The sequence below is a fragment of the Panthera leo genome, chromosome C1, assembly GCF_018350215.1.
Source record: "Panthera leo isolate Ple1 chromosome C1, P.leo_Ple1_pat1.1, whole genome shotgun sequence".
NCBI classification, from domain to species: Eukaryota; Metazoa; Chordata; class Mammalia; order Carnivora; family Felidae; genus Panthera; species Panthera leo.
This window is the reverse complement of record NC_056686.1, coordinates 23102899-23388951: the sequence shown is the minus strand read 5'-3', so window position 1 is coordinate 23388951 and position 286053 is coordinate 23102899. Positions and strand designations below refer to the sequence as shown.

At 47.5% G+C, this 286053-nt stretch overlaps 2 protein-coding genes, 1 long non-coding RNA gene and 3 other non-coding genes across 6 annotated transcripts; 5 read left to right on the top strand and 1 right to left on the bottom strand.

The window, feature by feature from the left end:
- The first annotated feature begins 57263 nt into the window (after positions 1-57263).
- Positions 57264-190266, top strand: PUM1 (pumilio RNA binding family member 1). Its single transcript, XM_042952319.1, is given in 23 exon segments — positions 57264-57346; positions 61980-62267; positions 62270-62352; positions 97618-97686; positions 115669-115777; positions 116751-116929; positions 126596-126762; positions 128791-129061; positions 139692-139785; positions 141800-141904; positions 146287-146438; positions 151360-151498; positions 152798-152941; positions 153864-154160; positions 155247-155483; positions 168162-168429; positions 169991-170120; positions 172167-172301; positions 175862-175999; positions 178124-178249; positions 179550-179671; positions 185086-185278; positions 188394-190266. Coding segments are annotated over 22 exon segments (3567 nt in total). The 5' UTR covers positions 57264-57346; positions 61980-61990; the 3' UTR covers positions 188526-190266.
- Positions 151619-151696, top strand: LOC122229045. The gene has a single exon (XR_006206907.1). It is a non-coding gene; the product is annotated as a small nucleolar RNA SNORD103/SNORD85 (small nucleolar RNA).
- Positions 173169-173253, top strand: LOC122229044. The gene has a single exon (XR_006206906.1). It is a non-coding gene; the product is annotated as a small nucleolar RNA SNORD103/SNORD85 (small nucleolar RNA).
- Positions 186116-186200, top strand: LOC122229043. Its single transcript, XR_006206905.1, has one exon. It is a non-coding gene; the product is annotated as a small nucleolar RNA SNORD103/SNORD85 (small nucleolar RNA).
- Positions 190267-208903: 18637 nt separating the features above from the next.
- On the top strand, positions 208904-236804 carry SDC3 (syndecan 3). The gene is made up of 6 exons (XM_042948546.1): positions 208904-208956; positions 209565-209754; positions 227534-227651; positions 229664-230277; positions 232085-232376; positions 232768-236804. Exons 1-6 carry the CDS (start codon positions 208904-208906, stop codon positions 232932-232934), a joined length of 1434 nt encoding a protein of 477 aa, XP_042804480.1. The 3' UTR covers positions 232935-236804.
- Positions 236805-244239: 7435 nt separating this feature from the next.
- LOC122228332 lies at positions 244240-246101 on the bottom strand. Its single transcript, XR_006206526.1, has 2 exons — positions 245848-246101; positions 244240-244692 (listed from the first exon to the last, which is right to left on the bottom strand). It is a non-coding gene; the product is annotated as an uncharacterized LOC122228332 (long non-coding RNA).
- Positions 246102-286053: the final 39952 nt, after the last annotated feature.

Below are 286053 nucleotides of genomic sequence, written 5' to 3'. Positions count from 1 at the left end.
CCCAGCAGAAAAGCCTTCCCTGAGGCCCCAGGCTGGGTGACATCTCATGCCCTTCGTCTTTATAATACCCTGTATTTTACCTTTGGAGTCCTTGTAAATAATTAAGTCGTCTTGTCATTAATTCGCATCGGTAATCGTGCTGCTAATTAATGAGTTAATTATTCATTTTTTTCTCCCTGACTGGAGTGCAAGCTCCAGGAGGGAGGCCTCCCTTCTGTCTTGTTCGCTCACCTCGCGAGGGACTGGCACAGCTCCAAGCAAGGAAGCTCAGTGGTTGTTGAGTGAGTGGAAGGAAGAAGGGAAAAGCCGCCAGACATCTTCTCTCTGTTTCTGTCTCTGTGATGAAGCCCTGTCTCTTGTCTCTTGTCTTTTTTTGTTATACAAAAAAAAAAAAAAAAAACAAAAACAAAAACAAAAAAACAAAGGGCTTTTTTGTTTTGTTTTGTTTTGGGTTTAAGAAAATTGAGATGGCAGCTACCACTTTCTAGATAAATTTTAGCTTGCTTCTTCACATTCACAGAGCCATTTGGGGCCATCTGTCCAGCTCTGATCCTCTGGGAACTGACCCCTACCACAGAGAAGCGTGTTATACATATGGTTCCACCCCAGGGGCCATAGCTGATGAGTCTTGAGCTCGAAACCTGTCTCAAACTGGGTCACTCAGAGTCCTTGGGCCGAGAATTTGGAATTTATCACAGAGCTCCAGAACTGACCCGGCAATTTACCGTCAGATGCTGAGGAAAGCAAGAAGGAGGAGGAGGAGAAGGCAGACTACAGAGGGAAGCTAGACCAGACTCTCATTCATTCAGTAAATATTCACTGATCAGGGCGCCCGGCCGGCTTGGTCAGAAGAGCACGCGACTCTGGATCTCGGGGTCGTGAGTTCAAGTCCCACACTGGGCGTAGAGATGACTTAAAACGAAATTGATTTTTGAAAATAAGTGAATAAATATTCACTGAGTAAGTCAGGCACTATTCTGTGTGCTCAGGATATGCTGTGAAACACGAAAGGAAAAATCCCTGCTCTCTTGAGGGTACATTTTAGTAGGGAACAGACAGTACGTCATATCAACAAGGAAAATAATAAATGGTGATAGGAGCTGAGAAGGGAAAAGAAAGCAGGCTAAGAAGTGGGGCAGGAAGTGTAGGGGCAAGAGAGGGCAAGTCCTGAAATGTTAATTAAGGTGTCCAGCGAGGTTTTTACAAAGACGGGGATTTTTTTTTTTAACATATATTTTACTTTAAAAAAATTTTTTTAAATGAATTTTCTTATCTTTATTTATTTTTGAGAGAGAGAGCAAGTGGGGGAGGAACAGAGAGAGAGGGAGACACAGAATCCCAAGCAGGCTCCAGGCTCTGAGCTGTCAGCACAGAGCCTGACGCGGGACTCGAACTCACCAACTGCGAGATCATTGGGGTCAACTGAGCCCAAGTCAGACGCTTATCCAACTGAGCCACCCAGGCGCCCCTGGGGATTTTTTTTTTAATGTTTATTTTTGAGAGAGAGAGAGAGCACAAGTAGGGGAGGGCGCAAAGAGAGAGGGGGACAGAGGATCCGAAGCGGGCTCCGCGCTGACAGCAGTGAGCCAGATACGGGGCTTGAACCCACAAACCGTGAGATCACGACCTGAGCTGAGCCACCCAGGCACCCCTGCACTCATATCATTCTTTAAAAACCCCACTCCCTCCGTGGGTTCGAGCCCCGCGTCGGGCTCTGTGCTGACCGCTCAGAGCCTGGAGCCTGTTTCAGATTCTGTGTCTCCCTCTCTCTCTGCCCCTCCCCCGTTCATGCTCTGTCTCTCTCTGTCTCAAAAATAAATAAACGTTCAAAAAATAAATAAATAAAATAAAAACCCCACTCCCGCTCCATCTGTGTAAGCTGGTTGAAAGGGGTTTCCATTCAGGACCAGCTGAAAGACAAGCCCCTCCTGATACACCTGTTCACGTGTCATTTCAGGGGCCTGAAACCTCGTAATTCTTTATATGCATGTCCGTCTGTACCGCTGGACCACGGGCTCCCCGAGGGCAGGGGCTTTGCTGCCCACGTCTGCATCCCCGGGAGCTAGCACAAGGCCTGGCTCAGAAATATCCCTGGTTCATAAAAGGTGGACGAAATCCTGCCCGCTTCCAGGTGAGTGGGGCAGACTGAACGCACACTTACTCTGTGTTCCTTTGAACTAAAACGAGAGGAAAGCCCATTGAGCCGAATCTACACCGGTGAGGGCAGAGCGGAGAAGCCGCCTGACTTCGCCGCAGCGGACCCCAAAGCTCGGGGCGTGGAAGGACCGGGTAGCTCTGGTCTACACGAGAGGGGCGAGAGTTGCTGAAACTCTGTTGGAGGCGAGGAGGCCTGAGGTCCCCCCTGCCTCCCCATTTTACACACCACCAACTTCCAATCTCTCCTTCCTTTCACACTCCCTTTCAGTCCCTCCTTCCCAAAGTTGAATTCTGCCTTGAGGTTATGAACACTTTCAGTACCGCTGAACGGTGATCCTGTCCTCTTGGAAATTTTGGGTTAAAAAAAAGGTCGAATGAATAAAACCTTTTGTAAAGACGGTCGCCACCTTCAACAGAGCCGAACAGTAAGCATTATTCACAAGAAGTATTTGTTTGAGCCATAAAATGTATCTCGTGGAAGTCCATGTACTTTGATGTGAACTATCAGAAGTGATAGTCTGATCCTAAGGAGAAGGCATTGTAACGGTTTGGATTATTCCTTAAATTCATCCTTTCAATAACCTCACGTGCCAGGGCATTCAGATCCATCGGCAAACGTCTACAAGCTCACACAGAAGAGCTTTTCCCAGAATAAGACAAGTATCACCTGAGTCAGGTTTCCCAGAAGGAATTCTTTTTTTTTGGGGGGGGGGGTGAGGGGGGTGAGGGTGAGGAAGGGACAGAGAGAGAGAGAGAGAGAATCCCAAGCAGGCTCCGTGCTGTCAGCACAGAGTCCGATGCTGGGCTCGAACTCACAAACCCACCTTTCTCATTTCCATTACTTCCAAAGGTGATGTTTCCTTTGGTCCAAAATGCAGTGTTGACTGCACGCAAGCCAGTAAAATCAACACTTTGGCAATTACACGACCGCATCTTGGTTTAAGCTACTCACTGTGTGAGGTTGAAACTACCCTCTTGAGCTGGACCTGATACTGTGAATGAAAACGCACCATCTGAAAGGAATCTTCTCCCTCGTTCTGCACGTGGAGATGCTTTGACAAGTTCCAACCTTCTTTTCTGTGTCAAGTGATGCACAGACATATGAAACAGCCCTTGGAACTCGAATTATGAAAACACCAATGAAATTAGAAACAGTTGGGGCGCCCGGGGGGCTCAGTCGGTTGAGCGTCCGGCTTCGGCTCAGGTCACCATCTCGCAGTTCGTGGGTTCGAGCCCCGCGTCGGGCTCTGTGCTGACTGCTCAGAGCCCGGAGCCTGCTTCGGAGTCTGTGTCTCCCTCTCTCTCTCTGCCCCTCCCCCGCTCCTGCTTTGTCTCTCAAAAATAAATAAATGTTAAAAAAAAAATTTAGAAACAGAACGAAAATTACAGCCAAAGAGTTAGGAATACAGGTGTGGTAGAGCCCAATGACAGAGATGGAAAAGAACAGAGAAATCACCAGAACACCAGAGGGCCAGCCTTGGAGGTGCAGTATCTCAGTCCCAGGAGTTCCAAAGAGAACAGAGGAAACAGAGTGGAGGAAATCCTCCAAGAGCACATTCGAGAACTCGAAAGAACATTGGTTACCATAGCGAGGCCCACTAAGTTCCCAGAAAAGTAGGTGAAAATTGGCCTGTGCCAAGTTACATCGGCAGGAAATTTCAGAACAATAGGGACAGAGAGAAGATGTGAAAAGATTCCAGAGAGAAAAACAAGTTTTCCACAGGCACGCGCGCACGGGGAGTCCGGTGACGGTATTCAGACGTGCTGAACAAAGGACGCGGATTCTGTTCACTCTGCAAAACGCCGTGTGGGTGCGGGGACGTACTTTTTGTGGGAGGGAGGGAAGTGGGGGTGAACTGTCGCTTTGTGTGCCCGGAAGTACACATCGCTCTTCTGGGAAGGGGTTCTGTCCCTCTCTCCTCCACGTACACCCTGCGTGTCGAGTGGCTACTCCCCGGTCTTCTAGGCTCCTTCCTCCCTGGCCACGTTATATCAGAGCCACCTCCAAAATTGTGAAAACCCGGAGCTGGGAAGTCATTACTGATTTCCGGCTGGGTGGGAAAGATGGGAGCTTCTTTGGCGGCTGGCCGCCGCGAGCCCAGTAGATGTTTGAAAGCCTAGAGTCCCGGCAGAGAGAAGCAGAGATGAGATTTGGCAGTTTCCGAGCCCTGAGATCCGGCCGTCCCCGAAAGTAGTCGAAGCTTAGACCCTTACGACTTTCCGGGTGATGTGAGGTCTTCCAAAACAAAACAGCAGAACAAACCGTTTCTCTGACCTGGGTTTCCATCACTGGAGCAAAGTCTTGTGCCTAATACAGAAATGTAAAGGGCAACCAGACTTACCTGTGCAACAAATAATTATAACTGACCTGTATCGGGGCTGACGAGGTGCCAGGCACCGTGAGCGTGTTTCCAGTGAAACAGAGAAAGCAACTGAGGACAGAGCGGGCGGCTTCCTTCTTGTTTTCATTCACACCCTGAGATCAAAGGCACGGAAGAGGCCCTCAGAGACCCTCCCCTCAAAGGGACACCTCCCTCCTGCCCACACTTCCATTCCCCCCACCAACCCCGGCTCCTGTTTTGTCTTTTGCCAGGATGCCCTTTCTTCCGGAAAGATCCTATGCGTCCTCCAGGACCCACGCAAAAGTGTCCCGCCTTGGGGTCCCTGGCAGGGGGAGGAGGAGCGCGTGACTCTCGATCTCAGGGTCGTGAGTTGGAGCCCCACGTCGGGCACGGAGCCTACTTAGAAGTGTCCTGCCCTGGTCCATCCTGAACTCGTCTTCAAACGCAGCTCACTCCCTAACCTCTTCCCTCTCCTCGCCCCGTAGGCACAAGAGTATGAAATGTAAGGGCATAAACTCTGTTCCGGTGGAGTTTAAATCCCAGCTCTAGCACTGGCCTGTTGAACATACCTGGGCTTTTTAGTTTTCCTCCTCTGCAGAAGGGGATAAACTAGGGCGGCCTGACAGGGTTTTCGTGAGGATTAAGTGACTTGAACACATGCCTACGACAAGTTCTTACTGCCCGCGTCGTAAAGAGCATTGGCTGAACGTCAGCTAAGGTGATTAGCAGCCCATGACTTCATCCTCAAGCAACTGCCTTACTCTTTCTACGCCTTCGATTCCTTCTCCATAAGCGGGACGTCACGACGGCCCGGCTCTCGGGACTGGAGTGGGATTCAGACCAGCCACTGCTGGTGAAGCACCTGGCGCCGTGGTCAGAACACCGGCGGCCGCTGCCAGAGACTGACGTCTCCATCTATTTCGAGACTTTCCACGACGCACCTTTCCGTGCGGCTCTGTCTCCGCCCCCAGCACTGGCATCTCCGGGACGGAGGCGGTGATCTAAGCGGCTGTTCCCCGAAAGACCTCTCCCTGCCTTTCCAACTGATTGGAAACCCAACATGTAAGTCTGGTCGGGTTCTCTTACTTATTTAATTTTGAAAGAGAGAAAGCGTGCGTGGGGAAAGGGGCAGAGAGAGGGGGAAAGAGAGAGAATCCCAAGCAGGCTCTACACCATGGGGCTCGAACCCACCACCCGAACCGTGAGATCGTGACCTGAGCCAGAGTCGGACGCTTGACCCACTGAGCCGCCCAGGCGTCCCTGGGGACAAATCCCATCTCCTTATTAAAAATGTGTGGAATGGGGCGCCTGGGTGGCTCAGTCGGTCGGGCAGCCGACTTCGGCTCGGGTCATGATCTTGCGGTCTGTGAGTTCGAGCCCCGCGTCGGGCTCTATGCTGACAGCTCAGAGCCTGGAGCCTATTTCAGATTCTGTGTCTCCCTCTCTCTGACCATCCCCCGTTCATGCTCTGTCTCTCTCTGTCTTAAAAATAAATAAACAGTAAAAAAAATTTTAAAAAAATGTGTGGATTATCGCCAAGACTGAAATCCGCTTGGAGCGTCATGCCAATTCCAACCCTTTCAGAGATTCCCACTATTACCGGTCTGATGGCTTATTTTCATTGAAGTTGCTCAGTAGCTGGGTACTTTCAGTCTGAGATCTGATGTCTTTCTTGTGTTCTGGAAAAGTCCTCGCCCCTGACTTCTTCAGGTACTGCCTCTCTGCCATTTGCCCCATTCTCCACTTCTGGAGTGCCTGTAACACGGCCTCAGTCTGGCCTCCAAATGGCTTCATTTCTCTCTCTTTTCCCTCCTCTGTTTTCCTTTTGGGAAAACTTAGTACTGTCTTCATTTTTTATTTCCCTGAAATTTGACTGTGTTCTCATAGGCGATGAAGAGTAAGTCTAACACGTCACAACAATTATGAAAAGCATGTGACATGAACATTAAAATGTAACAATATAAAAACTTTAAAAGGGGCGCCTGGGTGGCTCAGTCGGTTGAGCGTCCGGCTTCGGCTCAGGTCATGATCTCGCGGTTTGTGAGTTTGAGCCCCGCGACGGGCTCTGTGCTGACAGCTCAGAGCCCAGAGCCTGCTTCAGATTCTGTGTCTCCCTCTCTCTCTGCCCCTCCCCTGTTCGTGCTCTGTCTCTCTCTGTCTCCAAAATAAATAAACGTTAAAAAAAAATAAAAAAAAAAAAAACTTTAAAAAACGTTCAATGTAAAAGGTAACTGTACTTCTTTTAAAAGTCTTGTCCATGATGGGGCGCCTGGGTGGCTCAGTCGGTTAAGCATCCGACTTGGGCTCAGGTCATGATCTCGGCCCATGAGTTTGAATCCCTGTTTCGGATTCTGTGTCTCCCTCTCTCTCTCTGCCCCTCCCTGGCTCACGCTCTGTCTCTCTTTATCTCTCAAAAATGAATAAACGTTAAAAACATTGTTTAAAAAAAGTCTCGTCCATTTTGGAAAGGTGGATATCGAATTTAAAAATTTCAGGTGGGGGGAAAACATCTGTCTCGCCAAAACATTTTGAGAGCCGTGGGCGAACATCGTATTCTAAGTGCCTTGAATGAACTCTTAAGAGTTGGAACAATCTTTCAAAGGCGAGTAATGACATTCAGCTTGTGAATGCTATCTGGATTTAGCCCAAAGCGAAGTAAAGGTGAAACGGGCCATTTAGAAATAGCCACGTCACCCCTCTGTCTCTGATATGCTGCCCCGCACCGGGGCCCCACGCCTGAGGCATGCAATCCCTCGGCCTCACTTGGGAATCCAGCACCATGATGATTACAAAATGATTACAAAATTACACTCCAGGGCCCCTGAGACTGGAGGGCCCGGAAAGCTGGCCAGTACCATCTGCTTTCACCAGGAACAAAGATCTCTCTGCAGCAAACTACGTTACTTTCCAAGACCTCCTTAACCTATGACCCCAACCATGTAAAGTCTTTTTATTGCTTTTCCTGTTTACTAATTATGACTGCAACGTGTCTCAAGAGATTGTTTTTTTCCAGATAGGCTTGCTGTATTTCTGCTTCCTAATGACAGAGAACACTGGCTGTACACAGGGCCACGGGCTGCCTTTTGTCCCTTTTATTGTACTTTGGTTTGTTACCCATCAAAGGTATTTTGGGGGCAGAAAGAAAAGCTGGGAAGTCCATCAGGACGCACACATTTCTTAAGCTGAGTCACCTCCGATAACACAAGACTTCATTTAGCTTGCCCCTGGAGAAAATTCAAGCAACTTTGGTGTTTATTCAAGCATGCAGATCGTGGTGTCAATTTCGAGCATAAATCACAGCCCTCCAGACGTATGTACTTTCAACAGAAAAATAAAAGTGAGCCGTTTAAAAATAATGTTTTCTAAAATGTCATTTGATGGATTTTTATAGCAGGTTGAGTATCCAAAACTCAAGCTTGAGTATTTTTTTGAAACAGACAAACTGAAATGTGTTCACCAACAAAATAAATTCAGCACATGTAGCCGACTTGTTTACAAGGTTTTTATTTATAAAGGCACTAGTGCATTTATATTCTGCAACATTCGATCTGCAAGTCAGGTTGTTTTTATTAAGAATTGCATTTTGTAGATAACAGAGCATCACAAACTGCATTCTAGAGTAAGAAATGTGGTGTTTTGACATCAGTCCACACAAAAACTCCTGTTGAGATACTTTCCCAAATTAGTATTATGTAATCTTTTATTACTTTCCCAGAAAAACATGGAAACGCTATAAACACATTACTCTGAAAGATAAAAAAGAGGTAACAATGGATTGCTCTATTACTTTTGACTGGAAACATTAAAAAATTTTTTTTTAATGTTTATTTATGTTTGAGAGAGACAGAGCGTGGGGGGGGGGGGGCAGAGAGAGAGAGAGGGAGGGAGACACAGAATCTGAAGCAGGCTCCAGGCTCTGAGCTGTCAGCACAGAGCCTGCTTGGCTCTCTGTCTCCCATTCTCTCTCTTCCCCTCCCTCGCCCTCTCTCTCTCTCTCAAAAGAAATAAACTTAAAAAAAAATCCAAATTCTTAAAAGAAACAAAAAATAAACTAAAAAAAAACCCAAAACCTAAATCTTAGGGGCACCTGGGTGGCTCAGTTGGTTGAGTGTCAGACTCTTTTTTTTTGATTTTGGCTCAGGTCACGATCCCAGGGTCGTGAGATCGAACCCTGAGTTGGGCTCCATGCTTGGCATGGAGCCTGCTTCAGATTCTCTCTCTCCCTCTGCCCCTCTCACGCTTTCTCTCCCAATAAATTAAAAACACACACACACAAAAACTAAATATTGAGCTCTTTTGCCCATCTTTTGGTATCCAGATTAAAATCAGTGGAAATGAGGGGCGCCTGGGTGGCTTGGTCGGTTGGGCGTCCGACTTCGGCTCAGGTCATGATCTCACGGTCCGTGAGTTTGAGCCCCGCGTCGGGCTCTGTGCTGACAGCTCAGAGCCTGGAGCCTGTTTCAGATTCTGTGTCTCCCTCTCTCTCTGCTCCTCCCCTGTTCATGCTCTGTCTCTCTCTGTCTCAAAAATAAATAAACGTTAAAAAAAAAAAAATAAATTAAAAAAAAAAATAAAGTGTCTTCTGAATGACAGGAAAAGGAAGTTCTGCTCATTTTACTAATTCCTCATTTTTCTTTTTTTTTTTAATGTTTATTTATTTATTTATTATTTTAAAAAATTTAAAAAAAATTTTAACATTTATTCATTTTTGAGAGTGAGAGAGACAGAGCATGAGCGGGGAAGGGGCAGAGAGAGAGGGAGACACAGAATCCGAAGCAGGCCCCAGACTGCGAGCTGTCAGCACAGAGCCTGACTCGGGGCTCGAACTCACGGACCGCGAGATCATGACCTGAGCTGAAGTCGGACACTTAACCGACTGAGCCACCCACGCGCCCCTATTTATTTTTGAGAGAGAGAGAAAGCAAGTTGGGGAGGGGCAGTGAAAGGAGGACATAGGATCCAAAGCAGGCTCTGTGCTGAGAGCAGAGAGCCCAACGCGGGGCTCAAACTCACAAACTGTGAGATCATGACCTGAGCCGCCGAAGTTGGACGCTTAACAGACCAAGCCACCCAGGCGCCCCCAGCCCCCAATTTTCATCTTGAAGTAACGGCTGCTTTCTACCTTATTCGTGGTACTTTTCTTTGTTTGCTTTTTTGTAGGAAAGGATATGAATGAGGCCAGATCATAGTGGTTTCTTATCAGGACGATGTCTCTATGTCTCTTACATCCTTTTTTTTTTTTTTTCCTGTTAATATTGCAGGATAAGTTTCCTTTGGGCTTCCTAAGCCTTTGGTCTCTTGGCAACAGCGTTCGGTCAGCTCACAGACGCCCGTGGGATGGGGAGGGTTGGATGAGCACAGTATCCAAGGCACTGGCTGTAGGAACCTAGGAAGCAGGAAGGCATCGCTTAACAGTCTTCAAAGGCATGGTCAGGTCAATCACCATGTCTGTCAGACGAACTCGATCCAACAGCCAGCTCTACAGGGTGAGACTTTTCAGCGGAGTCACACTGCCTGGATTGAGTATCCCATGCACCATGGAAGTCTTGAATGAACGCTGACTTCTGGGTCCCTCGGCGTGTGGTCTTGGAACAGTAACCTGATAGATGTGAGGTGGTGTATCTTGCTTGGGCACAGCACCCTTGCCTAAACCCAGGACCCTCCTGGTCTCTGTGATCAGCAGGTGCCTGGATACCTTCATGCTGGAGAGAGAGATGAGGGCAAACTCCGGGCAGGGATGAGAGGTGGCCTGGCCCAGTGAGGCTGTTCACCCAGCTCTGCCTCCCATCCACGTGTTAATTTGCATGCTTTCTGAAGTCCGTTGTAATAAATCACCACGCCCCTCTCCCCACTTTTTTTTCATTTATTCTCAGTGTATTTATTTATCTTGAGAGAGAGAGAGCGAGAGAGAGAGCATGAGCAGGAGAGGAGGAGGAGCAGAGAGAGAAGGAGAGAGAGAATCCCAAGCAGGCTCCACCCTGTCAATGCAGAGCCTGACATGAGGCTTGATCTCATGAACCAAGAGACGGTGACCTGAGCTGAAATCAAGAGTCGGACGCTAAACCCACTGAGCCACCCAGGTGCCCCTCATTTCTTAACAGACTTAAATGTCTGCAGAATGATGTCCTCAGATTGTAAGTGTGCCGTCGGATGTGTCCGACAAAGGCATACAGCCCTGTAACCCACACCCTTCTCCAGATAAAGAATATTTTCGGGGCGCCTGGCTGGCTCAGTTGGAAGATGGCACTCTTGATCTCAGGGTTGCGAGTTCGAGCCCCACATTGGGTATAGAGATCACTGAAAATAAATAAAACTTAAAAAAGAATATTTTCATCACCCTAGAAAGGTGCCTCAGCGCTTTCCTATTAATCTCCCCCACCTCTGTCCCAGGCGACCTGTACATCCCTGATAATAACACATGGGAGGAGTTTGGCGTTCCGATATTTGCAAATAGTATTAAAGCAACAGCAGCCGTTCGTGGTAACGTATGAACATACATATCGCCCCAATGTCAAGTGCTTCACAAGTATTACCTCATTTATTTCTCACAACAACCTCATCGGGTATCAATATCCCAATTTTCCAGGTGAGGCAACTGAGGCCCAGGTTGGTGAAGCATAATTGGTAGCACAGGTTGTAAGGGGTGGGGCCGCTGTTGGAGGGACCCAGGCTACGAGACCCCCAAGTTCCTGTCCCATTCTTCTCGCATTGCCTCAACATAAAGCCTTACGAGCAACGTGTGTTTCGAAGTAACAGGGCCCTGCTGGGGTGGGGCAGAGGCAAGAGTTGACCTAGAAGGTGCCAGAACCCTGGGTCTGCAGGCTTTCGGGAAGGTATGCTGGAGTCTGCTCACCTGGGAGCCGACCGTTCCATCTTCAGGCTGACGCAGGACAGAAAATCAGCTTGAAATCCGCCACAGTGAGAGCGTTCACAGCGAGGAAATCAGCCAACGCTACAGACCGGAGCGGTCTCTTCACTCCTGACAGCCGCTTGGCGAACACTTAATGGCACGCTGCTGGTGACACCCGTCATGCCGACTGCCCTTTGCTGTGCAGAATCGTCCGCTGCCAGATCAGCCCTCCTGAATAGCCCAACGGAATAGGCACAGGAGACCAGCGTCCGATCTGACTTTGGCAGCTCGCTAGGTGAGTGACCTTGAGCTCATCGTTCACACTTGAGTCTCAGGTTGGTCCTCTGAAAAATGAAGGGAGGAGCAAGCCAGGGCACATGGAGTTAGGGTCCAGATAGCACATCTACCTGGGGCTTTCTGATTCTTCCAGACCGAAGGACCCAGGCAGAGAAGGGCCGGACCAGACAGATTTTAATGGTCTCTTAGCCATTAATAATGTAGAAGGCTGCCTAGTGGCCTTAATTTTTAGTTTGGCAAGAGAAGCTGCTATTTTAAAATTACTGCCTGCTTCCCACCCTAGAAGGACATAGAAAGTCACCTAGGTGCAGAGCAGTGTAGGTAAGGATTCCTGGAGTGACCCCTGTTACGTATGTAAATGTAAGACTGGTTTGCTCCTTATCTGTGTGTGTGTGTGTGTGTGTGTGTGTGTGTGTGTGTGTGTGTAGGTACCCTTTGTAGCCTGACAGAGGCTTCCTCTCCAACTGGAGTCCTGAAGGAGACAGAAGTAAGGAAATTTGCATTCTAGAAATGACCAGATTGAGACCTGCCCCCTTCCCCATGAGCGTCAGTGATCTTCAACCATTTCTGGAGGACTAACGTGTCTTCTCTCTTTCTATTCTCTTTCTGGAACTCCTCGTAGTTAGATGTTCTTCCTTCTGAACTCACTTCTCTCTCTCTTTTCCCAAGTGTGAAGTCAATTTAGAAAAATTGGAGGGGCGCCTGAGTGGCTCAGTCGGTTGAGCGTCCGGCCTCAGCTCAGGTCATGATCTCGCAGTTCGTGAGTTCGAGCCCCGCGTCAGGCTCTGTGCTGACAGCTCGGAGCCTGGAGCCTGCTTCGGATTCTGTGTCTTTTTCTCTCTCTGCCCCTCCCTGCTCATTCTCTCTCTCTCTCTCTCTCTCTCTCTCTCTCTCAGAAATAAACACAAAAATTTTAAAGTAATCTTTACACCCAACAGGGGGCTTGAACTTATAACACCTCTATAGTGCATAAATCTGAAACATATACTCGTTAAATTTTAGAAATAAACATACCTGACATGCCTGGCTGGCTCAGGCGGAGCATGTGACTCTTGATGTCACAATTCTGAGTCTGAGCCCCATGTTGGGTGGAGAGATTACTTAAATAAACTTTATTTTTTAAAAAATGAGCATACCCATGGAATCATCTCTCAGATCAAAAGAGAGAACGTTTCCAGCACCCCGGATTTCTCCCTCTTGCCCCTTGCAGTAAGACCGCTCCAAAAGCAACCACTTTGTGTTGTGATAGAGTAGTCTTGTCTGTTGTAAAATTTCGTACAAATGTAACCATGCAGGATGTACCCTTTGACATGCATTTTTTTTTTTTCACTCTATTGTATCCATGAGATTCCCCTGTGCTACTGTGTAGGCCAGAGTAGATTCTTTTTACATTGCTCTGTGACATTCTACCACACAAATATAAAACATGCTGGGGCGCCTGGCTGGCTCAGTCAGTAGAGCATGCCAGTCTTGATCTCAGGGTTGTGAGTTTGAGCCCCGGGTTGAGTGTAGAGGTTACTTAAAAGTAAAATCTGGCGCACCTGGGTAGCTCGGTCAGTTAAGCGCTGACTCTTGATTTCGGACCAGGTCATGATCTCAAGGTTTGTGAGTTCGAGTCCCATGTTGGGCTCCGCACTGCCAGAGTGGGGGAGCCTGCTTGGGATTCTCTGTCTTCCTCCCTCTCTGCCCCTCCCCTGCTTGTGCTCTCTCTCTCTCTGAAAAATAAATAAAATAAAAATACACTTAAATAAAAAAGAAATCTTGGGTCGCCTGGGTGGCTCAGTCAGTTAGGGGCCGGCTCTTGGTTTCAGCTCAGGTCATGATCTCCCGGTTCATAAGATCAAGGCCCAAATGGAGCTCTGTGCTGACAACAGGGAGCCTGCTTGGGATTCTCTCTCTGTCTCTCACTGCTGCTCCGCCACGAGTGCACTCTCTCTTTTTTTTTTCGGTCTCAGAATAAACATTTTTTTAAAATGAAATCTTTAAATAAATATAAAACATTTATTTTCGAGTTTTCTTGTTGATGGATATTTGGATAGTTTCTATTTGGGAGCTGTTATCATAAAACAGCTACAAATATGTCATATTTTACTTAAGAGTTTTTATTAGGAACAACTGATCATGCTTTTCAGGCTCAATTCATGTAATCTTACGGGTTTTCTTCCTTAATTAATATCAGTATATTCTTTCACAGCAAATGCACTCACATACTCACAATGAAGCCTGTTTGTATTATAGTCACATACCCTATGAAGGAGGCCGTAGTGTAATATGTTCTCATTATATTGCTAGATTTGAATTGTCAAGGATTTATTAAGAACTTTTACAACTATGTAATGCGAATTCAGCATGTATCAAGTTTATTAATTTACATATTAAGGTTATGCCGGTTTCATACAAATAAATTGTGAGGCTTTCAATTTTGTGATCTAAAATAGCATTAGGGGCGCCTGGGTGGCTCAGTCAGTTAAGCCTCCCGCTTTGGCTCAGGTCATGATTTTAAGGTTCATAGGTTTGAGCCCTGCATCGGGCTCTGTGCTGACAGCTCGGAGCCTGGAGCCTGCTTCAGATTCTGTGTCTCCCTCTCTCCCTGCCCCTCCCCTGCTTGTGCTCTGTCTCTCTCTCTCGCTCCAAAATAAATAAACATCAAAAAAAAATACAAAAAATAGCATTAGATATACTTGAGTTTTAATGGTTAGAGAAAATTCAGCTATGAAAGCATCTGATCTGATATCCTTTTTTAAATTATTTTTTAATCATTTTGATATAACCTTAGGCTTACAGAAAAGTCATAAAAACTGTACAAGGATTTCAGATTCAATAAACATTTACATTCTGCCCTACATAATTCTCTCATTCTTCTCTCCCTCTCTCCCTCTCCTTCTCTCTCTCTCTCTCTCTCTCCCTCTTTCTATGTATGTGAAACAAGACCATTCTCTTATATAACCACAGTACAATTATCAAAAATCAGAAAATTTAATATTAGTGTATTACTATTACTTAATATACAGTCCACACTCACATTTTATGGCTTGTTGCAGTAATGCTCCTTGGGGCTATTTTTTTCCAGGTCCGGGCTCTAGTTCAAGGTCACACACTGCCTTTGGCTGTCCTGTCTTCAGTCTCCTGTAATCTGGGGAACAGTTCCTCAGACTTTCTCTGTTTTTCTGACTTGGCATTTGGGAAGTGCCCGGGCCAATTATCTTCGCGTGGGTTTGTCTGATGTTTCCTTGTGATTAGATCCAAGTTATGCATTTAGCTAGAGCATCACGCAAGCGAGCTGTGTCCCTGCCAGGGCCCAGGACCCCAGGAAACTGCTTGTCCCAGTCGTGGGGTGTTAACTCTGACCATTTGCTTAAGTTGGTGTTCTCTGTTTCTTCACTGCAGGGTCACTGTTTTTTCTCCTTATAATTAATAAATATTTATGGGACGTTACTTTGAGTCCACTTAACTACCCTGTTCCTCCTCGAACATCTGGCCTCACCCCTTTTAGAAAAATAATAGAACTTTCATTACCTTCCAGCCCCTTCTCGATGATCGGTGTTCCAACTTTTCTGTCCTTGAGTCAGCTCTTAAAATGTTCTGCCTGTCTTCTTAGCTCTCCATTTTGTGGAATTTTGTCACCTTTCATTTAAAATCTTTTATCTGCGTTAAAAAAAAAACAAAAAAAAAACAACTCAAGCAATCGTGTAATTAATTCCAAGAAGACTTTCTTGTCCTCTGCTCATTTTTTAAAATGTGCTGTTACTGTTGAAGAGATGACAATAATCGAGGGTCCCCTAAAGTAACTTTGCTGCCTCCAAGATCTTTTTCCCTCCTTGTTTATATATATATTTTTATTTATTAAAAAAAAATTTTTTTAATGTTTATTTATTTTTGAGAGACAGAGAGAGACAGAGCATGAGCGGGGGAGGGGCAGAGAGAGAGGGAGACACAGAATCCGAAGCAGGCTCCAGGCTCTGAGCTGTCAGCACAGAGCCTCATGCGGGGCTCGAACTCCCAAATCGTGAGATTATGACCTGAACCGAAATCAAGAGTCAGTTGCTTAACAAGTGAGCCTCCCAGGCACCCCTCCTCCTCATTTATCTTGGTCTTCCTCTTTCCCTCTTTCCCATGGAAGCTTTCTTCAAATGCCTGGCAAGTCTTGTTTGCTGTGTGCAGTTCTAAGAAGGACGCGGTGTAAGAGCTCTCAGGGGCCTTGCACGAACTTGCTAGAGGCTTTCTGGCTGAAAGCTTCATTTTTGGAGCCGTGGGAGGGGCCCTCACGGTGCTGGAGGATCTCAAGGGGAGATTTATTCAGACAGTAGCCGCCGTCTTCCCCATCCGTCTTCACCATCACCAGAGAGTTCAATTGCTTAATTGTGTAGACAAGAGCCCCCACGTTACAGCCTGCCATTTCGTGTGGCGGAAGGGCGTCTGGGTGAGACGTGCAGTGAGTGCCTCCGTTTACAGCCCATCTCTGACTTTACCACGTTATCCCAGTTCTCACTTGCCAGTCAGGAACCTCTCTGGAATTCTGCCGAAAAATAGATTCCCTCTCTTCCTGCAGCCCCTTCTCGGCATTTTCTCACTCGCTGCTTTCACCAATCTGCTTTGCCGCCCATTTTCCACCACCCTGAAATTTATTGAAACTTCTAGTTCCCCCCCCCCAGGGATCAATCTCCTTTTTTAGGTGCAGATATATACAATGTAAAAAAATGTTGCTATCCTTTCGGTTGCATCCCCAGACAGAACATAATACAAGGGTCAGGCTGTCATCTTGGGCCACCGCCTCTCCAGTTACATTTTAATAAAAATGTCCTGTACTAAACTAACCAAAATTTGCATCTGTTACTTGTAACCAAAATATGGTGAAGATAGAAAGGCATGGTCAATTTGTAGCTCTCTGCTGTGGGCATAGGATCCCTTCTCATTCCCTCCGCCTTTCTGCAAATGCACTACAATGCAATTGACTAGCGTCCTGGCTTGTTGCGTGAGATCGCTGCCCGGTCACCTTGGATCAGAGTTTTGGTTGCTCCTGAAATCCTCCATCACAGTTAATTTCCTTTCTGATTCTCGGGGCGCCCGGGTGGCTCAGTCGGTTGAGCGTCCGACTTGGGCTCAGGTCATGATCTCGCGGTTGATGAGTTCGAGGCCCGCTTCCGGCTCTGTGCTGATGGCTCAGAGCCTGGAGCCTGCTTCGGATTCTGTGTCTCCAGACTCTCTCCCTGACCCTCCCCCACTCATGCTCTCTCTCTGTCTCAAAAATAAATAAAAATTTAAAAAATATTCCTTTCTGATTCTCAAATCCAAATACCTGGGGGAGCCAGGCATATGTCACCAACGAATGAAGTGGGCTAAGTGAGGACGGGGGCAAACAGAGGGTTTATGCATCGTAGAGGAACAGCTGACACCAGACAACACAAGATCTCTGCCATGTGGACATGTGACCAAAGTTGCCAGGTCTTCTGAATTTGGGGGGTGGGAGGGGGTGGGAGGGCAGATCTTTTGAGTTTTAAGAGAAACTGGGAATCTAAAATTGATGTACAAATTCCAGATTTTTAAATGTTGGCAACGGATTTTTTTTTTAAAATTTAAAACGCTGTTCTGACTGAAGAAAACATGCTTTAAGGCCACATTCGTTACTTCTAATTTAATCCCATAGGTGTTTAATCACAACTGATTTATGGGACACTTTTATCACTGCTACTGCTGGTGACAATTTTACTGCATATTTACTATTAGGCATTGTGCTAAGTAATTTATGAACATAATTGTATTTCATTGATATTACTTTTCCGTTTTATAGATGAGGGTGTCTGGGTAGTAAGAGTGATCCTTTTGAAATACAGCTCTTAAATCCTTAAATCTGTTCGAGGCTTCCTGTTACCCTTAGAATAAAAGTCAAACTCAAGATCCTATTTTTCTCTTTTTAAAGTCTGTTCACCTGGGGTGCCTGGGTGGCTCAGTTGGTTAAGCGTCCGACTTTGGCTCAGGTCATGATCTCACAGTTTGTGGGTTCAAGCCCCGCGTCGGGCTCTGTGCTGACAGCTCAGAGCCTGGAGCCTGCTTCCGATTCTGTGTCTCCCTCTCTCTCTGCCCCTCCCCTGCTCATGCTCTGTCTCTCTCTGTCTCAAAAATAAATAAAAAACATTAAAAAAAATAAAGTCTGTTCATCTATTTTGAGAGAGAGAGAGAGAGAGAGCAGGGGAGGGGAGGGGCAGAGAGAGAGGGAGAGAGAGACTCCCAAGCAGGCTCCATTCTACCAGCACAGTGTCTGACGAGGGGCTCAATCCCACCAACCGTGAGATCATGACCTGAGCCGAAATTAAGAGACACTTAACCAGCTGAGCCACCCAGGTGGCCCGAAACTCAAGATCCCTTAGCGTGGGGCACCTGGCTCGTTCAGTTGGTGGGGCATGCGACTCTTCATCTCAGGGTTGTGAGTTCAAGCACCATGCTGGGTATGGCGATGACTTAAGAATAAAATATTTTTAAAAAAGAGAAAAGATCCCTTAGCTTGGGTTCACAAGGCACTTAATGCCCAGCCCCTACGTATCCCTCACCCTGCCTTGCACACTCAGCTTCAGCAGCACTGAAGTTTTCTCAGTTCCTTCAAACATAGTAATTCCGCTCTTGCTACTGGGTTTTCTCTACCTGGACACTCTTCACTTCCATTCACTCTTCAGCCTCCACCCCGCTCCCCTTCTCCCCCACCCCCCGTGCTCCCTCCTCATCCTGAATTAAGTTAGGTACTTACACCATGAGTTTCCACAGGACTCAAACCATTTCATTGCCTCATGAGTTTGAGCCCCGCATCAGGCTCTGTGCTGACAGCACGAAGCCTGCTTGGGATTCTCTCTCTCTCCCGCCCTCTCTTTCTGCCCCTCCTGCGCCCTCTCTCTCTCTCTCTTAAAATAAATAAGTAAATAAACATAAAAAACTGATCGTAAAAAAAAAAAATTGATCGTGGTGATGGTCACATGATTCTGAGTATAATGATAACCAAGGAATTGTATATGTCAGGTGGATGAATTGTACAGCATGTGAATTATACCTCAATAAAGCTGTTAAGAAAGAAAGAAAAAAAAAAAGAGGAAGGCTTGAGAGAGAGAATATGGGGCACAACGGTGTGAACTTGCTGCAATTTATCGCACCGCGAAAGGTTATCAGTAGGTTGACAGAAATCTGTTCAGAGTACAGCGAGAGCGAAGAGGGAGGAAAGGTCACTCCCTCCAGGGAGGTACTTGGTGATACATGAGCTGGGTATTGAGAGACAGGTTGGTGTTCACCAGGCTGACAAGGCAAGGTGGGAAGGGGTGAGCGAGGCATTCTAGGCAGAAGGAACAACTTGGCAAACATCCAAAGATGTGAAACAGCAAGATACGTCTGGGAAACTGTAAGCCTTTCAATACTGTCAGTCCTTTAAGAACGTAGAGAAATTGGGGCATCTGGCTGGCTCAGTCGGTAGAGCAGGTGACTCTTGACCTCGGGGTTGTGACTTTGAGACCCACGTTGGGTGTAGAGATTACTTAAAAATAAAATCTTAGGGGCGCCTGGGTGGCTCAGTGTGTTAAGCATCTGACTTCAGCTAAGTCATGATCTCACAGTTCACAAGTTCGAGCCCCACGTCGGGGCTCTGTGCTGACAGTTCAGAGCCTGGATGGAACCTGCTTCGGATTCTGTGTCTCCCCCTCTCTCTGCCCCTCCCCCACTCTGTCTCTGTCTCTCTCTCAAAAATAAACATTTAAAAAATTTTTTTTAATAAGAAAATAAAATCTTAAAAAAAAATGTAGAGAAATGGAAGTAAGGCTATCCTTGAGAATGAGCCTGGTCAGTGGAGCAGAGTTTTAGGGGGCACAGACTTTTTTTTTTTTTAAGTTTATTTATTTATTTTTGAGAGAGACAGAGCGTGAGTGGGGGGTGGGGAGCAAAGAGAGAGGGGGAGAGACAGAATCCCAGGCAGGCTCTGCATTGTCAGTGCAGAGCCTGACGAGGGGCTCAGGTTCACGAAACTGTGAGATTGTGACCTGAGCCGAAACCAAGAGTCCGACGCTTAACCAGCTGAGCCACCAGGGGACTCGGGGCACAGACTCTGGAGGCAGATAGACCTGGATTCAAATTGCCTCCTATCAGGTATACAGTGTGACCTTAGGCAAGGTAATCAACTGCTCTGGTGCTCGATTACCTCATTTATTTGTTCAACTGACTATTAAACACTGATGCTGTGCTGGGCACAGTGCTAAATATTCATAATACAAGGGTGAACGGGGCAGTCAGGGCTGATGGGTGCTTCCCTTGACGGAACTTAAAGTCTATTGGGAGAGACAGACTCTAAAACAAGCTATATTTGGGGTGCCTGGGTGGCTCAGTCAGTTAAGCATCCGACTCTTGGTTTTGGCTGATATCATGATCTCACAGTTGATGAGTTCGAGCCCCGGGTCGGCCTCCATGCGGACACAGTGCGGAACCTGCAGGAGATTCTCTCTCTTTCCCTCTCTCTCTGCCCCTCCCCACTGTTTGCCTGCTTTCTCTCTCTCTCTCAAAATAAATAAATAAACTTAAAAAAAGCTATATTTATTAGATTTAGCTGCAAATGCAATGAAGCCCCAATCAACTGTGATCTGGGTGGTGGTCCAGGGTTTCTGTGTCGTTCTGTTGTCAGGAAATAGGTTTCCTCCAGTTTTGTGGCTCTGCCATGCTTGGTCTTAACTTTATGATGCAGAAAAACAGAACTACATTTCAGAAATGGATAAAGAAGTAAAAAGGGCATTACTCATCACACATAGTCTCTCTCTCTCTCTCTGTGTGTTTAAAAAAATATTTTAAACATTTTATTTTAATGTTTATTTATTTTTGAGAGAGAGACAGAGCGTGAGCAAGGGAGGGGCAGAGAATGAGGGAGACACAAAATCTAAAACAGGCTCTGAGCTGTCAGCACAGAGCCGGACGCGGGGCTCGAACCCACAGACTGCGAGATCGTGACCCGAGCTGAAGTCAGTGCTTAAATGACTGAGCCATCCAAGTGCCCCATCTCTTTAAAAAAATTTTTTTTAATTTATTTTTATTTTTTTATTTAAAAAATTTTTTTAAATTTATTTTTATTTGTATTTTTTTAAAGATTTTGTTTTAAGTAATCTCCACACCCAACATGGGGCTTGAACTCACAATTCTTGAGATCAAGAGTTAGCACACTCTTTCAACTGGGCCAGCCAGGCACCCCCACACGTGATTTCTTAAGAAGAGTTCATATTTGAGACACTTAAGACTCTTTTTAAAAAAAATTTTTTTTGGGGCGCCTGGGTGGCGCAGTCGGTTAAGCGTCTGACTTCAGCCAGGTCACGATCTCGCGGTCCGTGAGTTCGAGCCCCGCGTCGGGCTCTGGGCTGATGGCTCGGAGCCTGGAGCCTGTTTCCGATTCTGTGTCTCCCTCTCTCTCTGCCCCTCCCCCGTTCATGCTCTGTCTCTCTCTGTCCCAAAAATAAATAAAAAACGTTGAAAAAAAAAATAAAAAAAAAAAAATTTTTTTTTAACATGTATTTATTTTTGAGAGACAGAGAGACACAGAGCGCAAGCAGGGGAGGGGCAGAGAGAGAGGGAGACACAGAATCCGAAGCAGCTCCAAGCTCTGAGCTGTCAGCACAGAGCCCGACGCGGGGCTCGAACTCACAGACTGAGAGATCATGACCTGAGCCGAAGTCAGTTGCTTAACCGACTGAGCCACCCAGGCACCGCGAGATTACTTAAAAAAAATTTTTTTTTAAGATTAATATTATTATTTTTTTTACTTCAGTTTATTTATTTTGAGAGAGAGAGAGAACCAGCAGGGGAGGGACAGAGAGAGATGGGGACAGAGGATCCCAAGAGGGCTTTGTGCTGACAGCAGATAGTCCAAAACAGGACAGGAGAGAAAAACAAATTTCCACTAATTTTTTTATGAAATTAAAAATGTAAAAACCACTTCCGGCTCGCGAGTTGTATAAAAATAGGCAGCAGGCCGGATTCGGTCTGTGGGCTGTAGTTTGCTGATCCCTGTTCATCACATTCAGTATAAGTGTCCAATTAATCTTCACATCGATGAGATGAGGTGTGTGTTATCCTTATCCTCGTTTTACAGACAAGGAAACTGAGAGAACCCCCAAGAAGTGAAATAACTTGCCCAAATTCACATAATTCTTTTTTTTTTTTTTTTTTTAAGATTTTGGTTTTTTTTGGGGGGGGGGGTGGCACCTGGGTGGCTCAGTCGGTTGAGCATCTGACTCCTCAGGTCATGATCTCACAGTTCGTGAGTTCAAGCCCCGCATCAGACTCTGTGCCGACAGCTCGCAGCTCGGAGCCTGAAGCCCGTTTCAGGCTGTGTCCCTGTCTCTCTGCCCCTCCCCTGTTCATGCTCTGTCTCTCTCTCTCTCTCAAATATAAATACACATTTTAAAAAATCTTTTAAAAGATTTTTTTTTTTTTTAGGTAATCTCTAGACCCAACATGGGTCTCGAACTCACAACTGTCAGATCAAGAGCCACATGGTCTGTTGACTGAGCCAGCCAAGCATCCCCCAAATTCACATAGTTCTCAATCTCTCTCTCCCTCTCTCTCTCTCTCTCTTTTTGCAAGCCCCTCTCCCAAATTCACAAAATTCTTTACTGGAGCTGGAATTTGAACCGAGGCAGTCCCACTTCCAGGGTTTGCCAGCTTAACTACCTTGTTGTGCCACACACCTAAGGCACACGCAGGACTTGTCACGTACGTATTTATTTATATATGATTGCTTCCCTTTTTCATCTCACGGGTGCCAGATTGGAGAAAGGTATCTCCAATGGAGAATGACAAGCACAAAGAAAGAAAGAAGGGCAGAAGCCTTTAGGAGCTAAAGATCTCCCAACACTTCCAGACATGCCCCCAATAACCCTGGGACTCCGTGAGGGCAGATGTGATTATCCTCATTTTACGAACACAAAGCAGCTACTCAGAGAGGTAAAGTGACTTGCCCAAGGTCACACGGCGAGGGTGTGGCAGAGTCAGGATCGGGGCTCCGGACTCCGGGAGCTTGTCTGGGTGCATCCTACGAGCACACTGTCTCTCAGACTCTGTCCAGGCCTGCAGCCTCCTCTGTTGGATGGGTTACCCAAGACCTGGTTTTTCCCGAGAACACCGCGTATGATCTTCGGTTGTGCACCAAATCCCACAACGTTAGAACCCTTGGAAGCTCAGAAGTGGCAAGTCCATGAAAGACCATCAGGGGACCCTCCTACTTCTGTCGTGTCTGTGTACCAGGCCTTGCTGGCTGCTTGGCACTCGTTATTCCATTCAATCCCGCAGAAATCTCCAGAATCTTTCATTTGCGAATCTGTGGCCCCAACAGCAGGTCTCAGCGAAGGGAGTCAAGGCCCTGGGGTCAGACCGCTGCCCGTGGCAATCCTGGCTCAACCACTCACCAGGTCTGCAACCCCAGTTAGGTTGCTTTACCTCTCCGGGCCTCAGTTTCCTCGGCGGGAAAATGGGGACAATAGAACTTATCTCGTACAGCTGTTGTAAGAATTCAGATTAATATTTGTATGTCAGATTCTTCTCAGTGGTGATCCCTAAGGGGCAGGATTAGGGGAGACATATTTCACAAACTTTTATAACTGTAAATATTTTACAATAATTGTGTATTATTTGGGAGCACCTGGGTGGCTCTGTCGGTTAAGCGTCCGACTCTTGTTTTCGGCTCAGGTCATGATCTCCCGGTTTGTGAGCCCGAGCCCCGTGTGGGGCCCCGTGCTGCTGACTGCTGAGCCTGCTTGGGGTTCTCTCTCTCCCTCTATTTCTGCCCCTCCCTCTCTGCTCCTCCCCCACTTTCAGCGCTCTCTCTCTCTCTCTCTCTCAAAATACATAAATATAAACTAAAAAAAAGTTACTTCTGAAGGAAGTATCTTCAAAAATAGTGTATTATTTTGTCAGTAGAAAAATACGTATAGATGAACATATATATACACACACACATACACGCAAGCTAAGTGCATACAGTAAGCACTCAGTTCACTTGCCTGTATATGTATTTGTTCAACAAACAGGGAGCATCTGCTGTCTACTGTTGGCTACAACAACGTGTCTGTGGGATTTGAGCCCTGAAGAAGTTCCCAGTATGATTCACACTGGGTGAGGGTGGGAGGCATCTGCTGTGGTGTGAACAGAGCGCTGTGTGTAGGTGACAAGGCCAGGCGGGAGCGGGGGCCTCTAATTGCCAGTTAGGGGTGATGGAGACACCGGGAGAGGCGGGCACCCAGAACAAAGGGTAGGTTTTCTGGATTAGCAGAGCTTGCCGGAGGGCAGACTGGGAAGGTACTTTCCCACAGCCAGCGACGATTTTTCGCAGGATTATAAGGAAAAGAGTTCTTTGTTTGAGGATGGCTCAGTATGTGTCAACCTCTGTAGCGGGGAAGACACGGCCGTAAAATTTTAGGACTCACCAGGTCACTCGTGGTGGGGGAGGGACAATTCTCTGAGAGAGGCTGGATTGGCATCCGGATGGAGCCCAGCTCCCTTACAGATTTAAATGTTCTACCTACAACCATCAAAGCTCAGGAAGAGGGGTGCCTGAGTGGCTCAGTCGGTTGAGCAGAGGACTTCAGCTCAGGTCACGATCTCGCTGTCCGTGGGTTCGAGCCCCGCGTTGGGCTCTGTGCTGACAGCCTGCTTGGGATTCTGTGTGTGTCTCTCTCTCTGCCCCTCCCCTGGTCACATTCTCTCTCTCTCTCTCAAAAATAAATAAACACTAAAAAAATTTTTTAAAAAGCTCAGGAAGAAATATGTGAATAAGTTTACAGTGTAGAGTTGAAGAAGGGGTTCCTTCTAAACACCAAGCCAGAAGCCATGTTGTAAAAGATTGATTCATTTGATGGGGGGGGGTGGAGTCTAAACATAGGTACTGCACAAGAGTCCAAAACCAAAAGCAAATGACAGATTGGGGGTAAATATTTATAATAAATGTAACATGTGTGTAGTGTAAGCACAGAGCACCTGCAAATAGCAACAGAAAGACAAAGAGTGCAAATAGGCAACTCACAGAAGAAATAGCTGGGGAACGCAAGAAGATGTTTATCATTCTTACTATGCGAAGCTACAAAAAATCCAACAAAAAAATACGATCTTTTTTATCTATCAGATTGACAAACTTCATGAAGGTTAATGATAGCCTGTGTTGGTAATGGTGCATCTGTATGTCTGTGTGTATCTGTGTACTTTTTTTTTTTTTTTTTTTGGTAAACTCTACCCCCAATGTGGGGCTCGAACTCACCACCGTGAGGTCAAGAGTCGTGTGCTCCACTGACTGAGCTAGCCAGGGCTCCCGTGTACCCTTTTTATTTTATTTTTTTAATTTTTGAAATGTTTTTTATTTTTGAGAGAGAGAGAGAGAGAAGTGCAAGCAGGGGAGGGGTAGAGTGCAAGAGACAGAGGTAGACACAGAACCCGAAGCAGGCTCCAGGCTCCGAGCTGTCAGCACAAAGCCTGACGCGGGGCTCGAACCCATGAGCCGCGAGATCATGACCTGAGCTGAAGTTGAACGCTTAACCGACTGAGCCGCCCAGGCGTGCCCTGTGTACCCTTTTTTAAGTGGGTTTGAAATTGGACAACTACTTTGGAGAATAATTCGACCGTATGTATTAATATTTGAATGATTTGCTCTCTCTCCCTCCCCTCACTCCCCAGGAACGTAAGATCCAAGAGGGATCCAAGGACCTCAGTGGCCATCCCTGCTGTTGTATTCCCAGAACCTGGAAGAGTATAGGTATGGCATAATAGGCCTTGAGTAAATACTTAACTTAATGGAGGCATGAATTTTACATTCACGTTTCTCTAAGTGTGGAAATTCTTTTTTTTTTTTTTTAATTTTTTTTTCAACGTTTTTTATTTATTTTTGGGACAGAGAGAGACAGAGCATGAACGGGGGAGGGGCAGAGAGAGAGGGAGACACAGAATCGGAAACAGGCTCCAGGCTCCGAGCCATCAGCCCAGAGCCTGACGCGGGGCTCGAACTCACGGACCGCGAGATCGTGACCTGGCTGAAGTCGGACGCTTAACCGACTGCGCCACCCAGGCGCCTCTTTTTTTTTTTTTTTTTAAGTTTACTTAGTTATTTTGAGAAAGAGAGAGAGAGTGTGAGCAGAGGAGGAGCAGAGAGAGAGGGAGAGAGAAGATCCCAAGCAGGCTCCGCGCTGACAGCGTGGGACTTGAACCCACGAACTGTGAGATCGTGACCTGAAACGAAATCAAGAGTCAAACGATTCACCGACTGAGCCACATAGGCGTCCCTCTCTAAGTGTGGAAACTCTAGTCCAGAGAATCTGTTGAAAACTTCTTTCATGAGGGGACAAAGATGTTCCTCTAAACATATTTATTGAAGGGGCTCAGTCAGTAGAGCGTGTGATGACTCGATCTTGGGGTTGTGAGTTCGATCCCCACATTGGGTGTAGAGATTACTTAAAAAATAAAATCTTTAGAAAAAAAAAATATCTATTGAAGCATTATATGACATGATGAAAAGAAAATGACAAACAAAATAAATGTTCCCCAATAAGCAGGGTGCATGAAAAAAAGTTTTCACCATGAGTGTGGAATGTCTCTTCGAAATCCTGATTTCATTTCCTTTGGATATATACCCGGAAGGGGGGTTGCTAGATCATACAGTAGTTCTGTTTTAATTTTTTGAGGAATCTCCATACCGTTTTCCATAATGGCTGTAACCCTTTCGGTTTAGTTTGAAATGTTACTCACGAGCACATATTAGAATTATAACTTTCAAAAGAAAAAAAGAAAAGTTAATGAAACATAAATGTTATTTTAGCACAAAAGCACTAAAGAGAAAAATTCAGCAGTCTGCCTAAATCACTGGGGTCTGGATTCGGGGTTTTGGTTTTTTTTTCTCTTCTCCCTTCCCTCCTTTACCAGTTCTCCTCCTTCTCTCTTACTCCTCTTTGATTATTGTTATTTTTTAAGATATTATTTTTAAGGAATCCCTACACCCAAGGTGGGGCTCAAACTCATGACCCTGAGATCAAGAGTCACATGCCCTTCCTACTGAGCCAGCCAGGGGCTCCTTCCTTCTTCTTTTAGATTCAGTATCTTTTTTGTCTCAAAAATAAAAAAAAAAAATGAAAAACAAAATTAAAAGGAATGAAGATGATAATGACACTTCCCACCTAGGGTCATGGTCAAGATGGAGTGAACTGATGTGCGTCAGACTCCTAGAACGGTGCCTGACACTGTTTTACAGATAAAGAAATTGAGGCAAGTCAGCAGGGATTCGTGCCCACATCCCTTGGCCCGGATACAGACACTGAGCACTCAGCACCTGCTGGGTCCTTCCAGTCAGCCCTATTTTGGGAGCCAACCTTTCACTTGGGCTCTGAGGCAGAATGGGGAGGTGGAGTTGGGAGAAGTTCCCTTCTTGGTCCTTCCTGTGTTTCTTCAGCTGTTGAGCACAGCAGTGGTTTCCTTAATTAAGCAGGAGGCAGCCTGAGGGAAACCAGAAGCAAGTCCTCCGCTCTCCACAATCCTCAGAATTTTTATGCTGGTTGTAAAGTCAATTTGTGCAAGTCCCTGGGAGGGTCGCGCGTTTTTGTGGGGGGATCGGTTCCTTGTTGGCCTGAGGGGACTGCTTCTCTTCCCCACCAAGATGGCAGCCTGTGGAGGCAGGTCTGGCGGGACCCTCACAGTTCAGGCCCCGGCCTGCCCCCTACCTCACCCCAGTGACCCCGCGTGATGGCCACACAGAGATATAAGTGAGAGAGAGCTGCATTCAGAGGATTCTTTGAGAGGCACCTGGGTGGCTCGGTCGGTTGAGCATCTGACTCTTGATTTCGGTTCCGGCCATGACCTCACCGTTGGTGAGACTGAGCCCAGAGACAGGCTCAGCACTGTCAGTACCTGTCTCGTTGGCATTCTCTCTCTCTCCCTCTGTCCATGCCCCTCCCCTGCTCACATTTTCTCTCTCTCACAAATAAAAACAAAAACAAACCAAAACAAAACTTTAAAAGTAATGAAAATAATTGGGACTTCCTGGGTGGCTCAGTTGGTTAAGTGTCCAACTTTGCTCAGGTCATGATCGCATGGCTCGTGGGTTTGGGCCCCACGTTAGGCTCTGTGATGACAACTCAGAGCCTGGAGCCTGCTTTGGATTCTGTGTCTCCCCCTCTCTCTGCCCCTCCCCCAGTTGTTTTCTCTCTCTGTCTCTCTCTCTCTCTCTCTCTCAAAAATAAATAAAAATAAGGGCGCCTGGGTGGCTCAGTTGGTTAAGCATCTGACTTCAGCTCAGGTCATGATCTCGCAGTTCATGAGTTTGAGCCCCGCGTCAGGCTCCGTGCTGACAGCTCAGAGCCTGGGGCCTGCTTCCCATTCTGTGTCTCCCTCTCTCTCTGCCCCTACCCCCCCCCCGCCCCATCTCTCAAAAATAAATAAACACTGCAAAACAATTTAAATAAATAAACAAAAATATTAAAAAATAATAATAATACATATTTTAACCATTTTGCTTCAGAAATGTTTAGGAGTGGGGTGCCTGGGTGACTCAGTTGGTTGAGCGTCTGACTCTTGAATTCACTCAGGTCATGATCCCAGGGTCGGGGATTGAGCCCCGTTTCAGGCTCAGGGTTGGGCGTGGAGCCCGCTGAACATTCTCAGTCTCTCTCACTCTGCCCTTCTCCCCCCAGTCAGGTGCGGCCTCTCTCCGTCTGAAATGAAATAACATACTTTAAAAAAAAAATTTTTTTTTAAAGATGTTTGCGGAAAAAAAGCAGATGACAGGGCGCCTGATGGGCTCAAACAGTGGAGCATGTGAGCGGACTCAATCTTGGGGTCGTAAGTTGGAGCCCCACACTGGGTGTAGATGTTAAGTAAAAATAAAAGCGAAAGAGAAAGAAAGAAAGAAAGAAAGAAAGAAAGAAAGAAAGAAAGAAAGGAAAGGAAAAAAAAGAAAGAAATTGAGCATATGTGAAATCATTTCTTTTTAAGAAAAGTGAGGTCACAGAGGGAATGTGGCAAAATCCAAGGCTTCCTCTGGGCTGCCCCTGCACCTGCTGGCCCCACACCCCATCCCCTCTGCCCCTCCCTCCCTCCCTCCCTCCCTTACTAGGTGTGTGCGAGGAGGGGGGTACAGTCTGCAGGGGCGTATTCCTCTGGCACTTGGTGACCGGGTCTCGTTGCACCCAAAGGTCTTTCCGCACCCTGCCCCCTCCGCAGACCTGGGCTCCTCCCCCACCCCTTCTTCCTACTTATAATTCCGTGTAATGATTTAATTCCTGGGGGGTGGCCTGTGTGCGGAGCCTGCGCGTGCCTTGTGGCTAGGAGGCTGGTTTCTAGTCAACTGAAAATAAAGAATAATAAGCCACAAAATCAAAGGACATACACAAGAAGTCAACGTGGAGAGCAATGTTTATTCCGGGTTTTGCTCCTTGCCCAGGATGGAAAACACAAAATGAAAACACGGCTACTCCCGTCACCGAGAGCCAGCCAACCTTTTTGTTAACAGTTTGTTTCTGCTTTTTGGGTTACAGGACACCTGTGGTGTTTATTTAGCCCGCGGGTGGCGGAAGAGACAGCCACCTGTCCCTGCCTGCCCTCCCCCCCTTACCCCCCTCCAGCATGAAGAGGGCAGAGTCTATGGCTCAGCTCAGCCCTGCATCGGGGTTGCAGCTGTCGGCGCAGAGCCCGCTGTGGATCCTCTGTCCCATACACGTTTGTAAACAATTAAAAATAAAAATAAAAATAAATAAATAAATGAAAATAACGAATAAAGCCATCTGGGTGTCTCAGTGGGTTAAGCATCTCTCTCTTTTTTTTTTTAATGTTCATTTTTTCAGAGAGAGATTGAGCATGAGTGGGGGAAGGGTAGAGAGAGGGGGAGACACAGAATCCGAAGCAGGCTCCAGCCCCCGAGCTGCCAGCACAGAGCCGGACATGGGGCTCGAACCCACGAACCGTGAGATCATGACCCGAGCGCCGAGTCGGACGCCCTACCGACTAAGCCACCCAGGCGTCCCAGCATCTGACTCTTGATTTGGGCTCAGGTCATGATCTCACGGTTCCGGGGATCATGGGATCGACTCTGCAGACAGCGTGGAGCCTGCTTGGGATTCTCTCTCCCTCCCTCTCTGCCCCTTCCTGGCTAGCGTGCACATGCTCTCTCTCTCTCAAAATAAACTTTAAAAAATAACATTACTAATTATTACAACAGCCTTTTCAATTGGAAAACGCAAAACAAAACTTTTTTCTTAATGCCGACTACGGAAAGTCAGCTGAGAGGAAATCTGGTCAAGAAATCTGATCTTGGGGGGCGTCTGGGTGGCTCAGTTGGTCGTGTCTTGACTCGATTTCGGCTCCTGTCATGATCTCACGGGTTCGTCTCGTGAGTTCAGGCTCTGCATCTGGAGCTGATGGTGCAAAGCCTGCTTGGGATTTTTTCTCTCTCCGCCCCCCCCCCCCCACCCCTTGCCTGCACTTCCTGAAACGAATAAATAAACTCTAAAAAAAAACCCCACAAACGCCTGATCTTGGGGTTATCGCAAGCCTCTTGTTATCAGCGATCCCAAACCTGGGGGAGTGGAGGAGGGGCAGGGCCCTGCCCTTTTCCAGAGGCATATCAGGAATGGGTGGGTGTGAGCTGGTTTTATTTACCAGACTTAAAAAGGTGGATTCCAGGCTGAAGGGGGAGGGCCTGGAGCGGAGAGGACTGTACTCATTAGAAAGCAGAGATCTGGGCCCTGGGGTCAAAGGGAGAGCTCGGCAAATTCCAGGACCCGGAGGGAGCTGGAGGGGAGGAGGTGCTCTGAGGGGCCTTGGCAGGAGCTGACCCTTAGAACAAAGTTTCTGCCCAGTGTCCCCAGGGCAATGGGAAGCCACAGCGGGTGTTTAAGTTAGAGTTCTTCGGTTAAAAGGGACAGAATTCCACTGGAACTATGTTAAGAAACTCTGTTAGGAAAGACAAAGCGATCTCTCTCTCTCTCTTTTTTTTTTTTTTTTTTTTTTGCACTGCTTATTCAATTTTGAGAGAGAGTGAGAGCAGGGGAGGGGCAGAGAGAGAGGGGGACAGACATCCCAAGAGGGCTCTGGGCTGACAGCAGTGAGCCCGATGCAGGGCTCGAACTCACAAACTCACAAACCTGAGCTGAGGTTGTAGGCTCAATGCTCCATCAACTGAGCCACACAGGTGCCCCGACAAAGGGATCTCTTAGAGCTGAAGAGCTAACAACCACACCCAGGAAAGAGGAAAGGGGTGTCCCAGCTGCAACAGTTTGTGTGCTGGCTCTGGGTGGTGAACAACTCCTTTTACCAGGTTCCCACCGTATACCAAACCTTGCTCAGCCCTTCACGTGCATGAACCTATTTAATCCTCAAGGGATGAGGCCTCGGCAAGTATGACCTGTTGCCCCGATCCTCACTGCACAGGTAAGGACAGTTATGTGACTTGCTTTTAAAAAAAAAAATATTTATTTATTAAAAAAATTTTTTTTGAGGTTTATTTATTTTTGAGAGAGCGAGACAGAGCGTCAGCAGGGGAGGGGCAGGTTCCAGGCTCTGAACTGTCAGCACAGAGTCCGATGTGGGGCTCAAACCCATGAACCGCGAGGTCGTGGTCTGGCCAAGTCGATCATGATATCGCTGAAGTTGGACACTCAACCAACTGAGCCACCCAAGTGCCCCGAAGGTATCTTGACTTTTACGTTTTTAGTGACACAATGACATGCACTTGACTTTCTCATTGTAGATTCAACATTGACATTCAACTTTGGAACATTTCTGTTTGAAAATACTTATTCAAAACCCTCCAACGTTTCATCAAAACTGAAAAACTCTTGCTGTGTCGTTCCTAGACGCTATTTAAAAATTCAGTGATGTGAAAGGAATCTTTTACCACATCATTCGCTATCAAGTTTAAAGGATACACAAGACAAAAAAAAAAAAAAAAAAAAGATACACAAGACAAAATAAAATGGATTTCCCTGGAACTCTTTCTCAAGGCTCTTCTAATCCATCATAGTTTTCCATGCATTTCTGCTACATTGTCATATTCCCGGCCCCTGGGGTTATTTCTGTCTTCCTCTTGATTCAGTTTTTGTAAGTAGTCTCCTGAGAATGTAAAATCTTTCCCCAGTTGAGTCATCTGCTAAACAAAATCCCCCAAGATGTTCACACATAGATGTATTTGCATTTTGGAAATCAGCAAATCTAAAATAATTGTTATGTATTCTGCAGAGCTTGTTTCTGGAGTTGTACTTAAAATAATGGAGTAATGTCTAACATCTCTTTATTCAACATGGTCTTATTCGTTGCATCTCTCCTTTTAATTATTTCATTTTGCCTTTTATTCCCTAAACAATGTGTAATATTATTTTGTGTCAATGTTTACATTTCGCATAAAATGTTCTGACATGATTGTTTCAAACTTGGCTATGATTCCTGCCAAGTAAAGAACGTTTCTCATTATCACACTCATTAACTTTTTTTGGATGAGCTTAGATATTCCCTCACCAAAAAGTGAATCATAAGTATCATATGCTCAAAAACAGCACCCAATTTTGTTTTCTCATTTTCACATGGATATCATATATTTTTGGAATCAGATTTCAATTTGGTTGGTGTGCATTTCACCCCCTTCATGTTTATTAGGAATATGCAGGAGACGCTGCCAATCTCTGTGTTCCCATTCTCATGTTGATTTGATTTTTTCCATCTCCAAAGACTTTACAATGTAGACAAAATATAGAATTCCTGGAGTAGAAATAAAGTAAGGAGGATTTAGTGATTTTTTTTTCCTAGAAGAACTGTATTTTCTTTCTTTTTTTTTTTAAACCTTTATTTATTTTTGAGACAGAGAGAGACAGAGCATGAACAGGGGAGGGGCAGAGAGAGAGGGAGACACAGAATCTGAAACAGGCTCCAGGCTCTGAGCGGTCAGCACAGAGCCGGACGCGGGGCTCGAACTCACGGACCGCGAGATCGTGACCTGAGCCGAAGTCGGACGCTTAACCGACTGAGCCACCCAGGCGCCCCTCTTTTTTTTTTTTTTTTAAAGTATTTTTAAGTAATCTCTACATCCAAGTTGGGGCTCAAACTCACAACCCCAAGAACAAGAGTCACGTGCTCTCCTGACTGAGCCAGCCAGGTGCCCTAGAACTGTGTGTATTAAGTTTCTAAAACTTTCTACCTATGATGTTATCTGGAAACTTACCATTTCTCACCTGAGATATATCATTACAACTAGAGTTCCCTGTTTAAATTTTTTAATGTTTATTTATTTTTGAGAGAGAGAGAGAGAGAGAGAGACAGAGCGTGAGTGGGGGAGGGGCAAAGAGAGAGGGAGACAGAATGTGAAGCAGGCTCCAGGCTCTGAGCTGTCAGCACAGAACCGGACATGGGGCTCGAACTCATGGACCTCAAGATCATGACCTGAGCTGAAGTGGGAGGCTTAACCGACTGAGCCACCCAGTCACCCCCAGAGTTGCCTGTTTAATATGCAGAGTTATGTGGTCCATACCTGACAGGCAGAAAGTGCATTTGGTTTAATGGATTCTTTTTTTTTTTTTTTTTTTTTAATGTTTATTTTTGAGAGAGACAGAGAGAGAGAGAGAGACAGAGTATGAGCGGGGGAGGGTCAGAGCGAGAGGGAGACACAGAATCCGAAGCAGGCTCCAGGCTGTCAGCACAGAGCCCGACGCAGGGCTCGAACTCACAAACCGTGAGATCGTGACTGGAGCCGAAGTTGGACGCTTAACCAACTGAGCCACCCCAGGCACCCCTGGGTTAATGGATTCTTGCAGGGTTTTGTTTGCTTTTGTTTTGCTCTCTCTTCCAGTTTTTCTCGAATTCCATCCGTGATGGGGTGTTGAAGTCCAAGGTAAACTCACAACCTGTGAGTTGTGTGAGAGCTACATTTTGCTAAAACTGGTACCTCCTTGTGTTCTGGCAATCCTTCTCATTTTTCCAGAAATCCAGTCATCTAGAGGAGCCATTAAGTTTGGCCACTGGAACCTAAATGTGTAAGAGGGTGCTTAGATCATTGTAAACATTGTAATTTTTTTTAATTAAAAAAATTTTTTATGGTGCACCTGCCTGCTCAGTTGGTAGAGCGTGCAACTCTTGATCTCAGGGTCATGAGTTCGAGCCACATGTCCCCCCGTCCCAGGAAAAACAGTGTTATTTGGACTGAGAGTTGGAGAATGAGAAAGAACTGAGCAGCCTACTGAGCTAAGGAGTAAGATTAGGTAACCAAACGGCAGACAGAGCTCATCAACCAAATGAACTCCACTTCCTAGCAACCTTCAGTTAGTGCAATCAATAAAGTCCTGCTGGGAAATGTATTTGCCATTAAATCACCAAAGTGTGCCAGCCCCTGTTACAAAAAAAAAACAAAAAAACAAAAAAACATACAGTTTCTTTTTAAGTTTCCACAACACCTCCCAGCCACAAGTATTGCGAAAGAAAGTTTAAAAACATCACCTTTGACAGATCTTGAGCTTATCTTCGGCATTTAGCTCAAAGGTCTCACCATCCCCCCAAAATGATTCTCCCGCCAACCTCATCAGCTAAAAGTTGTATCCAAGTAGTGAGAAGTCGGTCTTGGCTGGCCCACGGTAATTCTTTTCCCGTTTTCCCCAGCCATTTAGGGCTGAACGGCAGAGTCAGGCTCGGATTGGGGGGGTGAGGGAGGAAGGGCTCAAGGGCTAATTTTCCCCCCGTACAAGATGGCTTCTGGAGCTTGATGGGAGAGTGGAGCTGGAGAGGCTTGAGGGAAGCATCCAGGCCCTGTATTCAGAGTCACTGCTGGAAAAGGAGGAGAAGAAATGTTTTCCTACCTTGTGGTGTTGGCGCATCTTTTTCTGAGCTTTCCTCATTTTCTTCCGCATCTTCTTGTCCATCGTCATTCCTGGTCCTACCATGCAGGGTGCCAAGGGATTCACAGGAGGCATGCCAGGAGCAGGTGGTGGGTAGGGAGGGGGGTAGGGGCCTAGGGGTTGGGGTCCTAGATACTCCGGTCGTGCACAGGATGAGGTGGGGGAGAGCTGAATCTCCCTGGGGAGCTGCTGGGGGAGTTGGAAAGGGTCCCGGAGGACAGGGAGGATTGACAGGTGGTGGATGGGCAGGAATGGAATACAATTAGCAGGTTATTACACACAATATGTAATGCACATCATTAACGGTTTGTGCTATCGGTAAGGCTTCTGGTCAACAGTAAGGTATTCGTAGTTAAGTTTTTGGAGAATCAACAGTTACACGTGGATTTTCCAATGCGCGGAGGGGTCGAGCGCCTCTTGTTTTTATTAGATGACATTAGAGCCACAAGGTTTTCATTCTGTTTTTCTTTTCTGAGCAACAAAGTTTTTTGATTATTGTCAAAACGGAATGATATCTGATGACGTGGTTACAAAAAGACACCTCAATGTATGCTTGAATATTGTTGCATTACGTATGCAGATCACTCATCTTTGGAGTCAGCAAAATTATAATGAAAAAAAATTATTTTAAGGGGCGCCTGGGTGGCTCAGTCAGTTGAGCATCTGCCTTTTGATTTCCGCTCAGATCATGATCTCATGGTTCATGGGTTCGAGCCCCACGATGGGCTCTGTGCTGGCATTGCAGAGCCTGCTTGGGATTCTCTCTCTCCGTCTCTCTCTGCCCCTTCCCCGCTCAAGCTCTGTCTGTCTCTCTCAAAATAAATAATCATTAAAAAAAAAAAAAAAAAAGATTAAGTAATCTCTATACTCAACACAGGGCTCAAACTTATGGCCCTGAGATCAGGAGTCACATGCTCTACCAACTAAGCCAGCCAGGCGCCCCTATAATGAAATGTTTTTTAAAATTCTAAATAGCAAAACTCTCTACCACTGTAATGGCACTCCCTTAGATATGGTGGTGTTGTGCAGTGTACGACCTTAACAACAATACCCAGAGGCTCTGCTATGTGAGTGATCAATGAGAATGGTGATTAATGCCCTGGGAAGGACCATTCATCTCAGATGAGGGGCATTATTTGATCCTAACCCCATGACAGTCACTGCCAGGACAGGATGGAAGAGGAGATAAGAGGAGGGCTACAGAGATAGCCTGAAATGACTCCTCGTGAAGGTTACCCCAGTTATCCTACTGAGTGGCCTCTCTCCTCTTTTTTTTTTTTCTGACCTGAAGAACTGGGCCTTATCAGCAACCTGGTCCTTACTCAGGCTTTCTCCTGCCTTGACTAGCTGAGATGCAACGCTCACTTCATTCATTCATTCATTCATTCATTCACTAAGCATATCAGGCTTCATGCTAGTCTCTGGAGGTTTGAAGATGGACCAGTCATAGTCCCTGGCCTCCGGGCCTAATGGAGGACCTAGACAGGTAGACTTGCCATGTGTCAGGCCCTGTTCTAAATCCTTTACGTGAATTATCTCACATAAAGGCATTGCAAAGCCTGCTTGGGATTTAATCCTTGTCAGGTTTCGCGGCTGCTCGGATGAAACAAAGAACTCGCCACCTGGGTGAGGAGTGATGTCACTTACAGACATGGGGATGAACAGCAGGTTTGAGAGGGGGAGTTAGATGATGGGCGAAAGGCCCGACAAGTTGGGTTTTCGGTGTCTGTGGGCTATCTGTGCAGAAGAGTCTAATAGACACGTGGTCACTATCAGAAAAGCCCGTGCTAAACTCTCACTTTGAGCATACTGGACATAATCATCGTAGCTGCACTGCGTGGATGGAATCAGTGAAGGAAAGACTGATACAGAAAAGAGAATCCAGGGCTAAGAACGTGGATCGCAGCAGCATAAAACGTACAGGCTCTGTCTTCCAAGATTTTGTCAGTTGTAAATAATAGAAACCCAAACGTAACTGACTTTAGCAAAAACAAAGCAAAAAAGAGAGCTTTTTCCACTCAGGAGAGAGGACTGGCTTCTGGACGTGGCTGGATCCGTGGCCTCAGTGTCATCAGGTCACCGTGTCTTGGCTTTGTTTTCCTCGGGGCTGGCTTTCTTCTCGGGCAGGCCCCTTATGAGCGGGGGAGGGGCAGAGAACGAGGGAGACACAGACCGGAAGCAGGTTCCAGGCCCCGAGCTGTCAGCACAGAGCCCGACGCGGGGCTCGAACCCACGAACCGTGAGATCATGACCAGAGCCGAAGCCAGACGCTTAACCCACTGGGCCACCGAGGTGCCCCTGGCCCGTGTGTTTTGACTTCCGAGGGGAGAATTGGTTAAAGAAATGGTCTAGCAAACAATGGGAATTTCAGAGTCTGCACCCACGAACATGCCTTCCCTCTAGCCATTGTAGATGAACGGTCTTCGCTCCTCTCTAAAGCCAGTCTGTCCTCTGAGCCAGCAGACTCAATGACAGCAATCTTCCCCTCTCCCCAATGTCATCAACTTTTGCTCTCTGCTGGCTCATTGCCACCAGTTTACAGACATTCTATTATTTCTCCCATCTTAAAAAGAAACTCCTCCTCATTCTACCCTTCCCTTCCCCTCCCCACCCCCCACCGGTCACAGCTTCTTTGAGGGGCACCTGGGTGGCTTGGTCGGTTCATCACCTGACTCTTGATTTCGGCTCAGGTCATGATCTCACGGTTCAGTTCATGGGTTCAAGCCCCGCATCAGGCTCTCCACTGTCAGGGCAGAGCCTGCTTGAGATTCTTTCTCTTTCTCCCTCTTTCTCTGTGCCTCCCCTGCTCTCTCTCAAAAAAAAAAAAAAAAAAAAACAAAACAAAAACAAAAAAAAAACCCTTAAAAAAAAGAACAAACTTCTTCAAAGCCAGTCTCCTCCAAAGAGTCAACCTACTCACTGTCTCCAATCTCTCTCCTCATTCCCCTTTAACCTTTTTCTCCAGTCTGGTTTTTCCTCCAGCATTCCACCGAAACTGCCCTGGCCAAGGTCACCAGCCACTTCCACTTTGTTAAGTTCAGTGGTTAATTCTCTTTCTTTCTCTGTTTTGACCGATCTGCTCACTCCTCAACATACTTTCTTTTCTGGTTCCAGGACACCAAATCATTCACCTCTAGTCCTCCTCTGTTTCTCAGTGGACTCCTGTCCTTCTCCCAGACCTCGGTGTAGGAGTGCCCCAGGGCCCCAAGGTTGAGCTGATTCCCTTCTCCACCTCTTGTCACCCCCCCCCCCCATCTCATCCAGCCTCATGATTTGATTACCGGTTGTGTGCCAGCAAGTTCCAAGCGTGTATTTCTAGCCCAGACCCCTTTCCCAAACCCCAGACTTACTTATCTGCCTACATACCAACACTGCTCAGATCTGCTTGAATGTTGAATAGCTGTCTCAGATTTAAAAATATGAAAAAAAAAAATTTTTTTTAAGGTTTATTTATTTTTGAGATAGAGAGACAGAGCATGAACAGGGGAGGGTCAGAGAGAGAGGGAGACACAGAATCCGAAGCAGGCTCCAGGCTCTGAGCTGTCGGCACAGAGCCAGACGCGGGGCTCGAACTCATGGACCACGAGATCGTGACCTGAGCCGAAGTCAGACGCTTAACCAACTGAGCCACCTAGGCACCTAGATTTAAAATGTTTAAAACTTGGGGAGCCTGGGTGGCTCAGTCGGTTAAGCATCCCAGGTCACGATCTCATGGTTCGTGACTTCTGGCCCCGCATCGGACTCTGCTGTCAGCACAGAGCCCGCTTGGGAACCCGCTTGGGATCCTCTGTCTCCCTCTCTCTCTACCCCTCCCCCCTCTCCAAAATCAAGAAACGTTAAAAAATAATAAAATCAAGTGTTCAAAAGTGAACCCCAAATCTCTCCCCTCCCCACTTCCTCATTCCGTAGCCTTCCCCAACCAAATAGAGGACAACTGTCTAGTACTCGGGCTTCCAAATCCTCAAGTTATCTAAGTGACATGCCAAGGTTGGCCGTAGGGGGGTGAGATGGCCACGGGCAGTGGTCTGCCACAGTGGGGAGGGAGTACTTTATGACTTTTTAGACAATGTTTAGAATTGGCGATGCATGATGATACTATACAGCAGATTAACATCTCCATTTTATTATGATTTTAAAATTCTCTACAGACAAGGTACCCCCTTCATCCTTATTGCCTAAATCCAGGGAGAACCATCTGGTTACTATGCTTCCCATCCCTCCCTTGGGGAGGCTACTGTCTGGGTCCCCTCTTTTCTTTCACCTTCTTCGTTCTTTCACGTAAGAAGTTCTAGTAACTCGACCTTCGAAAATATCCCTGGGCGCCTGGGTGGCTCAGTTGGTTGAGCGTCTAACTCTTGGTTTCGGCTCAGGTCATGATCTCAGGGTTTGTGGGATCAAGCCCCGAGTAGGGCTCTGGGCTGGCAAGTGTGGAGCCTGCTCGGGATTCTCCCTCCGCTCCCCTCCCCCACTCTCTGTTTCTCAAAATAAAAAGAATAAACTTAAAAAAAATCCAGAATCCAGCTTCTTCTGCCGCCTCCACTGATGTCACTTTGAGCCACCACCGTCCCTTCTTCGCATCGATTGTAAGTAGCCGCTAGCTGGGTCTCTGTGCCTCTACCCTTGCCCCTCGGTCATTCCTGACGCCACAGCCAGAGTGACTTCTTTTTTAAGTTTGTTTATTTTGAGGGAGACAGGGTGCCGGCAGGGCAGGGGCAGAGAGAGCGAGGGGGAGAGAGAGCATCCCAAGCAGGTTCTGTGCTGTCAGCACTGAGCCCATCGTGGGGCTCGAACTCACGAACTGTGAGATCATGACCTGAGCCGAAACCGAGAGTGGGACGCTCAACTGACTGAGCTACCCGGGTGCCCCTGGAGTGATTTTTCTAGAGCCTTGAGTCACATCGTGTGGAGGCCCTGCTCAGTACCCTGCAATGGTTCCTCACCTCCTTCACAATGGCCTCTGAGTCCCCAGTCAGCCCGGCCCCGTAGTCTGTGGTAGGTCTCACAGACTTGGACTCTTGCCTCTCCCTCCCTGGCTCTTGCTGCATCCACCCCAGTGCCTTTGCAAGAGCCGTCCCCATTGCCTGGACTGCTCTCCCCTTAGAGGTCAGCTTGGCCCGCTCCCTCACTTCATCAAGCATTTGTTCAGATGTCACCTTCTCTGAGGCCCACCTGCGTGGACCACCCTCTGGTCATGCTGCGATCTGTGCTGTCCCCCCCCCGCCCCCCCCCCGACACATGCGTCCTCTCATCTTCTGTTTTTTTTTTTCTTTTTAAAAAAATTTTTTTTAAATGTTTATTTATTTTTGAGACAGACAGAGACAGAGCATGAACGGGGGAGGGGCAGAGAGAGAGGGAGACACAGAATCCGAAACAGGCTCCAGGCTCTGAGCCATCAGCCCAGAGCCTGACACAGGGCTCGAACTCACGGACCGCTAGATCGTGACCTGAGCTGAAGTCGGACGCTTAACCGACTGAGCCACCCAGGCGCCCATCATCTTCTGTTTTGAAGGTATAATTGGCTTTATTAAATGATTCACGAATCAGGCCGCATCCTATCTGGCAAGCAGAGGGGAGCTCTGAGGAGGTATACACAATGGCAGGTGTTTATTTGGTTTTAAGCAGGCTCCACACCCAACATGGGGCTTGAACTCAAGACCCTGAGGTCAAGAGTCGCACGCTCTGCGGGACGGAGCCAGTCAGGGGCCTTCAAAATGAAAGGTTTTTATAGGAAGGAGGGTGGCGCGAGAAAGCTATAAGGAAAAGCAAGGATTAGAGCGCCTGGCTGGCTCAGTCCGTAGGATACTGGACTCTTGATCTCGGGGTTATAAGTTCAAGCCCCATGTTGGGCCTAGAGTTTACTTTAAGAAAAGAACAGAAAAAAAAGGATTATTCCAGACCAGGTCACTTTCCCTTGGGGGGAGGGGCCTTATCGTGCAGATTACCTCTTCCTTTGGGGAATGGAGAGGGCTGCGTGACAGACTGACTGGCGCTCCGTGGAAAAATCCTGGCTGACTGGTTGAGACTACCTTTCTGGAGGGGAGAGGGGCCGTGTGAGTCCTCTTGCCTTAATCTCTGATTTGTTTTTCCTTTTTCTTAGCACTTTCCCTCCCCAAGGTATTACCTAATCTACTCATGATGTGTATTGCTTCTTATCTTTCTCTCCGGGACTGGACCGTCAGCTCCCTGAGGGCGGAAGCTCTTTGTTTATTTATTTACTGATGGATCCCAAAGCTTTGGTGAAAATGACACCTATCATCCCAGCCAGTGGTGAAAGAAGGTGCTGTTTTCTGTGGCTTCTTGGGTGTCCCCCACAACTCTTCCCCAGCCAACAAACGCAGACAGGGTCCAATGTCTTCACTTGCTCATCTGGAAAACTTTGAAGTTGGTGCAAGCAGGCTGGGTCCAGGGACCCAGAGGAGGGTCCTGTAGGACCAGCTCAGAGGGTCCTGGCCTCCCTGCAGGATAGAAATCAAATGGGAGCAGGAGAAAGTGAAGGCAGGGTGTGGCGGATAGGGTAAGTGACAGGTAGGGAATGGCAGAGTGTCTGGGAGACTCAAAAGAAAGAAGAATGAGTGTCCTTGTCGCTTTGGGTTAGGGGTTTATACTGGAAAGGGGTCGAGGATACGTGTTCCTTGAGGAATCCAGGGCGGGGTCCAATCAAAGGGGGGGGGGTGCCAGGTGCATAATGGGTGTTATTTTATAAATCACCGAAGGTGGGGGATATGGATGCCAGCGTTGGCTGAGGTTTGTTTGAAGCTAATGTCTTGGAACCTGTTTGGTTCCAACTCTTCTTAGATGTTATCAGGTGTTTGGAGCCCAGGACAAAACTCAGAGAATGATTAACTTTCTTGTCTCCTGCTTGGAGTGGGGACATAGTTTCTTTGGCTTATTCAGAGGCAAATTATGGAACATGAGTAAGGGGGGGCCTCGCAGATGGAGTCTTTCTAAAATGGAGTCCCAGGGCTCCTGGGTGGCTCGGCCAGTGGAGCGGGTGACTCTTGGTCTCAGGTTGTGAGTTCCAGTCCCATGCTGGGTGTAGAGGTTACTTAAAAATAAATAAATAGATAAAAAAATAAAGGGGCGCCTGGGTGGCTCAGTCTGTTAAGCATCCAGCTTTGACTCCGGTCATGATCTCACATCATGGTTCGTGAGTTCGAGCTCCGCGTTGGGCTCTGTGCCGACAGCATGGAGCCTGGAGCCTGCTTCGAATTCTGTATCTCCCTCTCTCTCTGCTCCTCCCCTGCTCATGCTCTGTCTCTCTCTCTGCTTCAAAAATAAATTTAAAAAAAATTTAAAAAAATTTTAAAATGTATATAATGGAGTCCCTTTAGCTTCTCTGCATCAAAGGGATCCAAATATATAGTTGACAGCACAGCTGTCCCCATCCAGAATTTTCCATCATACTTCTTACCTCTTTGTTTTCATTCTGAACCCTTTATGATACAGTCTCCCTACTGCTGCCAGAAGATATCTCCTTCCCCATTTCCATCCTCCCCAACCCTCCTCTCCCCTTAAAGACAATCATTTAATGTATATCCTTAGAATTATAATTAGGTAAAATTGTAAATTACATTTTAGTACTAGTATTTGTGTGGGTTTGAGTTTAATTTATGAGAATGGGACTGTGTTTCTTCCTTAAAATTTTTTTCTTTCCTGTAATAGTATGTTTGTTTGTTTCCTTTTTTTTTTAATTTTTTTTAACTTTTTTTTTTTTTTTTTTTTTTTTTTTTTTGAGACAGAGAGAGACAGAGCATGAATAGGGGAGGGGCAGAGAGAGAGGGAGACACAGAATCCGAAACAGGCTCCAGGCTCTGAGCAGTCAGCACAGAGCCCGACGAGGGGCTCAAACTCACGGACCGTGAGATCATGACCCGAGCCGAAGTCGGACGCGTAACCGACCAAGCCACCCAGGCGCCCCTGTTTGTTTCCTTTTTAAGTAAACTGTGTGGTGCTTCTCTGGATCCTATGGGGGTGCCCCCAAAGGTGGGGCAACTAATCAGGTAGAAACTGGTGGTGCAGGCAGTGACAAGAATTCACCTGAAGCAGAGCAAAGGAGGTAGAAGTTTATTGAATATGAGACAGGGGAGTGGTGGGCAGGACAGCGGAGGAGAGGCTGTCGACAACAAGGCATTGGGCGGGGGGCCATATTTAAAGTGGAAAAGGGAGGAGGTATGGGGACATATGGAATTTTCCCTTTTTTGGTAACTGTGCCTCGTTGTGAGTAGTTCATTGGTCAGTTAGGGCCTGTTGCCTGATAGGCCAGTCTATATTCAGCCAAGGAGTTGGGGGTCACTGTGGGCCCTTCTTCCTTCCACTGCTCAAGGCTGTTGGCCTCAGAGGGTCAGCTCAGAGGGTCTACAACTGTACCCCAACTGCTCAGAGGGTCTACAAACTCTACCCCCAACGTGGAGCTCCCACTCGTGACCCCAAGGTCAAGGGTCAGGAGTTGCATGCTCTACCGACTGAGCCAGCCAGGTGCCCCTGTAACAATATGTTTGAGAGAGCTATTCATGGTGTTACGTGGATGGAAGCATGACACTTCATTGAGCGTATCCACCCCATTTCCTTCTTCCCAGGCCTGGATGACGAACGGCAGGTGCCTCCTGGTCTCTGTTGCCACAAACAAGACCTTGATAGATATCCTTGCATAAGCTGTTGTTAGGACGCTTGCAAACATTTCTTTGGAATGGAAATGAGGAGACGGATGATTGGGTCCTGGGAGGTGTTCATCCTTAATCTGATTAAGTTCAGATCTATTGATCCATAAATGGCTGCAGGGCCTGAGGGAATTTACACTTCTCTCTCCTTGACAACATTCAGATTATCTGGCTTTTTACTTTTTGCTACTCTAATAGTGTAAAGTGATATCTCACCATGGTTTAATTTGCATTTTTCTGATGACTAATAAGTCTGAGCATCTCTTCATAAGATCCTTAGTCTTTTGCTTTTCCTTTTCTGCAAGTTATCTGCTCATATACCCTTTGCCAGTATTGATTTGCAAGAGTTCCTTGGTTTTTAGTCATTGTGGGGTTTAATCGTTGCAAATATCTTCTTCCACTCTGTCTTGTGTCTTGTAACTTTGCCCATTGTATCATGCTTTGAATAGAAATACTTAATATTGGGGCTCCCGGGGGACTCAGTTGGTTGAGCATCTGACTTCAATTCAGGTCCTGAGCTCACGGTTCGAGCCCCGTGTTGGGCTCTGTGAGCACAGCTCGGAGCCTGGAGCCTGCTTTGGATTCTGCGTCTCCCTCTCTCTCTGCTCCTTCCCTACTTGTGCTCTGTCTCTGTCTCTCTCTCTCAAAAATAAATAAACATTAAAAAGATTTTAAAAAAAGAAATACTTAATTTTGGGGGCACTGGGGTAGCTCAGTCGGTTGAGCATCCAACTCTTGATTTTGGCTCAGGTCATGCTCTCGTGGCTTGTAAGTTTGAGCCCCACATCCGGCTTTCTGCTGTCAGCTCAGAACCCACTTCAGATCCTCTGTCCTCCCCTGTCTCTGCCACTACCCACCCCGCCCCCCCCCCCGCTTGCACTCTCTTTCAAAAAATAAATAAACATTAAAAAAAAATTCTTAATGTTAATATTGTCAAAATGGTTTGTGCTTCAGATTTAAATGGTTTTTCCCCTTAGTTTTTATTTTAAAGTAAGATCTACACCAAATGTGGGACTTGAACTCAAACCCCCAAAATCAAGAGTCTCATGCTCACATGCTCCACCAACTGAGGCAGCCAGAGGCCCCAGATTGAAGTTTTATTGAAAGAATACTCACCTGCTTCTAGGTCACAAATGTGCTCTCTTATTAACTCAAGACTTTTGCTTTTTTTTTTTTTTTCATGGTTAGGTCTCTATTTCATTTGGAGTCTATCTTTGTATACAGTGGTAAGCAGTCATCATTTTTATTATGCGTCGATTTTCCCAAATGTACCTACTAAATCAACGAGTCCTTCCGCATTGGCTGTAGTGCAACCTTTCTTGTATGTTAAGTTCTCATTTCTGCCTGGGTTTGTCTCCAAGCTTCCTATTTTATTTCATTTGTCTATTTGTTCTTGAACAATGCTACAATATATCGTGTAGCCTGACGGGTTGGTAGCGTCTTACTATCAGCACAATCGGTCTCCCTTCTTTACTCAGCACTTTACTCAAGTCTGGAGTTAGAATTTTGGGGAGATTGACATCTACTCTAATTCTGAGTTATTTCTCCTATGACATGTCTCTTCATTTATTTGGGTTGTCATCTATACCCATCTATATTCATTACTATGGTCTTCAATTCTCTCTATAGCTATCTCCATATTTTTGCTTAGTTCTTCTTTTTTTTTAAAGTTTATTTATTTATTTTGAGAAGGAGAGGGCAAGCAGGGGAAAGGCAGAGAGAGAGGGAGAGAGAGAACATCCCAAGCAGGCTCTGCACAATCAGAGTGGAGCCCGATGCGGGGCTTGAACTCTCAAACCACGGGATCATGACCTGAGCTGAAACCAAGAGTTGGATGCTTAACTGACTGAAGCATCCAAGTGCCCCTTAGTTCTTAAATTAAGTACATGGGGTGACATGTTTCTTAATTTTTTAAATTATATTTTCCAGTAGGTTGTAGCAGGTAGAGAGATACAAACTTCCTCCTTGTCTTTTAAAGCATCTTTTGGGTAAACTTCTTTCTCAGACGCTTGATTTTCAGCATCCCTTCCCTCTTTCTTAAGAGATTCTGGCACAGTAAGAACCTTCTTTTTCTTCTCTGCTGTACCCTCCATGGTTCCAGCTAGAAAAGAGGAAGAAAGTTTCTGTGTCTCCCTCTCTCTCTGCCCCTCCCCCACTTACTTTCTCTCTCTCAAAAAGTAATACAAGATAATAAGAGAAGGCCACCTGGCTGGCTCAGTCTGTAGAGTAAGTGACTCATGATCTCAGAGTTGTGAATTCAAGCCCAATGTTGGGTATAGAGCTTACTTAAAAAAAAAAAAAAAAAAAAGAAGAAGAAGAAGATAGTAAGAGAAAGCTCTCATAATTTTTATGCCAATAATTTTCCAAATTTGTATGAAATGGACAACTTCCTAGAAAATATAACAACTAAGATTGACTCAAGAGAAAAACAAAAAGGCAAGTAATCTTATAATTATTAAAATTGTAGTCTTAGCATTTATCATAGAGAAATGAAAATAATGTTCACAAAACAAAACACCTGTACACAGTTGGTCATAGCAGCTTGTTTTTTTGTTTGTTTTTTTGTTTTGTTTTGTTTGGTAGCTTGTGCATTACACTTTTTTTTTTTAAGTTTATTTCTTTATTTTGAGAGAGAGAGAGAGGGTGTGTGTGTGTGTGTGTGTGTGTGTGTGTGTGTGTGTGGTGGGGGAGAGGGCAGAGTGAGGGAGAAAGAGAATCCCAAGCAGGCTCCTGGAGCTTAAACTCACAAACCCTGAAATCAATGCCTGAGCTGAAATCAAGAATTTGAGGCTTAACTGACTGAGCCACCCAGGTGCCCCTCAGCTTTACTTGTAATAACCTAAAACTGGAAAGAACCAAGTGTCCTACAATGCTTACATCTGTGGTTCATCCCTACATCCCTAGCCCTGAATACTACTTACTCAGAGCAAAAAGGAACAAACTATTGTTAGAGGCAGCAACTTGAATAAAACTTAAGGGATGCTGAGTAAAAAAAGCCAATCTTGAAAGGTTACATCCTATATAATTCCATTTATATAACATTCTTTTTTTTTAAGTTTATTTATTTATTTACTTAGAGAGAGGGGGAGCTCCCACGAGCAGGGGGAGGGGCGGAGAGAGAAGGAGAGAAAGAGAATCCCAAGTAGGTTTCATGCTGTCAGTGCAGAGCCCAATGCCAGACCCAGGGCTTGATTTCACGAATCGTGGGATCATGACCTGAGCCCAGCCAAAATCAAGAGTCAGATGATTGACTGACTGAGACACCCCAGTGCCCCAGAGGTCATTCTAATTTTATACAAACTCTTCCAGAGTGTGGGGAAAGAGGGAATACTCCCCTCCTGCCAATTCTATGAGGCCCATATAACTTCAATGCCAGCTCCAACTAAAGGAAGAACAGGAAAATGATATTATAGACTCATTTCACCTGTGAATATAGGTGCAAAGATCCTAAACAAAACATTAGTGAATAATAGTCAATTATGAATAAAAGAAACAGTATGCTATGACCAGCTTGGGCTTGTCCCAGGAATAATATATCTCCAAGTTGGAATATCTCTAGATGTCACTTAAGAGATTATAAGAGATTAAGGAGAAAAAAGCAATATAAACATTTTAATAAATACAAGAAAGTTATTTGGCAAAATTCAACATAACTTAAAAATAAAATGGTGACCCGAAGAGAGATCTATGAAAAACTTACAACAAATGGTAACATAAGCGTGGAAACTTTAAAAGCATTCCTTTTGAAATCATAAATCTGCTATGCATGCCAACTCTCATTATTTCTATTCAATAATATGAGGGAGGTCCTAGCCAGGACAATAAAACAGTAAGAAGAAACTCATGGCACAACTGTTGAAAAGTAAGAAATGAAATGATCATTACACTTAGATGATACTATTTTCATTAAAAAACACAAAATAATCTATAGACAAGTTATTAAAGTATTAAGAGTCTATAGTAAGGTAGCTGATTATAAGGTCCAAGTACAAAAGTCGATTGCAATTCTACACAATCTTATCATGTAATTATACAAAGAAACCATTCAAGTAGCACAAAACTATGACATGCTCAGAAATAAACCTAACAAAGGAGGTATAAGATCTGCACACAGAAAATTATAAAACTGTACTAGAAGACATTAATGAAAACCTAAAGAAGTAAGAGCTATGCCATATTAACAGTAGGAAGACTTGAATTCAGAAAAAGACAATTTTCTACAGGTTGATCTACAGATTCAACCGTTTTTGTTTTTTTTTTTTTTCAAAACCAGTATTGGATTGACAAGCTAATTCTGAAATGTATATGTAAGAATAGACCAAGAATGGTGAAGACTAAATTTTATTTTTCAATTTTAATTTTAATTTTTTAAAAGATTTTGTTTTTAAGTAATCTCTATACCCAATGTGGGGCTCACAACCCTGAGATCAAGAGTTGCACACTGTACTGGCTGAGCCACCCAGGTGCCTTCTAAATTTTATTTGTTTTTTTTTTGGGGGGGGGGGGTTAGAGTTTATTTATTTATTTTGAGAGAGAGAGAGCACTTGGGAGTGGAAGAGAGAGAGAGTCCCAAACAGGCTTCACATTGTCAGCACGGAGCTTGATGTGGGGCTCGAATTCATGAACCATGAGATCATGACCTGAGCTGAAATCAAGAGTAGGATGCTTAACGATTGAGCCATCCAGGTACCCCCTAAATTTTATTTTTAAACTTACTATATATATTAAAATTTTCTACAATAACGATTTTAAAGAATCTTGTCTGTTCTTGGTCTTTTATTCTTCCTATAGTATACTAAAACTCTCATATACTTGTCATTCAATTTCAACAATGATCGATTCTTGTACTATCTTGTTTCATTTATACTCTCTTCTAACTTCCCCCACTCCAGATTATTTTGAATCAGATCCCAGACATTACATCATTTCATCCTAAATAGGGAACTCTTCTTTAAATGTTTTGACAACATAGCTGCAAGAGGAATATTTTTGTTCTCCACTTAAGTTACTCAGACATTCCAACAAAATAAAATAGCAGCGGAAGTTCGATTGTGTTTCACTTAAATATATTTTCAAACTTCTCTTTAATCTTGCCAGTTTAACAAGCCAACTAAAGTTTACAGATAAATGCAAAAAAAAAAAAAAAAAATTGTGGAGTTAATTACCCTTTCTTTTCAAACAGTCCAGGAGAAAAGGGTTAACTGAAATACATCAGGCTGTGGAATTGATTTATCTCAGACATGATATATTGAATTTTGGCCTCAAATTTGGCGAAACGCTTATCGTAATTATGGAAAGTTTTGGTCCGTGATGAATTTTAACTCCCAGACATGTTCGATCTTGTCACAATACATGTCGATGATTATTCCTATAAAAAGTGACACGTACATGCACAGTCTGGATATAATTGGTTATACGAAGTGAGGTTTTCCCAGGAGCTACCATAGGAAGTTGTTGGGGATGTGCCAGGTAAAATGACGCTGGGTGCTGGGTCGAATTAAAGATTTGAAAGTTTCATTTACTTTCATGGTAGCAACTTTATTCCTGCCATGACTCAGATATTCTGAGAATGGCAGCCACATTTTGATGGCGAACACCAGTTGTATCCTTCCAAATTGATGACCGCAGGAAAGAAGTGTGAGACTGTTGTCAAGGTTAAATGTTTCAGAAATATCTCATCAAGTGCATGGTCAGGGTGCCTGGCTGGCTCAGTCAGTAGAACATGCAATTCTTGATCTCAGGCCTGTGAGTTCTAGCCCCACGTTGGGTGTAGAGATTACTTAAAAAAAAAAAAAAAAAAAAAAGTGTGATTACATATGGAGAAATAGTCCACTTTATTTTTTATCATCTGAACCGACACAAAAGCCTACACATTAGCAAATAGATTCCCAAAGCACTTATTTCTTTTTTATTTATTTATTTTATTTTATTATTATTTTTTTAAATTTTTTTTTCAACGTTTTTTATTGATTTTTGGGACAGAGAGAGACAGAGCATGAACGGGGGAGGGGCAGAGAGAGAGTGAGACACAGAATCGGAAACAGGCTCCAGGCTCCGAGCCATCAGCCCAGAGCCTGATGCGGGGCTCGAACTCACGACTGCGAGATCGTGACCTGGCTGAAGTCGGACGCTTAACCGACTGCACCACCCAGGCGCCCCTATTTCTTTTTTAATTTAATTTAATTTAATTTAATTTAATTTAATTTTTTCTTTTTCTTTTTTTATATTTAAATTTTTTTTAAGGATATACGAATAAGGATATTTATTTAGTGTTGTTTGTACTGGCAAAAAAAAAAAAAAAACAAAAACAAAAAAAACAAAAAAACAAAACCCAAGCTGGAAACAACTTGAATGAACATTAATAGGAGAATAGTTGGACTGATTATAATAATCTTTACTAGAAACTGTTATACCAAAATTAAAAAGAGTAAACCAGATTTACATATTTTGAACTGTATGGATTCCAATGATATAATATTATGTGGGAAAAAAAAGTGGGAGATTAATGTACAAGATAGTATCACATTTCAGATTAAAAAGAAAATTTTTTTTCAATGTTTATTTATTTGTGAGAGACAGAGCACAAGCAGGGAGGGGCAGAGAGAGGGGGAGACACAGAATCGGAGGCAGGCTCCAGGCTCCGAGCTGTCAGCACAGAGCCCGATGCGGGGCTCGAACTCACGGACCACGAGATCATGACCTGAGCTGAAGTCGGATGTTTCACCGACTGAGCCACCCAGGCATCCCAGTTTAACTTATTTTATTTTTAAATGCTTATTTATTTTTGAGAGGGGGGTGGCAGGGGAAGGAACAGAGAGAGAAGGAGACAGAGGATCTGAAGCGGGGTCTGTGCTGACAGCAGAGAGCCCGATGCAGGGCTTGAACTCCAGAACTCTGAGACCAAGACTGGAGTCGAAGTCGGAAGCTTGACCCACTAAGCCACCCAGGTGCTCCAATTTAATTAATTTTTTTTTTTAAGTACTTTCTACACCCAACGTGGGGCTCGAACTCACAACTCCGAATTAAAAAGTTACATGCTCTACCAACTCAGCCAGCTAGGGGCCCCATGCTTAAAGCATTTCTAAACAGTGGTATTCCCATATGTTATTACACTCATTTAAGAAGTCAAGTACTGGGCAATTTTTCAGGTTTCGTGATCTCCTCACAATATTGTAATACATTCTGGACAATAGTCACTGCTTGTGTCTATTGACTAATTATATTTATCTACACATTTGCCCACAAATAGATAGTCTTCTCTGGTGATTTTCCATCATTTTTTAAAAAAGCCCTGCAAGATCATGTAATTGACCGTGGGCACCTCCACGGAATGTAAAAACCAACATTTCTCTTGCAGTTTGATTTTTGTGTTAGTATAGCCTCAGCTTTCTCTCATAGGATCCATACATGGTTCTCTTTTCTTTTTCCTTCGGGCTTGTCCTGTAACTTTTACTAACTTCTAGAACTGGATCGGTTGGACTGTTCATTTGGAACAGTTCTATCTCCAAAAAATATATGATAAATAAAGCATTTAAAATGATATATTTTCCTCCAAATACTGTGGGTTTTTTTTCTCTATTCCATAAATTTTGAACTGTAGTGTTTTTCTTATGATTCATTTCATTTTTTCTTATGATTCATTTCTAAGTGATTTCCTTTACACATTGGGAGCGCAATTGTTGCTTAATAATGTAATTTAGTTTCCAAGTATACAGGATGTGTCATTTGTAACAATAAAAAACAAAGTTTTTAGTTTTGCATCTTCTAGCTGGAGAACATGGTCTATGTGATATTGATTTTTTGGAATTTATTGAGGCTCCCTTTACAGTATTATGCACATTCTATTTGTGAACATGTACTATAAATGCTTAAAAATCTATGACTTCTGTTGGCTGGGAATAGAATTTTACATATAACCAGTAGGCTGAGCTTATTGTGTTCAGATTTTTGATATTTTTACTTATTTTTTTGTTTACTTGACCTGTATGTATTTTCTTTTTGTTTTTGTTTATAAAATTTTTTTTAAACATTTATGTATCTTTGAGAGACAGAGAGAGACAGAGCATGAGCAGGGAAGGGGCAGAGAGAGGGAGACACAGAATCCGAAGCAGGCTCCAGGCTCTGAGCTGTTGGCACAGAGCCTGACGTGGGGCTCGAACTCATGAATTGCGAGATCATGACCTGAGCCTGAGCCACCCAGGCGCCCCTTGTTTTTGTTTTTTGAAGTTTATTTATTTATTTTGAGAGAGACAGAGAGAATGCAAGCAGGGGAGGGGCAGAGAGAGAGGAGGACAGAGGATCTGAAGTGGCCTCTGTGCTGACAGCAGAGAGCCCAATGTGGGCTCAAACCCATGAACCCCAAGATCATGACCTGAGCCAACTGAGCTTAACCAACTGAGACACCCAGGCACCCCTTTACTTTTCTTTTTTTAAGTTTACCTTATTTTGAGAGAGAGAGAGAAAGAGAGAGAGCTGGGGAGGGACGGGGGTGGGGGGTGGGAACAGAAGAGCCAAAGTGGGCTCTGTGCTGATAGCCCGGAGCCTGATGCAGGGCTCAAACTCACGTGAGATCAAGACTTGTGCCGAAGTCCCTTGCTTAACCGAATGGACCATCCAGGCACCCCTCGACCCCATGTCTCTTAAAAGATGGGTGAAAGGACAGTCACCAACCTTCAACTCTCACCTCCACACCAGCCTTGATTTTCCTGAGGTTTCTTGTTTGCAATTCATAATGTTTCTTGAATCCATGCCTTTACTTTTTCATAAGTTTTGGTAAATTAATCTTTTCATGTCAGATATTTCTTTTCCCTACTCTTCGCTTCTCGTCCTGCTTTTCCAATTACTTGTACATGAAAGTGTCTTATTCTTGCCTCTGTGACTTTTATCCTTTCTCTCTTTTCTATCCTTTTACCCCTTTATGTTTCATTCTGGATATTTGCTTCTGAGACCTCTAAATTTGCTAATTCTTTTCAGCAGTGTGTAAATTGGTGTTGAATCCAGTTCAGTGGGTTATTAAATTCTATATTATATTTTTTAGTTACAGAATTTCCACTTGGATGTTTGTATATTTCCTACTTTTCTACTAAGGTGATCAATTTATTTATCTTCTTGAACATATTACATAATTTGATGAGCTGGCTACAATATCTGGGGTTCTTTTGGGTCCTTCTCGATTGTCCTTTGTTGCTGCTGGTTTTTGTTCATGCTATATTGTCTTCCAGTATGTGTGATTATTTTTGTATCACATACGTAATACATATATATACATATGTAATTGTTCATAGAAACCATCTGACATCTGAGGCCTAGGATGGTGATCTCTTTTTTTAATTTTTAAAAAATGTTTTAATGTTCATTTATATTGGAGAGAGAGACAGAGACAGAGCATAAGCTCTCTATAGAAGGGCAGAGAGAGAGGGAGACAGAATCCGAGGCAGGCTCCAGGCTCCAAGCTGTCATCACAGAGCCTGACACAGCACTCGAACTCATGAACCTCAAGATCACGACCTGAGCCGAAGTCGGACACAACCGACTGAGCCACCCAGGTGCCCCAGTGGTGATCTCTTTTAACCAGAGACGATTCACTTCATTTTCTTCTAGACACCTGGAGGCCTCGGCACTCTGGGATCACCTTAACATAATTACAGGATTTGAGACGGTTTGAAACGGAGTTTTGATCTCTGTGAGAGCTTGTCTATTATATTCACGTTTGCTTTTATTTTATTTTATTATTTTTAAGTGTTTATTTCATTAAAAACTTTTTTAATGTTTTATTTAAAAAATTTTTAATGCTTATTTTTGTTTTTGAGAGAGACAGAGACAGAATGCAAGTGGGTTAGGGGCAGAGAGAGAGGGAGACACAGAATCCAAAGCAGGCTCCAGGCTCCGAGCTGTCAGCACAGAGCCTGATGCGGGGCTCAAACTCATGAACTGTGAGATCACGACCTGAGCTGAAGTTGGACGCTTAACTCACTGAGCCACCCAGGCGCCCCTATTCACTTTTGCTTTTAAATTGGAGTCCTTTGGGATCCCAATCCAAAGTGAGAGTTGTTTATTGGGTTCTCTCTCTCTCTCTCTCTCTCTGGGGGGTTTCTGGGCTCCAGTCTCTGCTCCCCTAACTCCCCAAGGCCGCTAAAAGCACCACTCAGTCTCTTGGCTGCCTCTCAGGAAGTGCCCCACCTGGAAAAGTAGTCCCAAATGTGGGCCTTACATTCCTTAATTTCTCTCTTCCCAGATCCCGGCTCAGTAGTTCTTCACTAATGTTAACTTTCCAATGATTTAAAGATTTTTAGATTTTTCTAGTTTTGCTAGTTTTCCTCGGTGGCAGAGTTGGTCAGAATTACGTAGTCACCAATACTGGAAGCCCAAACCAACCCTCCCTCTTACCTTCTTATGGAAAAAGTGCCGAGATAACAGAGATTTGCTAAGAAACAAAATGACAATGGAAATGTTAACAGTGTAACGATTACCCAAGCACCCACACAATGAGGGGAAGTGCCTCCGAAGGGAGATTCCACAAATATACAAAAACACAAGTGTAACACAGTTTAAAAAGCAACTCAAACCAACACTGGTGACAAATTATGTTTCCAGAAAATTGGGAAAGTTCCAACTTTGCTCAAGAATACTTTATATTCAATGTGCAAATTCCGTATTATAGCAACCTTTGCTAGCCAAAAGCAGTTGGCTGTAAGTGAGAATAAAGGCCTGTAGAATTGAATAGCATTTGTCCATTCTGGAATTTGTTAGCTGTCAGCACGGCCAGGTTGGCTGACTCACCAGTTAGCCTCAGACCATACTTTGAGAACCACTACCTTACGAAGGAAGAGGCAACTGTTTGAAATCCTTGAACCAACGGGGGCGCCTGGCTGGCTCAGAAAGTTGAGCGTCCATCTTTGGTTCAGGTCATGGTCTCACGGGTTCATGGGCTTGAGCCCCACGTCTGGCCTTGAGCTGACAGCATGGAGCCTGGTTCAGACTCTATGTCTCCCTCTCTCTCCGCCCCTCCTCCACTTTCTCTCTCTCTCTCTCTCTCAAAAATAAACATTGAAATTCTTGAACCAAGTCTTACTTGAATGGCCTTCACTAAAGTTTCTATCTTGAGATCTCTGTCTTTCTCTGATTAGGTTACAGTGCCGACCAGACAACTCTCAGGAAATAGCCCTAGATAATAACACGTTTGGAGAAACGCTAATCTGGTTCCTTAACCACCCGGAGCCTCAGTTTCCTCATTTTTAAAATGGGAATAATTATGTTGTCCATGTCATAGGTATTTGGGTTTTGTTTTTGTTTTTTTTTTTTTTGGTATTTGGGAGTTTGAAATGAAATAGTGAATATAAAAGTCTTAACACAGTACATGGCACACAGGTAAGCATTGTCTCATGAGTTTTTTTTGGAAGACGATGCTCTGACAGGGTTGTTTTGGGGCTGGACAGGGGCCGCAGGTCCTTTAAGAGCAATGAAGGGAAACCAGGGATGGTAACTGGTATTCTGTTGAGATTGCAGCGTTTGACTGGGTAGGGGCCTGGGTGTGGCATAGTTCCACATGGTGCCTACACTGATATTAGAATCTTTATGACTGAGTAACACAAGCTAAAGCTTAAAACTAAGGAGTTAGTTGTGGGTCTTAGGATGAAATCACGGCACGCAGAGCCTGATAAGTTTCTGGAAACTGTAATTTTCTCATGTCTGCTATGTTTCCTCCTCTTCCATGCTTTTCAATTATTGGCTCCTCAGCACTCCGCGTCTCCGCCCCATGGGCCTAAATGTTTTATCTGCTTTATTTCATTTAGTGCTCTTATATTAACCTCATGTTTCACGGGAGAAAATGGAGGCTCAGAGAGGTTAAGTAAGTAATTTCTTGTCTGGCTTAAGAGCTGGCTCTCTGAACACAGCATATTACTTTTAGGGTTGTTGAATTTGAGAGTTGATACTCCAAATGGCTGTTTGGAGTATCATTTAACAAATGGATTCATTCATTTAACAAATATTTAGTGAGCAATGACCACAGGGGATTCAAAAATGAGTACAAGACTACAGCTACAATGAAACGGCCACATGTATTGAGTGTTAATTCTGTCTCTGGCGCTTTGCATATGTTAGTTCATTAAACTGTTGTAAGCCCCCCTGTGAGAAGAGTATTGACATCCTTATTTTGTAGATGAGGGGGCTGAGACTCAGGGACTTGCCCGAGGCCACACAGCCAGTAAGTGGCAGAGCTCAGGACCTCTAACTTTCAAGTTTGTCTTCTTTTTCGAAATGAAAATGTCACTTTTTTACTTTTAAAATAAAAATAACTTTTTGTAAAGATTTCATCTTGTAAGTAATCACTACATCCAACATGGGGCTCGAACCCACAACGCCAAGATCAAGAGCCGCATGCCCCACAGACCGAGCCAGCCAGGTGCCCCTGTGAAGTAAAAGTAATCTATACTCAAACGAGTTAAACAACACGAGTGCTGATTTTCTCACAAAACTCGACAAAACAGAGTGTCTATAATCACTGATCATTTTTTTTTGCCAGTGTATTTAATATGTGAAAATATTATATTTCGAAGTTGTTTCTTTTATTAATTTTCCCATTTTGTTTACAGCTGTATTGAGATATATTTCACGTACCATCAACTTCACCCATTTAAAGTATATAGTTCAGTGGGTTTTGGTACACAGTATTTCAGAGTTGTGCAGCCATCATTACAATCTAACTAAAACTTTTTCAACACCCGGAAAGAAACCCATACCCACTGGCTGTGCGTCTCCATTCCCCTACTCCGCTACCCCTCTGCCCCTGGCTAGGTATTTTTCTTCCCTTAAGTTTATTTATTTATTTTGAGGGAGAGAAAGAGAGAGCACAAGCAGGTGAGGGGCAGAGAGAAGGAGAGAGAATCCCAGACAGGCTCGGGGCCATCAGCAAGAGCCCACTGTGCGGCTGGGACTCAGGAACTGTGAGATCAAGGATCAGCTGAGCTGAGATCAAGGATCAGTAGCCTAACCAACTGAGCCACCCAGGGCCCCCAGGCTAGTTAGTTATCTTTATGTGTTTATTGGCCACTAATGACTTGATGTCTGTTTACTTTGGATTACGTTTTTTTTTTTTAATTGATTAGAGACGGTCTGTATTTATCATGAAGATTAACCATCTGTCTACCATGCATATTGCAATATTTTAAAGCTATTTTCTCAACTTGTTCTACTTTGTTGGTGGCATCCCTTCCTGACAGATGTTTAAATATCTTTCACTTTTTAAAGTAATTTATTGATTTTGACCCATTAGAAACGTTTTCCCTCCTCCAATTATAAAGCTTTCCCCGGTATCCCCTTCTGGTCTTTTGTAGTATCGTGTGGTTTGCCTACGTTTTCAATCTATCTTGGGCTTAGTTGGAGATAGAATAACAGTATCTTACCAAACGCTACTGATCGGAAAAGTCACTTTGATCAAAAGATAGTATGAGTGCTTACGAACAGGGTTGACTTTGTGTCTTCGGTTTTGGTTTCCTGTTTGCTACCGTGGTCTTGCAATTCCTTAACAGTTTTGAACAAGGGGCCCGGCGCGTTCACGTTGCCCTGGACCCCGCAAACTATGCATGGGTCCCGTTTACAAGTCCCGGGCCTGTACTAAAGATAGCACTGGCTATCTTTAAAAGGAATAATAAGCCACATCGTTTTACTTAATTTTCACGGCCATTCTGTTGAGTAGCTGTTCTCGTTTTCCTCTCTATTCTCTAAATGGGGCGATGGAGGCAGGAAGATTAAATAAGGCCACAGAGCCAGGAAGCTACAGCAAAGGGGTTCGAGGCCGGCACCGGTCTAGCCAGAGCCCGGTCAGCGTCCCTTCACCCCCGCAGGCCGGTGCAACCTGGCGGTGAAGCTGGGAGCGCGCGTGGCCGGGCGTCGCGAGCACCGCGGCCGCTCCTCTGCCGGCGCGGGACCCCGCCTTCTTCCCGCCACGGCGCGCGCGAGTGCCCGGCGCGCGCTCGTCTGGCGGGCGGGCACTCGCGCGCGCAGCGGTTGTGTTGCCTGCGAGTTTCCCAAGTTCACACAGGCCCTGGGTTGGCATGGCAACCGGGCAACCTGTTCCAGAGCCGCCTGCCTTCTCCGCACATGCCGCTGCCACCGCCGGAGCCGGGCCAGAGCCTATCCCAGGATGCACCGCGCCAGCCCCGTCCCCAGTGGGCCGCCATGTTGTCGGAGTGAAAGGTAAGGGGGAGCGAGAGCGCCGGAGAGAGAAGATCGGGGGGCTGAAATCCATCTTCATCCTACCGCTCCGCCCGTGAGTATCCGCACCCCGCCGGCCCCAAACGCTGCTCCGGACCCCCAGCGAGCAGGCTGTCCCTTTGTATTGGTGTTTGAGAGCGGCTGTAGGGGTGAGAAGGGCTTTGGAAAAGCCGCCCGGGCCCTGGCTGAGGCTTCTCACTCGCTGTTCCTCGTACATGTTTTGGAGTCAGCAGCAAGGCCCCTATTGTTATCAAAGGAGGGAGGGGGTGGGGAGCGGGGTCGAAGCGAGGAAAATGCCGGGGGTTTAGGCCCGGGCCGTGGGCACAGACATGCCTGTAGCTTTCTGCTGGGCCCTGTTGGAGCCTCCGAAGATTGATGTTGCCATTCGGGTTGCTTTTTTTGATGGGTTTGCGAAGCCGCGAGTCTTCTGTGTGGCCATGAAGTGTAATTCTGGGCCACCCTGGATTTCTTCGACTTCTTGAGCTTCCGTGGCACCGTCGAAGCAGGAGGAACAATAAATCGCTTTAGAAGCAGCCTTGGCCCCTTGTCTACAGGCGAGACCCACCATGGGGAACTTTGCGAGCCTTAAATGTGGAGAAGTGGCGATCAGGAAGTTTCAGATCGCTTTCTAGTCTCCTGGGTGCTTGTGGCCTTTTGTCTCCGTGAGAGCTTGGGTTTTGGTGGGTTCTTCCTCTTTGAGCCTCCCAGTGTTGGTGAGTGTCTGTCTTAACTCAAAGAGGGGCTCACCCCTCGGTAGTAGGAAAACAGATACGCACTACCAGATGGTTTTAGCGCTCACAAACGTTCTTGGTAAACAGACCTCGTTTGTTACCCTTGTCGTACCACTCCCACGTCAAGTGAGGAATAAGCTCCTGGAACTTTTTCCCCCCACTGTAGCACCCCCTCCAATCCCCCCCCCCCCCCCCCGGTGCGCGCGTACACACACACACACACACACACACACACACACACACAGAGACCCGGTATTAGGGAAGGTTTTAGCCTCCCCATAGCTTGAAGAATTGTTATTCATTGTCTAATTGAGAGAACACTGTTTTTAGTTGTCGATAATCCAGTCCGTTCACTTCCTGCTCTTCGTGGGATTAAGGATGAGAGCGGAGAGAGGGTTTTTCGGGTTGTGTTTTAAAGTCAGCCGCTTCTGAAACAATAGACATGTAGCTTTCGCGTTTTGTGTGTTTTATGAAAACACAAAAACCCACCACAACAAGCCTCCTCCCGAGATATGTGGCTCCCGGTGCACTTTTAGTAAACAAAATAAACATTTTGACTCGTTGCTAATTTTAACTTCATAAAACACTCGCTGGGCTGTTGATTGTTTATTTGGACCTTGGGGAAGTACTCACTGGATTTTGAACTTTGAATTAGTGTTTTGCCTTAGCCACAATTGAATGCATTTTGTCCAAGGCCACATCTTTTTGAAGTTGGGTTTGAAGTTTAGTTTGGGTTTGAAATGAACTGCTTTAAAGTAAATTTATGATCACAGAATTTTTTGTTTTCAGTGTGGCAAAAAAAAAAAAAAAACCAAAAAACAAACCAAAAACCACCTTTTATACTAACTACTAAGCATTTTAGTTTTTTTTTTTTTTTTTTTTTTTTTTTTTTTTTTTAAAGAAAAGGTGAGCTTTTGAGAGATCAAAGCGTATTCCTTTGCTTGAAATAAAATCTATTAGGGATATTAAGACACCTCGGTGTGAACAGTTTGAAAACTTTGGAAGAGTATAGAATCATCACTTCTAGTTGTGTATTTTTATAATGTGCTATAACTCTAAAAGGCATCAGCAGTTTAAATGTTTTATAATATTTAAGTGACTGATTTCTTAATTTTTGTGCTGTAGTTGCCAAGATATTACACAACTGCCCGAGACACATGTTAATTGCTTAGGTATTTGCTCACTTTCAAACTGTCCCTTCTGCCAGGTTTTCTCTTGTTTGAGAAACTGCCTTGCCTCATTAGGTAAAGCAGGAAGTCTTAGGGCATACAGATAGCTTTACAAAAGCCAATTGTTTTGTTTGAACTGTTTTGGAGGAACTCCTCCCCCTCCCCAACCCCTTGTTAGAACTTAGTTGTGTTTCAGAGGTAACCCTTTTTCATATGGAAATTCCTTGTTAGAGATGTATTGTGGCAAATCTTTTATTTCAGTTAAAGATTGCGTTTGCTATTTTAGGAATCCTCTTAGAGACTGGAGCTTCATTGCCTTCACTGGTGGCAACGAATTCCTGGGGTCTCAGCATGGTGACTTTAAATTTACCAAAAACTTTTCTATAATTTTATTCTGATTAAAAAAACAACAAACAAACAAAACACATTTGTGAGTCTTAGAGAAAGGATTTCTTCCAATTTCTAGGTGAGGAAACAGGCTCCGAGAGGTTGCTAATTTAGTGGTAAAACTTGAGTTTTGGGACTCCTGGCTTACCCTAGAATAGACTATTAGATTGATAGTCCCTTGTAGAAGAAAACTAACATGGCAGTGACTTGGTTGATGAATGGTAACCAGACCTATTGTGGTGATCGTTTTGAAATATATGTAAATATCCAATTATTATGCTGTACACCTGGAAACTAATACAGTGCTCTGTGTCAGTAATACGTCTATAAAAAAAGTGCAGTTAATTCATTTGAAAATCAAATGGGAGTTATTAGCCTGGTTGTCACTTTGCAATAGCCTATGGTAAACACAGCTATGATTTTCTGGTTTTGGTACTTAAGCATGAACACGATTCTATTCAAGAAAGCACAAACTGTAGTCTAGAAAGCTAGACTCCCCACTACCCTGGTAAAGTTCTGATGGATTAGAATTGTTAACTGAAACTAGGCATTTCCAAGTTAAGCTTTGAACAAATTACAAATTCCGTTGTGTCTCTGGCTTCAAAACATGAATTGTGAGAAGCACATGCTTTATCAGGAGGTTTAATTCTATAAAGAAATAATAGATTTTTCATAAATCTTGTAAACCTGTTTTTGAGACGTTACAGTTGAGCTTGGTAGAGAGAAGGCATGTGCAGCAGTGGGACTATTAAATTGATAGTCTTGAAATTAGACTCCAGTGACTATAGGCAGGGTAGTCTAATAGGTTACTGATTACTTTGTGGCAATTTTTTAAGCACCCACAGTTTGACAGATGTTCTCTCTTGTGTACAAATGTAGCTTTTGGTTTTAAGAACCTAAATAGTAATGTTTCATAGTAACATTTCAGAGATTCTTTGTTCCTTCCAGGGAGGAGTTGTTGCAAGTGAGAGATACGGTATCTGTAAGGGGCGGACAAAAAGTAAGCTTGAGCACAAAACAATTATTTATTTATTTATAGATTTAATTTTGTTTTATTAAAAATTTTTTTTTTAATGTTTATTTTTGGGAGACAGAGAGACAGGGCGGGGGAAGGGCAGAGAGAGAGGGAGACACAATCTGAAGCAGGGTCCAGGCTCCTAAGCTGTCCGCTCAGAGCCGGATGTGGGGCTCAAACCCACTGAGAGCGAGATCATGACCTGGGCTGAAGTTGGATGCTCAACCGACTGAGCCACCCAGGAGCCCCTATAGATTTTATTTTTTAAATTATTTCCACATCCACTGCTCGAACCCACAACCCCGAGATCAAGAGTTGCATGCTCCACAGACTGAGCCAGCCAGGTGCCCCCAAAACAGATTTAGGTTTGAGTCCCTCCTCTGCAACTCACTAGCTGAGTGGCTTTGGGCACATCCCATAACTTTTCTGTCCCTTAGTGTTTTCATTTGTAAAATAGGGCTGATATACTCTCTGCATTGTGTTTGTCAGTTATTATTGAAGTATCTGTTTTTTTACAGTGAGATGTTCTATACTAGTAAAGTGTTTGAATTTGGTTTGGTCTCATCCTATTTTTAAGGGAATAGTGATGTGATTACAACTGTAAATTATTGGTAAAAAATTTTGATCCCCCCCCCCCCCCCCCCCCCCCCCTTGCACCATTCAACAGCAGCTAAAATGGTTCAGGCTAAGAACATCCTGTTGCTGTGCTTGGTCAGGGGGTTCTTACTGTTTCTTCAAGGAGCATCCTATGAATATATTAAACATTTTAAAGGGTCTTTTCAAATTTTAGGCAGTCTGAGTCATTGCTAATTATATACTAGGTTTGGATTTTTGTTTGGTTTATTGGCTTTTGTCTGCTCCGTTTGTAAAATGATATTTTGTAGAGCTCTTGTTCATTGAAGAAGTATCTGTCACAGTTGGCTTATGGTGTAAAGAAGGTGGGTAGAGGAGCCATCGATTGGAGTCCAATTCTATATTGTTATGTTTGGTAGCAACGTAGGGCTTCCCTGAAGTTGCCGTATTGAACTCTGATCTCAATACCTTGTCAGATTGCCTGCCACCAACCAACTTACACTTATTTCCACATGTGCACATATTCAGCAACTTATAAACAGAGGTTTCAGTTTGGCAAAATTGTGTGTATATGTTCTAAAACATTTAGCTGCTTGGTAGAAATTGGTTGTGGATGTGGTATCGCAAAAGACATGGGGCTCCTATTTTTGTTTTATCAAAGCAAATATATTAAATTATGTACATCAACTTATGTTTTAAAAAATGCAAATTTTAAACGCTTGTAACCTCTTTGTCCTTAGGTGTTGGTGGAATGAGCGTTGCATGTGTCTTGAAGAGAAAAGCAGTGCTTTGGCAGGACTCTTTCAGCCCCCACCTGAAACATCACCCTCAAGAACCAGCTAATCCCAACATGCCTGTTGTTTTGACATCTGGAACAGGGTCGCAGGCGCAGCCACAACCAGCTGCAAATCAGGCTCTTGCAGCTGGGACACACTCCAGCCCTGTCCCAGGATCCATAGGAGTTGCAGGCCGTTCCCAAGACGACGCTATGGTGGACTACTTCTTTCAGAGGCAGCATGGTGAGCAGCTTGGGGAGGAGGAAGTGGTGGAGGCGGCTATAATAATAGCAAACATCGATGGCCTACTGGGGATAACATTCATGCAGAACATCAGGTAAAAAAAAGTTCACTATTTCAGCTTTGAAACTCTTTTATAATCTCTGTCCACTCAGGATATCTGCTTTCAGTGAATGTCTTTAAAAGCCTAACTGCTAATTTCATTTGGTCCCAACTTAACAGTCACTTGTTTTAAGGGATGAATGTTGTGATGTTGTCACTGGATCATTTATCATTCTGGTGCTGAAGAGGTAACAACCAGTTCATTTAAGAAAAGACTTCAGATTGTTTTGATGTACACGTTACATTTTCGAGTACACTTTTTTTTAAGTTCTTTTTTTAATGTTTATTTTTGAGAGAGAGAGGCGCGCGCGTGTGCACGAGTGGGGGAGGGGCAGAGAGAGAGGGAGACACAGAATCCGAAGCGGGGTCCAGGCTCTGAGCTGGCAGCACAGAGTCTTGTACGGGGCTTGAACGCACGGACCGTGAGCCTGAGCCTAAGTCAGATGCTTAACTGACTGAGCCACCTAGGTGCCCCTCAGGTACACTTTTTAAACAAATAATATTTTTTCTCCTTTGACATATATTCTTTTTTCTTTTTAAGTTCATTTATTTCTTTTGAGAGAGAGAGCACACAAGCCAGGGAGAGAGAGAGAAGGGGGGAGAGAGAATCCCAAGTAGCCTTCGCACTGTCAGCTCAGAGCTGGGTCTCGAACCCATGAACTGTGAGATTATGACCTGAGCAGAAATCAGGAGTCAGGCGTTTAACCGACTGAATGACCCAGGCGTATTTGGCCTGTTAAAGGATGTGTCCATATTTTCAAAGCCTTTTCTGTTGGCGTGGGTGACTTTTGTTTTTAAGATGTTACAGTTGAAAGTAGGAAGTTGATAACAAATTAGCTGCTCAAGTGAAATTTATTTGAAATGGAACTGGTATATTTAATGTTTTGTGTCAGAGGAGTGGTGTGGCTTTTAGGTTTCAGCCATCTTTGTCCTCTTGTTGTAAGTGCTTGGCTTCATTTGGTGAATTTTAACATGCTTACTTTTAGTAATCCAAAACCACAGCTGGAATCACAGCGTTATTTTGCTGAGAAGAGAGTTCAGCTTGATCTAGGTTTCCTAACTTCCTGATAGTGACGAAAGGCTTAGAATGTTTTAATCAGGCTATTCTTTGAAATAGGATATAGGTTGAATTTGCAGAGGTTCATTTTATATTGCCAGTGTCTTGAGTACTGACTAGCAGAAGGAACTTTCAGCCTTTCGCTAGGTCCCTGCTGCTTCTGTTCTGCCTTAGAAGTAAATCAGGCACAAGCACACTTGCAAATCTGAATTCTCATTGTGCTTTGCCTGACCCTTCAAAAAAGGCAGCCCATGTGCCATGGTTCTTTATCATACTAGAAATGAAGAGGTGGGGTTTATCTTCTTCTTTACGAGATTTATCGAGCATGTTGATGATACGTCTCTGGTTTATTGGAACTGTCGTATATATCAGTGCTGCTTCAAAAGCACATACTATGTGTAAGTGAGGGACACTAAGAAGTCAGACACGTGGGAGCTTCTTGTGCACTTGGGACACTTTTTGTCTTTAAGGCAGTGTATTTGCTATTTGTTTGGAGTCTTGTGGGTGGGAATCAGATTTTACTCATCTCACTATCCTATTCCCTAGAATTTGGCATATAATAAAGCTTCAGAGGAAATTTACTGATTGCGTGAGTCCTTTATTCTTTGGCTTTAAAATAAAATAGGAGTGGGGAGCCTGGGTGGCTCAGTTGGTTAAGCGTCTGTCTTTGGCTCAGGTCATGATCTCGTGGTTCATGGGTTCGAGCCCCGTATCGGGCTCTCTGCTGTCGGCGTAGAGCCTGCCTCGGATCCTCTGCCCTCCTCTCTTTCTACTCCTCCCCTGCTCGTTCTTTCTCTCAAAATAAATAAATAAATAAATAAATAAATTTTAAAATAAAATTGGAGAAAAAAGACATCGTCACAAAGAGAAGGGCTTTGAATGCCAATGCTAAGATTTAGTTCGGTAGGCTGCAGGGTTTTTGAGTGTGTATGTATGGATTGGTGTTTGGGAAGATTGAGTTGGCAGTGAGAGATGGGAGTGGGTAAGGGTTGAGACTAATTGGACAGCTACTCTCACAGCCCTGGTGTGAGCAATGGTCAAGAACGTATGAGACTGAGAAATACAGAGTTTGGTGACTGAATTAGAAATCTTAGGTCTGTGGGAAAATGAAGTAATAGAGGAAAAGGAATAGAGACAGTATCTGGTTTGGGGACAAGATAATTAAATTTGGTAATACACCTGTTGAGTTTGAGATGTAGGCAGCTGTACATGTGGGGAGACCAAAGTAGGGGGTGTTTGGTTTGGATGGTATCTGTGTAGGGGGCAAAAGTGAAAGGATTGTAATCTTTGCTTTATTTGGCTAAACACTGTTTAGAAATCATAAACGTTGGTTTTAAAAATCTCTATTATAGCTCTTATGTTGGCTTTCCTAATGATAGTCCATTGGGTAAAAGCTTAAAGGAGAATCAAGGTGCTTGCCTGTCTTGTGTAGTTGGGAAAATCAAACTCTGGGTTAGTTTTTGGCAAAACTCTAAGATCTAAAAATCTGGCTGTGCTGTGCAAGTCAGCAAGTGTTTATTGAAGGCTTAGTCTGGGCTGTGTCTTATGCTAGGCCTTATCATAAGGAATCATATCTGATTGAGCAGTTTTATCCAGGTCGTTTAGCAAACTAGAGTTAACATTGAACGGCAAAACCTGTTCCATACCCTGGGGACCTAAACCAGTGAACCAGCTTGGAATTGGCACTCGTCAGAACACAATTCTGTTGGGCCAGACGCATGATAGAGTGAACAGCATTGGAGAAACTCCGGGTAGTTGCTGTGTTGTGGCTGTGGGCCGCACACAGATTACCTCTTCTGCAGTCATCATAGTGTATTGTAATTTACTAGTTTTGGTGTTGATCTCATCTGTTGGTCTGAACTATGCCAGGGCAAAGACTGTTGTGTTTTTCATGCTGCTTTGCCTGGCGGTGTCTGTAATTTTTGTGTTGATGGTTATGAGGACGAGAAGTTCTTCAGATTTGTACTCGGTAAAACCGTAGATCTGAGAGTGCAGCTATCCTGCTGGGAAACACCGGGTAACAGGTGAGGCAGAGTGCAGGGTAATTGAAGAGCGGAGGGGCTTATCTTTAGGTGGAGAATCACTGCCGTCATCAGCCAGTGTTACTGATTGGAGGAATAAAAAGGTGTTTGATCTGTCAGGTGGGAACCACTGATGGTGATAGAAACATTTACTGAGCATTTACATTATAGGCCCTGGATCATATATTATTTCCTGTAGTTACTCCTCAGGACAGTCCCATGGGGGAGGTAGTATTCTTTCTGAGAGATGAGAAACTGAAACTTAGTTACCAGGTAAACTCCGATTTTGAAATCAGGTCTTTGTTATTCCAGTTCCCATGCTCAGTCTATATTTCTGCCTCTCCCCCCCCCCCCCCCCCCCCCCCCCCCCCCCCCCCCCCCCCCCGGGGAAGAGTTCCAGCCTTAAAAACTAGACCAAACCAAACAAAGTGATTGCAACAAAGTAGCACATTCTGAGGTCAGAGAATTAAAAGCCATGATTTTGCTTGAATTTTAGAGATGATAAACTTGATCATAAGGAGAAGAGTACAAATAATGTTGACATTTCTCCTAGAATTGCAAGAGTCCTTTTTTTCCACAGGAACGGTAATGCTAAAGTCTATTTTTTTTTTTCAGATTTGTTTTTATTACATGTGTATTCTAAGTAGTAATTGTGGGAAACTTACCTATATTGAGACAGAATGACTTGCCAGCACATTCTGCCACAACCCTGGGCTATTATTACTGTTTGGTGGGCCTGTTTCATTAGCCTTTTTTTTTAAAGGCCTTTTGGCAAAATGGAGCAACATTTAAGATCAGATTGGCAGAATGCTTTTATCAAAGTGAGTTGGCGAAGTAAAAGAATATCACAGGCTATGATGCCAGTCAATAGTGTTGGAGGGAAGGAAACTATTTATTGTGCCAGGTACTTTACGGCCATTTCTCTCATTATTACTTGCATTTATGAACAATCAGGTTTTTTCACTTAAAAAAAACCTTTCTCTTTCCTTTTGAGTTAGGATTTTCTTGCCTGATGTAGAAATTCTCATAGTGTATGAGTTTTCCCTTCTTTTAATGATGAGCTCTGTTAAGCTGTGCCTAAATATGTATGTGCCTTTTTTTTAATATGCAAGTTTTATTTTCTAAGTATAAACCTTAACATAATCAGCATGAGGCTCTTTAAAGGCTTAAACAACAGCTTGAGAACATGTGTTGAGGTAATATGCACTACTTAAAAAAATTTTTTTAATGTTTATTTATTTTTGAGAGAGAGAGACAGTGTGAGTGGGGGAGAGGCAGAGAGAGAGAGAGAGACACACACACACAGACAGACACAGAATGTGAAGAGGCTCCAGGCACTGAGCTGTCAGCACAGAGCCTGATGTGGGGCTCGAATTCACCAACTGCGAGATCATGACCTGAGCTGAAGTCGGACGCTTAACTGACTGAGCCATCCAGGTGCCCCTATGCACTACTTTAAAAATCTTGAAAACTTTATTTAAAATGTAAAGTAATTGAATTTTAAATATTTTAAAATTTGCTTAAAATAAAATAATTTAAATTTAAAAATTAAAATGTTTAAATTAAATCTTTGAATAAATATTTAAAATTAGGTGAAACTTAGACACCATAAAAATAATTTTGAGGTGAGGAATGTGTTTAGATTTGTGTGTTTATTTTAAAAAGTTGTAGTGTGCAAACTCTTTATGGTTGGTCTTTTTGTATTTGTCTTTCTTTCTACCTTAAGAATACAAACATATTGTCACTTATTTTAAGTATTAAAATTACTATATTTGGCATAGTTAGAAACTTCAGACCCCCTTCTCCCCCATTTATGGGTCAAATTGAGGTCGTTGGAGGAGAATGAGGTTAAGAAATCTCATGAATTTTGTTTTTTGGCCTGTTAAACTTAACCACAGCAAGCAAGACAATGGATGTGGATCAAGGTATTATAAAATACTAGAAAGCACATTTTTCTATGTGAGTAAATAATATTTTTAAAAAACGTTGCCTACAAAAAATTTGTGTTCTTTAACAGTGATTTTTATAACCGAAGAACTTTTATTTTGAATAGTATTAAAAGTTTCATCATGTAAAGCCCAAGGTCAAGTCTTTGACTTGTGATTGTTTTATTCTCTTATTGTGAAATCTGTTTTCTCTGTAAACTGCTGTGAGATAAAGTGGGTGATGAAATAGCAAAAAAAATTTAGGGTTGACCAATTGAACTGTGTGGCCTCTGAACTGGATTTTAAGGAACAGAGGTGGGGAGCTCTACTTTGGGTGAAAAGAAATTGAGAGGATGGGGCACCTGGGTGGCTCAGTCAGTTAAGCCTCCTACTTCGGCTCAGGTCATGACCTCATAGTTCATGAGTTCAAGCCCTGTGTCGGGCTCTGTGCTGACAGCTCAGAGCCTGGAGCCTGCTTCAGATTCTGTGTCTCTGTCTCTCTGTGCCCCTCCCCTGTCCATTCTCCCTCCCTCCCTCCCTCTCTCTCTCTCTCACAAAAATAAATAAACTTAAAAGATTTTAAGAAATTTAGAGGACAACTCAACAGATCTTTTTCAGTTTTGCTAGTAGTCTTTTGGCACTAGGATATTTTTTTTTTTTTTAATATTTAAAAAAAAATTTTTTTTAACGTTTATTTATTTTTGAGACAGAGGGAGACAGAGCATGAATGGGGGAGGGTCAGAGAGAGGGAGACACAAAATCTGAAACAGGCTCCAGGCTCTGAGCTGTCAGCACAGAGCCCAACGCGGGGCTCGAACTCACGGACCGCGAGATCATGACCTGAGCCGAAGTCAGCCGCTCAACCGACTGAGCCATCCAGGCGCCCCTGCACTAGGATATATCAGTATCCACCATAGATTGACAGTTGGTTGGTGGGAGATAATTCTAGATAGCCTGGCAGAATTCAATGGGTGAGCCTTCTCTTTGACTCTGTATCTCTGTTTTCTTTCACTTGGTGTTGTCATCTTCTATTGGTATCTTGACACTTACCCTTGATATGTGTGTCCATAGTCTCCAGTGTCTGTTAGTTAATCCTTACATTTGTAATTAACAATATTGTGTTAAACTAGGAGGGATGTCAAGTATTCCTCATACTGAGAATCTCCTCGTTCCCTGGAGATCTTTTTCTAGTGTCCCTGCCAAATGATTGTGCTAGATTATGAGCCTCTTGTCTTTTTGGGTAGATTGCTTAGATGTTTCAGCATTTGGGCCATTGCCATTGAACGGCATCCCCTAAAGCTGAGTAATCTGTGCTTTCATATCTTGAAGCCTTTTTCATTATATCTGGAGTTCACAAAGACTCAACGTGTTATGTACTCAGTCAAAGGATCCCTTTCTTTGACTAGAACTATTTTCCATTTTTAAGAATTGGGTTCCAGTGTAAAACAAAACAAAACAGCATTCAGTCAGTTGCTCTTTACTAATTCTGTGTGTGGTACTTGATTGTATGTGCCCCCTAGATGGCAACTTGCAGAAGTTTGTGACACATCTTTACTTTGTTTTGTTTCGGAAGATGTTTGGAGTGGAATTAGGGGAAAAAAAATACATAAGATAGGTGGTAATGAGATGTAACCGTGGGGAAACTAAGGGTATGTCAGCAAAATGAAGGGGGTAATGTTAGAATTTCTAAATATGTGCCAGACTGGTGAGTTACAGAATTTGCTCTGGGTGTCCTTGTGGCCAAAGAAAAGAGGGAAATGTGGCAAATTATGAGACTCTTCGTAAGAGAAAACCACAGCAGTTATTCAGGAAGAGATTTCAGTTTCAGATGTGTTTGAAGTGTTTTGTAAAGTAATGTGGTGATGCTGGTTTTCAGTGCATTTTTCTGTTGCTGCACAAGAGTGACACATCTTTTGTGTGTGTGTCCATTTTCTCTGAGGCAACGGCATTTACTGAATACTTCCTATAGGCTGAGCCTGATTACAGAGTTATGCTTTTGGGTACTGTGGAAAAAATACTTAAAAAAAAGTTCTAGCACTTGCTTAGAATCTCTCCGTTCTAGGGAATGGCTTAACGTTCATAGAGGAACATAGGCCTGCCAATCAATACACTTCCAAGAGCGTAGTTAGTGCTGGGGATAGGGTAAGTAACGTTTTTGTTTTTTGGTTGAGGAATTTCTGGCCCTCTTTGCTTTGTCTTTTACATTCAGTTTCTTCATCTTTGGAATATGGTAAGGAGCCGTAGTGAGAGTGTGGCTTTGGCTCAGTGGACTGCTCTGGCAGTTTGCGCCCTGCCTGTTACTGTTTTGAGAAGTGATGGCCAGCGATTGGCATTAGATTGGGTGAGTTTACTGTTTGGAAATTGGACTAAAGACCTTGGGCCTGAAGGGTGTACCTGGCATTGGTGATAAAGTCCGCAGTTGAAGAGTTACTGGACCTATTGCAGAGGAGCACTCTTCCATGTTTTTTCCATGTCATATTTTTGGAGAACTGTGGCTTTTAAAGTGCCTTAGTAATGGTTTCAGAGGACTTGGTCTATTTCATGCCCTCAGTAAGTGCTCTTTTATGGTTAAAGTACCCTTCTTAGTGTTTTTATGAATCTCATCAGGAAAATTCTTAGGTTTGTGGAAATTGAGGGCCCTAAAGATTTTTTTTTATAACTGCTTTATTGATACATAATTCATCCATTTACAGTGCACAATTCATTGGTTTTTAATGTATTCACAGAGTTGTCCAGCCATTATCACAGTTTTAGAACATTTTCAGCACCCCAAAAAACTATATCCAGTAACTTTCACTTCCAGTCCTTGGCAGCCGCCAGTCTACTTTCTGTGTCTGTGGATTTGTTGGTTCTGAACAGTTCATATAAATGGAGTCCTACAATGTGTAGTCCTTTGTGACTGGCTTCTTTCACTTACCATCATGATTGATTTATTATTTATTATTAACATTTTTTTCTAATGTTTATTTTTGAGAGTGAGAGAGAGCGACAGAGTGCAAGCGGGGAGGGGCAGAGAGAGAGGGAGACACAGAATCCAAAGCAGGCTCCATGCTGCTCCGAGGTGTCGGCACAGAGCCCAGTATGGGCTCTCACAAACTGTGACATCGTACCCTGAGCTGAAGTCAGCCGCTTAATCAACTGAGCCACCCAGGTGCCCCTAGCATCATGTTTTTAAAAATTTTTTTTTTTTAACGTTTATTTATTTTTGAGACAGAGAAAGACAGAGCATGAACGGGGGAGGGGCAGAGAGAGGGAGACACAGAATCAGAAGCAGGCTCCAGGTTCCAAGCCATCAGCCCAGGGCCCGATGCGGGGCTCGAACTCACGGACTGTGAGATCGTGACCTGAGCTGAAGTCGGACGCTTAATCAACTGAGCCACCCAGGTGCCCCTAGCATCATGTTTTTAAAAATTTTTTTTTTTTTAACGTTTATTTATTTTTGAGACAGAGAAAGACAGAGCATGAACGGGGGAGGGGCAGAGAGAGGGAGACACAGAATCAGAAGCAGGCTCCAGGTTCCAAGCCATCAGCCCAGGGCCCGATGCGGGGCTCGAACTCACGGACTGTGAGATCGTGACCTGAGCTGAAGTCGGACGCTTAACTGACTGAGTCACCCAGGTGCCCCCCTAGCATCATGTTTTAAAGGTCCTTCCATGTTTTAGCATGTATCAGGACCTCATTTCTTTTTATTGCTTAATAATAATGCATTATATAGGGATACACACCACATTTTATTTATCCATTTGTCGATTGATGGACAAGTTTTTGTATACAAGTTTTTGTTTGGATGTATGCTTTCATTCCTTTTGGGTACCTAAAGATTTATTAAACATTTCTTTTAATGTTTAATTTTGAGAGAGAGAGAGCGTGCGCCCACGCGTGTGAGCCGGGGAGGGGCAGAGAGAGAGGGAGACACAGAATCTGAAGCTGGCTCCAGGGTCTGAGCTGTCATCATGGAGCCTGACATGGGGCTCGAACTCACAAACTGTGAGATCATGACTTGAGCCCAAGCTGGAGGCTCAACCGACTGAGCCACCCAGGCGCCCCTGGGTACCTAAAGATTTTTAAAAGGGCATAAGTTTCATATGTACAGATACAGAAATAATGGGAATTTTTTTCACTGATGCGAGTACTTTTATTTATTTAATTTAATTTAAAATTTTTCATTTATTGATTTATTTTTAAGGTGGTTTTACCTTTTAAAAAATTTTTTTTTAAGTTTATTTATTTTGTGTGTGTGTGAGAGAGAGTGTAGGTGCAGGGGAGAGGCAGAGAGAGAGAGAGAGAGAGAGAGAGAGAGAATCCCAAGCAGGCTCCAAGCTGTCAGCATAGAGCCCCATGGGAGGCTCAATCCCACAATCCATGAAATTATGACCTGAGCTAAGATCAAGAGTTGGATGTTTAACTGACTGAGCCAGCCAGGTGCCCCAAGGTAGTTTTACCTCTTAAAAAAAAAAAAAAAAAAATTTATTTAGAGCATGTGCATGCACAGCTGGGCAGGGGCAGAGAGAGAGGGAGACAGAGGATTCCAAGCAGGCTCTGTGCTGTTACCGCCATAGTCTGATGCGGGGCTTGAAGCCATGAACCATAAGACCACAACCTGAGCCGAAGTCATATGCTTAACCAACTGAGCCACCCAGGCGCACCCGTGGTTTTACCTTTATAATGACTGATTCAAACCCAGGATCTGAATCACAAATTCCAGATGTCTGGTGGCACTTTTCTGTAGGCCTGTTTTTTTGTTTTTTGTTTTTTGTTTTTTTTAATGTAAGCTCTAGGCCCAGTAAGAGTCAAGAATCGCATGCTTTACCAATTGAGCCAGCCAGACACCCCTGTATTTTTTTTTTTTTATAACTTTTAAATTTCAATTTTTTATGGAAGTATAGTTGACATATTAGTTTCAGGTATATAACATAGTGAGTTGACATAAACATGAAATGATCACCACGATAAGTCTAGTTACCATTTGTCATACAAACTTATTACACTATTATTGACTGTTCTGTATATGACCCTTTACTGTGCCATGACTTACTTGTCTCATAACTGGAAATTTATACCTCTTAATCCCCTTCACTTTTTTGCCTATCCTCTACCCCATCCCCCCACCACCTTGTTCTCTGTATTTATGAGTCTGTTTCTGCTTTGTTTTGTTGGTTCACTTGTTTTGTTCTTTAGGTTCCACTTATAAGTGAAAATGTACTGTATTTGTCTTTTCCTGTACCATTTATTTCATTTAGCAGAATACTCTCTGGGACCACCCATGTTGTCACAGATGGAAAGTTTTCACTTTTCCATTTGTGGCTAAGTAATATTCCATTGTAAATATATGCACAACATCTTTATTAATACCTGCATCTATCAGTGAACACTTAGGTTGCTTCCATATCTTGGCTATTGTAAATAATGCTGTAGTGAACATATGGGTGCATATATCTTTTCGAAATAGTGTTTTATTTTCTTTGGATAGATACCCACAAGTGGAATTGTTGGATTGTATGGAATTCCTAGTTTTAATTTTTTTGAGGAACCTCCATACTGTTTTCCATAGTGGCTGTACCACTTTACATTCCCACCAACTATGCACAAGGATTCCCTCTTCTCCACAACCTCAACAACACTTGTTACTTGTCTTTTTTTTTTTTTTTAATTTTTAAAGTATTTATTTATTTAAAGTTGATGCACTTGAGAGAGAGAGAGGGAGAGGAAGGGAGGGGCAGAGAGAATTCTAAGCAGGCTTCTGCTGTTGGTGCAGAGCCTGATGCGGGGCTCGATTTTATGAACTGTGAGATCATGGCCTGAGCTGAAATCAAGAGTCAGATGCTTAACTGACTGTGCCACTTATGCACCCCACTTCTTGTCTTTTTGATACTGGCCATTCTGACAGGTGTGAGGGAGTATCTCACTGTGGTTTTGATTTACATTTCTGTGATGATTAATAATGTTGAGCATCTTTTCATGTGTTAGTTGGCCATCTGTTTGTCTTTTGGAAAAATGTCTATCCAGGTCCTCTGCATTTTTTTTTTAATTTTTTTTTTTTTAAACGTTTATTTATTTTTGAGACAGAGAGAGATAGACCATGAACGGGGGAGGGTCAGAGAGAGAGGGAGACACAGAATCTGAAACAGGCTCCAGGCTCTGAGCAGTCAGCACAGAGCCCGACGCGGGGCCCGAACTCACGGACCGCGAGATCGTGACCTGAGCCGAAGTCGGATGCTTAACAGACTGAGCCACCCAGGCGCCCCCAGGTCCTCTGCATTTTTAAATCAGATAATTTGTCTTTTTGGTGGTGAGTTTATGAGGTCTTCATATATTTTTGGATGTTAACTTCTTATTAGTTATATCATTTGCAAATATTACCTCCCATTCAGTAGGTTGCCTTTTCATTTTGTTGATGGTTTCCTTTACTATGAAAACGTTGTTTTAGTTGAATGTAGTCCTGATTGTTTATTTTTGTGTTTTTTTTTTTTTTTTTTCTTTTTGCCTTTGCCTGAGGAGATAGATCCAAAAATACATGCTGAGACTCATGTCTGAGAGTTTACTGTGCCTTTGTTTTCTTTTAGGAGTTTTATGGTTTCAGCTTTTACATTTAGGTCTTTAATCCATTTGAGTTTTTTGTTCTGTATGGTATAAGAAAGTGGTCCAGTTTCATATTTTCGCCTATAGTTGTCCAGTTTTTTCAACATGATTTATCAAAGAGACTATCTTTTCCCCATTGTATATTCTTGCTTCCTTTGTTATAGAGTAATCGACCATGTATGTGTGGATTCATTTCTGGGCTCTCTAGTCTCCATTGATCTGTGTCTTTTTGTACCAGTGTCATACTGTTTTGATTGCTATAGCTTTGCAGTATAGTTTGAAATCTGGGAGCATACCTCCAGCTGCTTTGTGCTTTCTCAAGATTGCTTTGGCTATTTGGTGATGGTGGTTTTTTTGTTTGTTTGTTTGTTTTTTGGTTCTGTACACATTTTAGGATTAATTTAGTTTTGTGAAAAATGTTCTTGATATTTTGATAGGGATTGCATTGAATCTGTAGGTTGCTTTGGGTATGTAGACATTTTAAACAATATTCTTCCATTCTGTGAGCGTGGTATACTTTTCTATTTATTTGTGTCATCTTCAATTTCTTTTATCAGGTCTTACAGTGTTCAGAGTACAGCTCTTTTACCTCCTTGGTTGAGTTTATTTCTAGGTGTTTTATGAGTTTTGATGCAATAGTAAATGAAATTAAAAAAAAAAAATATTAGAGAGTGTGAGCATGAGTGGGAAAGGGGCAGAGAGAAAGGGAGAGAGAGAATGCCAAGCAGGCTCAGATCATGAACTGAGCCAAAATCAAGAGTCAGATGCCTGACTGAGCCGCCCAGGCTTCCTGAGCTTGTTTTCTTAATTTCTCTTTGTCATAGTTCCTTGTTAGTGAATAGAAATGCAACAGATTTCTGTATGCTAATTTTGTATCCTGCAACTTTACTGAATTCATTTATTTTAATAGTTTTTTGGTGGAGTCTTTAGGGTCTTTTCTGTAATAGTATCATGTCATCTGCAAGTAGTGACAGTTTATTTCTTTCTTAGCAATTTGGATGTCTTTTATTTCTTTTTCTTACCTCCTGTGGCTAGGGCTTCCAGTTCTGTGTTGAATAAAAGTGGAGAGAATGGGTATCTTTGTCTTGTTCTGATCACAGCGGAAAAGCTTTCAGCTTTTCACCCTCAAGTATGATATGATGTTAGCTGTGGGTTTGTCATAAATGACCTTTATCATATTGAAGTATGTTTCCTCTATACCCGTTTTGTTGAGACTTTTTGTCATACGTGTGCCAGTGCTTTTTAGAAATAAGCTTGGGAGGGTTAGTTTATTTACAACTTACACCATGGATTTGGAATTTTTCTTTTTTTTTTTAATTTTATTTTTTTAAACTTACATCCAAATTAGTTAGCATATGGTGCAACAATGATTTCAGGAGTAGATTCCTTAATGCCCCTTCCCCGTTTAGCCCATCCCCCCTCCCACACCCTCCTCCAGGAACCCTCTGTTTGTTCTCCATATTTAAGAGTCTCTTATGTTTTGTCCCCCTTCCTGTTTTTATATTATTTTTGTTTCCCTTCCCGTATGTTCATCTGTTTTGTCTCTTAAAGTCCTCATATGAGTGAAGTCATATGATATTTTGTCTTTCTCTGACTAATTTCGCTTAGCTAGATTTGGAATTTTTCTAAGCAATAAGTTTTACTGAAACTGATAGTACCTTTCTTCTCTATGAACTGTTTTCAGGTTAACAGCATAAATAAATTTGTTTACAACTCTGGGAAGAGGTATACTTAAATTATAGAGAACAGGTGTTTTCAGGTAACTGTATTATTTAGATATCACGAATATACAATCAGTTGATCCGCTAATGAAATATCATTTTTCTCTGTTAAAGGAAGTTCCCTAAGGACTTTAACAAGGGAACAGTTCATTAACCTAATTCTAGGTATTGTATGTATTTAAAAGCACCATACCTGCTGTTAATTAAAAAATGTTCTTTAATTTGCTAAGAATTTATTGATTCAAATTGTTCTTTTTTCCCCAGTTGGCCAAATTAAGGAGATCCTACTTGTATGTGTCAGAAGCCCAGTAAAATGCAAACCAATGAAATTAATACATTGTTCTTTCTATGAAGAAACTTAGTTTCATGAACTGAGGAAGAAATTATAAACAAATTTTTTTCCAGATGAGAATTTCAGTGAGTGTCTACTGAAATGAGTGCTAAAGATGGGGCTGTGGCGTGTTTGGGTAACACAAATCAGATGAGACTAATTGTGTGTGTGTGTGTGTGTGTGTGTGTGTGTGTGTGTGTGTGTGTGTGTGTGTATTTCATTTTATTAAAAAAATTAAAAAAAAAAAGTTTGTTTTTGAGAGACACAGAGAGAGAGAGCTCAAGCAGGGAAGGGCAGAGAGAGAGGGAGACACAGAATCTGAAGCAGGCTCTAGGCTCCGATCTGTCAGCACAGAGCCTGACGCACAAACTGTGATATCATGATCTGAGCCAAAGTTGGACGGTCAACCAACTGAGCCACCGAGGCGCCCCATTTTATTTTTTTGAGTAATCTCTAAATGCAACTTGAACTCACGACCCCAAGATCAAGAGTTGCATGTTCTACTGATGGAGCCAGCCAGGCACCCCAGACTAATTTTATATTGAATACAGTTCCTTCAGTTGTTAATTTATTATCCAGAAAATGGACTTTAAGCTCTTTGTATCCCTGAAGAGTGGTGCACATGGAAAAGGACTGGGAGGAAATACAGCAAATTATTACTTTTATTTGGGTGGGTGGGGAGATTATGGGTGATTCGATTTCATCTTGTGTTTTGTAGTTTCCAAATTTCAAACCCTGAAATTTTTATAGGTTTAAACCACCTGGCTGGCTTAGTCTATGGAGCATGTGACTCTTGATCTTGGGGTCATGGGTTCAAGCCCCACATTGAACGTAGAGCTTACTTACTTACAAATAAATAAATAAAATTGTTAAAAAAAATTCAAAGAAAAATACATATGTAAAAAAAGAGCTTAATTTATTGTACTGAATTAAGGGAAAGTGAATTGGCCAATACATTTGCAGTGGAATTTTGGTATTGAAAAAGATCTTGGAAATCATTTGACTTTTTTTCTGATGCAGTGATCTCCTTTACGTTAATTATCTCTGTTTTAATAAAAAAAAGTTAGTGTTTTGAGCAGATGTTGCCAGGATAGGTTGAGTGTATCCAGTGAGATCTAGAAGCAATTTTAGTATTGAGTACTGCCTTTCTGTATCTAGAAGTAATAATGACATGTAATTCATAAGCTGTGTGCTGGAACTGTTTTAGTCTTTTTTACGTATGATTTGAATCTCCAGTAACTCTTTTGGTTTTCATCGTTTCCATTTTATGAATGAGGAGATGCAGGGTCAGAAAAACGAGCTATCGTGCTTTATGGTCTCAGATGATATATGTTGAAGGTGATTACCGTGTGCTCTTTCTACCAGACCAGTCTGTTTGGAGACCTACCTTTCTTCTTCATGGCGTATTCAACTTCTCCCTAAAACGCACACACGGTCCTCTTTTTACACATCACACATTTTAAGCCCTATCTGCTGTGCATATATTAAAGTTTAGGGACACCAGTAAGAGTTTAGTTTGTATGTCTAATTATATGTGTGTCCTGGATGCATAATAGGTCTTCAGTGAGTGATATGATGCTGTTCAAAACTGAACTTGTTTAGTGTCTGTCATAACCTACAGCCTGTTTCTGTGGTGCCATCCCCATTACGGGCAACTTAAGAATCTTAGACTCCTCCCTCCAGCCTCCCAACAATTCCAAGGTTATATTTATACTGCCTTATTTGATAGGCTCATATTTCTTGCCAGGACATTTACAGTAGTCTTCTGGTTGGGTTTCTGTGCTCCCCCAGCCCCTCCCTCCCTCCCCCATTTTCTGTGTTGCTGCCGAATTGATATTTCTGAAGACGCAAATCTCTTGTCTCTACCTTGCCTAAATTTTGGTATTTTGTTTTTCAGTTGCTTTTAGAATAACTTCCAAACTCTTCAGCATAGCATAATTTAGGTCCTTCATGTTTTGAGCCAGTTTACCAGTCTTTACTGTTACCCTGATTCAGCTATATTGAAGTATTTGTAATTTTCTGAACATACATGCTAATTTTATAGTGTGTGTGATTCCTCAGCATAGTTGTGCTATTTTATTTATGCGGTTTTCTCTCTTTGGAACTCTTTTCTGTTTTCATCCACTTAGCCACTTTCTCATCTTTCAAGTTCCAACTGAAGTATCTTCATCTCTGGTAAACTCTCCTCATTATTCCACTCTTTTATGGAAGGTTGGGTGTCTTGTTGGTGTTGCTGTCATACTTCATACTCATTGAAGCATTCAGCTCCCTGTATTAGAGTTAAATATTTACTTTTTCTGTCACCATTGGGTGCTAGGAAGCTGGTTCAGTAAACACATTCTTGGGCTTAAGTCCAGACCTACTGAATCCAAATCTCCAGTGATGAGACACAGTCCATGTGTTTTTTTAAAAAAGCACTCCCTGGTGATCCTCATGTGCCCTTTGGTTAAAGAACTACTGTGATGGTTCCTCTTAAAGAATCTTTTAGCCTTGTATCTCCAGCACCTGGCAAGTAGTGTTTACCTCATAAATGATGAGTGAATACAATATGTTTTCAGAGCATATTGAAGAGACTCATTGAGTGGAGTGTTTTATTTTCAAGGGTATTAAGATGTTATTTTGAATTGATAAGGTCTAAGGTGTAACAGAATGTATGGTCTTGGAATACTGAGAGGCTTTTGGGCTTGAAGGTAAGGAGCCAGTTAGCATTTCTTGAAAGGTTGTGTTAAAGAACTTTTAAATTATTATCAGCTCTGGTTTTATGCTTTTTCTTTTTGTTTTGCTCCTCCTCTCCCCCCACCCCCCGCCCCTATTTGACATTTCTTGAAACCCTAAAAGATAGGCAAACAGAAGGGGCTGGAGGAGCAAGGTTTACTTTCTTTAATTTGTAAAACATTAAAACTTTGTTCACAGTTACATCGCTTACTGGAAAACAGTGCTGTACTTTTTCAACCTAATACATTTACAAGGTTCATTCCTGTTCTCTGAAGTGAATACTCTGTACTAGCATAGTTGAAGATCACATACTTATGAACATAGGATCAAAGTTGTAGTTTAACCCTGTATTGTCAGTGGTTAATTGCTTTTAAGATTAGTGACTCATTTTTCCTATTTGAAGCTTTTTAAGAGGTACTCTTTGGGTTCAAGCTTTTTACTGGGGTATAGTATAAGGTACAAACTGTGAATTTTATTTTTTATTTTATGTGTTTATTATTTAAATTATTTATTTATTTATTTATTTATTTATTTATTTGTTAAGTGATCTCTACACCTACCATGGGGCTTGAACTCATGACCCCCAGATCAAGAGTTGTATGCTCTGTTGACTGAGCCAGCCAGGTGGCCCCAAACTGTGATTTTTAAAAGGTTTTGTGATGTAGTTCACATACCATACAATTCACCCATTTGTTTATTTAAAATTTTTTTTTAATGTTTATTTATTTTTGAGAGAGAAACACAGAGCATGAGTGGAGGAGGGGCAGAGAGAGAGGGAGACACAGAATCTGAAACAGGTTCAAGCCTCTGAGCTGTCAGCATAGAGCCCAGTGTGGGGCTCAAACTCAAGAATTGCAATATCATGACCTGAGCTGAAGTCAGATGCTTAACCGATTGAGCCACTCAGTCACCCCACAATTCACCCATTTAAAATGTACTATTCAGGGGTGCCTGGGTGGTTCAGTCAGCTGAGTGTCTGATTTTTAATTTTAGCTCAGGTCATGATCCCAGGGTGGTGGGATTGAGCCCTACGTTGGGCTCACACTGAGTGAGGAGCCTACTTAAGATTCTTTCTCTTTTTTTCCTTCTGCCCCTCTACTCTGCTCTTGCTCGCTTTCTTTCTCTCTCTCAAAAAATAAAATGCACTGTTCAGTGGTTGTTAGTATTCACAGAGTTGTGCAACCATCACTACAATAAAATTTTAGAACATTTTTATTATGCCCAAAAGAAACCGTGTACCCATTACCAGTCACTGTCCACTTCCCTCATTCCTTTAGCAACCACTAATCTACTTTCTGTCTAAAATGGAATTTTTTTATGATCTAAAGATTTTCATTAACTTTTTCAAAGTAAAATACTTCTAACAGCACAGGTCATTTTCTCTCTAGATGTTTTCTGTGTGTATATATATAAACACAGATTCATGTGTTTCAGTTTTAAGCCAAGTGGGAACATTCTAAGTATATTACACATGTACACATGTGCCTTTTTGCCCTTAATGCATTGTGGCTATCCTTTCAGGTCAATAACGTTTGATTCTTCTTTAAGGGCCTTAGTGCATGGAGCTACAGTGATTTATTTTGACTGACTTATCTCACATTAGTGAACTTTTAGAGTATTTTCAGCTTTTGACCTTCTAAACAATGCTGTAGTAACAATAGGTAGTTTTATTTTTGTATTCTGCGGTCAGTTCTTTCTTTTTTTTTTTTTAAGTTTTTATGTATTTATTTTGAGAGGGGGGAGAGAGAGAGAGAGAGAGAGAGAGAGAGATGAATGAGTGGGGGAGGGGCAGAGAGAGGAGGGTAGAAGATCTGAAGTGGGCTCCGTGAGCCTGGTGCAGAGCTCCAACTCACGAACTGAGCGATCATGACCTGAGCCAAAGTTGGGCACTTAACCAGCTGAGCCACCCAGACGCCGCTCTGCTATCATTTCTTTAGACTGTATTTACAGAGGTGAAATTGACCGATCAAGGAAAAGAATGTATTTAAGATTTTGGTACATATTTCCACATTTTTCTCCAGATTTCCACGTTGTTCTACGAATTTAAAGTTTTACCAACATTATATGAGTATTTATTTTCTCTGTTGGTATATATATTATTTTCATAGATTTTTTTTTTTTTTTTTTGAGAGAAGAAGAGGGCACAAGTGAGTGACAGGCAGAGAAAGAAAATCCCAGGAGAGACAGAGAGACAGAGAGAAGCAGGGCTCACCTGAAGTGGGGCTGGTGCTTACCCAATGTGGGTCTCGAACTCACCAACCGTGAGGGCTAGGGCTCTAAGGCTAGAATTTTTCTTTTTTAAATTACCTTTATTGAAGTATAAGTACATAATAAAGTGCACACATTTTAGATGTATAATATGATAGTTTTGACACAGAGTATTCACCCATGACAGGATCACTCTAATCACAATGACAGTTCCCATCTCTCCAAAAGTTTCATGGGCCACTTTTAATTCCCCAGCAGCAACTGCTGATTTGCTTTCTGCCTAGGCCTAGACTTTAATTACTGTATTTTAATGGCATTTGGAATGACATTAAAACAACTCTTGTTATTTCTAGACTCACAGGTATACCCCATGCCCTAAGGGATGAATGCTCCTCCATAGATGGCTGTAAAAGTTGCTCCCTCACCTCCTTCCAAGTCCTTTGCTTAAATGTTACTTTCTCATTGAGGCCTTCCATGAATACTATTTAAATTATAGTTCTGTCCCCCTTCCCTACTTTTTCTCAGTGGTCTTTATACCATTTTGTAGTTTTCTGTACTTTCCAAAATGTTTGCAGTGAGGGTTTATTGTTTTTAGAATTCAAAATTACCTTAAACACATTATTTTTAATGGGAGGAAAAAACTCCTATGTGTTTTGGTTTTTAAATCCAGTTTCAAACATTATTCCATGGCACTCACGACACCCATAAATAAACAAGTTTAAAACCTGATAGATTTGCTATAGCTGAAGTTCTTCTCAACCACAAGAGGGAAACTTGCATGCTTCATGACCTCACAGTAATACAAACTGTATTAAGGGTAAGGAACTAAAGGTAGTAACTGTGCTCAAAAAAGGAGCAAATGAAGGTTTACTTGTTTGCATAACATCAGGTGGAATTCTATAAAGAATTAAGCCACGTAAATTAATACCTGCCAGTGCTTAAGAGATTATTTTGATTAGGACTTCTTACTTTTTTTTTTTTTTTTTAAAGTTTATTTATTATGAGAGAGAGAGCACAAGCAGGGGAGGGGCAGAGAGAGAGAATCCTAACCAGGCCCCGCGCTGCCAGCACTGAGTCTGATGCAGGGTTTGAACCCACAAACTGTGAGATCATGACCGAGAGTCTGAGCACCTAATTGACTGAGCCACCCAGGTGCACCCCCCACCACCACTTTTTTTAATTCAGAGGAGATAAAACTCTGAAATATATTCTCCTACAGATACAGTTTTGGATTTATGTATTATGTACTCTTTTAGGATCATAAAGTCCAGAATGAGCTATTTGATGTGCTTGGTAGCTGCCTTCTTAATTATGTTGCTGTGATTTATCTGGATAGATTTACTCGGTGAGAATTCCTTATTCCCTTACATACTACAATAGAATGCTGAAACAAGGGAGTAGTAAGGGTTTGTGACAAGGCCACTAAATGGAGGAAGACATTTTGTAGGCCTCCTGGTTGAAGACTTGATAGATAATCTGTTTCTTGTGCCAGTTGTTTGTAACTGTAACAATAATAATGAAGTGTTTAACTCAAGTAACTTTGTTATCTCACCAGTGTTTATTCCCTTTATGCCGCCTGGCCTGGATGGCTCAGTCGGTCGGTTGAACGTGCAACTCTTGATATTGGGGATGTGAGTTTGAGCCCCACATTGGGTGTAGAGATTACTTAAAAAAAATACGTATATATGCAGATATGTTAAAACAAGGGTCATTTTTATTGACAGTGAATGTAATTTTGTTTTCATTATGGGCCAACTAAGGATTCTTTCCATGGTTCAATGCCATTCTGTGTACCCTCATAAACAGGGATTTAAAAATCAAATAAAATGTTTTTCCCTCCCATTAAAAATAACTTGTAGGTACTTTTGATTTCTAAAATCAATAAATGCTCATTGTAAATATTTTGGAAAGTACATCCAATTACAAAATTATAAAAACATGCAGGAAACCAACCAACTGTAATTCGGTCTTCTATAACCTTTTATGATAGGTCTGTCTGGTTTTTTATTAAAAAATTTTAAAAATGTAAATAATTATATATTTATGGACAGGAAAATCTCTTTGGTGCTAATAACAAGAACGATTGCTTCTTGAGTTTTGCCTTTTTTTTTTTTTTAATCTTATGGGCAGTATGAATTTTTACTAATTATTTTTCTGTTTTGGTTAACCACTGGAGAAGTTAGAGATAAATTTATGGTTCATTTCTAGCAAGTATATTGGACCCAATTACATACATTTTATAAACAAGGCTCTTCTCATTTTCCCTTTGCCTTAATTTTCTCATTAGTTGAATTTACTCGATTTTGTAAGTCACTCTGAATCCTTTTTGGAACAAGTTCAGGTAAAATAAAAACATTTCTGTGATTATAGTTTTCTGTCTTTTTTTTTTTTTTTTTTGGTCTAACATATCAAAATATCCTATGACAGAATATTTCCGTAGATAATTTTAAGCTTTTATAATATTCCATTATATTTAATGGTCTCATTCTTTTCTGTATTATTTCCTGATATTGGTCATTTAGGCTTCTAAATTTTTACCATTGTAGGTGGTTCTGTAATGAATATTTTGTTCATCAATATTTGCAGTTTGAATTATTTTCTTAAGTCTTAGAATGGGAAAAATACTGCTAGATATTCATAAAGCTATTCTACCTCTTGTGTAATTATTTTTCCCCCTTTTTAAGATACAATTTGTGTATAGTAAAATATGTTATTTTAGTATGCACTTTTATAGGTTTTGACAAATGCAGATATTCTTGTAACTACCGTGATCAAGATCAGTTTGACCCATCCCCACATTCCATGGAGCCCCTTCATAGTCACTTCTTAACTCTGTTCCCAGCCGCTGGTAACCATGAATCTGTTCTTTGCCCCTTTAGTTTTGCCTTTTCCAAAATGTCATATACTGTAAATGTATGTAGTTTTGAATCTGTTTTTTTTTCACTTAGCATAATGCATTTGAGAATCTATGTTGTTGTTTATAATAATACATTGGTCCTTTTTATTGCTCAGTAGTGTTCCATTAAATGGTTTTGTGACTGTTATCCATTTTGTATGCTTAATTTTAACTCTCTCAGCTGGAATGCTTGGTACACTCATTACTTGAAAGATGGAATGTGGGTGGCATATTTTTGTTACTTTTCTATATTGTGTTTCTGTAGCCTTTATATGTGAAAGACAGTTGTATCAAGACCAAATCTTTGGCCATAGTTTGTATGTTTTATTGTCTTTGGCATGTAGTATTTTATTTTCTTTCTTTATTTATTTAAAAAAATTTTTTTTAACGTTTTATTTATTTTTGAGACAGGGAGAGACAGAGCATGAACAGGGGAGGGTCAGAGAGAGGGAGACACAGAATCTGAAACAGGCTCCAGGCTCTGAGCTGTCAGCACAGAGCCTGACATGGGGCTCAAACTCACGGACCGTGAGATCATGACCTGAGCTGAAGTCGGCCGCTTAACCGACTGAGCCACCCAGGCGCCCTGGCATGTAGTATTTTAGAGAACCAAGAGTAACTCCCCCCCCTCCCCCCACTGGAATACTTAAGGAATACTACAACTTTAGGATAGTTTGTTCAGGATGTGATTTTTATGTGCTATTTGAGTGAGACCTTTTGATGTGCATTGGTTTTTTTTTTGTAGCTTGAGAAAAAGGTTCTTTTGGGTATATATTTGCTTATTTTAGGGTTTTTTTTTTTTTTTTGCTCAGGACTATCTTTTTTATGGAACTATCATTTTTAAAGAAATTTATTTTTTTTCTTTATTTTTTTAATTTACATTCAAGTTAGCATATAGTGAAACAATGATTTTTGGAGTAGATTCCTTAATGCCCCTTACCCATTTAGCTCATCCCCCCCCCCCAACCTCTCCAGCAACCCTCTGTTTATTCTCCATATTTTTAAGCCATATCTTCATTATTTCTTTATAGTGGCCTTTTTTAATGTTTATTTATTTTGAGAGAGAGAGAGAGAGAGAATAAGCAGGTAAGGGACAGAGAGATTGGGAGAAAAAGAGAATCCCGGCAGGTTCCACACATGGAGCCTGATGTGCACGGTTCAAGTCCATAACCCTGGGATCATGACCTGAGCCAAAATCAAGAGTCAGACATTTATCCGACTCAGCCGCCCATCTGCCTGTCCCCCTCCCTCCCTTCCTTCCTTCCTTGCTTCCTTCTTTCCTATTTTATTTTTTAAAGAGAGTGAGCGAGTGGGGGAGGGGCAAAGAGAGAGGGGGACAGAGAATCCTAAGCAGGCTCCATGGTGACAGTGGAGAGCCCAATGTGGGGTTCGAACTTAACAACTGTGAGATCAGGGTCTGAGCCGAAGTTGGACACTTAACCAATTGAGCCACAAGCACCCCACACCTGTCTTTTTTTAATTTAAAATTTTGATTTAGTTATTGTCAACTCACATACTATTGTAAGAAATAATACAGAGTATAATAATACAGTGTACAATCCTTTATACACTTTGCCAAATTTCTCCCCAGGGGTAACATTTTACAGTATAACATTTGTAGATAACATTTTGTAGGTAATGTTGTGTAATATGACATTACAACTGAGATGCTGACATTGATAAAATTCCATCCAATCTTACTGAGTTTTTCCAGTTTTGTTTTTAATTAAATTTTTTTTTAACATTTATTTATTTATTTTTGAGAGACAGAGAGAGTGTAAGCAGGGGAGGAGCAGAGAGAGGGAGACACAGAATCCAAAGCAGGCTCCAGGCTCAGAGCTGTCAGCACAGAGCCCTATGGGGGCTCGAACCCACGAATGGTGAGATCATGACCCGAGCCGAAGTCAGATGCTTAACTGACTGAGCCACCCAGGCACCTCTGATTTTTCCAGTTTTGATCTCATTTGTGTGTGTGTGTGTGTGTGTGTGTGTGTGTATTTTAAATGTGGTATGGGAGTTTTAAGATAAAGGGCCTCTTCTCTTTCTTTCTTTCTTTCTTTGTTATTTTAGAGAGAGCGAATGGGGGAGGGGGCAGAGGGGCGGGGTGGAGTGGGGGGCAGAGAAAAAAAGAAAATCTTAAGCAGGCTCCATGCTCAGTGTGGAGCCCGATGCAGGGCTTGAACCCACGAACTGTGGGATCATGACCTGAGCTGAAGTCGGACGCTTAACCGACTGAGCCACCCAGGTGCCTCTGAGTAGCTCTTTTTATAACCACATCCACCTTCCCCTTGAGGGGTAGGGGATAGGGGAGCTCCCCCCGAACTCTAATTTCTTATTCTCCAGTTTTGCAATTTTGTCTTTTCCAAACTATTCTGAATGGAATCATCGTATTACCTTTGGGGATTGGCCTTTTCTTGCTCTGCACAAGGTCCTGGAGACTTAGCAAGTTGTTGCATATAGTAGTTCATTCCTTCTTGTAGCTGCACACTGTGCTATTTTGTAGATGTACCACAGTTTGTTTCACCTGTGGAAGGGCATCTGGGCAGATTCTGGTTTTTAGTTGCTGGAAATAAAGCTGCCGTGAGCATTCGTATTCAGGTGTTTCTGTGACCATAAGTTGTCATTTCTCTGGGATAACTGCTTTAGGAGTGCAGGTGCTGGGTCGATCATAGGATAGTTGCATGTTCAGGTTTTGAAGAAACTGCCAAATCGTTTTCCAGAGTTGGCTGTGCCATTTTGCATTCTTACCAGCCATGTTTGGTCTAATTTTTCTGAACCCTTACCAGCATGTGGTGGTGTTACGTTTTTTTATCTTGGCCATTCTGGTAGGCACGTGATGGTATCTCATTGTGGTTTGAATCTATATTTCCGTGATGGCTAATGATGTTCAGCATCTTTTCATGTGAGCAGTTATCTTTATTTTTTAATGTGGGTTTTCTTCTTATTATTTATATGATCTTAATTATTGATAAAAATGTTAAATTCTGTTTGATACATTTTCCCTGGTCCCTTTATCCAATAACATTTGTGGAACTCTATTTATAAGTTTGATAAAAGATCTTTACTTAATTTATAGATCAGCATTAACTTAGCATGTATTCACTTGGAAAAATTTAAGAATGATTTATTTTTAAACTAGATTTGGCAAACTGGCCTCTGTGCCAAATCTGGCTTGCTGCCTGTTTATTTATGGCCCTTGAGCTAAGAATGGTTTTTTACCTTTTTAAATAGTTGAACCAAATCAAAACAAACCAACCCAAAGAAAGATATGATAAAGACCCTGTGTAGCCCACAAAGCCTGTATTCTCTGGCCTGTTACAGAAAAAGTGTGCCAACTTCTGTTTTTTAAATAACAGCTTTATTGAGCTATTTTTCACATACCTTAAAATTTGTCCTTAAATTTGTAATTCAGTGGTTTTTAGTACATCCACAGTATTATGCAACTTATCAGCTATGTAACTGTAGACATTTTTAGCACTTCCAGAAGAAACTTTGTACTCATTAGTAGTCATTGCCTATTTTCTCCTTTCCCAAGTCCCTGGCAAACCCAAATCTATTCTTGTTTCTGTAGATTTGTTTATTGTGGATATATTATATAAATGGGATCATATAAATATATGGCTTTTTGTGTCTGGCTTCTTCACTTACCTAATGTTTTTAGGGTTCATGCATGTTTATGTATCAGTGCTTCATTCCTTTTTGTGGCCAAATAATACTCCTTTGTATGATGTACTATATAAATTTTACACATTCAGCAGTTGACTTACTGCCTTGTGGATTTGAATTTTGCTATGAATTTTTGTCTGTAGATCTATATTCTTTCTTCCAATAGGTAAATCATTTTCAGAAATCTTCTCTTTTATATCTTCAGGATGTGATTTCTTTTTCCTCATTAAGTAGTTTACTCCCTGTGGTCTCATGATGACTTACTTCCTTTTGATCATCCTTGAATTAACGGAGAGAGTTCTGGCCACAGATGGGCTGTGTGGGTGGCGGTTACATCTTCAGATACACAGTTGGGCGGCAGAGTAGTGTGCACAGCTCCTTCTCCACTTTTGAGTTTCTAGCAGGCTTTTGTCTGGTGCAGCTTTGTTGGATCTGGATGGGCCCTTTTGTCTTTATTGCCCATTTAAACAGTTGGAGTACCCCAGACACATTTTGATCCCCCGATATAGAACACCGGAAAGAGACACGGGAGTCAGCCTGCCTGGGTCACTTTGGGCGAGTTTTTAACCTTTCTCTACCTCAGTTTCCTCCTCCATTAAAAAAATGGGAAATGGAGGATAATTAGGAATTATTTTATAATTTGAGAATTAAATAATACATACTGCTACCTAGAACATAGGCAGTAAGTACGAACTATTCTGACAGTCATAAAAGGCCCATCCTATTTCTGTTCTGTTTCACAGTGTTTCCCTGTAGAAACTGCTTCTGAATGTACCATAACTAACCTAATTTTTATTTACTGTTGGCTATCCTACCCCTAACTTTTTGTTGAAAATTTCTTTCTTTCTTTCTTTACATTTTTGAAGCTTGTTTGTTTATTTTGAGAGAGGGAGAGCACGAGCAAGCAGGGAGGGGCAGAGAGAGAGGGAGAGAGAATCTCAAATAGGCTCTGCCCTGCCAGCTCGGAGCCCGATGGGGGCTCGAACTCTCAAACTGTGAGATCATGACCTGAGCTGAAATCAGCAGTTGAACGCTTAATCGACTGAGCCACGCAGGTGCCCCTGTTGAAAGTATTTCTTAACTGGTTTTTTCTTATTGTTAAAAGTAACTACACAGTGAGCACCTTGGCTTATAGAACTTATTCCTCATTGTGGTTATTTAAGATGTTTTTAGAAAGAGGATTATTGGTTTGAAAGTTACTAATATTTTAAAGACATAAATATTGTCAAATTTGTTTTTAGAAGATTCTGATTTTTTTCATAGGCATTTACACAAAATATAGAAACTACTGAAGAAATTTTAACATTTGAGTATATTACCTTAGTCTTTTTTTTAACCTTCTAGTCTTTGTTTATGTCTCTGTATGGAAATGTGTTTGTATCTTTTTATATATGCAGATTTGTTGTCTTTAGAATCCTTACACATACACATTTTTCTCGAACAATTTTAAAGATGTTTTAAATAGCTGCATAAAATTCTGTAAGTGAATATATACTACACTTAACGATTCCTACTATAGTTTAACTTTTTACCACTTTTGCCATCCCATTGCCTGGTTGAAGATCTTTGTTAACACTCTTTGATCGTATTTCTGATGATTTGCTTTGGCTAAAATCCTAGAAGTGGAGTTACTAGAACAGAGGCAGTGAACATTTATAAAACTTGATGCATATTGTCAAATTTCTTAAAAAAATTTTTTTTTAATTGTTTATTTAGTTTAGAGAGAGAGGGAGAGAGAGAGAGAAGGCGAAAGGGAGGGGCAGAGAGAGAGGACGACAGAGGGTCCAAAGCAGGCTCTGTGCTGAGAGCAGGCAGCCCAATGCGGGGCTCAAACTCATGACCTGAGATCATAACCTGAGCCCAAATCGGATGCTTAACCAACTGAGCCACACAGGTGCCCCATCAGATTTCTTTCTTGAAAAGCTGTAGAAAAACATGACAAAGTATTCTTTTCAGCAGGATAAGAACCATTTTAAAGAAGCTGGCACTGGAAGTCCTATTTCTGCTATTTTGATCACTCCTGAGACCAAGGGTAATTTCTCACATTACAGGTATTCGTGTGTACTGCCCGTCATGTGTTTAATACTGTGGGGGTGACTTTTAGAGAGAGAAGACGAACTGCCAGTTTTGCTACTTAGTGGTTATGACAGCAGTTAAGAGAGCAGTAGGACCTGTGCGCCATGGTCTTTGAACTTTTGTTTGCATCCAACTTCTGGTTTGCCAACAAGGGAGAGCAAATAACTAGAGAAGTAGTCTTTGCGTAAGGACCTCTCCCACCTGGAGGCTGACACTGTAGGCGAACCTTGCGGCTGATAGTTTCTCCTCCTAGCTTATTTTCCAAAATTCGTAGTTTCCACTGGTGGCCTTAATTGTACATTTGTTACAAATAGTCACTGTCTTGTAATTTGTAGAAAATTCTTATCAGTGACTGTGTAGGCCCTTCATTTGTTTCCTCTGACAAACCCTTCTTATGGTAGGAATTCTTACATGTCTGTTAGTGAGCACCAGGGATGACAAAGTGAATCTCAGAAAATTTGATGTTAGCAAGACTTTGGAAAATCCACTTCTGTACCTTTTTGGGGGGTAAATATTTGCTACTTTCACATAGACTCTAATACTCTGCCAGTAAGATTGTTCCTGATTCCAGTGAGGTCAATGGTGCCTTTGAATTTTGTTTCATTTTTTGAAAAGAGCCTGATACAGATTTGCCACAACCTGATTTAGGAACTTTTGGATGAGTATTCCTCATTTATCTTTTTTTATTTTTTCCATATGTTCTCTCTCGAGATTGGTATTTCAGAATGAAGTTTTTTTACTGCTAATGAACACTTTCTGGTGTGTTCCCCATTTGTAAATAAACATTTTTTTTTATGTAAATGTAATCTCTATAGTGGTATAGGAGTCTCTTTTATGTTTCTGAATTTTGGGTTTTTTTGGTGGTTAGCAATATGCCAGTTCGCTCTCTGGCTACAGATAGTAGTTTCCAGACAAGAAGAGAGACGATTGATCATTATCTTAAGTTTTTAAGGTGTTTTATTTTTAAGTAACCTCTGCATCCATTGAGGGGCTTGAACTCAGATCAAGAGTTACTGCTCTACTAACTGAGTCACCCAGGCGCCCCGATCATTGTCTTAAGCTTTACACTTTTTATTAGGTTCTTCCATAATAATTAAACCGTTTCTTTTTGCAGTTAAAATGGCCTTGCCTTCATTATTGATTTCAGCTTGAACATGATCGGTGAAATTAAGAAAAAGACTGGCAGAACCAGCAGCTGTGAGGTTTTTCTGTGTTTAAAGGTCACTAGTATCATTAAAGATTTTGAAAATGTGTATTAATTCCTTTTACTTTCAAAATTGTTTTCTTTTATGTTTAGGAAGTGCTGACATTTACATGAGATGTATATATTCTGGTAGTCTGGTAGCAAAACAGTTTTGGTAACTTAGTTATAGTAGTTTATTATGTGGGTCTGTTAATCATCCTAGCAGAATGCCACCAGCATATTAGGAAATCTGTAATTCTAATATATTTACCTTAATTAGTAAAAGTAGTAGCAGTGTTTAATGATAGATAATAAAGAAGTGGATGGGGGTGCCTGGGTGGCTCAGTCGGTTAAGCATCTGACTTCAGCTCAGGTTCTGTGAATTTGAGCCCCACGTCAGGCTCTGTGCTGACAGCTCAGAGCCTGGAGCCTGCTTCGGATTCTGTGTCTCCCTCTCTTTCTGCCCCCTTCCCCACTCATGCGCGCGCGCTCTCTCTCTCTCTCAAAAATAAATAAACATTAAAAAAATTAAAAAACAAGAAGTGGACGTTCAGTCTAATCCTGGCTGTGGTGACTTCATTTTCCTCATTGTGTATCATAGAAGACAGTATCAAAATAACGTAGTAATTAGTTGCTGGAACAACTGTTGAACCCAGGTGTGCTTTTGTGTGACTTTGACAAGAACAGAGAAGGTAGTAAAGGGTAGAGACTTAAATTTGAATTCCACTCTATCTGCTATATGACTTTGCACAAATTACTTCACTAAACCTTGGTTTCCTTGTGTATAAAGTGGAATAATATCTATTTTTGTAGTACAGTGTCTTGAAACTCAGCAAATGCTGGTGTTTAGTGTTGTTACTGACAGTGAAAAAGAATGGAAACCTTCATGAGTAAGATCACGTAGTAGGGTTTGCAGCCATTTAGGCTGAAAGAGTGGGTTTTTTTGTCAATGCCACCCATCCCCACCCCGCCAAGAAGGATGCGGATTTATTTACATTTTATTTGAGGACCGTAATCAGTTTTTGCTTTTCTTACAAAGTGGGTGCTTTTGTAAGAGTACCTGCATTTTCAAATTATGATTGTTAAAACATACAAAGTATTTATAGGACAGGGTCTGGCACAAAGTAAGGCTTAGTAAGTATCAGTTATTGTTTATGATACTGATACGTAGTGGTACAAGAGCTGCTGTAGAACAGACTTAGTAGTTAATTCTCATGTTCCCTTTCCATATTTTATCACTCAAGTTTCTCCTGCTTTTTTTTTTAGGGTTTTAGTTTTTTAAGTAATCTCTACGCCCAACATGGGGCTCAAACAGACCAGCCCCGAGATCTGGAGTCTCATGCTCTGCCATCTGAGCCAGCCAGGCACTGCTCAAGTTTCTCTTGCTTTTGCTTGGCTTTTTCTCACTGGTGTCTCCTTCCTGTAATGGTTCTTGGCACCAGCTCCCCTGCTTATATTGTTCTGGATCTGTGCTAGTGAAACAGAGCTAACGTGATCTAGGCTTGCCTGTGCAGAAAATCCTCCAGGAGAACAAAGGTAGTTGTGGAGGAGAAAAGCTCCTCTGACAACTTAGATTCAGTGGTTGAGGAAGCACATATTCTAGTAAAGGCAATTTTAGTCTCAAGGTGTAGAAATATGTTTTAACTAGCAAAAATTCAGGGCTTTAGTGAAAGAATGCCAGGGATTCTCTCTGACCACCCCTGAGTAGAAATGTAAACGTGGGCCCCCTTGGCACTAGGTGGCTTTCTGTTTCCAGCACATTCTTTCTCTACGTTGCTTGTCTTCTGCTTATTCACCAGCTGATACTTGAATCAGAAATGATAGCCCCAACTGCCAGATCTTTAGGAACCTTCATTTTATCTCTCCATACCCGTCAGGCTCACATGGTAAGAGAAGAACCTGATTAGGTCAGTTTATCATTTCTTACCAGGTACCAGGGATTTGGCCATTTAGGGGAATACTTGTGCAGTAGGTGCTGCAAAAGGCATCTCTGCAGTAGGCCAGAGATGATAGGAATCATGAACTTGTCCTTTCTAAGCAGGTGTCTTGAAACATGTCCATTACAGAGAATATTCAGAAAGTATTGATTTGTTGAATTTTATTTTTTTAAGTGCACCATATAGCTCTGAGTTACTCTTTTTTAAAATACTATATTAGGGTGCCTGGGTGGCTCAGTTGGTTAAGCATCCGACTCTTGATTTTGGCTGAAGTCATGATCTTACGGTCCAAGAGACTGAGCCCCCCATTGGGCTCTGTGTTGACAGTGCGGAGCCTGCTTGGGATTCTCTCTCTCCCTCTCTCCCTCTGCCCCCCATCCCTCGCCCCCCCCGCTTGTGCTGTGTCTCTCTCTCTCAAATAAACGTTAAAAAAAAAATAAAGATTTCCAGTGTGATTTAATAAATACCAAGTCAGTGATATCTTTGTGTCCGAGTTTGGTTCTTCTGTACAAGCAACGGAGAACTGGTCAAGCTGGCTCAAGTAGAGGGACATTCTTTGTAAAGACACACTGGGCAGTTAAGAGGAATGCTGGCAGAGTAGGGCCAAGAACCTGACCACAGCGCTGTCAAAACTTGTTTCTTTCTTAGGGCTTTTGTTCCGGACTGTGTGGTCTCCCATGATTATTTGCTTCATTCCATTCTTTGAGGTATAATGTTCAACAACACCTGCTTGAAAAATGGATTAATTGTAATTGATTAAATATTTGGATCACGAACTGTTTACATCTGGATGTCTTTGTGCCTGAGTTTGTTCTTTTTTTACCCCCTTTGACTACAATGTTGGTTGGCAAAAAGAGTCAAACATGTGAATAGTGAGGTAGGAGGAGAATCAGGAGACCATAGTGGCATGGGAAGTTCAGGAATGGAGGAATTTTATAAAGTGGTTTTACTGAGTGTTTTAAAAAATGAGAACTGAAAGAACGTGAGGTTGAGCCAGCGATGGTGGTTTTTTTTGTTTTTTTTTTTTTCCCTTTTGGAAGTTTCTGAATGGATGAGGATGGAGAGTGAGTGTTGAAGTTTATTTGAATTGATGATTTAGCTGGGAATTGAGACAGAGAGATGGATGTACTTTGAGATGCTAAGTTTTAGAAAGTAATTTAGATGTTTGCATGATCTAGGTACTTTTAATACGTTGATTATGGAAATGCTGAACTGGAGAGACACCCACCCCACCCTCCCAACAAGGCATGGCCAAAACCTTAACCCTGGGGGTGTGGGGGGTGGGTGGGGAAAGAAGGGATGAATGGGTGAAGGAGACATTTCAGTTACTTAAAACAGAATAACCTGTGAGGTGGGTACAGTTGAATAAGTGCCTCCTAAGTATTGGGCATTTTGTCTCATTTAACTATTACAACAAACTTGTAAAAGAGTTGGTGTTATCTCAGTTTTACAGATGAGGCAGTAGTGACATGTATATCATTCATTGATGATTCTGATAAGTGTGTGGACCGTTGGGTATGGTAAGTAGGGTTTCTCAAGGGGTGATGGAAAGGGCAGGCACCCTTTCCATGTGATTATCTTAAAGAGAATTTGATAAGAGATTTGTAAAGTGATACTTCCGCTTAATTTTTAATTTTCCAAGTGTGATCTGTAATCCTGGGTCTATTTGTTTTTATTTTATAACTTCTGTGTGGTAAAACATGCAACTTAGTTTGCCAAATTAGGCAACAGGATCTAGTTAGGACAGGATCCCTGCTAGAAGGAGAGATAGGTGTTGAGTTTACGGAAGAAAGTTCTGGGAACTGGGAAATGGAAGGCAAACTCAGAAGCATAGGACCTGTGTATGGATGGTATTTGTAGTGGGATGAAGAGAGGAACATGGACGTGGGTCAGGCACTAAAGTGCTTCTCTTGCTTGGGTCTTCAGTAAAGGGACGGGCAGATGCCTTCATGGGGAGGGGCAGTGGTGGAGCAAGTCCTGGATGGTTATGAGAAAGTTACATGTTACTGGCAAGTAGCCCAAAGACGGAAAACAGGAAATAGGTTTGTGAAACCAAAGGAGATAGGTAAGAGCAGTTAGTGAGAGGAAGGACGTCTTCTAGACATTTAGCAAAAATGGAGAAGAAATTAGTAAGTCGTGCTAGAAATTAACACTAATGCGGCACTCAAATCTAGAGAAGGGAGAAGTAGAGCACCAGGACTGGAAAAGACTGTTCTGTCCTGATGGGAGAATTTACTCCGATTATAATTTGCAGCCAGCTCTTCTCTTTTATGACAGAAGGAGCTTCTTTGTTACCTGCCTAAAATATTTCTTCATTCTTTGATTTCTCTTGATTCCCGAGCATCTTCTTCTGATCATTAGTTTTGTTTCCTAGGAAGAATTTGTGTGGAGAGTCTGCCTGGTGTCGATGACCATACCAGGTATAGCTTCTACTATAAACAGTACATTCCTGACTAGTTAAAACGTTTTTTTGTGAGAATGATTTGATTTGTCTGGTCTAGTCACCTGTGGGCAAATGGTTTATAATGGAGTTTCTGGACTAGCGTGGCAAACTTTGGAAACTGAGGCTCCTTCTCACCTGTGTGAGGAGAACGACCCACAGGAATTAGGAGGGTAGTGCGCAGAGGTAGGAGGAAGAGTGGTTCATCCTCTGGGTGGGAGGCGGGGGACAGAGGGAGACACCCGGAAAGAGGGAGGGCTGGAGGAGGTGAAGAGGGAACTGAAGAGAGGGAGAGAGAAGAGCTGAGAGAGCTAGCAAATAAGAACAGAGAGAGAGGGAAAGAGGGAAAGGGGGGGAGGGGGAGGGGGGAGGGAGAGAGAGAGAGAGAATGAATGAGTGAGTGAGTGAGTGATGGATGGGAAGATAGATCATATAGAAGGGAATGGAAATGGCTCCAAGGGCAGGGTGGGCTGGCTTTGAAGGTGTGGGGGAGGAGACGGTGGAAAGCAAAGGCAAACACTCCAAGAAAGCACACTCCTCAAAGCCCAGGCAGAAACAGAAGGCACTGTTATCTGAGGGGGCGAAACTTCCTGTGGCTGCCTTGGAGGCAGCGTGGTCACCTAGGAAGGACGTTGCATTTTGAGTTGGAAGCCCCGGATTTGAATCCTGGCAGTGCCATTTAAGGGCTCTGCCCTCTTAACAACAGTTGGGAAGGGCATTTCTCAGAGGTTCGGTGTTCTCATCTTTTAAATGGAAATAATCGCTGTGACGTTGTTGTGACGATGACATAAATATGTGTACTGCATGTTCTGTACCTTGCCTTACTACTCTCTTTATATTTCCCTCCTTGGGAAATATAAATAGGATTTCCAACATTCTTGGTTAAAACTATTTGTAGATTGGATTTTCAAGAAATGCCTAGCTCTAGTTAAATGTATGATTGGATTCCACAGAAAGAGCTAGATACAGAGCTTTATGCATTTGATTTACATGCTTCGTAAATGTTCACTCTGGCCTGAAGGTTCAAAATGATTTCATCTGACATTTGTAGTTTTCCAGTTAGCATCTTGTCCTCATTCTCTCCTCCCCCCCACGGCCCCGCCTTTATCTTTACTACCTATAGCTTAGAAGCTTACTCAGTGTGTTTACCTAAATAATGGAAACACTTTGTAATGTGGTCACAGCTTGTTTCCAGGCCCTTTGAAACTATTTTAACCACAGTAAAAAGCTTGGTCTCTATCTATGTCTCTTTGTTCTCATTGGGCTGAATTTTAGCTTCATTTTGAATTTTATAAATTTCCATTTTTAGCAGGCATCCCAAAGCTGCTTTGTCTTAGTGACACATTGTCATTTTGTAGCGTATATCAGCTCTGGGTTTTGAAGATATGTGACTCAGAACAGCGGTGTAACTATATTTTTATGTGGTGTCAGTTCAGTCAAGTTAAGATTGTTGGGTGATAAACAGGCAGCCCTGTTAATAAAATCCTTGAGTTGGTTCTCCTAGCTGTATTCTGGCCCGTGTTCTCCATACTCTTCCCTCTGCCTGCCTGACCTCAGCCTGACCTTTGTGTGTACCCACTGCTGGCGATTGTACACCGACATTGGGAGGTAGTGATGGTCAGATGAGGGGTTTGTGAGAGTCCTGCTTCAGGCCCTCTGCTGTCTTTCTCCAGCGGTTGAAGAGCCTTCCTTGTGAATAAACAAGGGACGGTCCTCTGGCCTCAGGCAGCAGAGATGGCTTGCTGCTCATAACTGAGAGGACCTACAGGATATTAGACAACACAAGGTTTTTTGGGTTACTGTTTCGAATAAACGATCGCACACTTCTTCCTTGATCTTAACCTTATCTTGTAGAAATGACCTTAGATAGGAGTTCATTGAAGCCTGAAAAGATTGTTCCGATGTGGGCAGTAGTTTAATGATAGGTGAGGTTTGAAGGGATTCTTGTGATGAGTGCTGTTTTTTCCTCCTGGAGTTGAGATCCCAAGAGCCCCTCTGCGGAGATCTTCCAACATGGAGAAATGTTCGGACACCCCACTATACAGTTTGCAGTGCCTTTCCCTGAGGTTTATCCAAGAAATAACTGGGTTGGGTCAAATGAGTCCCCTTGTTTCTACTTGCTTGTCACAGTTGGGGGCAAGCACTGTGGCTTTTGAGTCCAGAGCCATGTTCAGGTCACATAATCGTAGGTCATTGCCCTTCAGCATGTTGGTCTTATACATTTAAAATGTATGAAAAATAGCTAACATAATGCTCATTTGATGGAATATGCTTTTTCTGGATTATGTATTTTTCATGTTGTGGAAAAAAAAGGAATGGGAGGGGAGAAAACAGGGGTCATTGGCTCTGAACCCTGCTGATTGAAGGTAAGTGAATGTTTAATTTCAGTCACTTGCTTATTGTTATGTCTCTGTCAGTATCTGAAGGTAAACCGTTGTGTTTAATGTGAGCGTACAATTCAAGATGCTAACTCGAAACTTTTTCCTTCTCTATTTTGAACGATAGGTGCGTTCTATGGATGAACTGAATCATGATTTTCAAGCACTTGCTCTGGAGGGAAGAGCGATGGGAGAGGTAAGTGAACTGGTGTGTCAGAAAAGTGGGCCTGTTTTTAAGGGAAGTTTGGAGCTGTCTTTCATCAAATTGTGTCCGAATCTAGTCTCCAGAAGTATGTGCTTGCTTTTCCTTGTTGCCATCCTCATGATAGGAATGGGATATTGCAGAATTTTGCCAAAATGATTTCATTATAAGAAGAACGTTAACCTTAGCCTAATGTCTTAAAAATAAAACAAAGCAACCAAAACATGAGCACAAATTATTGATGGTTCTATTAGCCAGTCAGCTGTAAGTCGAGGCTTTAAAGTTTCACAAGATAATTTTATATGCATCACATATCCTTACTTTTGCCTCATTTTCCACTCACTAGGTTCTTTTTGCAGCGGAAGGGGGTCTTAGATTGGCTGCTGATCAGAACATGTTGCTAACCTGTTTTTAGAGTAGGTTGAGGAGGTTGTTTGGAGCTCCATTGTGGAGAGGAAGTTGTTAGATTTCTGGTGAAATGATTCCAGAGGGTAGAGGTGTCAGTCAGAATATATAGAATTCAGGAACAAGAAGTTTGGTTTGTTTATAATGTTTAAAATTTGCAAAAACAAATTCTTGTCATCTGCACATCGATAGGGAAGGTTGCCGTAATTCTAGAAGAAATGGGAGTATAAAGCACAGCTGACTTCTGGCCATTCTTGTGGTTGACAATTAGAATGTATTGGTGATAAGGTAGAACATATAGTTTGGATTAAGAGCCAAAGGTGTAACAGGTTCTCAAGCTGGGGGCATTTGCTTGTGGTTCTCTTGTTCTGGAGCTTAACCTTAGGTTTTTTCCTTCTGTTTTATTTTTTGCATATCTAATATTTAAAAGCTCCCACATCTGTTTTAATGTTTTAAAGGAGGGAAAATAGCTGTATTCTGGATTCTCTTTTATATCATTCATTAAACACACTTGTTCTTTGATTTAGCAAATATCCTTTGATCCAGGCACTGTGCTGGGTTCTGAGGGTTCAGGATTAAGGTAATTCTTCTCCTGATGTATAGCAAACATTCATTGACTGCCGTTGTGGTTAGGCATTAGTTAAACTCTTCTGGTGTTTTGGTTCTGAGGGTCTTGCTTCCTGTGTTTTGAGATTTTGTTTCCAACTTTTCCTTGTCATCCTGTGATCAGAGTTCCAGTGTCCTATCATCTTGGGTTCATGGGTTTTGGGCCTGTTCATGGGTTTTTCTCCTAGAGCTTTAAGAGAAGTTAGATAGGTGGCATTATGTCTCCCGTGCCTGCCTAATATTAAAACAGTGCACATTAATAAATCCTCTGTGGTTAATGGGGAAGAGATTTTTCTCAGCTTTTGGAGCAAAATTTGAACAGAAAGTTAAACAGATGAATCAGATATTAAGTATAGATGGGAAAACCGTGTTTCTCTTGTTCCCCACTCCTGTGATTTTAGCCTGGTCCACTCCACCAGAAATCAGTGCCAGTTTTTAAAATTAGTTATACAAAATAAAATGATGCCTTTTGCTGTTGTGTACACTATATAATCTCTAAAGGCTTAAAGTCTGTTTAATTGAAGAAATAGTGAACAGAATCGAATAGAAAGTGAATTTTATTTAAATAATGACAAAACTACACACACACACAGACACACACACAAATGCACACACTTTTTTATTTTGAGAGAGAGAGAGAGGAGAGAGAGAAAGAATTTCAAGCAGGCTCCACACTGTCAGTGCAGAACCTGATGTGGGGCTTGTACTCATGAACCCCATGAGTTCATGACCTGAGCCACAATCAAGAGTCAGATGCTCACCCGGCAGCCACCCAGACACCCTGACAAAAATATTTTTTGAATAGTTTTTTCCTTCCAAAAATACCTTTCCCCCTACCCAAGGCTTCCAAACCTCACCTTTCTTATTTGTGTTAGGAAATAGTAGTTTTTTGGTATCTGTATACTCGCACCTGGTTGCGGGCATATGTAGATAACCAAAATGTACTCCAGCAGTTATGGGGTGTCACTCTTCTTCTTTCCTCATTACGTATTCAGAGAGTAATAATAACTACCGTTTGCTGGCAATGTATTACACAGGTGCTAAGGAGTTTGTCTCACCAGTAACTCTATCAGGACGGATCTCTTATCCAGATAAAGAAAGAGGCTGAGAGAGATGAATTAATTTGCCCAGGGCCACATATCTAGTAAGTGATGAAACTGGGATTCTGACCTGGCTTCCTCTTCAAAGCATGTTCCCTTAGAGTAAATGAAAATCTCATTTTAGTAAGCTGTATAAAAATTGATATTTTGGGGGAGGATTAAAAAAAATGCTTAATATATGTTCCTCCCAAAATACAGATACTGAGGTAGTTTTTTAAAAGTAGACTCTGCCCTCAATGTGGAGCTCAAACTCATGACCCCAAGATCAAGAGTTGCAAGCTCTACCAGCCAGGTGCCCCTGGTTTTTGAAAGCATAACCCACTGGCTAGGCACGGTGTGGACGGACTAAGTATAGAGAATGAGGTTTCTGTACCCAAGGAGCTCTTTAGCTACTTGAGGAAGCAGAGAGTACACTTGACAACAGAAAGAAGGCCCAGTGTTGCCTATATATGTTTCGGGTTTAGAGAGAAGGGAGTGGTCAGTATCGCTTGGAGAGTTTGTGATTACTGTAATGGAAGAGTGTAAGACTTGGGAATTGTTTTCTGGTTTATTTAGTTAGGGTCTGGATAGGTGCAAGGTGGGAGAATGTTTTCTGCAGTGTTACAAGGGAAGTTGGCAAAAGAGAAACAAAGAATTAATAAGCTTTTATTATAAAATAAAGCTACAGCTTCTAATTAGTTTAACCTCATTAAATTTCCTTCCCTTTAAGCAATGAAAGAGAGGGGCTGTGTATAAATGTAGTCTTTACCCCTATATACGCTAAAATTTCAAGTAAATTGCTTTGATTTTTCAGCCAGGCACAGTGTATTTTTGTTTCACTTATTTTGTGTGTATTTGTGTGTGTGTGTGTGTGCACGCGCTTGCACTTGTGTGAGTCCTCATTACAGTAAACGATAGATACCTCGTTTTGGTAAACGAAAAGGAGTCCTAGTTCCTTCTGTTAAGAACGTTATGAATCGTTAGAATTGAGAGAGAATTGGTTCCATCAAGAGTAATTGAGCTCTAGTAAAGTTAATGCTTCTTGGCTCTTGTTAACATTTTTTCCGTCAAAGCCAACACTAGGCACTGCAAAATGTAGAGCATTTCTTAGAATTCTTGCTAAGAAGTGGCTGCTTGAACCATCACCTCAGACCTTGTTGGCTGTCCGAGGTACAGTTGTTCTTAGCTGAAGGATCACAATACAAGTGCTTTACCTACCTCTTATTCTAGAAAATCAACATAAAAAGGACGATAGTAAAATAAATGCCTTAGGGTTAGGCCACAAATTATTTTCAAATATGTCATCTACTCTCCTTGCCGGCCATTTCCATTCAACTTAAAGGTATAGTCCTGAAAAGCTGAAAGGCACATATTGGAGCAGCTTCTTAAATTTACACATGAGAAGCTTAGGCTGTTAGTTGAGTATTCAGGAGTAGATCTTTGCAGTACTGAGGAAAGGCTCACTAACCTTGGGTAACTGGGCTTGGTTTCTACATTGGTTTGGTTTCTGATTTTGTATAATTTACTTGCTTCACCTGTAAGAGGACAGCAGTGTTCCTACTTTTTGTGTCTTAAAAAAGGATGGATTTGCCAAGGGGAGAGCTGTTGATAGAAAAGGCACCTTGTTTTTTTTTTGCATAATTGGTTTTCTAAAAACTGAGGACTTTTTTTCTGTTTAAGATTCCTTACTGTTTTATGTGCAGAAAACTTGATCATTTTCAGGGACGTTGAGATAGTAGTGATTATTTCTGGAATAAATGGGATGTATTTAGATACGTGGCCCTTCATCTTTGTTTTAGAAAGCTGAAGCATAGACAAGTTTGTAAACCTGAGGAAGCAGATCTGGGAGGTGCTTGTGTGTGTGGAGTCCTAATGAGAATCCTGTCATGTTCCTTGGAAGTAGAATAAGGTGAGATAGGGTTAAAATACAGCTGTAGATTCTTTTTTTTTTTTTTTTCCAATGTTTATTTTTGAGAGACAGAGAGTGACAGAGTGTGAGTAGGGAAGGGGCAGAGCGAGAGGGAGACACAGAATTCAAAGCAGGCTCCAGGCTCTGAGCTGTCAGCACAGAGCCTGACGCGGGCCTCGAACCCATGAACCGTGAGATCATGACCTGGGCCGAAGTCGGACGCCCAACCGACTGAGCCACCCGGGCGCCCCAATCTTTTTTTTTTTCTTAAAAATGTTTTTAAATGTTTATTTTTGAAGGAGAGCGAGAGAGAGAGAGAGAGAGAGAGAGAGCAAGCGAGCACACAAGCTGTGAAGGGGCAGAGAGAGAGGGAGACAGGATCCAAAGCAGGTCTGCACTGTTAGCACAGAGCCCGATATGGGACTTGAACTCATGAGCCGTGAGATCATGACCTGATCCGAAGTCGCTTAAGTGACTGAGCCACCCAGGCACCCCTAAAATATAGCTGCAGATTCTTATTGGACATTATATAGGAATTCTATCTGTAAGTGTAAAATTAGCAAAATGGCTAGTAAAGGAAGGAATTTGGTAGTGATTTGGAGAGCTAAAGAACGGTTCACCCAAAGAAAGGTATAACTTGGTGGGATAGAGCACGCTCTAGACCAGAACCCTGAAGCCACAGTCCAGCCTTGGTTCAGACGTTCATCTTCTTTGGACTTGGGCTTTTTTTCATCTGTAAGACAAAGATGTTGACTGGTTTCCCAGGACCCTTTCAAGTCTAAGATTTTGGAGTTTGCCCTTATTTCTATATCTTTAAAAAGATAGAAAAGAGGAATAGTTCTCCTTTTTCTAGGATATGCCAGAGAGCATCTAAAAGATGTCTTTTTAGAGTGACTTCCCCCTTGTGATGTAGAGGTTCTGTAACTTTTCATTGGGTTTTCTAAGTGACTCATTCACCAGTCTGCAGTTGTCTAAGGCGTTGACGTATCTGTTCCTAAGGGCTCATGAGTGGCAATTCTGAAATCAAGGCAAGTGGAAGCCTAATGTGGATACCAAGTCTGTTAAATTCTTTTCTACATCTTTCCATCATGGCAAACAGAATGGCTCATAGAACTGGAGGCTTTTTTTTGAGTAGCTAAAAGTACTTTTAGGATTCACAGCCCAAGAATGGCTACCTTACACTGGCAGTTTCTTGCAATTCGAGTCCCATAAGAATAACTCGATTGACTCCAAAATTGACAGAATTTAGAAAGGAGATATATTGTGTGCCAGCAAAATCATGCACCCTTTCTTGCAGAAGGAAGACGAATTAATAAAGTCTTTGGTGTATTAATATAAAAACATCTGACCAAATAATTCAGTGAATCCCTTTTCCCCCAAAATATAGCTTTTGAGTACAGACAGGAATGGTAAAACTGCCTAGTTCCTTTAGCCTTGTCTTAATACCATTTGGTTGTTGGGCATTTTTGGCATCTTGCTATTAGAATGTTTCCTTAAGAGAAAACATACATAGTTAGCCAGACCAAGTGACCTGGAGGTATGAGATCTTAGTTCATGGCTTTCCTGTTTTAGGTTAGTGACTATGGATTAGAGATGAAGTAAGCGACCTCTTTAAGGTATTGTTTGGGGAAGTTCCTGAGATCTTGTAATAGTTTTGGGACTGGGCGTTTTGAAGAACAAGATAGAAAAAGGGGTCTTCTGTATTGAGGAGGGCACCTGTTGGGATGAGCACTGGGTGTTGTATGGAAACCAATTTGACAATACATTTTATATTAAAAAAAAGAAAAAGAAAAAGAAAAAGGGGTCTTCTAACCTTGAGAATGTGGGTGCATCTGACATTTGGAACCTGGTTCTCAATTCTGTCCCACCACTTTGAGACCTGTTGGGAACCTCACTCGTTCCAATATCTGCCTTCTCTCCTGTATTGGGAAGAATAGATAGACCTACCACTGTATATCCTTTGCAGCAGGATGTAGCTTATCCACATACTGCTTAGTCTGTGTTTGTTAAATTTCTCCCCCTTTATCCTCCATTGGTTGAAATGTTTTCATTCTTTTCATCCACATCACTGTGCTTTATTTGAGGGCAGGCCAACTAAATCGCTACAGTAATGCATTAACACTTTTTAAGATACTTTGGCATTGATTTCATTGCTTATGTGAATCTCTGAATAGATTTTTGGGAGATATTAATACCATTTTTTTTTTTTTTTTACATGAGGAAAATGAGTCCTAAGGCCAAGTGATTCCAGCTAAGGTGATGAGTATTAAGATGTGGATTTGAATGCCAAATAAGTTCTATTTCAGTAGGCTCAGGAATAATAATAATAGCTGCAGCACATTACCGTATATAATTTTCCAGGTACTATGCCAACTACTTTGTATACGTTACAGTCTTCACAGCGATCCTACAATATTGTGATGCCCTTTTATAGACCGGGCAAAAAGGGATTTGAGAGGTTAACATGATCATGAACCAGCTGTTTGAATTCACATCTCTGTGAATCCAGATCTTACTGGGTTTTTCTGCTGTTCGTTTCTTCATGTCCAGAGTCTGTTATTTAACTTCACTTATCAGCTCCTCTTTATAAAACTTTTCTTGCTCTTACCAACCAGAATCTATGGAGAGGAATTCAAGTAGCAAGTTATTTGTGTCATTCTTATGGCTCTGATTTATTTCATATGTAGTGATTTGTGTAAATGTTTTCTGTTTCCCCGCACATAAGTTTGTTCAGGGCAGGGGCTTCAGCTTAATAACATACTTTGTAAATAGCATCTGCCCATATACTGTGTTGAATGAATCTTACAAAATAAATATTTTTTTCCTAAGCATGGCTTCCTCTTTATTTTCTCTTTTATCCAGAAGTTGATACTGTCCTCCCCGCACGGGACCTTAGTTCAATTCCGTAAATATTTATTGCCTGTATTCTTTATTCAGATTACTTTTCTATCCTAAGGGATGTGGGGTTGTGAAGGGGGGAGGATGAGGAACTGCCAGAACTAAAAAAACCTCTATTCATTCATCCTTCTCTGCATATTTTTACATTTTCAAACTATTTGATTATTTTGCAAAGAGTAGTACATAAGATGAAGAGTAAATCAGCAATGCTGTTATCAGCCAAGTTGAATCCGATATAAGGGGTTTATTATAAAGGGTCTTTTGTTTAATATAGTTGTAACTCGATCAATGGGACACTTTCTCTGGGTGATCTGCGGGGGCGTGGAAATACCCTCATTACATATACACAACCAGACATAATTGTATTTAGAAAACAGGAATTACTTTTGTTATATTTCTTGTTCGAGTGTGTATTAAACAATATTGTGTGTAATTCTCTCTTCTTTACTATTACTTTACTGATGAGGAACCAGAATTAACCAGAGTTAATCCATTGTTTTTTGATTAATTAATGCATTCTGTGATTCTCATTATAGCAAAGCATGTAGAGGAAAGAATTTATTTTCCGTATTGGTCTTCCTGGTATACATAATAGCCATATCTATGAAATTTTCATCTCCTGGAGTGCATGAAAAAGGGAACTTGTCCATATCTGGCACACTGAGATCTTTGTCTTGTCAATTTAATAATTAAAAATGCCCTGAGGCTGACTGGGCATGTGGGTGGGTTTAAGTATTTGCTCCCATCTTGAGGCAAAGGACTCTTTCTCTTCTCTTAGTTGAGCTGTTTCCTGCTTTGGGGATATGAGGTGGGTAGGTCATGAAGCAAACTAGATGTTTTCATGGTTTTATTCATGAACTTAACAGGTTTTCTATGTGATCTGGAGGCTTATCTTTTGCACATTGGGCTCTTGGGTATTACTGCAGGAAATCACCTAGATAATCATTAAGTCTAGACCTAGTGTAACATGTATATGATTATGTTATAGGACAAACCATGTAGCTTATACATGTGCAAAAACAAATGACCTTGTTTGACCTAGATAATATAATCCTGTTTCCTTACATGCCGTTCCTTTATCCTGCAGAAAAGCCTAGTTCACCTTGGACATTTCTTCATTTTCTGAACACAGTTTACTGTCAGTCTGTCAAGTTTTATGAAGATAGCAGGGAAAAGAAGTTTTGTTTGGTTCTGTTCCAATAATTTGAAGGGGGAAGGTGTAAAGAATTTTACTTTCAATGGATTTGGGAGGTGGGGAGGGTGCAGTGGAGAAAGGATTAGTGTGGAGTTTGCCCCAGGGTAATTTATCACAAAAGAACATGGAGATTGATGTGCTAACAGTATCTCTGAATTTTTTTATGAAAGTATTCTTTCATTTCACGAATGAAGTTAACAGTGATTGTGCTCTTTGTGTGGTAAGGAACTGCTGTGCTCCTTTGAAGAGTTCACACTGTGGAGTTTGGCAGCCATCAGCTGAAGAACTGAATGCACTTCTTTTTTTTTTTTTTTTTAATTTTTTTTTAACATTTATTTATTTTGAGACAGAGAGAGACAGAGCATGAACGGGGGAGGGGCAGAGAGAGAGGGAGACACAGAACCGGAAGCAGGCTCCAGGATCTGAGCCATCAGCCCAGAGCCCGACGCGGGGCTCGAACTCACGGAACGTGAGATTGTGACCTGAGCCGAAGTTGGACACTTAACCGACTGAGCCACCCAGGCGCCCCTAGAACTGAATGCACTTCTGACTAACTCGTGGTTGTCCTAAGATTTAAGAGCTACCAAATTCTTCTGTCTGCTTGATTCGTCTTTTTGTTCGTACTGTTCCCTAGGAAGCAACCAACCATGGATCTTCAGGACAACCTGAAAACTTTACCCATTGGACTTGTGAACTTAAACTTGGAACGCCGTATTCGTACATACTTGGGTTCTGTTGCACGACTCTACAGAATAGACTTCTCCTTAAAAGAATTTCAGTGATAGACTGGCTTATGTATACTTAGTGACTTCATTCTTGCTTGTCATAATGGGCTATGAATCCTCACTTTTGAAATTACATAGGTTTTTTTGTTTGTTGGTTGTTGTTATTATTTTTTTAATGCTTTGAAAGCCGAGAGAAGCATCTGCGTGGCAGTTTGTATCTTCCTTGCCCGATTTCCACAGGTCCCCTCTTTTACCCTTTCGTGCCTAATTATTGCCTCTTGACATCCATTTAACTTCCCCTTCCCCCATTTTATGGAGGAATGTCAGATTAATTTTCTGAACTTAATTTTTATGACGTTCCTTCCTGTTACTGCTTGTTGGCTTAGAGTGTCGCTGGTCGCTGGACTAGTTGGGCTAGTTGGGCTAGTCCTTACTGCTTCCCTCTGTCGCTGGCCAGATGCCTTTCTTCTTGGTGGGCACCTGCCCGTGTGCTTTCCTTTCTGTCTTTGCTCTTGTTCGAGAGTCCTTCCCACTGTCTTCTCGCTCTGTACAGACTCCGTACGGGAGTCCTGACCAGTCCTGTCACAGGTTAGTGCTCCTTTCTTCATCTGTAGGAGGTTGTGAAGTTCAGCAGTCTGAAGCACACCGTAAGTGTGCTTATCTTAAAATGAAGGCCTGGTAGCTGTGTCACTTTGATTCCTGATAGGTTTTTCTTTTTAGGGTGAAGAGTGTCTTTCACTACTTCTGTTTCCAGTAGTGGCTTCTACAGGCTGTGCATTTCAGGGCCTAGTCAAGTAATACTTTACTTTTTGACATCAGTACTTCAGATGCTGAAAGCTTTGAAATTTTTCAGTAGCCAGAAGAGCAGTAGTGGTTTTCCAGATGTGGGAGAGAGCAAATTTTCTCTCATTGGCCAGGCCTCAGTGGCTTGTGTCATTTCTTTAGGGGCGGAAGAGTTTCTGAAGGACATTCAGTGTAACTATTGACATTACTTATGAAAAGTGCTTAATAGCTGGAAAATATTTTTCAAAAAACCTGTTAATTTTATATACTGCATGATTATAATCATGCAAAAAATTCCTCTTTTTTTAAAAGGAGTACATTAGATTTCAACCAAAAGAGACACTTACTTAAGAGACCGTTCATGTGGAAATCAGTTTTCAGTGGTAAGCATCTCGATGCATAGATGGACAGTTTTAGGCAGTAATTACTAGGTGCCAGGTTTTGAATCTGCCTGGTAGAGAGATGTGAAAAAATTATAGCAGATGTTGATGCTTAGTTTTTTTGTGATCTGAATGAAATGAAGCAGTCAGAAACGTTTCAGCACTGAAAAGTGATCTTTACGTGTAAGTATTGAACAACAGTTTAAAGAGAATGGAGGACACTTCCTTAATTAGTAGCTAGATCAACAGGAGGCGTGAATTGAGAAGGTCCTACTCCTTAAACTGGAAGGGAAAATGAAGAGGAAAACACCACCTTCGTTATACTTATTGTCTATTGAAAAGAGTAACTGGCTGTGATAACACCATTGAACTCGTTCGACATTCCTTATTTAGGGTACAGGTTTCAAAGTGGATTAGATGTTATGTGCTTGCTTAAAAATACTTGAGACATACAGTGTGGGCCCTCCGTAAAGTTGCCACTAACTTTTGTTACTGTGAGATTATGTTGCAGTGAAGTGTGTATGCTTAAAAGAAAATGCCTTGTTTGTAGTGAATTCCATACCCCTGTAATCTCAATTTTTATTTGTTAGAAAATCCGTTCTAAATCATCATAAACGTTGATTTTGTAGTAAGTCATTCATAATGTCACCACCCCAGCAAGCACCGATTTCAGGTTTTATTTTTCTTTCCAGTCTTGATCCAGAAGGGAAGGGTGCACCAGGAGAAGGGGTCTTTACCTGTGCAGTTTTGTCTTTTACTTTTAATTCTGTAAACATTACCTAGAGTCTTTATGGCTGTTTTGGGTGAGCTTCCATTGTGGTAGCACAGCTACCTTGCTCCTGATTGTTTTGGTCTTGTACTTTGAATGTAGAGGTGTTTTTTTTTTTTTGTTTTTTTTCCTTTTCTTTTGAATTCCAGTCTTTTGTTGTTGTTGAGATATATTCTCAGGAATGAACATGACTCTTGATGTATATATATTTTCTTTACCCTTTCCAAAAGAATTATCCTAACAGTGAATGAATGGATATACCCTTAAAAAAAAAAAAAAAAAAAAAAAAAAGTCTTGTAAAGTATATTGACATGTAATTTTGTATTTAAACTGTTTCTTGTTAAAGCTTTTTCTGAGTGTAGTTCATAGTATTTATTATGAAAGCACTACTTGATGTACTGTCTTCCTTGATATGGCTGCAACCCTGTATGGTCTGAAGGGCATGGGTAAGGTAGGGCATTAAGATTTTGAGAAGGGCTTTCTGAAAATTACATGATGTTCACACATCAGAACTCTGCCTAGAACCTGTGACTGTCAGTGGTTACAAATTATACTTCTTTATTTTAGTCAGTTCTGAGCGGTCCTTTCTCTGAGTTGATGTCGAATTCTTTTAACGCCATGAGAATGTAATGGGAATATGTACTAAGAGATTAAAAAATTGGGGGCGGCGTCCTGTACCTCACCACCTGTTTAAAACATCAGGTATTTGACTCCTGCACTGGTTACATTCCAGTGAGGAAACTCAGCTTATGTTGGAAGTTTGCGTTGCCAGGATAACATGATCAAACCTGAGCATGCCTGTAGGGCTGTAGCGTGCGCCCTGTGAATGCTCCTCCTTAAGAAGCCTCATTTCTGCTCTGAGAGGCAGACAGTGTTGAGTCCTGTAAGCAGTTACCTGATAATTTTATTCCTTTTGAGAACAGAGTACCTGTCGGAGTGTGCACTGAGTACCGAGACCATCAGAAAACCTCACCGATACTTCCCTGTGCAAATGTTCGTGGTGGTGTGGTCAGACATACCCAGTCCTTAATAATGATCATGCCTCTTAGTTTCTGCAAAGATGTAATGATGGCTCTTCTTGTGGTGGTTTGTTAGGGCTCTTGATTTTATGGAATTTACACACACACGGGCTGGGTGATGCTGGGCTCACACCTGCTAGTTGAGTACCCCAGGAGCATGTCGTTTGGCTAGCCATTCGTAGTGTGAGGTCTGTTGGTTACCACTTTGTTCTTCAGTCACAGTGGCAGCCGATTTTTTGAGTGCTTGCTCAGAGTTCAGCCTTGTACTACTTTTTTGCACAGATCTCATTTAATGTTCGTGATAGTTCATTTTATAGGTGAGAAACCTGAGGCTGAGAGGGTCTAACTTCACAGAGTTGGGATTCAGAAGCAGGTCGGTTTTTAAAAGTGACTTCAGAGCACCCTTGCAGGCTTCACTACTGTACTATTGCTTAAAATAAGAAGGCTGCAGGTGCTTGATATTATCAGCACTTTATTGTCTCCACCTCTGTTACAGGGCTCTTAGTGGGGGCTAATGTTGTGATTGATTGTGCAAGTGTGGCTTTGTGTATGGTCTCTTTTGTTAGATGGTAAAAGAAAAAAGGTGTTTCCAAACAAAATTCAGAGATTTTCCGAATGGCTAACATTGCTTGTAAACCAGTGCTTGGTTTCTCTTTTGTTCTCCAGAAGCCTCATGAGTATGCTTACTGATTTCTTTACTTTCTGTGTCTTTTCTTTTATAAACCTGTGGTTCAAACTGGGATAAACAGTGTTTTTTTTTTTCCCCCTCAAAGATTTGAGAACTCACATATTGGGGGGTTTGGGGCAACTAGGAATCCCATTTAATGGGATGATACAGGGAAGAGTACAGAGTCTGTTGTTGGCTGGGGAGGATGCTGGGACCTCCCAAGTCCTGGTTCTCAGTTAGTAGATCTTGAAAGGGATCTTGATCACTAATTCAGAGGTGATTGGATTATGGGATTGACCTATACTAACCAGAACCACAAGAGACTTCTATATGAAAACCAAAATACAGTTTACTAATTTATAAGGAGAAATAATAACTCTCAAGTGGGCAGGATAATTGTGTTCAGTGATCAGCATGCCTGGCTACAGGAGGGAGCCAAGTTCTCGTATGAAGTTTGCTTGCTCAGCAAGAGTCTGAGCCAGGGAAGTTACTTAGATGTTTTTAGTGGCTACTGTAATCAGGCTGCTATCTAGCTTGATGCATTCATTGCTTTTATGAGGATAGACTGTGCATCATATGCCCTCTCCCTAAATTTGCCACCTGGGTAATACTGCCTACATCTGACTCCCTGGGTCTCTTTTGCTTTTGTTGGACCAATTCCTAATTCCAGTTATCTTCCTTTAGAATTGTCAAATCTTTTAATCCTCTTATTGCCTAATCTTTCTTTAAAGTAAATTTTGTAAACCTCTGCTGTGATCCGTTCCTTTTTTTTTTTTTTTTCCTGTCAAAGAACAATTTTATTTCCAAGTTTTTGATGGGGTAAGCAGTAATTCACTTTTCATACAATGGTTGGTTTTAAATTTTTGGTGTTGGATTTAGGTGTGGCTTAAATGAAGGTTTGGCAACTCCTGGTGTTTATGCCAGTGGGTTGGTGAGCCAGTCAGTCTGTTTTAGCCAATACTGTAGATGATACCTCCAGAGGGGTTGCTGTTGCATTTGAAATAACAGATACTCATTGTCACTTTGTTTTATTTTATAATTCAGTAGATTATAGCTTCTTTAACTCTGATCAGATTTGAATGGTGAATGTCGTTATTTTAGTTGACTCGAATATCTGACTGCTACTAGTTTTCGGTAAGCTTAATATATCTAAGCCCATCTAATTTTGCAGAAGTTAGTACTTTTTTTTTTTTTTAATGCAGAAGGGCTATGAGACAAAGTAGGGGAAAATGGGAAATGAAAAGCATGTTATTTTTTCCAAAGTCAAAAGTCCTTGGACTGTAGATACTAGAAAAGGAATGAGAAGTGCTTCTTGAAAACAAACTTTTATTTATTTTTAAAGAGATTTTGTATTATTTATTTATTTTTAAAATTTATTTATTTTTGAGAGAGAGAGAGAGAGAGGGAGGGAGAGAGAGAATCCCAAGTAGGCTCCGCACTGTCAGTACAGAGCCTGATGCAGCGTGGGCTCTAACCCATGAACCGTGAGATCATGAACGGAGCCAAAATTAAGAGTCGGACACTTAGCTGACCAAGCCACCCAGGCGCCTTACTTACTTACTTTATTTAGAAAGCGCAAGTGGGGGAGGGCAGAGAGAGAGAGAGAGAGCAAGCGAGCAAGCGAGAGAGTATGTTAAGCAGGCTCCCCACTCAGCGCCGAGCCCCGTCTGGGGCTCCATCCCACGACCCTGGCATCGTGACCTGAGCCCAAATCGAGAGTCGGCTCAACCGACTGAGCCACGCAGGCGGGCGCCCCTATTGAAATCAGACTTAAGAAACATGTTGAATATCAGAACAGCTGTATTCAAATACATTCACAACTGTATGAGTTCCTGTTGCCACCTGACACGTTACCTCAAAATCTCAAGGCCTAAAACAACAGAGTTGTTTACACCTCACAGTTTCTGTGAGCTGGGAACCCACTCATGGCTTTGGAAGACCTCTCTTTCGGGGCCCCTCCCAAGCTGCACTCAGGATTGCAGCGGGGGCTGCGGCCGTCTCCGAGTTCAACGGGGGACCGGTCTGCTTTTAAGCTCACTCGCGAGATTGATGTCGGGATTAAGTTCCTAACAGGCTGTTGTTCGGAGGGCCCGAGTTCCTAATGGATGGATGGCCCCTGGCCTCTCTTGGGTTTTGCCACGTGGGGCCTCTCCGCAGGGCAGGTCGCGGTGTAGCAGCTAGCTTCCTCAAAGTGAGCAAGCAGGAGAGCAAGCAGGAGGGGTCGTCAGTGCTTGCAAGGTAATTTTGAGGCCGACACGCCATTCCTCTTACCATGTGTTGTTCCTCAGGAGCAAGTCACTAGGTCCGGCCCACGGTCAAGGGGAGGGGATCACACAGGGGCATGAGTACCGGCAGGCAGAGGTCCCAGTCTGAGGCTGATGAGCACCCAAGGGAGGGGTGGGGATGGGTATGTTGTGGAGGAAAGTGAGAAAGGCTGGGTTCTGTGTCAGACCCGAGACTGAAGAGCTTTGCTGAGTTTGCTTCCCTCTTCGCCCACGTTGCTTGGTGTGGAATTTTAACTTTCTTCCCATTTGGAGAGCACTCTTGCAACTTGGTTCCGTCTCTTTCCCTCCCAGAATCGTTGTGTTAGCGCCTCCTTCTCCCACCCCTTTTTTCATGATCTCTTACACACTTGCCCTTTCAGGCCAAGCTGTTTGCATTGATAATGGGTCATCGACCTCCTCGCTACTACTTTGCCAGAGCACGTGGACTTCTAGGACTTCTCGCGCTGTTCCTAGTCTCTGTGGAGGGTTTGCATTTACCCGATTGCTAATGGAGACATGGTTGCCTCTCGGTACCTGACAGGGGTCTTGGGGTTTTTGGGTGTGTATTCGTTCCTTTGAGACTTGTTGCATCTGTTACTGCTTCGAAGTAAAAGCTCCACTTTCTAGCACCTTTCTACATGTCTGTTGTGTTGTTTCCTTTTGAGAGAATTTGGCCTGGAACCAGCCTTGCTTACATGTTCACCTGCTTTTGCTGGCTTTGTATGTTATGTTATGACAGCCTGGCAAGCTATAGTGAAAGGTGACAGGATTCCAGAAGTCATTTTTGAAGCCTTGAGTTCAAGGGCTGCTGCTTTGTCGGCAGTTTGACGAATTACCGATGGACTGTATTTGCTTACGGAGGCTGATATTCAAAGAAGCTTTTCCTTGAGTTCTCAGTAAAGATTTCCATATTTGTGTGGAGAGTGATGAGCGCCATTTTGACTCTTTAAAAGACAAATTATGTTTCTTTTTGAGAGAGGGAGAGAGAGAGAGAGAGAGCGCGCGCGTGCGCACGAGGGGGGAGGGGCAGAGAGCGAGGGAGACACAGAATCCAAAACAGGCTCCAGGCTCTGAGCTGTCAGCACAGAGCCAGATGTGGGGCTTGAACTCATGAACCACAAGATCGTGACATGAGCAGAAGTCAGTCGCTTAACCAACTGAGCCACTCAGGTGCCCCTTGGCCATTTTTTTTTTTTTTTTGATGACCTTTGCTCTCTTTCCATCATTATGTGGAAAACATCCACTATTATATGGAAATTAACCAGTAAGTGAGGTGTCCCTTCTGCTTTCATTCTTTCTTGTACGCAAAAGAGAAGTTGACATAGACTCCTGTGTGTTCACACCACCTACAAAATGCAGGAGAAAAATCACAATTTTAGTTGGAAAAGATACAACCAATAGGGAAATACTTGTAATCTTGTGAGAGGCCATTTTTGAGACTAAAAGAAGAAAAATAAGTTTAAAAACAAGAATTCTTGAATTGTGCTTGAGTAGTTCACGTTAATTTTCAGTGTCCTTTCTGTGATTTACAGCTATTTTGCCCTGGCGTGATAACACTGAATACATTTATTGAAAACCTGCTGTGTGGTGGGCATTGTGCTAGGCACTCCTCAACAACATCTTTAATCACAACCTGAAAATTATTTCCATCATCAGTACAGAAAGAATGAGGCCTAGGGCAGTTCAGTTTGTCCCAGGACACATCGAAGTCGCCTAGTCCAGGACTTCCTGACGCCACTGCTTCTGACCCCACTGCTTAGCTCTCCCTTCTGCCCACCCGCCGTTCCCCCCACCCCTGCCCCCATCTCAGATTAACAGACCAGCTCTGTCTGTCCTTGTTTCCCTCAGAGAATGAACCCATGAGGCATTCTAGGCACCGACTGCTTATAACTGTTCATCTTCAAGTAAACGTAAGCTTACTGAATGCCAGACCAAGATGTGTCTTTTGACACGATCTTGCTAGATTAGAAAATAACAGATTAGGGCCTGAAGAGAAAAGTGTGTGGGAAACGGCTTTGACCAGGTTGTAACCCAGGTCTGCCAGGCAGATGTATAGAGACAGAATTGAAATTACGCTGAGAAACCCAGAATCCAGATTTGGAAATCCGAGATTGATTTCAGTGACGACAAAGTTGAGTTATTCCCCCATTATCGCTGCGGTATGGGTTATAAATTGGAAAGGCAAACCTTTATTATCAAGGAGGAGAGCAAATATTTTGCTTTCTGATTTTTGATTCTGTTCCTCTGAGAACTTCAACTCTCCAGGTGCTTCTTTTATGCTCAAAAGCAGCGATTACTGTCTCAAACTTCTGTCTTTCTTGTCTGACTAGTAGTAGCTGAAGTGAAAACATACTTAGAGGAAATAAGGGGGACATTTTAGTGAGTAAAGCTGATGACCAAAATGAAGAATGATGGAATTCCAGTGGAATTTCACTTTGTAACTGACCCTGGTCGCTAATGCTTTGCTGTTGGGCAAAACTGTACTGGTTTTGCTTAAATGGTACTTTGCATTTCTTTGGTCACAGCTGGTTTAAAGTTCTCATATTGGTTTAGGGCCAGTGATGTATACATTTCTGTGAAGCATGGAGTGTTTTGTGAAGTCACTTTAATGGTATTATTAAGTTTTGTTAAAATTAACTGAGGATAGGAGGTTTTATTTCCCTTCCAGTAATGGGGAAATTGGCTGTTCTGTCTTCCCAAGATCTTGGAATAGGTTAATGTTGTGGTTGGGAAGATTTTGCTTGTTTTTTCTTTCTGGTGATGAAAATGTTTTGGTTAACACGGTCTTCTGTACGAAGGAGGTGAGTTTTGCCTCTAGCATTCCATGGCTGGGGTCTGAGTTCATGCCCCAGCTTGAGTAACTTTGTACGGCCAGTTAGTACACATGTAGGCAAAGGAGTGTGTTAGTAGTTGTAGGTACATTCTTTTTAAAAAGGAGTCTTCTTAGCAAGTATTTAACTAATAGGTCTAATATTACTCCCCTTTCCCCTGCCCCCCATAAAATCTTGGCATAGGTTAAATGGATAATTCTAGATATTTAAGCTGAGCCTCTATTGTGGTGGGTTGATCTGTGGCCCCTCCTGGCCTTAGGCCTCTCTGTGACTTTTACCGAATATACAGTAGTGCTCTGACCACAGTCTGTGTAGTCAGAACACTGCGAGTAAAGCCCTCCAGAGCACATGAGCATCTGCAGTACCTTGTCTGAAAGAAAGTGTTGACTGCTGTACTTTCATCCTTTATGAATTCTTTAAAAGCATCTATTATTTTTAATTTGCAGCAGCTCTTGCCAGGTAAAAAGTTTTGGGAAACAGATGAATCCAGCAAAGATGGACCAAAAGGAATATTCCTGGGTGATCAATGGCGAGACAGTGCCTGGGGAACATCAGGTAATCTAGATCTAGCATCTGTACTGTGATTTATGCCTGTCTTAGAGCTCCTTTCCTCAGCAATTGGCAAGTCATGAATTTCACATCAGTGACATAAGCATGTCAAGCAATGTCCTGTCCTTTAGTATAATTGCCATGAAGGAGCTTATATGATGTAATTTATTAAAACATAATTAACACAAAATCAAATCTTCAATATTTTATTGAAGTGCTAGCCACAGGGGAGTGGTCTGTTTGAAATGACCGTAATTTCAGCTATAACTTCTTGTTCTGTACTGCTGTCAACATACTCGGAATTAGAAAATCCATGCCTGCCATTTGAAGTTCATGTTTCTTTTTCCTCCCCTTGCCCCCCTGTGTACTGTGTATGGGATGATCTATTTGTAAATGTGGTTGGGGCCAAATCAAGTTACTGGGCACGGATGCTCTTCTGACAGACTACCCCTGAAGAGGGATGGGGAGGACCTGTAGAGGCACACACTGACAGCAGAAAGAAATAACAGAGGATAGGGAGGAAGGAGACGGAAATCCCAAAAAGCCAACGTGCTGTGTTACAGCGCAATGTAAAAATGGAACCTCGGATGACAGTGAGTCATCAGAAAATATCAAATTATGTTGTTGGTTTTAAAAAGGGCAGTAAAATCACATTTTGTTTCAGTAATATTACTAATAAAATATATTAAAAAGAAATTCTGCTACTTGAAAGGGGTAAACAATTTATCCACTATACCTAGGTAAACCAGTTATGTGAACTGCTGTATTGTTCTGCTGTCCTGGATATATGAGGAGTGTGTTCCGTTTTCCTTAGTTTATGTAGAATTTATACTTAGGGAAAAACACAATAGGAGGTTTTGGCTCACCTGACCATGGCAGGCTTCCTGATTCCCAGTCATTGGTTTATCCATGAGACATCACTCATAATTTGTTTGAGCCTCTGGCTGCACTGTATCATGCTTGTGTATCTTTTTTGTAGATCATTCAGTTTCCCAGCCAATCATGGTGCAGAGAAGACCTGGTCAGAGTTTCCATGTGAACAGTGAGGTCAATTCTGTACTGTCCCCACGGTCGGAGAGTGGGGGACTAGGCGTTAGCATGGTGGAGTATGTGTTGAGCTCATCCCCGGGCGATTCCTGTCTAAGAAAAGGAGGATTTGTAAGTTGGCTTGAGGAACTTGTTCCTATATCTCTCTTTTTTTCCCCCCCTAAAGCAAAACATGCCTGTTTAGTTTCCTTAGATATTCACAGCACTAATTACAGTGTATTTTAAAACACTTTTATTGCAATTCGATGTCTGCAAACACAGTAGGAGATGTACACTGAACTTTTTAAAAACAGAGACATGATGTTTTTTTTGGGGGATACATTGATAATGATGTGAGGTAGAACCGAAATCTAGTTCTCAGTTCCTTGGTCTATCAGAAGACATTTTTGGTTTAAAACAAACAGACAGACAGACAGACAGACAGACAAACAAACAAACAAAGTAAAAACAGAAGGAATTAAAATAAGAAAGCTGAAGCTGGGAATAGATCCGAGAGCAGCGATTTGCCAAAACCCAGAAATCTTTAAAGTGAACCAGATATGTAGGACCATTCTTATTTTGCTAGCTAGGCTTTAATTATGGTATGGTCTTTGGCCCTCTTTGAACAGCTTTTCCTCTTGTACCTTGCCTGTCAGGACATTAGCATGTCTGTTAGTTCCAGATCTGCACACTTTTGTGGGGGCAGGGGTGGGGGGAGGGGACTGATCATCGTTTGACCTCTGTGATGCTCAGTTGTTGCCAAAGCAGTTCCTCTGTCTATAGCCTCTTCCCCTTTACGTCTTACGCAGTCTTTCTCAAGCATCTTTGGTAGCCTTTCTTTCTCAAAACTGGTTCTTTCTTGTCATCAACTTTCTAGATCTAGAAGTCTTACCTTGAATTTCCATTTGAGTCTTCCTCAAATGTGTTCTGTGACTGGTTTTATATTCCGTGTCACAGCCAGGAAGGTCATGAAAGGCAGCCTGAATCTGTTTTCCCTCCTTTCCTTCTGACTCGACTTGCTTTGTATGTTTTCAGAATCCTTTCTCTGTGAAGTCTTTTTTGGCTAATACTGTTTTTGGCAGTCTTATAAAAGACCGTCTTTTCCCCAAATCCTGTTAATAATTTTGCCTCCATAACGATCTCACTTTACCTTACAGCATTTATGATCAGTATTTTTATTGCCATGTATCTGTTGCTGGGTATCAGAGGCTTGGTCCTCTTTTCCTCATTCCACTTGAAACTTCTTTAGAGTAGTAGGGTATCGTTTTTGGTGAAGCTTCCTTGTGTGTCAAGTACAATTCTTCAGTATGTTAGTGGACATGAAATGAATGATTGTTGACGTGGTTGGTGTGAAGAGAACAGGTGACATTTAAAGTACCCAGAATCCACGTGGAGTTAGCTTTATTCTAGGCATGTCAAAGATGATGCTTCAGCTAACATTGACACTTGCCATGTGGCTGGAGCTCTTAATTCTACAGAAAAGCCAGAAAAAATGAACTCCTATAAGAGGATGTTCTGGATTTCTCCCAGCTTCACACCTAGAAATTTGATGTGAGGAATTTAGCCAGAAGAGGATCTTTTATTTTTATAAAAACCCTTAGGGTGATGAAGGGACTAAACTGCGGCTTTTGTCTTGAGTCTTAAGTCCTGGTCATTCCAAAGCTGACCCGATCGCTTCTGGGTCTTTTGACCTTGCAAAGACATAGGTCAGGTTTAGTGGCTTGTGGATCAGGTAGGAAGCGCCTTCTTTATTTGAACCTTCCCAAGAGACTACTTGGGAAAAATAAGATCTACCCTTGGATGTGAGGAATGGGTTTGGGCAAAATGATCGTTTCCTTCTTGTCCCGTGGGAAGGATGGTGTTACTTCTTCTCTTCGTTCACCTATCCCCGGTTCACCTCTTCTTCTGCCCTCACACTTTCCCTGTCTCACGAGCACAGATTTCCCAGGAAGCGTTGCCTGCTAATTTCTGTGTATAACTTTTATTTAGTTATTTATCGTAGGAGAAAGGTTGGTATTGCGCATAGATAAGTTGTTAGTGTGGTGAACTGGATCCTGTATGCCTCCTGCCATAAATTCTCTATCATGTGTGTGCCCAGTTTCTAATTCTTGGGTATTAGCCAGGAGGCACATGCCTGGGTTACTGTAAAGTTTGGAAGCAGGTAGAAAAATAATTGGAATCAGGAGACAGATAAAACACTGGGACTGAATTACTGCGATTTTTGCCTGCTTCTCTCTTTTAAGCATTTATTCCCTCCGTTAATCTTATGACAAAGCAGTATCTTCTGCATCATTGTCTTGTGTTGGATTTTGTGAAGGTGGCTTCCGTCCTGAGTTGTCTTGAGAGATTGGTAATTTTCAGCCATTGTACAGTATTGTCACCAGAGCAGTTTAAGACCTCAGGATATAGAGGTCAGAAAATTGAACTCTCAGATAATTTACTGAGCCTCTGAGATTTGCATAAAGATAAATAAAACTTCTCCAGATGTGTTTCAACTTCTTCTCAGAAAAAACTGATTGTGGGTAATGAAATACTATCCCGTATTTGACTTGAGTCAAGGGTGATACAGAGGACTGATCAGTGACATCAGGCTACCACATTGTATATCCAGTCTCTTGGTGAATGGAGGCCCGAGAAGCAGTGAACTACTTTTATCAGCTTCATGACCTGGCTTTGCTCTGCCTGTTTGTTAGACGACATTCGACCAAAGCTCTGGTAATGGAAACCTGAGTCACTTTTTGGTTGTCATAGAATGCATGCAAAAAGGTGAACCTTTTTTCTTTTTTCTTTTTTCTTTTTTCTTTTTCCTTTTTCCTTTTTCCTTTTTTCTTTCTTCTTCTTCTTCTTCTTCTTCTTCTTCTTCTTCTTCTTCTTCTTCTTTTAATTTCGTCTGTCATTGAAAGTGTTGAGTTCAGAGAAGAGCTGCTTTGTAGACAATTATTCTGAGTGGTAGTTGGTGGCTTATGGGTCAGAGCGCTCAGATATTTTTACTTTTTGGGTGACCGGACCTCCAGTAGGCCGTGGGGAGACTCCATTTTAATTCTAAGAGCTGAAAACCTCATCTTTGATGGCATAATAAATGTAGACCTCAAAGCAGGTACCAAGGGGCTATTTCTGGATACTGACAACAGATAACCCAGACTCTGACTAACTTTTTGCTAAGGGTAGTTTAGAACTAAAGTAATCTACTCATTCTACAGTGGTTTTCCATTTTCACTAAGTTTGTTTCTTGGTTACAGCTTGAATGAAGGTATTTAACTCTTTGTCTAACTTGCCTGAGCTTTCTGAAGTTCATCTTGATTGTACAGATGGACTCAGTTGAGTAGTTTTGGCTTCTGTACTTTCAGGCTGACGGTAAGAATCCCACAGCAGTATTTTATTCTTAGCACCCACTGTAAAATTTTGGTAGTATTCCACGTATGAATCAAAAACCAGGGTAGCAGGTTTCAGGATAATAGGGAAGCTCAGAATACCAGTTAAGTCAGAGATGAGTCTTTTCGTATCCTTTATTTTATTTACCCCTGGAATAAGACGGCCTTCCTCCCCTGCGTCCCCCCAAGAGCATGGTTCAGAGTGGTTACAAAATCATACGTGACTACCGTATTGTGAGGCTACTGTGTGAAATATCCCATCGAAGGACCTCACTGTTGGCCTTTGAAATACCAGCTGATCTTCAAATAGATTGAAGCCTAGCTAGTCAGCAGAGTGGGTTATAATTTCTACATTTCTGGTTTATGGTGCCTAGGGAAATGAGAAGACTACTTAAACTTCAGCTGAGGTGAAGACCACCTCAACCTTGCAGAAGAAAGATCTTTAGGAAAAAATACCTTGGGCCGGCCTTTCTACTTGTGTGTAGAGACTGGCGGCTTTCTGACCTGGAGGACGTGTGCACGCTCATGGCAGTTCCTTTGGGTCACAAAACTTTTAACTGGCTTTTCTAGTGTTCGCTGCATTTGTTTTAGGTAACCAGTGCTACTTAATTGATTTTGTTTAAAAATTATGTGTAGTGTAATGCAGTTAGAAGTCAGGGGTTTGAATTTCAACTGAACCTTAATTTTCTCATCTGCAAAATGGAGTAATTAAAAACCCACAAAGTCTCATTTGTATGGATGTGTAATCTATATGAAGATGCTTTGTAAACCTTACAGAATCTTGCTCCACCAAGTCCACGGGCCAGTAGCATTCTCACGACCTGGGAACTTACCCCAGACCTACCCCAGACCTATGGAATCAAAACCTGCTTATTAATTGACAGGATCCTCAGGTGATTTGCATGCACACTAAAGTTTGACAAATGCGTAATTTTCTTGGAGGATTAAATTACCAGGAGGCCATGGATCAAATCCAGAAAGGCAGACACAGAATCTGAAGCAGGCTCTGGGCTCTAAGCTGTCAGCACAGAGCCCGACGCGGGGCTCAAACCCATGAACAGCGAGATCATGACCTGAGCCGAAGTCGGATGCTTAACCGACTGAGCCACCCAGGCGCCCCTGGTGGAGCCCCTTTAGATTTGAACTTCTCTTGAACAGGAAATCTGCATGCTCTACTATCAATGTCAAGCTTTTAAATACGGACTAGATAAAAAGTTAAAAAACCAACAGCCACCTTTTAGAAAATGGTTTTGTTGTGTTTTCATCTCTGTAATAACAACAAATACCATTCTGCATGGTCAAGATAATATGTTTTTTCCCCCCTCCTGGATCTGGTGGCTACTACGCAGAGAATACTCTTCTTACCTTTTTGCACACCAGGAATTAGGTGATCACATGCGCAGTGTATATTCTGTGTTCCACTGTTTCTAAAGTGTACACCTCCCCACCTTATTCATTTTGAAATTGGAATGCAACTTGAAAATGATAGTGTATCACAGTTTAATTGCCAGTATTTCCTTGTTAGCACATAAAATGATGGTATGTTTTATAAATCGATTTGATGAAACGTAGTAGTTGGTGGTGGCTCGATTCTGCATACATATCTCAAGAAAATCCGTGGTACAAAGGGTCTAACGATTAGAGCTATAAGTTTTTTCCCAGGGGATGGGGAAACATAAGATGTCTAGGACTTTTGAAGCTTTGGGAGGTGGGGGTGGATGTGTCTGAAAAAGGCATTGGGGAAAAGATGTGAAAATGGAATAAAGTACTTTGAAGAATTTTTTTTTGAAAGAGTCGCACTTTTATGTATTGCCTTATTTAAGCATTGAAACAACCATTTGAGGTAGATACTGTTGTCCCTGTGAGTTTATAGATGCAAAAAATGAGGCTTAGAAGGAAAGTGGTAGGGCCTGGATTCAAACTTTGTTCTAATTTCGGTTATGTAGAATGCTCTTTTTTGGAAAGAAGGGCGGAACATTACTAATCTCATTGAATGTGACTTGCCCCATGGAGCGTTGTGGAACGATCACTGCAGTAAGAGAAGAAATTAAATTCTCATTTCTCTGACTCATTCAGAATTAATAGGTATTCTCCTGAAATATTCCTCCTGTTATGTGAGGCTTTTGACAAAGCTGAGCCATAAATGGATGGATTCTGATCTGCACGACATAAAGTTCTTCTCTCTGCCTGCTCTTCTGTCAGTTCTTTATCTACTAGTGGAACACAGTCTTCCGCCTCTGTGTGGGCGGGGGATCTCTCAGAACCCTTCTTGGCCGCACTCTTGAGATTTCGATTGGGCTTGGCTACGTGCATTTTGAGCACTCATTGAATCCTATATTTGAATACTACAGGTTTAAGTTAACATTCATTCAAAGGAAGCCCACAATAAAAGGATGCTATTAATCCTTCTTTGTTTTTTCGTTTATTTAGATAATAGACTTTTTCCGGTACTATTATGTGACCAAAACAGCCAAACAAAAACCCTGCCTTTATGATGCTTATGTTGGACTTAATTACAGTGGTTCTCATTTGTGAGTGCTTATTAGAGTTGCTGGAGGAGAAGCTTTTTATAATACTTGTGGGAGCTTCTGCAGACCAATTAAATCAGAATCTCTGGGTGAGAGCCCAGACACTTGTAAATTTTAAAAAGATTGTGATGTTCAACGTTAGCCATACAGCCACTGCACTGTGAAAATGAGTGTCCCTGGGAGGGCTAGATTGGCTGTATACTTATATTAGAGTTAAACCGCTTAATTGGGGCATTTAAGAGTTTTAATCTTGATATCATGAATAATGTTACTTAAGAAATACCATCCCAGTGAATAGCTTTTACTAATTATCATAGTACTGTAGTGTAAAATGATTTATACTTCACAGACCTTTTGCATATGCATCATTTTATAACTGTTCTGTTATAATAAAATTATCCCTGTTCTGTAGATGAGAAAATGAAGACTCGGTTTTCATGACCTGTCCAAAGTCCTGTGACCAGTTAAGTGTTAGCAGTCGAGATAGAATGTAGGTTTTGTGCAATCTGGATTAGTCCTTCCTTCCTTCCTTCCTTCCTTCCTTCCTTCCTTCCTTCCTTCCTTCCTCTGCATTACTTCTTCCTTCTCTTCCCCTTCCCCATCCCCTTCCCCATCCCCTTCCCCTTCCTTTCCTGAGAGAGGGCCTTGCGAGCTGAGGAGAGGGGCAGAGAGAGAAAGAATCTTAAGTAGACTCCACGCTCAGCACAGAGCCCACTGTGGGGCTTGATCCCACGACCCTGGACCATGACCTGAGCTGAAATCAACCTACTGAGGACATTCGACCTACTGAGCCATCCAGGTGCTCCTGGATTAGGTCTTTCTTAAAGACCATATAGCTATGAATATACCCTTATCTTAAATATTAATTAAAAATCTCATAAAATGTACCATCCCATTTCTACCCCTGTTTTACTCTCTCTAGAGTGTTTATATTCCTAAGAGAACATTTTTATGATCCTGAACCCTGTATTCTCTTTTAATAGCAGACTTTTGACAAAAAGTCTTCCCACTTGTGCTCTTGGTATCATTCAGAAATCAGACTTGTGAGCCATTTTTATTTAGGGCTATCGTTGATGTACTGAACTTTTTCTCTTGAGTAAACTTTTTTTTTTTTTAAGTTCACTTATATGTTTTGAGAGAGAACACGAGCAGGGGAGGGGCAGAGGGAGAGGGAGAGAGAAAGAATCCCAAGCAGCCCCCTCGCTGTCAATGTGGAGCCTGATGTGGGGCTTGAACCCAAGATCATGACCTGAGCCGAAACCAAGAGTTGGACACTTAACTGACTGAGCCACCCAGGTGTTCCTTGAGTAAACTTTTTACTGAAATGTGACCCAAGTGCTAAAAAGCATATAAGTCATATATGTTCATCTTTATGTGTTTCTATAAAACGAATACACCCAGTGACCATCCAGATCAAGGAATAGAAGCCTCTCTTGGGTCCCCCACCTTCAAATCGAAGGAACCTACTATTCTGAGGAATTAATAGCCTAATCAGAGCAGAAAACCAGGTATCTATAATTTATATGAATAGACTGTACAATATTGTTGAGAAATGGCCCATTCTAGGGATTCCTTTGAAAATCTAGCCCTTGGCAATATAATCGAGTAAGTTAAGTATCAGTGACTGTTTTCAGGCCCTGGCAGTTGGCTTAGAGATAGGCCCAACAGCTTCTCAGCAAGCCCTTCTAAAGTGTCACCGAGGAAAGAAAATGCAGAGTTGATTTGGTGAGAGCGAATCTCTCGTCACCAGGTTTCTTGCTTGTTGGTGAAACTTGCCACTACTTCTTTATCCCATTTTCTCCCTATTTGGCCACCAGACCTTTGAGCTGCATGTGAGACATAGGAGCCGAACTGTTCCTTCTGAGCCAGGAACTTGATTTGTAGATTTCTGGAAGATTACTTAGTTGTGTCAGTGGGATCATCCTTCTAATACTCTTGTTATTGGACATTAATGGTGTCACATACAGGTAGAGTTTGTTATCCAGACCGTGTCACTATCTCCTGGACTCTTACGATAAAGACAGTGGGAAGGTCCTTCTTACGGTAGTAGTAGTTCAGTTTTGCAGGACTTTTTGGTCATTTCAGTTTCCTTTGTCATACTTTTTTTAACTTCTGCCAGGCACTGTATTCAGTACTGGGGATAGGAAAATGAATACACGGTTTCTGTCAGTTTGACCTTTGCAGTAGGAGGGAAGTATTGTTTCTGGACATTTTGGAAGATGTGTCTTTAGAATCCTATCGTATTCCCATCCCTGCTCTGGGATCTCCCTGTGGCACTGAATTGGCTGTTGTTCGTTCGCTCCTTTTGAACCTGTAACAGTCTTACACTTCGAAGATTCTCCTGTGAAAGTCCCATCTCGGTGGCTGCCAAAACGGTAGTTTACCGTCTTGATGCCACATGAGTATGAAGTTGTATATCCTTTCTATGTTCCTTCTTGTGTTCCTTGGTTCATATTAGCCGTGAAATGTTTTTCTGTGTCTTGAACCGAGAATGAATTTGAAAGTCAAATGGGCTGTGACTGGCAGGTGAAAGCTCTAAGAATGTCGGGATTCGTGAGTTATCCTCTCTGGGCCAGAGTTCTCCAGGAACTCGCCTGAGAGCGTGTGTGTATTTTGCATTCGTGGGTCTTGCCTGTTCACAACGGAGCGTCTGCTGCTCCGGCCTCCATTATTGACACACCCCCACCCCCAAAATGTGGTTGTGATGACTGGAAATGCTGTAAAGCAGCTCCTCTTTTTCTCATTGGCTCTTGCCTTTTGCCAGGAGCTTTAATTTGGGCCAGGTGTATTTGTTTCTTCCTTTGACTAGAAGTCGGTGGTGAGGACAACAAGCAAGGTTGCCTCTCCAGTTTTATAAAAGGAAAGGTTACTTACCGTTCGGTAAGATTCTGCAAAGCTCTGTGAACCATGTCAAGTCACTCTACCAAATCTTCATTTCCTTTTGGAAATCAAGGCACATTTGCTTTCTATGTCCTGGTCTTAATTTAGGATTGTTGATAAGAGGAGACAGACTTAATTCCCTTAGAAGATAAGGCATCGGTGTGCGTGGCACCAAGACAGTTCTTTTAGGTCCAGTCTTCCAGTCTTTGTAGCTTGAAACACTTCAGAGGTCAAGTGTGCTGCACCAGCGATCCAGCTGTAGGTGCTCCCTCATAGTCTCATAATCTGCTGTGGGACAGGCAGAGGGTGAGACAACAGATGAGCACTTCTCAGAGTACTTTCTTTTGGTGAAAGACTTTCACACTTAGATTGAACATGTTTTGAAGGATTAAAACAAAAAAATGAAGTGAAGGATGATTGGTGAATTATCGATGCAGTCAGCCCTGAGAACTATTGTGGAGCGGAGGGGGTAGTGGTGCACATTGATTGGCAGGGCACATGTCTCGAGTTAAAGGGTAAGGTGATTGAATTGGACTGATGTCAGACCACACTTAGCACAGTATTCAGAAGCGAGGGAGTTTACACAGGCAGTGGCATAGCAGGAAATTCTTTTCTTAGGCGCAACACCTTCTAACTAGACTGTGAGCTGCCACACCTGGGGCTTATTAGGAGTCATCCTGTTATATGGAATTAGAATTGGAAGTCGAGAAGTGGGACCAAGAGATGTAAAATTGTGGCTGGGCTTTGGGTAGAAAAGAGAAAACGGGATGGTGGGGCACTGGGCATGGTAAGACCGTTCTAAACTCTGTAACATAATTGTATGTCTGTCTCCCCCATTTGGCAAGACTTTCTGCAGTGTTCCTGCCTCTATGTTGTCTGTTAATTAGATTGTACTGTCTTGAAAGGGCCCGGACACTATCCTGTTGTAATTAGCATCTAGTGTAGTCTGGTGTCCACAGTGGTTGCCCGCTATTATTAGTTGATGATGATTAGTGAAGCTGAAGCTATTTTTTAAACAGGGCCCAAGGGATGCAGACAGTGATGAAAACGACAAAGGTGAAAAGAAGAACAAGGGTACCTTTGATGGAGATAAGCTAGGAGATTTGAAGGAGGAGGGTGATGTGATGGACAAGACCAATGGTTTACCAGTGCAGAATGGGATTGACGCAGACGTCAAAGATTTTAGGTTTGTATGTTTTACACTTCTGATTTTTGAATGGGGGCTGTGGGCTTTTGTTTTGATTAGCTTTATTTTGATTTTAGTTTTCTTTTTCCTTCCTTAACTGTCCTTTTTGAGAATTGGGTCTAGTGTAGGCCATACCACAAAGATTCTAAATTTACTGGTAAAGTGGAACTTTTAAGAGCTGTCAATGCCTGGTGCTTTGCCAGAACAGGTTTTTTGCATTCGCATAGGACTCTATTATTTGCAGAAGGATTCTATCCTTATCATTGCAGTGGTTCACAAATAACAAAATCACCTGGGTGGGGGGGGGGGGAGTGGTGGGTTCCTTGGGACTTTCCCCAAGTTTCTCCCAAATCACTATCTTGGGAGTAACCGTGGTCACTAATGGAAGTGTGTCCTAGCTCTCTGGCTTGTTAGTGTGGAGGGAAGCGGTTGAGAACTTACGCATTAGATCATTTGAGACTCATAAGCTCCCTTTGAGGTAGGTGGGTCAGTGTCATCTCCCTCATTTTGAAGACCCAGAGATGTAGCTTATGTGACTTGTTCTTAATTGTATCCCTTCCATGGATGCCTCTCATTCCATCTCTGGTCATGATTGATTTGTAGGTTTTACCCTGTAATTTAATGTACACGCTATTCAGATAATATTGTGTATCTGTCTTGTACATTTGGCAGTATTCTTCACTTACATAGGTAACCTTTAGTGGTGGTGCATCCTTTTCAAAATCCTTAGTGGTTGATGTACAGGTAGAGAATTTAATTTTGAATAATTTAAATGTTAGTCTAAAGCTAATGTATGTGTGTCTAAATACACACACATCTATCTCTGATCCTAATTTCTACCACAGCCAGAATTAAAATTCATTTTGGACCATCGTTTGTAGAACACGATTCAGTTGTTTAGTATTCCTAATCTAATTTTTTAATCTTGTGAGTGTAAAGAATTATAGTCTTTGGAGGAAGTTTGAGGCACAGAGTAATAACCACTTACCTAAGGTCTTTCGGGTGAAGTGGATAGCCTTTCTCTCCTGATTCTCAGGCAGCCTGTAGCAAGGTTTGGTATAGTCGACTTCTGGCCGGGTGGTGGTAGGGCATGTGTGTGAGAGGGAACACACAGTAGCTTTAATTCGTACCAGCTATAGGGTTTCTTTTAGGGATGTAGGGCACAGAATGTACTCACTGGCTATGCTCCCCTTACTAGAATGTAATGTTGTTTTATATTAGTCTGATTCAGAATAACACGGTCCTCAATCCTTTTATATAGGGAGACCATGTATCCTGGGCCACCCAAGACACTACCCGTTTATACCATGTCTGGAATATTTATTAATAGTGCCCTTTTCTTGCTCTTAGGAGTATCCTGGTTTGGATGATAAATTATACCCTCGTATTACTTACAATTCTTAGAATTGTCTCCTCAGCAGGGGCATATCCTAGATAATGAATTTATCGTGTACTGTTTTGTAATGGTTTGCTTCTTCTGGTTGCTTAGAAGGGGAAAATGGGGGACAGTCTTAGCACTGATGAGTAGTACCCAGATAATGCTTAAAATTTTTTTTCACCTATAAAAAAGTTTTTCTTAATAGAATCGTTCTCATTTATGGAATTTCCCCCTAGAAGCTACTTTTTCCGTTGGGTCTCTGTTTAAAGAGTAGGTGTTGTTTTGGGGGGGGGGGGCATGGTTTACTACCCACATTTTGGATCTTGTTTTCATGGATGCCACAGGTAGCGTTTTTTTCCAGTTCATTCATTATTCCTCAAATCTGGGCCCTTTGGTTAAAGAGATTTTAAATTCTTAGTGGTTAATGTGGATTTACGGGGTGGGTTGTGGTGGGAAGACAAGGAATAGAAGGGTCGTTTTATGGGGTATGACACGTAAATACCGTAAAGTGTCTCTGGTTGTTTTGTAGAAATAGTGTTAAGTGCTATTGACAGTAAACTGCTCAAGGACCTTGTCCTTAAACTTGGGTTGCTGTAGTGTCCCTCCCCCGCTCAAAATAAGGTTTAATGCCCTTTACTTTCTCTGTTTAGCCGTACCCCTGGTAATTGCCAGAACTCTGCTAATGAAGTGGATCTTCTGGGTCCAAACCAGAATGGTTCTGAGGGCTTAGCCCAGCTGACCAGCACCAATGGTGCCAAGCCTGTGGAGGATTTCTCCAACATGGAGTCCCAGAGTGTCCCTTTGGACCCCATGGAACATGTGGGCATGGAGCCTCTGCAGTTTGATTATTCAGGCACGCAGGTACCTGTGGACTCAGCAGCAGCAACTGTGGGACTTTTTGACTACAATTCTCAACAACAGGTACTGTGTGTGTCTCTGTCACTCTCTCTACTCCCCTCCAGCCAACGCGTGATTCACGTGACTTAAGAATGGGGCGGGGGGTGGGGGGTGGGAGGAGGGTGGCATTATTTCAGGCTACCGATAGGCAGCCCTCCTTACCCCGACGGTGACGTGGGCCCACAAAAGCCTCTGTATCTTCCCCGCAAGAAGCCGATTCCCATGCTGAGATTATTGGCAAGAGATCACTCTGCTCCACATGTCCTTCCTTTGGCTCCTCTGTCCCACCAAGGCCCGGCGAGTGGGTGAGGTAGTGGCGCCTCTCGTGACACAACCCTCTCGGGTGCTGAAACTAGTCTCTCTGAAGATTAATGTAACTGTGATGCCGTTGGTTTGTTTTGTTTTTAAAATAGTAAACTCTGTTACCTGCTGCTGGCAGGAGTCCAGTGCCAGGTCATCGTATTAGTCATGTCTTTTAATTAAGTGAGCAACTATAGATGACAGACATACCTGCTGCCGTTCACCAGAGTTTAAAATAGGATTGGGGGAAAACACAAATCACTCCGTGTAAAATCTACAGTGAAATTCACCAGAGTTTAAAATAGGATTGGGGGAAAACACAAATCACTCAGTGTAAAATCTACAGTGAAATGACTTGGCTCTTTCTTTTCTTCATAATTCCTTAGAAAATACTGTATGTGTGCCTTCTGGGTTTGAACACACGGTGTGACTAACTCTGGGGTTTACTGATCCTTCTGTTCAATTAAAAAACAAAAAGCCACTAACTGTCTAAATTATAAAAGGGGGTAGGTGGCTTCCCCATCTTGTCAGGTACCACAAGTTCTCTCTTGTGGCTGGAAGCACTTTGACGGGCCGCGAATTTCTGATATTCATTAGTTTTGGACTGGAGCATAAATACAAACCTCTAGGCTTGAAAGGTTAAATTTTCATTTCGAAGTTTAGAAATTCTACATCTGTAGGGGAAATTGGCTTATGCATGTGGTCTTTGGAGATCAGTGTATCATACTGTCCCTTTGTTATTGTCACAAATAGTTGATTTTAAATGAATTTTGATTGATAGACAACTGGATAATAAAGTTAATCATATGAAGTTTACAAAAGGAAATCCCTTTAAGGGATGATGTGATACATGTGCTCTGCTCGTATCAGATGGAACTATTGGGCTTAATTAACACACTCTTTTTTCCGGAGAGAGTGAGCTGTTAAGTGTCCACCACTCTCCCTGTGGTTCCCAATAAATACGCCACCTCTTCGTAAGAATGACTCTTTGTGCTTTTTCTCTTCTTTCACTCTTTGACCCTTTCACAGTGGCTCCTCAAAACAGCCGTTTTGAGTGAAGCCAGAAATTGCTGAATTCAGGTGCTGAAGGTAGATTAGACTTAAAATCTGTGCCACATCAGCAAATGTAGGGGGACACTGCTACCACATAGACCTCAGCTGGCTCAGCTTAGGAGAGGAGTGTGGTAGTTCCGTGTCTAAATTGAGGTTTGTGAGTGTAAGCTACTTCTAATCAGAGTTCTTTAACTTGTTATGTCAAGAAGTTTTATCTGAATCTTCCTTTTACTCTTGTCTTCTTTGGTCTGAACTTCCCCAGCAACCGTTACAACTCTGGCCAGTTTTGGTGCTTAGCTTCCCATTCCCCATCTAATTCAGTCTGACCCTCTGCTTGTGAAGGAAAATCTGATGCTCTTTGATTTAATTGTTTTTTGCTTCATAATCAGAGTTGGGATTCTCTTTCGATGTATTGATCTCTGGTTTCGAACTAATTTGACCGACGTTTTAAGAGGCTGGATAATTATTAGAACTTGAATAGATGATGTCCGTTTGCAAACTTCTAAGCAGTTAACATGATTCCATTAAAGATAGCACCCACTCAGATTTATGAAACCTGGGATGCCTTTACACTTCCCATTTCAGTAATTTTGAAAGTGAACGTTACTGTTTTGAAAATGAAACTGTTGTTGGCTTTTGGCTTCCCGTGCACGTCTTGGTTGAGGCAACATAGAGGCATATTGTTCCATAGGTGAACCACCATCATGTGATGTGGTCATGGTTGTTTTATCCCACGGGCCCACAGTCCCTACTTTTCTGCATAGATTCTTTTACACAGTCTTGTAGCAGGCGCCCTAATAGCATGCCCTGGAACTGTTGGGCCAGGACTCCTCTAACTATTTTCAAGACCCTTACCCTCCTCCAAATGTCTCCTGCATAGAGGCAGGACGAGCTGTTAAGAAGATAGGATCTCTTTTCTGCTGGAAATTGGTGTTTGATCTTCTGTTTTATCCCTCCAATATTTATTGTTATTTTTTAAAATTTTTTAACATTTATTTATTTTTGAGAGACAGAGTGAGCAGGGGAGGTGCAGAGAGAGAGAGACAGAGAGAGAGACACTGAATCTGAAGCAGGCTCCAGGCTCCGAGCTGTCAGCCCAGAGCCCAACGCGGGGCTCGAACCCACGAACCGTGAGATCATGACCTGAGCTGAAGTCAGATGCTTAACCGACTGAGCCACCCAGGCGCCCCGAATATTTCTTACTCTTACTTTCCATTACATTTCATTCCTGTTTCCCTTTCTGCTAATTTATTTTTATTTATTCTTAAAAATTGTTAATGTTTATTTATTTTTGTTAGAGAACAAGCAGAGGAGGGGCAGAGAGAGAGAGAGAGGGAGACACAGAATCTGAAGGTGGCTCTGAGCTGTGAGTGCAAAGCCCACTGTGGGGCTTGAACCCACAAACTGTAAGATCATGACCTGAACCAAAGTTGGAGGCTCAACTGACTGAGCCTCCCAGGCGCCCCTCCACTAATTTAAATTGTTGTCATTCTTGAAGGTCCAGTGCTGCTAACTTTCTTGGTTTCCAGATCAGTAAGTTGTATTATCTGTCTCCTTTGAACTCGGTGGTGCTCTGTGCTTCCCTGAAGAAAAAGAATCATGATGTTCTGCCTTGTGTTATGATTTCTTGTTTCATGGTCCTTGCTAGGTTGTAAACTCCTTGAAGATAAGCCCTGGGTCTTGTTCTTCTGTGTCTTCTGATTGGCTTTAGCAGACCAGGTTTTCAGGAAACTTCTCTCATATCCCTATTATAGTGTCTCAGAATATCCCCCATATTAAATATACTTCCCCAAACTAAAATCTGGAACTAGCCTTCTCAGAGATCTGGAGGCCCCTCTTTGAGGCCCTGCTTGTATTCTAATAAGCGAGTCCTTTAGATCTAGCCCATTAAGCTTGTGCCTCATGTACGTAACTAGACCTTTATCATACCTAGGAAATTACCTCCTTTTTAGGGTCACAGCCCTCTGTTGCCATCTGATCAGAAAACGTACGTAATTCTTCTGCAGTCTAGTTTTGTGGATAACTTCAGGGAGATCGCAGATTTGTGGATTGTGGATTATGACTTTCTTTTCTCGTTTTTTTGTTCTCGCTTGTAGTGGAGCGTATCTTTCATGAATGAGATGGGCTCCCCCCACCCACAGCTCTCCATTTAGTTGTTGTGACTCATTTGGTCATTTAAATAGTGCAGGGAAGTACTCGATGACAAGTCTAGGTCATGCCAATGTCCTAGAAGCTTAGACAAGGGAGAGCATACTCTATTCTGGGGAAGGAAGGACTTATGGAAGAGGTAGATCTTGAGCTGTACCTTGCAAGACTTGTTTATATCAGGAAAAGAATGAAAATTCCATGGGAGGAAATAGTAAAACATAAAGGCTTAATACTAGAAATTAACAGGTACATGTTTAGTAGATAATGTAGTCATCCAAGGAGGTGGGTGAAGTTGAAAAAAAGTGACTTGTGAGATTGCATAGTGTTGTGTTCTCTTACCTGCTTTGCTGTGCAGCCTTATTGACAACGACAAGACATTTCTAAGAAGGAATGACTTAATTATCACGGTTTAGTTTTTTGTGTTGAGTGTTGGTTCAGTAGCAGTTTTAGACCTTCTTTTACCCGTATTAATCTTAATTATTGACGATCGTGTCCTTCTGGGAAGCTGGGTTCTGCTTGTAGTGAACAGAGCTGGTGCTCATAGTAAGACCATGATACGTGGAACCATGTGGGGCAGTTGAGGAACTGTACATGCTAAATTGGTTGGTCAGGAATGCTGTCAGACCAGGGGAGGGCTCCATGGAGATCAAGGTTGTGTACCCCTAACTTGAAAGGTGCGGTGTGTATTGCCATAATTAAAAGAGCAGAGGTATGGAGACGAGATGGGTGTGGTGTGGTCATAGGCTGCCAACAGGAGAAGGTATACTTACGGGGAACAGCAGATGGGTGGTTCATTTGGCGAGTCCAGGTCTCAGAGGCCTTGAGAACCAGGCCTGAGTCCCAGACGGTATTGATGATTGTGAGGTTTGAACCAGAGATCTGCTGTAATACATGTTTTTCCACACATTCTGCTCTTTTATGTTGGCTTTCTTAAATGGGGATCAGAGGCTGTCTTTAGTTTTGAGTTCCTTTATTTGTGATTTTGTGATGGGATCTGGCTTGGAAATTGACAAAATAAACAATTCCTTCTTGTGTCCTATTTTCTTTTATTCCCGACTTGAATTTGGTGTGTAAATTGGTTTCATAAAACTGTTCGTATCAGCTTCTATGGAGATACATAGTAGAGAACAGCCTGAAGATATAGGAAAGGTAATTTTTGTTCAGTTCATTACACACTTAATGGTACTTAGGGGTACTTTGGGTTTTGGATAGTTAAGTTACTTGTCTAGTCATTGTAAATCATAAACTTAACCTAAGGTTTATTCAGAGCAAGTATTCCTTTTTTTGTGCCATGAACCCCTTAGCAGTTAGATGAGATCTGTGGGCTGAATTGTGTGAGTGATATGTAGTATAGATAGGTTTACAAAGGAACCAGTGATACAGAAATAGTTACAGAAATACTTAACAAATTCAAGATGTATCTGCTTTATCATACGATGCATGCAGCAGAAATATGTACTAGTTTTCATGATGAGCATGAACGCCGCTGTGAGATATCTAGTGGTCGTAAAGGAGCATGAAACGTATTTGACTTCTGTTGATGATGAAGTCACACAAGTGTATTGCTCATGTTAATATGGTTTGTTGCCTGTGGTCATAATTGAAGGACATGGTAAATTTCATGAACATGAGGATAATTTTACCTATGCCAAGTACAGAGATCTGGGATTTAAGTACCCCTAATGTAGGGTGGTTTGAAATGTTCATTGATATCTCTGGAATATTCTCCCTTTTTCCCCTCACTTTTCCCTCATTGTCTTCTCTTTAATTGTATGTGAACAATCAACATTATAACCAGTGACCAGTTAATTATAATGTGTTTGTACCATTTTGTGTTATGATACTTGAGCGAACTTGTTTATTTTAATGAAGAGCCATACAAGTATTTATATTTCCCTAAGTATATTTTAGAAACTTACTGCTAGGTTACATTATCTTTTAATGCTGTGTAGCAGAAACCAAAGCCAGGATCACATCATTATAGATCAACCAGATTAATTGCTGATGTTCTTTATTTAGAATTCAGTTAATCTAAAAATAGCCTAATGCAGTATGTTTTACAAAATTGTATACTGATGTGCTAAAACCCTTAACCTGTTAAGCATGAATTTTACTTTAAAAGTGTTTAATTTCTGTCCAAATGTGTATTTAAATTTCTAGTGAGTTGACATACAGTGCAATATTGGGTTCAGGAGTAAAATTTAGTGAGTCATCACTTCCTTAGAACACCCAGTGCTCCATACGTCGCCCTCCTTAATACTCATCACCCATTTAGCCCACCTCCCACCCCCTTCCCTCCAGCAACCTCCAGTTTGTTTTCTATCATGAAGAGTCTCTTGTGGTTTGCTTCCTGGTAAGCATGAATTTCAGCAAAGAAACCATACTCTGAAAATCATAATTGAAGTACAGATTTGTTCCTTCACAGCCCTAGGCGCAAGGGGGAGGAAGCTGGCACGCATTGCTTTTAAAAGTGCCATACTGATTAGATGTCATCTTCTGAAGCCAAGTTTGTGCATAGTTTTCATACAGGTCTTTAATATTCTCAGCTTTCCTTTCAGTTCACAAGTGAGGAAGACTATTTTTCATTGTTGTGTGTAGTCCCTGGTAAACACTGCCTTTCGCTGGCAGGCTGACCAGTTGAAGCTTGCCTTTATTCTTTGCTGAAATTTTATATGAGTTTTCTTGAAAGATACTTACTGACTTGGTGGAAGGACGTTTTGTTTTTTCCACCTTGTTTAGAGATTATTTTGGGCTCTGATTTTTCATCTGCTAAGGAAATGTGAAGAAGGTTTTCTTAAAAAATTCAGCAGCATATGTAGTTGTTTAACCAGAAGTCATTGTCGATCATCATTGTTGTTCAGATAACCTGGTTGAAAATGGGCTCTGATCTGCAAGCTTCGGACGGTAGCAGACTTTCACATATTTTATGTACTACAGCCTGGCTCCCGTGATAAACCTCTTTTCTTAAAAGAGAAATAGTCCCACCGTTGATGTAACACCTTCAGTGTTTGGAATCTCCTTTCTCTGTGAACGCTTACAACAGCCCCATGGGGCAGAGCAAGCATTAGGTTTTTACAGGGAAGAAAATTAAGACCTCAAGAGGCTGAGTTGCTGCAGGTCATGAGACCACAAGTTATGCGAACATCTCTGCCCTGGTGTGTAGCTCTGGGCTGTGTCGTTCCTGGATCCAGTACTGGAAACACAAAGCCTTTTGACCCGTGGGCTTGCCTCACCTTCCCATTCTGTGCATTCGTGGTTTTCTCTGCATGGAGTCTATGCTAACGCATTCTTCGACAACAAGGCAAAAAAGGTTTTTCTTCTGTCCTGTCACCTTTGTGAGCTGTTGACAGCATTTGGTGCTCATGAGCTCAGTGGGATTTTGACTCTCGCATTCACTCTGAAGAGTCTTGACCTCTGCTTTCCTTGTCCTGGGCTGCCTTGTCGGGAGGAGGAGCTGTTCGAGGTGCCTCACAGAAGGGGTGTCTGTATGGGGGTGCTCTTGCCATTCGTCAGGGAGAACATACATCAAGGACTGTTCCAAGTGTGTTACACGTGTTAATTTTAATACTTGCGGCAACCTTATGATTTAGATCTGTCTTCGTTGTCCCTGTTCCAGAGGAGAGTGAGTCAGAGAGAGGTTCTCTTGCCCTGTGTCGCGTAGTCTGTGTTGACGCCGAGCTATAAATCCAGGCTTTCTGGCCCCAGAGTCTCCGCTCTTATCCCCTGTCCACTGTGGCTTTGGCCTTAAACTGGCCAAAAGCCAGGGCTTTTTAGTTGCGAGGGGCAGAGGGATAATCTTGCAGACACCAACTCGATATTGAGGTATTACTCCTCCGCATTCTGAAAACCTAGTAACAGTGTTTTCATGCCAACAAGTGTTATTGATAACAACATAATGACAGTAATAGCTATCTTTGATCACTTAACACTATGCTGGGTGTTTCTGACTGCCCCTTTCTGGAATAAAAACTCTGCAGGGTATCTTTTGTAAGGTCATGTAGTGACAGAGACGGGAGTCAAATCAGCTTGCTCGTATGGTTCCCAAATTATGCCTTCAATATTTCTTACTAGGAACCTTGATGAGCTTGAAATACTTGATGTATTTTCCCTTGCATTTAGTCTCTTGAACAACTTAAGAATTCTACCCAAGTAAATTGTAATCGGTAGTGGCACATTTATCATTATACCAACCTTAAAACAAGCATTCTCTCCAAATCTCACAGTATTGTGTTTCTCAGTTACCATTGGCTTCCTTTCTGAAAATGATGAAAATGTTAACAGAGCTCAGTGGTTTGCCCAGCAGATGGCATTTGTATGAGTTTTTCAGGATCCTTTGGAATCCATTACTTGCCAATTACCCAATTTTGTTTTGAATACCCTGTATTTCCAGTTAATATTGGGGCATTTACATAAAGAGAATGTGCCAGAATTGCTGTAATCTATGCTATAATAAAATCTGCTTGCTGTAGATGATAGTTTCTGTTAATTGTTTACTGCAAAATGCACTCAAGAAAACAATTCCTTCTCTATTCACCGTAATCACTGAGATATCAATCAACTCTCAAACACAGGGTATGTGGGAGCTCTTGTAGGGTCTGGATGTTTTTAGTTACAAGTGGCAGTTTCTCCTCCTCAAAGTATGGCTGCATGGTGGTGAGAATCACAAACTAATGTCATGCGGAATGGTTGGTATTTACACATGCTGGATATTTATGGATACGGTACGTGAGCATTGAATGAGTTACATGTCATGTTAAAAACATGAAGCGAGGAGAAGTCAGATGGAATGTCAGTGAGTACTGTTTTTGGTTAATAAGAGAACTTCAAGAGTTCTGTTCTGAGCACACTGTCTTTATCTCCCTAGCTCCCCATGTTACGGTGCCTTGCTAATAACGGGTGCTCAAAAAATGTTTCTTGAATGAATGATTTTGTTTACAGCAGGGCAGAGAAGTGTAGACAGAAGAGACTAGCATGAACAGTGCCTGAGATGTCAAATATTTCAAAAGGTTTGAGGCTAGGAAGATTCCAGAGACCCACTGAAGACACAGATATTTAAGTGAAGCTATAAGGTATTTTTACAGCCTTGTAAAAAATTTAAAAACAACTTTGCACTATTTTGCTATTATGTTTTCTCCCTCCTGGCTTCCCCTCTGAGGTGAACTGCCTCCTGTTGGTAGGAATACTCTGGGGCACTATCCTTAGGTAGACAGTCATGTGAAAAACAACCTGGCAAAAATCACAAGATCCCAGTTACCAGATAGTACTGATTGGCTGCCTTCCTGGAGGGATCAGGTCTTTTGATAGGTTGGTCTATAAATTCCAGTATTTCTTTTGAAGACTTGATATTTAATCAGTGCCTGTTAAAGTCGTGCTTGTCTTTTTACCAGCATCATAATGAAATTTCTTTTTTCTTTAACTTTTGAAAATAAAACAATTACTTTTGAAATCTGTACATAGTTACTTTTGATTTACTTTCATACTATAAAGACAAAGGCTAATTTTACTCTGGTCTTTAGAAAGATGAATATTTTACAAAGAGAGGTAACAGGTGAAGTTGGTCAGTATGTTCAAAATATTCACCCCCCCCTTTTTTTTTTTAAGTTTATTTATTTTGAGAGAGAGAGAGAGCACCAGCCGAAGTCAGACCTTTAACCAACTGAGCCACCCAGAGGACCCCTTTTGTTTTCTTTTTATTTAAAATTGTCTACTCATAGAAGTCTCTTCACCACCTAAGATAACATTACAAGTCCAATTCTGACGATAATTAAGCTGAGTTGGTGGGATGACATTATCTTTTAATGTCTGAAACAGGTCTCTTTATGAGGAAATCTGTTATTCAAGATCCATGGTGTCAGTTATATATCATCCAGTGATATCACCTGAGTTGTTGAAAACTCCTATAGAAAGAACAGGAGTTAGGGGGAAGTTCCTTTGTAGGGAGGTACTTTCAATAAGCACTCTGATTTCAGTGAATAAAGCTTTTCAGTGTGACTCCTTGGAAGGAGGCACATCGAGGCAATCCAGAATTCTTTCTTTGTACCAGTGCTATTCGTACTGAAATGTATGACCATTTTAGTCAGTGTTGTATCCTTAGTTCCTCGCACAGTGCCTAGCAGGTATTATTTGTCTCCTGATGTTTGTGGAACGAATGAGTGAATGATTGGCTTTGTATTAAGGTAGAATTTGGGGATATTCTTGGTGTCAGGGTCTTTGTACTCCTTTCCTTTTCTTGGGAATGAAGAAGTGTGCTAGGTCTGGGATGCCTGGGTGGCTCGGTCGGTTAAGTGTCTGACTTCGGCTCAGGTCATGATCTCGCAGTTTGTGAGTTCGAGCCCCGCGCCGGGCTCTGTGCTGACAGCTCGGAGCTTGGGGCCTGCTTCGGATTCTGTGTCTACCTGTCTCTGTGCCCCTCCCCTGTTCATGCACGCACACACGCTCTCTTTCTCTCTCTCTCTCTCAAAAATAAACAAACATAAAAAAAAAATTTAAGAAGCGTGCTAGGTCTGAGCTCATAATCCAAGCTTTGTTAGTAGCAGCTATATTTCTGTTGTTTGATTTCCTACACATAAAGAATAGGAAACTGGAGGGCTCCCAGAAGTTGGCAGCTGTCCGATTTCATCATTATGATAAGCCACTAGTCGAGAAAGGTATCCAGTAAATATCATTTCCCCAGGAAGAGGCAGCCAAGGATGAAATGAACACTTCTCATTTTCCTTTCCAAAATGTGAGTAGGTGAGGAGTAATTCAAAGTGTCTGTGGGGTTCTCAGAAGAACTGAGGAGAGGTAACAGCACGAGGGGCAGTGTGGTGGGTCGTTTTGTGGTAGCTTTAATGTGTGAGTGTGCCTGGGATCAGGCAGGACCCTTGGCCTGTTGGCAGCCATTAGGTCGTTTGTATGTATGTTTGTGCTCTGGGGACACCTCGCCCGGGGAGTGGGAACTGGGTGCACCGAATGGAGGTAAAGAAAGACCCGGGAAGCAGAACTCTGAAGCGTCACGATACCATCGGAGTGGGAATGGAATCGAACACAAGAACGCTTTTGTTTCAAATGCCATTCCTGAACAAGAGCTTGTCGAAGTTTTTATTCAGAGAAGGTTTAAAGTTGTCTCACGAGACCGTTTCTCTAACCTCACCGCATCCTTTTCTTTCTTCAGCTGTTCCAAAGACCTAACGCGCTCGCCGTCCAGCAGTTGACGGCCGCGCAGCAGCAGCAGTACGCACTGGCGGCGGCTCACCAGCCTCACATCGGTAGGTCCCTGGGCGCGGCTCCCGTGCCTGCGTGTGGCCCCCGCTCCAGGAGCCCCGGCGGCGCAGGCCGGGTGGGACAAAGCGCAGACAGGGCTCTCGGAGTAGATGGCCGAGGCGTTCGTCCTCTTATCCGCCTGTCTTTTAGCCACCTGCTTGATTTTTGGCAGCCTTCTAGACTTCGGCTTGTAAGCTTGCCTAGTGTCCGGGGAGTGGTCTGCCTCCGCTGTGCTGTCGGAGAACTCAGAGTCAGTCCTAAACGACAGTTGTGACCAGCATGGACTCTGTTGGTTAAGACTGGATGAAATCCATGACGTAACAACAGTTCTGTTCTTGTTAGGGTCGTCTAGACTGTGAAAATATCAACTTTTCATCTTCTTAAGTAGCAGGGAGTACCCATACGTCCATTTTCCAAGCAGCGTGTATTGATGGTCGTGAAAAGTATTTTCATTTAATGACTGGTTTTTAAAGTAGGTTTTCCCTTTTCCAGTAACATTGGTTAATGTTCTGACGTACATATTTTTATTGCCTAGACTCCCCCTCACCCAGACCTTCTTAAGGTCTCTTTGAAACAAAGTGCTATATGTGTAAACAAGTACATGTACAATTTTTTTTTTAATGCGTCAAAAGGACATGGTAGAATAGAAGGAAATCATGGGTTGAGGTGTGCTGTGGAAGGAGAGACTTGCTTCCAGCCTAAATGTCTTAAGGCGTAACGGCCTTTGCCTGGGTCTGGTTTAACTTACAGTTGTAGATGCTAGTCTTAATAAATACCCATACATTTTTCTTTGAGAAAAGCTGTCCAGAATTTTTTTTTTTTTTAATTTAGAGAGAGAGTACGAGTAGGGGAGAGGGGCAGAGGGAAAGATACAATCTTAGCTTAAGCACGCTCCATACTCAGTGTGGAGCCCGATGTGGGGCTCGATCCCACGACCCCGGGGTCATGACCTGAGCCAAAATCAAGAGTGGAATGCTCTAGGCATCCCTGGGAAATTGTTTTATTTTTGTTTATTTCTTTTTGTAAATACTTTTAAAAAAAATTTATGGGGCGCCTGGGTGGCTCAGTCGGTTGAGCATCTGACTTCGGCTCAGGTCATGATCTCACAGTCTGTGAGTTCAAGCCCCGCATCGGGCTCTGTGCTGACAGCTCAGAGCCTGGAGCCTGCTTCAGATTCTGTGTCTCCCTCTCTCTCTGCCCCTCCCCCTGCTCATGCTCTGTCTCAAAAATAAATAAAAATATTTAAAATAAATAAATAAATTTGTTTATTTATTTTGCTAGAGAGAGAGAGAGAGAGAGAGAGAGAGCTCACAAGCAGGGGAAGGGCAGAGAAAGAAGGAGAGAGGTTCCCCAAGCAGGCTCCATACTATTAGCACAGAGCCTGATGTGGGTCTCAAAGTCACAAACCTTGAGATCATGACCAGAACCAAAATCCAAGAGTCAGACGCTTAACTGACTGAGCCACCCAGATGCCTCTATCTATCTATATATCTATCTATTTATTTATAAGCGTTTCTTTATTTTTGAGAGAGAGCAAGCAAGCAAGAGCGTGAGTGGGGGAGGGGCGGGCTCTATGCCGACAGCAGTGAGCCCGACTGCAAGATCATGACCTGAGCTGAAGTCAGACACTCAACCAACGGAGCCACCCAGGGGCCCCTGGAAAATTGCTTTAAATGGAAATAAATGATTCTTTCTATCTCATGACAAAGTCTTTTAAATTGCTTTATTTTAGCCTGTTATAATTTTAATAGTCTGAGAAATTGTGCTGAATTTACAACTGCGTAACAGTTTAAATTGTTAGCAAAAGTAAAAAATAAAAATAAAAAAAGACGGGAGATAAACATCACCCTAATCTTTAGTGTAGGGATTATTTCATCTTTTCAGAGCCCTCTTTCCTTTCAATCTGTCCTTTTTTCTTTTTCTCACCTGCAGCCTGGAGTTGAGTAGCCAAACTGTGTGGGTATTTGCTAGGGTTGCGGTTTTAGTCGGGTTTGTTTTTACTGACAGGTGTGTTTTCAGCAGGTTTAGCGCCCGCTGCGTTTGTCCCCAATCCCTACATCATCAGCGCTGCTCCCCCGGGGACGGACCCCTACACGGCTGGACTGGCTGCAGCGGCGACACTAGGTGAGGTGTTCTGCTGCATGTGGGATTTTATCCCCTGCTGAAAAGTCGTGTTGGCCCGCATGCATTCTTTGTACTGGGTCCCAAATCCAAGTCTCCGGTGGAGATTTCTCTCCTGGTTTCCGGTGTTCTTTCCCTGCCAGCTGGATAGCTCTCCTTAGCTGTAACCTCAGACTCGAGCATAATCCAAAGGCAAGTTAATGAGCTGCCTCCTATGTAGGCATTTGTGATCCATGGAGACACCACTTGCTTGTAGGTATTTGGGGAATTTCTCCCCTTTCCTAGGTCTTCCTACTGCCTGTAGTCTGCCATAGTCCAGGTCCTCATACTCTTTATCTAGACTTTAGCAGCTGTTCTTACATATTGCTAATGTCCTCTCCCACCCCCACCCCCCTGATTGTTCTAGAAAACTATCTTAAACATCGATTTTAACTTCTCACCTTTCAGTTTTAACCCATCACTGATTTGATTTTTCTTTTTCTCGTGCTGTATTATCTTTAATTAAGCAACCCGTCACCGATTTCCGTCTTATCCAGCCTAACAGCACACCTCAGCTGTTAAACGTGGCTGATTATTCCAGCCTAACTGGGTGGTGGTGGTGGTGGTGGTGGTGGTGGTGGTGGTGTGCTATTCCTTGGAATCACCATTTTTAAGGAGCTGCCACGGCATTCTGAGGATTAGTGAAGACTGGAGCCCACTGTGTATAGGGATCTGATCTCTCTCGCCATGACTTGTATGTAGATATCTCTCCACGCATACCACTTTCTTCGCCTCTCCGATCAGCTATTACTGGCTCATACCACACATTCTCGCTGCACTAAATGAATTTTAGCTTGCTGCAGACACCACGCTGGTTTAGGTCTCTGTGTCTTTGCCTACTGTGGTTTCCTTAGTCCTCTATAGTAAACTCCTCCCATTCTTTGGGAATCTCATTGGCTGGCAGTGTTACCCCTTAGAAAGCCTTCCTTGGCTACCACCCCCTCCCCCATTTTTCTCTCTGTTACTTCTTATTACTTTGTGTTCATTGCTGGTGGATGTTTGAGTGAGTGGTTTTAAAACCCCCTTAAGATTGAACTCTTTCAAAAGCAGGCCTTTCTGTTACTTATCTCTGTAGCACAGTTGCTGGCACCATAATGGGGTCACACGTGTATGGTAGATTGGATTCAGTGTTAGGACGAAGTAAATGTCTTCCAAATCCCTCCAAGTCATGTTAATTGTGACTAAATATTATTGTAAGAGTCTACTTTTTATCTAGCATGCAGTTTGCCATTATGAACTCAAATGTACAGTATAGAATTTATTTATTTTTTTTAGTATTCACATTTTAGCGTGGTTTTGTTGTGTTTGAAAGACAGGAGCAAATCTTGATTTTATTTTATTTTTTATTTTTATCATTTATTGTCAAGTTAGCTAACATACAGTGTAGTCTTGGCTTCGGGAGTAGAGTCCCGTGATGCATCATTTCCACACAACAGCCACTGCTCATCTCAACAAGTGCCCTCTGCGATGCCATCGCCCGTTTTCCTCACCCCCCCAAGCTCCCACCACCATCACCCCTCAGTTTGTTCTCTGTACTTAGGAGTCTCTCATGGTTTGCCTCCCTCTCTGTGTGTAACTTACTTTTCCTTCCCTTCCCCTATGGTCTTCTGTTAAGTTTCTCAAATTCCACACATGAGTGAAAACGTGTGATATCTGTCTTTCTCTGACCAACTTATTTCACTTAGCGTAATACCCTCCAGTGCCATCCATGTTGTTGCAAATAGCATGTGTTTTGATGGATATGTATGTAGTATAGTTCCTCTGTCCCCCTCACCTTTGGGGTAGTACAAGTCTCTTTCTAGCAGAACGAGCTACGTAACCACCATTCATTTTTATTCAGCCCTTATTAACCATTCGCCAGACATTATGCCGAGTGCTTTTGTTTCATACGAGTTGTTGGAGGATGATTTTACAGATTAGGAATTTGGGGCTCAGAGAGCTCCTTTTTTCAAAGGTCACACTATTTAAATATCACACAGTTGGGGTTTGAACCAGGTCTAACTCAGAGTCCATGCATGCACTTTACTGTCGTGTCCAGTGCCCGTGCTATCTTGAATTGCCTTCTCTGTACTTTCTTTCCTTTGCTAACTTACTGTATGTTATTTGAAACAAAGAACTAGTTTTAGGGAAGACACACTTGTCCTCCTTGAGATCATAGTTTTGTGATGAGGGTCTTGATCGTTGTATTCATCCCTAAGCCAGACTGAAAAAGACTTGAGCTCTTTCACACAGAACCAGAAATGTTAACCACCTCAACTACGAAACCGCATACGCGTGTGGGGTGTTCGTCACACAGGAATTGGAGCAGGCATCCTGATGAGCCCAGCTCAATTGATGATGCACCCTGGGGGTATTTTCCTAAATGCAGTCAGAGGCCATGTGACCAGGGACAGCAGTAGAAATGCTAGTTGAGAGAACTTAGAGGGTCGTATAAAAGTTGATGGTAGCAGCAGTCTGCGCACAGCTGAAGGTGGTTTTGTTGACTTTTGGTGGAGACTGTCATCGCAGGTTGCAGTCCAACCTTTCGCCCTGGATGTGGCAACACCCTCACCCTTATGATAGCCATTCGTAGGTGAGGAAACTAAGGCATAGGTAAGGTCTCACTGTTGTTTCCTCTTTCGTTCTTTTCGGTAAATGTCCAAGACCACCCCATTTTGTAAACGCTAGTCAGATGAGTTTGGGTATGGTGTCTTAGACTATGCAGGTTCTGAGGCGTTAAAAGGTTTTCATTACCCTTTTGCTTATTATAAAAAAGTTGCTCATACTGTAACCTAGCTTTTCTAAGCAGCAGCATCTTTATTTTGCACCCAGATGTCATATTTCACAGTGGGCAGCCTTATAAACAGAGCTGCTTTTTGGCTAAGCCCACAGGTACAGAAAATACCAAATTAGAAATGTCAGAGCAATGTTGGGCAGGGATGTAATTTGACTCATTTGTATTTTAGAAGCTTAAAACTGGGAAACAAAACACACGTTCCAGTTTATTTTGATTTAATGAAATATATGTTTCTACAGGATTAGCTACTGTGTCAGAATAGATACATTTGAAATAGCTCTTTGGAACTCTGTCTAAAGGCACTGTTGTTATTCAGTCAGGTTGCAAATATTTTAAGTTCTGTGCTTTAAGAAACTTCTCACTGGAGATGTGTTTCAGCAGATGTGAGAAGCTGGCTCCGAGCCCTGGTCTTGTTGGCACAGTGCAGCTTTGGTGTTTCTTGCTGCCATCTTCGGGGAATCTGTGGTTTAGACACCTGCCCCACCCAGGCTGCTGTCTGCTAGCTCTGTTACCTCTGTGTTGCCTCCCCCAAAGAAGGTGAACAGATCATTTAGATTGAAGCAGAATGCTTAGTTTTGTTTAGGATACTCAGCAGGTCTGTAAGAACTCAAGGTTTTGTTCCTGTTTCTTTTCAGCGGTGACTTAGGTTCAAAATTTCATGTATCAGTGTCTGAATGTAGTTGTGTTGACTGACTTCCAAAACAGGAATGGGAGAACCAAGCCTCTTAGAAATTGAGCGGTGGAGGTTCAGTGGCGTGTCTGGGTCACGTTGTGAGAGACTGGTGGATTTTCCTGCTTCGGGAGTTAATGGAGCAGCATGGCCCCTGTCCCTGACAGTCACCTTGGGTGCCATCCTTAACCATTGAGAGCAGGGTACCCTTAATTTTTTGTTGTCTTCCTTCACTTGACGCACACAGACTCTCCATTTATTTCCCTTCAAATAACAAACTTGGTCTCTGTCTATCCCGTGTCCTTTCTTTCTCAGGGAAGCATAGGCCTTTTTGTCTTCTTCCTGACCCAGCACCCGTTCCTCTGTTCTTAAACCCAACCTTTCTGACTTTGATCAGTTATTCTCCCTTTTTAAAATGTTTTGTCCTTCATTAGCTTCTTCCTCTTGGCCTGGAGTATATTACAGGCTTTAGAAGACTTTTATAAAAATATAAAAACATTTTCTGTTTTTTAAAAAACAATCTACGATCAGCTAGAATGAATCTGTATGTTTTTTTTTTCTTTTAATTTTTTTTAACGTTTATTTTTTGAGAGAGGGAGACAGAGCGTGAGTGGGGGAGGGGCAGAGAGAGAGAGAGAGAGAGAGAGAGAGAGAGACGGAATCCGAAGCAGGCTTCAGGCTCTGAGCACAGAACCCATTGTGGGGCTCGAACTCATGAACCGTGAGATCATGACCTGAGCTGAAGTTGGATGCTTAACCGGCTGAGCCACCCAGGTGCCCCTGAATCCATATATTCTTAATATTTCATGGTAGGATCTGTTGAGTCTGACTTAGCCTTTGGAAACTCTGAGTGGATTCTGACTGGTCTGAACTTCCTTACCTGTCTCTTGATATCTTTAGGCCCGGCTGTGGTCCCTCACCAGTATTATGGAGTCACTCCCTGGGGAGTCTACCCTGCCAGTCTTTTCCAGCAGCAAGCGGCTGCCGCCGCGGCAGCGACTAATTCTGCAAATCAGCAGACTACCCCACAGGCTCAGCAAGGGCAGCAGCAGGTAAGTGTAAAGAGAATTTACCCATCTAAGTGTGCATTTGAGTCCTTGGCTATCATTAACATGTAATGATACTCCTGCTAGAGAAATGCTGTGAATGGGTGAGTGCCCTCCTGCGCATGTTACCTGGGTTCAGGCTCAGACTCAGCAGGGCTCACCGAATGCCTTGTATTCGCAGGTTCTTGGCCTGTGTGACTAGGTAAGATCATGAGATTGGGCACGAGAAGACTGTAGAGAATCGTGTGGTTGAGGGTCCGCGCTTAGCAAGTGGCAAAGCGAGTACTGCTTTCCGCCACACGGAGTCTGCTTCTAGACGCCGTTCTCAGAGTTCTTCTGCCTGCCCGAGGGCAGCTTGCCACCAAAGGGGACGTACTTGTTCTCCGGACTGCCTGTTGAGAACACCAGCTGAATTGGATAGAAATCTGTGACCCTATTGTACCTTTTAACTCAGAGTAAGAAGAGCTTTTTAATGAGTTGGGAAAGAAACTGAGTATGCCCTTTCGTTTTGAATAGGCCATTTTCTCCTGCTTACTAGAGAAACACCTGTTTATTGCTGAAAATTGTGGTAAATTAGAAAACTCGAAGAAAAAAATGCCTCTTGTGAGGAAAAAAACAATATTAATGTTTGGTATTTGTCATTCTAGCTTTATTATTTAACTTCTGATAAAGTCAGGGTTATGCTCTCCACACGGTTTTGAGTTTTTACACTTTTCCATATTATTTAATGCTTTTTAGAAATATTTGCTAGCTATATTTAAATGTATCAGAGTATTCCAGTCTTTTGTTCTCACCAGTTTAACGTTTTTATTTATTTTTGAGACAGAGGGACACAGAGCATGAGCACAGGGGAGGGCCAGAGAGAGAGGGAGACACAGAATCTGAAACAGGCTCCAGGCTCTGAGCCATCAGCACAGAGCCCAACACAGGGCGCGAACTCACGGACCACGAGATCATGACCTGAGCCAAAGTCGGACGCTTAACTGACTGAGTCACCCAGGCGTCCCATGTTTTCGCCAGTTTATTACTATTATTTGATATTTAGCTTAGCAGTATTTTGATGTTATAAAAAAGATGGACTGATATCCTTTGTATAAGTGTCTGATTATTTCCATGGAGTAAATTCCTAGAAATGGAGTTTTTTTTTTTTTTCTGTGCAAATAAAATGAACAGTTAGGCTTTGATACACATTGTCAAAGCCGTCTTTTGAGGCAAAACACCATATGTGATACGATGCAAACAAGAATGGTTTTTACTAGTCTCACTAAGAGAGTATGTATTTAATATTTTAGATTCCGTAAAGTTATAGAAAAACTCAGATCTTAAAATTCTAGCCAATTCATCATTTTCCAGTAAGATCAGTCATTTTACCGTAAGATAAATTTTTGGAAGCTGATGCATGATTTTCTTTGCAAGGGTACAATTCTTGCACCAGGATATGTAAGGGAATTTAACAGATAATTTGTTGACATAATGGGTGATCCCTGTTAATAAGCCTCATAGCTTACTCTTTGTGGATAGTCAGTACTTATTTGTATGATGATCTTTATGTTTAAATGGCTGCCAAATAATCGTGGATTTGGAAGACAGAAGTAATTGCTACGTTTTCAAAGTAGTTCTAGCAGAGTGCGCAAGAAAAATAGTAGGAACTACTTGTTGAAAGCTTTTTGCTTAAAATTAAGTGCTTAAAAAAATAAAGCTGAGTGTTCCACATAGGATTTCTTTTGCTTATTCTAATTCTGATAGATTATATGATTTCCCTACATAAGATTGAGGAAATGGAATTTGTGTGGCCAGGGTCACACATATATTGTTGAGATTTGAACACAAATCTGTAATTCACAACTTGTGTTATTTTCTGACCGTGTTGTGATATTCAGAGTTCCGGAAAACCTGAGGCCTGGCCTTTGTTTTCCTGTGGCCTGGTTGCACCTAGAGGTCAAGGAGCACAGCTGTTCTGTATTCAGAGAGTCTGTCTCCTGAGCTGTCAAATGGGCATGGCAGTCATTTGCATTTCAGGGATTTCTGTCACCCACAGTTGCAGACCCTACCGAGGAAAGATTATTCACACTGCTTTTTACTTTTTAATGAGCAGCCATAGTTCAGTTCCAAAGTTATTTTGTCAGTTTCTGTTTCGGTCATTTTAGGAAAAAACAGTTTTGTTGGTGAAGTCCTTTGTCATAGTCCTTGAAACGAGAGGCCCTTTTTAAACTTTGCTTTTGACCTTTTTGGCCTTTATGTTTTAATCAGAAAGCATTTGTTGTGTTCTAGGCATGGTAACTGTTCCACACCTAATTGCTGGAACTTTCTGCACAGGCAGTGACATTCCAGCTACTCCATCATACTTCTGATTCCTTTTTCATCCTTTTTGAAGGTTCCTTTGACACCTGATAAAATTTTTGTTCTTTTCTATTTTAAGCGTTTGCTAAAGAAAAACTCCTTGTGTGTTGGGTTGAAGCCAAGGACGTGTTGGCAAACCTGGCAGTGATTTGGTGTTAGATACTGCATTTTGAGAGAGAAGCGTTGAGATTTAAAAAAAAAAAAAAAAAAAATTAATGTTTATTTATTTTGAGGGAGAGAGAGACAGAGTGTGAGTAGGGGAGGGGCAGAGAGAGAGGGAGACGCAGAATCCGAAGCAGGCTCCAGGCTCTGAGCTGTCAGCACAGAGGGCGACGCAGGGCTTGAACTCACGGACCGTGAGATCATGACCTGAGCCGAAGTCAGATGCTTAACCAACTGAGCCACCCAGGCGCCACTAGAGAGAAGAATTTAGAATGGCTTCTGAACTTTCTAGAATGGAGGAGACTCTGTAGATGATAATTTTACCGAGCATGGTGAACTATAGAAGGATGAATGATTATTAATAAAGATATCCCCATTGAGCATCTCCTTGAGTATTAGGTATTGGTAGATCTCAAATGCTGTATTTAAATTGGTACCTTTTAAAAGAAATTTGAATTTAACAGCTTTTACATCATAAAGAGAGATAGTAAGCTAACTCCAAGGATAGTGTTTTACAAAGTAATTTTTGTGATTTTGTTAGATGTTAAAATGTTACTTATAAATTTTATACATGTGTTTCCATAAAATCCAGACTTGATAGCTACTGATGAAATTAAAATATATACATATTGGCAGTGGACCTAAGAACTTTGATTAGTCATCAGGGCCCCACACAGTTTTCTAGAGACTGGACATAAAGGAAACAACGTTTCTCTCATTAAAACGGGGCTCAATAGTCTGGACTACCTCTTTTTTCAGGCACATTGTCCATTCCCCTGTCCCCTGACCTTTCCTACAACTCCTAACCAAACATAAGCCTAGTTCATAATGCCCAATGATAATGATGGTTTCGTTGATGTTGTATTAGTTCTTGAACTATTAGTATTTGCCATATATGTGTACATGCTGTTTACTTTTCCTAGAGTGACAGCTCTTCTGGATCTTGGTGCAAACACTCCGCTGGGCAACCTCCTTTGACTCTTCTGTGTGGATTAAAGCACTCTTTCTCTTGGAAAGTCTGTTAGATTCCTTAGGTCACAAATAAATATTTCGATAGTAATTAGCTATTGGTTATTGATTATCTCCTGGGTACCAGGTATTGTGCCTTGCAGAAATTAATTCGAATGCTCCCAACATATTTGCAGGATCAGCTGTTACCCTTAACTAATTTTACAGAGAAGGAAATAAGAGACTGGGAGTAAATTGTCTACACATCTCTTCTTGCCAGTGTGGATGGTGTTGTTTCTCTTATGCTCATTTAATAAATAGCTAGTGGTGTTTCTCTTTTATATTGTTTACCCAGTGGTAGTACCAAGAATAATCTGTACCCAGGTTCCTGACCATATGTCTAACTTTTATAAATAGCAAAGTGATAGTGAAAGTGATCCGAGAAGAACTTTGCCTTTGGAAAACATTGCAAAACGCATTTTATAATTTTAGCCTCGGTCTGTGGGTTTTGCATTTTTACTTGAGCATATAGATCACGTGGAGTAGATTCTTCAGAGCATTCAGAAAAAGAATGATTACCAGCATTTTGGTGCCCATGTTTCATTAATAAAAAGTAGATCCTTCATCACAGTGGCAGAACTGGTGTTCTGTACTGAAATGGCAGTGTTCTTGACACGTCTCCATTTAGATTGCTGTCTGTTGTGAAATTTATGAGAGGAGAAATAGAAACAGCTCAGAGGCCTCCTAAATCCAGTCCTGGTGAGCTCATTTGGGACCATTTGGGCCTTGTTGAATACCAATAGTGTTATAGGGTAGAGAAGATGTTCTTATATTCTATAAAGGAAATACAGACTTTTTGGGGTGGGTGGGTGTGTGTGTGTGTGTGTGTGTGTGTGTGTGTGTGTGTGTTCCCCTTTAGACACAGCTATTTTAGTCTAATTATGTGGGTAAATTACCTCTGTTTACCTATCTAAACTCCCCTTCCCACTCCATCCTCCTCCTCCTCCTCCTCCTCCTCCTCCTCCTCCTCCTCCTCCTCCTCCTCCTCCTCCTCCTCCTCCTCCTCCTCCTCGATGCACTTTTTGTCAGAGCACTGACACTGTGTTTAGACTTAATTATCTGTCTTCGTTCACTGGAATGAAAGCTTTAAGAGGGCAGGGGCTTTGTTTGTCTTGTTTGTTGCCTTGTCTCTAGTACCTGCCAGATGGAAGGCATTAAGTATTTGATTAATGAATCCTCACTTTTATAGGCTTTTGGCTGCTTGTAAAGGTAATAATGTTTAAGAGTGGTAGAATGAGATTTCATTCAATGAAATGCTGTTAATTGAACTTTTATCCTAACAGCCATGCCATATAAAACATTATAGGAGAAATGGTTTACAACTACCAATTTAAAAAAGTTGACCCAACTTAAGCACACGGTGGGTCTTAGGTATTTCCAATGAGAAGAAAGTAGTTGATTTATTTCTGTCTCCCAGGTTCTCCGTGGAGGAGCCAGCCAGCGTCCTTTGACCCCAAATCAGAACCAGCAGGGACAGCAAACAGATCCACTAGTGGCAGCTGCAGCAGTGAATTCTGCCCTTGCTTTTGGACAAGGACTGGCTGCAGGCATGCCAGGTGAGGCTGCATTGTTGTTCCTCATGCTTTGAGGGAAAAAACAGTCTGCTTGTTGGGGGAGACTGAGAGGAAAACAGGCGGTACTTTCGGCTTGCGTAGTAGACTTGTCACGATTTGGGGACTGGCAGGGATGACATACACTTGCCCTCACTTAGACCATCGTTCGTTGATGAGAGCACCTGATTGTTCTGAGCCAGTCTTAATCTTACACGTGTCTCTCCACACACTGCTTGGAGTATGCCGTTGTCCTTTGGTGGTGATCTGTTTTGTCCCTTGGGATTGGGGATGATGGAAGGAGTGGGCAGGCTACTTTGGCGTCACTCCCAGGTTTTAGTCTTTATGCTGATGTCTTTGAACAGTATTACGGAAGAAGTTCCTAGTGTTCCTTGATGGGGCCATCCCTTACGTTTCTGGGATTTCTCCTGAGCCGACAGCAGAGGTGCTTTGTGGTTCCCTACCTGTGGTTGATCTTCACCTCGAGCAGATGTTATTCTTGGCTCACTGTCACCTGGTCCTGTTCTTTGCACAGGTTGGAAGTAATTTGTGCTTCTTCCTTTGAAACAGGTCCTTGTGAGACCTCAGCATAAATTTATGGATTCTTACTGATCATGGAGCATAGCCACATTAACTGATCTACTTAGGAATTCACCGAGTAACTTTGACCTGCATCATTTGTTGTACGAGTTACTAAGCATTCAGCTTTTATTGAGAAGTCACCTGTAATGTCTCCTGTGGCTCAATAGGATTTGGAGATTCCATGAGGTGCCGAAAGCTCCTATTATTTGAAGTGTGTCTAGGTTTTACCTGGTAACTTGCAGGGTATTTGTGCTCAGACTGTTACGAGGTACGGCAGTACTGCGTTGTAATCATTGATACTCTCTGTTATTTTTGTAGTCGAGGAAACTGTAAAAAAAATTGTCAGGGTATGATTTCTGGTGGTAACCTTGGTTAGCACCTGGAAGAGCGCAGGTGTCCCTGGCCCGCCGAATTCCCTTGCTGACACTTAGCGGATGGTGAATAGTACTGTACCATACTGTGCCAGACACCATGCGAGATCTTTCGCATTCCTCCTCTGATCGTCTCAAGACTTTTATTATGAGGCAGGTATTCTTATCATCGTCACTGGGGAAATGGGATGCGCAGAGATTCAGGGTCATACCGCTGTCCAGGTAGTGAAGCCAGGATAGAAATCTGCGTCTGTCGGTCCCCACGGTCAAATCTGTGACTGTTTACAGTCTGCTAGCGCCCAGGAGGCCCTGGTTGCTTCCTGTCTACTCACATGTGGCTTGACATTCCCAGGTTATCCGGTCTTGGCTCCTGCTGCTTACTATGACCAAACCGGTGCCCTCGTGGTGAACGCAGGGGCGAGAAATGGTCTCGGGGCTCCTGTGCGGCTGGTCGCTCCCGCCCCAGTCATCATCAGTTCCTCAGCCGCTCAAGCAGGTGAGCTTCCCGCTCTGTGAACTCCTGTCAGAGATCCGAAATGGGCGACGGACGATGTTCTTACAGTCTGTTGAAATGTACTTCATTTGACAGTTCTCGATATAGCAATTCTGCCCTGTAATATTTCAAAGAGAAAAGCAGAAGCAGCAAGTGACCTCGATAGATTCTGTTGACAGCCATGTGCCAGCTGGTTAGCAGCAAGGACCTGCTCCACCGTGAACATAGGAAGTTGGATTACTCACGCACAACGGCACCGTTGGCAGCAGTCCAAGGCTGATTTCACAGAAATCCATGTCCTTATTTTCATTATTTTCAGATAATGTTTTTTTTTTTTTTTTTTTTAAATATGTTGTTTTTGTTTTTCGGGGTGGAGGCGGGACAGAGGGAGTAGTGAGAAGTGGCAGAGCAATACATTTTGATGGGGGATAAACGATACATAGGTTTTTGTTGTAGGCTTTGTGTGTGTGTATATATATATTAGAAATGTAAATTAGGAACGACGGCGGAAGCATCTAGAAGAGAGCAATATGTTCAGGAATTCGAGGGACTTGAGTATATTGATGACAGTGGTTCTGGAAAAGTCCTCAACAATGATATTTGTGGAACTTGAGATTTGAGGAAGTAGTTGTAGTTAAAACAGCTACGTTTGACATCTGTACCTGTTTTAAACTGCAGACTCCTTAAAGCCGCCACCATAGTGAATTTGGCTTCGGTGGTATTTTGACTTCACATTGGAAGCAGAAATAGAAAATAGAAGCTTCAGATGAAGGGGTCGAAGGCAGATTTGTGTAGTTGTGTACGAGGCTCACGTCCGCTTCGAAGAGATAGGACGGCGTTACGGGGTTTTCGGAAGGATGACACCGTGGCTGGGGAATGCGGCCAGTCCCTTTCACAGCCCAATGGTTTGCTTTCTTCTTCGTAGCTGTTGCAGCGGCCGCAGCTTCAGCAAATGGAGCAGCCGGTGGTCTTGCTGGAACAACAAATGGACCGTTTCGCCCTTTAGGGACCCAGCAGCCCCAGCCCCAGCCCCAGCAGCAGCCCAGTAACAGCCTGGCATCCAGCTCTTTCTATGGCAACAACTCTCTGAGCAGCAACTCACAGAGCAGCTCCCTCTTCTCCCAGGGCTCAGCCCAGCCTGCCAACACGTCCTTGGGATTTGGAAGTAGCAGTTCTCTCGGCGCCACCCTGGGATCAGCCCTTGGAGGGTTTGGAACCGCAGGTAGAAATCAGACTTTATGTGCTGTTAAAACTGAATTGTAATTATTTTTACAATCTTTATGGAACACTGACAGTGCATGGAATCCTGGACAGATGCCCCAGGCAGATCTGGACCGACCCCCGTGGGAAGCCGGCCGTCCCACATATCTGAGATGATGGACTGTTAAAATCAAGTTTTTAGGGTTGGGGCCGATTTCAGTTTTATGCTTATGTTGCTACTTATTTATACTCTCAGAGTCGATTTGTTTCAGGGATCGGAAAACCAGGGGAGATTTTTTTCAGGCATTGGGAAGAACGTGGAGGGAAGCGTAGAAATGTGGACACTAAAAACTGAGGGAGGAGGACTTACCAAAGACCACAGGGTAGCGTACCCCACAGTCTGCAGGCCTTGAAGAGTCAGGAATTTTCTCCAGTCTTCTGAGAAGAATTAAGGTGGATATTATGGCAAAGTGGGAAGGTGGAAATTAGACCAAGATATTTTTAATGTTTTGATGGGAGAGAAAAGCAGGGAAGGAGTAAGGGAAACAGTGGGATAATTGCAGTGTTTGTAAAACCATGTGATCTCCGAACAGCAGGGCATGTTTGAGAGCGAGAATCTTCAATTGGAATTGGGGGCTAGCAGTAACTCTTGATCGAACCCATTGAGAAAACAGGCTTTCATATGTAAGTCTTGTGTAGGGGGACGATACCCCATTTACAAATCTTTTTTTTTCTGTACTCCATTTTTCTACTAGAACCTTTGGGTTGATGAAAGGCATTCTTTCTAGCCCATTTTCTTTCACCTTTTCCATAGCTTATGTGGCCGTCAGAGCTTTTTAACCCATCCCCACCCCATAATATGTGACACCAAAGGAAGGTAAATTTAGCATTCGTGTGATGGTTTGAACAAAAGTTTCATGTTAAACCGAGCCATGTCCTCTTTATTACTTTACCTGCCCCTAGAACTGCCACATGAACAGTTAGGCTGTCTCTGCTGACAGATTTGCGGTGGTAAGGAGTCTGGATCAAAGTGTTAGGAACAGGTCACTGGGCTTGTTCTTCAAAGAACAGGCCTTTTCTTATCTGCATTGTTTTAATTCCATTTTAGTTGCAAACTCCAACACTGGCAGTGGCTCCCGCCGTGACTCCCTGACTGGCAGCAGTGACCTTTATAAGAGGACATCGAGCAGCTTGACCCCCATTGGACACAGTTTTTATAACGGCCTTAGCTTTTCCTCCTCTCCTGGACCCGTGGGCATGCCTCTCCCTAGTCAGGGACCAGGACATTCACAGACACCACCTCCTTCCCTCTCTTCACATGGATCCTCTTCAAGCTTAAACCTGGGTAAGAACCATTACTCTAACACCACCTTGAACTCTAGAAACCTCTTGCCACTGATGACATTACAAGTACTTTGCGTACGCAAAGGACAGTCCCTTTATCCCAGGAGCGCCCTGGGTGTTCTGTGCCTTCCTTAAGTGCCTCATGTTATATAGGCTGTACCTAGATAGCATAGCAGTTACGGGTTTATTCAGGTTTGGGCGCGTCCCCTGTATATTCACTTCAGCTTCCGTCTGAACATCTTGTTCTTGGTCTACACGTGGGAGTCTTTCATGAGAAACCCAGTACAGATTCATTTTCAGTAAAGCTGGAAAACACAGAGACACAGACAAAGAATGTGTTCACCTAGTGTCACCACTGAAATATCACAATTAATATTTTGCCTTATTTTTCAGACTCCCTCCCCCCCATGTTTACGCTTAATATCTTTTCCACAGAAAACACTCTATGTAAAAAATTTGCCAGATTCTTACAATTTTTTTATATAAACTACCTAGTATGCTAATGAGTATAGAAGTGTATTTCTCAACTATATGTTTAGGTTGTTATTGTGTATGGGGATTTAAAAAATGTTACCATCTAGATCCTAAAATGAGGAAAGAAGAGAGGATTGTAAACAGCAGACTGTAAGAATGAAAAGAAACTTTATATTAACACTTTGGGTGGCAAATTCCTAAATGTTGGAAGAGGTGGAAGACGGTGCATACTTCCTTCCCTTGGTTATTTATTGGGTGTGGATTCTGAAGCACTGATTTATTCTTTAGGTGGGGGAAGTTGAGGCTTTGGAGTAGAGTGACCATATAATTTATTGTGCAGCCCAGGGCATGTTTGAGAGTGGATGGGAGTGCTGTTAATAATTACTCTGATGGTAGACCTAAACTGGCAGTGTCCTGGGAAAAATCATCATGTTTGGGTACTTCCCCCAGAAGATTCTGGTTTTTGTTTTTTTGTTTTTTAATCCTCTATTTATTATTATTATTATTATTTTTTAAAAAAAGACATTTTTTTAAGAGCAGTTTTAGATCCATAGCAAGATTGAGGGGAAAGTACAGGGATTACCCCCACACCCTCTGCCTTGTGCTCGTGCACGCTCCTCCATTATTAGTGTCCCTCGGCAGACTGGGACCTTTGCAACAGTGACCTCATTAGCATCGTTATCATCCAGAGTTTGTAGTTTATGTGGACTGTTTTAACCAGCAAGGTTAGAAGTGGCTTTACGGGCTCTGAAATGAGAACTGACTAAAAACAAATAGTATGCTTTCATTTGGAAGGACAAAGACCGCAAAGTGATCTATAAAAACCAAAAAAGTCTTGAAGGGGATAGGATAATAGAGTTCTTATTCTGGGACTGGAAAGTGCGGTCGCTGGGTTGGAGTGGTGGGTTTTCAGGCAAAGCTGTGTACGCACATATGCATTTGTGTGAGTGTTTGTGTCCTGCAATCTCCGAGGTCAGAGCTGTTCTTGTAGAACTCATGGGCTCAGGTTCCATATGGACGTTACTTTAGAAAAGTTGTGGGGACGTTCCAGATGGGTAAATACGTGTTGGACAGAGAAGGCAGTGGGGTCCGTCGCATGACAGGGTTTCCTAGTGACAGAATGCTTCCCTTTAAAGACTGAGGGTTAATGCAGATCATTAGGGGTAAATGAAAGTCCCCGTTTAGTATATAGATGGAGCTAACGCTTAGTGGTTATTATTGGCTGCTATTAATGGTTTTGGGTGCTGTACATATGACTCAGGCAGGGATTAGGTATTTTGCCCATGATACAAAGTGAGGAAACTGCCTTAAGTATCTTGCCTAGGTCTTCGCATTCTCTGAAGAGATTTAGTGTCAAACCTCTTCGGCCCCGAAGCCTGCACTGTCAGTGTGCATGTCCTGGCCCGTGACATACCCAGGGTATCTTTTAAACCAGTGTTTTCATCACGTCCAGAAAGTCTCTCTTTTTAATTCCTCGAGTTAAACATTTGAACCGTGTCAGCTAATAATCTGACATTTGTAGTAAAGAAACTAAATCTACAAACATTTTTACTTTACTAAAAAAAATTGTTTTCAACGTTTGTTTATTTTTGAGAGAGAGTGAGGGAGTGGGGGAGGGGCAGGGAGAGAGGGAGACAGAGGATCCACAGCAGGCTCCGGGCTGACGGTAGAGAGCCTGATGTGGGGCTCGAACCCATGAACTGTGAGATCATGACCCCGAGTCGAAGTTGGACGCTTAACCGATGGAGCCACCCAGGTGCCCCAATTTTTTTTTTTTTTTTTTTTAATTTAACAGTTTTTTTGGTTAAGAGACAGATGGTAAATATTTTAGGCTTGCAGGTCAGGTGGCCTCTGTAGTAAGTATTCAACTCTGTTGTGAGGTACAAAATTGGCCACAAACAAAATGAGAATGAATGTGTAGCTCTCATGCAGTCAAACTTTATTTATAAAAATAGGTGGCAGGCCAGATTTGTCCTGTGGGCTTTAGCTACAGGTTGGCTCTGTCAGCCTCTGAACTAGGTGCTGTGGTTCTTGGTGTTTGAAAATGGGGCTGGAAACAGTACTTGGGTGCATGGTGCCTTTCCTCTTTCCAGTATATCTGCAATTAAATCCTTCTTAATTATGTTTCCCCTGTGAGGTAGGCAATAACTGTTGGTGTGAGTCATTTCTCATTTTAAGGACTCCTGCTGCCCACCTGGCTTTATTTTTAAACGTATCTTCCCTTTCAAAACAGTTTACCTCATTTAAGCAACTTAGTTGTATGTGTTCGCATTGGACTTCCATTGCTACGCGTACTGTGTAAACCATACGTGTCATTCCTGAGGAACTTTGTGTCTTGATCGGTAGAGCTTTGCCTCTGCTCGGTCTGTTTGCTTGACAGAAGGGTTGTCCTATGCTTTAGTCCTAACCTAGACAAAACAGAGGTGTGGGAATTGCTTTCTTTTCCTTTCTTTTCTTTTCTTTTCTTTTCTTTTCTTTTCTTTTCTTTTCTTTTCTTTTCTTTTCTTTTCTTTTCTTCATTTTCTTTTCTTTTTTCCTCCCCTCCCCTCCCCTCCCCTCCCCTCCTTTCCTTTCCTTTCCTTTCCTTTCCTTTCCTTTCCTTTCCTTTCCTTTCCCTTTTCTTAAGTTTATTTGTTCATTTTGAGAGAGAAAGAGTGCCCAAGTGGGGGAAGGGCAGAGAGAGAGAGAAAGAGAGAGAGAATATATCCCAAGCAGGCTCTGCATGGTCAGTGCAGAGCCTGATGTGGGGATCCAACTCCAGAACTGCGAGATCCTGACCTGAGCCGAAGTCAGACGCTCACTTAACTGACTGAGCCACCCAGGTGCCCTGGGAATTGGTTTCTTTTTTAATTTTTTTTTTTTTTTTTTTTTAACGTTTGTTTATTTTTGAGACAGAGAGAGAGCATGAACGGGGGAGGGTCAGAGAGAGGGAGACACAGAATCTGAAACAGGCTCCAGGCTCTGAGCTGTCAGCACAGAGCCCGACGCGGGGCTTGAACCCATGGACCGCGAGATCATGACCTGAGCCGAAGTCGGCTGCTTAACCGACTGAGCCACCCAGGCACCCCTGGGAATTGGTTTCTAACAGTGTCCATACAGAGGTCCTTAAAGACATTTTGGTGCCGGAAACTTGACATTTCTTTACCAAATACATGTTGGGCCACACCTAGTAGAGTTTCTACTGACACCGCTGCCCTGCTGACACCGGCCATTAGTTCTTGGGTCACTAACCACCATGCTGTGCATTTGCATCCATTGTGTTAAATGCTCACGTAACTCTGTTACACACAGGGAAAATTAAACTCAGCACGGTCTGGTGACTTTCATAAGAACACACAGCTAGCAAGTGTTTGAATGTGCATGCCAGCCTGTATATCTCTCGTTTTCCCAGTGTGGGTCTTTTCTCCATGATATTTTCATACTTCTTCCCCGAAGCCACGTGTGTTAGGATACTATCAAAATGATCAATGACCTGCTTAGTTTACTTAGTTTTTTTTCCTCATTATTTATTCAATAATCATTTGTTAGTAAGACTAATGTAAGACTCCTAAAAAATTTTTTTTAATGTTTATTTATTTTTGAGAGAGAGAGAGAGAGAGAGAGCAAGTGGAGGAGGGGAAGAGAGAGGGGGAGACACAGGATCCAAAGGAGGCTTCAGGCTCTGTGGTGACAGCTCAGAGCCGTGATGCGAGGCTCAAACTCACAAGCTGTGAGATCATGACCTGAGCTGAAGTCATCTGCTTAACCAACTGAGCCACCCAGGCGCCCCCAAGACTCTTTTTTTTTTTTTAATGTTTATTTTTGAGAGAGAGAGCGCATGCATGCCTGAGAGCATGAGTGGGGGAGGGGCAGAGAGAAGGCAGGGACAGAGGAACCAAGGCAGGCTCCCACCTGACAGCAGCATAGCCCAACGTGGGGCTCGAACTCAAGCACCATGAGATCATGACCGGAGCTGAAGTTGGACGCTCAACCTATTGAGCCACCCAGGTTCCCCTACATGAGACTCTTAAATGCTTTTTTCCATTACCCATTGTTTAAAGACCAATATTCTTAAGGACACAACTTTATTGAGTTATATTTTACATATCATAAAATTCACCCATTTCAGGTGTATAATTCATTGATTTTTAGTAACTTTCTGAATTGTGCAACCATCACCATAAATCGATTTTAGAACATTGTCATCCCCTCGGTAAGATTTCTCAAGACCAATTACAGTTAATCTGTTAGCATTCACACCCTTAGCCCCTGTCAACCACTGGTCTACTTTCTGTTTTTCAATTTGCCTTTTCTGAACATTTCGTATAAATGGAACTGTACAGTATGTGATCTCTTTTGTTTGGCTTCTTCCCTTCTCATGGTGGGTCGTCCTCCTACTCCTTCTCATGTTTTTGAGATTTAATCCATGATCTTGTGTGTGTCAGTCGTTTGTTTCATTTTACTGCCAAATTGTCTTCTTTTTTATGGATATGCCACATTTTGTCTAACCATTCACAGTTGAAGGATTTTGTTGATTACAGGTTTTGGCTCCTGGAGATTATTCTGCTGTGAATGTTTGCATGCAGGTCTTTCTTTGGTCACATGTTTTTATTTCTCTTCTAGTAGAATTGCTGAATTGTGTTTTAGTTTTATGTTAAACCTTTTGAGAAAGTGCCAGATTGTTTTCCAAGTTGGTACACATTTTACATTCCCATCAGCAGTGTACGAGGGCTCCAGTTTCTCTATATCCTCACCAATGTTGTGCTTTTCTTATTTAAAAAGCTCTTCTAGTGCACTTGAAACAGTTTGCCATTGTGGTTTTAATTTCCGTTTCCCTTATGACCAGTCATGTTGAGCGTGATTTCATGTGTTTATTAACTATGCGTATATCTTTGGTGTAATGTCTGCTCATATTTTTAAAAATTTGGATTGTTTGTTTTCTTATTGAGTTGTAGGAATTCCTGGAATTCCTGTGGAAATTCCTTTTTATATTCCTGGATAGAAGTCCTTCATTAGATACCTGCCTTGCATGTAGTTTCCTCTGGTTTCTTGCTTGTCTTTTCATTTAAAAAATTTTTTTTCTTTAATGTTTATTTATTTTTGAGAGAGAAGAGAGAGATAGGGTGCGAGCAGGGGAGGGGAATAGAGAAAGGGAGACACAGAATCCGAAGCAGGCCCCAGGCTCCTAGCTGTCAGCACAGAGCCCGATGCAGGGCTCGAACTCAGGAACCGTGAGATCATGACCTGAGCCGAAGTCGGAGGCTTAAATGACTGAGCCAATCAGGTCCCCTTGTCTTTTCATTTTTTAAATAGTCTCTTTTGAAGTGCAGTATTTAATTTCGATGAGGTCCAGTTTTTCATGCTTTCTGGTTCAGAAGAAATCTTTGCCCAACTCAGGGTCTTAAAGATTTTCTCCTTTTTTGTTCTAAAAATGTTATTGTTTTAGCTCTTACAGTTAAGTCTGTCATCCATTTTGAGTTAATTTTGTGATATTGCCCGAGGTGGAAGTTCATCTTTTTGCGTGCACCAGTTTCCCCAGTAAAGTTTTGAAGTTTTCAGTGAACAGGTCTTACGTGTCTTTTGTTAAATTTGTTTCTGCAGATTCTATTTTTCTTACGGTATTGTGAATGGAATTGTATTCTAGGTTTGGTTTTGGATTGTTTGCCACTTGTTTATAGAAATGCAGTTGATTTTTGTATATTGATCTTGTATTCTGCGCACTTGCCATATTTATTAATTAGCCGTAATAGATTTGGATGGATTCCTTACAATACTCTATATATAGGGTCATGCCACTTGTGAATAAAGAGTTTCCCAATAAACAGACAAACAGACAAGAGTTTTCCAGTCTGGATGCCTTTTATTTCCTTTTCTTGTGTGATCGTCTAGAACCTCCAGCACTGTGTTAAATACAGTAGACGAGAGCACACATCCTTGCCTTGTTCCTGATCGTGAGGATAAAGTGTTACTCTTTTCCTCTTAAGTATGATCATTGTATGTTTTTTTTTTTTAAATTTTTTTTTTTTTTCAACATTTTTTATTTATTTTTGGGACAGAGAGAGACAGAGCATGAACGGGGGAGGGGCAGAGAGAGAGGGAGACACAGAATCGGAAACAGGCTCCAGGCTCCGAGCCATCAGCCCAGAGCCTGACGCGGGGCTCGAACTCACGGACCGCGAGATCGTGACCTGGCTGAAGTCGGACGCTTAACCGACTGCGCCACCCAGGCGCCCCAATCATTGTATGTTTTTCATAGATGCCCCTTATCAGGTTAACTTCTGTTCTGAGTTTAAGAGTTCTGCTATGAATGGGTTTGGGTTTTGTTAAATGCTTTTTCTATGTTTATTGATGATTATGTGGTTTTTATCTTTTATTCTGTGAATACTGTATGTCACATTAATAATTTTTGGATGTTAATCCACGCTGGCATTGCAGGGATAAACTCCACTTGGTCATGTTGGAGTTGGTTAATATTTTTGTTGAGGAGTTTTGCATCTATATTCATGAAGGATATCTGTCATTTTCCTTTCTTTGTTTGACTTGTTATCATGGTGATATTGACCTTATAACATAGGTTAGGAAATGTACCACCCCCCTCTGTTTTCTGGAAGAATTTGTGGAGTACTGATATTATTTCTTTAAACTTTTGATAAAAGTCAACACTGAAACCATCCTGGCCTGGGTGTTTACTTGTACTTGTGGGAAGGAGCTCTATTACTAGCTTACTAGCTCAGTTTCTATTTAGGTCTTACAGGGTCAGATTTTCCATTTCTTCTTGAGTCAGTTTTGGTAATTTGTGACTTTCTAGGAATTTGTTCCATCTAAGTTGTCAGATTTGTTGGCATAGGGTGGAAATGTCTTAAGTAAAATCTCCCACCCGTTTCTCTCTGTCTCTCCCTCCCATCTCTCCCATCCATAAATGTGCATAGGTGTATATGCGTGTTTAGTAATGCAAATAAGTTTTTTATGACCCCGAGCAAGTCAGATGTTGAAAATATTTAGTTTGTCTTAGCATGTGTTATATTTCTCAATTTTAAAATACTGCTTTTGTAATTATTAATATTGCTTTTGATAATATTATTATTAACAGTTAGACTTACAATCCTCATTTGTGGCTTCCGTGTGGGTAAGAGGAAGCCTTTGGGCTCTCGCTGGTACCTAAAGCATTCATCTCTAACAAATTTCATCTCTACCTCAGCGAGAAAAAGTAAGGCATGTGGAGATGGGTGCCCCAAAGGTCTGATTCTTACCTAACTAGTTTCATGTCCTGCCTACCCGTAGACCTCTCCATTCTACACCCGTCTCTGCGTTTCCTAAGCTGCTGCTTCATGCTTACGGCTTTCTCCATAATCCCCAGATTGTGCCACTTTTAAACTCTAGGCATCGAGAAGTAGCAGATGTAATTTATTATAATGTACACGGTTGACAACTCCCAGCCTTTTCACGTGCCCTGGAAGAGGAGTACTGTGCTTGGTGATTCCCACAGTGTTGAGATGCAGCAAAAGTGAGCTCAAAAGTTCATGATCTCTCTGTCCGGGGCAAAAAAATACAAGCGTTTAGTATTATGTCATGATAGAATTCCTATATTCTTAAAATGAATTCTTGCTATTCTTTAAATTCAGGGTTGTAGGTACTTAGTCCTTTAAGAAAAGCAAAGTTCAAACACAAGATGGTTTTCTCTGTCCCTGCCTGAACTGCAAGAGATGTTTCTAATTTATTGTTCAGTAACCCGTACTAATTTCAGATTGTTTACTAGTCACGGGTGTGCCTTTTCATGCTTCTCCATTCTGAAAGGTAATGGAGTGTTTTGTGATTGCTCACTTAGTTCTTTGAAAGTGACTTGTCTTCTGTAAAATTAACCATGTGAAAATTAACTTATTTTGGACTGAGTCATATGCACTGAAGATAGTTCATTTTAGGCTTATTTTAATTTAGGGCTAGCTGGCTGTGGTATTAGTATTAGGGAGTGGTTTGGTTGGGGAGAACTTATAAACATTTTGGTGAGTGGTGTTGCCTTGCCTGTATTAAACCCAGAGCTAGATGTTGGGGGCCTTGGGAATTTTTCTTTAAAGGTGAAGAAGGCGGGGTTTTACCCAGTAGAATTAGATCACAGTAGATTAGATCACAGTATTAGATGTGTGAGTACAAAAAGCAAATGAAAGAGAACATTCCAGATAGCAAGAGGGTGGAAAACTAGATGGCTGCTGGCAGAAAACCTTTTCATATACTTGTAGAAAACAACTGAAGTACGTACTAATTTAGTTTAGCGCAGTCTAGTTTTTCCATCCATTTACTTTTTATCTGTATGCGTCCTCATTTTTAAAGTCGATTTCTTGTAGACGACATCTAGTTGGGTCATGCTTTTTTGACCTACTCGGACAATCTTAATTGCTACAATTAGACCTTTGACATTCAAAGAGATTATTGATACAGTTGGATCAATATCTCTGATATTTGTTTCTGTTTTCTATTTGTTGCCTTTGTTCTTTGTTCCTGTGTTGTCTTCCACTCTTTTTCTGTCATTTATAACTGATGCAGGCTCACTTTCAAATAAGGTTATACCACTTGACATGTACTGTGAGTACCTTACAATAATAAACTCCCAGTTCCTTTCTTCTGTCCCTTGTTTCAGTGCTGTTACTCATTTCACTTACATATGAGCATACCCAGCATTTCACATATCTAAGCATAAGCGTTCACTGAATGCATTGTCGCCATTATTATTTTGAACAGACTGTTATCAACTAAGAATAGAAATGAAAGTTTTTGTTACCTTCACCTATTCCTTTTTTGATGCTCTTCCTTTCTTTATATAGATCAGTTTCTGACCTATATTATTTTTTACTTCTCTCCAAAGAACTTATTTTTACTCTTCTCCAAAGAACTTTTTTTTTTTTTTTTTAAAGATTTCTTGCAAGGTAGATCTACTGGCAGCCAATTCCCTCAGTGTTTGTTTGCCCGAGAAAGTCTGTTTCTCCTTTGCTCTTGTGAAGCACAATTTTGCAGGATATGGAGTTCTAGATTTGTGGGTTTTCTTCTCTCAGAACTTTAAATATTTTACTCCACTCTGTTCTTGCCTGTGTGCTTTTTGAGGCAGAGTGAGATGTAATTATCTCTGTTCCTTTTTAGGTAAGGTGTTTCCCCCCACTCTGGCTTCCTTCAGTGTTTCCCCCCCTTTATCTTTGATTTTCTATAACTTGAAGATGATGTGTGGAGGTGTAGTTTTGGGGGCATTTATCCTGTTTAGTGTTTGCCAAGTTCCTGGATCCGTGGCTTGGTGTCTGACGTTAATTTGGAGAAATTCTTGGTTGTTGTTGTTCCTGATATTTTTTCTGTTTCTTTTTCTTCTCCTTCTGATCTTCCCATTATGTGTATGTTACACCTTTTGTAATTGTCCTCAGATAATTTGATTCTGGTTTTCTGAGTCTTTATTCTCTTTACTTTTAGGTTTTTGGGGATTCTGTTGATACTTCCTCTAGCCCAGAGATTCTTCCCTCATCTGTGCCTCGTCTACTAACAAGCCCATCAAAGAATTCTTCATTTTGGTCGCAGCGTTTTTTATTGCTAACATCTCTTTTTGGTTCTTAGGATTTCCATCTCTGCTTGCGTTGCCCATCTGTTCGTGGATGCTGCCTACTTTATCTGTTAGAGCCCATGGCAGATTCATTGTAGTTGTTTTAAATTCCCATTCTGGGGAAAAAAAAAAATTCCCAGTCTGGTAACTTTAGTATCCCTGCTTTGTATGTCTCTGATGCCTACTCTTTCTCTTTACATTGTGTTGTTTGACTTTTTGTATGTCTTGTAATTTTTTCTTGAGAGCTGGGTATGATGTGCTAGGTAAACAGGACTGCTATAAATAGGCTTTTGGTAATGTTGTGAGCTGTTGGGGGAGGGGAGTGTTCTGCAGTCCTGTGGTTGGGGCTCTTTTAGTGATCTCCAACTTCACAAGGGCTTCTCAGTTTTTTTCTCCCCTTTTTGGTGGGACAGGATGGTTTGAATAAGCTGGAGTTGTGTATTTCTCTTTCCTAGGTCAGTCGGTCTCTGATAACCCAGCATATTATGCTCTGGTTAACCAGTTTCCCCAGAGGTCAGGCCTGCTTAAGAACAGAGTGCTCTGGCCTATTTCAAAATTGTTTCTTTTCCCTTTACTTAATTAAGCCTGAGAACATTTTTCTCTCATATTTATTGTGGAACCTGGTTGGCCTCTCAGAGATCGAAGATTTCTGGGGGTTCCCCTCTGACTGGGTCCTCTTCCAGTTTTAACTCTGGAGGCTATCCACTCTGCGTTAATTGCAATTTGCCAGTTACCGTTCAGGTTTCCTTATACTTGTCATCCATATCTGGATGGCTTTTTCAGGAGATTGGTTCTGTTTCTCTGTTGACTTACTATTTTCCCCTAAGTACCTTTGTTAGTGACCAGGTTCCTAAAATATCTGTAAATTATTTTCAGAATTCTGTGTATGCTGTTCTTTCTTCTGAAGCATGTTCCTTGCTGTTCCCACCCTCTGTAGGACTGCCACTGACTTAACTTGATTTTCACCTCTTTGCCCATTTCTCCCCAGTCTCAGGACAGGGAAGAAAGAATTGTTTCTGAAATGGAATAAAGAACAGCCATGTGTGGCTCCTTACCCTTCTCTATTCTTATAAACCTTCTCTCTTTTCTTTCCTTAAAGAGTCCTTTAGAACAAGAAAACTTGATATAACTGAGTCTGAAAATGAGACTCACATGGCTGCAAGGGCACTTATTCTAGAGTCGAGTTCTGTAACTTCCTAGCCATGATCATCTTGGGTTTTGTATCTTTGGGTGAGCATTTCACCTTAGTCATCTGGTACGTACATGGTAGTTTAAAACTCCTTGTCGAAAATAACAGTGAGAATTCAGTGGAAAGTGTGTATGAAACACTTCTAGCGTAGTGCCTAGCATCGGACAGATGCTCAGTAAATGTTTCACAGATTGTAACATCAAGCCTTTTCCTTTTGGTCCTGTTACTTTCTGTGGGATCCAGGCCTTTGAAGCCGAGCCCTGGAATACTGTGGGGAAATCCAAGCTCGTTATCTTTTTGTAGCTGCCATTAAACTCCAGAGCAGACATTCGTTAACATCTCGTGAAGATGTTAATGGACAGTTGACACTGCGTGACTTTTCTCACGGATCCTGAGTTGTTTTTCCTCTGTGTTCTTTGTGACTTTTGTGGTGTTTCTTACCTACTTTGCCTTTTGGTTTAAAAGGAGTGAGGTAAAATGACACACAAAAAGGACTTTTTTTTTTACCCATCTTTTTTTATAGTGTAGTCTAAAGTTAAGAAACAGCCAGTAAGAATATTGAAAAATATATACTCATAACAATTTATTTATTTATTTATTTATTTATTTATTTATTTATTTTCTATTATTTTACTCATAATAATTTATTAGTCTGCTTTACATTTCGATAAGCCTTTGGTCTTTATTTTATCTCTAGGGCTTCACAGTTATTATTCCCGTGTTGCCAGTTCAAACCACAGTATCAGCGGCAGGAGAGTTGTCGCTGTCGCAGTCATTTCAGCCTGTGCCCCACTAGAAGGTGCTAAGAGCTGCCCGTTCCGGATGCAGAACTTGAAAACCTTCCATTGCGAAGCATATGTGCTTTTTTTCGACTCCTTGTGTCTCCTCCTCGGCCTGGGGTGCCTTAGTGATTTTCAGATTTCTGTTTAGTGGCAAAACCATTCTTTGAAAGCTTTTTGGGAGGCTCTTTATATAAAACAGACCAGTCTGGGTACTCTGGTTTGTTTTCTTTTTTCCTTTTCCTTTTTAGAGGAAGGGTTTCCGGTGGGAGTGGGATCATTCCACTGATGGCAGGAGTCTCCCCAGAGCTCAGAGCAGAAAACCACTGAGGTCTCTGTGCGTTGTGTTTTCGGATTTCTGGTGCTCAGGTGCTGGTTCACAGGGCAGGCACTTCCGCGGTCGTTTTACTTACGAGGGGCTGCACTGTCTATCGTTAGCAGTGCCCTGTCGGTGGACAAAAGCGTCCCCCTCTCAGTCTTTGTACTGAGTAGAAATTTCTTTCTACTTTGGTGAGTTGGCCTTATAAAAACTGTGGCATGAATGGAATTGAATCTTAACATGAAAGCGCAGAATTGAAGCAAAATCAGAAATGATGCAGGCTTTCATGTGTGGGATGCTTTTTCCTCTCGTAAACAAAATTCCTTAAGAGCGAGTCTTGAGTTCTCCTGTTCTGTAACCAACAGGAGGACTCACAAATGGCAGTGGAAGATACATCTCTGCTGCTCCAGGCGCTGAAGCCAAGTACCGCAGCGCGAGCAGTGCCTCCAGTCTCTTCAGCCCCAGCAGCACCCTGTTTTCTTCCTCCCGGTTGCGATATGGAATGTCTGATGTCATGCCCTCTGGCAGGAGCAGGCTTCTGGAAGATTTTCGAAATAACCGGTACCCCAATTTACAACTGCGGGAGATTGCTGGGCATATAATGGAGTTTTCCCAAGACCAGCATGGGTCCAGGTGAGGACTTGGCTTTGGCACTTAAGGTAACTGAAATCTTAATGCCTTAAATTCCGTGCCTCAGAGAAGGTAGACACTAGTAAATTGCCATAAAGCAATCGAAAGTTTGCCTTTTTGTGTGCTTCCCATTATGTATTTCAGAGGGATGTAGATGTGAGAATCACTAGATATCCGGGTGATTGAAAAGAGCCGTTTAGTAATCTGGATCACATGCTGAAAACAAACCTTTTTACCTTATTGTGGTGTTCCGAATTCATGGGAACCTCACAGATTATCTGTAATTTAAGGAACAGAAACATTAACACAAAGATATATGCATGCTTTTGCTACTGTATGTTTTTTTAAGTTTATAGATTTTGAGAGGAAGTGCATGGGGGAGGGGCAGAGCGAGAGGGAGAGAAAGAATCCTAAGCAGGCTCTGAGCTGTGAGGGTGGAGCCCGATGCAGGGCTTGAACTCATGAACCATGAGATCGTGACCTGAATTGAAATCAAGAGCTGGACACTTGGCGTCCCCACACTTTTGCTATTTTAATCACTATTAAGAGTCTAGTTCTTAAAGAGACATTATTCACATATAAGTTTGGATTTCTCCTGCTCAGGAGTAAGGTAGCTCCACCATTTTTCTTTGTTGTTCCGCTCTGTAGACGTGAGAGAGTCTGCATAGAGGTGAGAGGGAAGAAGGAAGCTGCCATATAAAACAGAGTTTACTTCTCCCTGTTTGGCTGTTCCAGTGGGCTTCACAGAAAGGGACCACCCCGGTCCTGGGGAAAAAGCCTAATTATGGTGACATCATCCGTCCTTCCTTCCCGTTTGTCTCCATGTCTCTTTCTTGCTCTCTGTGCCCACTGAAACAGCTTCTAAAGAATCCACCTCCTCTTTGAGTTCTGCCATCTCGCGACTGGGCGATTTCTTGTATTTGGATCCTATAGACCAGGTTGAGAGACAACACGGTTTTTCTTACATAGTCACCTGAACCTGAAAAATGAAAACTGAGTAGTTACTACTTCAGAAGACATTTGCAGGCATAAATAACAACTCTTCCGCGTCATGACTGACTACTGCTTTGTATTAGCATGAGTTTAAAGAAGACAGTAAGGGCTGTAAGCTCTCAGTTTATTGATGTGGGACTCGTTTCTAAAGGAAAAAGTCAGGTAGGGTTCTCCCTGTGTTCTGTCCACCTTCAACCCCCCCTCTTTTCCTGACCCCCTCCTTGTTTCAGTTTATTTTGAGAGGGAGAGAGCGAGGGGCAGAAGAAGGGGAGGGGGGAGAGAGAATCCCAAGCAGGCTCCCCCCACTGTCAGCAAGGAGCACGATGTTGGGCCTCGAACCCAAGAACCGTGAGATCATGACCTGAGCCGAAATCAAGAGTCGGACACTTAACCAACTGAGCCACCCAGGCGCCCTTCAAGTAATTCATTTAAATAACACTTGTGTGTGTGTGCCCATGTATGCACACACACACACACAGTTTCAGAACCGATACATTATATAAATTGAGCCAATCCTTATTTCCCCAAGTCTTCCTGAGATGCTAGGATTGCCATTTCTTTTGTACTTCAGATTCATTCAGCTAAAACTAGAGCGAGCCACACCAGCTGAACGCCAGCTTGTCTTCAATGAAATCCTCCAGGCCGCTTACCAGCTAATGGTGGATGTGTTCGGAAATTACGTCATTCAGAAGTTCTTTGAAGTAAGCCTTTGTTCTTTCTATCCTTTGACGTTAGAGAATCTCCAGAGCATTTTGATTTTCATTAGCTGTTTTTAGAATGGCAATCCCATTCCAGTCCTCAAAATGAAGCGTGTGTGGTCTTTTTGAAGAGCTTTTAAATGTTTCTCCATTTAAACGATACGGCAGCAGTATATCATTTAAATACCCAAACAGATGTGCCAGTCTGTTTTAAAAATGTGTTTGGAGAACTGCTGTCCCCATTTAGAAACTAGCACGTTACTTCTGATTGTTATAATCATTTCGCCAAACGTGTCATTTTTAGAGGAAATAATCTTTGTAAGATATTTTAGTAGGATCACGATAAAGTGTTCTAAAAGATGAAAAAAATTAGTTTATTTAATTTTGAAAGACAGAGAACAAGAACATGAGCAGGGGAGGGGCAGAGAGAGAGGGAGAGAGAGAATCCCAAGCAGGCTCCACGATGTTGGCACTGAACCCGATGTGGGGCTCAAACCCACAAATTGTGAGATCCATGACCTGAGCCGAAATCAGGAGTTGGACACTTAACTGACTGAGCCATTCACATGCTCCAAAAATGAATTTTTGTTTTTAGAATTCCTAGAGAGTTATCTTTGAATGTCGACTGTAGTGTTTTTTTATTTTAAACTATAGTTCTGAAGATTATTAAACGCTTCTTTTTAGCTGATCCTTCAGCTTTGGTTTCTTATTTACTTCTATTGTTGTGAATAACATCCACTCTTGTTACCGTTGTTTTTGGAAAGGATTAATAGAGTTGGATTAAAGTCTGTTTCCACCACTAAACTGGTGTCAGAAAGGCAGGTAGACTGATATCAACAATTCCAAGTCCTAAATCCAGAAGGGAATGAAACATTGAGAAGAGTCTGGTACAGAGAAAAATGCTGGAAGTGGACATTACCTTCCCCAATCAAAAGAAATTTGTAAATTTTATGCATCTTGTTTTATGCAGTTTGTATGAAGATTAAAAAAAAAAAAATGGCTCATAGCCTTTGTCTTCCCAACTTTTCTCATAAAGACTTAAGTTTTTTTGTTAGTGATTCGTTAGTGATACACTAAGGAATCAACTTAAAATGACTTACATTATTGATTTTAGAATAGCTTTCACTCTGTGACCCTTTTGTCACAGATCTAAAAATGTAGAGCTCTCCACCTCTAGAGGTTAATATGCAGGTAGAGGTGGCCAAATGAACAGTGGATTATAGCTGTATGACTTGGGACGAGCCAGAGAACGTCCTGGCTCAGACAACGCCCCTGGTCCGTAGTTCCCTTGTGTGGGGAATGAGTGGGTTTGGGAAGCTGATTATATATAAAGTCTCCTTCACTCGCATGATTATGCCGTTCAGATGAAAATAAAAGGCCAGCAATGGGAGATCATTCTAGGAAGAGTTTTGGCACTTGTGCAGCCTGACTTCTTGCTTCAACTAATGTACCCCCAGACTCCGTTGCCTTGTGTAAATAGAACATTTCAATTCTTAGAGTGATGTAGAACCCTACTTCAAAACAGGGTGCCCCTATGTTAAGTTTCCAGTAGATGAAAGAGGAACTTTCTAATCCACGGGCCTTGGACACCTGAGTGCCATAGCTTTGCTCCAAGAAGTGCTTGAGTCTTTCCCATACACCGTCGAAAGTTCCAATAAACAATGTTTCCCACGTGTATTACTATTTTTAGAGTAAATATGTATAAATGCTCTTATAATTAATAGGAGTATAAATTCACTTAATAGTGGATTAATGGCAGCTTTGAGGAATTCCATATTTGTTTTGCGGGTATTAGTAGTGAAACTGCTGTTGTTGGGTATGTGAGAAGCTTTTCAACATTAAAGAGGGTTCCTTGCAGTCAGAGGCTGAGAACTCTTGCCTTGAAGAAACAAAGATTTTTTTTTGAACAAAAAGGTTTAGTTCATTAATCCTAGTGACAGAGCTAAAAGAGGTTATGCCAGTGGTTGATACAGAATAATGGATGCTTTGCCTTCTCTGGTTTCTTTCCTTCTACCTAAGTAATGGTGTTCACCCACACATTATGTCTAGTTTGGCAGCCTTGAACAGAAGCTGGCGTTGGCAGAACGCATTCGAGGCCACGTCCTGTCATTGGCACTGCAGATGTATGGCTGCCGTGTTATCCAGAAAGCTCTTGAATTTATTCCCTCAGACCAGCAGGTAATTGTAAGTTTCCCCTTTAACTTTTCTCTTGGTGTTCGATGTTTCTCCGTGGCACGTGTAGTAGTGAATCCTGTACATTTGTCAGTCTTTAGTTTTCTTTTACGGTTTCCTTTGGTGCTTGTGGCTGCCTTTCTGTGCATGGCAAGCATGAGCTGTGTGATTAATTTTGTAAATTTACAGTAGATCAAGTGTGTTTTGTTAATAAGGCTGTTGGTTTCAAACACTCTTTTCATCAACCAGGCTTCAGTAGGTGTAATTTTACAAGAGACACTTTTGTTTGATAAGAATTAAAGCCAGTAAAATACTAGTAAGTTGTTGTTGTGTTCAACTTGAACTAACCACTCCGGCCAATCAAACTTGGATTATCCAGCCCACCTTCCATTTTCCTTCACTTCTTATTCATTCATCCCACCACCTTTTACTGAGCGAGTGCCTGGCCTGGCACACTGACCTGGTGCCCGCTCTGTGCCAGGCGCCAGCGCGGGGAGGACGAAGACTGGTCCCTGCCCACAGAGCGCAGCGTGGGGAAGAGCCGTGGAAAGCTGGGCGGGGGGGGCGGGGGGGGGCATGCGAGAGCACGTGCCCGAGGCTTGGCGGGAGGGCAAGTCCAGGCTAAGGAGGAGCGAGGAGAAAAGGGACGGAAATCTGAAATGTTAAGGTGCTGTGTGTGGGGGAGCGACGCCGAAAGCCCCAGAAGCAGCCCGTGCGTGGCTGGAGGAACAGTCGCAGGGCGGGCCCAGCCAGCAGGTGAGCCGCAGCTGTGTTTGTGCTGGGCGGTGCCGCGAGCCCCGGGGTGCGTCTGATGCGAACCCTCAGCCTTTGGGCTCTGAACTCCCTCTGCCCTATCTGAGGGGAAGGTGTTGGCCTCGGTCTGGCAGTGATGAGCCACTTGCCCTCGCTGAGAACAAAGTTCGGTAATGAGAATCTTTGTTAAGGACTCAAGTTCTGAGCCAGGCGAGGCGCCCGCCGCCTCCAGTTCGCAACACGACGCAACACGACGGGGCATCGCGGTGGTGTTGGCGATGGCAGTCGAAGGCTGGGGGCGTCCGGAGTCCTTCAAGTTGGGAGGCTCAGGGAGAGGTGTGTTGAGACGCTGGTGAAGGCAGAGGGGATGTTGGGGACACACGGGCAGGGTTGGGGTTCGCTCCGCGCTCTGTCCGGAGACGTGGCAGTGGTAAAGTGGTGTGCATGTCGGGAATTAGAAGCAGGGACTCAGCTACTCTTTTTTTCTTCTAATGATCAGAAGCATTATCAGTTTCAGTTTTCCCTGGGATTTTCATGGATGAAAACTTCATGAGTGAATCTTTCTTCTTAAATTTTCTCGTTTCTTTGGAACATGGAAGTTTCTTACTCTTTGACTATAATTCTCACTAGCTCAGAGAAAGGAGGAGTATTATAGTTTCCCAGGAATGTCCCCCATCTTTGCCCTCTCTCAGGATTGTGATAAACTGTTGATATTTATTTATTTATTTATTTATTTATTTATTTAATTTTTTGAGAGAGAGCATGAGTGGGTTGGGGAGAGGGACAGGGAGAGAGAAAAAGACTCTTAAGCAGATTTCACGCTCAGCACAGAGCCCCAACATGGGGCTCCATCTCACGACCATAAGATCATGAGAGCGGAAATCAAGAGTCGGATGCTCAACCAACTGAGCCACCCAAGTGCCCCTAAATTGTTGATTTTGTCTCCATCTTTTCAGAGTTTACTGTTTGTTTTTTTTTCTGATTGGATGGCTACACTGTAGTTGCTTTTCACTCTCCCCTTGAGTTGTTCTTTCTACTCTATATTTCTGTGTTTGTTTTTTTTTTTTTTTTTTCTGGTCTGGTTTCTTTGTGTACCTTGTTGTGGACCTGGTAGGACTCTTCCTGGTGTGGATAGTTTACTGTTATTTGGATGCAAGTTTATTATTTTACATGAAATTAACTCCTCTCCAGTGGAGTTTTTATGGGCTCCAGAAAATATACAAGGAAGCCATCTCCCCTTTATTTTGATTAAAAGTGTTCCTTGTCTTTGTATATAGCTATCATTCTCCATTTGCCATTCCCATAATTATATTTCCAGAATAAATTTGTTTTCCCTGACATTTGATTAATTGCTTTAGGAAACTTTCCTCAGTCTATTGCCTTTGGCTGGTTTGGTCCCTGGCATTGTAATCTTGGATTCCCCCCCCCCCCCCCCCCCCCCGTATAAATGGGATAACTCTTAGCTGCTTTGACATATTGAGCAACTCAGAGATTTGAGACCTTGTGTTCACAAACATCACCGTTTTGACTGGTTCGTAGTTCCCACTGTAAATACATGTTCAGCACAGGGGAGCTAGTAGACAGAGATTGGATCGAGCAAGGAGATTGGGCAGCACATACTAGGGCCCAGCCATGGTGCAGGTACTCAGCATCAAGAAAGGGATCCAGTGAAAATCTCAACACCTTTTTCTTGTCGCTTCCACTCATTCCCTACACATGTGCACGCATGCTTGCAACTCCCACGCTTACAACTCCGGTGTCTGGTCTTCTCCTGTACTTCCGGAGTTTCTCATACACACACACACACACACGTCACGCACTCACGTAACTCAATGTCTGGTCTTCTGTATTCTCTGAGAGTGCTCTCCCTGCTGTCCTTCAGTCCTTGGCCCTGTGGAAAGATCATGTTGGGAGTGACAGACCTGTAACCAGAATTCTAGTGCTTAATCCCTCTCAGAGGCCCCTCCTTCTTAGGTGTGGGCAGTATCATATGTAATTGACACAGGTAATTACTGACCCACGTTGTTTTACCACACAGGCGCCAGATTGCTTGGGTTTGAATCTTGGCAGTGTAGGTCTGTGATTTTAACAAGTCAAATCATTTGTGCTCTGGTTTCCTCATCTGTAATGGTGTCCAGTACACAGGATTATTAGGAGGATTCACTGGGTCAAAGAGTGTTAAGCACTTAAGAGATATGTCTAGCATACTGTAAGCTGTAGATTGATTCTTCTTCTTAATTTTTTTAATGTTTATTTGTTTTTGAGGGAGAGCGGGGAAAGGGACAGAGAGCGAGGGAGACACAGAATCCAAAGCAGGCTCTAGGCTCTGAGCTGTCAGCACAGAGCCTGACGCAGGATTTGAACCCAGGAACCACGAGGTCATGACCTGAGCTGAAGTCCTACGCTTAACGGACCGAGCCACCCAGGGCCCCTGCTCTTCTCATTATTAATAATATGTACCTTACAGGGTTGTCATGTTAAGAATGTGATAAATTATACGTGAAGTTCTCGACGACAGTGTAGTTTGTACACGTTCTTTTCTAGAGATGTCTACGTTTTTATAAAGTCTCTGAGGCCTTTTGCGAGTTAGAGAACTTTTTTGAAGACAGGCTCCTATTACAGGAAGTTTGCTAACATGCAAAAACTGCGTCCTTCACTTGGTGCCGGTGTGCTGTCACAGTGCCACAGCTGTGCTGTCCCGCTGCTTCGTCACAGACTCTCTGCCTGGTGCTTTGTGTTTCGCAGGGAGACTGTCGATTGTCCAGGAGTTTGCTTGCTGTGATTCTGGTGGTGCTTTCTTTCCTTGTCTCCTCTAATAGAACGAGATGGTTCGGGAGCTAGACGGCCATGTCCTGAAGTGCGTGAAAGACCAGAATGGTAATCACGTGGTTCAGAAATGCATTGAATGCGTGCAGCCCCAGTCTTTGCAGTTCATCATCGATGCGTTTAAGGGGCAGGTAAGTGACTTACGAAAGAAACAAAGGAACCAAATTGATAGGTGTTTGCATTGTGAGCAGAGAACAGGGTAGCATTTGTGGGGTGTCCCTAAGTGGCCACCCCACCAGAGATAGCTTCTAGTTTCTCCTATTTACCTGTGTGTCGTAAGAGCCCCTGTGATCTTAGCACCAGCTTCCAGGCAGATGGTTTTTTGTTTTCCTTTTTTTATACTGTGATTTTTCCAGAATTGCCCCTTGATTGGCTGTTGCCATTCATTTCTTTTTCCTGAAGCATCATCCTCACACTCTCCTAAGCTACGCGGAACAAAGAGAGTAAAACGCATCTCCTTCTTGGGTCTGTGAAATTGGTTTTTTGTTTTTGTCTTTAAAGGGAAAAAGATGGTAAATACCAAGTAGATTTTCAGGTGCAGTCATGGGTACTGCTGAGCCTAGATTGAAGTGGGATTTTAGAGTTGTTAGGTTTTGCGGTTTGCTCAATTATAGCAGCGGTAAGGAGATTGCAGGCTTTAACTCAGGGGGGGTTGTTTGGATTTTCTGAGTTAATGAAAAAAGATCTGTTTAACATTTTACATTTATTGAAATTGACAGCAAAGAAAGTAAAAGTAGATTAAGCTACCAAATGGGAGAGAATATTTTCAAGATGAAACTGTCAAAGAATTAATAACCGGAATATATAAAGAACTCCTGTAATCAAAAGAGTACAGTACAGATTAGTGTGAAAACGGGCCAAAGGCATTAACAGACAAAAGAAACACAAATTGCCAGTCCATCTATGAAAACATAATTCTGTTAGTCAGGAAAATGCAAAATAAGGACACAGAGGATAGGCATTGTTTGCCCATCAGTCGCGGTGTCCTGGCAGGAATGTGGGATCTGATCACCGGTGGTGGGAATAGATATTAGCACAGCCATTAGGAAAATACTTTTGTATCACCTTCAAGGTTCAACATTTGTATTTCCTATGCTGGCATTCCTAGGCTAGGTGTGTAGCTGGGGGAATGTCTACATGTGGATACTACGAGACATATTTAGACATGTTGAAAGCAGCATTATTCTCCTAGAAAAGACTAAAGAATCTAGATGTCTATCAATCAGCAGAGGGTTGGACAGAAATTAAAATAACAAACTCAAATACTTGCCCAGCAGAAGTTTCACAGTATAATAAGTAAATACCTGAAACATAATGTTGAGTGAAATAAGTTCATTTGTTACAGACTGTGAGTTTTTAACCTTTTTTATAGAATCAAGCAGAACTGTGCTTTATACTGTTGAGGTACACAGTTGTGCATATACAGCTACGTCTAAAAAACCCACATAAAAAGCCCTTAGTGCATTGACACTTGGTCAACATCTAGGAAGTGTGAGCTGTTGTTTCTGTGCTTATTATTCCTGTGATTACTCCTGGTAACAGAGCAGGGGGCAGAGAGGGGGTGCAGGTTTCTCCAGGTCATTCACACTATTCACACTAGGAAGGACAGGATCGAGACTGGGTGATCTGCAGCCGAAGCCCAGGTGCCTGTCTTCTTCCAGACGCAACAAAAGAGGAAGCTTTTCTTGCTCATTGCTGGAAAAACACCCTAATTAAATGTAGAAGATTGCAGCGTTGGCTAGATGAAAGCATTTATGATCCTAGCCCTTTCTTTTTCTGTTTTTAACCCTGTCTTTTGACACCGTGGACTCTTAATTGTTTTTTATGACCTCGACTAATTCTCTGTTCCTTTCTAGGCTTCTTAGAGAAGTCCTTTTCAGCTCAGAATTTATGTACATTTGTGAATCCCTAGAATAGGTAAATGGGTTTACACACACGCACACGCGCACACACACACGCACACACATACACCCTACTATTTGTAGAGAGAACTCAAATGTGTCCTATGTATAATTGGGGCTTTTGAGTCAAGACTAGGACGTAGTACCCCGGCTCTGTCAGTTACTATCTGTATGGCTGCAAGCACATTATGTAAACTTCTAGAAGCTTCAGTTATCTCATTTGTAAGGTAAGCATAATTCTCACTCTCTGTCAGAGTCTTTGCAAAGATTAACAGAATAATGTGTATGTGAACAACACTGAAGCGTTGAAAGTGGCAACTGTCTTTTTTGGCTTTCTTTGCTCGTCTGCCCTAGGTATTTGCTTTGTCCACGCATCCTTACGGCTGCCGAGTGATTCAGAGGATCCTGGAGCACTGTCTCCCTGACCAGACTCTCCCCATTTTAGAGGAGCTTCACCAGCACACGGAGCAGCTTGTACAGGTAGTGGAGTTGCCGGTAGAGTAACTGCAAACACCTGTGGGCTCGTGCAGGCCCACAGCCCGTGCGTTTTCTCAGCACAGGTATCCGTTCCGGAAGAGTTCGTGTTCACGTGTTCAAAATGCCCATTGAAGCTTTGGGGCAGGTTTTCATGTATGCCATCCTGGTTTGTGTTTTGTGACTATGGGTGATGAAGAGAGCCCGGCCTCGGAGCGAAGGGCGCTGCCTGCCGGCCGCCTGTCGTGGACCGGCTCGCGGTGCCACCTTAGGTCGTTTAATCTCTGTGGGTCTGAACCTCATCATTTCAAATGAACTGAGTGGATTAGGGGACTTCTTTTTTGCTTTGATACTTTCTTTTGCTTCTGCCACTAAACATTTCTCCCACATCGCAGTAACCAGTAGAACACTTTCTACAAGTCGGATTATTGTGCTGAAGCAGCATTTTTGTTGGTGTTTGTGGCTTGTTTTGGTGTGAGGTATTAAATACTCACTGTAGAAAAAAATGGTAGGGGCGCCTGTGGTTAAGCATCTCTTGATCTTAGCTCAGTTCTTGATCTGAAGGTTGAGAGTTCAAGCCCTGCATTGGGCTCCATGCTGGGCGCGAAGCCCACTTAAAAAACGAAAAGAGGAAAAATTGGAAGTGCAGGAAGTAGCAGTAAAACTGAAGAAAGCATCCGTAATCCTGCCACACAGAAGCAAACACATTTGGTCTGGGCACTTTTCTTTCGAAGTATTATTTGTACACTTAAATTTTTGCATCTCGCAAATCTTTTTGCCACTGAAATTCCTTACTTACACACATTTATTCTCTTAAAAGTATCTTTACCTGTAGATGAGTGAGTACATCCATTGTATGCTTGTGATGTTGTTTAATTAGGTATTGTCTGTTTTGTTGGACATAAGCATTGTTTCCCATTTTTCTTATGAGATAAATTTCTGTTTGAGAGAAAAATAGCTCTTTATTCCTACCTACACAGCCTCCCTCCCTCTCCCTCCCCCCTTCCTTTTTTAAACAAGAAGAGGCCTACTTTTTGGCGTCTAGTACTTTTGAAGAACCAAACTAGGATCCTTGGGCATAAATATAGAGGACTATTCCATTGTCTGGTAATACGTTCCTGTTTTATAATGATCGAGAAAAATTGTCACTCCCTATCCATTTTAAAATTCTTCAGTGTTCGTTGGTATTCAGGCAGCCGTCATGGTGCTACAGGAAGGTAGGTTAGGTGTTGATTAGATGTAAGGATTTAGGTAACCCACAGAACTAATTTTTACATCAATTTTATTTCTGTTGTTTCTCAAACAGGATCAGTATGGAAACTATGTAATCCAGCATGTATTGGAGCACGGTCGTCCTGAGGATAAAAGTAAAATTGTAGCAGAAATCCGAGGCAATGTGCTTGTATTGAGTCAGCACAAATTCGCAAGGTACGAGCTTTGAATTCATACAGACTCTGTTTTCCAGAAGGAATTATTACATTGTATTTCAAGTCGAGGGAGAAAGAATGAATTTTCATTCTCTTCTTTCAAAAATGTTTTTCTCAAGGTATATACAGCTTAAAACGTCAAATGGTTCTATCATAGAGTATAAAACAAAGCAGGTCCCTTAGTGGCTCTTCCCGCCCCCAGTCACCCACTTTGAAATATGGGGATTGTGTTTCTGAAGAGCTTAAATCTTGTACTTTGGTGAACTGGGCATTTTGTTAGCTTACTTGTTCTTGTTCTTCACTCAGTTTCCTCTCTGGTGCCAGAATTCAGACGTAGTGTGTCATGTTGACATATAGGCATTAGTACTCTTAGAGTCTCTTTTCCAGTCTTCATGTTGTGGCAGATCAAGAATAAAACGCACTAGTTATTCCCAGGTTGTGAAAGATGTTTTAGGTGACTTATAATCAGCAGTGGTTGGAGAAGAAATTGATGGCCCTTCCAAGGGATTAGTGGTGTGGTCTTCTGAGTGGAATGGGTGTACAAATATAGTCATTTGTAGTTTGGGAATATTTTTCTCTCTTAGGATAAATTCCAAAGCAGTTGTGATTCTGCAACCTTGTTTTTAAATTGTTCATCTCTAAGTTTTTAAATTTTATGAGATGGCAGCATGGAAAATAGAGAAAAGGAATAAACGCGCTCCTAGGTCCAGTGTCTTAGCAGCCTAACCATATCAGGGTCTCTCAGACCTTGTATTGCCTTTTTATTTTTTTTTTTTATTTTTTTATTTTATTTTATTTTTTATTTTTTGGACATTTGCCAGGACCAGGGAAGCAGGGGCAGAATCTCTTAGAACGCTTCCTTGGGTCACTGTCTCCTCTTGTTTTTCAGTGCATTTAATATCTCACTCTTAAGTATAAATATTAATGCTACAATAGACTTGTGGTCTGGTAATGACTGAAAAGCTACTTTGGGCCCAATCCTTCCACAGATAACAGACAACTGTAAATTGTGGACAAAATGCCAAAAATTTTGCTGAAGGCATTAGGCGTTACAGTGTGGCCAAGAGCAGGTGGTTACCAGAAGGGGTTGGGGAAGGGGAGGCTTATTGATACTGGGAAGGAGGTAATTGCACTGGGGAAATTCCCACCAGCCCCTTTAGATTTTTCTTTTTTTCTTTTTTTCTTTTGAGGGAGGGAGGGGGAGAGAGAGAGAGAGCATGTGCAAGAGAGAGAGAATTCCAAGCAGGCTCCACACTGTCAGTGTGGAGCCAGATGTGGGGGGAAAACCCATGAATCATGAGATCGGACCATGAGATCGTAGCCCGAGCTAAAATCAAGAGCCCCAGCTAAAATCAAGAGTCGGATGCTTAACCAAGGGAACCACCCAGGCACTCCAGAGTTTTCTTTTTGTATCGAGTTGTATCGAGATATAATTGACAGCACTGTGTAAGTTTGAGGTATGCAGCATGTCGGTTTGATGTATTTCTGTATTACAGTATGATTACCACAGCAGCATCAGCTAACACCTTTATCATGTCATACATACAATTTTCTTCTTTCTTTCTTTCTTTCTTTCTTTCTTTCTTTCTTTCTTTCTTTCCTTCCTTCCTTCCTTCCTTCCTTCCTTCCTTCCTTCCTTCCTTCCTTCTTCCTTCCTTCCTTCTTTCCTTCCTTCCTTCCTTCCTTCCTTCCTTCCTTCCTTCCTTCCTTTCAATTTTTTAAAAGTTTATTTGACAGAGAGCAGATGCGTGTACACACAGGCCCTGGGGAGGGACAGAGAGAGAATCCCAAGTAGGTTCTGTGTAGCACAGAACCCAGCTTAGGGCTCATACTCCCAAACTGTGAGATCATAACGTGAGCCCAAATTCAGACGCTTAACTGAGCCACCCAGGTGCCCCAATTACCATTTCTTTTTTTGTGTTAAGAATGCCATTCAGATCTAGTCTCTCAGCAACTTAGCATTTTTATAGTGCAGTGTTGTTGACTATAATCAGGAAATTTCCCAGTTTTTAAAAAAAATTTTTTTACATTTATTTTTGAGAGACAGAGCACACGTGGGGGAGGGGCAGAGAGAGAGAAGGAGACACAGAGTCCGAAGCAGGCTTCAGGCTCTGAGCTGTCAGCACAGAGCCTGACGCGGGGCTGGAACTCACAGACCTTGAGATCATGACCTGAGCCGAAGTCTGACGCCTAACCTACTGAGCCACCCAGGCACCCCAAGGGAATTTCCCAGTTTTAATGGCTTTTAGCCTATAGGTGCTTCTCATTCTGCTCCATGCTGGGCTTCTAAAGTTGGCATCAGAAATCTCCAGTGTTCCCATAAGGCAGAGTTTGGGACAACCGTGGCAATGAGAGTGACAAAGTGACAGGGGAGAAATCCTGGAAAGGAAGAGAACCAGGGACGGGGAGGCTCGCATTTAACCTTCCCAAATACCTGGTTGACTCCTGAATCACATTGGTTTGCATGGGCTGAACCTGAGGCAGCCTAGCTAAGGATGGAAGTGCTGCACTGGGATCCCTGCGGCCTGGGACAAGCTTGCAGTTTGAGCTCAGCCACGTTAACTACACTGAAAAAAGGAACAGATGTCACCTTCTTGGAAGAACATAACAGAACTGTTTCTACGGTGTATCATTCATTATGTCTAGAAAAGAGGAAAATGTGCCGTTGGCCATAATCAAGAAAAAAGAAAAAATAGGAGAGTGAAAAACTGCAGCTAGTTCCACACCACCCTGACATTAGAGTTAGCAGAGAATGATTATAAAGCAGCTATTTCAGTTATGGTCAAAGATGTAAAGGAAGATATGGTTGTAATGAATGAAAAGATATGCTAGTAGAGAATTAGAAGCTTTATTATGAAAAGAACAAAATGGAAATTCTAGAATAGGAAAATAAATCATCTGAAATAGAATTCACTGTGTGGCTTTAGTATCAGCAGATTAGAGAGAACAGAAGAAAGAGCTGATATACTTGGAAATAGATCAATAGAAACAAAACAATAAAATAGATGAGTGACTTTCTGACGTTTTTGGCAGTGACCCAGAATAAAAAGTAACATTTTCATTGACTTTGCATGCACAGGCACATGCATGCACGTGTAACTGAACAACTGTGTTGTCCGTGATTAATTCTGTTTCATTAAAAAGCAGCAGCAGCTGGTCCCAAATCACTAAGTTGATCTCCCTGCCCACAAATGGGCTGGGAGCTCCAGTTTTAGAAACACTAGAATAAGCTTAAAAGACTGCAGGACCATGGGTCATGCATGAGGGTAGAAGCCTTTGGCCAAGTGGGATCCCATGGTGGTAGCTGATTGACCTGCTTGCTTCCTTGGAAGACAGGTCACTGTTGAGGCTTGAGTCCTGTATCCAGATGAGTGAGTGTCCTGTCCCCAATCCAGTTAGGAAGTTCTGTTCTGACGCGGACTGATTTGTTATGGAACGAGGCCTGGAGTGGACAAAGGTACATACAGTCTAGCCGAGCGGTCCTGACAGGTGATGAATTCTTTGCCTGAACATTTGGAGATCATGACTGGCTTTGTGCTCTCTGAACCAGTTCAGTAATATCTTAACTCCCTTTTCTGCTGAGGAGAAGCCAGTGGTCATTAGGAGATTCACTTCCACGGTGCCACACCTTAAGCTCACACTAGAATAGAACTGTATGTTAGTTGTATGTTTAGTGCTACGGGAGGAAGGTGGGAAGAGAAGGTTTTCTATGGTGTGGTGTCAGAAGGAGAGGCTCTTGTCTTAATTAGACTTGATCGATTAGCTCACCAGACTTGATCTACACTGCATATCTTAAGAAATGTCCAGTGGGTTGGTAGTTCTTGACAGTTTAGCTTGAGAATTTGCTTTTCTAAATAAAAGCATATATATAAGCTCTGTGTTCAAAATGATAGAACACTGGGAGCTCCTTGGAGCAGCACCCTCTTATGGTGTAAAAACTTGTGGAGTAGGGGATTATTCTGGTGATAGTTACTTAACTACTGAGATATCCACAGGTCTGGCCTCTGGAAGGAGTAAGACACAGAGTACCTGCTCTCAGGTGCCTCGTGAAGTCGGTATATATGTCCTTTTTCAGTCCCTGAAGGCAAAAGTAAGACAAATGAAGAATGTTTAACAGAGCCATTCACCCATATGGTAGGTTGCCCTAGAAAGTAATGCTTCCAAATTATTAGAAATTCCCAAGCAGAGGCTAAATGGCCATCTTTCAGGATTGTCACAGAAGAGCTTTCTTTATTTTTTTTAAATGTACTTTGTGTGTATGTATGTATTTTTTGAGGGGGGGCACAAGTGAGCGAGGGGCAGAGAGAGGCACAGAAAGAGAGAGAAGCGGGGCTCACCCAGAGCAAGGCTCATGTTCACCCAAAGTGGGGCTTTAAACTCGCGAACCATGAGATAGTGATCTGAGCTGAAGTCAGATGCTTAACAGCTGAGCCACCAAGGTGCCCAGGGGCTTTCTACATTAGCTAGGTCTGGTCATTTAAGTTCCTACTCTCTCTGAGTGTTCTGTGACCCAGAGCAGCCCTTCCCCCAGTCACGGACCCTTTACAAAGCCTTCAACTGCCCACCGGCCCACCAGACGTCCTCTTTGCCAGGTATTGGCTCCAGTAATCCACCTTCAGATGGTGTGTATTCTTTGACATCACCCAACTTCCTCATACCCACAGACCCACAAGATGCAGAGTAGTGTTGATTTTTAGAAACAGACATTAATGAGTGAATCAGTCCCTCCTTGATGAGAAATACCCATTGGCACAGCTGTATGTAATTTAATCACCCTCTCTGGCCCCTCTGGATTTAGTGTAGCCACATTCCTGTTTTCCTTTCCCAAGATGATGTATTTCTGAAGTGTTTAGAAATGCCGACAGACCTGTAAGGTGGTTCTTGTCCCTGGACTCTTAGGAGGCAGCCTGAGGTCATTGAGTGAGTGCTGTGGTTCCTCCTTGTACACTCCTGACTCAAGCCTACAAGGCCTCTGTCTCAAGTGCCATGCTCTGTGGTAGGCACTAGAAATACAGGCAGTAAGTAAGCCTTGTTCCTGACCTTAGTACACTCAGAAGAGGAGAGAATTCATTGATTTTGGTTATGTGTTGAAATTGTAATCATTAACAAGTTCAGCTTTTAGCCAGTCATGTGAGCCTTTATGTAAGTCCCCTCACTCACCTGGGCTCATTACCCTCACCCTGTTAGCGGGTTAGGGCTCGTATTCGCCCGACACCTGGTCCCAGCCATGGGTCACATTGGAAGCCACAGATGACTCCAAGGTGGAGGCTCATAGAGTCAGGCAGTTGATGAATTCATCTTCCAAAAATGTCAGGCTCTCTTCTGCTGCTGACGGTGAGGTCAGGGCAGAGGCCGGACAAGCACAGCCTAACAAGGTTTGTTCTAAGGGTTGTCCCTGGATTTGTCTTATTATAGCAATGTCGTGGAGAAGTGCGTCACTCATGCGTCCCGTACGGAGCGTGCTGTGCTTATCGATGAGGTATGCACCATGAATGACGGTCCCCACAGTGCCTTATACACCATGATGAAGGACCAGTATGCCAACTACGTGGTCCAGAAGATGATCGATGTGGCAGAGCCAGCACAGCGGAAGATCGTCATGCATAAGGTAGGCCAGGCTGGACAGGTCACACTCAGAGAAAGCGTGCAAGGCCCGCGCTTCTTCACGTTTCTGAAATGCGGATGAAGGTGGGCATCTTGCTTCTTTTTGTGCAGTTTGTCACTGGGCCGTGTCTCAATATGTTTCTGTTTTCCTTTTATCTAGAGTGGCCATTGTCTCCGTGGTTCATAGTTCACTGGTGTGAAAGAGTCTTAAACTCCATCTTTGTGAGGGTTTTCCCTCCCTGATCCTCAGGCCGTGTGTCTAGTCCTCTGTTCCCACCGCCCCCCCACCCCCCCCCACCCCCCCACCCCCAAGCTTCTCAGTCCCACAGATCAACCTGATTGTCTTACTGCCTTTTCTTCTTCTTCCCTTTTGTTCATCCCACCACCTCTTACTGAGCGAGTGCCTGGCCTGGCACACTGACCTGGTGCCCGCTCTGTGCCAGGCGCCAGCGCGGGGAGGACGAAGACTGGTCCCTGCCCACAGAGCGCAGCGTGGGGAAGAGCCGTGGAAAGCTGGGCGGGGGGGCGGGGGGGGGGCATGCGAGAGCACGTGCCCGAGGCTTGGCGGGAGGGCAAGTCCAGGCTAAGGAGGAGCGAGGAGAAAAGGGACGGAAATCTGAAATGTTAAGGTGCTGTGTGTGGGGGAGCGACGCCGAAAGCCCCAGAAGCAGCCCGTGCGTGGCTGGAGGAACAGTCGCAGGGCGGGCCCAGCCAGCAGGTGAGCCGCAGCTGTGTTTGTGCTGGGCGGTGCCGCGAGCCCCGGGGTGCGTCTGATGCGAACCCTCAGCCTTTGGGCTCTGAACTCCCTCTGCCCTATCTGAGGGGAAGGTGTTGGCCTCGGTCTGGCAGTGATGAGCCACTTGCCCTCGCTGAGAACAAAGTTCGGTAATGAGAATCTTTGTTAAGGACTCAAGTTCTGAGCCAGGCGAGGCGCCCGCCGCCTCCAGTTCGCAACACGACGCAACACGACGGGGCATCGCGGTGGTGTTGGCGATGGCAGTCGAAGGCTGGGGGCGTCCGGAGTCCTTCAAGTTGGGAGGCTCAGGGAGAGGTGTGTTGAGACGCTGGTGAGGGCAGAGGGGATGTTGGGGACACACGGGAGTTAGAAGCACGTCCGTGACGAATACTTGTGTGCGTACTTAGGGCAAGCCCCCCTTTCGGCGGGGCTTCTGGATCTGAATACAGCGGTGCTGTGCACAGACAGCCGCGGTGGTGCCTGGGAAGTGTTGGGAGGGCTGTGCGAGAATGTGGCAGGGTCTGTTCTAATGTGGAGGTACAGAGAATGCTCCCCGAGAGAGTGACATTTGACAAAGCCCTGAACCTCTCTCCTGGAAGAGCAGGGGACAGACTGGGTATATGAAGAAGTAAAGCGAGTTTGGGAGGGCAGGCCCGTGGTTGCCGGGTCACGTTTACGTTTCACGTGATTGTCCCAGCTGACGAGTGACTTAGACGTGGGGAGGCGGTAGGAGACGGGGCAGTGAGGAGGCGGGATGGAGACCGTAGAGCCAAGAGACGGTGGTGGCTTTGGGATTGAAGACGGGGGACAGATGGGGTGTGGCAGTTGGCTGATTGAGGGAGCCGAAAGATGAAGAAGAGTCCCACGAATCCCAGCACGAAGAGCTCTGCAGCCTTCTCCGAGACAGAGTCCTCTTGAGCAACAGGAGACGGTAGAGCAGCTCATTACTTCCCACCTCCCCCCGGATCAGGTGAACAGCGGAGCTCGACAACGGCGTACGTGCCTGTGCACGATGGAAAGGGCGAAGGGTAAAGGTTCGCCGGTGGCTGGACTGCTCAGTCGCCGGTCCTAGGGACAGGGCGGGTGAAAGAATTGAATGTCATTGATGTTTCTGAAAGGAGAGCCGCCAAAAAGCAAAAGGGTCTTGAACCTCACGTTCTGATGACCAAGACGTGTCTGGGGCCTCGCTACATCCCAAGTGCAAGTGTAGCATTGTCTCACGTCCTGTCTCCAGAGGAGTGGAGGCGAATGGTGTGGGTCACACAGCTCAGGATTGGGCCCGGGGCTATTCATGGTTCCCCACGCGGGCTTGTAGATGAGGGTGTCGTGGCTGCTGGGTCCGCATCCTGTGGTGCAGAAGCGGTGTCCGGTGTCCTCGACACTCCAGGACATGGCTGAGCAGACGGAGTCGCCACGTGGCCTCCGTGGAGCTCTCGAAGTAGAGCGTGTCCATCCACCCTGGTGTGGGCGTCCAGTGTGAGTGTGCAGGTGCGCCTCAGGATGGGGAAGCAGCCCGGTAAACGCGGTCATTCACTGTCCCTGTGGCACCAGCAGTGGCTAAACCGGCGATTGTGGAGGCAGTGTGCTCCGTGCCGTAGCCAGGCCGTGTAGAAAGCTCCAGGAGCTCCCGGCAAGGGAGCACCTCTTGTGTCTGGGATGGAGAACAGAGGAGAATGCGCCGAACCTGGGTGCTGCAAGAGCCCGGCGCGGTGGGTGGTGCTGTGAGTGCAGAGCCGGGAGGGACCCCGTCCCCCTCCCACTGCTGCGAGACCAAACACCTGTGCCTTGGGAACCATTTGACCTTGGATGTGTGACTCCAGCACCGTGAACGGGGATAAGCACAGCTGCCTCGTGAGGCGGAAATGAACAATGCCCGGCCAACACTAGTCATTTTTATTGCTGTCGTTAGAAGTTTTCTGTGATCCTCTGTGAACTAGAGGCGGGATCAGGTGATGAGCTCAGCTCAGGGTTCGTGGTGCCCAGAAAGAAACTCACAGCTGAGGGGAGCCGAGGCGCCTTGAGTGGGGGCAGAGGCTGAAAGCAGCCTCGGGAGGTGCTGTGCAGCGGCACTGTGGCTGTTGGTCAGGATGCACGTGTTCCGTGCACTGACCCGGAAGTGGTCCGCGACCAGCCGCCCCCAGAACCCTCGTGTCCTATGCCAGTGCTCAGGATAGGGGCTCCTCCTGTCGCCTGCTCGGATGGGTCACCCACCATAGCTCTAGAATCACGGCGCTTTGACTGAACCAGGGGAAGGTGTTGCCTCGTGGGCTCTCGTGAGCACTTGGGTGCCCGGAGCGCAGCGGGGGGCCCCCTGGGAGCACAGCGGGAGCCCGCCCAGGTCCGTGTGCAGGCCAGAGTAACACAGCCTGTGCTTCCTCCCCAGATCCGGCCCCACATCGCCACTCTCCGCAAGTACACCTACGGCAAGCACATCTTGGCCAAGCTGGAGAAGTACTACATGAAGAATGGCGTTGACTTAGGGCCCATCTGTGGCCCCCCGAATGGGATCATCTGAGGCAGTGTCACCCTGTCCCCTCGTTCACTGACCTCACTGGCCCACAGGCGAATCCAGCCAGCAACCGGAAATGTTCTAGTACGGAAGCCGACATGGGTAAATGGTTGCTCCAGGATTACCCGCTCCTCCAAAAAAAAAGGAATCAAATCCACAAGTGGAAAAGCCTTTGTAAATTTGTTTAATTTTATTACGCATAACATGTACTAATTATTTTTTTTAATTGACTAATTGCCCTGTTGTTTTACTGGTGTATAGGATACTTGTACATAGGTAACCAATGTACATGGGAGGCCACATATTTTGTTCAATGTTGTATCTATATTACACGTGTGGAAACTTTCAGGGTGGTTGGTTTAACAAAAAAAAAGTTAAAAAAAAAAAAAGAAAAAAATGTTTTTAATCCATTTTGCCTTGCTGGCAAGTTTTGCAAATAGCTCTTCCCCACCTCCTCATTTTAGTAAAAAACAAAAACAAACAAAAAAACCTGAGAAATTTGAATTTTGTTAAATGACCCCAAACTGGCATTTAACACTGTTTATAAAACATATATATATATATATATATATATACATATATATATATAATGAAAATTGTTTTAGAGTTGCTAAAGCTTCAGTTAATGACATTAAGTTTATGAAACTTCAAAAAATTGCCTTTTTTGGAGACTATTATGCTGAAGAAGATGTGTAGTGTGTTTTGTGAGGAGGAGATGTGAGCTCCTAGGATGTCTTTCAAGGCCGGGCGGGTGTAACTTGTTTACTGCCTACTGGATTTTTTTTCTGTTAACATTGAAAGGCAAAATCTGATTATTTAGCATGAGAAAAAAAAAAAAATCCAACTCTGCTTTTGGTCTTGCTTCTATAAATATATAGTGTATACTTGGTGTAGACTTTGCATATATACAAATTTGTAGTATTTTCTTGTTTTGATGTCTAATCTGTATCTATAATGTACCCTAGTAGTCGAACATACTTTTGATTGTACAATTGTACATTTGTATACCTGTAATGTAAATGTGGAGAAGTTTGAATCAACATAAACACGTTTTTTGGGAAGAAAAGAGAATTAGCCAGCCCTGTGCATTCAGTGTATATTCACACCTTTTATGGTCGTAGCATATAGTGTTGTATATTGTAAATTGTAATTTCAACCAGAAGTAAATTTTTTTTCTTTTGAAGGAATAAATGTTCTTTATACAGCCTAGTTAAATGTTTAAAAAGGAAAAAAATAGCTTGGTTTTATTTGTCACCTAGTCCCACAGTAGCAAGATCCTTTCTAAATGTTATTCAAGATGATTCAGTTCACACTAGTGTTTTTTTTTAATCCTAAAAAAGTAATGTTTTGCTTATTTTGTGACAGTCATAAGGACGTGCAGAGTTCAGCCCTGCCCTAGCTTTCCTTACAATCAGAGCCCCTCTCACCTTGTAAAGTGTGAATTGCCCTTCCTTTTTGTACAGAAGATGAACTGTATTTTGCATTTTGTCTACTTGTAAGTGAATGTAACATACTGTCAATTTTCCTTGTTTGAATATAGAATTGTAACACTACACGGTGTACATTTCCAGAGCCTTGTGTATATTTCCAATGAACTTTTTTGCAAGCACACTTGTAACCATATGTGTATAATTAACAAACCTGTGTATGCTTATGCCTGGGCAACTATTTTTTGTAACTCTTGTGTAGATTGTCTCTAAACAATGTGTGATCTTTATTTTGAAAAATACAGAACTTTGGAATCTGAGTCCGTGTTTCTGTTTTACCCCTCCCCTCCCCCCTTAGTATTAGTGCCCCAGGACAGCCCTTTCCTTCTTTGTGTCCTTTGTTCTGCTTGTTCTGTTTCTGTTTGTCGGAGGGTGGGCTTTGCGTTGGGATAGGGCCGATAGCCCTTGAGCCCATCTTGACCCAAAGATGCTGGGTTTAGCCTGCCTAGTGCTTTCAAAATTAAGACATTACACATTAGTCGGGATTCACAGCTTCTCTTGAAAAATCAGGTGCCTGGTTTCCTGGGCCCGGGGTCTGCCGTTGGGCACAGGGAACATCCTCAAGAAGCCTGTGCCCTGCGGTTTGACCCAGTTACTGTGTTCTTCGTTTGCTCTCTCTGGCCTTTGCAGCAGTGTGCACCTAGAGTCTAGATTTGAATCCAGTCCATCACAAAGGTCTCCCGGCTACGGTACGTATCGGGGCATCGAATCCTGTGACGTGGGCGGCAGCTAAGGCATCTCAGACCGATGTCCAGTCTGGCCTCCCCTCCCGAGGTCCCCTTCCCTTTTTTCTGGGTGGCTCCTGCCCATATCCCGCCCGCCTGTGTTCACACGCGGAGGCCAGCCCAGGCTGGCCCAGGGGCCTAGCTTGCTCATCTTGCTTGTCCCCCCTCAGATCGGGGACGCCTCCCAGCTTTCAGTACAGGAGGCTGTAGCTCACAGAGGTGCCCGCCACCTGTGTCTGAGGATGCCCCTCCTCTCACCAACCTTTGCTGCCACTTAGACTGGCCAGTGCTGGCAACTACAGGGTAGCTCAGCCAGGGGCCAGGTGGGAGCCTGTTCTACCTCATGTCTGCAAGCGGAGCCCCAGGCTGGTTGCAGAAGAAACTGCACGATCCCTTCCCAAAGGTAAGGGACTGTCACTAGCAGGCTCTGCGGTCCTGGGAATAAAGGGAGGGAAAGGAAGCTGTTTAGTCCAGGACCTGGTGGTGTATCAGCGGCTGAAATCGGGTCCTTCCCGGGGCTTCTCCCACTGATGGTCCTCAGTGGCCCACCAGAGACCACGCTCTAGAGGCATTGCCAGCTGTCACTGCATGTGTGACTCTGAATGTCCTGGTTCTGGAGTCGGACAGACCAGGCTCCAGTCTGAGTCCCCTCCGCTGTGCCTGTGGGTGTCCCTTCGCTTCTCACCGAATTCCTCCCTGGCCATCGAAGGTGGTGAGAAGTATTTGTGGTTCTCCCTTCACGGCTTGGAAAGTCAGGGCTGTTCAGTGGTTCGGGTTTTACTGGACCCTCGCGGAGGCAGTGTGCAAAGCCGGCCAGGTGGGAGGTGTGCATTTCTCCCATTTGGCCGCCATCTTTGTGACCTGAGGCGAGTAACAACATCTGTCTGCGCCCCGGCCCCGTTTCCTCTTCTAGAAGATGGGAGGAGGGGCACCTGGGTGGCTCAGTCTGTTGAATGTCCTACTCTTATCTCCTCTCAGGTGAGTTTGAGCCCGGCACCGGGCTCTGCTGATGGTGCCGAGGCTGCTTGGGATCCTCTCTCTCTTTTTTCTGCCCCTCCCCCGTTTGTGCGTGCTCTCTCTCTCTCTCTCTTTCTCTTTGTCGCTCTCTCAAATAACTTGAAAAAATTAAAAATTAGTAAAAAAGCTCTTACTATAAAAAACAGATTGGAGGAACACCCGGAGATGTGTAAACTGGAAATGCCGATGACCCTGCGTCTGGTGCCTGGCACGTCTAGGCATTCGCTCGCCTAATGCTGGTTGTCGTTCTTTCCACCTAGATTGTGTATCCTTTGTACTCGGCCAGGTTTTTCCTCCCCCTTTTCCTCTTAGCATTTAGCGAGACGTCTTGCCTCGGTGTTTCTTCGTGGTGGCAAAGCCAAGGACTCGGAAGCATGACTGGCTCTCCTCCCCAGCACCTCCTGTCCAAGCCTGTGTCTCTGAGGCCTGGGGGGGGGGGGGGGGGGGGGGGCTTTCCAGAAAGTCAGACAAACACGGGGGTTTCATCCCAACTGGGTTTTGGTCACCGGTGTCCTCTCTTGAGGCCCCGGGTCCTTCCGCGCGAAAGGAGGGAACGAGCAGAAGCGACGTCAAAGGTTGATTGGGAGGACGGAGTGAAACGATGTCGTTTGGCATCGTGCCCAGCACGTTGGTGTAATGAACGAACCGTATCTGTCATCTTTTTACCTTTGACCCCACTCATCCGGCGTCTGTGCACAGGTTTGGGTGACGCCAACCACCCTTGTCCGCCCTGTGAAGAAGTTTACATGATAAAGTCATTGGCTGCGAACCAGCTCTGTCTGCACCAGAGATGGTTCTTACGTTCCTCACACGGGTCCTGCAAGGAATGGGTTTGGACAGGTCTGGGATCTGATGCAGGGCCCGAGGGTACTTCCTTTGGTGCGTTGTGGGGGGGGGTGGGCCCGGGGCAGACCCCTTCCTCTGCAGGCCCGAGTTTCAATCCTGGGCTCAACATTCACCCCCTTACTTGGCCGCCTCCCAATTTCTGCGCAAGGATGTGACGTCCCTGGGCTGCCACCAGCCAGCCATCAGCGACCTTGGTCTCTCCCAACACAGTGTACATAGTGATCTTTTCACCTGGTCGCAGCGGTTTACGGTTCACAGAGTCTACTCAGATTTGTGATTCCTCAATCCTCATGAAAGCCTTGGAGGGTAAGGTTGGGGAGACATTATCAGCCCATTATACGGATGAGGAGTTTGAGACGCCAGCCGTACGACGAATCGGTCAATAACCAAATAAGGATTTTATCTGAAGCTTCCTGACCTCAAGCCCAGGGTTCTATCCATGGCTTCTTGTTCACACCACCTTCGGTTAGCCCCAGGAATAGCTGTCTTCTGTCGAGGGGGTGGGTTGCAGAGAGGGGAGGCCCTGGAGAGGGAAGCATTGTGGGTGAGGAAACCTGGAACTTTGTGTAGTTACAAGCTGCAGCCACACGAGGGCGCTGCTGCCCAAAGAAAGCAGTAGAGAGGCCAAAGGGCTCCAGGCTCCAAGGTCAGGGCTGGGATGGGTTTCCCCCCCGGCTTGAGGGCCTCAGGAGTGGAGTATCTCCCAGGGACCAGAGGCCTGGCATCCCCTCTTCTTCCCTCCATCCGAAGCTCCTCCTGGCTTTGAGCTAGTCCCTCACTCTGGCTTGGGATGGCAGGAGATGGTCAGGCGAATCTGGCTCACAGGCCCCAGCTCTGCCTCCGACTCACTGGGTTATGTCTGCCAAGTCCCTGACTTTCTCCGAGCCAACTGTCACGGGAGTGGCAACCCAGCCCTGCCACCCTCACGGGGATGGTATGCGGTCAGATGGCTGGGCCTGAGGAGGGCAGCCCATGCCTCTGTTAAGGTGACCCAAGGCCCTGGTGCCTCCCTGTGGGACCACATCCCTGGCTTATGCACCAAGCCTTCAGACAACTGGAACCCCTCAAGACTTTTCACGACCTATCGCTGCTTCGAACCCCAGCTCCTCTGGCCCCGTGCGACCTCTGCGAATCTTCTCCCTCCCTTTTCTCATCTGGAAAATGGGGATGATAGTAGCCCTACTTCACAGGCTACGTTGGCAGTACAGGGCTGGGCTCAGAGTAAGCCATAAATAGGAGTTGTTATTAATTATTCTTATTGCCTCCGGTTTTCACGAGGGCGGCTATTTAGCCTCCAAACTGAGATGCTTTCAAGCGCGAAGGCAGATGCGCTTGGTAGTTAGCGTGCAAGGTGGCCCCGCCTCCTGGTGTTCTCACCCTCCCGCCTTCTCTGCCCGGTGGGACAGGGCTGCATGGACGCGAGAGGAAACCGTGGAAGGGTGGGGGGGGGGGTGACTTCCAGGCCAGGCCACCAGGGACACTTGCAGCCCCAGCCGGCTCTCTCTCGAGGATTGCATGCTGCGTAAGTCACTCTACGGCCGGCCTAGGTCTCCGTGGTGGAGGGACCGGCGTCTCCTGCTGTTAGCCGTCGCTCGCCGCCTTGTGAGCAGCGCCCCCAGCCCCCATTGAGACTTCCAAGACCGCAGAGAGAGACCCCGAAACAGAACCACCCTCCCCAGGACTCCAGGAAAACTCCTCGGGGCTCCTCGGAACCCAGGCTGGAGACGCGTGTCTCTGGAGGGGGCGGGACCACAGATTCTCGGGAGGCCACCGCTATCCTGTTCCCGGGGTGGCTCATCCTCTGTCTCTCAGTCCCAGCGGAGGGTCCCCCTGGCCCGCTGACCTCACGCGTGCCCCATGTGGGGAAGGACTGGAAAACGGTGGCCAGTTGAGCTGGGGCTGTGGGTGTGGCCCTGAGCCGGGTGCTGCCTTGCACTGCCCTGTTCACCTCCCCCAAACCCTGGAGAGGGACAGTCACTCACTGTACCTTCCAGGGCAGGAGAGAGGCCCCAGGTCACCGGCCAGGGAGTGGCAGACCCAGGATCTGACCCCAAAGTCCCCAGGCCTCCCCTCCGGGCCGGTGGTGCTCGGCCCCTCCCCACACCTGCCCTCTGCCAGGCCCCATCCCAGGGCCACCCCCAGGGCCACCCCCAGGGCCACCCGCAGGGTGCTGGGAATGAAGGTTGGCCTCCCAGACCTGCTCCATCTATGCGGGAGGAGACTGGGGCCCAGGACAGGGGGGGGGGGGGACCGGAAGTGACCTGCTCAGGGCCACACAGACGGTGAGGACAGAGCAGGGACCCGTGTCACACTTAATGCGGGCCCTGGGATGGCGGCAACTTCAGCTCCCAGTCCGAGCCTGCCTGGCCGGGAGCTGGGACTCCAGAACTGGAGGCTGAGGTGTGGGTCCTAGTCTCGGTGAGCCTCGAAACCTCCAAGAAACACAAGACACATCAAATATCTCAGTGACAGTCATGCTCGCTCAGATTCCACGGCCTCAGGGGGAGGGGGGCCTCCTGGCCCCCCTTCAGGTCTTCCCGAGGCCCTGCTCCGGGTTGGTTTCCTGCACCCCAGTCTTTGGCTGTCACCCAGCCCGGCTGCTGTAGCCCCAGGAGGAGGTGAGAAAGAAAAAATATTTTTAGAGAGGCTTTTTTTTTTTTTTTTTTTTCCTTCTTCTTCTTCCAGGAAAATGACTCCAAATGTGCAATTTATTCCCAGGAACGGGGGTGTGTTCGTGGGATGGCTTCTGGAAAGGCAGTGCCCTCCTCCCTGCCCCCACCCTCCTGCTCTCTCCTCTTTCTCCACATCCCTGCAGTCCTGTCTTCTCCCTCCCCTCCCTGGGAAGACGGCAGGTGTGTGAACACCCACCCCTGGGCCAGCCCCCTCCCCGCCATCCCCAGCCATTTCCTAGTCCTGTGACCTTGACCTCGCAGGACTGGACCACCCCATGGAAGGAAGGGCTTGAATGAGGGCCTTGGTTGTGGGGTGATAGGTCTCACGCTGAGAGGTTTTGCAAATAGGGCATCTGGTCAAGGGCAATGGAGTAGGGGAGAGAAAGTCCCCAGGGCAGGGAATGAAGCAGCCTGGGGTTCTGCCACAGACTGAACCTGTGACCCTGGGCCAGTCACTTCCTCTTTGGGCCTCAGTTTTCTCACTTACACAAGAGGCAGGTGAAGGGAGGTGCAGTAGGGAAGAACAACACAAGGCCCCGCATGCTCGGTTCTTTCTGGGTTACAGTGAACAAGCTTCTAGAATGCTCTTCCTCATCCATGCACACCTGGAGCTGGAGCTCAAGCCCTCAGAGGCCATTCTCTTGGGCAGGGCTCAGCCTCTGCTGCCATCACCACCACTATGAAGCCTTCCCAGATTCCCTCCATGACATCTAAACCCTCAGCGTGGTGTTAACCCCTCCCTGACCAGGGTCCCACTCGCTCATGCAAATTTAGAGGCAAATTTGTTGTAAACTTAATGAAGCTTAAGCATCAGGGCCCCGGCGTGCATATCCCCCTCCAAAGTCTTGTTCCGAATTTTGTATTTGTGATCCCCTCACACTGTGTAGGCTTCAGGCCCACAGAGCTGGGACTCACCCTGTATTTTTCTCCCTACTCAGCTTGAGGCCCCAGAACCCTTCTCTTCCCTCAAGTAGCACCCCCCCCATCCCCCCCGACCCCTGCCACCTGGGCCAGGCCTGGACAGACAAGGGTTTCTGCTCAGGGTCTCTGAGCCTTTACTCACCCCACCTTCAAGGTCAGCCCCGCTCAAACAACGTCTGCCTCAGTCCTCCCCTTACCCCCACACCTGCCCTGACGGGCCTCCGGGGAGCCTTCTGGACTCCACAGTTTGTGAACTCCCGGCTCACAGATGTAGAAGAGGCCTGAGTTCAAATCCTGCCCCCTTCTGGGCAGCTGTGTGCCCAGGGGGCATCGCCCACCCCTCATCTTGAAAGGACTTGCCTAGCACACACAGGACTCAGGGCAAGCTCACGGCACGGGCCCGTCCCTCACACAGCCAGGGCCCTCGGAGGGGCAGGGGCTCCCCTCCCAGATGAAGGCCCTCACGGACACAGGCCTCTCTGCCTGCTTGCTCTGGCCCCTCCACAGGCCCCGAGGACTCCCCCGGAAGCTGAGGCTCACCCCATGGGCCTCTCACTTGCTGACACAGCCGACTGTGAGCCTCCCAAGCTCTCTCTGTGCCAGATTCCTGTTTCAGTTCCTGATTTGGGGGCCACTCACTTTAGCACTGCGGCCACTTGGACTTTCTCGGAAGCCAGCCTGGGCCCCTGCCTCCATCTTGAATCCCGCCAAGACTGGACGTGGTGGCGAGGAAGGCGGGTGGGGGGGCAGCAGGGGAGGAGGGGCGGCCCAGGGGACACAGGGACGTCTCCCCCAGGGCCTAGGACTGCTTGGAGCGGACAGCCATCACGAGATGCCCTGTGGCCACAGGGGATGGCACGGCGTGCCCTCTTCTGTCCTGTGGGGCCTGCCCCCCGCTTTTCAACTGTGCCCCGCTTCTCAACTGTCCCCCGCGTTTCCCCAACTGTCAAAGGGGGACAACGTGAACAGCCAATGCATCGGTCGTGCTCGCTCACTGTGGGGGGGGGGGGGCAGGCGTTGATGGAAGGGGCTCCCAAATGTTAGCTCCTCCTGTCCTCGTGGTGAGCGCCCTGGGAGGCAAGTGTGTTTGTTGTTCCCAAGTCACAGGGGCTGTGGGGACAAGTCAATGAGAGCTTTGCCGGCAAGGGCTCAGAACAGTGCCTGGTGAGCAGTGAGTCCTCAGTGGATCACAGCTCCACAGCGAGGTTGGGTGACAAGGAGCCAGTCTGTGTCACCAGACCTTGGGGGGGGGGGTGGCCGGTAGAGTCAGGCGGCTGTGACCGAGCACCTAACCGTATGCCAGGGCTCGGGGACGCGGCTGTCAACGAGGTGGCTCAGGTGCCGAGGTCACGGACGTCGCTGAGGCCTGCCACGTCCCCTCAGCTGTCTCGGCTGTCCCGTTGGGAGCCCAGAGTCAAGGCCAAGAGCAGAGAAAGATCTGAGTGGACGGGGCGGTGACGCATGGCTGTTAGGCACACCTGTCAGGGCCCTGGGGCTCCAGGCTCATCTGCGTACGTCTACGACTTGGTCATGTCCATCCATGTGACAGTATGAATCCCCTCAGTGACTCTGTCACTCCCCATAAGCTTCCTGACATACCTCCGAACTCAGCACTACTGTGTGGCTGTTCAGAGCCTGGGTCAGGATTCCCCAGCTGTGTGACCTTGGGCAGGTGTCCTGCCCTCTCTGTGGGGATGTCATCAGGGTGCCCTTCTCAGAGCGGCGCCGGGCATGTCGTCAGCTCTGTCGGAGCTCTGTGACTATCGTCCACCGGGGGTTCCGGGGTGCTCCCGCTTCCGGGGGAAGACAGCGAAGCAAGGTGGGGAGCGCAAAGATGGGGCTTGCCCAGCCCCGCCCCGGGGGGGTCAGCGAGGCCGCCCAGGGGGCCCAAGTGGGCCGGCTGCCCGTATGGATCGTGACGGTGGTGGGTGAAGGGCAACCCCGAGGTTCTGGGACACAGCTCGAAGGCACAGGTGGGCGTGGGGCAGGTGGTTGCAGGGTGGCCTGTGTGCCCAAGGGCGGACGGATGGAAGCATCTGGGAGCCCTGGGGGGAGCAGGAGCAGGGTGAGCCCCTCAGGGGCCCAGACCCGCTCCCTTCCGGCCGCGACCCGCGACCCATATCTCTGGCAGCAGCAGGTGGCGCTCCTAGCCTGCCCAGCCCCCAGATCCTCCCTCTCCCCACCTCCTCGGGAAGTCACGGGCAAGGGGCTGCTGCTTCCAGAAGTCTCAGAACCGGCAGGAACCTCTGAAGATGAGCCCTGCCCACTGCCCACCCTGTGCAGGAAGATTGTCCTAATGGCCTCCCCGATAGCTAGTTTTCGGAGCCTTGCATACCTCCCAAGACAGAGCGTTCACTACCTCTCAAGAGTAGCCATCTGTGGCCGGCTGCAATTTTCACACGTCCCACCTCACACTGAGCTGACCTGACGAGTGGCTTCTCATACTGTCCTCCCCACCCCCCCCCACCCCCCCCAGCCTTGCTGGCTCTGCCCCTTCGGAAGCTCCTCAGAGCCAGTCTGTTCACTGGCCTGGTCTGCAGCCCTTCTGGGAGGTGACTAGCCTGGGAACCAGGTCCCTGACAACTTGGCCACCTCTACCGGACCCCAAGCACGTGTAATCACGAACTGACACCTGCCCCTGAGCCTGACACGCGAGGGCACTCGATTTATATTTGGAGAACGAACGAACGAACGAACGAATGAACGAACGCTGTCTGGTCATTATTTCCATATTATAGTTGGGAAGCTAACGCTCAGAAAGGTAAAGCTACTCCTCCAGGGTCACACTTCTTGTAACCGGCAGGACTGGGATCCGCCCAAGAGCCAGTGGTCTTCAAATCCGGGCTGTGCCGTCTCAACCGGAACCCCCTCTTGCCCTCCCGGGCCCCGCCGGCCCCTCTCTGCCCACCTCCCCAAGGTGCCCATGGGTCAGAATTGGGGATATGATTTCCAGAGGCTGGGACTCGAGAATTCCTAGGGATGTTCGCATCTCCGAGTTGGAAAGCTTCCCTCCCTTCCTGTCCAGGATCTCTGCCAAAGGGCAGCTAGCCTGGCCTTACATACCCCTTGGGGACTGGGCTCCCTCTCCCTCTGAGGGCACACTTCTAATTCAGCTCAACCTAACGCCGAGCCGATGTTTGTCCTCTGGACCTGCTCCCCAGGGCCCTGAAGGACAAGTCCCATCCCCCCGCAACACCCCAGATTATGGCCGGCACCCCAGACTCTTTTCCTCTGGGCTCAACCCCCCATCCTCTCCCCTACTGGCTCCATTTGTCCTGGTTTTAGTTCCTTTTTTCTTGGGGGAACTGTCCCAGTTTCAGCTCAGTTTGGTTCCCGTTTCCTGATAGCAGGCGCCCTGGACAGGGTACCGGACACAGGGGCAGATTGCCATCGTTAGCAAATAACCTCACCTCTTTGGGCCTCAGTTTCCCATCGAGGTACTGGAGATACAGACAACACCTGCTTTATGGGGCTGCTGAGAGAGGGTGAAACGAGACAACCATGTACAATACTTGGGGCCATGCTGGCATGTGACCAGGGCTTAACAAATATGTGCCTCCCCCCCAACACCTGGGGCCGGATGAGCTCAGGTGAATGGGAAACACATTCATTGAATCAACACATTTGCACTGAGCTCCCACTATGTGCCAGGTCCTGGGCTAGTGCTGGGGACACAGCAGTGAACTGGATGACCCAGACCCCACCCTCCTGGAGCTCATGTGCTGGGTGGTGGGGACTTGAAGAAGAAGTAAAGTGCATAGAACGCCCGAGGGGGGTGAGGGCAGTAGAGACAGGCCAGGCAAGGCACTGTCACTCAGGGACATACGTCTACACCACCCGCACTGGAGGAGGGGGTCCTCGGTTCTCAGGCATGAAATAAATGAGTGTCAGAGAGCCGGGGCCTCACAGCTGCGGGGGAGCAGCGCCGCCGCAGGCCTGTCCCGCTTTTCCTAGGCGGATCCAGTGACAGGGGCGGAAGTCCACAACTCTCGTGGGTGCAGAGGGGGCACTGAGGCCCAGAGAGGTCCAGGCCTGGTAGCAGGTGTCCTGAGGATATCAAAGCCCCTGGACTTGGGTGACCTCTGGCCCTCTGTGTCCACCGGCTTGGGGCCGGTGGTGGTGATGGGTCCTGGAAGAGCCACGTGAACGGCCCCCTTAGGGGGAAGCCGCTAATGAGCACACAAATGCCACCCATCTACTCAGACCCTCAAACGAGCCAGGCCCGTCCTCCTGCATTCCCACGCGGATCCTTTCCTTCCGGCGCTCACCACCGCCTTCGGAGGCGCGTTCTGCGGGATCCCCGTGCTCCTCCCGACCGCGGCTCGGCGAGGCGGCCCACTAGTCCCAGGTCGCGCAGCAGCCACAGCGGCGGGGCTGGCGAAGGCCGGGGCGCGGGCGGGGGGGAAGGGGAAGGGACGGGCAGGGGGGCGCAGGGCCCGGGCAGGGGGCGGCGGGGCGGGGTGATGGTGGCGGGGGCCGACGGAGTGCCGGGGTCCGGGGCAAGGGCGGCGGGGGTCCGGGGTGGGGGGGAGGTGGGGGCGCGCTCCGGCCCGCCCCGCCCCCCGCCCCTCCTCCCGCTCCGCCCGCGCTGGGGGCGGCCCGGCGGCGGCGGCGGCGGCAGCGGCGGCGGCGGCGGCGGCGGCGCACGCTTCCTGCGGGCGCGGCTGCTGTGGGCGCGGAGCTGCGAGGCGGAGCCGGGCCGCCGAGCCGGGAGCCGCGAGCCGGGAGCGCGTCGGTCCAGCCTGCGGGCCGCGCCGCCGCCGAGCAGCCGCCCCGCGCGCCGCGCCTCGGGAACAAAGGCGCCCGCCGCCGCCGCCGCCGCCATGAAGCCGGGGCCGCCGCACCGCGCCGGGGCCGCCCACGGGGCAGGCGCCGGGAGCGGGGCCGCGGCAGGGCCCGGGGCCCGCGGGCTGCTCCTGCCGCCGCTGCTGCTGCTGCTGCTGGCCGGGCGCGCCGCGGGGGTGAGTGACGCGCGCCGGGCCCCGCGCTGCCGGGTCCCCGGTCCCCGATGTCCCGCGCGCCCCTGTCCCCGCGCCCCCGGCCCCCGCGTCCCCCGGTCCCCCCGCGCTCCCCGGTCTCCGATCCCCCGCGCGTCCCGGTCCCCGCGCTCCCCGGTCCCCGAGCCCCCGAGCCCCCGCGCGCCCCTGTCTCCGCGCCCCCGGTCCCCGCACTCGGCACCTCGCGCCCCCCGGTCCCGGGTTCCCCCCACCCTGCACTCGGCACCCCGCCCCCGCACCCCTCAGACCTCCGCATGCCCCCAACCCCCCTTTTCCCCGGGCGACCCCCGCCCCCCAGCTCCAGGCTGGCCTGGAGGGGGGGGGCCGTCCCCGCCGCCGCCCGCCTTTGGGGGCTCGCTCCTCCTTGCTCTCGGGACCCCTCCCCGGCAGGCGGCCCTGCGGGAACCGGAGCGCGGGTCGTGGACCCCGCGCCCCTCCCCAGTGGCCCCGCGGGCGGAGCGGGGTCCCCTGCCCCGGTGGAGAGGCGCGGGGCGGGCCCGACTGCGGGCGAGGGGTCGCCGGGCGCGGGGCCCGGGCTGGGTGTGTCGCCGGTCTTGAGCGAACGTGGCTTTTGGTTCGTGGGTGTGCCCAGACCGCGGCCACTTTTAGGGAATTAGGTCGATTCCCCCTGGGGCACGGGGGTGGGGGGGTGCGTTTGGTTCCTCCGAGGGTCGCTGTGGGGAGGGCGGGGGGGGGGGGGCGGAGAGGGGGAGGAGGGTGACTTGTGTGAAGGTGACCTGAGGGGCTGAGTGAGGGTGACCCTGTGTGTATGACCACCTCTGTGAAGGCTGTTGGGACCCGTGGGCTGTGTGCAGGTGAAGGATGAGAAGCAGTCCGCCACATGGCAGGGTGCCACCGTGCCTTACCTGAACGAGCGGTGATCCTGTGGGGGTGACCTATTGTGCTGGCGGTGTGTACCAGGGACGGGGCTGGGCAACTGTTGGCGGTGGCTGTGTGTGCCTGGGGGGGTGAGTGTGTGTCTGGGAGGGACGTGTGCGGTGGGTGTGTGCTTGGCCCCACACCCAATGTGTGTGTGCATGTGTGTGCTCCGGGCGGCGTGGATGACCCTGTGCAGGGGGGCATGTACCCTTGAGGGGGGCAGAGTGGGTGCAGGTTGAGGCGAGTATGTATGTAGGCAGTGACCCCTTGAGTGTCCGTTTGAGTGACCACACAGCTGTGGGGTTGAGCTCCGTCCCAGCTCCATTAGGGGGAGCAGGAGGAGGTATAGGGAAGAAGGGCGACTCCTCCCTGCTTTGAGGGACCCGGGTCCCAAGTGAGTTCCCCCATGGGCACGTGTCTGGAGCCTGGTCTGGGGATGAGCTGGGGGGTTCTAGACCCCGTTTCCTTGGTTGGCTCTAGGAGCTATGCCTGGCCCTCATTCCCCAGGTCTCTCAGGCAACCGCCAGGTGCCGACTCTGCCCCTGTGTGTCTTTTTGGGCCTCAGTTGGCCAGTCTGTAAAAGGGGGAGAAGGACAGGCTCAGAGGTTGCTTCTTGGACAGACAGGCTACTCATCAGCTTTCCCCATCTGGGGGCTGAACTGAGGGGAGAGAGAGTGTTGAATGCCAAGGCGAGTATAGTGTCTGGTAGGCTGGATGCCTCCTCCCTATGTGCCCCCCACCCCCACCCCCAGGAGGGGTGAGCAGAAGTCCCTGGGAGGGACTGGGACCCAGCCCATCCTAGCACCTGGGTCACTTTCTCAGCTCCGTTTCCGGAAGACCAATTTTGAAATCAAAGGCGTGGAAATAACACAGCCTTGGGCTCAACTCCTTCCATCCCCACTGACTCGTGGTATGACCTTGGGCATGCCGGCTCCACTCCCTGAGCCTCTGTTTCCCCCTCTGTGAAATGGGGCTGGTGTACCGCCTTTCTCAGGAATGAGATGGTATCTGTAGTCCTAGCCCGGAGTAAATGTGTGATGTACAGATGAATGAAAAGGGGCATGGGACAGAATGCTTTACATTTGGAAGCCCAGAGGGGAAGGGGCAGGAATGAGCTGTATGCCCCTGGGCAAGTCCCATCCTCTGCTGAACCACTGTTCCTCAAGATCAGAACAAGGCTAATCTAATTCATGCCCCATAAGGGGGTGGAGGGAAGGAAGTGAGCGCCGAGGTGAGTAGGGTCTCCCTGAACCTGAGGGTGAGGTAGATTGGGTGTGGTTCAGACCCAAAGCTGAGTGGCAGATAAAGGCAAGATGGTGGGCTTGACCGGGAGGGGCTCCAGATGGTGAGGGGAGAGGGGGAGCCCCTCTCCACGCCTCACATCTTCCCAGGGTGGGAGGCTGTCCAGGAGGAGCATCGTCTCATCTGGCCCCGGAGGCGAAGGGTAAATGAATGGTGCCCGGCTGCCCAGGTGCCCCAACAGAGGCAGAGGGTGATGCCTGTGGCAGGAGGGACCGAGGTTGGACCAGAAGAGCCCCACCCAGGTTGGCTTCAGGAGTGGCCTCCGTGGCGGGGTCCTCTGAGGACATCGCTCGGATGGGCAGTGGCTGGCTTAGGGCAGGGGAGGGACAAGATGACCCCTGGGTTTGCCCACCAGCTTGAAAGGGAGTGTGTGTGGTCGGGGTGGGGGGTGGGGCTTCCAGGGTGGCCTGTGGGGATAGCAGGTCCCAGTCATGCAGACGGTGCGTGGGTGGGTGGCTGTGTGTCTTCGGGCATCTGCTTTGGGGAGTCCTCTGTCCTGAGAGACCAGGTGTCTGGGATTCTGAAGGACAGCTGCCTTCGGGGCCACCTCAGTCCCTACCCAGAAAAGCTCGGAGTGTGGAGCTTCTGGAAGTTTTAGCTTCGAAACATGTTTTCTTAGAAGCTCAGGGCTGGAAGGGATTTGGGGTGTCACCTCGTCGTGTTGGAATATTCCCCGTGATGGGAGGTCACTCCTTTGTGGCTGTGTGACCTTGTGAAAGTTAGTTAACCTCTCTGTGCCTCGTTTCCACCTCTGTAAAACTGGTAGAATAACAAAAAACCGAAGAGGTTACCGTGGAAAGCTTCTAGTACAGTGCCTGGCACATAGTAAACACCCAACAAATGTTGATTTCGTGTTCTTTTGTAAGGTTGTTATTCTGTGGCTGGGGACCACTGGGAGGTGAAATCAATCAAGGAATTCTGTTTTGTTTTTGTTTTTGTTTTTTTTGAAACATTTACTTATTTTTGAGAGAGAGAGAGAGAGACAGAGCACGAATGGGGGAGGGGCAGAGAGACAGAGGGAGACACAGAATCTGAAGCAAGCTCCGGGCTCTGAGCTGTCAGCACAGAACCCGACTGGCGGGGGCTCAAACTCATGAACCGTAAGATCATGACCTGAGCTGAAGTCAGAAGCTTAACCAATCGAGTCACAAGGAATTCTTTTGAAGCCCCACCCCCAGGCCTGGTGTTTCCTGCCCCCTCCCACCCCCCCCCCCACCCCCCATTTCCAGTCCTGGAGCTCTGTACTCCTCCAGCCACCCTGTGACTGAATGATGAGTTGTCAGAGCTAGATTGTCCTCACTATAAAAATTAAAAGTTGGGGACCCTGGGGCTGTTGCAGGTCAGGCCCTGACCCAGGGACACCGCAGGGGTCTGCTCTCTGTTAGCTCCCAAGGTGGCAGGGGCTCCAAAGACAGACACCTGCTGTAGTGACTTTGAGTGAGGGATTTCTCTGTTTCAACCTTCTCATCTGTAAAATGGGGACTATAACCATGCCAACCTCCCAGGGATGTGGCGATGAGAAAATGAACCCCGGGGGTAGACTGAGCACAGCCTGCCATGTCGTGAGCTCTCAGCAGAGAGGGTCTTTGCAGGAGGGAGCCCGGAGAGGTCAGGGAGGGCTTCCTGGAGGAGGAGGTTTTGAGTTCTGCAATAAAAGCCGTCACCACGTGGCATGGAGCAAGCTGTAGCCTGCCATAACCCCAGGCTTTCTTACTTGTCGACTGGAGACAAATACTTGACTTCTAGGACTGCTTCTGGGGGTTGCAACATCCTCGTGGCAGAGTTGGGATGGGGACCTGGCGCCTTCTACACCCTAGGGAGCAACCCAGTGCTTCCAGCTGCCAGTTCAGTGTGTTACTTGTTCCCTCGTGTTGGGGGTTCTACTGTAGAAAAAAAGCCCTTTGGCCTTTTGAAGACGGATGACGCCTCCCACCTCATGGAACGGGACAAGGGGTCTCTGGGGGGGCCCCGGGGCAGCACTGGGGCAGGGCAGTTCTGGGCTTGGGCTCTGGAAAGTGCTGGGGCATCAGTGGGGTGGGTGAGAGGGGTCCTCCTGAAGGGAAGAAAGAGGTGGAGACAGAGTCCCCCCCTTCCCCGAGAAGCCAGGCCTCCCTACAGACACTCCCATTGGAGCTGGGATCCCCCCACCTCCCCGAGCCTGGCTGCTTGGAGGAGAGGGATGGGTCATTCTAGAAGGGGCTGCAGTAGGATTGCGGAGGGCTGGAGCAGACTGAGGCAGCTGGGGGTGGGGATGGGGATGGGAGGTGGTCAAGTCTCCATCTGTCTTTGTCATCCCTCCCCACCTCCCCCCACGGGGACTGTGGGCAGGATCTGGGAGGCGGGGCGCACACCCCCGGGGCTTAATGACAGAAACAGCAAACTAACGCTCACTGGAGCCCCGCCCACCAGGCACTTGATCGTCTTTGGAGGTGGGAATTGTTAGAACCTCCATTTTACGGAGGCACCGGGAGGTTAAATGACTTGCCCAGGGTCCCACAGCTGGAAAGTAGCAGAACCGGATGGAGCCAGGGCCTGGCAGGCCAAGAGGACTGGGCCGAGGTCCGAATTTTACCCCCTCTTGCTCTGTGATCTTGGGCAAGCTACTTCTCCCTGGGGCCTCCTTACCACCCCCCAGATGAATCCCACATTACCTGCTGTCCCCTAAGGGCTTGCTCTCTGCCAGGCTCTGGGCCAGGCACGTCCCCCATCTCTTTTCATCTAATGCTCCCCCTGGCCTTGGAGGTGGGTGGCACTAAATACGTGTTGCGGGTGGCGGAGGGGGGAGGGGCGGCGCTTACCCAGTGCTTGAGCCTGGAGCCCTTGCTCCTCGGCCACCTCACAAGGCTTTGTCATCTGTAAAATGGGCTTCTTTGAGGGTCATGGGTTTGGATTGAGGGAGAGCTTTGTCAACTGTGCAGGATGAGGGGTGGGGCTCGTCTCTGGTCAGGGCCCAGGAGAGGGGAAATACTTAGAACTTCAGGATGTGAGGGGTCTAACCTGCCCCCCCCACCCAGCCCCATGCCCCCTGGCTCACGCTGGTTGCCCTCAGTGTTGGGGCTCACGCTGCATCGGTGATGAGGCCTGCGTGGAATCCCTTCTGCCCCTCAGAAAGCTGTCACGTGTGGAGCCCAAGTCTGCATCCCTGCGGTACCCCAAGGCCAGCTTTGCTCCTGGCCCAGAATTGAACGGTCTGAATGAGGGAATGAGTGAAGGAAGGAAGGAAGGAAACCAGGACTCTGAGCTTTGGAGCCCAGGAGGGGGGGCTTTGTGTTCTCTCCTTCGGAGGTGGGTTGAGGGGACAGTGAGGGACAGCGAGACTGGCGGAATTCTGCTGGGCCCAAGCGTGTGCCCGTGGGCTAGGAGGTGCCCGGGGGCCGCATGGAGCGGGCCTGAGGTCTGAGTGCCAGGGTGCGGCCACCGCATCTGGGTGGGACAGGGGCACTGTGGCTCTGGGCTCCAGCTCAGCTGCTCGGAAGCCTGTGATTTGGTGTCTGGGGCAGGGGGGCAGAGTGCCAGGAGCCGTCCTAGGGCCCAGCCCCTTTCTCCTGCCCCCCCCCTCCACCAGTCCCCATCCCAGCAGGGGGTGGGGTCTGGGCTGGTCTCAGACCACCTGGCTCGTCTTGCTGTCCCCACTAACGGTCCGCCACATCCTGGGAACATCAGGCCAGGACTGGGTAAATATTTGTTGACTGGCCTCCTTGGGGGCCGCCCCCCTGCTTTGGCTCCCAGCCTTCCAAGATTCCAGGAGGCTGGGTAGCCTTTACTTCCGGCCCCCCTCCCTTCAGAGTAGGCCCTGGCCAGAGGGGTGGCTGCTCCCCTCCCCCCACTGACCAGGCCTAGTCTCCACGCCAAACAGGAAGCCGTGATTACAGGGGGGAGTCTGGGCAGCAGTGGCTGAGGGCCCAGCTACAGGATGGGGGTGGGGGTGGCCCCTGACAAATGATCTGGCCTCTTCCCTACCTGGCTGCTGAGGGTGGAGGGCAGGGAATGTCTGTGCTGGCCTTTTATACCAGATGGACAGGGTTTCCACAACCTCTGTGACCCAGCTGGCCAAGGTCTGCTGCCTTCTTTCCACCCCTGGGCCCCAACCTGGGCCTTGGTGCCGTCTGTTTTGGTGTCTCCAAACCGGGGGTGCAGCTGGAGGTAGTGGAACCAGCCAACCAGCTTGAAATCCTGGTTCTGCCAGTTTCTTGGCTGTGTGAGCTTGGCAAGTTTGCTTAACCTCTCTGAGCCTTGTTCTCTTGTCTCGGTTGAGCTCAGAGTACCTCTGTCTCCAGAGTTGCTGGAGAATGAACAACATGAAGTAGTAAAGTGCCCGATAAGGGGTGGGTCTCCCATAAATGCTGATTTCTTTCATTTACCTGCTTTGGCTTTGCTCTTTTCCTGTCCCACTCTTGGCCTCATCTGAGGAGTTGGTTTGGGGGGGTGGGAACAAGGCTTTCCCTTGGAGAGCGGGAACCGGGTTTGAATGATCATGGATGACCCAAAGTAGAACCCTGAAGGGTGGGGTCTACCCTGAAAGGGAGAACTTGAGCCGGATTAGAAGAGGCACTTCCCAGTGCCTCGTGGTGCCGAGTTCAAGGGCAGTTTGGTTCTCTGAGGCTACTGGCAGTTTGCAGTCTGGTCTGGAGGCGGAGGATTGGCCTCAATGGCTCTTCGGGCCCTTCTGGTCCTAGAGCTCCCGGGAGACCTTGCTGTTTGCAGCTTTAGCTCAGGACGTGGTGACGCTGGGTTCTTTCCCCTTTCCCCCCAGCTGAGGGACACCTTGGCTGTGGCCCCTGGCCCGGACTGGGTGACCGTTGTTTGTACAGGGCGTCAGAGGTGGGAGAGCCCTAAGGGGATGACCAGCCCCATGGTCTGCCGTCTCCTAGTGGGAGTCCGGAGACCCAGAGGCAGCTCGGGGCCTTGACCAAGGGTTGGGCCTTGGTATCCAGCCTGAGTTGGGCTCACTGAGCCTTCCACACTCTCAGAGGCGGTGGCATTGCCGTCCTCTAGAAGGCTCAGAGATGTCAAGCCACTTGCCAAAGCTCACACAGCCGGGTCCTGGTGGAACCAGCTGTCCAGTTGCCCTTTCACCTACTCTGGAGTTCTCTGTCCCTTTGCTGACCTGTCATCACACCCCCTCCAGAGGGGGCCGGGGTTTTCTGAGACGGGGCGGGATGGGGTGGGGGGTAATGCTTCATCCTGCTTCCGCGATGGGCAGGGGGCTTGCTTCAGCCCAAACTCTCCTAGAGCTCGCTGTGCCCCCTGTACAGCCGGCCGGCACCCCCCATCCTGCCCCCCCTCCACCAGCCCTGCTCGCCAGCCCAGACTTTACTAAGGGTAGTTTGGAATCAGTCAGCAGTGGGATCTGGGAAATCTAACTGCAGCAAGCTGATTGCCAATGCCATGGCAGGCACCAGGGGCCTGTGGGCGGCTCCCTGGGTCCCTCCTTGGGCTGGGGTGTGGGGGAGCCGCGTGGGGGCTTAGAGGCCTGAGCCGACAAGGTTCCTAGAGAGCTGGGGGTTGTTACACTGGGAGCAGGGGGGTCTTGTCGGCATGCCGGGCACAACCCATGCACTGGCATCCTCTGCGGGGCCCCGGCTGGGGGGGTGGGTGACCTTGTTTCCTGTCTGCCCTTCGCTGACCCGCCGCCTGTTGACTGCCGCCCTCTTAGGGCCAGGCTGCCCTGGGGGCCGGGGTGGGGGTGTCTGCGGCTGAATTCTGGCGCCTGCCCTCAAGATGAGGGCGTCTGCTGGGAAGACGGACACGGACGGTGACAGCAGGCCAGTGCGTGCTCACACGCCTCGTCTCCGTTCTTACCATGACCCTGCGAGCCGGGGTTGCTATCCCACTGTGCAGATGGGGACCCAGAGGCGCAAGGTGAGGCGGTCCGCGAGCAGCTGGAGTCTGTGCTTCCGAGAGGCCGTGATGCCAGGGGCCGGCCGCGTGGGCTGCTGTGCGCATGCGCGGGGGCGTCTTTTGCTTGACCGACTGGCTCGTTCCGCAGACGTCGTTGAGCACCTGCCGTGTGCTGGGCCCTGTGCCAGGGGCTGGGGGTGTGCAGGGCTCTCGGGCGGGCTGTGTGTTGGCGGCGGGCGCTGGGTTGTGCCCGCGCCGGGCGTCCGGGGCTCTGCCGCGGGAGAGCGGGCCAGCGGCTCCTTGGTTCAGCCCGCATCATCTCCGCTGATCCGTGGGCCGGTGACGCCTCGCCCTCCAGGCTGCGGGGATGCTTTCCTCGAGACCGTCCCGTTTCAGAAGGGAGGCTGCTACCGGGCTGGTCACGTGACCGCGGGCACAGCCCCTTCCCGCTCTCAGCCTCCACTTCCACATCTGTGAAGTGGGGGAATGGGACGGGGCGACCCAGGGACCCCTTCAGGTCTTCACATTTGAGGAGCTGTCCGAGAGATGTGAGGCCAGGGCCTGGCCCGGGGTGGGGGTGGGGGGACCCCTTTGGGAAGAGGGAGCTGGCTGGGGGGCGGGGAGGCCTGTTTCCCGCACGTGGCCTGCGTGTGGTTCCTCTTCGGCCCGGGTGGGCCGGGCCCCTTGCCTCACCCATCGCGCTGAGCACCGATTCACTTCCCGGGGACATGATCGGTCAAATCCAGGCGGCCTGGGGGCTGGGCTGTGAGCCCAGTAACCCGGTCCGTGTCCCTACTCTGCTGCTGACCTGCCAGTCGCTTCAGCCACTATTTGCTGCTGCGCCCTCTGTGTCTGGCCTGTGCCGAGCACTTGGAACCCGAGGAAGCTCAACCTGGTCCCTGGTCTCAGGAAGCTCCCAGTTAGAGGACAGAGCCAGCGCACGTGAGAGGCTAAGGGTAGTGAGTCAGGGGGAGGAGAGGTTGGTTCTGGCTCTGGAGAATCAGGGCGGGCTCCGTGGAGGAGGTGTGACTTGTACCAGGCCTTGAAGGATGGCAGCACATGGATAGGCCAGGGTGGATGGAGGCTCAGAGGTGGGAAAGGTCACAGTAGATTGGGGTGTGGTTAAAAGCGGCAGTTCCCAGCTGGGGGAGGTGGGGACAGAGCTACCTGTGGGGCGTCGCTGTTTCTAATGAGAGCGTATTGTTTCTTGCACTTAATACGTTCACTGGGCACCTCCTGGGTACCTGGCCCTGTGCCATGTGGTGATCTGGGCCCGGATGGGTGAACGTCACAGGGCCTCGGCTTGCGAGACGCCAGTGGCTCACGAGGTGGGCTTTGAGTCCCAACCAAGGCATCTGGGTTCCATTCTGCAGGTGGGGGATGTGGGTCTTGAGGTGGGCGCAGCCACGCTGCCCTGAGGGGCTGGCATGAGATGCCAACAAGACCACAGATGTGACCTATTCGTATTGAATCCTGCCTGTTGAGGGCCTGCCCCGTGCAAGCCAGTCGGCCAAGCGTCTTCTCTACGGAAACTCGCTGAGTCCTTACAACACCCCTGGGAAGGGGGGACCGTTATTATCTTGCTTTCACAAAAGAGGAAGTTGAAGCACAGAGAGGTTAAGTAACTTGTCCAAGGTCAACAGAGTGACGTGCCTGCTAGGATTTGAACCCAGGCCATCTAGAATGCTCCCTGGTGTACAAGTGCTGCCTCCTGCTACCTCCCGCTTTGCAAACTGAAAAGTGTGATGCCCTGAGAGGATGAGTCTGGGGCCAGTCACGTCTCGCTAAGGCACCTGAATCCGTGTGGCTGCTGGGGGAGAGGCCCCGACCCGGCCCTGGGGGCTCCTGGCTTCCACACTGGTCTTTTCTCTGCTGCCTGTTTTCTGTCTAGGGTGGGCCAGGGGCTGAGGCCATCCTAGGCTGGGGGAAGATCAGAGGGCCAGAGAGTCTTTCGGCCGGAAGGGCCCTTGGACGCAACTCTTGTGCAACTTGTTCATTGTCCTGAAGGGGGGACAGAGGCCAAAGGAGTGATCTCTAGTCACAGCAAGAATCTTCTGAGGTCTGGTGGTTTAGCCTTCTTATTTTACATATGGGGAAACTGAGGCGCAAAGAGGAATAGTGGCTGGCCAAAAGTAACACAGCACGTTGGCCGCTGAGCTGGGACAAAGGACGGTCTCCTGACTCCCCGACACTGTCTCTTGTACCGTTTCTCCTCTGTACCTGTCTCTGTTGTGCCACGACTGCAAGCCCAGCTCCCCCCCACCCTTCTCCCCCAGGAAGCCACCCCTAACCCAAGCCCCACTGCCCTCAGCCCCAAGACTCTATGCCAGATTGATTTCTATCAGTGCATTCGGTGTATTTCTCCCCAGTTTCATCCCTTGGCCCTGTTCACCCCTCACTGCTACCACTCTGTTCCCTGGGCGCAGAGTACAACCTCATTTCTCTCGCCTTCGCGTCTACCTGCGTGCTGTGCACTCTCCGTGGACTTGGCCCCTTCTCCGGTGAACTCCTACTCATCCTGCAAAACCCCGCACAGGTGTGCCCTCCTCTGGGAATCCTTTACCGACCTCTCCTCCCAGCTCTCAAGCACAGAGCGCCTTTCTTCAGCCCCTTCTTTCCTCCCTTCTTCTTCTAGATTTCTAGACCGTGCCCCTCCTCTACATGTTAGGATTCTTTGCTGGGCCCCACAGTTTTTTCATAGCTTCTGATTTCCCCACAGGGTCGCATCCTTACCTCCCTGGAGCTCTCACTTGGATACGTTGTCGCAGCAACTCTGTCATTACATCATCTCCCTGTTGGGCCCTCCCATGGGCTACTGGGTTTCATCTCCCCAGGTCCTGGCATGGCTACACTATTGCCTTTTCCACCTTTACACATCCTCAGTCTGTTTTACTTGGAGTACCCCCCCCCCCCCCCGCCCCGCAGTGGTCACACCTTGTCTTCCCCAGCCCCCTGCTCCTCTGATCCGCAGAATTGGAGAAGTGACCCCAGGGAGCAGCGGGTATGAACGATGTAGCCTTCCTGCCTCCTTCAGCTGGGGGAGGAGGGGCAGACTGGGTCCTTTCGGCCTCCAGCTTTCTGGAAGGTGGACACACGGTGGGCTTCCAGAGGCTCAGGCTTGGTTACCAGAGATCTTCCCCACCACCCCAGCCTCCCCCAGCAAGCCCCCTGCCCACCTCCTCCTCCTCCTCTGCCCACTGCTCCCCCCCTTCCTCTCTGCCACCCACCCTCCTCGCAGATGCCCCTGCGTCACTCCCTCTCTTGCCGGTTGGAACCTCTCTTCTGCCTGGCTGCCACTCAGTGGGGCTAGGACTTGAGGAGTCCCCTGGGGGACAGGGGTCTTGAGGGCCGAGGGGGTGGTTAGGGCCAGACTCTACTCTTCACCCTCCCGGACCCAGATGTCACCCTCCCACCCCCGTATCTCCACTGATCCCTCCAGAAAGGTAGTTTCAAGGGCAGAGGGCTACAGGAAATCAGCCTCCCATCTTGCTGTTCACATGAGGACCCCTGGCCCGGGGAAGCTAGGACAGCTCCCCCAGGGCAGTGGCTCCTTGGGGACCTCTATGGAGCCGAGCCCTGGCTCGGCTGGGTCCTGTTCTCATGTGAGGCCGGGGAGCTGCGAGGCTTGCTGGAGGCCGGTCTCCGATCCAGAAGAAGGGGTTCCGGCTCTGTGTTCAAGGGACGGTCTGCGAGATGGTGGCTGAGCCCGGGGTGATCTTTTCCCCCCCGTGGAGCTGAGACCACGGTTCAGTTCAGGTTTGGACGAGGGGCTGGGTTTGTGTCCGCGCGTGTCGCCGCGTGTCTCTGCCGATGCGTGGGGCTCTCGTGTCCGTGCGGGGAAGGACATTGTGGCCCACGCCCCTGTTCCAGCGGCTCAGGTGTGGCCAGGCCCGGAGAATCGGGAGAACCCAGACTGCTGTCTCTCCGCCTCTCGGCTGTGGGGAGCCTGCCCCCCAACACCTTGGCTGGCCGTGGATATTAGCAGCTGCCGGGAGAATGCTAGGAGAATTGGGAGACGCTCTCCCCGGCGTGGGAAGGTTGATGCACACCTAGAAACGTGAACACGTGTGGACGCATTTGCGTATGTGATAGAGTGTGCGGACCCGAACCTGCCCAAGCACACACAGACAGGGACACACACGCTCTCCCTGCCACCTCCGTGCACGCGTCCCACAGCGAGCACAGCCAGACCCGCGGGGTGGCATCTGAGCCCATCTGAGACCAGCACAGGTGTGCACACACAAATGTGCCCGCAGCATGCCCGGAAACAGCCCTGAACGTGCCCGCGTGTGCACACGCGCACGCACGCACGCTGCTGGGGCTCTTGTGCTACGGGGAATGTGTCCGCCCTTAATCCCAACTCTTAATCCCAGAGTCTAGGGAGCCCAGGCCAGAGGGGCAGCTGGTCATCTGGCCTCCTTAGCGGTGATTAAGGCAAGGGCGGGGGCAGGGTGCACAGGGACGCAGAGATCCGTCTTCTGCCTGACCTCCAGGGACACCACACACTCAAAACTCGGGTTCCTTCAGAGATTCGGTTATATGTCCTTTACGGGGCCCCGGAAACAGACATCCTGGGGGGGAGGGAGATGGGTGTGGCTGTGTGTCCCTGAGGAAAGGGACACCTGGGGTCAGGGAGGCCAGGCGAGGTGGTCCCTTCATTTAACCGCTTACCCGATGTGGACCCTGAGTCAAAATCTTCAGCGTCTCTGGGAACCCTGTTTCTGGCCAGAGCATTTCCGGACCCAAGTGCAAAGATGAGGCCCAGCCGCGAGATGCCGAACTTGGGGCCCTGGGCCGGGATGGGGGTAGGGAAGCTTCTAGGAGGAAGTGAGGCCCGAGCCGGGCATTGAAGGTGCCAGCGCCTGGGCTTTTGGAAGTGCACGGGGACACTTTTGGTTGTCATAGTAACGGGATGCTGCTGGCATTTCCGGAGGGGAGGGGAGTGGTCGGGGCTGCTAAGTGGTGGCAGTGTCCCGTCCAAAGGACCGTCCTGCCCAGGTGGCAGTAATGTTCCTGCTGAGAGATGCCGTTAGGTCATGAGATGTGGTGAGGATGCTTCTGGTGGGGGGTCGGTGTGGACCACGCTCGAGTGACACTGTCCCTGGCACACGGGGGGGGGGGGGGGACAGCCCATATGGCCCAGGGCACTGTAGTAGCGACTGTGTGGGCTGGGTCCCCCTCCGCCCCTCCCCCACCGCCGGTGTCTGGATGGATGTGTATGGAGGTGGCTCTGCTAGATGGGGCAGAGGGTGGTGGGGCCACTGACTCCACTTGCCCTCTGCCTGTGACCTCTGCTTGGCAGCCGGGTGGTGAGTGTCACACGGCAGGGCGTTTGTGAGGACTGGGGTGCACTGAGCCCAGAGTTGAGTCCGTTGCAGTGCCCAGAGCTGGTGATCGGGACTGGTAATACGGGGGGCAGTGGTCATGAGAGGCTTCTGTCACCATCGCGGTGACGGTCGTGACCCGTGTCCTTGTCCCGGGGTTTGGGGAACAAGACTGGGTCCCAGGAACCGTCCTCGCGTGCCATCTAACTTGGAGTTCCGCTTTCCCAGTCTGGGCCCTTCTCCTGTAGGCGCTGACCGCTCCAGTCCCTGGGCCGGGCCCCTGGGACGCATCCGTCCAGCCTTCTGGAGGGGCGCTGCCCTGGCCTGGGGTTGGGCTGGCCCCGGCGGAGCGCCCTGCGGGGAGCGGGGCCAGGCCGGTGGGACTGGGGCTGGAGCCTCTGACCTGCCTGCGGGGCGGTCAGGTGATGGGCCAGGTGAGACCCGAAGGCGCTTTTGGTCAGGGAAGCCGTGTTCAAGTGACACGTGAGGAGCGGAGGGCCCGTCTCATCCTTGGGCTGCAGGGCATGCGGGGGCCAGGGTGCTCAGGGTCCCTAAATCCCTAGTGGGCATCTGGACTCCCTCTGAGCTCGGGGGGAGAGGGTTCTGCCTTTTGGCGGTGGACTGAAGACGGGCTGGCTGGACACAGGGATGTGCCGGACCCACGGGAGGCCAGCGGATGATGTCAGGGGAGGGCACATGGGGCCCTGGGGTTGTCTCTGGAACCCTCCACGCCACGGTTGGGACTGAGGGCCAGGGGGTCCTGGCGGAGGTTTTGGCTTCCCCTCCTCGGGATCCTTGGTGGCCCCTGCTCCGCAAAGCTCTGTGAGGTAGGTCACCCCTTCCCCTCTTAGGGACCAGATGGGGGGCTGGAGCCAGGGACGGGGAAGCTTGGTGTGGCGGTGGACCGGAAGCAGTGGACTATGCGGGTGTAAACATCGTGCCTGAGTTCACTGGGCCCTCGGGACAGATGGGCGGCTGTGTGGAGAACAGAGAGTGGACACCAGCCTGGGGGGTGGGTGGGTGGGTGATGGTGGCCGCCAGCTCAGATGGGCGGGGACTGGTACCAGGGAGCCACGTGGAACGGGACACGGGGTGAGGGATGGGTCCTGGAGACATGTCTGCCCTCAACATTGCTTTAGACGGCCACAGGGGGCGGGGGACCGATGGGCTCGTCTTCACATTCAGGTGTGCTTTACCTCTGGGGCCCTGCCCCCTTTCCTGGCAGGGCCGCATCCTTATGCCCCTCCCTGAGGGTAACCAGGGGTCTGGGCACGGACAGAGGGCACCCCAGAACCGCAGAGGGCTGGAGGTGGGGCACTGGGGTCTGGGGGGGGGGGGGAGGGGGGCAGCCAGCCTGACTTTGGAGCTGCCTCCCTTCTCCTGGGTCACTCTGGGCCAGGCCTGCCCCCTTCCTGTGGTCCCACCTGCAAAGCGGCCTTTGACAAGAGCAGAGGAGGTAGCTGCCACGCTGAGCCTGTCCCACTGCGGTCGGCAGAGTCAGTGTGTGCCCTCCTGGGGGTGAGGGCTCGGGAGGCTTCACCCGGGGCTTCGTTGGGGGATACTCAGATGGCAGAGGAGGTGAGCTTTGCCCCTGCTCACCTCCTTTCCCATCTGAGTATTTCAGTTTAGGCTCTGCTGTGTGACCCTGGGCAAGTTTCTTACCCTCCCTGAGCCTCAATCTCCCATTCATTCTCTCCTCCCCCCACCCCCGACAAACAACAGCTTTATTGAGATTGAACTCCCATACCATACAACTCACCCATCCAAAGCATCCCGTTCAGTGGTTTTGAGTACAGGGTTACACAGCCGTCACCGATTTTATATATTTTTAGCAGCCCCCAAAGAAGCCCTGTACCGTTTAGCAGTCGCTCCCCATTTGTCCCCAGTCCACCGGCCCTAAGCAGTCACTTCTGCTTTTCTACGGATTTGCCTTCCTTGGACGTTTCGTACGAGTGCAATCACACAACATGTGGTCTTTTGTGACTGGCTTCCTTGACTTGTCGTCACGTAGTTCAGGTTCGCCCGCGCAGGAGCGTGCACCAGAACCTCACTCCCTTCTCTGTGGAGCAACGTCCCGCCGTGTGGACTTGCCATCTTTTATTTATCTATCAGTTAATGGGCACCTGGGTTTGGCCGCTGTCTGCCTATTATGAATAATGCTGCTATTTTTTTTTTTTAATGTTTATTTATCATCGAGAGAGAAAGAGACACAGAGCACGAGCGGGAGAGGGGCAGAGAGAGAGGGAGACACAGAATCCGAAGCAGGCGCCAGGCTCCCAGCTGCCGGCACAGAGCCCGACGCGGGGCTTGAACTCACAGACCGCGAGATCATGACCCGAGCCATAGTCAGACGCCCAACCAACTGAGCCACCCAGGCGCCCCATATATATATATATATATATATATATATATATATATATATAAACGTATGCTTTTGCTTCCCTTGGATACACACCCCAGGCGTCGAATTACTGGCTCATCTGTAACTCTCCATTTCACGTTTTGAGAAGCTGCCAGACCATTTTTGCAAAGCGGCCACCCTGGTGTTGATCCCCGCCGGTGCGTGAGGCTCCAGTCGCCTCACCGGCCCTTGTTATTTCCCGGCTTTCTGGTCACCTTCACTCTCGCATCTGTCCGTCCCTCGGGTATTTATGGAGCATCTCTATTTGACGAGGCGGGGTGCTCGCTGCAGAGTTAGGGGGAGGACTTGCCCCTTGAGGAGCTGTTTGGATTCAGTGGCACAGTATCTCCAAAAACCTCTGTGCGCCTAGGGGCGGGCGATAAAGACGATCCGGGGTGGAACCTGGGGTGGTCAGGAATCACGGGGGCCCCTGAGAGCAGACGAAAAGCGAATCTGTGTGTGCTGATGACCTCCCGTGTGTCGCTGCCATTGCTTCAGTCTTCACGACCCTCTGGGCTGTATGGTCTCATTTGCAGACGGGAAAACTGAGCTTCAGGGCCAGGCAGCTTGCCCCAAGGTCACCGAGCTGAGAAGTAGCCAGGCTTTGGGCCAAGAACCTGTTTGGATAATCTCACTTAATCCTCCCAATGCTTTGAGGTTGGTTCTATTCTTATGCCCATTTAGTAGGAGAAGCAACGGGGCTCAGAGAGGTGGGCTTATTTGCGCAGGATCACACAGCTCCCTGGGGGCCGGTGCTGGGATTTGGATCCGAGCAATCTAGCTTCAGGACTCCTGCTCATTGCAAGGCCCTGCCTGGTGTCCTGGGGCTCAGGAGATGGCAGGGGAGAGCCTGGGCACCTGTCTGCTCCTCCCCTTTCCCGGTCAAACCCACAGTGCCGCACAGAGGGTCATCTCGGGCTGGGGCTCTGCCATGCCCCCCCTCCCCCCGCCCGCCCCGGTCTTTTGGTGTTGATTCTTTGCACCCCACTCTCCCATCTGGGCAGTGGCCGTGGCGGACCCACATGGCTCACTACCTGAGTCTGGCTCATTCCATCCCTTGGAGCGGAGCAGCTCAGAAGCCAGTGGGACAGCTCAGGGCTGGGGGGCGGGGGGCGTGGCATCTCCACCATGTGTGAGTTATAAATAACACAGCAGATGGGATGGTGAGGGGGTCCACAGCCCGGGTCCGCGAGGAGGCTGGGCTTGGACACACGCAGATGGGGACACTTTGCGGGTGTGTGTGTGCACCGTGTGGCCTCAGGGTGCATGCTGGCACGTGCCTGAGAGGTTCCGGGGAGGATGGCAGAGCTATGAGGTTTCCCAGGACAGCTGGAAGGGCTGGGCCTGCCTTGGGCTGCCTCCAGGGTCTGTTCAGTTTCTCGGGGGAGGGCTGGGGGTCACCTGCCTTCAGGTGGCCCCCAAGATCGGGCTGAGGATCCTGCCCGTTGGGCTGGACTTCTTTCAGGTTCTGTGGGCATGCGAACCAGACACGTGGCCCTGGGACCTCTATGTGCTCGCCCAGCGCCTTCCCCACCCCCAGGCCTCACTTCCACCTGCCTTGGCTGCCCCCCCCCCCCCCCCAACCACCATTCTGACTCATCGCCTGAGTTCTCTGTGACCTCTGGCAAGTCGTCTGACCTGTCTAGGGAGTAAGGAGGACCTTTGCGCCTGACTCCGTGTAAGGAGCCTGGCATTTAGCAGATGCTCAGTAAATGCTGCTTCCCCCCGCCAGCCCGGGGCCCGGTTGTAAAGCGGCTGAAATCACAGGTTCCACTGGGAGCCTGCTAATCTGCAGGGTTTTGCATATAATTTGCATAGTGATTTTATGAAAAAAAAAAAAAGGCTGGGATGAGTCTGTTTCTCGTCCCTCCTCCCAGCTCAGTTGGAGTCCTCCCGGTTGGCTTTTGCAGGGACCAGGGAGAACCTTTGTCCCGCCCCCTGGTTTTAGGTATGGGGAGACTGAGGCCAGAGGACAGGGCCCCACGCAGGATCACATAGTGATTGGGGGTGGGACGTGGGTGGCGTGCGTCTGTTGAGGGTGATCCCGTTTACGGGATCCATCGAACAAGTATTGATGGAAGCTGGCTGTGTTCCAGAAATACCCCGGGCCCTGGGAACACAGGAGTGGCCTTGCCAGACCTGGTCAAGGGCAAACTGAGGCCTAGTGAGGTGAGAGCGCTTGACCGGGGCTCTCTGGGAGCCCAGACTGGAACATCTGACCCCCATGCTGGCTTGTTCCTTGGAGGCGTATGGGCCTCAGGAGTGGGCAGGCAGGCCCAGTCCCCTTGATCGTTGGCGGGGATTTTTGCAGAGGCTGGGGACTCCGTCCCAGAGGTAACTACTGGTGAGTCATGGGGTGATGGGTGGGGCTGCTCACCTGAGCCACGCCGTCTGTCCGGGGAGGACTTACCCTTCATGTCTGTTCATTCCCAGACGTCCAGTCTGTCTGTCTGTCGGTGCCTGTACAGGGTGCTGTGCGGAGGTGGGGGGGACTGGTGGTGGTGTGGTCCCACCCCTGAGGAACTTCCTGGTGGGGCAGGGAGTAGGTGTATGCTGTAGTACAAAGAATGTGGTCTTCGCGGTTCGGCTAATCCTGGGTTCAAATCTGGCCCCCGCCGCTGCCGTGTGACCTCAAGTCAGTTGCTTTACCTCTCTGAACTTTGGGATGCGCACCTGTGAACTGGGGATAATAACCCTTCGCCGGGAAGCTGTCTGGGAAGAGAACCGAGGTGAGGTGCATAGAGAGAGTCTGGCACGTACCGAGCGCTCCCTCCGTGGCCGCCAACTCTTGTCCATGGTAAGGGAACGGAAGGGCCCAGGCCTCATCTGGAAAAGTGCCCAGGGAAATGAGTATCACGTGACAAACTGGGATAATCTGCGCGCCTGCTCCGGGGGTCAGGAATTCCCTGAGCCCAGGATCTGGTGTCAGTGAGGCTGGGGTTCAAGTCCTGCTGTGCCCCTGCTGGCGTGAGAGGGTCCCGCCATCCCCGGCACCTTGAAGGGTTTAGGTGGGGGGAACAAGAGGGGTAGGCAGCTGGGGGAGGAGGCCTCAGTGGGTGGCCCTGCTTTCAGGCACCGGCTTGGGGACAGGAACAAATGAGCAGTGTGAGTCAGGATGGCCAAGAGGGTGGCACTGGACAAGGCAGGTGGCTGGGGCTGGCGGAGCGATGACGGGGCGTCCCAGCCCGGGGTTGGGGAGGGGGGGCTGCTTTGCCCAGGGTCTGGACGGAGGCTGCATGGTGGGCAGCTGAACGGTGGCCAGCCTGCACCCCCAGCCGCGACCGACGGGGGTGACAGGGCCAGGAGCTGGGCTCGCAGGAGACGGAGGGTGAGTGGGTGTCCGGGCCAGCCTGCCCCCAGACGTTTCCAGGCCTGGGGAGGGAGCGGGCCCCGCCAAGCCATCCCGTCGCTGCTGAGACGTGCTGCCCAGGCTGTGCCGGCTCCACCAGGCTTTTGTGTCCTTCCCTTCTGTCCCGCGTGCCCTTCCGTCTGCCCGCGAGCGTCCTCTGGGACGAGCTTACTGGTGGGGTCTCTGCAGGATGAAGGGGCCCAGGAATTTCCAGACTGGAGAGTGGCAGGGATGGGGACACAGAAAGAATGTGCTCTTTATTTATTTGTTTGGAGAGAGAGGGAGAGCACACACACGTGTAAGCAGGGGAGGGGCAGAGAGAGACGAGAGGGAGAGAGAGAATCCCAAGCAGGCCCCATGCTGTCAGCACAGAGCCCGATGCGGGGCTCAATCCCACAGACCGTGAGATCTTGGCCTGGGTCGAAATCAAGAGTCAGATGCTTAAACCGACTGAGCCGCCCAGGCGCCCCAAGAACGTGCTGTTTCTAATAATCAAAGGACTCTGAGTTTATCATAGAACATTTGGAAAATACAGACAGGTCCTGAGGGGAAAAAATGAAACACTGCCTGTCATCCCAGCACCCAGAGAGTCTCTGGAAAGCCTTAGTAGGATTCGGTGTTTAGAAATCCACTTTGGTGGGGCGTTCTTTAAAGCAGGATCGTGTTGTCTAGTTTTTTCTAACTTGTTTCCTAAACTCAACTATGATAATAGTATTCATAGCCAGCGTTCACTGAGCAATTCGTTAATGTGTCAGAGTCTCCTGTGCACCCGGACTGGGTTATTATCTTTGTTTACCAGGAAAACCGGGTCGAGAGAGTTAAATACCTGCCCAAGGTCACCCAGGTATTGAGAGACAGAACCATCTGTACGATCCCATCAATAGCCGAGCCGCATTGCCTCCTGACAACCAACGCGTGCATTTTCCCCTGTCCTTAAATATTCTTTGAAGCAAGTAAAAAACAAAAACCTTCTGTTCCCCATTCATGCCTTTTTAATGGCCTGAGAAAAGACAGCGCGGGCTTATGAAAACTCAATTATTGATAGCTACATAATATTCCATGTTATGGTTATGCCTTCATTTATTTAACTAGTCCTCTGTTGGGAAGGTCGGTTGTTTCCACTTGTCATCGGTAACATTTCCCCGGGTCTCTTGAACTGGAGGACTGGGTTCCCGACTGCCCAGAGTGTCAGAGTCAGAAAGGCCCTTAGAGCACCGAGCGAGTGAGGCATCGGGAAGTACATAGAAGGGGGCTGGTCTGGGGCTCAGAGGCTGTGGCCTCCTGCGCTGGGAGTTGCTTGCTCTCCGGGGCGCCCTGGGGGCGGGTGTGGGCAGGGGTAGTCCTGCCCAGGGGAAGGGGGATTCCGGGGAGGTGGGGGGGGGCACAGGGGTGTTTTCCCGCTCCCTGAGCTGCCCAGGTGGGAGATTGGAAGTAGGCTTCTGGAATAAGGGTGGTGGGACAGGGTACGCCTCTGTGCTTTGCTGACTGTTTGGGGTGTGTGTGTGTGTGTGTGTGTGTGTGTGTGTCGGGGTGGGGGTGGGGGGGTCTGTCAAGTTTAGCCTGGGCCTTCTCTGCCCCTCCCCCCCTGCCCCTCCCCCACGCCCTTCTCTCTGGCCCTGGGGCTCTGTGGCCCCTTCCCCAGCAGGTGCCACCTTCATGCCCCTCACCCCTCCAGCAGCAAGCGACTGTGGCGGGTGCTGGGTTCCCAGCCAGGGCAGCTGTGGACTGGCAAGGGGGTGGGGACCGAGGCGTCCCCCTTCCTGGTCCCGGCTCTCCATTGTGAGCCCCCCTCAGCTGTCCTGCTGCCCAGAGCCTGGCCCCGGCCCACATTCCTGCCGTGACGCTCTGGGTCTCCGGGTTGGAGCTGGTGAGCGTGAGGGGCACTGAGTTCTCACAGGACGGAGGGCCTTCTGGGGACAGGGACTGGTGGGGACAGAGCCTGTGGGGATCCAGGGGGCTCTGCCGAGACCACCCTGCTCCCACCAGCTAGTGGTTACGTCACTGCGTGTCCCTGGATGGATCCCTTGACTTTCCTGAGTGCCGCTTGGCAGGCTCGGTCCCCACCCCCACCCCTCTTAGCAGGGACTGGGGTGATGCAAGCCCTTCGCCTCTCTGAGCCTCAGTGTTCACATCGGTAAGAAGAAAGCGTAGAACCCCGTGATCACCGAGGCCTAGTTTGGCCTTGAGGTGAGGACCGAGGTGGGAAACGTGCCGTGGTAAGGCTGACCACCAATTATTCTGTGCCACCTGTGTTACCAGTGTCCCCGTGTGACCGAAGAGAGGCTCAGAGAGGTTAAGTAACTTGCCCAGAGTCAGCCAGCAAGTAAGCCGAGCTGGACTTGAACCCAGGGCTGTCTGAATCTAGAGCTGGGCTCCCAACTCCTGCTCACACGCCTCTAGTCACCGAGAGCGGGGCGCCTGAGTCTGGCTCATGCAGGGCAGGAAGCTTGGGCAGAATTAATTATACTTGATTTTATTCTTGGCTTTTGCGGCACGATTAGCAGTGCTCAGGGGTGCTGGGCTCCTGGCCCCCTGCCAGCTGACCTAATTTGTGTGTCTGCGTCTGTTTCTGTACCTTAGCCTTTCTCCCCGCTCATCCAGCCTCTCTTTTTCTTCTCTCTGCACCCTCCCCTGCTGTGTGGCCTTGGCAGGGCCTCTTGACCTCTCTGGGCATCCGCAGCCTGGATGTGACCGTCCTGATTCTATTTCCCACCACGAGGATGGCGAGGCTTGAATGAAGTAAAATCTTCGGAAAGGATCACGGAACGCTGAGCGCATAAGGGACACTAGCTGCAATTATGTCCGCTTATCCAACTCTGGATGTTGGGTCCTGTGCTCAACCCGTTACCTGCGTGATAGTATTTGATTCCCAGAGCAGCTAGAGGAGCAACGCACTATTAGCGGCATCCCCATTTTACAGATGAGAAGGCTGAGGTGCTGAGAGACTCAGAGGCTTGCCTGATGTCCCACGGGTAGCGGGGGGAGCGGCCGATCCATTCCGGCTTCACCTCTGTGCTTTCCTGTTTCTCAGGGAATGCTCTTGATGGGGGAGGGCAGGTGATAGGGGCTGGGCCTGAGGGACCCTAGACTTCGAGTCTGGGAAGGAGGCTGGGGGCAGAGGGAGGCTCCCTGGCTTTCTCCCTGAATGCACCCCTGCACTCAGAGGGGAGGAGACATACCTGAGGTCCACCTGATTTGGGTCCGTCCCCCCCTTCCCCCAGGTGGCAGCCCCTTGGGAAGGGCTCACCCCAGCGTTGTGTATGCTTGTTTGTACCCAGAAAGGAAGCCTGCATGGCGTGTGTGTGTGTGTGTGTGTGTGTGTGTGTGTGTGTGTGTGCGCGCGTGTGCGCATGTGCATGAGGGTGCGGGATTGCCTGCTGGCTGCAGTGTGTGGGTGTGTTAGGCGCGTGGATGCGTTTATCAAGCATGAGGGGGGGTTTACCCAGAGGTGGGGCGCAGTGAGGGGCAGGGGCAGGCCACAGGGTCCTGGGGCCTTTGGATTCAGTTCTCCTTTCAGGGGATGGCATGGATAAGTATGCTAATTATGCATGGAATTATGCAAATGGAGAGGTCGTTTGGGGGTCGAAGGCTGTTGTCACCATTCTCCCCTGGCACTTTGTGACTTCGGAGTCTTTCCCTGCTGCCTCCCCGGCTCAGCTCCTGGCCCCCATCTCTTTCCTCCCTCCTCCTCCTGGTCCCCTGGGAGCTGCAGCCACCAGCACCCCTGCAGTGTTTCTGGGGGGCACCCACTGAGTTCCGGCCCCTCCAGCTGACCCAGGGAGGGGTCAGGCTGGCATTCAGCTGGCTGGGGGGGGAGGGGGCTGGGCAAGATGGCATCCTGCATACCCCCACTCCCACCCCCACCCCCACAGGTGTCCCTCGCATTAAGCTTCCCAGGACGAATTCAGGGTGACTGGGCTGTTGGCCACCCCTCCTTCCACCTCGTCTGGGGGCCACTTACTATGCAGAAAGGATGTTCCCTTGGATGCGGGTTTGGAAAATCACTGAAGTGGCCCCTTCCCCAGCTCTGTCTGATTGCGCGCGAGGCTAAATTAAGATGTGAGAGAATTCGCTCCCCGCGCCTGCCACTCTCGCCTTCCTGCTTTCTCTCTCACTCGCCCGCTCACCGCGTCCTCCCTGCACTGCCCCCTCCGCTTCCCCCCTGTGCCCCTCTGACCCCTGGCTTCCCTCTGCCCTGCGCCTCCCCCCTCCCCCCTCCCTGTCATCCTCTCTATTCTTCCACTATCTTTCCCTCTCCTGCCCCCCTCCATCTCTGTGGGAAGCTGGAGCTCCTGGTCCTTAGCATGGAGGAGATGGTCGCCATGGTAACGGTTGTCATGTCGATGGCTACTGAGCTAGGGATGAATAGTATCTAGGTGAGAGCTACCTGAGTGGAGGCTGATGGGTTCACAAGAGGCTCCATGCTTGTCTCGGGGCCTCAGAGCTGCACCGTGTGCCCCCCCCCCCCCCGCCCAGTGCCTGCCCCCGATGCGTGGCCCTCTTTGTACCCAAAGGCGTGCCAATGCAAGGTGCCTCTCTGAGGCTGCCTAAGGGTGTGTGCATCAGGGTGTGTCTGTATATGTTCTCTCTCTGTCTCTGGGAGTATCATTTCAAGAGTCTGTGTGGCTTTGGGGCGAGTCTTTGGATTTGGGCAGGCCCTTCCGGGAGCAGATTGTTAGGGGCTATTGCATGGCATTGGTCACCCAAGAATCATGAGGACTCCCTATTTTGGCTCCCATGTTGACTCCGGTTTGGGCACTCCCCGGGGACCTCAGACTTCTTAGAACCCCTCCTCCCGGCTGCTCCCTGGCCTTTCCTGGAAGGATGGAAAGACAGTGAAGACAGCTCCACTCACAAGCGCGCTGTCCTGCTGTGTGGCCCTGAACAGGAATTGCACATCTCTGGCTCCTGGCTGCTTGCCTAAGAATTAGGCAGAACGTCTCCAAGGGACTCCAGCTTGGCTGGCCCAGCTTGAAGAGGCTGGTGGTACAGGGAGCCTTCTGTTTCCCTCACCGGGGGTCCTGGGGGTTCGTTCTTTTGGGCAGCGGGGGCAGAGATGGGAGCTGGGGCAAGTCGGATGATAGCTGCTCTGAGCTCCTGGAATGTCTGAAAGCGAGAAAGACCCAGCAATTAGTCACGGGAGCAATTACACTAATTGTTCCACTCCATGACTCATTGGTAGCAAGTAAATACTGATTAATTCATTACTTTGCGTGTGTGTGTGTGTGTGTGTGTGTGTGTGTGTGTGTGTGTGTGTGTGGTAACAGGGGTGGGGTGGAGGGCATCTCTTGGCTTGCTGCCCTGGCCTCTTGCCCCGGCTGGCCTGGGGAGGGCTGCAGAGCAGGTGGTCGAGGCTGGGGCAGGAAGCCAGGGTTGGGGTCCTCTCTCTAGCTGTGTGCAAACCCCAGAAGGGGGCCCATCAGGGGGCTGAGGACCGGCTCGCGGCGCTGGCCCGGTCCCCTTCCTGCTCCACACTCCTTTCGTGGTTCCCACGTCGGTCAGACAGTGCGAATGCTCAGACTGTCCCTCAGATCTGCTGAACCACCGAGTTCAGTGTTCACGATATTCTGACGTGCGGTCAGGATGGAAAGGAACCGGTTTCCAGGATGGAGTTGTCAGTTGGTCGCTGAAAGCCCCCTGTGATGGGGCTTCCCCAGCTGCAGCTCCAGCCCGCCCCTGCCCCGGGCACTAGTCCCATCTCCCAGCTCAACCCCGTTTCTTAACAGGCATTTCCTGAATACCTACTATGTGCCGAGCAAGGTCCCGCCTCCATCCATCGAGATGTAGTTCTGTAGGGCGGGCTGTCACCCAAGCAGACCCAGCTCACAATGGTGATAGGCGTGAATTCAGAACCATAGGATCCTCGGAAAGATCAGAATAGGGTGGGGCTTCTCGAAGGAAGTAGAGTGGAGGTTCGCTGGCCAAACACTGGACGATGAGGGGATGGGAAGGAAGAGTGTTCTGGGCAGAGGGAACAGCGTGAGTGGACAGGAGAGACCAGGCACATTCCGGGAATAGAGAGCTGCCAGCGTGGCTGGAATCCAGCAATTGGAGGGGTGCAGAGGGACCCCAGATGAGGCTGGAGGGCGGGCATGGCCAGCCCGGGGAACACGGGCTGCACTTCCCCACCTCGGAGACTTGGCGTATTTCTTTCTCTTCCCTCTGCTGGAGATGCCTTTCTCTCTTGTTCCGTTGTTTCGGGCCCCAAGCGCTAATCCCTCCAGATCCGTCTCACTTTCCTGGGGAAAGCCCTCAGGGGCAGGGACTGTGGCTTGACTTGGCTTGGAGCCAGGGTCAGAAGTGTAGCAGGGGATGGGGCCCGGCTGCCCCCTTGGAGGGGGAGGGACTCCTGCCTTGCTTGCCCCTTGTGCTGGCCGTCCTCCAGGGTTGCAGTGGGGAGGGACGGCCCCAGCTCCGGGCCTCCCCAGCTTCTGACACTGGAAGGAGTTTGGGGAACCTGCAAGGAGCCCCTCGCACCCCTCCTGAGGTGGAATTGGCTTTTGGGCCCTCAGCTGACTCGGGCATCGAGATCCTCTGGGGGTGGGGAGGTAGGCCACCATCCTGGTTTGGGGAGGACCCAGGGCCAGGGCTGGAGTCTACACTCCCTTCTCTCCCTCCCCCTCCCCACTCTTACCCAAAGTACCCCCCTCCCAAAGCCCCTCGTCTCCCTAAACCCCGTGTCCGACTAATCGCATTGCCTTTGAGACTTCGATTGGGTCCCCAGCAGAGTCTGAATCTCGTCGTGTCACGTGCTCTCTGGTGACCTAGGGCAGCTGGGCGGGCCTCAGCTGCCTCCTCTGCAGAACGGGGCTGATGACTGTGGCCACGCCAAGAGTCCCGCCAGGCGTCCCGGGCACCACACACACATCCGCATGCCGTGTGCTCGCGGCACCAGTGAGGCAGGCACTGTGGGTAATGAGTACAGAGCGGTCACACGTTTAAGTAAGTGATGAAGGCGGGACTCATCCAGCTTTCTGGCTCTAGACCCCCGGTCTGCCTCCCAGCAGTTCTGCTCAGGGCGTCGGGGAGTGGTCCGGGTCCCCGGTGGGGGCAGGAAGGTGGGGCTGCTGTCCTAGCCTCTGGGGGGGGGGGGCAGGAGATGGTATTCAGGCCCGCCCTGGCCCTGTTGGCCCGTGTGGTGGCCACGCCTGACGCTGTTCCTCAGTCGCTTGGCCCACGGATGTGTCTGCTGTCCCTCTGGGCACGTCCGGGCCGCAGGTGCTGAGCTCTGTGCCCGCCTCTGCCTTCCTCAGGCTCAGCGCTGGCGCAGTGAGAACTTCGAGAGGCCCGTGGACCTGGAGGGCTCTGGGGATGACGACTCCTTCCCCGATGACGAGCTGGACGACCTCTACTCGGGGTCCGGCTCGGGCTGTAAGTACCCACCTCCCCCCCACCCCCCCCCCCCCCCCGCCCTTGCCCTGTGCCTGGGCAGTGCCGTCTGCCTCCGGTGCCCCACCCAAGGCTCTGGGATCACTGGGAACAGGGGCCCATGCAGGCTGGTTTCCATGGTGGGGGTGAGGGGCCGGGGTGGGGGGTGGGGTGGTCACGCAGGGGAAGCTTCTGGGCCGCAAGCACGGGGAAGGGCAGCCCGTCCTCCCGGGGCTGTCTCCAAGGCTTTGAGACCTCAGAGCTCAGGACTCGCCGCTCCCCGCGGTTCTCTCTGCACTGTTTGCGTCTCCCTGAAGACCTCCCGCCTCTGCTGGGGAGCACGGACGCCCCTCAGTAACCCAGTTTTCAGTACTGCCCTGACCTCTTGGAGGAACTTAGTGTAGTCACTTCTCGGATCTGCAGGGGCGCGTCCTCAGCAGAAACCATTTGACTGACTCCGCTTGGGTCAGGTGGCCCCCTTCCTGTCCAATCAGCTGTGGCCCAGGGTAGAGTTCAGGGAGCGGTGGAAAGGGGCAGACGCCTCCACCAGTGCCTGGGACAGCCCGGTTCTGTGGCCTGGGAAAGGCCAGGAGAGCAGTGTGAGGTGAGGGAGGTTGTCCCCGCACCCCTGGTTTGAATCCCAGCTTCGGCGCTTAAAACCTGTGCTACCTTCAGCCACTCTCCCCCTCTGAGTCCCTGTGTTCTCACCTGGGAATGATAGAAGAGCTATGCCTTCTTCTCAGAGCCTCTGGAAGGCTTCAGCGTAAGGTGTCAGGGTCTGGAACAGGGGAGGAGTTCTAAAAATGGTAGAAAAAAGGGGTGTGTGTTCGGGGCACCCGGCTGGCTCAGTCAGAAGAGCTGTGACTCTTGATCTCGGGGTCTTGAGTCGGAGCCCCGCTTTGGGTGTTGAGATTACTTTTTTTTTTTTTTTAATTCATTTATTTATTTTGAGAGAGCGAGAGAGCGCAAGGGGGGTAGGGGCAGAGAGAGAGCGAGTGAGAGAAAATCCCCGGCAGGCTCCACGCTGTCAGCGCAGAGCCCGCTGGCGGGGCTCGAACTCACGAACTTCGAGATCATGACCTGAGCCGAAGTCGGACGTTTAACCGACGGAGCCACCCGGGCGCCCCAAGATGACTTTTCTTTTTTGTTCAAAAGGGGTATGTGCTGAGATTGGGCCCTGTGAGAGGGCAAGGCGGTCTGGCGGGATGGTACGAGGTCTCTGTGCTCTGGGCCTGGCCACCCACAGTCCTCTACCTCTAGTCTCCCCGCTTTAGCCCTACTCCATGGAAGCCCCTTGCAAGTTAATCTTCGTAAAATCCATCTCTGCTGGGTCATGTCTCTACTCCTGAACCTCTCTGGCTGCTCTCCACCCCTCCTCTGGCTGATCAGGGGCCCAGGGAATGGGCTGCACCCTCTCTCTCTCTCTGTCCCCTATTTCCTCCCGGGCCCCTTCACTTGTCCTGGCTCAGAGTCCGCCAGATTGCTCAAGCATTTCCCTGTAGGAAGGGCTCCTTCTCCTCCTTGCTGTCTTCCTGTGGCCTGTGCCTCCGGAGAAGCCCTTAAGCGCCTCATGCTCGTGGCGGGGGGGTTTATCTAGGCCTGGCTTTTCCCAGAATGCCACTCCCCTGCTTCCCCCGCCCAGCTTTTAGCAAGATCTGCAGCCCGTAGGGCTTTTGTTGCCTCTGCCTGGATTTAGGCTGCCACTAGGTCCAGGCTGGGGGGTCTGGAAAAATCAGAGAAGACTTCCTGGAAGAGGTGCCCCCCCTCCCCTGCCCCCACCCCCCGAGGACTTTTTGGCTAGGCAGGGAAGGCTTAGGGAACATGCACCAGCCACCAGCCAGCTGTTGACCTGTGGGCAGGCTGTGCCTTACGTCTTTCCCTCATCTTGTCCCGGGGAAATTGCATGGAGTGAGGGCTGGGATCCGCCCCATCTTGGTGGCCATTGCTTACCTGGGACCCTCCTGCCCTCACGATCAGCCAGCTCCCTAGCTCTCTCCTCTTCCCCACCCCCTCAGACTTCGAGCAGGAGTCGGGCATTGAGACGGCCATGCGGTTCAGCCCAGATGTGGCCACGGCAGTGTCCACCACACCCGCGGTGCCACCCACCATGGACATCCAGCCCGTGGGCACCCCGTTTGAAGAGCTCCCCTCCGAGCACCCCACCCCGGAGCCAGCCACCAGCCCCCCGGTGGTGACAGAGGTCCCGGAAGAGCCCAGCCAGAGAGCCACCACCGTCTCCATGCCCACGGCTACCACTGCTGCCACGACCGCGGGGGCCCTGACCGTGGCCACGGTGCCCGCCACGGTGGCCACCGCCGCCCCCAGCATCCCCGCGGCACCCCCTTCCACGGCCATCACCTCTGTCATAAGGACCACCGGTGCACAGAGGCTTCTGCCTCTTCCGCTGACCACGGCGGCCACGGCCCGGGCCACCACCCCAGCGGCGCCCTCGCCTCCCACCACGGTGGCCGTCTTGGACACAGAGGCCCCGACACCCAGGTTGGTCAGCACAGCTACCTCCAGGCCAAGGGCCCTTCCCAGGCCAGCTACCACCCAGGAGCCTGACAGCCCTGAGAAGAGCACCCTGCCCCTGGGGACCACGGCCCCTGGACCCACGGAAGTGGCTCAGGTGAGCAGTTTGGGGGAGAACAGGGAGCGAGAGCAGAGGCGGGTGGGTCGGGCCTGGGCAGGGGAGGTTGCAGCTGGGCAGGGCGGGGACCAGGAGGGTCTGGAGATGGGCCAGACATGGCTAGAGAGGCTGAGGCCAGAGGGCCACGGCTGGGGGCGTGAAACACAGGATGGGGACAGAGGTCGAGGTGGATGGGGATGGAAGGGAGACTGGCCCTGGGGCCTAGGATGTTGGGACAAGATAGGGATGGGGAAAGAATCGGGTAGAGCGTGGTTGGTGGGGGGCGGGGCAAGGGGCCTGTGCAGGGCCAGGGGGCAGGCATCCTGGAGTGAGCTCAGGAAGTCGCCGATTCTTTCTGTACGTCCCATTTCCTCACCTGTGAGAAGGAGGAAATAATAGGACGCCGACCCTAGTGTTGAGGGAATCATCCAAAGCGCCTAAAACGGGGCCTGGCAATGGTAAACCAGCCAGAAGCTTCGGTATCGTCACGGTCACCGTCATCGCCGTCTTTGTTAGTCTGAGGGTGACTGGGGGGGGGGGGGGGAGGCCGAGGGAGAGGAGAGCCCTCAGCTCACGTGTGCGGCGTGCTGCCCGGGTGGCCGGCTCAGAGCTGAGCGTCCCCGTGCCCGCCCTCACCCTGGCATCCACGCTGTGGGCGGTACTGTGCCTGGTTGCAGACCAGGCCTCACCCGCGATGGCAGAGTCAGCATCTGAGCCCCGCAGTTGGCTCTAGAGAGAGGCCAGGGCATGTGTGTGTGGGGGGGGGGGTGTTAGGGGTGAGGGGTGGAGGGTTGAAGGGGGGAGGATGCGGACGTCAGGACTGTGGGGGTGCATGGGATCAAGGAAATGGGAGCAGTAGCCTGGTCCCTGCTGGGGGAGGAGGTCGCACTGATTGGGGTTCAAAAGCCCTTTGCAGCCGGCCTCACGGAGGGAGGAGGGCCCTCAGGTGGGAGAGGTGCCTTCAGGTCCCCCTCAGCCCCTCTGACTCCCCAGCCCCGGCCAGATGCAGACCCCGCCTTCAGCTCCTCTGAGCAGCTCGGGCAGCCTGGTACTTCGCAGACGCTGGCCAAGCAGGAAGGGGAAACAGTGACAGGGGATGGAGGGCGGGCACCAGGCCCACCTCGCCCTGCTCACCCCCGAGGCACCTACATCCTTGCCCCAAACCCAGCCCTGGTCCTGCTTCCCCCTGGTGGGAGCCGCCAGGCTGGTTTCCTGGGCGCTTGCCTCCAAGGGGCATCACACTCTGCATTTGTATACTTGAACTGACCCCCGGGCTGAGGGCCTCACCCCTGCCCCAGGTACGTGGCCTGGGGACCAGGCAGCATCTAGCAGTCCCCAAACAGCAATTCGACAGCGATCTCCCAACGATCGTTATTACCAAGAGGCTATTACCAAGAGGCGGCTAGAGGGGGAGGTGACAGATGGGGTGGGGATAGGATGTGGCCAGGTGAGAATGGAGGCGGTGTGGGGTGGTTACAAACACGAGACATTGGAATTGGGTGGATCTGGATTTTAGTTCTGTTTCTACTGCTTTACTAGCTGTACGTCCTTGGCAAGTCACGTCACTTCTCTGAACCTATTTCCAGCCCTATAAATCAGGGGTAACAGTACCTCCTTCACGGGGGTGTTGTGAGGGCAAAACGCCCATGACGTGTTAGCACAGTGCCTGGCACATAGCGAGTGCTTAGTTAAGTAAGTGTCAGACCCACTGGGAATGCGGGGTGGTTTGGGCAGAGGTGGGGGGGGGGTGCCCCATGGCAGGAGGGGCTGAGGCCTGGCTCCTAGGCTCATGCCTCCCTCCCTCCAGACCCCAACTCCGGAGTCCGTCCTGACCACGATCCGGGATGAGCCAGAGGTGCCCGTGAGCGGGGGGCCCAGCGGGGACTTTGAGCTGCCGGAGGAAGAGACCACGCAGCCAGACACAGCCAATGAGGTGGTGGCTGTGGGCGGGGCTGCAGCCAAGCCGTCACCTCCACCTGGGACGCTGCCCAAGGGTGCTGGCCCAGGCCCCAGCCTCCTGGACAATGCCATCGACCCAGGCAGCTCAGCTGCTCAGCTGCCTCAGAAGAGCATCCTAGAGCGGAAGGAGGTGCTCGTAGGTGAGGCTTGGGGCCTGGGAGGAGCCCCGAGCGAGGCAGCTGGTCGGGCCTCAGTTTGGATGTCTAGGGACCCGAGAAGAGGTCAGGGCATGGGGTTTCTAGGAGCCTAGTCTCCTAGGAAGGGAAAGCTGGGGACTCAACCCCCAGACCCTCCTTTTGTTTCCTCCTCTGACCTTCCCCTGTCCCAGGGTCTGACCCTGCCTCCATATCCTCCTTCCGGCGAGGTCTGTGAATGCCAGCCAGCGCTGCCCGTGTGAGAATTGGCCACCCCGCGCCTCAGATTCAAGGCTCTGAGCCCCCTCCCCGCCCGGGGCCCTCTGCCCTCTCCCCAGGTTCTGAGCTTGTCCCCAGCTTGTCTTTAGCCCTTGACCTCTGCCTTCTTCCTCCGCAGCTGTGATTGTAGGCGGGGTGGTGGGCGCCCTGTTCGCGGCCTTCCTGGTCACGCTGCTCATCTACCGCATGAAGAAGAAGGATGAGGGCAGCTACACACTGGAGGAGCCCAAGCAGGCCAGCGTCACGTACCAGAAGCCTGACAAGCAGGAGGAATTCTACGCCTAGCGGAGCCTAGTGGAGCCACAGTGCCTCCCGTAGCCTCAGCGTCACCCCTCCGCCTAGCCCCCGGCCCGGCCCCACCAGCCCTGGCCTGGGACTGGGCCTGGGAGGGAGTCTGGCCCCGGTTCATCTCTGCCCGCCCTCCCAGGGTCTGCCCAGACAGCCAGCCTCACGCAGATCTTACCTGAGGGACAGGGGGCACTGCCATCTGCCCTAGACTGTGCCCTTACCAGCTCATCTCTTGTCCCCCCCCCGCCCTCCCCACAATCAGCCTGGGGCTTCAGGACCTCGTGTCGGCCGGACAGGAGGAAGGAAGCTCCAGATTGGCTGGGAGAAGAAAGGGTGGGGCTTGAGATGGGCTCCAGGCCCCAACCTGGCCCCCCCACCAGGGCCAGCTGAAGTCTCGTTTCGGAGGCGGAGAGGCACGCAGGCTGGTTTCCAGGACGAGCGTTTGGCCAGCTCAGCCCTCGACATCATCGAGACACTGTGGCCTCTCACTACCGTCCCCGGGGCCCCTCTCTGCCCGGGAGAGACGGTACCTCTCGTCACCAGCCTGTTTTGCCCTGGCCTCTCTGGGGCGGTGGGGCCATTCTCCCCTGGCCCCTGCCCAGTGCCCACCTACCACAGGCCTCACCTCATCCCAGCGTGCCCCTAAGGAATCGACTTGCTAAGAGTGCTCTGGCAGCCACCGGTGAGGAGGGGCTGGGCCGCCTGGGCCTCCCTCCCTCTTGCAGGCGGACTCTGCACAGACACCATCTCCCACACGGTCACGCATGACATCACACACGAAGGCGACGACGCGCAACGACAAAACCTTGCGTGGTCCCGCTCACCCAGCCGGTGCAGACCTGTCACAGACACACATGCTTCCAAAGATGCTTATTCTCACGTGTTTCTCACCCCACGCCCCCCCCCCCGCCCCCCAATGCTCACAACAATGCAAGGCACTAGTCGTCGTCCCCTGATGGTGGTGACAGTGTGGCCTGCCCCTTCCTCTGTCCCCCTCCCCCCATGCACACTGTGGCACCAGGCAGGCTGTCCCCAGCTCCCGGGCTCACCGGAGAGGGTGGAGTCAGGCTGGAACAGTCAGCCCATATTGGGTCCCCAGAGTTGCCCTGCCACACTCAGCCCCTCACCACGACGCCAGCACCAACCACGCGGCCGCCGACCCCAGCATGTCAGATACGATCCCACGTGGAGGTACAGTCTCCCCCCTGCACAGCCCCGCGCTTGTGCTGCAGGGGAACTGGCGGGCCTTGCTTGCCTCTCCTGAAATAAAGTGGGGGGGGATGCTGCCACAACCCCCCCCCCCAGGGCATTGCACATCGGTGGGGCCTGCTCCCCTCCCCTCCCCTCTGTAGCTCGCCGAGGGGTGAGTTCGGGGCCAGTCCCCCGCTAGCTAGGAGCCTTGCTGAGGAAGGCAGGCTGGTTCCTGGAAATGTGGAGGGGGTTTGGGTCACCCAGGACCACAAGGCCTGGCCGGGGAGGGGTGTGCGGCCTGGCTCCCGGTCTCCCTGTACCCTCTCCTGCTCTGAGCTAGGGGCTGACTCTGCCTCCCAGGACACAAGTCTCCAAAGTGCCTGCGAGGGTGGGCCCTGTCGCCTGGGCCTCCTGCACCCTCCCCGCGGCCTCACCAGGCCCACCTCGGTCCCGCCCTGGGGCCCTCCCCGTGGACACCTGCCCGCTCGCTGGCCAGACAAGCTGATGGTTCTTGAAGCAGCCCAGCCAGACACACTGCCCCAGGCCGGGAGCTGAGAGCAGGTGGGGCTGGGGGGGGGGGGGGGTGTCCCAGGCCCCGGCCCACCTCCCCCTTCTGTGTTACCCTTGCGAGGGGGCCGCTTCTGTAGATATTTTAAATGTGGGGTCACAAATCTCCTTGGGGGAGGAGGGTGTGCTTGGTGGGGGCTCCTGAGGACACAGGATGTGGTCTGAGTTGGGGTTGGCTGGTGCTCACCCCCCCCACAACCTTCAGCCCAGATTAAAGTCAGGAACCCAGCTTTTATTTTTGTTCCCTTTTCTAGACTCCCTGGCAGCAGATTTCTGCAGGGTGAAGGGGGTGGGGGGTGCCCGAGGCATTGAGAGCAAGGGTCCAGGGAACTCCCACACCCTGTCTTTTCCACCATCCTGCTTCTGGGCTGGGGCTTTGTCTTTCGGACTCAGTGTCCCCCCGGGCAGGGCCTGGAGGCCCGTGAGGAGCCCAGCCGGTCCCAAACTTTGCGACGGGCGGGAGTGAGGGGAGGCACCCTGGGCCCATGGTTTGTTGAAGGTGAGGCGACCTGGCCTCAGTCATCCCTGGAGTGTGGAAGGGCGAGGGGAGGAGGGACTGATGTCCCAGCAGCTCCCTGGTGGGCTGCTGTGGGGGGCCAGCAGCTCTGGTGACCAGGCCTGGGCAGGCCAAGGCTGAGAAGCCAGGGAGCATGGAGGAGAGGGGACGTGAGCCCAGGGATGGTGGGCCTGGGGTAGGAGACCCCTGCATGGGCCACATGTAGCCCATGGTGGGGCGGGGCCTGGCAAGGACGGAGGAGCTGGGCTTGATCTGGCTGGAGTGGGCTTGGAGTGGCCCCCCCGCAGGGGTCCAGTCTGGTCCCAGCAGGCCTGACTCCCCACGTAGGGCTGGCTTCTAACTTGGGACTTGGGGCTTTGCCTCCTGGCACATGGGCCTCTTCTCTCTGTCCTTAACGTTTGAGAGAAGGGGCCAAGGGCCTCGTTCATGGAGCCCTGGACCTGAGCCCAAGGCCCAGGCTTTATCCTCGTGGAACAACACAGTCTGACTGGCCCAAGTTCATTCCGGCCAGCCCGGCTGGGGCAGGGCAGTCCAGGAGAGAGGTCGGTTAAAAGGATGAGCTGGGGCTCTCCTCGGTGCAGTGTGGGTGCGGGGCTCTCACTCTGCCTGGGCACGAGGTGTGATGCAAGCAGGGCCTGGGCAGATGGGTCCCCAGACACACCAGTGTGCTTAGGGAGGGTGTCCCGCAAGGCCCTGGCATTTCCTAGAAGCCGGGCAGATTCCAAAGGGGAGGGGGCTTGTGTGGCCGGAGAACCTCCCTGGGGCCTCAGCTGCCAGGGAGGGTGGCTGGGGCCTCGGGAGGTGGGGTTCGGGCCCTCGCTCCAGCTGTGACTTTTAGAACCCAGGTTCTGTCTCCCTAAGGGGCCACAGGGGCGTACCTCTCCTGAAAGGTGCGTCCCCTTCAGCCCTGGAGGTGGCTGGGTGGCAACCAGGGCTGGGTGAGGCAGGTCTGCGGTCCGTGGCTTGGGGTGCTCAGGCCAGATCCCCGCCGGGGCTGGCAAAGCCATCTGTCCAGGCCTCCAGGCTGGGGCCCCGGGCACAGGAAGCAAACCTATCTTGGCCTCTCCGGTGGGGGGGGAGTGGCCACCACCTCCTGGGCTCTCCCGGATTTCTCCTGACAGCCACCACCCTGGACTTGCTTCCTCAGGCCTCCTGCCTGTAAATAGAAGCCCACGAACTGTACAGATTTACGGAGATGCCAAGACTGGGTCCTGGAGTTGCCATCTAAGGGCTGATGGGTCCAGCATCCCCCCCCCCCCCCGGTGCCCACCCGGCAGCTTAGTGCACAGCGTGGCAAATACGTGTAAATACTTTTCGTAGGCAGTGTGGCTCCAGAGAGCCCCCTGAAGACAGTGTCCCTCCCGTGCGTCCTTTCTCCTGTACAGAACCCTTCGCGTACCCGGCCTGGGGTGGGTGGGAGTTTGTCCTTCCCTCCCCCAAGCCTTCCCTGCCCTTTCTCTCCCCCGCCACCCCCATAACCTGTTTATTAACCATACCTGTCCTGAGTTCACGGCCAAATCTCTAAATAAGGAAAAGCGGAGGGAAAAGACTGGAAAAAGAGACCCAGGTGCCTGCCCCCCCCCCCCCCCCCCCCCCCCCCGCCACCGGGGTACTCACCTGTCCCAGCCTTGTGAAGGAGCTGTTTGGTTGTTTTGTTTTTGTTTTCTGTTTGGTTGTTCTTTTTTTTTTTTTTTTTTTTTTTAACACTTCCCGTGCTGTGCCCATTTATAAGAGGAAATAAAATTAAGCTGAAATGATACAGTGTGGCCTGAGTGTGAGATAAACAAGGAGGCTTTGCGGGAGGGGCGGCTCGTGGTTTCCCCCCCCCCCACCCCACCCCATCAGCCACTTTACCCTTCAGAAGAAATTGAGAACCAAGCAAGGAAAATTGACCGGCAGCCTCTCGCGGGAACCATTATGGTAAAAGCGACCGTTGGTTGAGAGTGTTCAGGAAACCACGAAGCTGACTGTGGTAAGGCCGCCTGGGGGCTGTGGTTGGGCTGGGGCCAGTCTGTGGTGGCGTTGGGGGCCCTGTGGTCCCCCCCCGCCCAGGGGGAAAGAACTGGTTTCAGGCCACAAAGGGAGAATGTTGGGACCACAGGATATCAGAATCAGACTGACTAAGGCCGGATGGCTTTGGGGTCGGGAGGCCTGATTTCAAGCCCAGGTGACATTTCCCAGCTGTGAGTCTGGAGAGGCCACTTCTGAGCTCGCGGAGCCTCGATTTTCTCACCTGCGAAACGGGATGACAGTGACCGCCCGCTAAATGGAACGTGGTAAGGATTCCACGAGGAAGAATAGTGCTCTGTGCTAGAACAGAGCAGAACCTCAGGAGAAGCGGTTTTCCCTGACCTGGCACCACAGACTGAGCCCTAGGGTCACAGGGTCATAGAGCTGGGAGGGCCTCGGGCCAGCCCCCAGCCCTGGGCCCTTTGGTGCAGAAGTCCTTGTGCCTACCCCTGCCGGCGTACCTCTTGTGACAGGGCTTTGGTGTATCCTGGGGACCAGTAGGTCACTCTACCTGTTGAGAAATCGTTTCATTTTTAGCCAAAATCGGCCTCTCCAGTGTTTCTCTTCTCTGCGGGCACACCAGGCTCTGCCCTCTTGCCCTGGGATGGCCCCTAGGCGTGAGTGTCACGGTCGTGAACTTCCCTCCTCCAAGGGAAGCCTCTCCACATGTCCGGCAAGCATTTCCTGCAGAAATTTATTTCTCTTAAGACGTGATACTCACACCGGGTCTCCGCGTTTCCGGGTGGGTTGCCGTCCAAGGCCTGCGGATCCGTTGCTTCCTCCCTGTCTTCACTGAAGTTTCTTAAGTGCCTGGTCTGAAACTGGGGGACGAGGTGTCACCAGCACAGACCCAGCCCCTGCCCCACAGGGCGCGTACGGTCTCCTGGGGAGACAGGCCATAACCAGAGGCCCGTGACCTTGTAATGACTCTAGCCTGGGGGTGGGGGCGTCTTTTCTCCTCAGCCACCCCCTCCACCCCCATCCACCTCACTGCCAGACAGTTCTGGGACGGAGCCCCCGGGCCTGGGTCCTCGCTGTGGGACCTCAGGCCACTGGTCCCCTGACAGCCCTGGACCACACAGCTATAAAAGGGGAGAAGGGACCAGTCCGGCGCTACGTCGAGGTTTATGACAGAACCGGACCCCAGTTCAGAGCCTGCTGTGACGCAAGGGGTTGGCCTGCCACCACTCAAGGCCCAGCTCTTGACACGGCCTCTCCTCCAGGAAGCTTCTGGGAGGTCTTTGCATCCTCTTTCTGAATCCCTACAGCCTAGAGCTGTCTCCCCACCTGCAGGGCCCCCTTCACCTTCTCTGATACCCTCTGGTACCTTCTGGTACCTTCTGGTACCCTCTGGTACCACCTTCTCTGGTACCCTCCGCCGGAGGCGTGGGGACCACATGCTTCTGGGGTCAAGTGGACCCAGCTGCGCACTTGGGCACAATGTTCTCCCTCTCAGAGCCTGTTTATTCACATGCAAGTGTGGGCGATAAGGCGGGTATTTGGAGACTATGGTGGAGATTAACTGAGGTAATATATAGAAAACAGTGAGGGACGCCTGGATGACTCGGTCGATTAAGTGATTTCGGCTCAGGGCATGATCTCACGGTCTGTGAGTTCGAGCCCCGTGTCGGGTTCTGTGCTGACAGCTCGGAGCCTGGAGCCTGCTTGGGATTCTCTCTCTCTCTCTCTCTCTCTCTCTCTCTCTCTCTCTTTCTCTCCCTCTCCCCCACCCATGCTCTGTCTCTCTCAAAAATAAATAGAAACATTTAAAAAATTAAAAAAAGAAAACAATTAGCATGACAGCTGAGTTCCAGCCCTTCTGTGGCTTTGGTCTTTCACTTTCTTTAAATGTTTACTTATTTTTATTCTGAGAGAGAGAGACAGAGACAGAGAGTACAAGCAGGGGAGGGGCAGAGGGAGAGGAAGAGAGAGAATCCATGGAGCCCGACACGGGGCTTGATCTCACAAAGGGTGACACCATGATCTGAGCCAAAATCAAGGGTCAGAGGCTCAAACAACTGAGTCACCCAGACGCCCCTGTGGCTTCGGTCTTTTACAGGCAAACCTTTATGCCAATCCCAGCTCTGCTCGCTGACTAGCTGTGCGACCTCGGGCGGCTTATTCAAACCCAGGGCTCAGTTTCCTCGCCTGTAAAATGGGGACCATAGTAGTACCTGCCCTATGCGTCCGGTGCTTTGAACCGTGCCTGGCTTAGGGCAGGGACTCTACAGCTGGGGGCTGTTTTCTCGCCCTGTTGCTGTCATATTATCGTTGTTATGATTTGCAGGGCCCAGCATGCTGCCTACTGAATGAGGAAATGACCCAGAACCTGGGTAGAAATCCAAACGTCAGTGTCAGCGCTGGTGTGAACGATGGCTTGGGCTGGGGCCGGCGAAGCCCCGGGTCGGCGCCCGGGGGTCATACACAGGGGCGTCGCAGTTGGGCGTGTGGGCACACAGGAGCTGCTGGGAGGTGTCGCGTTTCTCTCCGGGCCCCTTGGCTCAGGGATGGGCGACAGGCAGAGGGGGAAGGAGGAGGAAGCTCGGCTTCCAGGCCGCCCACCCTGTCTCCACCGACCCTCAGGGGGGCAGACGGAGGGGCCAGGCTTACGGCCCCCAGAGCTTCGAGCCTTCTAGCCTTCTCTGCACTTGGGGAGGACAGAGGCTGGACCTGGCGTGGGAGCGGGGGAGGGGATTAGGGCCAGGGAGCAGATTGCCAAAGCGCTGGGGTGAGACACCGTGCGGGGTGCCCTGATGGGGGGAGGGCGGTGGGCACTTCTCCCATCACCTCATTACAGCCCCGGGCAGGTCTGGCCTCCTGGCCGGTGGAAATTGAGGCTCAGAGAGTTCGAGAAACCTGAGGCCAGAGAGCTATGAAAGAGTGGAGTGGGAGTCAACCCTGGGTCTCCTCCTGATGTCAAAATTCTTTCAGTGTTACCCTTTCATTTCCTTCCTCTACCGATAGCTGCTGTGCGAGCACGGACAGGTTCCTAAGCTTCTCTGAACCTCAGCGAGGCCGTCAGAGAAACAGAGGCAACGGCGTACGGACAGACTCAAAAGATATGTTAGCGCAGGGCATATTTGCTGGGTGCTTTCTCGTGGTCAGTGCCCATTCACAGACGCTCCCTGCTTTCATCCTGGGAGACAGCGATTGCCCCCCACCCCTCACAGATAGAGACAGCGAGCCTGTGAGCAAAGCCCCACACTGCGGGGGCACTTCTAAAGGACAGATGACCCAGTTTCTTCAATTAAGTTCTTACACATTCTTGCAAGGTGAAGAGGTAATTTACAGGTAAGCTTAAAAGGCTTGTTAGCTAATCAACGTGGGAACTTGATTCAGATCCCGATTCAAACAGATTCTAAAAAAACAAAAAACAAAAAACAAACAAACAAACAAAAACAAAACTCCAAGCTAATTATGAGGCAGGTGGAAATCTGAACTATGAATAAATAGTTGTTGTAAAAGGATCATTGTCCGTGTTCCTAGATGTGACAGTGGTACTATAATTATGTGTGTTTTTTCTTTAAAGCATCCTTATCCTTATGTAGACTGGAATATTTGCAGATGAAACGATAGGATGCTTGTGACGGGCTCAGGGCAAGCGCAGGGAGGAGGGCGCGGGTGGGCAAGCAGAGGGGGCGACGTGAGATTTAGGCTGGTAATTGGAGAAGCTGAAGGATGGGCACATGGGGGTTCATTATATTATTCTATCGACTTGAAGTTTAAATTTTGAATTCTTCATTCAAAGATGTTAAAAAAAAAAAAAGAAAAAGAAAAAGAAATTGATCGCCGGGGGCATGAGGTCTTGCCAGGGTCTCACGCCAGCAAAGGCAAAGCTAGGTCTTCTGACTTCCGGGCCCCGGGCCCCTGCCTGCCCTACACCCCCTCCGCGTCCCCCGCCCCGACCAGGGGCTTCTGCAATGTCACATCTCCCCTGCTTTGTGTGGTCCACTTCCAGGGGGCCAGCACCTTCACCGGCCTCGTCCCCTCCCCTGCCACGGACGCTGACTCCCGCGAACGGCTCTGATGGAAGAACCCCCATGGAATAGTGACGACGGACGTGGCGGTGGCCTACCCTCCTCTAGAGGTGTCAGCCTCTTGCCAGAAGGAGGAACAGACACCGCCCTTCCCACGCGGGCGGCGGGTCACGGCTTTCCGGGGGATCTTTGGCCTGGTTCGCTGTTCACGCCAGTCCCGTGAGGTGGGCTGGCTGGGGGTTACTCCTCCCACTTTGAAGGACATTGGGTTGCGTCATTTCTCTCCATCTACAAGACTCTGGCCAAGTCTAGACCTTTGTCACGTCTTGCTGGGAATACTGAAGTAGGCTCTGAGTAGGCTGCAAGGTCAAGGCACAGGCTTTGGCATGAATGGCTGGGGGTCATCCCCCGGCCTCGGCCAGTTCTTCCCGGGCTGTCCTGGGGCAAACCACTTTGCCCCCTGACTTTGGCTTCCTCCTCTGTATAATGGGCACAGTGGGAACCACTAAAGGGGTTTGGGGGGATCCGGAGGGCAGGCAGAGCCATGTGCCCAGCACGATGCCCAGCACACAGCAGGTGCACAACAGCAACGGGGGTGGTCTTCCCAGGAACAGCACTCACCACGGACTGCATGGACCGCACTCACAACATCCTAAGCACTTTAAAATTTAAAAAAAAAAATTTTTTTTTATTTTTAGAGAGAGTGTGAGTGGGGGAGAAGGACAGAGGAAGAGAGAGAGAGAATCTTAGGCAGGTTCCATGATCTGTGCAGAGCCTGACGCAGGGCTCGATCCCACGACCCTGAGATTATGACCTGAGTTGAAATCAAGAGCCAGACAGCCGACTGAGCCACCCAGGCGCCCCCTAAGTGCTTTTTAATACGCGTGCATTTAGAACAGGGCCTGGCACGTGGTCAGTACTATATAGGTGTTTATTTAAAATAGCATCGTTTTTGACATATGAGCCCATTTTATGCTATGGACTGAATCGTCTCCCCCACAATCCATATTTTGAAGCCTTAACCCCCGACGTGACTGTATTTAGAGACAGGGCTTCTAAGGAAGTAATAAAGGTTAAGTGAGGTCATAAGACTGGGGCCCTGGGACACTAACCCAATAGGATTAGTGTCTTTACCTTGTAAGAGACATGAGAGAGTTTGAGCACTCTCTCTGTGTGAGCACAGAGGAAGGCCATGTGAGGACACGGCAAGGCAGGAAGAGGGCTCTCAGTAGAAGCCGGCCGTGTGGCCACCCTCCTCTCAGACTGCCAGCCCCCCGGACTCTGAGGGAACAAACGTCCCTTGTCTAAGACAGTAAACCCAGTCTGTCGGATCTCATTATGGCAGCCTCAGCGGAGTGATATATTTAATCTTTACAAAACTCATGAGACGTGGTAGGTACTCATTACTTTCATACTTACAGATGGGGAAACTGAGGCCTATAGACTCCGAGAAGACTGAGGGCGTAGGTAATGAAACTGTACAGGCGACCTTGACTCCCCCGCTCTCCCCTCTCCTGGCAAACTCCTATGGGTCCTTCAAAGCCCTGCTCCACGAGGCCTTCCCAGGAACCCCCAGGCAGCATTAGTCATTGAGACTGGTAAGAACAGGAGGGCAGGAGGCCAGGAGGAAATACTTAGGCCTGGAAGAGAAGAGGATGGAGAGCAGGGAAGGCCTGAGGGAGGCCGTCGGGTGAATGAGGGGGAGGGACCCAGGCTCGAGGGAGAGCCTGTGGGTTGGCTGTTGGCAAGGGTGTGAACAGAAAAGTTCTCGGTCCTTCTTCCCACCATAGGTGGCTCTGCCTCGCGGCTTGACCTTCAAGGCCCAGCCCAGCCTCCAGCTTTCTTGAGGTTAACAGACTGGGGCCTCACTGCCCTGGTTTGAGTCCTGCCTCCTCAACTTATTGGCTAAGTAATCTCAGGCAAGTTATTTAATCTCTTGTGCCTCAGTTTCCTTATGGGGATAAAATAGGGATAATCACAGTACCCACCTCATAGAAGGGTCCTGAGGTTTCGTTAAGTCTATGCACGGTACGTAGAGAATGCTTCATGGATATTAGCCAGTAGTCATCTTGAATTACTCCACGGCACGGTGCTCTCTCTTTTCTCGGAATTCCAATGGGCGTATGTAGAAACCACCCAATTTAACGCAACGGTAGTGATAAAAACAATGACCCTTTATTGGACGCTTACAATTAGCCAGACTCTATGCCTGTTTCTTTCTATAGTGTTTCATTTAGACGTCAGAAGTAACCCCATGAGGTATATACGGTTAATATGCCCATTTTACAGATGAGAACACCGAGACCCCTTTAACATGTGTCTCAGGGGCTCCTGGGTGGTTCAGGTGGTTGAGCTTCTGACTCTTGATCTCAGCTCAGGTCATGATCTCATGGTTTGTGAGATCGAGTTCTGCGTCGGGCTCCATGCTAACAGTGCAGAGCCTGCTTGGGATTCTCTCTCTCTCTCTCTCTCTCTCCCCCTCCACCCTCTCTTCTCAAAATAAATAAACTTAAAAAAAAAATGTGTCTGTGGGGCACCTGGGTGGCTCAGTCAGTTAAGCGTCTGACTTCAGCTCAGGTCATGATCTCGCGGTCCGTGAGTTCGAGCCCCGCGTCAGGCTCTGTGCTGACAGCTCAGAGCCTGAAGCCTGCCTCAGATTCTGTGTCTCCCCCTCTCTCTGCCCCTCCCCTGCTCGTGCTCTGTCTCTCTCTGTCTCAAAAATAAATAAAAACATTAAAAAAAATTTTTTTGAAAAAATGTGTCTGAAATTACACAGCTAATACATGGTGAAATGAAGATTTGAACCTGGGACATCTGACCTGGAGCCCACGTGACTTGTTCCAGTCTGTTAGTCATTCACCCAATATTGGGAGATGCCTACTGTGTCCCAGCCACTGTGCTGGGTACCAGGGATATGGAATCAAAAGACCCACAGTCCTGGCCCTTGGGAGACTCACAGGCTGAGGTAGAGAAGCCAGACCTGGAATCAGATGCCTGAGAATCCCCACGATGTGGGAGGGACGGGGCTGAGCCTCACGTCTGCATTCGATCCGTTAGAGGCTATGTTTTATTTAACCATATTCTATCAGTTATTGGGCATATGGTCTGTATAATAATTAAGGCTCCCTCTTCCCAAAGACAAGGCAGGCAGGTTTCTTCAGTGAAAGAGGGATATAAAAAGCACAGCTTTGGCATTATTTTTAGGCTTCCCAGTAAATCTGAAGTTGTCAAATATGAGCACTGCTGGAGCCGTGGTTGATCAACTGAGGTTCTTAGAAAGCCCCCGCCCTTCTGGCAATCGCCGCGCCTGTTCTCACCGGCCCAGACAAAGGTAGCTAGCTTCTGTGTGAGACGGGCACACGCCAAGTCAGAGTTCAATGACGCCTGCTGATATGGATATGCACCAAGCCTCTGGGAGTACCGAGGAGGGGACAATTAACTTTGGGGCTTCCAGGAGAAAATATTTGAGTTTTGAAGGCTGTGTAGGAGTTCCCTGTGAAAAGAAGAGGGGAAACAATCCTTAAACGAGGAGGAAAGGGTGCAAAAGGCACCCCAGGTTATTTGGGGACTGGTGGAAATCAAGTGGGTCTGGAGTGTTGGGTTCATGGGGGTGGTGAGGGTTTCTCGTATAAGCAATGTGGGGGGTTGCTGTGCAACTTTTTAGGGAGCGATATATGGTCAGATTTACAGTTTTGTAAACGTGGCTTTGGTAGCTTAGGGGCAGGTGGGTGGGAAATTGCTGGCAAGACAATCAATTCCCCAACCAGATTGTAAGTCCCTTGGGGACAGTGACAGTCAATGTCTTTCCTTCTGGTATTTTCCATAACACCTCGCAGGGGTGGGGCACGAGGGTGGTGTTCAACAAATGCCTGCTGTGTGAAATCCATGAACGTCCCAGGACGTGTGTATATGGGTGGATTTTAGTAGCACCCAGTGCCGGTCCCCCCGAACCCCTTTCCGGTGCTGTCCGTGGTACTAACACGCACTCTAAGGCTGCAAATCCCAGGGGGCTTCCTGGGGGCAGCTTGGTGTGTGCATGTGTCCGTGCGTGCGTGAATGCATGCGTGTGTGTGTGTGTGTGTGTGAGCGTGCGTATGTGTATGTGTAGGATGAGGTAGGGGAGGGGACCCTCAACATCTGTTTCTTGGCATCAAGGCAGGGTCCCAGCTGCCCCAGCCTTAGAAAGGCTTCCCCTGTGTCTGCGTAGTCTGGGAGGTGGATCCTTACTTCATCTGGCCAAGGCTTAGTGCATGGATCCAAGGCAGGAAATAAAGACAGATAAAAAGGATGGGTTTAGAGTTGGGAATGGGTTTGAATACCACGCTGGAGAGTCAAGATCCGCAGAAAGAGAGTGAAAAGGTCACCTTTGTGGTCCAGAAAAACTGCTCTGGTGATAGCAAGGAGGGTAACTCTGGAATCTTTGGGCCACATGTTAGCACTCAACATCATGCAACACACACGACTTAGGTGAGGGAGGAAATCGGTGAGGGTTAGAGTAACCAGGCAGGTTTTCCTGGAGGAGGTGGGACCTGAGCTGGGCCTGGAAGGATTCACAGAGAGAGCGGGAGGGGAGAGGGGTGTGCCAGGCAGGGGAACTGTAGGAGCACAGGTAGAGAGGTCAGAACGGCTAAGAAGAGGGAAGAGGCACCTGCTTTTCTCTTCTCTGGCCTCCCCGCCTCCTGGCAGGGGCCCTTCTGAGCAGGGAGGCGGCCTGCTCTGGGACTGAACTCAGCGGCATTTCTGGGTGTCTCTGGCTGAGAGAGGGGGCAGGCTCGGTGCGGCCTCGAAAGGTCCTTCCATTGTGTGTGAGGCTCGGCCAGGGCAGCGGAGGCGGGTCCATGGAGCCCTTTGTGTGCAAGTGATCCGCCCAGCACTCCGGCGGCCCCCACAGTCCTCGCTGGCCCTGGCCTCAGAGCCATGTCATAGAGACAGGCTGTTCTGCCTTGGCTGTGGCTCCGATGTCATAGCTGAGGGAGGGGGCGGGGTAAGGGGGTGGACACACGGTGGCCTTCGAGGCTGGCTGAGGGCTAACAAATTGCCTCTTGCCCTTGAGGCTCGTGGGGCTCCGCGAATCACCAATTCATGGCATCCTTTAACTCTGTGATCCACAGGCCAGTGGATGAAACCTTCCAGCACCTGAGTCTCCCAGAATAATGGAGTCTTTTTAGGATCTTTCACAACAGACCCCGTGGGAATCATAGAATCCCGTAGAATATCAGAATCTTAAAAGCCATAGACTCTTTTCCTACCTTCCTTTCAGGGCTGAGATGAGGGTAAAGTGAACCCTTACATGGAAGCTCATAGAACAATCCTGGGATGTCATGAATGCCCCCGAGTGTCAGCTGTGGTCTTTGTCTTGAGGAAGCTCAGGCCCAGAGAGGTGATGGGATGCGACTGGCCCAGGGACAAGCAGCCAGGGCTGGCAACACAGAATTGCAGCGGCCCGGAGGAACCCTGGGGCTGGAGGGGGAGGCTGAAACACGGTGATGCTGAATCCCCCTGCGGCCCAGCCAGCTGGTTCTGGCTCCGAAAGAAGGTCTCTGAGTAAGAGGGTCATTGTTGGGGGGAGGGCGGGAGGCGGGTGCCCAGGACTGCAGGCCTTTGTGCTGGCCCTGGCTCTCAGTGTCAATCCCTGGGGTGATTTAATCTCCCGGGGCCCCAGTTTCTTCCCCTTTAAGGGGAGGGGGAAGGCTCCGAAGTCAGGTAGCGCATGGATCCTGGCTGTGTGTTCCTAGGCAGGTGACATCACTTCTCTGAGCCCATTTCCTCATGAGTGCGATGAGGACAATAGGACCCAGAACTGCCATGGGGACTGAATGAGCTGATATCCTCTGAGGCGGGCGTCACATGCAGGCTCCCCTGCACTCAGGACCCAGCGGTCCCCGCCTGATGGGCTGGTGACTATAACCCCGGGGATGCCTCCGTTTCCTCAGCTGCAAGATGGGCAGGACAGTAAGCCTCCATCATCGTGAGCAATTAGCCGTGGTCAGCGAGGAGACTGGAAAGTGCTGCACAGCTGTGTGTGACTGCGTGTGTGTGTGTGTGTGTGTGTCCCCAGTGCGTGAGTGTGCGCGCGCCTGCGTGCGTGTGAATGTGTATGTCCCCGGTGTGTGTGTGCACCTACGCGTGCGGCCCCCATGCGTGTGCATGTCTGAGTGTGTGAGCGCGTGCCCTCGGTGTGCGTGACAGGGTGGATGAGTGTGTCCGTGACTGCGAGGGTGTGCGCACGCGCACGTGCGGGAGCGAGTGTAGGGATGCCGGTTACCAGCAGAGCCGGCGGCCCGGAGTTGGTCTGTGTGCCCAGAATAGCGGCTTCTCCTGGCGGCCTCCCCGGGGACGGAGCGTAATGAGTGTTTACGGAGCCCCTGCCAGGCGGAGAGGAGAGGCCCGGAGCAGCACTGAGCCAGGCAGCGGCTGGGAGCCCAGTGTTATCATATTAACGAGCATCAGGGTGATGATTACCATTAACAAGATTATTCGCCAGGCGGCCTGCCCCTCCCCAGGCTGTGTCTACAGCAGGGGGGGCTGGGAGGCATCTCTGCCCCGTCCCTCCCGCCCCTGTCTTGGGGGATGAAGAGAGGGTTCCCCGGTACGAAGCCCGCCACACCCTTGTCTCAGTGAAGCTCTCCGGGCCCCCCCGAGGTCCGGCGGTGTCGGCACCCCCACTTCACAGACGAGAAAACTGAGGCTCAGCGAGGGGAACTGGGACGCCCTCTCAGGCCGGTCTGAGCCCAGAGCCGGTGTATTTTCATCGCCCCTCTGTGCTCTCTGTGGGCACTTAGAACGGACGAGCCCTGGGGTGGCGGCGTGCGCGGATTAACCCCTTAATCTTCACTATGACCCCATAAGGAAGGCACTGCTGTTATCCCGTCTGCAGGGGGGAAACTGAGGCACAGAGCACTTGAAGTAACGTGCCGTCCATGTCACAATGTCTTCTGCCTCCAGTGGGCCCCTCTCGTCCCAGGGGTCAGGATGAAGGTGTGGTTCCCAAACCTTTTGTTGTTCTTTCTGTAGCCCACCCGGCCGAGGGCTCTGTGAGTGGGGGCTTGTGGGTAGTTTTCTCCAGGCCCCTCATCGCCACAGGCCCCTCGGTCAGGCTTACCCCTGGGCACAGGCTCTTCATGCCACTTGCCATACAGAGCGGAGGCCGCGACCCCCCCCCCCCCCCCATGCACCAACATTGTCCCCACCCTCCTTGGGACCAAAACGTCAGTGCCTTTAGACACAGTCCCCGGGGTTCAGGTTTACGCATCTGATGGCACTGGCCAGCTACTGGGGGGGGCGGGGAACGGCACCGACGGAGGCGGGGTCCCCAGAGATGTCTCGCCTGCCTGATCAGCTCAGTCACATTCAGGGCCCGCCGTCGTTCAGTCAATGGTCATGCCCCAGCTGAGAATTTCCGATTTCGACAGTTCCCTTGCTCAGTCGGGCCCTCACTCCGTGCTCCCCGCTGCCCAGCCGGTTGCAGGTTTGGTGTGGGGACACAGAATGGAGTCAGTTGTGGTCCCCGCCCTGGACTTGCTCCCGGCCTGGGGCGGGAGACGGACGCCCCCAAACAGCACCGTGTCAACAGTGGGCACGGAGACGCTTCATCTGGGGCCGGAGCGGCGCTGGTCCGGGAAGGCTTCTCGGAGCTGGAGGCAGAAAAGGGGAGGCGGGCGAAGGCAGAGCATGCGCAAAAGTGCGCATCCCCAGGACGAGGCTGGCCGAGAAGGGCCCTGAATGCCAGGCTGTGGCGGAGAGCGTGGCCGACCCCCGATATCCACTCTCCCTCCCACAGTAACCACACGGCGGCTTGGAATACAGACTACATTTCCCAGCCTCCCTTCTGTCTGGGGGTCATGTGACTAATGTGGCCAATAGGGTGCGAGCAAAAGTATAGCGGGTTCAGGGAGGTTCCTGTAAAGGGCGGTGGTGTGCCCTCTCGTCTACCTGCTCCCCTATTCCATTGGCCGGAAGGCGATCATGGAAAACAGCCCAGGAATGATGGAACAAGACAGAAGGAATGTGTGCGCCTGATGCCAAGAGGCGCCAGCCCCTGGATGCTTTTATGTGTGAATTCTTCTATGAGGGTCAGATAAACTTCTCTCTTGTTTAGTGTTCTTCGGTGTCCGAGAGGCTAAACCCGTAACCTAGCTGATAGGCAGGCTAACGGCTGTCACCCCTGAGGGCACAGACAGTGGCCAGAGTTCTGTCGGATGGGGAGTGACATTGTCAGATTTGCATTTTGGGGAGATCTGGCTGCAGAGTGCATGGTGGGTTGGAGGGGAGAGAGAGAGACGGGAGGCCTGAAGACCAGAGAGGGTGTTGATGCCTTAGAAGAGGGCAGAGATACCCAGGCCTGACCAGGGGCAGGTCTGCTCTATGGGCCCTGCTAACAGGGAGGGCCGGGTTGCTCACCCGGGGCCTGGAACGTCAGTCCTGCAAGATCTGGCCGTGGGAGCCCCAGGGCAGCCCCCTCTGGGGAGGGTCAGCAATGCAAGGCTGAGGGTGGGAGGCAGGGGGCTTGGGATGATGGATTTGGGGAGGAGGGGGAGGTGGGTGGGGCCATGTCTACGGTGGAGGGGCCTGGGTGGGAGATGGCAACAGGGGGTGAGGACAGATGACAGAAAGGAAGAGAAGGGCAGCTGGGCTATTTGGGCTCCTCTCCCTGCAGGGAGCAGACACCCAGTCAGAACCCAGAATAAGGGGCTTTGTTGGCTGTCATCGCTGAGCAGGACGCTCTTGGATCAGACTCTGACAAACTGGTGGGGGCTGTCCTTCTCTCCACTCTGCCTGGCCCTGCTGGGCTCATTCTTTTCCATTCCAGATAGCCTTCCTCCTCACAGGGAGCAGCAGGTAGACACAGCCACAGGTAGCTGGGAGTCACAGCCTTTTAGGCTGTGAGGCAGGAAGGAGACTGAGAGCATCTCCTTTCCAGCGGTCACACAAAAATCCCAGGGAAGGAGACTGATTGGCTGGGCCAGGGTCACCTGACCATCTATGGCCAATCACTGGCCAGGAGATGTGGTGCTTAACGGCCAGGTCTGGGTCTTTCATGTAGCCTGGAGCCAAGGGGCTGGGTCCTTGGGATTGTGCCCCCCACATGGAGTAAAGAAGAGGAAACTCCCCTAAGGAGGAAAGCGTTTTTCTGTTACCTGGAGGCCAGGGACACGATCTGTGGGTGGACAGTGATAGCCCCAGACATGGGGGGTCGGGGGGGCGGGGAAGGAGACCTCTGGGAGGAGGTAGGACAATGACTGGTGCCAGGGGACGGGGGAGGCCTAGCCGGAGGAGAGGCTGATGGATGTTTGAAGTAAGATCTTCCTGCGCCTCTCACCCAGCAATAAGTACACCCCAAATGCACCGCCAAGCCCCCTTTCCAGCTTCTGGACTCCCGGTGTCTTATTTAATTGTTAGGAAAGAGCACACCACACCGATTCCTCTGAGAATGGATGGACTGAGGGATGCCAGGCTACTCTTTCCAAAGCGCGCTCTGTCACTTCCTCCGAGAAGCTCTCCTTGACTGCACCCCAGTCTACAGAGCTGGGCCTTCTCTCCTCCGGGCCCCGTGCTCTCCCCGCCCGGCTTACCCTGTGCTTCGGGGAGGGACCCACAGGGTCCCCTTAGCCGTGAGCCTTTTTAAGGCCCGTCTCTGTCCTCTCTGCGTTAGCACTCTCCCCTAGGCTTTGGTCCGGCCAGCCCTTGGGTGTCCGAATGTGACTTTGTATTTGTCCCTGGGTGAAGAAATGTTTGTTTGTGTGTGTCTGTGGTTATGGGTGTGTGCCCATGCGTATACGTACATTTATGTGTGTATAAGACTGTGGGCGTGTAGTGGGTCTGTGTAGAGGTTTTGTGTGTCTGCCTCAGTGCATTTGGGATGGTCTCGGGGCACTACTCCCCTCTGGGGCTTGGTAACCTTGAGATATACACACACAGACACATGCACACAGACCCACACAGAGGTTCAGATACATACAGACATAGACATGCAGTTACACACACATACACACACACACACACACACACACACACACACACATACACACATACACACACCTATCTGGAGCCCTCCCGTGACCCTGCCGCCCAGGGCTGGCTCTGCATGGGGCTACCCTCCGGAAGGAAGGCTGGGAGCCCATGGCCCCGGGGGCAGGCTGGCTGGAATGGATTCCAGGGGCTTCCCCTCCCCAGATGGGAGTGTTTTCTTCTGCCCAAGCAGTGGCTGAGAGCCAGCCCCACCCAGCGACTTCCATTCCCAGCCATGTGGCCACACCTCTGCCGGCGGGACAGCAGGTGGCCGTGCAAAGTCAATAGTTCTGGAAAACACAAAGGTAATGGGGCCTCGGAAGAGGGATTCCCGCCCAGCTGTCTCGGGCACCACCCATCTCAGACTCCAGTTAGAGCATCTGCGAACCACCGTGAGAGCTATTTATGTCATTGTACATGCAGAGGCAGGGCCTTGAGTCAGGTGCTGTGGGGTACACTCAGGGGTGGGGAAGGAAAGGGGACCGGTCCATCATTTGTCAGGTGGATCCTGATGTCCCCTAAAAGGTGCCTTCGCTCTGAATCCCTGGTTCTTAGCACAGCGGCTGGCACATAGTAGGTACTCAATAAGTGTATGTGGCACAAATTAATGAAGGAGGCTATTATTAAACTGATGTCAGAGAGGCCGTTTGCTTAAGGTCGCACAGCAACCATGTGGCAGAGATAGGATTTGAACCTAGGAACTGTCAGAGTCTCCAGCCCCAGCTTGTCCCACTGTCCCTCCAGGTCTGCTCAAACTGACCCAGGGAGCCTGTGAGCTCATTGGCTGGAATGCACATCTTTATTACTTATCTAAAGTCTCAGTTTGCGCATCTGTGTAATGGGTTTGATGAGAGAGTATCAGGTATGAAGTCACAAAGCTAGTTTATAAGAAGTGTAACTTTCTTTTTTGTCACTGACTTCTTTCTACTGAGGGTAGCAGGACAGGAACCTCAGTCATTTGGGGACCTCCTAACTGGGAATGTGTCCAGGTTGGGGAGAAAGGGCAGGCCTGGTGCCAGGAACTGGGGCTGAGAGCCTGCCCTCTGGGCTGTGGCTACCCCACACTGGCTCCGTTGAGATGCCCTCCTGCCTGAGTGGCCTTCGAGGTCAGCCCTCGGATGTCACAGATCCCGAGCTGTCCAGCGCTGGGGCTCCCTTGGCCCCTCCCGGGTGCACGGGGATTGTTCTGGACCTAGGTGTGTGTTCCCAGCCCAGCTCCCGCACTTGGCAGGTAAGTCTCAGCAACCTCAGTTTTCTGATCTATGAAATGGGGATAATAACCATACTCGCCTCTTCGGGTTGTCAGAGCAGACAGATTAATCCACACTGAAGGCTTAAAGCAGCACCTGGCGCATTGGAACTGCTCAGTAGGTGTGCTTTTATCCATTGCTATTACCTGCCCTGTTCTGGAAGCTTGGTTCAGGCCAGGGGTGGGGGCAGGACTCCCTTGTCTTACAGCTTTGTCTTGGGTCACTTCCATGCCTATCCCCTCCTCTCTCTCTCTCTCTCTTTTTTTTTTTTTTGGTAATATTTATTTATTTTGGGGAGAGCGCAAGCAGGGGAGGGGCAGAGAGAGGGGGACAGAGGATCCAAAGCGGGCTGACAGCAGCGAACCCGATGCGGGGCTCGAACTCATGCGCTGCAAGATCGCGACCTGAGCTGAAGTCAGACGCTCAACCGACTGAGCCACCCAGGCGCCCCTACCCCCTCCTCTTGAGGGTCACATCCTAGGTCCTCGGGCCACTGGAGGGTCAAGCTCTAGGCTCTTTCGGGGTCCGGGGGGCCCCAAAGGACAGTCTGGTGCTAAGGGCCGTGGATGTTTCCAGAAGATTCAGGTCCCAATTCCTGCCTTAATTCTCACCAGCCTTGTGACTGTGGGCAAGTGACTTGACCTACCTATGCCACAGCTTTCTTATCTGGAAAATGGGCGGGCACGAGACTCCTCGGGCCGGGGCCAGCAGAGCTGTGGACACAAAGGGCCATTGTTGCGAGTGCCTCCCTCAAGCACAAGCTGACCGGGGAGATGACGCAGGGAAGGTTGCCCCAGCGACGGTTTTGGACTACAGCAGTCCCGGATTCCCCCTGGGAAACAGGAAGTCCATGCTGCCCAGGTCACCGCCCCGGCCACAGGAAACCAGCTGACCCCTTCCTCTCCAACACCCCCGCCCCCCACCTCGCCTGCCCTCAGGCCCAGGAAGAGAGCTGCGGTCCTGTCAACAGCCCGGCCCGGCTTCTGAGAGCAACTCTCAGAGCCGCTAGGGCCCCAAACAGCATCTGGCCTCTCATTTCATGAGATGAGTGGCTGAGGCTCAGAGAGGGAAAGGGGCCTGCTCTAGGTCACACAGCACCCAGGGCTAAGCAGGGGCAGAACTCCTGGGAGCTCAGCAGCAGCCGCGTCAGCGTTACATAATGAGTGTTTTCTCTGGCTTCCTGTCGGATCACCACCTACACAGAACTCGTTCGGTCCTCACAACCCTATGAACTAGATGCCACGATTCGTATTTTATAGCGCACCCGAGAAGCAGAGCTGTCACATATCCTGCCCCAGGTCACACAGCCAGGAGGTAGTGGAGGCAGGATTTACACCCGAGCAATCAGAGCTGGAGACGGCCCGATAGCATCTGGGCCCAATTCTCCCAGTTTTGAAGCGGGGACACTGAGGCCTGGGGCGGAGAGGGAGTGTGTCCCAGAGCACGCATGTTAATGGCAGGCTGGGACTGGCTGACACCTTTAGAGTTGCCCACCACCCTCTTCAGCATCTTCACTCATGGGACCCAGGCTTTCTTCACGGTGGCGACGGGCCCAGATTAAAAAAAACCAAAACCATTTTTCCCATTCTCCCTGGTGCGTTGGGATGCTGCGTGACCCATTCTGGCCCATGAAATATAAGCAGATTCACGGGGTGAGGCTTCCAGCAGAGTCTTTAAAGGGAGGTCACCCAACTGGTATGGGCTTCTAGCTCTTTGCCAGTCCCTCTCTTCCTGCTCAGAGCACAGACAGGATGCCGGAGTGGAAGCAGCCATTTTGTGATCATGAGGGTCCGGTCTTCTTGGTAGGAGAGGAGGACAATCCCTCTGTGATTGAAGCCCCAGCCCAGTGTTTTGTTTTGTTTTGCTTTTTGATCCTGTTCCTCGCAGCTCAGCGTAGTCCTGACTTGTGTCTAGAGGTGAAAGGACGCTGAAGAAACATCCAGTTCAGTGATGTTCAAGTTTTGTGTTGCATCTAGGCTCCGGGACACCTGCAAAACCAGTGGGAGGCAGGAAAACTGGAGGGACCCTGTGGAGAAAAGCTGTGGTTTTGTTTTGTTTTTTGCCTTTGCTTTTTTTCCCACTTCCGTTCTTGCTGGGACCTGCACGCCTGCCTTACACACACCTTAATGCCTGTCCTCCTCGTAAAGGTCAAGGAGTTAATGATTCCTTTGGAGACTTCCAGCACCACAGATAATCTAAGGGGTGACCGGGCAGGGTCGTCCTAAACATTCTCCAAGACCGCTGACTCCAGACACCCTGACGCCAAGACCCTGGGCTTCAGGGCGTCAGTGAAGGACACTCGGACCCCGGCCCTTGATCGGCCCACTTTCTGGATGCCCCACAGGACACGTGCACCAGCCACAATCGTCAATAAAACCCCAGACGCCAAGCAAAGACGAAGCTCTCTTCTCTCCTTTCTGAGTCTCCTGGACACTCAGTCCATCTGTAGCTACTCTCTCTCTCTCTCCAGGAAACTCTGCTTTCGCCTCCTGCTGGCTCACATTTGATGTTCATCCTGTGCCAAGCCGACGGCCCTCTTGGCTGGCCCTGTGGGACCCCCTCCGGGTCTCTGGACTGGGCCTGCTAGCATCAATTGAGTGTGTGTGTGTGTGTGTGTGTGTGTATTTATGTATATTTATACATACATAACGCTCAAATTTCCAGGCCCTGTGGGAGGAGGACCCCCTCTCCCTGCTTAAAAGAGAACAGCTGTTTTTCCATTGCTAAAATGGTGTAAAAGCCACCGTTTCATCACATTCTATGTAAAGGTGGGGAAACTGAGGCTCAGCGACAAGGTGGTGGCTTCACGTTGAGGATAAAGAGGCCCCACAGTGCCTTGCGCGGAGGAGGAGGAGGCGGGCAGCCAGAGAGGGACTCCGCCACGGGTAGCAAGCAGCCCAGAGCGCAGGTGCGGGCAGGGGGAGCCGGGCCCAGGTAGGGGGACGCACGGGGACTGGACAGGGTCAGAAGGCCGAGCATCGCTGTGACCCAGGGTGGTTCCAGTGTGATGTGGGAGGACAGGTCCCAGCCGGTGCGTCTGAACCCTGGGCCGGGGGTGGGGGTGTCTTCGTGAGCGGGGCAGGCTGAAAAGGGCTGAGGCATAGGGTGCCCAAGAGAGGAAAGTCCCAGCACCCTTTGCCTAACGGAGCCGGTGGTGGGAAGTGCCTTTGCCCTGCTGGGGCCCTGCTGTGCGGCCTGAGGCAAGCCTTGGCCCCTCTCTGGGTCTCTCTGTGGGTGGGGGAAGCTCTCCCCAGGGCTCTTTTCGCTCTGACACCCGGGAAATCTGGTGTAACAGGAATGATACCGGTTTTGAATGTACCGGTGTGTTTCTTAACTGCTTTCATGTGACTTTCTTCCTTTTCAGCCAGAGGCGTCCAGGGTTTTAGGAATGGGATTGAGGATCGAGAGCACAAAAGAGGAGAATTGATGTTCGGCTTTTGACTGAATAGGATCCTGCAGTCTTCAGCCAGATAATGGTCTTGAAAGCCGGGCTTTGTTGAGAGAGGGGAAGGCTTTGTAAGTCCCTAAAGTCCTCTTTGCATATCAAGAGCCCAGCCTGGCTGTCTGGGAGATCACAGGAGGAGCGCAGGGAGATGGAAGGAGAGGAAGAGGGAAATGCTGGCCAGACAGGCAGAGGACGGGGAGGCTCAGCCACCTGGGGGGGGGGGGGGGGGGAGGGCAAAGCAGGGATTCTGGCCAGCAGGGACCAGGAGGAGGACATGGCCTGGGGCCCAAGGAGACACCCAGGGGCCCGCCCTCCTGGGCATCAGCTTCTGGTGGGGATGAGACCACAGAGCCCCCAAACCCTACACGGGGTCCTAGGGCATCAGTGCCGATGGCCCAACTCTGCCACTTATGCAACGTGGAGAAGGAGGTAGGATGTGGGTGTGGGAACAGGATGCTGGCAGGAGGGGTGTCTGACCTTGCTGAGGCCCACCACCTGCCTGCGTCACCAGGATGTCTAGAATTCCAGCCTGCCCCTTGAGGATCAAGAGAGCGTAGGACGCTCTCTTGTAGGACGAGGTGCTTTGAATGGATTGCCCGTGTGTGGACTGGGCGGGCCACGCACACACGGGAGACCTCACCCCACTGCTTCCAGGAAGCTCGGGAGACCTCACCCCACTGCTTCCAGGAAGCTCGGTCGGATTCTCCCCACCCACCTACCTCTAGCCCCTGTCGCCTTATTTGGAAGGAGAAGTGGGAAGGGGGGAAACCTTGAAACAGTGAGCATTCACCCCAAGGCAACAGAGTTAACCCCAAAGAGACCATGTTCAACTGAAGAGGGACAGACTCGGATCTCACTGGTAATGAATTTGCCAATTAAGAGCCCTCCACCCCGCCTCTACCATCAGTGGGATGAGTAGGTGAGCGTGAGATGAGATCATTTGTGAGAGCTAGAAGGAAGCTATATTTACTTTTCCTTTGTGCATCTGAACAATAGCGTGCAGTTTTGAGCTGCCGATCCCGAGGGAAAGGCCTCATGTTTGTCCTTCCCTCTCTTTGGTCAGGTTTTCCTTGGCCAGTTTTTGCAGATGGAGGCTGGCAGGGAGGGGAAGGGGTGGGGGTGGGGGTGGGTAGATGGCTACACAGGTGCTACCTGCCCCGTCTTTTAGGAATCGTTGCCACACGTGTTGCCTTACTTGATAGTCTTAAGGATGATCGTCCCTCTCTGGGGCAACTGAAGCTCAGAGAGGTTAAGCAGTTTGTCCGGGGTTACAAAGCAAATTGGCAACGGAGCTGGGATTTGAACTTGGATCTTCAGATTCCTGAAGTCACGTGCTTGTCACTCGCACAGGTGCTGTGGAGATCACCACCGCCACGTGATTGATGACGGTGATTACAAGGCCCTGATCTACTTGGGGGACCCTCCCGGCATGTGACAGGAGACATCCACAGCGATTAGTCGGGGGCCTCACAGGAGCTGCTTGCTGGCTCCCAGGCGTGTCACGGCAGTGGGTTCTGAGCCATCACTCTTCCTACGGTGGATGAGGAGGCCCAGATGCGCCTGGCAAAATGATGTACAAGAAAGACTCATGCGTCTTGCTCCAATTAAGATGTTGGAAGAGAAGAGAGTCTAATTGTCCCACAATTACCTTTATTTATCAAACTCAGAATGAAGTGTGATTATGAAGTGTCTCAGGAGAAGAGTGCAGAGTAGGGGATGGTCCAGGCCCTGCCTGGCGTCCCAGCCGCTGCGGGGGAGGAAGGACAGCCACGGCGGCACCTGCGGATGGCCTCCCTATGGAGGAAGCCAGGTAGATGAGCAAGGTGAGTTCTGGCTCCCGCTGTGCCACCGGATTGCAGGGGACTTTGTCCCTTCCCCCAGCATCTGGGACAGACCTCCAGCAGATTTTCCATAAACGTTTGTTGAATCTGTGGGTGACAGGTAAGGCGACTTAGGCTCATGAGGGTTCAGTAATTTACCCGAGGACACACAGTCAATAATTCTCAGAGCCACAAATCAGTGTGTTTGACCGAGTGGAGTTCAAGTGCTTTGAAACACAGGACCAAGGATAAGCCGAAGACGTTGGTTTATCATTGCACGGTCACACACCCACAATAGACCGAGGACCACTTGGATGCATCAGAATAAACGTTCAGAAAGAAAAGAATGAACGAACTGATTATATGCCAGGCGCTGTTTTATGCACCAGTGCTGCAGGTATCTGTGAAACACCATCTCTAATTTCAAGAAACAGTCTAGTGGGGAGACAGAGCTGGCAAGGCAGTGTGACATGTGCGGTAAATGCAGAATGTCCGGGTCCCGCAGGTGGTTGGACCAGGGTGGGGGCCAGGAAGAATTTCCTGGAGTGCTTGACATTTGGGAGCAGTCTCAAAGGATGAGGGAGGGATGGGATAGATAAGCCAAGGAGAAAAGCCTGTGCAAAGGCCCTGGAGGTGAAAAGGTTGACCCTGCCGGGCTGACCTGTCTGTGTGCGGGTGGGCACCGGAAGCTGTGGGATGGGAAGTGGTGACCCTGGGCTGGCCTCGGCCCTGCCTGCTGGGCCAGCCATCCACTCTGAACTTGTAGACTCCGGAGGCCCCTGGCCGCTGCCACACCCTGCCAGCTCCCGTGGCACGAGAGAGGAGGAGGAAGCAATCTTAGTTTGCTCAGTTTCCTGTGGTCCTTCCGTAATCCCTGTGCTGGCTCCAAGGAGCAATGGCTCAAGATAGCTTTCCACAGCAGGATGGATGGCGGGCCACAGACGGGCTTTTCCGACCTGGGGCTCCTTTTGTATCCGTGTGTTGGCTGCTGCCTGGCCACAGCCCGTGCATGCCCAGCTGTGGCCGAGCGGGCAAGAACCAAGGAGGGCTGGCATTTGTAGAGGACGGACTAGGAGATACACACAGTCCTGGGGGCTTTCACACATGGTCTTCTCACCGACTCCTCATTGCAGCCTAGAGGTGGCGCTGTTATCCCCATTTTGTAGATGAGAAGGCAAATGCTCAGGGGGGTTAGGAAGCTGGGCCAACATTTAGACCAAGATTGTCTTGGTCCACTGTGTCAGGACCAGCCAAGCAACTAAAGGCAAATGTTGGTCCTACCGGTAGGTCCAGGGTGTGTGAAATAGGGAGTGGGCATGAGGGCCTGGGGGAAAGTGCTGGAAAAGTTCAGTTCTCCTCAGCTAATTCTGACTTTGAGTGCCTTGAGTGGCCCTTCATAGGAAGACAATAACACTGCTGATGGTCCTTTATATTTTAATATACGGTATATCCATACATGCACTCATCCAACTCTCCATATCCATGTCCACCCATCCATCCACCCATCCTCCTAACCATCCATCCATCCATCCATCCATCCATCCATCTACTCATCCATCTATCTATTCATCCACCCATTCTCCCATCCATCCATCTATCCATTCATTCATCCATCCATCCATCCATCCATCCATCCACCCATTCATCCATCCATCCACCCATTCTCCCATCCAGCCATCCAGCCATTCAACCATCCATCCATTCATCATCCACCCATCCATCCATCTACTCATCCATCTATCCACCCATCTATCCATCCAGCCATTCTCCCATCCATCCAGCCATTTATCCATCCATCCTCCCATCCATCCAATCACCCATCCATCCATCTATTCAGCCATCCATCCATCCATCCATCTACCCATTCTCCCATCCATCCATCCATCCATCCATTCATCCATCCATCATCCATCCATCCACCCATCCTCCCATCCATCTATCCACCCATCCATCCATCCATCCATCCATCCATCCATCCACTCATCCATCCATCCATCCACTCATCCATCCATCCATCCTCCCATCCATCCATCCATCCATCCATCCACCCATCCATCTACTCATCCATTCATCCATCTACCCATTCTTCCATCCATCCATCCATCCATCCATCCATCCATCCACTCATCCATCCATTCATCCATCCATACATCCATCCATCCTCCCATCCATCCATCCACCCATCCATCCACTCATCCATCCATCCATCCATCCATCCATCCATCCTCCCATCCATCCATCTACCCATTCTCCCATCCATCCAGCCATTTATCCATCCATCCTCCCATCGATCCATCTACTCACCCATCCATGCATGCATGCATCCATCCATCCATCCACCCATCCATCCATCCATCCATCCATCCATCCATCTACCCATTCTCCCGTCTATCCATCAATCCATCCATCCATCCATCTACCCATTCTCCCATCCACCTATCCACCCATACATACATACACCCATCCATCCATCTACCCATCCATTCATCTACCCATTCCCCCATCCATCCAGCCATTCATCCATCCATCTACCCATTGTCCCTTCCATCCACCCACCGATCCATCTACTCATCCATCCATCCATGCATCCTTCCACCCACCCCCCCACCCCCTACTACACACACATTGGTTAATTTAGTGTTTTAATGAGGAACTGTGAGAACCCAGGGTCTTTCTATATTTTTGCTCTGTGGTCCTCAGAACATCAGGCTTTTGTCCCCATCTTTGCTCCTCATGGCTGCAGGATCTCTGAGCGTCTCTCCTCACACATCAGTGTTCAGAAGCCAGAAGAGAGAACATCCCCTCTCTGTGTTTCTTTAATGAGGAAAACTTTCCTGAGGGATCCCCGGGAGACTTCCTCTCATGTCTCCTGGGTCAGAATTGCATCACATGGCTCTTCCAAAACAGCTCTCTGGCAAGGTGAAAGGTATCCCCACGATGGCCGTAAACTAAACAAGATATGTCACTGGCAGGCGGGGAGGGGCTCAGATCTCCTTGTATAGGCTGCCAGAGACTCTAGGGGAATTGGGATTCATTTAGCAAGGAGGAAGGAAGGGGAAGAGGGAGGTAGCTGATGAGTAGGCAAATGTGTCAGCCACTCCATCCATCTTCCCATTCGCTCATCATCTGCACAGCGATTCATCCATATATCCCCCATTTATCCATCCATGCGTCCATTCATCTATCAAACGTTTATTGATGCCCACTGAGAGCCAGGCCCTCTGCTCCTCATCTGGTGGGAACTCACAAGAAAAAGATCTCGTTAGGGAGAAATATGGAGTTTCCCATCACACCTCTGATAACTGCTTTATTTAAGTCCCAGTAAGAATCATATCTGGAGATCGTGCTGTGCATTGCAGTTTGCGAAGACCTCCCAGGACCACTCCTTCATTCCACACACGTTTATTAAGCATCTGCCACAGCCAGGCACAGCTTTTTAGTTTTACAAAGTGCTTTTTCCTGCATTTGTCAGGGAGAGCGCTCCAAAGTCAGAGACCAAATGTATTTTGGAGGCAGGAATGAAGCGTCCCTCAGGCCTTCTTCAGAGCCAAGGGTGGGGAGTCTCCTGGGGTCAGGGTTGTTGACGGGGTGGGCTTCCCCTGGGGTGAGGGAGAAAGTGTTTTCCAGAGACAGATCAGGGCCTTTCTAGAACTAAACAGACAGCATTTTTTAGGGCTGGAAGTCAGCGTTGTTCAGGGCTAGGGTGGGGTTTCTGCGTCCACAGGTTATGTCTTCTGGATGTCACCCTGTCCCAGGGTGTCTTCTGGGCCAGGTATGATGGAATCGTACTTTCCAGTACAAAGTGGGCATCTCTCCTAGCCCCAAGGGGAGGTGCAGATCTTCCCTCTGAGAAGCCAGGCAGTGTCCCCCAGCCCTCTAGGGGCGGTGGGGTTGGTAAATGTAACTTGGCCTTTGACACGAATGCCTCCGTTTTGGTCAGGCCCACTTGCCTCCTCACCCTTCACCTCCCAGGACACTCAGAGCCTGTAACCGGTCTGTGCAACATCTCAGGATCTCCATATCTACCTGATATCCCACCGACCCTCATCATCCCACGTTCTACCTCCTGGGTCCCTCTCTACTCAGACCCAGGGATGCAGGGCAGTGTCGCTGTAAGAACAATTACTTCCACTCATGTGTCAGCTAGAAAATGGGCCTCGCCTCCCAGGTGATCAAATTCTAGGCCTTCCAGATGAGAAGAAATACCTTGAATTATGTATGTATTCTTAAGGTCATTAGGATAATGGCAGGACACATGAGGACATGAGGAATGTCCGTTTTTCAGAACATTCTTGCCTTCCGTGTCCTCTCAACCGTATCCACTCTTGGTTGAGAGTGGGGACAGGGGTTAGCGACATGTGTGGCTTAGAATCCCCCATGCCCAGAGACCAGGGGCCCTTCAGACGCTGGAGCTATGATTACGTCAGATCCAGAGTCTTCCCCACTCAGAGGCTCAGAGCCCACGACCTTCGAAGGTATTAGGTCTCCATTCTTGGGGGCTTAAATGGCAGGGTGATGGAGCCAGCTCGTAGTGGCGATTGTATGAGGTGCCTCAACACATCTCCTCCCAGATCTGCTTTCAGTGACGTCACGTTGATAACTTGAACTCAGCCACGGTGGGGGTGTTCCAACCACCATGGAAATCGGCAAACACTACCCGTCAGCGGCGCCCCTCTCCCATTGAGGGCCTGTTGTTAAAATTCACCAGCACCCCACTCAGAGACCTCCAGACTCAGAGCAGAAAGTCCTCCAGGTTTAGGGGCGGACTTTCTGGATCTTGTGATGAAACTATTTTCTAGATTTTTGGATATTGTATTTTCTGGAGCCCCGCGCAGTACAGATCATAGTCGCAAAGGGGGGTATTTCCTGGAGCTTAGGATGGAGTGTTTTCCAGAGCTAACAACATAGAGTGATCGCTACGGGCAGAACAAATGTTTTCCAGGGTGTGCAGTGAGGTGTTCCCCTGTGCTCAAGGAGTGTTTTCCAGATCCAGGGATGGAGTTTTTTCCCAGAGCCGTGGACGGAAGTTTTCCCACTCCAAAGTATGGAATTTTCCAGAGCTGGGGATTGTGAGTTTTCTTGAGAAATCGAAAAGCAAGTTCTCTGGGTTAACCCTGCTGATGTAAAGGACCTCAGAGCCTGTCCTGGGTGTGAGGCCCCCTGCGTGGTATCTCGGAGGTAGCAGCCTTCTAGCAAATGTAAGATACAATGTAGGCAGTGAGGAGAAACGTATACTGGCCTGTCCGGGGGGCCGACGGTCCTTAATGGGGTGTCCTGGCAGACCTCCTTCCTCTTCTGACCCTCGTTTCCACACCACAAAATCAAGGATGGAAAGAGATGACGCCAGCTAATATCCACACCAGCTCCGACGTGCACTAGCACTCTAGGACCTGAACCCTGGCCTTCAGAAGCTGCCCCAAGGTCTGTCCTTTGAGCAGGGAGAGCGGAGTCATGTCTCAGTGTATGCAATGACATCCGTCAGCATCCTGTTGGAGGGTTGGGTGAGGTCCCGATGGTGCAAATGCGGTGACTCGGCCAAGGACCCAGGAGTGGAGGTCCCCTTGTGGCTAATCAGTCCTCCTTCTCAAGACTTCTCGGCCACCTATACGTGCAAAGATGAACAGCAAATGGGAAACCAAAGCATTCCCGTGCCAAGAGTGAAGGGAAATCTGCCTTCTGTCCCCAAGAAGGGCTCTCTGCCCAGAAGGGAAGGACAGCATTTCTCATCACGTGAGCCGAATGTGTTCCTGAAGATGTATTGCAAAGCGAGACTTTGGAGACCATACGGCCTTCCTGGCCCATCACACTCCCAGCCAGTGAACACAAATGTCTCAGAAACCCTGTTGGACACGAATACGACAACGTTTCAAGGAGGTCTGCCCCAAATAAAGCCTTTTAAATTGAAATCAATAAAAAAAAAACTATTGTTTTTTTAAATTATTATTCTGATTTTAAAATCACCCGATTCTTTTTTTTTTTTTTTTTTTTTTTAATTTTTTTTTTTTTTTTTAACATTTTATTTATTTTTGAGACAGGGAGAGACAGAGCATGAACGGGGGAGGGTCAGAGAGAGAGGGAGACACAGGATCCGAAGCAGGCTCCAGGCTCTGAGCTGTCAGCACAGAGCCCGACGCGGGGCTCGAACTCACGGACCGCGAGATCATGACCTGAGCCGAAGTCGGCCGCTTAACCGACTGAGCCACCCAGGCGCCCCCAAAATCACCCGATTCTTTAGCCCTGTATGGATGAGCCGTGGGCAGGTTGGTGTACCGGGGTACATAGAGGGGAGGGTGTGAACGGGGTGTTCTTTTTGCATCACAATGGACACGTGCTGTATTGTAAATAACCAGTAGATGGGCGGGGGAAAGACGCTAGAGCCGGCTGCTCTGGACCCGGGCTGGGAGTGCCCTCAGGTGTCTGGCAGAAGCAAGGAAAACGTAGGGAAAATAATCAAGCCAAACCCCCGGATACCTGTGGGAGAACCGCCGAGAATCACCTGCTGCACGTACTACCTTCTGCCACATGTGCCTGCGTGCAGCGTGAGTGCTTCCGGCAGTGACGATCCCGCACGTGTTAATTACCGCACATCTTTGTTTCCTGTGCTCGGGACCTCAATTTTTCTTTTCTTTTCTTTTTTTAGTAAGCCATTCAGATGTGAGAATTCAGCTAGTAAGGGATAAAGTTACAATTGCTTAATTTCAGTCAATATTTAATTTATTAAAGCTACAGATTTTAGAAGCTAACTTTCGCTGTTGTTTCCAGCTTATGGATCTTGATATTTTATTTATGAACTTAGTAATTTTCATGTAAAAGTAAGATCACATTTACTTGTTTATTGATCCAGATTCAATTAACTCATACATTTGAAAGATTAAATTCCCACAAACTTTTAGCACCGTTTACACGTTGAATTAAGCAAATTCCTTTAGATATCTCAAACTACAATTACACATTCAATTTATCTGATTTAAACCCTTCAAACACCTGACAAGGGAGATTTACAAATCTGATGAACAAATTATTCCCAAGCACTTAAATAACTTTTGTAAATCAAATCCAACATAAAATTAGTTGCTCACATTTTGTGTCAAACATAAAAAACAAGGAGAACATGCATAAGACAAAACAATGATTATAAAATTTCTTACTACAAATGTAAACACAATTTATATAAAATGTTCAGTATTATGATTTATTTCTTTATTGTCTTTTCATGTTAAAAGAAATATGTGTGAGTCAACCTATACATTTTTCACCCTCGTCAAGGTGAACTACATTTCTGTCTTGCATTAAAAATTGGGTTACTTGGGGGCTGCCTGACTCTTGATTTTGGCTCAGGTCATGATCTTACGGTTCGTGGGATCGAGCCCCAGGTCGGGCTCTGTGCTGAAGGTGTGAAGCCTGCTTGGGATTCTCTCTCTCCCTCTCTCTCTCTACTCCTCCCCTGCTCATGCCCTCTCTCTCTGTCTCTCTCAAAATAAATAAACAAAAACCACCTAGGTTACTTGGGAGAAGGCTCAGGTCCATGACATCGGAGGAGAGGCTTTGGCTGAACCCTGGACAGGGCCATCAGACACCAAAGATGCTCCAGACCACCCGAAGCCCAATCATGAGTGGACTTTCCAGACATCTGATGGGTTGGTCTCCCTCTTGAGGTAGGGTTCTGTTGGCCATGTCATCAGCACTTTCTAAACTCTTGTCCTTTGGCTAGAACTTAACCAGTAGAGTATATGTTTCAGTTTTTGGCCTCTTAGGTTTTTCCTGGAAACAACCAGTCTCTTAAATCAATGAGGGGAATCCATGCCATTGGATTCTTCTTCATTCCCCTTAGTTGACCCAGTTGTGTAATTGCCTACATGAAAACCTAGCATGCTCAAGTCTCTTGCCCATTTGTTCTACAAGGTTGTCTTTTTCTTATTCATTTGTAAGAGTCCTTTAGATATGCCGGATGTGAGTTCTTTACCAGATGTGTCTGCTGTAAATATCTTCTTCCGCTAAGCTGAGATCAAGAGTCTGGGTCTCTTGGTACTTGATTGCGTACTCAAGATCTCTTGAGTGTCCAATGGATGTGTCAAACTTTATATGGCAAAAATGGATCTCTTATTTCTGGACTCTATCTTCTCTCTTCTCACCTCCTCTCCAAATCAGAAGTTGGCACCATTATTCATCCAGTTGCCTGGCCCCATTCTTTTGAACTCCTTTTTATATTGTGAGAGAAAAATTACATACAGAAAGTACATAAAAACTCAATGCATATTTAACAAATAAAGCAAACATCCGTGTAACTACCCTACAAGCCAAGAAGTAAATAACACTGCCAATGTTCAAAAGTTTCTTATAAATCTCTAAAAAATACATATTATAATATATACTATAAGATTTATAGTAAACTATATATTATAATATATAGTGTAATTTATATCTAAATATCTATTTATTAGAGTATATATTTTTTAGTTTTGCCTATGTTTGGACTTTATATTAATGGAGTCACACTAATGCATCTTTTGATGTCTTTGTGTTTGTAACATTGTGTCTGTAACACTCACACTATTGTTGCCTGTACCTGTAGCTGTGCATTTTCATCGTTGTTTATTATTCTGCTATAATGTATACGCTATAAGGTACAAGCCATAGTCTACGCTTGATGGATATCTGCATTGTTTCCAATTTTTAGCTGGTGTGAACAATGCTTCTAAAAATATTCTTGTGCATTCTTATGATACACAAATGCATGAATTTGTTTAAAGTGTATTCCTAGAACTGTAATTGCTGGTCACAGGGTATATCTATTTTCAACTTTCCCAGAAAAAGCCAAGATCTTTTTCCAAAGTGGTTGTAACATTTTTTTTTTTCTCGAGTCAGTTTTGGTAAGCCATATTTTTCTAGGGATTTGTCCACTTCGCCTAAACTTCCAAATTTATTGGGCATGGAATTTTCGCCGTGTTTTCTTCTTCTTGATGTCTGTAGCATCTTCAGTGACACCCCTCCTTCCTTTTATTTTTGACATTGTTTGTTTGTGCCTGCGCTGTATTTTTCTCCACGTCCTCAGGACAAAAGTGGTTTCCGTGATCACTTTCCTCTTTGGGTTCTTATATTTCCTCCCAGCCTGCCCTGGTCATGTCTTAGGATCTCGTCAGCTCTTTGTTGTTCTGAAGAAGCAGCTTTTAAAATTTTATCTAGCGTCTTTGTTTGTTTCTAAGGGGATGGCTGGTCTTGAAAACCAAGGCATGGGTTTCTGGAAGTCCATGGTCATTCAAGTTTCTTCTCCCTCAAGTGCGTCCATTCATACGCCCCTCAGCTATGCTTCCAAAATGGACCCCAACCCCTGGATGTCAACCTCTGATATGATATTTCTTTTTTTTTTAAGTTTATTTATTTGAGACAGAGAGAGAGAGAGAGAGAGAGCATGCGGGTGAGCCAGGGAGGGGAGGAGAGAGAGGGAGAGAGAGAATCCCAAACAAACTGCACTCTCAGTGCAGAACCCGCAGCCAACGTGGGGCTCGAACCCTCCAACCGTGAGATCATGACCTGAGCCGAAATCAAGAGTCAGACACTTAACTGACTGAGCCACCCAGGCGCCCCTAATATGACATTTCTTGAGTGCTGTCTTGACCCAGTTTGGGGAGCCTGGCTGAACATGTGTAATTCCTCTCTGCGGGCATTTTGCTAAAACTACATCCCAACCTCTTCCCTTCATCTGACTCTGACTCCCCTGGGTGGCAACGCCCTGAAGCCAAACATCTAGGGATCACCCTTTCTTCCTTGGGGCCTTGGACTCATTCATAATACTCCAGCCACAGGAAACGAAACCTCCTAACCCCACGCTGCTACTTCCGGCTTGCTGCTACCTTTGCCCGGTGCCCACCCCCATCCCCGTGTGGCCCTGAGTAGCAGCCTTTTCTCCTTCAGAGCTGTGCCTAATGACAGTCCTGCCTCTCCCCTATCCGGGCGTCATTATGCAGTGTCTTGCCATCATCACGATCTAGCAAATGTTGAAATTACTCCGCCCCCTTGCTCACTTTAAGTCTCCGCGGTCTGTAGCCTGAGTCTCTCAAATAGCCCAACCCTCTCCCTGTCCCTCTTTGGGCCCGCCAGAGTCCAGCTGTGAGGACGATCTTTCCAAGCCACAAATCCCATCCCTCCCTTCCCCTGCATATGATGCTCTTGGCACTGAAATCAGACTGCAACCCAAACTCTTTCCTATGGCTTCACGCGCCCTGTGTGGCTTTGGCCACGCCCACCTCTGCGACCCCTCCACCCTTTCCTGTGCATTGTGCTTTGGCCACACTGGCCTCCCCCTCTTCCTTGATGGGGTGCACTCTCTCCTGCCTTAGAGCCTTTATATTTAAATTTATTTTTAACATGTATTTATTTTTGAGAGACAGAGCATGAGCAGGGGAGGGGCAGAGAGAGAGGGAGACAAAGCAGCCGAAGCAGGCTCCAGGCTCTGAGCTGTCAACGCAGAGCTTGACGCGGGGCTCGAACCTACGAACTGTGAGATTATGGCCTGAGCCGAAGTCAGACGCTTAACTGACTGAGCCACCCAAGTGCCCCTAGAGTCTTTATATATACAGAGGGATTTGGAATACTCTCTCCAGACCTTCACACGACTCCTTCCTTCTTATTCAGGTCCCACATCCGGCGTCCTCCGCGGGGGCCTCCCTGACCTTCCTTGCTCAGGCTGTGGCCCCTGATCCTACACCTTCCACCGCACTGAAGATTCCTATTTACTCACTCTCTGCCGCATCACGGTACTCATTTATTTTCAAAGCATGCGCATGTTCCTGAAATAGTCCTACGCATGGATGTGTCTGTCATCGTGTCCCCTGTTCTGAAATATGCTGGTCTCGCTCACTGTCGCATTCCTAGTTCTCAGAACGACACCTGGCACGTAGTAGGCCCTCATCGGTCCTTGGTGAGTGTATCCCTCAGGCTGCAGTCAAGAAAACAGAAAGCACTGTGGGTACCGCTGTTCAATTCAGCGGTTTAATTCGGGAATCAGTTGCAAATACGTCAGAAGGGTCAGTGGAGGAAACAGGGGGTACAGTCACCGCCGATGTAGCCGGACTGTTGTCACTGCCATCACTCAGGAGATAGGAGCTTTTGCACTCCCACTGATGCTTCTTCCAGAAGCCTAATCTCCTTCCTGTCACCTAATCTTACCCCCCCCCCCCCCCCCCCCCCCCCCCCCAGTGTCAGAACCCAACGGGAACCCAGCTCTGAGGCTGTCTGGGAAATGTAAGCTGGAAACTTCTGGCCCTGGGTATTGCAGGAAGAATACAGAAGGCAGGAGAGGGTCAGGGCTGTGAGGCACGGTGAGAAAGACCTTCGAATGGCCAAATGCAAACTCCACGGGACTTCCGGTATGTCCTTCCTTTTCTGCCCTGTTCCACTTATCTGAGCCTGCTGTCCACGGGGAGGCTTGGCCAGGGCCCATCGCTACTTCTGCCGATCTTGGAAACTCTCGTGTGTTCCCCGTAGCTGCCGTTTGTGGATGTTCCTACGTACCTCACCTTCAGATTCCCTGGGCTCTGCTGGGGTCACAAGCCACGGCGAGAACAGCTTCCTCCCTGTCTCCGGGCCACACGCATTGCAGGCTCCCAAAGTAGTTCTGCTTGTCATACTCAGACCCCATAATGCTGCCCATGTAAATGAAATCTGAACAACTCTGGGCCTCTACACTTTGACCACGGGAGCTCAAACCTAGGCCAGGTTGCTGAGCAGAGACCACAGCAACCTCTCCATTTTTCCTGTCTTCCCACCCCCCTGACCCATCCAACACCCCTCCTCCTATTCCAGAGGCGAGAAATGAAGAAGTGTCTCAAGTCCAGGGGCACAGACTCAGATTTAGCATTGCTGGACCCTCCACATTCCTGGACGGCCAACCCCATTGAGCCAGGGGGGCTGAGTCCAGATCCTAGACGAAGAGTAGGGACAGTGTTCCAGGCCAGTCGTGGTGGCCTCCAGATCCGTGGAGGGTCAGCCCTCTAAAGCCGGGGATGAAGAGTCCTTTGGCTGCACAGTTGGACCCTTTTCCAGAGCTGGGATTGGATAATCTGATGGAGCCAGGAAGGTGGTGCAGGGCAAAATCAAGGAGGAAGGGTCCACCAGAGACAGGCTGGAGAATTCCAGAACCAGGAGCTGAAAATCTTCTGGAGCCATGGAGTTTTTCCTACAGTCAACAATGTTGTGGTGCTATAAATAGCCCATGAATATTTTCCAGAGGCACAGAGATTATTTCCAGAGCCAGACACAGCATTTCTTTTTCCTGATCCACAGTCAAGGTGTTTTCTAGAGCTAGAGATAGAACCTCTTGAAGACAGAGAACCTTCTATTTCCTGTGAGTCAAGAATGACATCCCTTGCGGACTGAGGGGCACGGCCAGCACGGAAGAGGCTGTGGGCTACTGTGTCGTGGGAGCCTCCAAAGACACGAAGTTAACAGAGTCACATTTGTCCCTGGGACTGTCTCGTAGATGCCATCCTGGCCCTTCCCCCAGGATCCCCTGGATGCATGATCACTTCAAGACCCACAAACTCATGCCAAGGTCTCCTTAAAAGTTAACTCTCTTGTGTGTTGTTCTGTGGGCCCTCTACTCAGAGAGTGTGGGGGGTGGCATCTCACTCTGAAAATGTGCCCAAGTCTCAGAATTAGCCTCCCGGGTGGTCCCCTAATACACCCTCAGGCTGGACCGTAACTCTTCAAGTCATATTATTTGGAGGAGTGTTTTCAGAACAGGGTAGGCGTGTGAAACACAAACGTGCAAGAGATTCTAGGGCCCCTTTTGTCTTTGGCCACCTCTCTTCCTTCAGTGATTACGTTGGCAACTCTCCCTGAAGCCCCCAAGCCCCCAAACAAACCACACTGAGTGGTCCTAGGGTCAACTGGCTGTCAAGCCAAGGACGTGGGTTTTGGAAGCTGACAGACCTGTGTTCGATCGAGGAAGGCTGTGCAGTCTTAGGTGAGTCACTTGATCTCTCTGGGCCTTTCAACTGGGAATAATGATGCCTACCTTGCAGGGCTGTCACGTGTGTGAAGAAGTATGCCCTGGGCTGAAGGAGTTCTCGGCCGCTGTTCAATTGCAAGGCAGACCGGAGTTGGAAAATTGCAGTGGATTTGGAGGTGGGAGCACCTATAAAATCTCCTGGTTCTGCCACGCAACTAACTGGGGGACTTGGCACATCATTTCCCTTCTCTGGCCCTTAGTTTCCTCATCTGTGAAACCAATGGTTGAATAAAAGGATTCTAAGGATTCTAGTGGTTGAATGAAAGGATTCAACTCCCAATTCCTGAAGATCCCTTCATTATAATATCTGGATCGATTCTCTTGACATTTAAGAAGCTGCCAGGGTGTTTCACCCCTGTTCCTTGAGAGAGGACATCTGTAAGCATTGTATCAGGGATCTAGGTGAGGGTTTTTAAAAAAAAAAAATTTTTTTTTAACATTTATTTATTCCTGAGAGACACAGAGCATGAGCAGGGGAGGGGCAGAGAGAGAGGGAGACACAGAATCCGAAGCAGGCTCCAGGCTCCGAACTCTCAGCACAGAGCCTGATGCGGGGCTCGAACTCACAAACCACGAGATCATGACCTGAGCCGAAGTCAGCCGCTCAACCGACTGAGCCACCCGGGCGCCCCCATCTAGGTGAGGGTTTGATGGTGTTACTATGGCATTATGACCAAAATCTACAAGTCTTGTCTTGCCATTATATTTCATCTTTTGTTTCCCCCCCAGGGAATGTGTGATAAGCACGTGTGACGAATGACAAGTCAAAACACCACTCTGTGACAGCTAAGTGAACGGCCCATATCTCGGCGCAGAGCTGTCATGTTAGCGGCCTGGCCAGCCTTGCCTCCCCCTCTAACACTCCGTAAGAGTAATGTCACCACTAGAGCTGATTGATTGGATAGTTACTGTGTGCCAGGCCACAAACTTTAATTCTCAGTAACAACTCTATGAGTATATTATAATGGCTCTGTATAACCGGAAAACGGGCCCCATGGAGTCTTCTGACATCCGACCCAACAGATAGGCGAGTTTCCCTCTCTGCCTGGGGGTGAGAGGAGGAAGGGGCTTGATGGGGGCAGGGGCCAGCCCCACCTTCTGGGTGGTGGCTACAGGGTGACTCTCTGAGAGGGGAGAGGGGCTCAGGGAGGGGAAGGATGGATGTGGGCGGGAGCCAGGGGCTGGTCATGGGGTGGGAGATAATGGGGGTTCATCCCTGTCCTTGGGAGAGGCGCTGTGCCCTGTGCTGGGAATAGAGATGAACTCTGTGTGTGTGTGTGTGTGTGTGTGTGTGTGTGTGTGTGTACAGATGTGGAAACAGACATCTTCTCAGTGCAGCATGCCTCTGAACACAGAAGTTGCCTACACAAGATGTGGATGTTGTGTAGACGGGGGAGCAATGATCCTATCTGGAGGCCACGAAGGCCCTCACAGCGTCCCGGGTGAGGTGGTGACATCTCCTCCAGCATGTTTATACCCCCTCCTGACTTCGGCTCTCCCCATCTCCACTCTAGGGGCCTTAGTTGCCTCCCCCCACCTGTCAGCAGTCCCTGCCATCATTGGTCTCCCAGCCCCGCTCCAGCCCATCCTCCACGCAGCAGCAAGAGTGAAGACCTTCCAGAAATGCAAACCTAACCCTAGCCCCTCCCCTGAAATCCCTCCACTTGCCTGGACTATGGTCCAAGATCCCTTGGCATGACTTTCGAGCCCTGTGGAATCTTATTCCCGCTTCCCTTTTCAGCTTTCCCCGGAGCTCCTTCTCCTTGTCAACCCCCTCCCCCCATCTAATTTCCTGCCAGAGCCCTCCAAGCCTGCAAGTGCACCTTGCTTTCTCTTGCCTCCTCGCTTTGCGAAGTCTGTTCCCTCTGCCGCGAATTCCCTTCCCCACCCTTCCTCATCTGCTAACTCCTTCAGGTCCCCGCTGGGCATCTCTTTCTCCTGGAAGCTTTTGGGGACCCCTCCTCTGTGTTTCCACAGGCCCTGTGCCTGCCTGTCTTTCAGTCCTTAACACTCTGCCGTGTGATTCTCCGAGGGACTGCGTGCTGCTCAGACTAGCCGCTCCTTGAGGGAGGGATGGAGGTGTTCTCAGCTCCCTGTCTTGTGGATGGCGCTCACTGCTCGCTGTTTGCAGGAGGAGGGGATGGATGGGTGTTCGTTCTGGGGCTGGGGGGCGGGGCGGGGCCGGACTGCGGCGGGAGGGGTGAATGGGAGCCTTTAGAGCAGGTGGGGTGCGTGGGGCTGAGCGGGGGTCCCCGGGCCCCGCTACAGGCTGGAAGGAGGTGCGACATGGCTCTCCCCACCCAGAGCCTCCTCTTCTTCCTGCCCGGAGCCGGCCTGCGCTGCCATAGCAACAGCCCGCCCTGGCGGCTGGGCCAGCCAATGGCAGCCGGACGTGGTGAGGTAATGCTCAGGTCTCGCAGCTCATTGGCCGGCCGGGCCGCGGGTGGGAGAGGCGGCGCGGGGGCCCGGGCGGCGGGGTGGGTGCGCCGAGCTCTCCGCTGCCGTGCGCCGCGGCCCGCCCTCGCTCGCTCTCCCTGTGCGCGCCGTCTCCCCTGCTCGTCTCTCTTTCTTTGCGCGTCCGTCCTGTCTCCGTCTGCCTCGGTCCTTCTGTCTGCGTCTGTCCCCCTTGGGGGCTTGGTGACTCCTCCTTCTCGACCCTGTGTCTCCGCCCCGGGGCGGGGGTGGGGGGTGTCTCTGTGTCTCCGCGTGCGTCTCCCTGTCTCTTTGCATCTCTGCTGCCCGTCCATCTCTCGCTCCAGCCTCGCTGGCCGGCGCTTCTCCAAACAAGGGCGCAGCGAGGGCTCCTTGACTGGCAGCCAGAAGGTGACTCCACTGTTGCAAACCGCAAGCTCTGCCTCGCCAGGCTCCGAGGCCCTTCTTCTTCCCGAGCTTGTCGGAAACCTCTGGCACCCCGGGCCCAGGTCTGGAGGCCTTGGTGAGGCCGGCTGGGCCTTTATCTGACGTGTCTCACCAGACATTCGTTTTCGTTGACTTGTCACCCAGTTAAGGGCAAGGCCGGCCGGTCTGTGCTTTGGGGCAAGGAGGGGCGTTGAGGACAGGCGTAAACTTCAGTAATTACAGCAGAGGGGGTTAGGTTAGGCAACTGGAGGAGCTTCCAGAAAACGACCAGTGCGTAGGCACCATTGGAGTGAGTGCGTGAATTTCTGCCCTACCCTCCTGTCTCTTGGTCCATCATCAGGGCAGCGTATCGGTTCCTCCGAGGGCCAGGCTCTGCATCCCTTGGGCTCTAGGAGCCGCAGCCCAGTCAGGGAGGCAGACGCACAGATCCTGGGTTTGGTTGGGATTCCGGGAGAGGGAAAAACAGCTCCCAGGGCAGCTTCGTGGAGGCGGTGACCTTGCTTGGGAGAAGGCCAATAGCTTGTCTGGCTCAGCCTAGGTGGGGCCGAACGTTAGGGCAGTCTGGAGGGATGCATGGTGGGGGGGGGGGGGGGTAGGTAGAGGATCCAGGAATGTGAATCCCTGGATGGAGGGTCTGCCCTCGATGCCAGGGTGATGGGGAGCCGCGGGAGAGATCTGAAGTGGGGAAGCATATGGTCAGATGGGGGTTTCGTGCAGTCTCACTGGCAGCGGGGCTCGCGTGTCTTGCCCGGCCCTGGGTCCCAGCGCACAGGTCAGTGGCAGCCCAGAGGAGGTACTTGGGCATTCATTGAAGGCAAGCGTGACCCTGGGGGAGAGGTTGTCTGAGAGATTGAGCGGCGACATGGTGTGGCTGGCATCCGTGTGGGGTGAGGGAGAGGGAGGTGCCCTGGGGAACGCCGTGTTTTTGGCTTGAGCAGCTGAGCATGGGACAGGGGAAGGGGGAGAGGGAACACGGGTGGGAGCAGATTTCAGGGGAAAGGTGACTCATTTAGAGTCAGACCTGCAGAGCCTCAGATGCTTGTGGGGTGTCCAGGTGGGGCGGTCTGGGGGAAGGTCTGGGCTGGGGTGACCAGCATAAAGGTGGCTACTGAGGCCACTTAAGGACTGGGACCTGGTTAGGGGTCAGGGGTCCTGGGTTGTGATCTGGACTCTGACACTGGCTTGCTGTGTGGCCTTGAGCAAGTAAGTCACTCTCCCTCTCCGGGCTGCTGTCCTCTGATCTGTCACCAGAGCCTCTTAGCGGTGCAGAGAGGCTTGGGCCTCTTTTTTAAATTTTATTTTATATCTATATTTTAAGTCTTCTGGGTACGGTTAAAGACAAAAATTAAGATGTGCCAAAACCAGGATAGCAAACATGGTGGCTGTTTACTTGGCTCACATTTACAAATGAACGTTATGAACAAAGATACAGGGAGCGCGTGTCTGATCTCATTTGGATATAAAAGCCCAGATCAGAGTGGTGTTGGGAGGGACTTACGGCCTTGCCGGTGGCCTGGCGTAATTGCCCCTTTTAGGTGCCCGGTTGGGGATGGGGAGGGGCTGAGCCAAGGCCTAGTCTGAGCCCCTACTTGCCCCAAGCCTGTGCATTCATGCCACTCCCCAGTTCCTGCCAAGTGTCCGTGCGGGTCCCTGGCCTGCGGGTTTCCACGGTGGCAGTGGCCGCTCCAGCCTTACCACCTGTTCTCCTGCCCATCTTAGACAGAGTTGGGCCTTGGCTTTGCCTTTAACTTGCCCTTGGGCAGGTTGCCTCCTTTCTGAGACCTCAGAGTCTCAGCATCTCTAATGTCCTCAGGCTGTAGCCTGGCGACTGGCCCAAGGTATGCATTTAATAAATGTTGGCTTAATTGAATTAAATTGCAAAGTAGTTCATTTGGCTGGAGCGTGGCTTGGGGGAAGGGTGATAGGGAGGGCGCCTGCCACTGGGGCCTTCAAAAGAAGACACTGCCTGCAAATGTGCTTTGGAAAAGGTACATCAGCAAATATTTACAAGTCTGCATCATATCGCCTTTGGCCCCACGCCCCAGAAAGGCATCCGGAGCAAAAAAAAAAAAAAATAAGTAGACATAAAAATGGGATTCCTTCCCCCCATCCTGAAAAGTCTTTGTTTCACAAGAATTAATCGTGAATACATTCTGCTTGGCCCAGTGGCAAAGAGCAGGAACGTTGAGGTGGGCAACCTGGTTCAAATCCGGCTCCATTTTCTGTTTGACTCTCAAGGAGTGGCTTTGTGGATCAGACTCCAGCGTAAACTGAACGTAATTACCCACCTCATGGGGTTGTTATGAGGATTTAATGACTCACTAGATGTACACTGTTTAGGACAGTGCCTGGCGTGTGTGTGTGTGTGTGTGTGTGCGTGCGTGTGCACGCCTGCGCAGGAACATTAGCTGTCATTGTTAGCAAAGATAGAGTTCTTGACCACCCCCCACCCCCCACCCCCACAGCTGACCTGACCTCTCTTAGCAGTTGGGGTGGGTGCAGGTGTTTAGGGCTCCTTCCTCCCTGTGCTCTTGGGCAGTGGTTCTCAATTTTGGTTTCCACTTTAGAATCACCTGGGGGGGGGGAGAGGATTGGGGTGCCTGGGTGGCTCAGTCGGTTAATCGTCCGACTTTGGCTCAGGTCATGATCTCGCGGTTTGTGAGTTCGAGCCCCGCATCAGGCTCTGTGCTGAGAACTCAGAGCCTGGAGCCTGCTTCGGATTCTGTGTCTCCCTCTCTCTCTGCCCCTCCCCTGCTCATGCTCTGTCTCTCTCTGTCTCTCAGTAATAAATAAATATTAAAAAACTAAGAAAAAAAAGAATCACCTTGGCGGGGGGGTGGGGTGCTTTAAAACTCCCAGTGCTGGGCTATGCCTTCGAGCAATTACATGGGGATGTCTGGGGGTGCCACCCAGGCCCCAGTGCCTTCTCAGATCATTGCTGATGTGCAGCCGGGGTGGAGAAGCACAGCAGTGGTCCTCAAGGCCTGGACCCTGGATCAGCAACGTCAGCATCACCTGGTCCCTGGGAACTTGTTAGAATGCAGATTCTCTGCCCCCACCCCAGCTCTCCCGAGGAACGAGAACCTCTAGGGGTGGGCCAGGGCAGTCTGTATTTTCACAAGCCCTCCTGGAGATTCGGGGGCAGTTCAAGGTTGAGAACCACTGATCTAGAGGCTGAAAAAGTGCAAGCAATTGTTTTTGAAAGCCACTGCAGGACGCGGCATCCTGTTCCCAGTTGGGCTGGAATAGGGACCGATCCCCACCCACTAAGAAGCACCATACCGTTTGCCATGGACACCATACCAGCTGTTTCCTGCGGGTTCTCGTATTTAGACCTCAGAGCACCTGCTACCCATAACCTCACCTCCGTTTTCCAGACAAGGAACTTGAGGCTCCAGGGACTCCTTCCTGTGACCTGACCCAGAGCCTCACAGTTAGTTAAGGGGCTGCCCAAGGACACCTAGGGCCAGGCCCCTCCGAGCTTTGGCCTTGTGTGAGAAGGGTTTGAGGCTCCGTTCAAGACCTTGAGCCTTGGCTCTTATCAGCCGAGGGCCCAACTGTTCCTCTGTCGTCCAGGAGTTGTGAGATCACTGGTCCTCAGATGATCCCCAGAAATATCTTGAGAGTTGCCGGTTCAAAGGCTGGAATGTGAAGGAGATATTGCCTATAGAGCACTTGGCACGGGCCTGGCACATGCTTGCCTTCAGTGAATGGCCAAGTACCTCCTCTGGGCTGCCACTGACCTGTGCGCTGGGACCCAGGGCGGGGCAAGCCCTGCCCGGGCAGGACACACAACACACCCAAAGTTCCTGTGTGGCACCTGTGTGGCTCGGTCGGTTAAGTGTCCGACTTCGGCTCAGGTCATGATCTCACGGTTCGTGAGTTCGAGCCCCACGTCGGGCTCTGTGCTGACAGCTCAGAGCCCGGAGCCTGCTTTGAATTCTGCGTCTCCCTCTCTCTCTGCCCCTCCCCTGCTCGCGCTCTGTCTCTCAAAAATAAATAAACATTTAAAAAACAACTTTTTTTTTAATTGAAGTGTGTTTCAGGTGTTTAACATAGTGATTCAACAATTCTATACATTATGCAACTATTCAAAGGTAAGCGTATTCCTGTTACTGTGCAACGTTATCACAATATTATTGACTATATTCCCTGTGCCGTACTTTTCATCTGTGTGACTTATTTATTTTATAACTGGAAGTTCATACCTCTTAATCCCCTTCACATATTTTTCCCATTCCCCCCTCCCCCTCCCCGGGCAACGACCAGTTTGTTCTCGGATGTATGAGTCTGTTTCTGTTTTGTTTGTTTGCTTGTTTTGTGTTTTATTTTTTGTTTATTAAAATTTTTTTTCATCTTTCTTTATTTTTTAGAGAGAGGAGAGAGAGAGAGTGCACACACACATGAGTGGAGGAGGGGCAGAGAGAGACAGAGGGAATCCTAAGCAGGCTCTGTGCTGACAGCGGGGCTCGATCTCACAAACCGTGAGATCATGACCTGAGCTGAAATCAAGAGTAGGACAATTAACTGACTGAGCCACCCAGGCCCCCCTGTTTTGTGTTTTAGATTCTACATATGAATGAAATCATAGGGTATTTGTCTTTGTCTGATTTATTTCACTTAGTGTAACGCCCTCCGGGCCCATTCATGTGGCAAATGGCAAGATCTCATTCTTTTTTATGGCTGAATAGTATTCCATTGTGTGCCTCTTTATCCATCTATCAGTGGCCTTGTCCAACTTTTTTCCTTCCTGTCACTTCGCTCTGATTACACTGATCATGCTGATTCCAGACTGCCCAGCCACACTCCTGCCAGAGGGCCTTTGCACATGCTGTTCTCTCAACCTGAAATGTTTTTTCCCCATGAGTACATGGCCTTACTTACTCTCTTCAGGTCTTAACTCAAGTATCACCCTCTTGGTTTTTTTTAAATTTATTTTTTATTTTTTGAAGATTGATGTTTTTATTTATTTTTGGGAGGGAGAGATAGAGAGAGACAGAACATGAGCGGAGGAGGGGCAGAGAGAGAGGGAGACCCAAAATCTGAAGCAGGTTCCAGGCTCCGAGCTGTCAGCACAGAGCCCGATGCGGGGCTTGAACCCACGAACCGTGAGATCATGACCTGAGCCGAAATCAAGAGTTGGATGCTCAGCCTACTGAGCCACCCGGGCGCCCCTCTTAGCTGTGTTTCTTAACCTGTCTGTGCCTCAGTCTCCCCATCTATAAAGTGGGGATTATACAATTGCCTCCCTCATAGGATATTGCGATAATCAAGGGGTTATACAGGTGAAGTGCTGAGTAAGGTGCCTGGTGGAAAATAAGTGCTCCATCAGCGTTAGCTGACATTTGTCAGCTTTGTGGCTCGGGGAGGTGACCGTGCGCCCTGCCCGCTTCTCAGGATGGTTATGGAAGGACATCAGGGAGACGGGGGATATGGCCTTGTCTTGTGAACTCCGATGCCCAGGACGGGACAGAGGGTCTGTGGGTGGAGACCCAAGGCTTGGCCAGGGCACTCAGGGCAGTGGCCACAAGAAGGGGGGCAGTGGAGATAGTCCCCAGCTGTGCCCACTTCAGCAGGGCCGCTGCTGCTGCACCAGCCCCGGTGGCAGGTGTTTCTAAAGGTAGAGGGACCTGCGTTCAGGTAGACAGTGGCTGGTCACCTGGCCTTTTGACTTCCGCAGACTGAGTCACCGGTAGATGAGCCCAGGAAGGGTCCCAGCTTCACTTCTCAACTGCGGAGAGCCTGGGCTTGGACTCCACAGGGAGCAGTCTGGGGAGAAATAGGGTCATGGGGGGAGGGGCTCTCTGGGACACTGACCAGAGTGACCAGGGCACCTGGTCCTTGCACCTTCCGCCATCAGGTTTGTGTGGTGGGTGTGTGTGCGCGAAAGAATTTGTGAGGGTGTGTGTGTTCAAACATTTGCTGCCAGCCACTCTCCCCCTCCCTCCCCCTCCCCCTCCCCCCTCCCCCCCAACAGGCCCGCACACGCATGCAGGATCACACAGCAAGAAGATGACAGATGAGGAGGCTGAGGCTCAGAGAGGATGCCTGGCTGCTGTGGGTCACCCGACACGTTAATGGCAGGGCGACAATTTGAACTGGGGTCGCCCTGATTTCAGAGGCCGTGCTCTCAACCACCACTACCCTTCCCAAGCTCTTGAGTAAGCCAGACATCCTGGGGATACGTGAGAGAGGAGGAATTTGGGTGGCCAGGGGAGGGAGGGGCTGAGCCAGCCGGGAAGGGTCAGCAAGTAGAAAGCGAGGCACAGATGTCATTTGGGAGCACTCCAGGGAGAAGGGGTGGGGGCGGGGGCATTCCACAGGAGGGAAGAGTGTCAGCAAAGGCATGGAGGCGTGAAATACGGTGCCACGTTTTGGTAGTTTGTGGCTGGCCCACCAAGCAGGAAGACAACCTCCGCTTCTCCCTGCCCCCACCCCCATCTTGGCTCAGAAAGCCTGATTGTCCCCACTTCCCTTCACCCCCTCCTGTTAGGCTCCTGGGATATGGACAAGAAAGGAGCTTGTCTTTCCCCGCGCTGCTGGAGTCCTGCCGCTGAGGTTTGGTCACCATGGCGACGGGCTCCATGGAAACTCACAGCCCAAGATGGATCTGGACCCCAGCCCACCTGCTGATGCACGGCCTCAGCATCCCGAGGAGATGTCCAGGGGGGTCACGGTGCCTCTCTGCTGCCCCTTCCACCTTGGCAGAGGCGGGAGAGTCCCCAAGGTCAGAGAGGTGGTAATTCCAGCATGCAGGGTCTGTCGGGTGGCTCCAGGATCCCACATTAAACTCAGGGCACGGAGACCCAAATTCCCTGGGCAATTATTCCCAAATAATTTGTATATTTAGACAAACTAGGGGCCAGTCTTTATGTGGCCACTGCTTGATGTCCTGCCCGTTCTGTCCCTGCATCCTGGTCTGTCTCACTCCCAGGGTTGGGCTCTCTTCGTTATGTTTCTCTCCTGGCCCTGCTGGTCTCTGAGTTCTGGTCTATTTAACCTACCGTCTGTCCACCACGCCCCACGTACCCCGTTTTGGAAAATCAACACACTATTGATGCATTTGCTTGGCTAGACCTGTTAGGGGACCCTAAACTCCACACCTATTAGCCATGTGACCTTGAAGAAGTCACTCCCTCTCTGAGTCTTGGATTCGACGTCTCTGAATACACGCTTTATTTAATTTTTTAAGCTTATTTATTTTGAGAGAGAAAGAGAGTCAGGGGTGGGGTGGGGAGAGTGGCAGAGGGACAGAGAGAGAGAGAGAGAGAGAATCCGAAGCAGGCTCTGTTCTGACAGTGCTGAGCCCAACTTGGAGCTCGAACTCACGAACCATGAGATCCTGCCCAGAGCCAAAGTCGGGCGTTTAACCGACTGAGCCACCCAGGTGCCCCTGAATACATCCTTAAATAGGCGGCTTATTCATCCAAAACATGTGCTAAAAACCCCTGCATCTATCAAGCACTTATTTATCTACTGTGTTTTAATGCATTTGTTGTGCCGAGAAGTGCAGTTGCACGATCTCATCTACTCCTCACAACTCCGTGGCCGGATTCTTATTCCCAATTAAAACACTGAGGTAAAGGAGGTGCAGGACCCTGACCGAGGCCATGCCGCTCCTGGTGGCTGCTGTGTGGCGAGTGGGTAGGAGAGGGGCAAGAAAGGAGGCCAGGAGGACGGCGCAGGTGTCCAGGTTAGAGACGGTGGCACCTGGGCTGCGGTGCTGGCCGCCGACAGGGAGGGGCTGCTGAGTTTGACAGAGTTTGGACGGAAATGGACAGAAGGGGTTGATGGAAATAGGTAGGGAATGAGAACAGGAAGGAACGAAGGGTGCCTCTTAATTCCTGCCCACAGTGACCGCGTGGACGACGATGACGTCGCTCCCTGAGAGGTGGCACCCCAGGGCGAGACTGGGGGAGGGGTGCCATGCCGAACGGCTGGCTTTTGGGGGACAAAGCCCAGACCTCGCGATGGGGTGTGTTATGCGTGAGATACTGAGGTGTGGAGTTCTGGGGAGGGGTCTGGGATGCAGACATAAGCGTGGGAGCTGAGAGGGTAGACGGGACGTATACAGCCTTGGGGCTCGTGAGACCAAAGAAGGAGAAGGGGTAGACAGAGATGGGCAGGGGGAGAGGAGAGGAGAGGCAGGAGGGGAGAAGCTGGAGGGATGTGGGAGGAGGGAAGGGGGAGGGAGGAAAAGAGAAGTAGGGAGAGGAGGAAAAGGGAGGGGAGGGGGAAAGGGAGGGGAGAAGGGAAGAGGGGAAGGGAGGAGAGCAGGGGAGAAGGATGGCGGGGGGGGGGGGGGGGGGGAGGTGTACAGGGGAGGGGGCCTGACTGCAGGGTGATGGAAGAAGCAGACTGGCCTGCAGGTGGAGGGGAGGAGTGACCGTGTGGTTTCTAGCTTCTTCCTGGGGGGGGGGGGGGCCCTGCACCTCTTGGCGACAGCCCAGCGCCGCCCCCCCCATGTTAGTGTAGCTGCGAGACCCTGCAGCCAGACATCGCCAAGGGGGACAGCACAGGCCGGTGCGTGCGTGTTGGTGGCACATGTGTGGTCCCGCACAGTCACAGGGACAGCAGAGAGCCTCGAAGGCCTGCCGCACAGACACTCCAGAGCCTGGGTCTTAGGCAAGGAAGACGGGCGCTCTGAGCCTCCGGTTCTCACCTGGAAGAGGGTGATAATAGCATGTGAAAATGCTTCGCCAGCGGGAGGAATTAATAGAGCCTCCCAGGCTACAAGACCGTGTGAGGCACACTCCCAGGTCCGTTGAGAGAGAGAAAAAGAGAGAGACAGAGACAGAGAGACACAGAACAGAGAGAGGAGAGAGACCCAGGAGACAGAGAGAGACAGAGGGCAAGAAAGGGAGACAGAGGAGAGGGAGGGAGAGAGAGAGAGAGAGAAAGAAAGAAAGGGGGGGAGGAAGGGGTAGAGAAAGAGAGAGAGGGAGGGAGAGATTTGGGAGAGAAAGAGGGAGGGACAGAGGGCTTGACAGAGACCTAGGAGAGACTGAGACAGAGGCAGAGAGGCAGAGAGAGAGACAGAGACTGAGAGCAAGACAGAGGGAGCGAGACAGAGAGGTGGTAGGTCCCGAAACAGTAACAGAGGCTACGTCTGGGTGGTAAGACCACGCGTGATTTTGACATTCATACTTCTGCTCATGTTATTTTCTGATTTTTCTCTCTATATACGTAAACAGTTATCTTTTTACAGACGTGATTTCCAGATGTAAGCTGGACCTTAAAAACGTCCCACAATTTGGAAATACCTATGAAAAGCTTTACAACTTGCATACAAATTGACCCAGAAATGTTACTTCTTACAATTTATTCAAAGGAAATAATCAAGGATGTGCCAGTGAGTTAATTGCAAAGATGATTTCCAAGTATTGTTCACAATAGCAAAAAACCCCACAAAACACAAAAAACCCAAGCCCCCCCCCCCCGCCCCGGATTCCGCGCTAAAACAAAACCCAAAAAAGAACAAAAAAATCCTCACCCGTAAAGGTGCGAAAATAGGCAAATAAATAAATAAGAGATGTTCCACTCATAAAATGGATTTCTGTGCAGCCTTTAAAATGATGCTATAGACGGGAACTCGTTGGTATGGATATTCATGAGATATTATTATGTAAATAAAAAGCAAGGGTCAAAAAGGTATAATATAACTCAATTTTGTTAGAAAACAATGTGTGTGTGCATACCGAAATACCTGGAACTTTTAAAACACCGAGGTGATAACTGTGGTATTCAGCAATAAAACCAGTTAAGGCTGTTTAAAAATCTCATCTACGCTTCGAGAACTCTTACCCATAGGAAGCTGCCCTCCCGTCTTTGGCTGTCTTTTGCTCTGTGCCCAGCTGCGCACAGTCTATCGAGTGATAATCCAGCACGATTCTGGTTAAACCACACCTCACCCAGGTCAATTCGCAGATTTATCCTATCTTTTTCTTTTGTTAACCTTCCCACAGAGTCTGCAGCCAGACTTTCTGCAGTCACCCTTTCAAAAACATTTTTTTTCTCGTATTTCTACAGGCTGTGACAGTTTTATTCTCTTGATCCTCACAAATAGAGGTGTATTATATCTTTTCAGATATGAACTCTTAGGGTTCTGTTCATTGTAACCAGGTAAACATGATCTGAGGGGTATCAGGAAGGCCTTCTCCAGGCGGGGAGCACTGCGAGATGGGCTCTCAACCTTGATTCAGCCTCTTTGGTTTTTCCATGAAAAATGTACGTGGTATCATTACAAAGGCCTAACGAAATCACAGATTTTATTTATTTATACTCCTCTCATTCCAAAAAGGATTTGAGGTGGCTTGCCAAATTATATTGTATCTGAGTTTAATAGGATAAACAGTTGAGGAGATCAAGGCGAAGAGAAGCTAAGGATATGAAAATAAGACCAAAAAAAAAAAAAAAGGGATGTCGGTAAATAAAACACATGCCTCAAGGTATTGACTATTTGCCAGCCTGGGATGTCAGTTTTGCCCTGATCTCGCCAGGGGCTTATTTTTAGCATTTAACATGATCCAGTATCGAGCAAAAAGTAAAGAAATATAAACTTGAGGCGTATACCTTACCTCTCTCCTAAGCTCAAGTGTTGCCAACTTCTCTGTAAATAAACATTGACTTTTCTTTATTAAAAATTTTTTTTTAAATGTTTCTTTATTTTTGACAGAGAGAGACACACAGAGTTCAAGCAGGGAGGGGCAGAGAGAGAGAGAGAGAGAGAGAGAGACAGAATTCACAGCAGGCTCCAGGCTGTCTGCATAGAGCCCGACGCGGGGCTTGAACTCATGAACGGTGAGATCATGACCTGAGCTGAAGTCAGACATTTAACCGACTGAGCCACCCAGGCGCCCCTACGTTGACTCTTCTTTTAAATCTCAGGAAAATAGCGCCTTCTTCCCCCTCCCCCTACTTCCAGTGGAAAGTTGACGACATGCCCACTCACCAGAGAGAGATGCCCCCACGTTTCCCGCCTGCACCTTGTGAACGACATCCAGTGAGGACAGAGGCTTCTGTTCTCAGCCTCGGGTGCAACTATCTTCTTGGTAGGAAGGAATTAGCTTCGGTTAAAGGGAAGACGTTAAACTCCCGTTCTCCAGTACTTTCCTACGTTTTAATGTTTCCTATTTTCGGTCCCCAAACAGAAAACATTCTGTGGCACCTCTGGTCCTTATCCAGACACAGTTTGGACTCTCCGTGGTGATGATTTTATTCCAAGTGAGATGTTACCTTAGCAACCAACTTACCCACTCACTCAATTAACCTGTTTCCTCTCTGTAATCAATACTCATTAGCAACGAAATGACTTCTTTGCTCTGCCTTGCAGTTTTAGCCACTCATTGAGGTCAATCTGTTTCTCAAAGGGAACCAACTGTCTTGTCTCCCTCTGAACATGGAAACGCATCTGAAGTCACCAGAAGCCCTCTCCCTGGGGCCTCTGAGGCTGTCGTCCTCACATGGGCAGAGCGCAGAAGTACAGGCTGGTGATTTCGGTGGAGTGAGCAGCAGAGCCCCCACCGTGGCTTCTGGAGTTCCAGGGAAACTGGCAAGAAGGAAGATGGCCCCTGCCATTTAAAATTAGAGCGACGGCTCCTGTCCACACATGAGGCCTCGGGGAGGCTCCAGGGGAGAAATCCCATTATGCGGTGGTGATTGCAGACAGATATAGTTTGAGAACAGAGAGAAAAAAAAAAAAAATTAAAACTCAAAACAGTCTGAACCACTCCCCACTCTGCTTCTAAGAAAGGGCACGGGATTGTGATGGCACAGCCGTATCATGGGGAGATAAAATTCTAGACCGCTCCCTTCGCCGCACAGAGCCTAGTGGAAGAAGGAGAAGGGGCCAGGGGACGTTGGGATGCCCCTGCCAGTTTCCCTGTCCTGTTCCGCGCAGGAAACCTGGAGTGGACAGCCCTTCTGGGAGCGGGGATGCTAGACGGTCTCCAGAGGCAGGGCAGAGAGGAGAGTGAACTTGCTGTCACATAATGGGGGGGGGGGGGATGGAAGTCTGAGGTGCCGAGTCCTAAGGAAGGGGGAGCCCTGTCACCTGGGGAGCAGAGCCTCTGCGGGAGATCTGCTGAGCGACATGGTATGCAGAGACTTTAGGAAAGTCTGCAGGCACACAGTGTCGTGTGTCAGTGGTGTCGCGGGCATGGGGGGGGGGTGCAAGAAAAGGGGACAGCTTGCGTGGTGCTGCCACCAGGAACAGCCCCACTGGACGGCAAGATGACCCACACGTGGCAGCAAGTAATCCATTAAAAGCATTGTTCCAGGCACGGGCTGCACGCACCAGATGAAGAAGCCTGCGTCCTGTTCCCAAGGGGCTCACATTCTAGAAGCAGAGGCGGAGAAGAGTCCCGGAAATAAATGAATAAGCACTTCAGGTATGCTGAGGGCCGTGAAGAAAATAAATCAGAGGCACTGGGAGGGTGGCGTCTATAATGGTGGGCAGCAGGCG

Bases quoted from the DNA above. Each gene is read 5' to 3' on its own strand.
- SDC3 (XM_042948546.1), top strand. From the start codon at position 208,904: ATGCCGGGCACAACCCATGCACTGGCATCCTCTGCGGGGCCCCGGCTG. The intron at 208,957-209,564 runs GTGGGTGACCTT...CTCGCCCTCCAG, and splicing joins GCGGGGCCCCGGCTGGGGGG to GCTGCGGGGATGCTTTCCTC. The intron at 227,652-229,663 runs GTAAGTACCCAC...CCACCCCCTCAG, and splicing joins CTCGGGGTCCGGCTCGGGCT to ACTTCGAGCAGGAGTCGGGC.